Here is a 288358-nt window from a genome sequence, read left to right on the forward strand (position 1 = left end):
CAAAGCAAGTGATGGTAACGATGAGAAACCCAGCATGATTTTAAGAAAATAAAAGTTATATAGGATATAAATTCCTCTCTTTCCATTTACAAGCAAACAAAGTCAAACAAATTAAGAGTGGTTGTACAATTTCAGATCAAATTAGGTAATGATGATATTGCAGTCATTAGAATTTACAGAGTGTTTGGGGGCTTTTAGACATGGGTAAACAAAGTTCCAAATATGTTTTCATTAATCATCTCAGCTTCCTACCCACACCAGGGCAACATTTCAAATATACACTCTCCTGTGATTTGATATCCCATTATATAAAAAATTTGTGAAACAAATCTCTCAGTGGAGAGTTTTTCCTTAGATCACCTCTATCATCAAAAGAATTAAATTGTAGACTCATTTTCCTTAAAACATAACAAACGTATTTTAAAAAATCTAAGAATCCAATTATCATATAGTATATGCATATGAGATTAGGTTAGGTGAAATTGCAAATATTTAGAAAACTCTATCAGTACTCTACATTATATGAAATAGACGAAAATGGAGTTCACTTTTTTAAGTTCAATAAAAGTAAGTATTAATACAAATATTAATAGAAAGGAAGAGTAGGTACAAAATGGATGTAGTATTTTTTTAAATAAAAATTTTATTTCCATTTCACCTAGCTGATACTATGATTATGATTTCCCTATAGACTTGACTATATTTTACTGAAAGATCAATAAACAGAAAATCGAACCAGGTAAATAGTTGAAGTTAAATTATATATAAATACATTTATTCTTATGAATAAATATTTTTCAAAATCCCATGAACAAATATGCAAATATAATTTTGCTAAGACTCTAGTTTACATTATATAGTCCTTCCTAATCTATATCTTTCAGACCCTTCAAAGGGAATTATGGCTGAACTACCAAGAGTCATATTTTGTTTACCTAATACTTACATAAACATTATATGATTCAAATGAATGCAGCCACTGGAGCTATAATATTAGGAATTATTATAAAGTACTGTTTATAAACTGAGTAAGAGATTGTCCTAGGCACTGCTGAAGTAGTAAACTGTCTCAGCTATTCCCTTGTAGGTTATATTCCAGAAGTACGTAGTCTAAATGTATAGTGTTACATATGTACTAAAACAGATAAATCTGAAGTTTCGCAATAGTAAGCAGTCATACTACGTGTTTTTGAAGGAAAGGTTGTTTTTTTTCTGGCTTTTTAGAGCCAGTATATAGAAAACTTGAACTTAAAAGGGTAAAAAGCAGATGTCAAATAGTCTATCTTCAACCAGGTTTCTTCCAAAAAATGTAAAAATAAAAACAGGCATGCTTAAGTCCATTGTTATATAAATATACCAGCTATACATTGCTTCCCTGGTGGCTCAGCTGGTAAAGAATCTGCCTGCAATGCAGGAGACCTGGGTTCAATCCCTGGGTTGGGAAGATCCCATGGAGAAGGGAAAGGCTACCCACTTCACTATTCTGGCCTGGAAAATTCCATGGGGATGCAAAGAGTCAGACATGACTGAGCGACTTTCACTTTTACTTTCTTCCACTTTCATACTTTGAAAAATGCTATCTTGATGCTCTAGTGAAAGAGTAATACATGACAATCCTACTAAGTTTCAGAAGTGAAGTACTCAGTTCAGGAAACTTTAGCAAAATTTTTGCTAAAGAATATCTGTGATTAAAGAAACTGTACTTTCCTTCTAAGGCTTACAGAGCAGTGGATATCATCTCTTAATTCCATTCAGTTATTGTTATCCTCTAAATTATATTGAAATTATCATCATTTTCTATTTCAGCAATGACACAAATATCTTCATAACATGAACTTACAGAAATATCTGTTGGTATTATTTGTTGTCATTGTTCAATCACCAAATCATGTCTGACTCTTTGCGACCCCAATACTTACTTCTACTGCTACTGCTAAGTCACTTCAGTCGTGTCCAACTCTGTGAGACCCCATAGACTGCAGCCCACCAGGCTCCCCCATCCCTGAGACTCTCCAGGCAAGAACACTGGAGTGGGTTGCCATTTCCTTCTCCAACGCATGAAAGTGAAAAGTGAAAAGGAAGTCACTCAGTCGTGTCCGACTCTTAGCGACCCCATGGACTGCAGCCTACCAGGCTCCTTCATCCATGGGATTTTCCAGGCAAGAGTACTGGAGTGGGATGCCATTGCCTTCTCCGATACTTACTTCACTTATATTTTAAAAATTTTTAATATTTAATTTTGTTAAAATCTATTCTCACAAAAAATATTCCAATTGCTTTTGAAGAGGAACTAAAATTTTTATCTCAGAATATTTTTAGGTTGACAGAAAAGTTGACGAGATAGTAAAGTGTTCCCATATACCCGATAGCCAGTTTGCCTACTATTAACATCTTAAATATATTAATACTATATTATTATTTATGTATATACTTTATGTGTTGGACTTCCAACCTTATCATGGCCACCTCCAAACACAGAGCTGATAATTTGCACCCCCCAGAAGATGGACAACTAGAGAAGACACTTTCAGTGTATCATAGCTAAGCCCTCAGAACAAAAATTTTAGGTGGAAAAATAACCTCGTCCAGTTTTATTGGTGACCCACAGCACTCAGATACTAGTTTGATGAGAATCACAGACTCAACCAGTCTACAAAGGCTAGCTCCAACAACAGGCTTGTAAGTCTGGTTTTAAACTGGGATTCAACCTGTGACTCTTGATTTAACCTGTGATTCTCTTTTGGATGACATGCAACACTGTTTTACAGCACAATACAAAAACAGAAGCACAAAAGAGCAGTAATGGATGAAACACAATTGTCTGTTTCTTCCAAGGATGCCAAACAAATTGAAACTAGTAACAAATCCTGAGTGCCAAACTGAGACAGTAACCAAGGCATTTAATGCAGAGAGACTAGAGTTCAAACCTGAAGCTGACTTAGTACATCGAAACAGGAAATCCATAAACCAAGAGTAACAAGACACCAGTGGCCCCTACGAACATCTGAATTTCATACCTGGTTGAGAACAAACTGACAGCAGTTGGCAGGGCCGACCGTATCTCCATGGAACCCCCAGGAAAACTGTGGAAATAAAAAAGAGGCTATTTATTCAGAGCTTGCTATACCTAGGGAATCAGCTGTCATGACTTAAAGATTTGGCAGAAACTCAAAGACAGGCAGAGGAGTAGAATAGACGGAGAGAGAAGGAGAGAAGTCTTCAAGAAAATTCCAATTGCAGGTTGCTCATTCAGGGAAACTGGAAGTGGTTTGGCTTCTTGGGCTGGTTGCTATGTTGTCATCAATGGTCTGACCTCTATGGTATTTGTATATTCACTATTCCAATATGTTTTTCCAGGTAAAATTTTGTCACATTTAGTCATATTTCAGAATTATTTAACTGGGATAGATTAATACCCTTATACAATTAGGCACTAGTGTATTAAATCAGTCAAGGTCTCTAAATAAACAGAACCAGTAGGATATGTAAGGAAATACACACACACACACACACACACACACACACAAACAGACACACACACACACACACACACACACACACACACATTATGTATCCTTGACTGATTTCAAGGAATTGGGTTATGCTCAAGGATTGTCATAAAAGTCCATAGGGCCTGCCAGCAGCCTGGAATTCTCTGGTAAGAGTTCACACTGCAGCCTTGAGGGGGAATTTCTTTTCTTTTCTTCAGGAAAACAGTTTTTCTCTTAAGACCTTTCAACAGATGGGCCTCATCCATATCATTAAGAAAAAAACTGTTTAAGTTAACTGATTGTAGCTGTTTACCACATCTACCAACACCTTCATAGCAGCAGCACGTAGATTAATATCTGGTTAACTGCCTACTATAGCTAAGGAAATTTGACACTTAAAACCTAACCATCACAGTTCTACAACCAGGAATATTCTTTCCATTTGGTCAGTTCTCTCCTGAAAATGATAGCTTTATCATTGTAAGTGAAATTTTAGTATTTTTGTAGGCTTCATTTTTCCTATGTAATTTCTTCTGAAAATGTGACAGAGTCTTTATAAATTGTATATTATGACTGGTTATTACAGTTATATTGGATAGCAATTTTAATGTAGCTATGTTGAACCAGCCACCTTATTGGAGAAGTAAACTTCATAAACATGTTTTTCTGGATTTGGAAATGCAGGTGCATCATTTGTTGAATTACTTTTTATTATATAAAGAGACATTAAGAATCTAAATTGTGACAGATGCATTTAAATACCATTAGTCTCATCCAAAATAGAGATAAAACTGCATGAGAATTATTTTTGTTAAAATCCTGGGAATGTTTTTCTTGTTTTGATTGTTTTCTTTTAGTTTTTATATGTTTAATAGAATACAGAATAACAGAATTGATGGGTATTTTAGGAGAAATTTTTCAAAATTTAGATTACTGGAGACATTTTCCTAAGTTAAATAGTACAGAAAGCAAGTGATAAGACTAAAGACAGAGGAATAAACACCATCTCCTGAATGTTAACTTCATCATAGCATGAAAATCCCTGGGACATACCTGCAGAGGGTGTAATTTTCTACAAGACAATGAAACTCCATTGTACTCTATATGAAGTTTAATTCCATTGGTCACATTTAACTCTTGATAACATGAACTCTTATTTTCCTTTCCTCAGATTTTACCATATGTTAGTAGAAAATGAATAAATAACCCACATTCAAAGTTCTCAAGAAGAATTTGAAAATAATTCTAAAAAATTACTTTTATTTTTAGAGAAGAGATACAATAAAGGCCAAAGACACAGATGGGAAAAAAAAAGTCTTAAAACTGTATTTCCTTTCAGTATCAGTTATTACTTTCCACAGACAGACAGTTCCTAAAGATAATTCTAGAGTTATCTAAGTCTTAAATTCAGACACCCCTCCCCCAAAAGTAGTAACATATGATAAGAAAAATCTCCAAAGTTAGAACTTCATTTTCCATCACTGTCATTTCTACATGGTCTTGAAAGTAATACAGAAGTATGACTAAAGGAGAGAACAATAGAATCACCATCTATATGGTTTAAGAAAATAGATAGTGTGGGAATTAAACAGGATAACTATAAAGGATAACATATGGGACAAAAATACTGTGTGTGGTGGTAGAGAAGAGGGGGGAAGGGAATAAGAATATATGAGGTTTTATATATATGCACCCCACTCCAGTACTCTTGCCTGGCAAATCCCAAGGCCGGAGGAGCCTGGTAGGCTACAGTCCTTGGGGTTGCTAAGAGTCAGACATGACTGAGTGACTTCACTTTCACTTTTCAGTTTCATTCTTTGGAGACGGAAATGGCAACCCACTCCAGTATTCTTGCCTGGAGGATCCCAGAGATTGCGGAGCCTGGTGGGCTGCCATCTATGGGGTCGTACAGAGTCAGATACGACTGAAGCGACTTAGCATAGCATATATATGTTACATATATTCTGAAGTACCACAAGCAAGGTGCCACAGTAAAGAAAAGGAATTCAGACTGAACCTGTTTTTGAGTGCAATTCTCCAAATTAATGGATTTTTTTAGTGTTATTGAAGTGGTCAGTTTACAAAGCTCAACCAGTTATTAAGAAAACCGTGCCTTTTACTGAACCCATTTGAACAGGAATTATAAACAAAATACCAGCGAGAAGTATTTAATCAATGACTGTATTGGAAAGTACTTGCTTTACAAAGAGATATTCTTTGTAGATGTATTCTCACAGTGTTTTCATAAAGTCCCTAGTTTGCTGAGCTTGAATTAGATGCTTCTTTTTTAAGTTCCAAGACTTGAATCTCTGATGGGTAGCCATGGGTAAGCTACAAAGAAAGTGAGTCCAGTTCCACCAGAAAACCCACTGTCTACAGAAATACCAAGAGTAGGGCATTAATTTTAATGTGTGAGTGGAAATGCTTCTTGAGTAAGAAGATTTCAGTGATATTTCCTGAGTTTCTCCCAGGTGATAATGGTACAAGTGTCAGATGAATGGGGTTTATAACACCCTAAATTTGTCTCCTCAGTCATCTATCTCTTTTTAACCTTAACTTTGAGGAATCAGTCTGGAAAATCTTACAAACCTACAAGATTTCTGCAAACCTTCTAAATTAATAAAGAATAAATACAGGTTTTAAATTAGGGTTTAAGGATAAATATAGTTGTTTTTGATTGCCATCAATCATGTAAGATATTCACAGTAAATATTAGCCAGAAAATATCATTCTCCAATATTATTTTACTAAACTTATGAAAAACAATCATTTTTCACTTTCAGCTAATTTGTTCTCATTTATCATCATCCCACATTAGAGCGACAGACATAAATGATCCATCTTAATAACAACAACAAAAGAGAGGATATGTAAATATAAACAAATTATTTTAGCATACAGCTCCCAAATTCTGACCTTTCTTTCTTAAACATCCTTCCTTTCAAAATATACTTTCTTCTCTTTACCTATGCTATCTTTTCTCTATCCTCTATATTATTCGTATCCTGATATCTTTGTCCATATCCCCATACATATACAACTGTCAAATGGCCAACCACCTGCACTTTTGCAGATACAGGTTTGTGTATCTATAGCAAGCCCATTTCCTGCTGACTGAAAAGACAAAATTGTTTTTTTAGAGCTTCCCAGGTGGCGGTAGTGGTAAAGAACCTGCCTGCCAATACAGGAGATGTAAGAGACACCGCTCTCTGGGTCAGGAAGATCCCCTGGAGGAGGGCATGGCAACCGACTCCAGTATTCTTGCCTGGAGAATCCCATGGACAGAGGAGCCTGGCAGGCTGCAGTCCATGGGGTTGCAAAAGAGTCGCACAAGACTGAAGCGACTTTGCACACAGCACGCACAGCAAACCCCCTTCCTGCTGACTAAAACAACAAAATTGTTAGACTCTATTTTCTCAGTCTTGCTATACCTCTTACTGATACTATGGATTATAGGCAGATCCTGCTGCCTTAGCATAATTAAGTGACATACTCTAAAAGCAAGATCTCTGACAATATCAATTTCAAATGCTTTTAAATAAACAGATCTCATATAAAGGATGCACGTGTGTGTGTCTTAGTAACTCAGCCGTGTCTGACTCTCTGCAACCCCATGGACTGTAGCCCGCCAGGCTCCTCTGTCCTTGGGATTCTCCAGGCAGGAACACTGAAGTGGGTTGCCATTCCCTTCTCCACTGAAAGATGCATAGTATTTTTAATTAAAGAACCATTAAAGCACATGTTTCTTGTGTATCTGCAGTACCTATTCTGTCTCCATCAAAGGAGAGAAAAAGTTTCTATGATCTAAGTGGCTTATCTGACAAAGGGAATCATCTTGTCACCTGGGTCAGCGTGTTTTCTTGTTCTATTGGGACAAGAAAAACCAAAACAAAAGCTAAAGACAAAATAAAATGTTAGAAAAATTCCTGCCATGACAATTCATCTCTTTTGCCGTAAGCAAAGCAGGGGTACTACTAAAAATTTTAGAAAAATAAAAGAGATGCTGCATTTCTAATGTTTTTCAAACATTATAAACATGTACAAATTCAATCTTGAAAGTGCCTTGTAATTGGTAACACTAAAAACTCTACTATATTTGGCCTTGATCCTCTAAATAAAAATAATCAACCGTACAGGTGAATACATCTGTGTTAGATCATATGTGTGAGTATGAATCACTAAAAGTATCTACTATGAAAATTCTATGTGGAATATAAATTAAAGTCTATTTGCCAGCTTTGAATCAGCTTGCTATTTGCAGAATCTGCACCAAAGCATTCTGATTCTCTCACATATTGCACATCAGGACACTGCATTGAATACTCTTTACTATATGTTAATAAGATAATGGAATAATAAAAATTATTTTATATACACATTAGCATTTTTGGGGGATCCAAAATCACTGCAGATGGTGACTGCAGCCATGAAATTAAAAGACACTTGCTCCTTGGAAGAAAAGCTATGACCAACCTAGACAGCATATTAAAAAGCAGAGACATTACTTTGCAAAGAAAGGTCCATCTAGTCAAAGCTATGGTTTTTCCAGTAGTCGTGTATGGATGTGAGATTTGGACTATAAAGAAAGCTGAGGGCCAAAGAATTGATGCTTTTGAACTGTGGTGTTAGAAAAGATTCTTGAGAGTCCCTTGGACTGCAAGGAGATCCAAGCAGTCCATCCTAAAGGAAATCAGTCCTGAATATTCATTGGAAGTACCAATGCTGAAGCTGAAGCTCCAGTACTTTGGCCACTGGATGCGAAGAACCAACTCATTGGAAAAGACCCTGATGCTGGGAAAGATTAAAAGCGGGAGGAGAAGGGGACGACAGAGGATGAAATGGTTGGATGGAATCACTGACTCGATGGACATGAGTTTGAGTGAACTCTGGGAGCTGGTGATGGACAGGGAGGCCTGGCATACTGCAGTCCTTTGGGTTGCAAAGAGTCGAACATGACTGAGCGACTGAACTAAACTGAACTGAACGTATTTACATATACATTAATCAGAGAATGACTGTTTTATAATAGAATCCATTTCTCTATGGTAAAGAAACCAAGGTCTATATATCATACAATATATTGATAGAGTAATTTAGGGACAGTTTTCAATACTTAACAGTAACTATATGAATTATTCCACAGAAGTAACAGAATTATGTCTTTGAGACCAGTCCTTGCCATTCACTGTTTCAGCACTCCAAATTCACTCTAAACAACGTGTAACTGTTTTTAGAATTGGCTTTTGTGCTATTTTTATCCTTTTATTTTGCATAACATGGTCACTGTAATTCTGATTATTTAGTATAAATTTTGGATTGACATAGTAATATATCAGGAAAAGGGCCAGGTATATAAGATTCTGGTATCCATCAAGGTCAAGAAAATAGGAAAACAGAAACTGCATCCTTGACAATGAATTTAATGTATGAAATTGTTTAAATAGGCATGGAAGGACTAACAGGAGTAGCTCACACATCTAGGGCAGAAAGAACAAAAAGAAGAATTTGAGGTTGTTAGAACTTAGGAGCTTACAGGAATCTCACATCTCTGAAAAGGAGGCGTCATATATCGATGCTGATTTATCTGAGTGAGGGAGTACACTGGGGAATGTGAAAAAATCAAACTTGGGAACTGGAACCTACTACCACTAGTGAGGTTTTGCTGAGACAGTGACAACGGGAATAGGAACAGGCAAGTCTCTCCTTCCTTTACCTGCCTTTGGGGCTCCCCTTCAGTGTCCCTTGTGGTAGAGCCCAAGAGAGATCCAGCTAGCAAAGGAGAAATGTGATTTCTAGAATCACAGGCCCAGCATCACAAAGCGTAACACGGAAGGATGAGTTAGAGCAAATACATAAGAGCTTAGTAATCCACACACTGATAGAAATCCCAGTTTTTCTGAGAAGTTCCAATATATGTATACTCAGGGTCCATTTTACTCTTAAATATGCCATGATATCGATGACACATTGTATGAGCAAGTCTACAGATAAAACTATAAACACAAATTAAATTGAAGTCTCCATGGTAAATAGGTTCTAGAGATGGCCACTTTCCATTTCTTCTCATCTGTACATGCTGCTTCCCACATAAGAGTTGGAGTCTACATCCCCTCAACTTGAATCTCTGCTGATCATAGTAACTTGCTTGAAGAAAAGAATACGGTAATAGACATTCTGAGGTTAGGTCATTAGAAAACCTTGCAATATCTGTCTAGGTTTCTTGAAATACTTGCTCTTGGGACACTCAGCAAGAACCCAGCAACTGTGCTGTGCGATGTCCAAGCCTCATAAAGAGATTGCATGTGGGTCTTTAGTGGACAGTCCAACTAAAGTCCCAGCTAAGAGCCAGCACCGAGTACCACGTAGTAACCCTTTCATGCATCCAGCAAAGTCAAGCCTTCTGATGACATCCCCAGCTGACATACAAATACCACACATGGGAGACCCAAGTGAAAACTGTTTAGTTGGACTACATTAATACATGTAAATATTAAAGGTAATAATAAATTGTAGTTTTGAGACACTAGGTTATGTTTATTTTTATAGTATACATAATTAAAATAGCCTCTTTAGTTTCCCAATGACTTTTCTAAATGAGCTGTGACCCACCAAACAAATATCTCTATCTTCATCCAACTAATTAGGTTTACCAATAAATCTTGTTTTCCTGACTAGTTTCCTGTGTTTCCCCCTTATATCAACAAGTAGATTATAAACATATGAAAGGAAATGATCATGTCCTGTTTTGCTTCTGAATCTCCCACTTGATAAGCAAAAATTAACTATGTATAAGACTGTAATTAGTCTCAGTTGCTACCACAAAACTTTTAAACACAAAATCTAACTTTTATGAGTCAGCAGGTTGACTACAATTGGACTAATTGAGGTAATAATTAACTACATAGTTCTGTTTCACAATGTGGCTCATCCGAACTTGTATTCAGGCTTTGGGTAGAGTTTTAGGTCTACTTCTTCTGAAGATCTTCCTTAGGTCGTCTTCTTCTGAAGCCAAGACTGTAGTGCAACAGGTACTAAGGCCATTCTCTTCTTTGACGGATTACTGGATCACAAGAGGCAAACCAAATATCCCAACACATTCAAGGCTTCTGCTTGTATCACACCTGTGGTCATTCCACAGGCCAAAGTAAACTACAGAGTCCATGAAATCAGTGGAGTTAAGAGATGTACTTTGTCCAAGTGTAAGCATGGAAAAATAAATATTTGCTAGACCAGATAGACTTTAATTATATATATATGTATAATTATATATATACATATATATATAACATATATATATATATATATAAAACATTACCTCCAAAAGATAGAATTGTTCTCAAGTGCACAGTGATGGGATATTTTCCAGAGATATCACATTAAATCACAGTAGACTCAAGAAGTCTGAAGTCATGTGAAACATCTTTTCTAATCACAAAGGTATGAAACTAAAAATCAATCATTAGAGAAAAACAGGGAAATTCATAACACCTGGAATTAAACAACATGATACTGAGCAGCTGGTGAGTTATCAAAAAAAATTAAAGAAGTCAAAAAATATCAGTTCAGTTCAGTCGCTCCCTTGTGTCCAACTCTTTGCAACCCCATGAATCACAGCACGCCAGGCTTCTCTGACCATCACCAACCCCTGGAGTTCACTCAAACTCATGTCCATCGAGTCAGTGATGTCATCCAGCCATCTCATCCTCTGTCGTCCCCTTCTCCTCCTGCCCCCAATCCCTCCCAGCATCAGAGTCTTTTCCAATGAGTCAACTTTTCACATGAGGTGGCCAAAGTACTGGAGTTTCAGCTTTAGCATCAGTCCTTCCAAAGAACACCCAGGACTTATCTCCTTTAGAATGGACTGGTTGGATCTCCTTGCAGTCCAAGGGACTCTCAAAAGTCTTCTCCAACACCACAGTTCAAAAGCATCAATTCTTTGGCGCTCAGCCTTCTTCACAGTCCAACTCTCACATCCATACATGACCACAGGAAAAACCATAGCCTTGACTAGACGGACCTTTGTTGGCAAAATAACGTCTCTGCTTTGAATATGCTATCTAGGTTGATCATAACTTTCCTTCCAAAGAGTAAGTGTCTTTTAATTTCATGGCTGCAATCAGCATCTGCAGTGATTTTGGAGCCCAAAATATAAAGACTGACACTGTTTCCACTGTTTCCCCATGTATTTCCTATGAAATGATGGGACCGGATGCCATGATCTTCGTTTTCTGAATGTTGAGCTTTAAGCCAACTTTTCACTCTCCTCTTTCACTTTCATCAAGAGGCTTTTGAGTTCCTCTTCACTTTCTGCCATAAGGGTGGTGTCATCTGCATATCTGAGGTTATTGATATTTCTCCCAGCAATCTTGATTGCAGCTTGTGCTTCTTCCAACCCAGCATTTCTCATGATGTACTCTGCATAGAAGTTAAATAAGCAAGGTGACAATATACAGCCTTGACGTACTCCTTTGCCTATTTGGAACCAGTCTGTTGTTCCATGTCCAGTTCTAACTGTTGCTTCCTGACCTGCATATAGGTTTCTCAAGAGGCAGGTCAGGTGGTCTGGTATTCCCATCTCTTTCAGAATTTTCCACAGTTTATTGTGATCCACACAGTCAAAGGCTTTGGCATAGTCAAGAAAGCATAAATAGATGTTTTTCTGGAACTCTCTGCTTTTTCCATGATCCAGCGGATGTTGGCAATTTGATCTCTGGTCCCTCTCCCTTTTCTAAAACCAGCTTGAACATCTGGAAGTTCATGGTTCACCTATTGCTGAAGCCTGGCTTGGAGAATTTTGAGCATTACTTTACTAGCGTGTGAGATGAGTGCAATTGTGTGGTAGTTTGAGCATTCTTTAGCATTGTCATCAGAGACAAATGAAAAAAAAATGGCATCCCAAAATCAATACAATGCAGCAAAAAGTGGATCTAAGGGAGAAGTTCTTAGCAATATAGGCTTACCTCAAGAAATAAGAAGAATCCTCAGTTTATTCAGATTTTCCACTTGTTAATGATTCAGTCTTGGAAGATTGTATGTTTCTAGAAATTCATCTGTTTATTCTAAGTTGTCCAATTTGTTGGCATGTGATTGTTCATAGTTTTCTTATGACCCTCTATATTTTGTGATATCAGTTGTAACTTCTTTCTCATCTCTGATTTTGAGTACTTTCTCTTGTTTTCTAGGTTAATCTAACTAAAGGTTTGTCAATTATATTTTTCAAAGAACCAACTCGGTTCCATTGAGATTTTTTTTTTTTTTTGTAGTTTTTATTTCTTTTATTTCCATTTTGATCTTTATAATTTCCTTGTTTCTACTAATTTTAGACTTTGTTTTTTCCTTTTCTAGTTCCTTTAAGTGTAAAGTTGTTTACTGGGGACTTTTAAGTCTGATTTAATGTATCATTTAGTTCTAAGTTTTCCTTATTGATTTCCTGTCTGGATTATCTATTCATTGATGTAAATTAGGGGTTAACGTCTCCAGTTTCAATTTCTCCCTTTGACATTGTTACTATTGCTTTATATATCTTGGTGATCTTCTGTTGTATACATTCATAATGTTGCATCCTCTTGCTGGATCAACTCCTTTATCACTGTGTAATGCCCTATTTTTCTTTTATTACAATTTTTGTTTTTAAAGACTATTTTGTCTGATTCATGTTTTGTTGTTGCTATTCAGTAGCTGTTCAGTTGCTCAGTTAATGTCCGACTCTGCGACCCCATGGACTGCAGCACACCAGGCTTCCCTGTCCTTCACCATCTTTCGGAGCTTGCTCAAACTCATGTCCATTGGGTCAGTGATGCCATCCAACCATCTCATTCTCTGTCTGCCCCTTCTCCTTCTGTCCTCAATCTTTCCCAGCATCAGGGTCTTTTCTAAAGAGTCAGCTCTTTGCATCAGGTGGCCAAAGTTTAGCTACTTGAAATTTCTTTTCATTTCCAATTCCTCAGGATATATTTTTCTATCACTTCAATTCCTTTTTTTAATTTTTTTATTTTTTTAAATTTTATTTTATTTTTAAACTTTACATAATTGTATTAGTTTTACCAAATATCAGAATGAATCCGCCACAGGTATACATGTGATCCACTTCAATTCCTTATGTTTGTGTCCTTTCTTCTGAAGTGACTCACTTGTAGGTAGCATACAGATGGGCCTTGCCCTTTTATCCATTAGGCCATTCTAAGTCTTTAATTGACAAATTTGGTACTTTAGCCAGTTCAATCACTGATTTGGGAAGATTCCCTGGAGGAGAAAATGGCAACCCACTCCATTTTCTTGCGTATTAAAATCTCATGAACAGAGGAGCCTCGGGGGTGAGAGGGGAGGTTATAGTCCATAGTGTTACAAGAGTCAGATACGACTGAGTACACATACACATGTATTGTTATTTTGTTCATTGTTTTCTGGCAGCTTTTGTAAATTCCTCCCTGTTTCTTTCCTTTTCTCTTTCTTCCTTTCCTTGTGTTTTAGTGGTTTTCTTCAGCATCATGCTTAGATTCCTTCTTATTTTCTTCCACGTATTTAATATTTTTTCCTTGTGGTAATTGTTAGGTTCAGTTACGACATCCTATGCAGGTCATAGCCTGTTTTAAATTGGTAGCAACTTCAATATGAACACATTCAAAGGTTTATCTTTTTACTCTTTCCCCCACATTTTATACTTTTAATGACACATTTTACATATTTTTATTTTTTGCATCCTTTAATTATTGTAATTTTAGTTATCTTTACTACTTTTGTCTTAAATTTCATGCTTGCTTTATTAGTAAATGGTCCACTTTATTATATATTTATCATTTCCAGTGAGATGTTTACTTTTGTATGTTTCCTTATTATTAATTAGTGCCATTCCTTTTTAGCTTAAAGAAGTCCCTTTAATATTTCTTACTTAGTGACTGGTTTAGTGGTATGATGAATTCCTTTATCTTTTGCCAGGTACTCCAGGGATGTCCCCTATGTGGGGCGTGTGCTCTCCTCTTGTGTTGAGGTCAGGGCTGCCACAGGGCACTCATGAGCAAAGTTGGTCCCCAGACAGGCTGTGAAGCCCAGCCAAGGTGCAGAGGTGGGCGGGACTCTCAGCGGAGTAAACTCACTGGTGTTAACAGATTAGATGGAGAATTTGTAAAGGGCACCTGACAGCCTCAGCTTTGCAAGGTGGCCTAAAGTCATATAAATGGCCCCTGCCAGTGATTCAGTCCCTCCGGAGTGTTCCAACTGGTTCCTGCCTCCACAGTAGATACATGAAGACTAATAAGTGGATCCCTTTCACCCACAGTCCATGTGCTTTTCAATTTGTTGTTTATGTGCTGGTTTTCGGGTCGAGTCAGTCTGTGCACAAGCACTTAACAAGCAGATTTTCTGGTCCTGCAATTCCATAGTTTTCCTGGATATATTTCCTGTTGGTTTTCCAAACCATGTATTTTCGGGGCTCATCTCTACTGTGAAGAATCTATAGAGCTGGAATCCTCACAGCTCAGGGACAAGGTCATAGCTTTGTGATGCCTCCTGACTGTGGATTGCCATAGGAAGGGTGTGAGTTTTTGATAGGTGACCCCATATCTCACTTCTACTCATCTTCATGCTCTCCTTTGACCCTTTGTTGTGCAGGCTCTGTTCATCCACTTTTCAAGTCCCTTTCTGAGGGAATTAATCCATATATAGTTGTAGCTTTGTTGTGTCCAAGGAGGAGGCTCTTTCTCCACTCCCATGTTGAACCACACCTAACTTGAAATTTTGTTTCAGAAATATGCACGGGATACTGAATATTTTAGAGAAAAATGTTCATTGATATGGCTAGAATAAGACTATCAGACTCATTATTTCCACTCAGGTAAAAATAATGCAAAATAATATACTGTTGATTTTTACAATACAGCCATAGATATTGGTATCTGAAATTTGTATTTTGATATAGTATTTATTATTAATATGTCTTATTTAAATGAATACTAATCAAATTATAAAAGTAAGCCCTTTAATGCACTGAATAAATAACTTTTAAAAAGTAACTGGGCTGGAAAAAAATATATAATCTACTATTGTACCATTTTTCTTATAATTCTGTAAAATCCAAAGTGACACATCAATGCCTTTAAAGGTATACAATTAAAATATTTGAGTTTAGATATTATGAACATCCTTATTGGTCCAAAATGAACACACAGAAAATATCAGCAACATGTATACAGCAAGAATAATAAATCGTTAACTCCAAATAGTTTGCATTTACTGCTGTAAATCACTGATTCAAGTAAAATGATGCTCTATTTTAATTCACAGTGAACTATGCAGGCATGTCTAAGATTTATAAGATTATTCATGATAAATACCTTCATTTTCAGGGTAACGATGTGCCCTAAAGTATTAAAGATAAATAACTATGAGGAAAACGTATTAATTTTATTATTTTCATACTGTTCATGGGGTTCTCAAGGCAAGAATAATGAAGTGGTTTGCCATTCCCTTCTCCAGTGGACCACATTCTGTCAGACCTCTCCACCATGACCCGCCAATCTTGGGTGGCCCCACACAGCATGGCTTAGTTTCATTGAGTTAGACAAGGCTATGGTCTGTGTGATCAGATTGGCTAGTTTTCTGTGATTATGGTTTCAGTGTATCTGCCCTATGATGCCCTCTCACAACATCTACCATCTTACTTGGGTTTCTCTTACATTGGACATGCCGTATCTCTTAACGGCTGCTCTAGCAAAGTGCAGCCGCTGCTCCTTACCTTGGAGGAGGTCGCCCCTCCTGACCTTGAACCTGGAATAGCTCCTCTCCGCCCTCCTGCGCCCGCGCATCCACCGCTCCTTGGACGTGAGGTAGCTCCTCCCGGCGGCCACCCCTGACCTCGGACGAGAGTTAGCTCCTCTCAGCTACTCCTGCACTATCACAGGCTGGCACTCTCAGCCGCCACACCTGACCTCGGTCATGGAGTAGCTTCTCTCGGTCACGTTTCAAATCCTGAAAGATGATGCTGTAAAAGTGCTGCACTCAATATGCCAGCAAATTTGGAAAACTCAGCAGTGGCCACAGGACTAGAAAAGGTCAGTTTTCATTCCAATCCCAAAGAAAGGCAATGCCAAAGAATGCTCAAACTACTGCACAATTGCACTCCTCACATACTAGTAAAGTGATGCTCAAAATTCTCCAAGCCAGGCTTCAGCAATACATGACCGTGAACTTCCAGATGTTCAAGCTGGTTTTAGAAAAGGGAGAGGAACCAGAGATCAAATTGCCAACATCTTCTGGATCATGGAAAAAGCAAGAGAGTTTCAGAAAAACATCTATTTCTGCTTTCTTGACTATGCCAAAGCCTTTGACTGTGTGGATCACAATAAACTGTGGAAAATTCTGAAAGAGATGGGAATACCAGGCCACCTGATCTGCCTCTTGAGAAATTTGTATGCAGGTCAGGAAGCAACAGTTAGAACTGGACACGGAACAACACACTGGTTCCAAATAGGAAAAGGAGTACATCAAGGCTGTACATTGTCACCTTCTTATTTAACTTCTATGCAGAGTACATCATGAGAAACACTGGACTGGAAGAAGCACAAGCTGGAATCAAGATTGCCGGGAGAAATATCAATAACCTCAGATATGCAGATGACACCACCCTTATGGCAGAAAGTGAAGAGGAACTAAAAAGCCTCTTGATGAAAGTGAAAGAGGAGACTGAAAAGTTGGTTTAAAGCTCAACATTCAGAAAACGAAGATCATGACATCTGGTCCCATCACTTCATGGGAAATAGATGGAAAAACAGTGGAAACGGTGTCAGACTTTATTTGGGGGGCTCCAAAATTACTGAAGATGTGATTGCAGCCATGAAATTAAAAGACTCTTACTCCTTGGAAGGAAAGTTATGACCAACCTAGATAGCAGATGCAAAAGCAGAGACATTACTTTGCCAAAAAAGTTCATCTAGTCAAGGCTATGGTTTTTCCTGTGGTCATGTATGGATGTGAGAGTTTGACTGTGAAGAAAGCTGAGCACAGAAGAATTGATGCTTTTGAACTGTGGCATTGGAAAAGACTCTTGAGAGTCCCTTGGACTGCAAGGAGATCCAACCAGTCCATTCTAAAATAGATCAGTCCTGGGTGTTCTTTGGAAGGACTGATGCTGAAGCTGAAACTCCAATACTTTGGCCACCTCATGTGAAAAGTTGACTCATTGGAAAAGACTCTGATGCTGGGAGGGATTGGGGGCAGGAAGAGAAGGGGACGACAGAGGATGAGATGGCTGGATGGCATCACCAACTCGATGGACATGAGTTTGAGTGAACTCTGGGAGTTGGTGATGGACAGGGAGGCCTGGCATGCTGTGATTCATGGTGTCCCAAAGAGTCGGACATGACTTAGTGACTGAACTGAACTGAGATTATATATTTAAATATTTGTAGGCTATGCTGTGTCAAAATAGCACTAAAAGCTTTAGTGAAACTAGTGAAATGCTAGAAATCTTTTTTTCTATTGAAAAACTATAGTCCTGGTCTCTATGTTTTTAAGTCCATTTCCTTTATGATCTACAACAGGTATAACTAATCTATAGTGAAAAAAACTATAAAAAGTGAAACTTTCTGAATGTGAATTGTTTTTAAGAAAACATGTGTAGGAAATTTCCAGTGTGGTGGAAATGATCTATATTGTGTTATAGGTTTAGATTATACGGATGTGTGTATATGTCACGCATTGAATAGTTCCACTTAGGTTAGCATTTGGGGTATTTTGCATTTTGGGGGTTATTATGAATAAAACTATTATAAATATCTTTGAACATTCATTTTCTTTCTTTTTTTTTCCTAGTTTAGTCATGCCACGCAGTTTGTGGGACCCTACTTCCCCCGCCAAGGATTGAACCCATACCTTCAGCACTGAAAGAGTAGAGTTCTAACCACTGGACTGCTAGGGAATTCCCTGGAATATTTCTGGAAATGTGTACATACATATATACTGAGATATATATGTTGATATATAAGCTAGGTATATTGGTCTGCTAGAACTGCCAGAACATAATGTCACAATGACTTAAACAACAGAAATTTATTTTCTCATAGTTCTAGGGGCTGGAAATCCAAGAGCAAGAGGCTGGCAGGGTTGTTTTCTGGTGAGACCTCTCTCTGACTTCATATGGCCTCTCCTCTGCTTATGCACACTCCTTATCTCTGCCCCTTCTTAGAAAGACACCAGACCTATTGATTAAGGCCCGATTTGTTTAACTTCATTTAACTTTAAATATTTTTAAACACCCTGTTCTCAAAGACAGGGGTTAGGGCTTCAAGGTATGAATATACAGAGGGTGGGGGGCCAAATTCAACCTATAACACTGGGTCATGGTGACTATGTTTCTTAATGAAAAAGGAGTATCTTGGAATTGCTTGGAGGGCAATTTGGATTAAGACAGGCATAGGCTTTTATATGTCCAGGTCATAATTTTACAAGGGTTTTATTCCTACAGAACCTTATTGTGGAGTTTTTAATTTTAGTGGCTGCCCCGTATTTTATAATTCAAAATAGAAAAGCAACATAGGACACTATTCCTCAGACAGAGACCACAACATCATTGGATAACCTATTGTAACAGTTATAACAGTGCTTCAGGGATGACAGCAATGATAACAAAGCAATGTGCCCCATTGTTCCAATTCAAACACATATTACTAGTTCATAGTTTACTTAGCTTGGAATATATGCATTCAGAAAACAGGACAGTACAGAAAATGCTGCAGTCAGTATCAACTTATCCAAGTACAGCAGAGGTTCTGAAACTTGACCTACTCTTGGCTGCATATCAAGACCACCCGGGGAGCTTTGAAAGTCCCTATGCTCATTCTTGTTGGTGTTGTTCAGTCACTAAGTCAGGTCCGACTCTTTGATACCCTGTGGACTCCAGCATGACAGGCTTCCGTGGCCTTCACTATCTTCAAGAGTTTGCTCATACTCACGTCCATTGAGTCGGTGATGCCATCAAACCATCGCATGCTCTGTCACCCTCTTCTCCTCCTGCCCTCAATTTTTCTCATCATCAGGGTCTTTTGCATGAGTTAGCTCTTCACATCAGGTGGCCAAAGTATTGGAGCTATAGCTTCAGCATCAGCCCTTCCAGTGAATATTCAGGGTTAATTTCCTTTAGGATGGACTGTTTTGCTCTCCTTGCTGTCCAAGGAACTCGCTGTCATTCTTAACCCAGACAAATTAAATCAGAATCTCTGAGGTAAGAACCATGCATCAGTATTTGTTTAAAACACCCCAGGTGATTCCTACATGTAGGTATGAATGAGAACCACTGATCTACGGCTTCAAATAACTGCAGTTCATACTAGGGTAATTTTATTAAGCCTGATTGGTCACTCAACATTACTTTTAGATTCTTGCTATACACATCCCTTGCAAAGCACAGCTGATACATACATTAAAAGTAATATATTTCTAATTAACAACCTATAGATACATAGAATATAATCCATTCAAAGGATCAATGTGCATGTTTATTTAATGGATTTTTGTTCTATATAAGTAATGTCCCACATGTAGATAAAGCCAAAATATTAAATACAAAAAAAAACAACACTCAAATAAAATTTTTTAAATGAAGTGTATTTAGCTAAGTTTTGAGGCTTCCCCTGTGGCTCAGCAATAAAGAATCTGCCTGCAATGCAGGATACTCAGGAGATGTGGATTCAATCTCTGAGCTAGGAAGGTTCTCTACCCAGGAGGGCATAGCAATACACTCCAGTATTCTTGCCTAGGAAATCTCATTCACAGAGGAGCCTGGAAGCCCACAGTCCATGGGGTGGCAAAGAGTTGGACATGACTGAAGCAAAGATATGTTTCTCACTTTCAAAGAGAGTTGTAATATATAAACAAAAGGGAAGGTTAGACTAAACCATGTGGTACTAAATTAGAGTCAGAAACATTAGTGAACTAATATTTAGCTTAAAATGTAGATATAAAAATAATTATATTAATATATTGTTCATGTAGATTATTATGACTACATATATTTATAGTCTGTAGATAAGACCTAGAAACAATAACATCCCATCAACAAGGATATCAGTGTCCAGATCTTAGTTTCTAACTACTATTCTCTAATAAAAAGAACCAAGTTCTTTGGAGAAATGACCAGTACTAGGGCTGGGGAATGCAAAATACTAAATGAGCTTTGAGCATCTTACTCCACCAGAAAATAAGGAAGTACGCAAAATACAAGGGAAAGAGGACAGATTAGAGTAGCAAAGAGCTACCTGTAAAGAGCTCTTTATGGCCAAAGCTGGAATAACTTGAGCAGCGAAAGAAATAATGAAGTATTAGATTATAATGTAAAGTACAAAGTTAAATGCACATGAGTTTATACTGAAATAAATGAATGAGTAAATGATGAGGAACAGATGAATATTTCTTACAGAAGAGATTTATTTCATAAATGTATATACTCCACGCTTCAAGAGGGTGATGCTTATAGCACACACGGACACACACACAAACACTCACACACACACACACACACATTTTAGGCTGGGCTTGACTTAGTAACTTGCTTGCAAAGAACAGAATAGGTAAGGGGAGAAATGAAAACTTTACACTGGAGAAAGCTGACAAACAATAATCAAGTGATGAAGCTTAATATCCCCAATGATGTTGTGTGTATATTACATACTCCCTGATACAGTGTGCTGAGAAGGGCATGTAACCTCTGTGGTATTCTTTGCATAAACCCATAAACTCAGACTAATCATCAGAGAAACACCTCAATAACCCAGGTTGGAGGATGTTCTGCATGATACTTGGTCAGTACTTCTCAACATTCAAAGTCATAAAAATACTAAGAAAGACTCAGAAGCTGTCACTGACCAAACCAGATGAGAAATAAATGCCATGTGGTGCTCTGGACTGGATCCTGGGAAAAAAGAGAGCATCAGTGGGAAAACTGGGGACACCGAAACTCAAACTGCAGTCAGGAACACTGGAGTGGTTTGCAGACCCTTCTTCAGGGGACCTCCTAGGGATCGAACCCAGGTCTCTTGTGTCTCTTGTATTTGCAGGCGGGTTCTTTGAAATTAGTCGTACCTCGAAAGCCCCTAAACTGTAGTTTAGTTAAAAGTAATTTACCAAGGTCACTTTATCAATTTTGACAACTGTACCAATGGAAATGTTAGATGTTAACTATGGGAAACTTAGACAAAGGATATATATGACCTGTCTTTGCTATGATTGCAGTTTTTCTGAAACTCAAACATTAGTTTAAAATAAAGGTTCATTTAAAAATCTGTGTAATTAGAAAGATATTTCTCCCAATATAAAAACATGACTAAACACATTGAACAATTACAGGTACCACAGAGATTTCTTCTTTCTCTATTACAGAGTATATTTTTAAAACAAGGAAATGTGATAGTCATTAAAACCTAAATGGCTCTTGCACAATAAGTAAAATTGTATTTTATACTATTCCCAGTGCAGTTACTTAAATACATGTGCTAGGCTTGTTCTGGGCATGAATCAAACATTGAAACTAAAAACCCATTTAGATAAATATTACTTCAGAGCTTTTTGCCACCGTGTATCTGAGATTCCAAGTACATTGAAGCAGAGGGAGAAAATCAGTTGTCTAAATTCTTTGTCTTGTCACAGGTTTATTAGATGGAATTTTATTTCTCTCAACATCTCTTGAAACTGATTTTCATTTTGCAATATTATTTCTTTAGACAAGCGTTTAGTTTAATATCACCACTGCTCCAGCATATATTGTTTCTATTGAGTTTTATTCAGATCTTGAGAATCTCAGATAAAGAAAAGTTTCAGAAATTACAATTCAACTTTATTTAAGTTTTAATTCTACTAAATCACAGTGGGCCTAAAGATTATGTGAAAGACTGCTGCATAAAATGTAAAGCCTTAGCTAGTCAAGATCTAGATATTAAGAGTGAACTGAATGGACTATTTAATAATTTAACATAAAAGGATACTACAAACATACTTTCACAGATTTATATAATTACAGGCAATTAAATGTACTATATTTACTATAATTAAATAGTACTATATAACGAACACCTTTTTTCACAAATGCAGTAGAACTTTTATTTTGGTTTTTGAGGGTATATATGTAACCCTGCTTATTTAACTTCTATGCAGAGTACATCATGAGAAATGCTGGGCTGGAAGAAGCACAAGCTGCAATCAAGATTGCTGGGAGAAATATCAATAACCTCAGATATGCAGATGACACCACCCTTATGACAGAAAGTGAAGAGGAACTGAAGAGCCTCTTGTTGAAAGTGAAAGAGGAGGGTGAAAAAGTTGGCTTAAAGCTCAACATTCAGAAAACTAAGATCATGGCATCTGGTCCCATCACTTTATGGGAAATAGATGAGGAAACAGTGGAAACAGTGTCAGACTTTATTTTGGGGGGCTCCAAAATCACTGCAGATGGTGATTGCAGCCATGAAATTGAAAGACACTACTCTTTGGAAGGAAAGTTATGACCAACCTAGGTAGCATATTCAAAAGCAGAGACATTACTCTGCCAACAAAGGTCTGTCTAGTCAAGGCTATGGTTTTTCCAGTGGTCATATATGGATGTGAGAGTTGGACTGTGAAGAAGGCTGAGTGCCGAAGAATTGATGCTTTTGAACTGTGGTGTTGAAGAAGACTTGAGAGTCCCTAGGACTGCAAGGAGATCCAACCAGTCCATTCTAAAGGAGATAAGTCCTGGGTGTTCTTTGAAAGGACTGATGATAAAGCTGAAACTCCAATACTTTGGCCACCTCATGTGAAGAGTTGAGTCATTGGAAAAGACCCTGATTCTGGGAGGGATCAGGGGCAAGAGGAGAAGTGGACAACAGAGGATGAGATGGCTGGATGGCATCACTGACTCAATGGACATGAGTTTGAGTGAACTCTGGGAGTTGGTGATGGACAGGGAGGCCTGGTGTGCTGCAGTTCATGGGGTCGCAAAGAGTGGGACATGACTGAACAACTGAACTGAACTGAACCGATGTTTAAATGATCTCCCACCTCTATCATATTCTTTTTCTCCTCATTCATTCTCTTGCTGTTTTCTATGTCTACTTCAAATAAGAGAATCACATTTTTTTTTACTAATGAACAAATTGATATTCAACAGATAAAAAGAAAATAAATGTCAGAAGTCAATGACAGTTAAATAAAAAAGTAAATTTAACTAAACTTCTCAGTAACTACATTCATTCTGTAAATACCTGCAGTGGACTGTTACTTTAGTGTACCATGCTTCCGAGATTTCCACCCCTATCTAAGCCCCCTCATGTGACCTGATTTATCTGACACAGAAAAAATTAGTAGAGGACACACTGTGCTCGTTCTGAGCCTAATCCTTAACTTGTCTGATATTCTTCCACTTTCTCCTCTTTGGAATGCTTGCTAGAATGCTCCATCTTGAAATCATGCTATGAGGGAGCCCAAGTAGCCACATGGAAGAGAACTAGGGCTCTGGACTGACAGCCCATCTGAGATCCCAGTCAAGCCTCCAGACTGACTGCTGCTGCTGCTGCTGCTGCTGCTAAGTCGCTTCAGTCATATCCAAGTCTGTGTGACCCCATAGACAGCAGCCCACCAGGCTCCCCCGTCCCTGGGATTCTCCAGGCAATAACACTGGAGTGGGTTGCCATTTCCTTCTCCAATGCATGAAAGTGAAAAGTGAAAGTGAAGTCGCTCAGTCGTGTCCAACCCTCAGTGACCCCATGGACTGCAGCCTTCCAGGCTTCTCCATCCATGGGATTTTCCAGGCAAGAGTACTGGAGTGGGGTGCCATTGCATTCTCTGCCAGATTGACTACAGACACCCAAACACTCGATCAAAGCAGACAAACCAGTCAACCTACAGAACCATGGCGTGTAATAAACTGCTGTTTTAAGACACTAAGTTTGGGGATGGTTTGTTTTATAACAAAAGAAAACTAAAACAACTTTGCAGTGAATACAGATTTATGAAGAACCATCGTTACACGTGGCTCTGAGGATGATCACTTCTATTGTCAATGAGTCCCAGAGACAAGGAAAGATAAATGACAGTTTGGAAGTAGTCCAGAAAAAACAATGAATATATGTTCATTCTTCTTATGATTGTGTTCTTCTAAGAGGAATTAGGAGGCCTTTGACCAGTAATTTAGAACTATAGTACAGCACATTGCTACTGAAAATATAATTCTCAATTGCCAAATTAGTATCATCTGGAAGCTTGCTAGAAATGCAGACTCTCAGGCTCCACAAAGACCTTATAAGTTAGAATCTGCATTTTAGTGTGGTCCCTTTCCTTAACATAAATTTAAACTATGATATCACCGAGAATAATAACTTTTTTAAACTTGTGCTTGTATCTGTGTGTGAGAGAGAGACAGAGACAGAGAGAGATAGAATGATTTCCTGCATATTGCCAAATGTTGTCTGTTGTGATTTGGTAACTAAGTCATGTCTGTCTCTTTTGCAACTCCATGGACCGTAGCCCTCAAGGCTCCTCTGCCCATGGATATTCCTGGCAAGAACACTGGAGTGGGTTGCCATTTTCTCTTCCAGGGGATCTTCCCCATCCAAGAATTGAACCTGCGCCTCCTGCTTGGCAAGCAGATTCTTTACCACTGAGCTACCTGGAAACCCCCATATTGCACCATAATTGTCCATAAAAGCCTGGAAATCCAATGACGGAATATCCTAACAGGATGCAGGAGTAAATCAAAGAATATTGACCAGAAAGTGGAAATACCCATTATAAACAATTCTGCCAAAACTGTCCTTTTCCCTGAAATACTATCTTCACTTGAACCCTGCCTTGCTCTTGTGAATCATGGCAGTTAGTCACATGGTTTGAGAGGTGGTGGGAGAGAGGGTTGTGTATAAACCCAGGGTGAGATCATCTCCCATGGGTATAAATTAGGTCTTTCTAAAGGGGAGTGGAATGCGGGTGGAGACTCTCAGGGAGGGGAAATGAGGGAGATCGAGATGAGACATCCTGTATGAAAATTCTGCCATTTTTATCTAATCCTGGAGTCCAGAAACATTTATATCTAACATTCCGCTTCTAGTTTTTGTTTCATTCATTTTGGGGTTTTTTGACATTTTATTTGGTTATTCTAAAATGTAAACACACAACTTCACAGTCTATGCAGAATTAATAACTAGGCTTTGAAGGAGACGACACCAGCGTGACATGATTAGCACTAGATTGAAGGACAAGAGTAGTCCCAGACCAGAACTCTTAATGGACATCCCTAGTCTAATCTTTAAATATCACACTTTGTTATGTTTGTTTCATTTACTCTTTAGCGACATAAAACATTACAAATGTATCTAAACCTCCCAGAATTCTATCCCTGCCCTACTTCCCAAAGGAGCAACTTCTCTCCTGAAGATGTACAAATTATTGGTGTGATTGTTCTTAAATTTTTTACAATACACTACATTGTGCCTAAAGTAAGATCTAGCTTTTAAGATTTACTAAAATTATATGTAACATTTTTCAAGTTGCTGCATTCACTCATCATTATATTCACTCACATTGATATGGTTTATATACAGGCTTCCTCGATTTACAGTAGTGCCATGTCCTGATAAACCCATTGCTGTGAGTTGACAATATTGTAAATCAAAAAATACATTTACTACATCAAACCTACTGAACATCATAACTTAACCCAGTCTACTTTAAACATGCACAGAATACATGCAAATAGACTACTGTTGGATAATAACATCTAACACAAAGCCTGTTTTATAATAAATTGCTGAATATCTCATGTAATTTATTGAATACTGTGCTGAAAGTGAAAAACAGAATGGTTACATGAGTATAGAATGGCTATTAAGTATATCTGCTGCTTACCATGGGGTCACTAAGAGTCAGACATGACTGAGTGACCTCACTTTCACTTTTCACTTTCATGCACTGGAGAAGGAAATGGCAACCCACTCCAGTGTTCTTGCCTGGAGAATCCCAGGGACGGGGGAGCCCGGTGGGCTGCACAGAGTCAGACACTACCCAAGCGACTTAGCAGCAGCAGCAGCAGCCCTCATGACCACAGAGCTGACTGGGAGCTATAATTCACTTCTGTTGCCCAGCATCTTGAGAGAGTATCCTACCACATATCACTACCCTGAAAATTCCACTAAATTTCAAAGTATGATTTCTATTGACTGTATATCATTTCACACCAGTGTAAAGTTAAAAAATCACAAGTAGAATGAACCATCATAAAGTTGGGAACCATCTGTAGTTTATTTTAAACATACGGTTGTGTAGCATTTTATAAATTCCCTATGATTTAGCCATTCCTCAGCTGGGGACTATATCATATTTACACGCTTTACTTTTACCATCAGTGGTGAAATAAACATCCTTACTCAGAATATCTGTGCATATGTAAGGTGTTTTCTGGGCTTCCCAGGTGGCACTAGTGTAAACCATGAAAAAGAAAAAGCAACCTCGACATCTAGTACTAACAGCTAGGCTATGATGTTCCTAGTCAACCAATTTTACAAACATCAAAATAATTTGAAGTCACTCTGTGTCCATAATGAACAAGGAAAAAAAAAATTACAAAATTATGTCTCAACTGACAAAAATCGGAATTTAGTGCAAACCACAAACATGATCAAGCATCTTCCTCTTCTGACACTAATACTAGTGACTGCTGTGTCTTTATCCGTTAAATGTTACCCCCTCTCCTTTCTTTCTGTCTCCTATGTAAAAATTGCTAAGTTACTCAATCATATCATTATTCCCACTTTCATCCATGACCCAGTTCAGCAAAACCTCCCCATGCAAGCACAAATCACCTAACCCAAGTCTAACTCCTATAGCCCTCACTCCAGTATCCTCTGTGACACCCACGTTTTCCCTTGCGGTGCATCTTCCTCCTGAAACAAGTATCAAACCCAACTTTCTTTGACTACAGGTGTTACTGGTCATCTTTGGAGGACACTAAGATAGGTTACCAATAAAGTGGGAATGGGGATACACATACATATGCATGCACATACTTGGTATACTACTGTACACTCTTAAAATATTTTACTGTTATAAACACTACATATTAGTGTAAAAATTAATAAACAGAGATCTCAGTTAAATAGAGTTGTTGCCTCACAATCAGCAGAGCCCAGCAGGGAAAATGAAGACTTCTCCTCTTTCTGGGCAATGAGAAGCCCAGAACTGTTGTTTCCTATAGCCTGCCCAACTTTCTTTTCCTTTCTATTACAAACATGTTCGCCTTTCCCTGCTGTGTTTGGACTTGCATATAACTCACCTGTGATTGCAGACCCAAATTGCAATTCTCTGCTGATCCCAAATACTCTGTTAGAGAAATATCTGACAGTCTATCTACTTGTTACAGGTCAACATTAGACATGGTCATTGTAGAAGTAAAGGGAATAATTCACAAAGGATAAAAAAGAAAAACAGTCAACCAGATACCCAGTCAAAACTATTGTCATATTAAGGACATTATTTTAGTTTATTTTTAAGATAAATATTATATAATTACAAAATGATTTGCAATACATTTTTTTCACTTAAGATGTCAGGTTTTTTTTTCACATTATTTGGTGGAAAGTAACTAATTCATAATATTCATATGAATATTAACTAGTGTCAGTATTAATATATCTATTACATAATTTAATAGTTCCAAATTTCAACTTTCACAGCAGAAATGCAATAGATACTTTTTAAGTATATGTAAATTAGTTTTGAATGACTCCAAAATCCTAATACTTTTCTTCTTCCAGATAATTTTCTTCCTAACTGGATTTTCGAAACGTATTTCTGTAGAGGAAAAACATCAACCTGAATCAAAGCTGTACTGGGTGGATTGCATGCATGCTTAGTCATGTCCAACCCTTTGCAACCCCATGGACTGTAGCCCACCAGGCTCCTTTGTTCATGGAAATTCCCAGGCAAGAATACTGGAGTGGGTTGCTATTTCCTCCTCCAGGGGATCTCCCCAACTCAGGGATCCAACCTAGGTCTCCTGCATCTCCTGTTTTGCAGGTGGATTTCTTATCCTGAATCACCAGGGAAGTCCCAGTTGAAGCTACTCCACCATTTAAGGTGGTGCTAGCGGGGCTGCTGTCTATGGGGTCACAGAGTCGGACACAACTGAAGCGACTTAGCAGCAGCAGCAGCAGCAGCAGCAGTGGTAAAGAACTCGCCTGCCAATGAAGGAGACATAGAGACGTGGGTTTGATCCCTGGATCAGGAAGATCCCCTGGAGAAGGATATGGCAACCCACTCCAGTATTCTTGCTTGGAGAGTCCCATGGAGAGAGGAGCCCAGCAGGCTACTTTCCAGGGGGTCACAAAGTGTCAGACGTGACTGAAGCAACTTAGCACACACAATACAACCATTTAAGCTTCTTCCTTCAAATTCAATAAAATATTTTTCTTTTCTATTGACTCTCATTTTTTTGGTCTTTTCTCATAACTTGACAAGTGTTCATTTTTTAAAAAAAATTGTGGGAATTTTCTATGCATTTTCCATAACTAAACAATTTACATCACATAATCATTTCCTGTCATTCAAATGTTAGAAAGAAACATGTCATAGTAACCTAGCTACCTGGGGTTAGCATATTTTTCAAGGAGCTTTTTTCATATCTTTACATTTTTTTTCTGATAAGATTAATATATATTCTATTTTTTTTAAGTCATGGAAGCACTTTTTCTTCCGAATATTATCTATAATTTATTTTACCATTATGTCATTAACGATGACTATGACACAATAAACACGTGTCAGTGATGCCTAGCACTTGGGATTTTTGTTTCCCACACAGTGAACTTTCCAGAGTTCCAATGTCCTGCCTCACGCTGTCACCTGAAGAATAAAGGGTTATATGCACATTCTTAATAGACTAGAAATTCCTAAGACCACTGCAGAAATCAGCACCACAGCTGCCTGAGAAGTCACAGACATCTGGCATGAAGCGTTTTTGTTTACTTATTTTTAATACAATACCATAGCTAAAGAAGGACATAAGAATGTTTTGATAAAGGTGCTACAGGGGATGTGTCGATTTCTTCTTTTCTACAGTGATTCACAGGTGGGCAGAGTCACACTGTCTCTCTCTGATCTGAACAACGGCACTTTAGCTTAACAGTCAGGCAGGGGGGCAGGGTTCCCTGAGGTGTGTCATTCTGGATGCTTATAGCTACAAACAGCATCTTTTTAGTGACTGTAGCCACGAAAGCAAAGGAGAGCCAAGGTTAAAGTAAAAGAAACAGATCCAACCATGGAGTAAGATTTTGTTCTTCCCTGTTACAGGAATGAAGAACAACTAATCTACAGAAGACCAGATGTCTTCCCTAGCTCCCATTTCAGTAATCTCCCAAACAAATTGTGCCCAAACTGTGTGAGATAACGTCTAAGTAAGATCACAGAGTTAGAGTCAAGGAGCCTGCGTGCCGTGGGGAATGGCGATAACTCTGATGCTCTATCTCAATGATTATCTGAGGGTACTTCCCTCCTTTCCTTTAAAACTTTCATGGTTGAGCAAAATCTTCAACAGTGGTGCTTTGCGGTCACCGCGTCTACTGCCTCCCCAGATTGCTGGCATTCTGATTAAAAACAACTATTCCCTCTACCTACATTTATGAGTTTGATTTTGCAAGCAGTGAGCAGCAGGGCCCAATTTATTTGATAACGTAACAGCACCTATAGTTCTCTGACATGTAGATTCAAAAGCTAATGGTGAATAAATGCTTGCTGGGCCTTGCAGAGAACATGGGACGCAGAGTGAACTCTGATCGCTAGGCCCTGACAGGTTTCCTCCTCCATACCTACCCAAGACTGCTTGCCGACATTTCTGGTAAAAGCTCTGTTCTAGGAACAGGTCCTCTACAAATTCTTTTAGGCAGTTAAGGGAAAGGTCTTTTGGATCTTGATTGTTTTCAGCTTGAAAGAATGCACCCGCCAAAGAGATATTTAGGGGTAGCAAATTTGGCTCCTCTACAGATTCAATCCACAAAATATGATATGGATATCACTATTCACAGTGATAGATCACTAGAGGACTTGCTGGGCTTCCCAGGTGGGGCTAAGTGAAGAGACTCTGCCTACCAATGAAGGAGAAACAAGAGACATGGATTTGATCCCTGGGTTGTTAAAATCCCCTGGAGTAGGAAATGGTACCCCACTCCAGTGTTTTTGCTAGAAAAATTCCACAGGCAGAGGAGCCTGGCAGGCTACAGTCCTCAGGGCTGCAAAGAGTTGAACACGAGTGAGTGACCGAGCACATACGCACACACATGTGACTGCTGCAGGAATATATATAGTAAGGGATTACTGTCCGATGATACAACATAAAGAGAAAAGTGTTTATTTGGTCATGTATTCAACAGTATCACTCATTCTTTTGCATGATGGGAAGACATAAGAAAGCTACCAATCAGTCCTTTCAAACCTCTTTATTCATAAACATCTCATTTTCATGTATATTTTCCCATCTTTTTCTAACCTCTCCACTTGTTCAATCAGAAATACAGAGCGCTTTTTCTTTTTGAATGGTGTGTTTCTTTACTTAGCTATGCAAGTGGTGTGCCTTCTTGCATAGGGAAAATTAATATATTAATACTTCAAGCTTTCTACATGATATTTCAAAAGGGAGAGGTGGAAGTATTTAATCAGAAATGTAAAACAATTTCTCCAGTAAAGATTTCTCACTTCTCAAATTAGTAGAAGAGAAAAAAATATTTTTTGCACACATACCCTTGTTTTCTTGAGTATTTTGTTCCTCAGACAGTCTGATTCCCTACATTCTATGAATTAGCTGTATTTTTCCACCTTAAGGAGCTCATCATCAAATGTCAGTTTTATTGACATCTGGTCCTTTATTTTCTATAAAAAAGAATTAATAAATGTTCTCTTAAGTTATTCTCTTAATGATCTCTCTGATAATTAAGTTAATCCGTTTTTCAGAAGAATTTTTGTTTTTAAATACAGGTCTAACACTTGCTATTTACTTAAGAGGTTAAAACTAGTCTAACTGGCTGTTGAGACTAACATTTTCAGTAACATTGCTGCTTTTTAGTAATTACAAGTATAAATTTGGCCAAAATCCAGTTAGATTAGAAATTAAAAACTTATTTCTAATAAAAGTTTAAAGCAAGTTATAATGTTCTAATCTTAAAACATTCATAAATTGGTTTACTCTAATCTTAAATCATTTATAAATTTAATATCCTTAGTAAATAGAACATCTTTGATTTTTATGACTGAAAAAAACAGATTTTTATAAATCTCTTTCCTTTCCACCAAACATGCTTTGTGAAAAAAGAAGTATAAAAATAATTCAATTTACCTCATAAAAAGGATTAGATTTGGGTATCCTCAGATTTGATGTTTGTCAGTAACTCGACTGCATGCAAAAATTTTAATAGTTATTCCAAGTTTATTGACAATAGCTTTAGTTAGGTGCCAAGTCTTCTTCAAAGGAATAACAGGTAATTATAAATAGATAAGCCTAGAAATCTGCTGGATCATCGAAAAAGTAAGAGAGTTCCAGAAAAACATCTATTTCTACTTTATTGACTATGCCAAAGCCTTTGACTGTGTGGATCACAATCAACTGTGGAAAATTCTGAAAGAGATGGGAATACCAGACCACCTGACCTGCCTCTTGAGAAACCTATATGCAGGTCAGGAAGCAGCAGTTAGAACCGGACATGGAACAACAGACTGGTTCCAAATAGGAAAAGGAGTATGTCGAGGCTGTATATTGTCACCCTGCTTATTTAACTTCTATGCAGAGTACATCATGAGAAACGCTGAGCTGGAAGAAGCACAAGCTGGAATCAAGATTGCCGGGAGAAGTATCAGTAACCTCAGATATGCAGATGACACAACCCTTATGGCAGAAAGTGAAGAGGAACTCAAAAGCCTCTTGATGAAAGTGAAAGAGGAGAGTGAAAAAGTTGGCTTAAAATGCAACATTCAGAAAACTAAGATCATGGCATCTGGTGCCATCATTTCATGGCAAATAGATGGGGAAACAGTGGAAACAGTGTCAGACTTCATTTTTCTGGGCTCCAAAATCACTGCAGATGCTGATTGCAGCCATGAAATTAAAAGACACTTACTCCTTGGAAGGAAAGTTATGACCAACCTACATAGTATATTCAAAAGCAGAGACATTACTTTGCCAACAAAGGTGTGTCTAGTCAAGCCTATGGTTTTTTCAGTGGTCATGTATGGATGCGAGAGTTGGACTGTGAAGAAAGTTGAGCACCGAAGAAGTGATGCTTTTGAACTGTGGTGTTGGAGAAGACTCTTGAGAGTCCCTTGGACTGCAAGGAGATCCAACCAGTCCATTCTAAAGGAGATCAGTCCTGGGTGTTCTTTGGAAGGAATGATGTTAAAGCTGAAACTTCAATACTTTGGCCAAGTCATGCAAAGAGTTGACTCACTGAAAAAGACCCTGATGCTGGGAGGGATTGTGGGGCAGGAGGAGAAGGGGACAACAGAGGATGAGATGGCTGGATGGTATCACCAACTCGATGGACATGAGTTTGAGTGCACTCTGGGAGTTGGTGATGGACAGGGAGGCCTGATGTGCTGTAATTCATGGGGTCACAAAGAGTCGGACACGACTGAAGGACTGAACTGAACCGAACTGAAATGAAGCCTAGAAATAAACAACTAGGTTTAAATTTATATGCATGCTAAGCCAAGCATCTATGATCAGAAGATAATTAAGTGAAATGAAGTGAAGTAAAAGGCACGCAGTCGTGTCCAACTTCGTGTGACCCCATAGATTATACAGTCCATGGAATTCTCCAGGCCAGAATACTGGGTAGCCAGTCCCTTCTCCAGGGGATCTTCCCAACCCATAGCTCGAACCCAGGTCTCCTGGTTGGCAGGCAGATTCTTTATCACTGAGCCACCTTAGAATTAAGAGACCTCTAAAATATATGCCATTTTGATTGACCTCAGCTTCTGAAAATCTTTTGAGAAATGACATAACCATTTCTAGGTTGAACTAAATTAGACTGACCAAATATTTTGACCACATGTATATAGCATGGTTATTCTGAAATGTCTGGAATTTGTTATTATGTGTTACATTTAATTCTCAAATATTAATAAAAGACATTTGTGAAACACTCTTCAGTCCATTTCGGTTCAGTTCAGTCACTCAGTCGTGTCCGACTCTTTGCAACCCCATGAATCGCAGCACGTCAGGCCTCCCTGTCCATCACCAACTCCTGGAGTTCACTCAAACTCATGTCCATTGAGTCGGTGATGCCATCCAGCCATCTCATCCTCTGTCGTCCCCTTCTCCTCCTGCCCCCAATCCCTCCCAGCATCAGAGTCTTTTCCAATGAGTCAACTCTTTGCATGAGGTGGTGAAAGTATTGGAATTTCAGGTTTAGCATCATTCCTTCCAAAGAACACCCAGGACTGATCTCCTTTAGAATGGACTGGTTGGATCTCCTTGCAGTCCAAAGGACTCTCAAGAGTCTTCTCCAACACCACAGTTCAAAAGCATCAATTCTTCTGTGCTCAGCTTTCTTCACAGTCCAACTCTCACATCCATACATGACCACTGGAAAAACCATAGCCTTGACTAGATGCACCTTTGTTGGTAAAGTAATGTCTCTGCTTTTGAATACGCTATCTAGTTTGGTCAAAACTTTTGTTCCAGGAGTGTCTTTTAATTTCATGGCTTCACTCACCATCTGTAGTGATTTTCAAGCCCAGAAAAATAAAGTCTGACACTGTTTCCACTGTTTCCCCATCTATTTGCCATGAAGTGATGGGACCAGATGCCATGATCTTAGTTTTCTGAATGTTGAGCTTTAAGCCAACTTTTTCACTCCCTTCTTTCAGTTTCATCAAGAGGCTTTTGAGTTCCTCTTCACTTTCAGCCATAAGGGTTGTGTCATCTGCATATCTGAGGTTATTGATATTTCTCCCGAAAATTTTGACTCCAGCTTGTGCTTCTTCCAGCCCAGTGTTTCTCATGACTCTTAACTGTCCATTTTTTTTTAATGCTTAATTTTTTTCATGCTTTTTTGAACTAAGGAATAAAGACAAAATAATTGATGTATATTTATGCATGCCAAGTGCTATGATGAGAAAGCAGATAGAAACTTCTCTCTGTACCCAGATAACCATGGACTGCAAAATTAGATTTTACAATGTTATTAAAATTTTTCTTCTCTAAACAAGATAAATATTGAGTCAAAATAAATAAGACCTGTTTCTAAAGCAGTTGTCTTAAAAATAAATAAGCCAATGAAAAGTCAGTCTCGATATCTCATGTAACCTTGTAGGGTATACAGACCAATGAGGTTCAGGCTATGCTACCTAGCACGTGGCTAGGACTGAGGAATGCTGTGAGAAAAGTCAGTTCTGAACATAGGATGAAAGGGCTTCCGTAACACATGGTTTGTTCTCACAAAACTGTGTCACTCCCCACTTCTAAAACAGCAACTGGATATAGAGGCCAATTTGAAAGATGCCAATACAGTTCTAAAAAGAAGTACTTGTATCTTATCTATTGTCATCCCTATCTATCTAAAAGAAACCTGCTCAAGAGTGTTTCACTGTGGTTCCAAAGTAGACAATAAGGGCAGGTGGGGGACTGACTTTACTTCTTATTTGACCACCCTAGACAAACCATTTTGCTTGTTTCCTTCCATTTATCATTTATATGCAGGCACTCTGCCAAGAACTAAAACACGATCTTTTATTTAATGTCTCACAAAAGCTTATCTATTTGATACTAATACTGTAATCCCCACTTAAAGAGGAGGAAAATCAAACTACAAACCATATGTAACTTGCCAAATGTAACCTGATATTAAATTTTGGGGGTGGGGGAATTTAATTCCCAGACTGATTTGAAATCATGCTCTTAACCAGGGTCATTTAGTCATCATAATTAACCCTAAAAGGAGGTTAAATTTATCCTAGATTTGAAGATGAGGAAACTGAGAGTATGAGAATAGTGCCTTGGCTGAACCAGGAGAATTTAGAAATTATAGAGAGGAGAAGTTCCTTCCTCCCTTCCCTTCTGCCATTCTTTTCTTGATCACTCATCTTTTGTGACATTGAACTAACTTACTGAAAGTCACTGTTTCCTTCATACCCAGTGACTCTTTAGAAATATGCTGCTTTTAAGGGAAAATTAAAATATACTTTTAAAAATCTATTTTCTTTGTGTTACTGTTCATGTTATTTTATTTAAAATTTGCTTGAGTTTATTCCCCTAATTCTGGCCTATCTGTTTATATTTCATATTTCTTGGGAGATGGTGGGTCACATCTACTTTACTCTTTCTGCTGTCTTATGAGTACAGGTCCTTGGATGCTGGATGTTCCTTATAGACCTCAGAGAGCATTTGTGTACAATCACTTCATCTACTTACACAGGTCCCCATCTTGGTGTCTTCTTGATCTTTTTTATTTGCTTACTGGCGTGTTTGGTTTTGTAACCATCAGAATTTTTAGTTACAAGGAACTACTTATTGGATTTAATCAGAAAAAGAAGACTAATGGAAAGAATATTGGGTAGTTTTCACGACCTCCAGGAAAGCAGGATATCTCTGGGAAGGTTCACACAAATTGAGAGGTGAGTCAATTAGACCTATAGCAGAAGACCCTGTCCCTCAGCTCAGAACATGGGCACCACACAGGCCGCTGGCCCCACAGGCAGGGTCACTCCTGAACCTGGAGGCGGGTGCAGTTGGTGCTCCTGCAAATGAGTAAGTACACATTAAGTCCAAAAAGTGCAGGGCTGGAGGGAGCATAACCAAATCCAAAATGATGTTCTATTTTTCTGGGGAATACACAGTAATGAATGAAATCCATAGAACTGTTAAGTAGTTAATAGAAAAGAAAAAGGATTCCAAAATGGCAGTGGACATTCCCTTGACAAAGAAGGGAAAAGCCCGCGAAAATAGAATAAGGGAAGGTCTGAGGACTGGAGTGAGGACCTCAGGTAAAACAAACAGCCCTCCTGGCTAGCCCAATTTACACAGGGCAGCCTCAGTGAGGAGGGGACTAATGTATAAAAGGAGGAAGCCTAGAAGGATTGAGGCTCTCTCTTCTCTTCATCTTTTGGGCCGGCCTGCCCTCACTCCTCGAGGGTGTACTATACTTTGTTTTTCCTAATAAAACTGAGCTGTAACACTGAAGCACCTGTCACTTCAAATTTTTGCTGTGGCGAAACAGAACAGGAAATTACATACTCCCCGGACAGAACCTATCATCTTATTCACTGGATCGGGGATCAGCAAACTTTTTCTGTAAAAGTCACATAGTATTTTAGGCTCTGCAGGCCATAGAGTCTCTGTCACAATTACCCAACTGCTTTTATAATACAAAAACAGTCATAGACAATACATAAATAGATGAGTGAGGCTGGACTGATAAAACTTCATATGTGAACTCTGAAATGTGAAATTCACATAATTTTTGCATGTCACTAAGTAGTCCTTTTTATTTTTTTTTTTTTTTTCAGCCATACAAAAACAGGACTAGATCTGATATACAGGCTGCAGACTCTCAACACCTGCATTAGAAAATTACAATCCCTTTCATTAGTGGGGATCTTTAAATACACTACCTGAATTACAAATGCACTCACACTTCAGGCTGAGGTTAGCTTTATTTTCAAATACCTATGCAAGGTTGTTGCTGAGACCTGAAAGACACCAGAATTCTTGGCCTCTGGAGAAGAGGAATTCAATCTGGGTCCAGTGACAAGGCTTGGTCACTCGGATCTTTTGTGTAATAAAGTTTTACTGAAGTATAAAAGAGATAGAGAAAGCTTCTGACATAGACATCAGAAGGGAGCAGAAAGAGTGCCTCCCTGCTAGTCTTTAGTGGAATGTTATATAGCTACCAGCAGGCTGCTAATTAGAGGAAGGGAATGTCTCAAAACTCAGAGATAGCACCAGACTCCACATCCACAACATGCATTTTGAGATAACACTGACACAAGGCGAGTCACCCTGGGCCATAAAATGATTGACATGGATCTTGAAAAAAGGCAGTTTTCCAAGTAAATATATAGTTTCATTAATATGCTGCTGCTGCTGCTAATTCGCTTCAGTCGTGTCCGACTCTGTGCGACCCCATAGATGGCAGCCCACCAGGCTCCGCCATCCCTGGGATTCTCCAGGCAAGAACACTGGAGTGGGTTGCCATTTCCTTCTCCATAGATTAGGAGAAAAATTTATGAGTAAGACAAACTGGTTTGTTGAGCCTTAGTGGTTCCGAGTCTTAAGCAGAATCGACTTGAAGAAAGACAGAATTTAGGGTAAATACATAATTCATTAACATAGCTTAAGAAAAATATTTCCAGAAGAAAAACGCATTGCTTAGCTGAAGGTTTGAGAAAAGTTAAGTTCAGCTGGAACCAGGTGTCATCATGGCAACACAGAAGTTTAAGAGAAACACCCTTTTAAATCTGCACAGAAGGGAGAAAATCTGACACTTGTAGTTTGTTTCCTCTTGCTGCTTAAGAGAAAGATAAAAAACATCTGACACTTGCAGCCTATTTCCTCCATTTGGAGACCCTGAGGCTTCCTGCCTGTTACCCTCTCACCTAGAATTTTGCTTTTGTTTAAACAACAAGTGTTCAATTCATTAAAGTTACCAACTTTAAAAAGGGGTTTTTTAGGCTATTAAATTCAGCAAGATAGATTTTCTTCTCTTTACAAGAAGAGTATATTTTAAAAATCACTTTTTAGGGTGTTTGGATTCATTTTACAGTATAAAAGAAATATCGTCAAGTGTTAAAAAGCACACCACATTCAAATGAGTTTGCCTATACAGGAAGAACACAAGCATCATCCTAGTTAATTGAAGTTATTCACAATCAGGTATCAGCTGAGTGTGAGACCTAGAAATACAGACATGCATATTAAGTATTCTCAGTGAGCCAGTTTTAAAATAATTATAGTATCTTAAAGTGAGATTATCCAATCACAGATGCATATAACACCTACCTAGGTTTACCACAGAAAAGAAATTTTATCTATCCATAAAATGTATGTTGGTATTATCCATTTATCTTTAATAACCCTTTAGAAATGATGGAAAAGGTCAATTTTCAACCCAATCCCAAAGAAAGTCAATGCCAAAGAATACTCAAACTACCACACAATTGCACTAATCTCATATACTAACAAAGTAATGCTCAAAATTTTCTAAGCCAAGCTTCAACATTACATGAACTTCCAGATGTTCAAGCTGGATTTAGAAAAAGCAAAGGAACCAGAGATCAAATTGCCAACATCTCTTGGATCTTCAAAAAAGCAAGAGAGTTCCAGAAAAACATCTATTTCTGCTTTATTGACTATGCCAAAGCCTTTGACTGAGTGGATCATAACAGACTGTGGGAAATTCCGAAAGAGATGGGAATATCAAACCACCTGACCTGCCTCCTGAGAAATCTGTATGCAGGTCAAGAAGCTACAGTTAGAACTGGACATGGAACAACAGACTGGTTCCAAATAGGGAAAGGTGTACAGCAAGGCTGTATACTGTCAACCTGCTTATTTAACTTAAATGCAGAGTACAACATGAGAAATGCTGGACTGGATGAAGCACAAGCTGGAATCAAGATTGCCAGGAGAAATATCAATAACTTCAGATATGCACCCTTATGGCAGAAACCGAAGAAGAACTAAGGAGCCTCTTGATGAAAGTGAAAGAGGAGAGTGAAAAAGTTGGCTTAAAGCTCAACATTCAGAAAACTAAAATCATGGCATCTGGTCCCATCACTTCATGGGAAATAGATGGGGAAACAGTGACAGACTTTATTTTTGCAGGGGCTCCAAAATCACTGCAGATGGTGATTGCAGCCATGAAATGAAAAGACCCTTGCTCCTTGGAAGAAAAGCTATGATTAACCTAGACAGCATGTTAAAAAACAGAGTCATTACTTTTCCAACAAAGGTCTGTCTAGTCAAAGCTATGATTTTTCCAGTAGTTATGTATGGATGTGAGAGTTGGACTATAAAGAAAGCTGAGCGCCTAAGAACTGATGCTTTTGAACTGTGGTGTTGGAGAAGACTCTTGAGAGTCGCTTGGACTGCAAGGAGATACAACCAGTGCATTCTAAAGGAAATCAGTCCTCAATATTAGAAGGACTGATGCTAAAGTTGAAGCTACAATATTTGGCCACCTAATGTGCAGACTTGACTCATTGGAAAAAATCCTGATGCTGGGAAAGACTGAGGGCAGGAAGAGAAGGGGACGACAGAGGATGAGATGGTTGGATGGCATCACTGACTGAATGGACATGAGTTTGAGTAAGCTCTGGGAGGTGGTGATGTACAGGGAAACCTGGCATGCCACAATCCATGGTGTCACAAAGATTTAGACCTGACTGAGTGACCAAACTGAATTGAGTGAGGGATGATGGGATCCTAAGGTTTGAATGTCACGAAATGTTACATGTTTCATATATCTACTATCAATAAGAATAATCATTATGATATTCTAATTGAATTTTGGATAGCTCACATTGGTTCCTCTGTATGCATGAAACCCCGTGGACTGTAGCCTGCCAGGCTCCTCTGTCCATGGAATTCTCCAGGCAAGAATACTGTAGTGGGTTACCATTTCCTCCTCCAGGGGATCCTCCCTACCCAGGGATTGAACCCGTGTCTTTCACATATCTTGTATTGCAGATGGATTCTTTACCTGCTGAGCCAACAGGGAGGGCTCTGTTCATCTGATTTTTGATTAAAATTCTGATGTCATTCTATTAAAGCTAGCTGAGATGAACAGGGAGATGTAATGCTGAGTTCTGCTTTCAGTGTAGCTTTTCCTCTCCATTCTTCTTTATGGCCACCTATGGCTGTTGCTAACATATCCCACAGAGTGTGACTCAGACTCAGTTTCTCCCCAACCTCAACTGAGCAGTCAAGGAAATATTCCATGAAAAAACAGCTGTGCACTGAGGGAAAGCCAGCAGTGTGGCAGAACAGACATTTGGAAGAGCCTACTTATGCCAACTACTTACACAGGCTGAAGCCCTACAGTAGGGATGCTGGTTATAATTATGTTTATGACTAGATGGATATGACAACATAATGAGCCACAAATTTATCTGCTGTCAAATAGTTAACTCTTTAGTATATGTGAGATAGCAGAAGTAAGGCAAGGCACATTTCTGAGAAACAGAATGGTTATTAAACCCAAGAAAGTTTGGCATCATTTCAAAACAATTGTGCCTTTCTCTGTGATTTTCCTATTGTTTTGTTACAGATTTTATACAGTATCACAATCAGCCACAAAACTTCTGACTACCGTGGATCATAAAGGATGAGTTGGGACAGATGATAGTGCAGTCTAGACTCATTAAAATATCCTTATCAATCAAAGCTAGCAGCATTTTAGGACACTAGGTAAATAGTATGAGTAACCCACTCAAACTTAGTATGTGTTGAACACAAAATCAATGATTTCAATGTAATGTTTCTGTTGCTTAGATTCAGAACCAATGACTCACTTTAGTAATGATATCCTTAGGTGTTACATTATAACAAATAGCAGAAATTTTACTGAAATATGTATTACCATTAGTTTCTGCTGCTTTCTGCTCGCCAGTGCTCATGATTAGTGTATTATTAAACTAGTGAATCAGCATGATACCATGTTATGTAAGAGTGAGATTGTCATTATAACTGGAGACTAAAGTGTGGAACAGAAACTGTTGTGGTCTACTGGTGAAAATTCATGATGGTGAATGTGCATCACTATCCCTATTGGGTACAAATTACTTTTAAGTTTCAAGTCTTCCTAGAAGAGGAAAACAAACAAACAAAACCCAACGAGGTCACTGGTTTCATTTTAGGTATCTAAGTCCACATTGATCTATCCCTGAAAGAATATCACATTTGGTGCTCAGTCTGCAATTAAAGTCACCACTATATTAGACTTAAAACATCCCATCATCATTTTCCATGTCTCATTTATTTTCTTTAATGAGCAAACTAGAGAATTAAATGTCAACGTGATACCAAAAACCACATCTGAACCCTTCAAGCCTTGGATAACTACACTAAGCTCACCATCCTCTCTTCAATGTGACATTATTTTTTCTTTTATCATTTAAAAAAAGGGATATCCAAGGACTTCTAGAATCTTCCAGCCTTTATTTTATTCACCTTCATTTTTACTTTATTCAACTAGGCAATCAATGGGATGATACTGATATTGCTTTCTGAGAAGATACTTGTGTATATCAGTCAGTTCAGTTCAGTCACTCAGTCGTGTCCAACTATTTGTGACCCCATGGACTGCAGCACGCCAGGCCTCCCTTGTCTATCACCAACTCCTGGAGTTTACTCAAACTCATGTCCATTGAGTCGGTGATGCCATCCAACAATATCATCCTCTTTCATCCCATTCTCCCACCTTCAATCTTTCCCAGCATCAGGGTCTTTTCAAATCAGTCAGTTCTTTGTATAAGGTGGCCAAAGTATTATAGATTCAGCTACAGCATCAGTCCTTCCAATGAATATTCAGGACTGATTTCCTTTAGTATGGACTGGTTGGATCTCCTTGCAGTCCAAGGGACTCTCAAGAGTCTTCTCCAAACCACAGTTCAAAAGCATCAATTCTTTGGTGCTCAGCTTTCTTTATAGTCCAACTCTCACATTCATACATGACTACTGGAAAAACCATAGTTTTGACTAGACAGTCCTTTGTTGGCAAAGTAATGACTCTGCTTTTTAACATGCTGTCTATGTTAGTCATAGCTTTTCTTCCAAGGAGCAAGCATCTTATAATTTCATGGCTACAGACACCATCTGCAGTGATTTTGGAGCCCCCAAAAATAAGGTCTGCCACTGTTTCCACTGTTTCTCCATCTATTTGCCATGAAGTGATGGGACCAGATGCCATGATCTTAGTTTTCTGAATGTTGAGTTTAAACCAACTTTTCCACTCTCCTCTTTCACTTTCATCAAGAGGTTTTTTAGTTCTTCTTCGCTTTCTGCCATAAGGGCGGTGTCATCTGCATATCTGAGGTTATTGATATTTCTCCGGACAATCTTGATTCCAGCTTGTGCTTCTTCCAGTCCAGCGTTTCTCATGATGTACTCTGCATAGAAGTTAAATAAACAGGGTGACAATATACAGCCTTGACGTACTCCTTTTCCTATTTGGAACCAGTCTGTTGTTCCATGCCAGTTCTAACTGTTGCTTCCTGACCTGCATACAAATTTCTCAAGAGGCAGATCAGGTGGTCTGGTGTTCCCATCTCTTTCAGAATTTTCCACAGTTTATTGTGATCCACACAAAGGCTTTGGCATAGTCAATAAAGCAGAAATAGATGTTTTTCTGGAATTCTCTTGCTTTTTCGATGATCCAGCAGATGTTGGTAATTTGATCTCTGGTTTCTCTGCCTTATCTAAAACCAGCTTGAACATCTGGAAGTTCACAGTTCACATATTGTTGAAACCTGGCTTGGAGAATTTTGAGCATTACTTTGCTAGCATGTGAGATGAGTGCAATTGTGTGGTAGTCTGAGCATTCTTTGGCATTGCCTTTCTTTGGGATTGGAATGAAAACTGACCTTTTTTGGTATAATTTTATTTATATTGTATCAGATCATATCTAACAGCCAGATATTCAGAAACTGAGAGAATGGTCATAAAAGTCTTTGGAGAAAATGATTCAGAGTACATATCTGTAATACTATATAGCTAGGACCTGCCTCAAGAATACCTGGTCACTCTTTCAAGGCCTGTGAGTCTGTAAAGAGACTCAGGTTTTAGAATTAGTTACCAGTCATGAATTTCAAGCATTATGAAAAAAGACATGCCTTTTCCTACAAATTGGGAATCAAGTGGGACCTTAACATTTAGTGCAATCCTAGGAATTCAGGGCGGAGAAGGCAATGGCACCCCACTCCAGTAGTCTTGCCTGGAAAATCCCATGGATGGAGGAGCCTGGTCGGCCGCAGTCCATGGGGTCGCTAAGAGTCAGACAAGACTCAGCAACTTCACTTTCACTTTTCACTTTCCTGCATTGGAGAAGGCAATAGCAACCCACTCCAGTGTTCTTGCCTGGAGAATCCCAGGGACAGGGGAGCCTGGTGGGCTGCCGTCTATGGGGTCGCACAGAGTTGGACACGACTGAAGTGACTTAGCAGCAGTAGCAGCAGGAATTCAGGGAACAAGATAAATTATCCCATCAGGTTGGGCCCATCTGATAATCATACATGTCCTACTAAGTATTATGTGAATTAATAGATGAACGCTGATAAAGTAATTTTGCAGATGTAGAGGTGAGCAATTTTTTTCCCATGTAGAAAATTGGTACAGACATTTATAAAAGTAAAGCAGTATTAAATATTAAAGAATAAAACAGGAAACATTATAGCTGAATAAAATATTAGAACATGGTAAATAGTTATACAAATCATTAAACATGGGTAAATTACACATATATTTGGTGATAGTCCTTGTAATGAGTGGAATAGGAGCTGTTTAATGATATGACCAGAATGGATTTGCCAATTCTTTGCATCAGTAGCTCTGAATTCTAAATCACGGAAGATTGTTTCTGACTAGCCAAGGTCAAGTTAAAGCTCTTGTTCATGTTGCAAACAGTCCATGTGTATGGATGTGTGGAAAGGGGAAGACTGAAGGGACCTGAAAATCAAAGCATCTTTCCTTTAGTTATAACGGGTGATGACCTCTCTTTTCCTATAGTAAACCTCTAGAATTTAAGTTTAATGAAGGCAGTAACCTTGCCTACCTTATTCCCACTGCATACCCACTCCAACAAATCCATATATTTGTTAAATGAATTGATTTGTATATGAGCAAATAATAGCAATTGCCTAAATATATTGAAGGTTTTCAGATGTTTGATAACCAGAAAAATGACAACTGCTACATGGTGTTTTCAATATTGTTTTCTCTACGTTAAACAGTCTTCTTGATTCTACTGCATTTATCTATGTGCCATGTGCTCAGTCATGTCAGATTATTTGTGTCCCATGGACTGTAGCCTGCTAGGCTCCTCTGTCCGTGGAATTTTCCAGGCAAGAATATTAGAATGGGTTGCTATTTCCTCCTCCAGGGGATCTTCCTGAGCCAGGCAGGGATTAAACCCACGTCTCCTGTATTGCAGGCAGATTCTTTATCTGCTGACCTATCTACAGTAGTAGTAGTGTTAGTCACTCAGTTGTGTTTGACTCTTTGCGACCCTATGGACTGTGGCCTGCCAGGCTCCTCTGTCCATGGGATTCTCCAGGCAAGAATACTGGAGTGGATTGTTATTCCCTTCTCCAAGGAGCCATCTATACTCCCACCCCCAAAATCAGTCTCTTTCTCACTCTGATCTAGTCTGGCAGACAAAAAAATAAATAAATAATAAAAGTGGGCTGGATATTTGGGCATCACAAACTCATAAAGACTCCTTGCTCTAGAGATTAAGTAGGCAATAAGCATCTGTTCATATGATTTTTTTAAAATAGAAATATATATGATATTTTATAAATATGGTCACTCCTATCCTTCAATGACTAAGTATGAATAAAATAATAACATCTGAATATATATATCTCAGTGTTTGTATTTGGTATTTCTATTTTTTATTGATCATATATAATTTAATCAATGACAACTTTATTTAATCAACAACAACAAATTTAATCAAGTATTAATTTAATATCTATTGTGTGAATGTCTCATATTTTTATTATGTTTAAACAGTCCAATCTTTGAATATATATTTTTGTTTTCATATGTATTCTGTTTTCTAATAAAAGGGGAATATGCAAACTATTTTAATAATTTAAAATAGGGAAGAAATATTTAAAATATTATAGACAATTTTAAATAAATAATGTCAGAATCCAGTTGAGAATGTCAAGATACTATGCAATAAATATTCAGTGACTGAATTGTATATTACACAATTTTTAGTATTATCACTATTAAGCTACCCAATTCTACTTTCCAAAAACATCCGTCCACTTTGCCTAGCTGATAGGGGCTGCCCCCTCCACCTACAAAAGTTAGGGAGAGTAAAGAACAGAAAACATACTTTAGATCATCCTGTTACTACTGAACCATTTAGAAAGAGGATGGCTAGCACAACCAAGCTTGAAAACAATTAGCTTTCCCAAGAAAACTGTAATAATATTATATGTTAAGAGTTAATGTGAAGGCGTGGGTCACTCCATTAAGATAAGAAAAGTCACCCAGCACATTTGGATCAAATAAGTAAGTACGGAACTCTCTATCACAAAATGTGTCCAAATACAAGCAGAAAAATCTCCTTGACAGAGCAGTACAGGACTCTAGTATAGATGGACTAGATAGTTTCTAAAGTGCCTCTTAGCTCTGAAAGGCTGAGTTGGGTTAAGTATAAACACCTCTGTGAATCAAGACCATCTCAGCCTCCACTGTGTGTCCGTGATTTCTTTGTTCTCAGGCTATTACGCACTGACATTGCAGATTCAATGTAATTCTGTGGCTCTTCACACAAAAGAACGGCTTAAATTTTGTCACTGTGGTTTAGAGTTTCTAACACTCTTTAACACACGTTTATATATGAGGTTTTATTTCATTTTTGCCACAACTCTGCATAGTAGAGAACAGAGCTGTTTTAATTTCTGTATAATAAATTTGAAAAGTAAGTCCTTGCTAGAAGGCGAGTGGCTTAGCCCAATTTCCGTAATTAACAATTCATAGAATTGGGGCCAGACCATAGTTCTTTCCCCTATATTTTCTGCCTTTGAGATTTGTGCCCGATACAATCTTCCCACCTTATCCTACCTTTATTTTTTCCAGGAATGGTAGAGGAATGTCTTTAAAAACTATGTTTCTCTTGAAATGTCCAGCACCTATTAAGTGTCACTTTGTTATCTGTAATTTTATGCTTGCTCTAAACCAAGAAAATGCAAACATTAACCAGGTAATGAACTGTTTTATCTCTGATGCCAAATAGCCTATGTTCTATTTGCCTCCTTTTAAATTTGCTGCTTCAGTGCGTTGTGGAGAGACCTGGCCTTAATCTGTAAGAGCAGGCTGCCAGCAGTTAGTTGGAAAACCATTTGCCTTAGCCTTTGCATGGCTAGTGCTTTATATCTGAAGTGGTATTGACATAGCACTTACAGCATTTGATAACTCAACTGCACTGACAGGAGAAGTTAACTGAGGGGGGAAAGGACAGCTGGGAATGTTGCAGTGAGCTGCTATCTAATCAGGTGTTGCTACAGAACGAGCTAGAAGCTTTGCAGGAAGGAAGCCACCATGATGAATCAGCTTGCACAGGATCAGAGAACATCTGCTGCTCTGTTGCCTTTATATCCTTTTATATGTTGCCAATACTCTCCTACATTCTCTGTGATATGTTTTGGGGAGTTGAAAAAACATAAGGGCTTTAGACAGAAGCAAAGCAAATTCTACATTATTGAACTTCCTTTTCTCTCAGAGGAGAGAATCTGTTTACTTTATTGTTCTGAGAAAGTACAATAAGCACACAGGAACACAACCCGAGTTCCCACGGCACACTGAAGCCTCTAAGCCTCTTAGCTCAAGTCTTTGACTACACCTATAGGCAAGCTCTACACTGTGGCACGCTGCCATTTTAACCTCAGTTCAGCTCAGTCCTGTCCGACTCTTTGCAACCCCATGAGGGGAAGAGTCTCCTTTTTGTATGCAAATGAAGCCACCATTAAGCACTCAAAATGGTAATTTAGCAGATGCCTGGCAACCACAGGTTGTAATAAAGGTAAGCATATGGGCAGGGCCTCCAGGGATGCCAAGCTTCAGAGGCTGTGGGGAGCCTGGAAAGCTGAACAAACCCTGTGCACACTGGAGGGGCCCTGAGTGGTCCCACACTGCGTACTGAGTCATGTTTCTCTGAGGCTGTCGTGTTTCCTGTGGTCTAATATTTTGCCAACACCAGACCTTATGGCATGGACAGCATGCCATGGACAGTCTGAGATAAATGGAAAGCATAAACATCAGTAGAGGTAGAATGACGTATGCATCATTTTAGATATTTTAAAGCAGTGAGAACCCAGAAAAACCAACTCAGGCCTGAAAATTTAGGAAATGTGTTCATAGAATTAGAAGTCAGAAGTAGAGCAGGTTCTAAAAGGACAGACAGTGGGATCATTTTGCTCTCTGCTCTGTCTACCTCAGCATCAGCTTTATCCCAAGGCTGTACTGTCCCTCCCCACAGCGCTTACAATATGATCTCTATGGCAATCAGGGGATCAGATAAACTGAAAAAAGAAATGTAATCCTCACCAGAGAAAAAACATTACCCATGAGTGCGTGTATGCTCAGTCATGTCCAACTCTTTGTGACCCCATGCACTGCAGCCCAGCAGGCTCTTCTGTCCATGGGATTTTATAGCAAAAAATACTGGCATGGGTAGCCATGTGCTTCTCCAGGGGATCTTCGTGATGCAGGGATGGAAACTGCGTCTCTTGTGTCTCCTGCATTGAGCAGGTAAACTCTTTATCAACTGAGCCCCCTTGGAAGCAGCCATGAACAACTAAATTTTCAATGAATTACCTCAGCAGAACATAAAGGGAAACAACGACAATCAATTGCCTAACTTCTAGTGAGAAGCGAACTTTCCAAGGTCATTCATTCTGTGCAAGCCTATGACTTATAGTTTATTATTTAAAACTGGAAAAAAGCCAGTAAAATAGGTGTTATTAACCCAGATTATAGAGATGAGAAAGTTAAGACTCAAATGGAATGGAAAACTGATATATATGGTCATGGGCTTCCTAGATGATTCAGTGAGAAAGAATCCACTTGCCAATGCAGGAGATGCAAGAGAATCAGTTTCGATCCCTGGGTCAGGAAGATCAGGTGGAGAAGGAATGGCAACCCACTCCAATATTCATGCCTGGAAAATTCCATGGACAAAGGAGCCTGGCAGACTATAGCCCATGGGGTTGCAAAGTCAGACACAACTGAGCAACTAAGCACACACACATACATGCGCACACACACACACACACACACACACATATGGTCACAGATATACTATCATCATGACAAACTTCTCCAGACTCATTAGTTGGAAGAGAATCAAACACAACAAAAAAGAGAAAACTACTCTTGTCTTTAACAAAGATTCACTTCATTAGGGAAACCACAGTTTCCTGTACTGGGATATACAAATTAGGAGGAAGAAATAGCTTCTTACTAATGTGGCAAAGGGAGAAGGCAATGGCACCCCCACTCCAGTACTGTTGCCTGAAAATCCCATGGATGAAGGAGCCTGGTAGGCTGCGGTCCATGGGGTCGCTAAGAGTCGGACACGACTGAGTGACTTCACTTTCGCTTTTCACTTTCATGCATTGGAGAAGGAAATGGCAACCCACTCCAGTGTTCTTGCCTGGAGAATCCCATGGATGGAGAAGCCTGGTAGGCTGCAGTCCATGGGGTCACACAGAGTCGGACATGACTGAAGCAACTTAGCAGCAATGTGGCAAAATCAAGGAGGGATAATTTGAGCTGGGAATTAAAGAACAGTAGGAATCAGAAGAGACAGAACTAAGAAGACAGGCATCTAAAAGGACAGATTCAGTTCAGTTCAGTTGTTCAATTGTGTCCAACTCTATGTGACCTCATGGACTGTAACACACAAGGCTGCCTTGTTTATCACAAACTCCTGGAGCTTACTCAAACTCATGTCCATTAAGTTGGTGATGCCATCCAACCATCTTGTCCTGTGTTATCCCCTTCTCCCCCTGCCTTCAATCTTTCCCAGCATCAGGGTCTTTTCAAATGAGTCAGTCCTTCACATCAGGTGGCCAGACTATTGGAGCTTGAACTTCAGCATCAGTCCTTCCAATGGATATTCAGGACTGATTTCCTTTAGGATGGACTGATTGGATCTCCTTGCAGTCCAAAGGACTCTCACGAATCTTCTCCAACACCACAGTTCAAAAGCATCAACTCTTCAGGACTCAGCTAACTTTATGGTCCAACTCTCACATCCATACATGACTACCAAAAAAATCATAGCTTTGACTGGATGAAATTTTGTCGACAAAGTAATGACTGCTTTTTAACATGCTGTCTTGGTTGGTCAAAGCTTTTTTTCCAAGAAGGAAGCATCTTTTAATTTCATGGCTGCAGTCACCATCTGCAGCAATTTTAGAGACCAAGAAAATAAAGTCTGTCACTGTTTCCATTCCTTCTCCATCTATTTGCCATGAAGTGATGGGACCAGATGCCATGGTCTTGGTTTTGAGAATGTTGAGTTTTAGGCCAGCTTTTTCACTCTCCTCTTTCCCTTTCATCAAGAGGCTCTTTAGTTCTTCTTGACTTTCTGCCATAAGGATGGTGTCATCTGCATATCTGAGGTTATTGATATTTCTCCCGGCAACCTTGATTCCAATTTTGTGCTTCACCCAGCCCAGCATTTCTCATGATGTACTCTGCATATAAGTTAAATAAGCACAGTGGCAATATACAGCCTTGATGTACTCCTTTTCCCAATTTGGAACCAGTCCATTGTTCCATGTCTGGTTCTAACTGTTACTTCTTGCTCTGAATACAGATTTCTCAGGAAGCAGGTAAGGTGGTCTAGTATTGCCATCTCTTGAAGAATTTTCAACAGCTGTTGTGATCTACATAGGCAAAGTCTTTGGTGTAGCCAATAAAGCAGAAGTAGATGATTTTCTGGAACTCTCTTGCTTTTTCAATGATCCAACAGATGTTGGCAATTTAATCTCTGATTCCTCTGCCTTTTTTAAATCCATCTTGAATATCTAGAAGTTCGCGGTTCATGCATAGTTGAAACTTTGTTTGGAGAATTTCAAGCATTGTTTTGCTAGCATGTGAGATGAATGCAATTGTACAGTAGTTTGAACATCCTTTGCAATTGCCTTTCCTTGGGATTGGAATGAAAACTGACCTTTTCCAGTCCTGTGGCCACTGCTGAGTTTTCCAAATTTGCTGGCATATTGAGTGTAGCACGTCCACAAAATCATCTTTTAGTGAAATAGTTCAACTAGAATTCCATCACCTTCACTACCTTTGTTCGTAGTGATGTTTCCTAAGGCGCACTTGACTTAGCATTCCAGGATGTCTGGCTCTAGGTGAGTGACCACATCATTGTGGTTATCTGGGTCAGTAAGATCTTCTTTTATAGTTCTTGCCACCTCTTCTTAATTATCTTCTGCTTCTGTTAGGTCCATACCATTTCTGTCCTTTATTATGCCCATCTTTGCATGAAATATTCCTTTGGTATCACTAAGTTTCTTGAAGAGATCTCTAGTCTTTCCCATTCTATTGTTTTCCTCTATTTCTTTGCATTGATCACTAGGAAGGCTTTCTTATCTCTCCTTGCTATTCTTTGGAACTCTACATTCAGATCGGTATATATTTCCTTTTTTTCTTTGCCTTTAGCTTCTCTTCTTTTCTCAGCTATTTGTAAGGCCTCCTCAGACAATCATTTTGCTACTTTCCATTTCTTTTTCTTGGGGATTAGCTTGATCACAATAAGCAAGAGGGGAACACAGAGGTCAGGTTTGGTAACTGGAAAGTAATCTAGTCTCTTAAAATGTAGAAAAATTGCAATGTGCCAGATATTTCTTATTGCTTCACATTCTCTACACTCATCTCTTATTTGGCAATGACTTCAGCAAATAGCTCCAGTAATTTCTGACCAGCACAGGCCAGATTCTGGTAAGTGTAACTCAAGTGTGTCTGCCCTGGCCACCTACTGAGAGTCTTTCTTTCTGCCCTGAGGCTTTCCAGCGCTTGGACCTCAGATGACTGCAGAATCCCTTGGTACTCAGCTGCTTACAACTCAGAGGTCTGGAAGAGTTAACAAGGACAGCAAGCCTTTTCCAATAAAGCACTAAAGATTTTGGCTAAACACTTATCCCATCCATTCTTTCCAGCTGATGAATTTTAGCTACATACCATAACATTTCTCTGAAGTCCTGTAATCACAAGGTCATGGTCTCCAACTCTAATCTGCTTGCATCCTACCCCAGAATTTACATATCTGTCTCTCCCACTAATCCTGCAAGGTGTCATAGTTTCAAAATTCAGAAAGTTGAATAAATAAAAGCATGACAAATAGTGGTGCCATTTAGAGAAGAGAAATAAGCTAGAGGAATATCAGATATTAAAGAGAAGAGTTTGCTTACAGGCTTTTTAAGTTTGGAAAGTAAGTTACTCACATAAAGGTGCTAATACAATACAGATTTGCATTCATATTGAAATTAAATGGGGAAAAATGACAGTGTAATAGAAAATGGTAGTTGAAGTGACCTAATCATCAGTGGAAGACTCTATACAGAGAGATTCAAACAGAACTTGAAATAAGAGAAAGAATCATCAAACATTACAGATAAGATCTAGACCTGCATAAAATTATTTTTAAGAGACAAAGGGGGTAATCAACAGGTATACAAACACAGACAAACACACACACACACACACACACGTAATGATGCAAGTAAAATAAATAGTGATTTTTGGAAAACTATTTGAAAGCAATTTCAAATATTTTTTTTTCAGTAAAATAGAATAAAACACATTTGAATATAAAGAATGTTTTAAAAATTGTGATGAGAGAAAAATAAAGCATGGATTTAACTCTAAGATGAAAATCTCTTCCCTTGACCCTTCTCTGCCTTCAGTTTCACCTTCCTCTAATTTCTCTCCATTCATTGGCAAGTTTCTATGAACACAAAGAAAAAAATCTACTAACTTTGGCTAGGGCTACTCTTTCACTACTTGATACCCAGTCACCTATACCTCAAACTTTGAAGTCCTTTTAAACCCCAGATTTGTCTTCTCTGATTTTCAACCAAACACAAGGAACTCTGGATATTTATCCAAAGAAAACAAGAATAACTCAAAAAGATATATACAACCCTATGTTCATTGCAGCATTATTTATAATAGCCAAGATATGGAAACAACTTAACTGTCCATCCATGGATGAATGGATAAAGAAAAATGTGGTATATATGAAAGTGTTAGTTGCTCAGTTATGTCCAACTTTTTGAGACCCCCATGGACTGTAGGTTACCAGGCTCCCCTGTCCATGGGATTTTCCAGGCAAGAATACTAGAGTGGCTTTCCATTCCCTTCTCCAGCGGATCATCCCAACCCATGGATCCAACTTAGGTCTCTTGCATTGCAGAAGGATTCTTTAACAGCTGAGCTATGGGGGAAGCCATGGTATATATAATGGGGTATTATTCATCCATAATGGCTCCCAGGTGGTTCAGCAGTAAAGAACTTGTCTGCCAATGCAGGAAATAGCAGAGATGCAGCTTCCATCCCTGAGTCGGGAAGATCCCCTGGAGAAGGAAATGGTAACCCACGCCAGTATTCTTGCCTGGAAAATCCCATGGACAGAGAGGCTTGGGGCACTACAGTGCATAGGGTCACAAAAGGTCAGATACAACTGAGAATGCATGCCTCATTCATCCGTAAAAAAGAATGAAATCTTGTCATTTGCAACAACATGGATGAAATGTGTACCTTAAGGGTACTATGCTAAGTGAAACAAGTCAGACAAAGAAAGACATATATTATATGATCTCACATGTGGAATCTAAAAACAAAGAGAAAAACCAAAAATAAAAAAATAATAATAATAAGACCAAGCTTATAAATAGAGAGAACACATTGGTGATTGGCAGAGGTGGAGGTTAGGGCTGGTGGGTAGATGAAAAGAGTGAAGGGGGTCAAAAGGTACAAACATCCAATTATAAAAATTAAGTCATAGGGATGTAATGTAAAGCGTGGTGACTATAGTTAAAAATTTTGTTGTTTAGTCACTCATTCATGTCTGACTCTTTAATAAGGTATTTTTTGCATATTTGAAAGTTGCCAAGAGAGTAGATATTAAAAGTCTTCATGATAAAAAAAAATCTCTACTTATGTATGGTGACAGAAGTTAACTAGACTTATCATGGTGATCATTATGCAATATGTGGGAATCATTTTGCAAAAGATTGAATCATTATGCTATCCACATGAAACTGAAACTAATATAATGTCATTCAATAATAAAAATCAAAATAATCACAATAAAAAAAAAACTAGGATCAATATATTCTACAATGATCCTTGGATTTTTTTTTTTCTGTAAAAGTTAAATAACTTTTACTATTCATAGTCATTTCCTTACTTACTTTCATCCTTATTTACTCTCATCTAGATTATTATTATGCATTCCTAAAGGATCAATTTAATGTAAGTCTTACTAATTCATAAAATGTCAGTAGTAGTTTGATACTTCCTCTGTTGCCTAACAAATTAATAGGTAATCTTCTTCTGAGTTAAAAAGGAAAACTCTGCTGTAAAATAAGCCCAATAACTTCCAGATCTTGTCTTACATTTCTTTCAGATTTTTATTTTACAAAGCTGGCAAACAATATGACCAGCTGTTATTTGAAATTATCCCACAGTTTTCAACAGTTCCTTCTCAGCTCAAGAAATCATCTTTTTCTGGAGTGCTCTTGTCTCACTCTTAACCTTAATTATCTCCTGTAATAAGTATAGCCGTTCCCCAATCCTTTAAAATCCTTTTCAGTTGCTTTCACACTGATACCTTTTTTTAAACTACAGGCATGAACTTCACCTTTAGATTAAAGGGTTTTCCCTTTTTTTAAATCATATAAAGAACACAGACTGGAACCTTGTCACAGTGATTATTAATTCCTTGTTTTGAAAGTATATATCAAAGTGTAAAAATATATTAAATTTAAGAGTAAATACTCCTGTAATATACATTTTGATGGCTACTTCCTTGAAAGAAATGCTAGATCTTTTCCTTATTTTTTCCCTATCAAATTGCCTCATGCACATTTAAGAATTCAATAAACATTTTGTGAATTGGACAATATTTTACTAAAGCAGGATACACATGTGTTCTGAGAACTTTATGCTTGATTAAATGACAAGATTTAGTGTTTCTATACTATAATCTTTTTACTTAACATTATTTTAGGCTTCCCTTGTGGCTCAGCTGGTAAAGAATCCACCTGTAATGTGGGAGACCTGGATTTGATCCCTGGGTTGGGAAGATTTCCTGGAGAAGGGAAATGTGACCCACTCCAGTATTCTGGCCTGGAGAATTCCATGGACTGTATAGTCCATGGGGTCACAAAGAGTCAGACACGACTGAGTGACTTTCACTTCACTTCACATTATTTTATACTGTTTTAAATTATATGTGGGACCTCCACATATTTAACTTATATGCAGAGTACATCATGAGAAATGCTGGACTGGATGAAGCACAAACTGGAATCAAGATTACCAGGAGAAATATCAATAACCTCAGATATGCAGATGACACCACGTTTATGGCAGAAAGCGAAGAAGAACTAAAGAGCCTCTTGAAGAAAGTGAAAGAGGAGAGTAAAAAAGTTGGCTTAGCACTCAACATTCAGGAAACTAAGATCATGGCATCTGGTCCCATCACTTTCATAGCAAATAGTGGAAACAGTGACATACTTTATTTTGGGGGGGGGGTCTAAACTCACTGCATTGGGGATGACAGAGGATGAGATGGCTAGATGCCATCACCAACTCGATGGACATGAGTTTGGGTAAACTCAGGGAGTGGGTGATGGACAGGTAGGCCTGGTGTGCTACGATTCATGGGGTCGCAAAGAGTAGGACACAACTGAGTGACGGAACTAAACTGAACTGAACTGAAAATCACTGCAGATGGTGACTGCAGCATGAAACTAAAAGACCCTTGCTCCTTGGAAGAAAAGTTATGACCAACCCAGACAGCATATTAAAAAATAGAGACATTACTTTGCCAACAAAGGTCTGTCTAGTCAAAGCTATGTTTTTTCCAGTAGTCATATATTGATGTGAGAGCTGGACTATAAAGAAAGCTGAGCACCAAAGAATTGATGCTTTTGAACTGAGGTATTGGAGAAGACTCTTGAGAGTCCCTTGGATTGCAAGGAGATCCAACCAGTCTATCCTCAAGGAAATTAGTCCTGAATATTCATTGGAAGGACTCCAGTACTTTGGCCACCTGATGCGAAGAGCTGACTCATTGGAAAAGACCCTGATGCTGGGAGGGATTTGGGGGCAGGAGGAGAAGTGGACAACACAGGATGAGACGGTTGGATGGCATCACTGACTCAATGGACATGAGTTTGAGTAAACTCTGGGAGTTGGTGATGGACAAGGAGGCCTGGTGTGTTGCAATCCATGGATCGCAAATAGTTGGACACGACTAAGTGACCGAACTGAACTGAATTGTGGGACCTCCTCAGGCAATGAGAAAGTTGTTTCACTAATTGTACCACAAACTTAAAACTTGTTCAGTCCAATTTGTTGATGAAATTCTTTGCATCTGGACTACATTTGTTGAGTTTCACAATAATAATCATATCATGGGCTAAATTATTTATCTTTTTATTAAAGTACAGTTTAATAGGAAAAATGTACAAATAAGTGAATGGTTGTACTGTACTGAGATGCATTTTCTTTTGCTCATTATTTTCCTTGTGAGATTCATAGTTTTTTTTTTTTTAAGTTTTCATAGTTGCATAGTATTCATTCTATGAATATACAGAGTTACTCATTTTATTGTCCTTTGATTTTGATTTGTAGCATTTCATAAATATTGTGTTTCTTTTTTTTCCTTTACAGATTGAAAGTTTGTGGCAAACCTGCCCTAAGTCTGCTGCCTCAATTTTTCCATAGCATTTGCCCATTCTGTGTCTCTGCGTCATATTCTGGTAATTCTCGCAGTGTTCAAACTTTCTCACGACTATTACATTCATCATGGTGATCTGCAGTCAGTGATCTTTGATGCAATATGTTGTAATTGGGGGCACCGGGACTCTCACCCATAAGAGGACAGTCTTAACTGGTAAATGTTGTATGTGTTCTGACTGCACCACTGCCCAGCCATTTCCTAGTTTCTCACCCTCTCCTTGGTCCTTCCAATTCCCTGTGACATAACAATATTGGAATTAGGGGGACTAATAAATATACAAATGCCTCTAAGTGTTCAAGAGAAAGAAAAAGTCAATCAATGCAGCCAAACTTCATTGTTATCTTATTTTAAAAAATTGTAACAGCCACCCCAATCTTCAGCAACCACCACTCAAGCTAGTCGGTGGTCATCAACATTGAGGCCAAGCCCTTCATCCACACACAACACAATTATGACTCTGTAGACTCGGATGACATTTATCCTTTTTTTAGCAATAAAATATTTTAAATTAAGGTATGTACATTGATTAGACAATACTCTTGCATGCTTCACAGTCTACAAGATAGTATAAACATTACTTTCATACAAACTGGGAAACCAAAAGACTCATGTGACTCACTTTATTGTCATATTTGCTTACCGTGATGGTAAGAGACAGAACTCACAATTTCTCTGACAGATACCTGTATCATGACTTATTTTATAGTTTATGGAATTCTGCTTGGTCTCCAATGGGAAGCTATTACAAATAAAGCTGCCACAAACATTCTGGCATATGTGTTGTATGGCACAGATATATGCACTTTTGTGGTGTATGTGTATCTGGGAGTGATATGCTTTAGTGAAAGCAATTCTTTTGCCCCTTTCCAGTTTGTCCATTTCTGTTCCCCTTAAACTTTAATTATAAAAATGAGATCACTAGGTAGATAGAGTGCCTGATGAACTATGGAATGAGGTTCATGACATTGTACAGGAGACAGGGATCAAGACCAATCCCATAGAAAAGAAATGCAAAAAAGCAAAATGTCTCTCTGCGGAGGCCTTACAAATAGCTGTGAAAAGAAGAGAAGTGAAAAGTAAAGGAGAAAAGGAAAGATACAAACATCTGAATGCAGAGTTCCAAAGAATAGCAAGAAGAGATAAGAAAGCCTTCTTCAGCGATCAATGCAAAGAAATAGAGGAAAACAACAGAATGGGAAAGACTAGAGATCTCTTCAAGAAAATCAGAGATACCAAAGGAACATTTCATGCAAAGATGAGCTCGATAAAGGACAGAAATGGTATGGACCTAACAGAAGCAGAAGATATTAAGAAGAGATGGCAAGAATACACAGAAGAACTGTACAAAAAAGATCTTCATGACCCAGATAATCATGATGGTGTGATCACTGACCTAGAGCCAGACATCCTGGAATGTGAAGTTAAGTGGGCCTTAGAAAGCAACACTACGAACAAAGCTAGTGGAGGTGATGGAATTCCAGTTGAGCTATTCCAAATCCTGAAAGATGATGCTGTGAAAGTGCTGCACTCAATATGCCAGCACATTTGGAAAACTCAGCAGTGGCCACAGGACTGGAAAAGATCAGTTTTCATTCCAATCCCAAAGAAAGGCAATACCAAAGAATGCTCAAACTACCACACAATTGCACTCAACTCACACGCTAGTAAAGTAATGCTCAAAATTCTCCAAGCCAGGCTTCAGCAATATGTGAACCGTGAACTTCCTGATGTTCAAGCTGGTTTTAGAAAAGGCAGAGGAACCAGAGATCAAATTGCCAACATCCGATGGATCATGGAAAAAGCAAGAGAGTTCCAGAAAAGCATCTATTTCTGCTTTATTGACTATGCCAAAGCCTTTGACTGTGTGGATCACAATCAACTGTGGAAAATTCTGAAAGAGATGGGAATACCAGACCACCTGATCTGCCTCTTGAGAAATCTGTATGCAGGTCAGGAAGCAACAGTTAGAACTGGACATGGAACAACAGACTGGTTCCAACTAGGAAAAGGAGTACGTCAAGGCTGTATATTGTCACCCTGTTTATTATTTAACTTATATGCAGAGTACATCATGAGAAATGCTGGGCTGGAAGAAACAGAAGCTGGAATGAAGATTGCCGGGAGAAATATCAATAACCTCAGATATGCAGATGACACCACTCTTATGGCAGAAAGTGAAGAGGAACTCAAAAGCCTCTTGATGAAAGTGAAAGTGCAGAGTGAATAAGTTGGCTTAAAGCTCAACATTCAGAAAACGAAGATCATGGCATCCGGTCCCACTACTTCATGGGAAATAGATGGGGAAACAGTGGAAACAGTGTCAGACTTTATTTTTCTGGGCTCCAAAATCACTACAGATGGTGACTGCAGCCATGAAATTAAAAGACCCTTACTCCTTGGAAGGAAAGTTATGACCAACCTAGATAGCATATTCAAAAGCAGAGACATTACCTTGCCAACAAAGGTGCATCTAGTCAAGGCTATGGTTTTTCCTGTGGTCATGTATGGATGTGAGAGTTGGACTGTGAAGAAGGCTGAGCGCTGAAGAATTGATGCTTTTGAACTGTGGTGTTGGAGAAGACTCTTGAGAGTCCCTTGGACTGCGGGGAGATCCAACCAGTCCATTCTGAAGGAAATCAGCCCTGGGATTTCTTTGGAAGGAATGATGGTAAAGCTGAAACTCCAGTACTTTGGCCACCTCATGTGAAGAGTTGACTCATTGGAAAAGACTCTGATGCTGGGAGGGATTGGGGGCAGGAGAAGGGGACCACAGAGGATCAGATGGCTGGATGGCATCACTGACTCGATGGACGTGAGTCTCAGTGAACTCTGGGAGTTGGTGATGGACAGGGAGGCCTGGCCTGCTGCGGTTCATGGGGTCGCAAAGAGTCGGACATGACTGAGCAACTGATCTGATCTGATCTGATCTGAGGTAACATTTAACCTAACTCCTGATTTATGCTCTGCTAAAGGCACATAATACTTGCCTAACTTTTGATTCTTTCCTAGATTAAAAAAAGTAGGATTGAAGAATAAACTAGTTAAACAATGACTGTTCTCAATCCCCATCAGCCCCTTAGCAATCCTTCAGGCAGACCACAGAGGCAAGACACTAACTGAAGAAATAGCTTGAGGATTCAGCCAGCCTGCATGCACAAAAAATGATGCTGATCTTAACCTTTTGACTCAATGATTAACTGAAATTACTGCCCTTCTTTTTCCCTTTGAAAACTGTCATGGCTGAACAGAATCTTGGGAGCTGTTTTTGGGGAACACAGTATGCCTTCTCCCCAGATTGCTAACATTCTAACTAAAGCAACCGTTCCTTCCTACCAACACAAGCTTCTTGAGTATTGACTTTTGAGTGGCAAGCAGCCAGACTTGAGTACAGTAATATTAGTAAGCTGGGTGCTTAGTAGCTCAGTCATGTCCAGCTCTTTGCGACCCCATGCATTGTAGCCCCCTGGCTCCTCTGTTCATAGGGATTCTCCAGGCAAGAATACTGGAGTGAGTTGTCATGCCCTCCTCCAGAGGATCTTCGCAACCCAGGGATCAAATCCAGGTCTCCCACACTGCAGGCAGATACTGTCTGAGCCACCAGGGAAGTAAAGCAATATATAACTTTTGCGTTTTGGAAGATACTGATAATTTTCCAAAGAAGTTGAACTAGTTTACATTATTACAGTTTGGTAGAATTTTACACCAGTTGATAGTATCACCTACAGAGTATGAGATTTGCTATTGCTTCACATTCTTTCCTATATTCACCACTGTCTATTTTAATTTTTCATGTATTTATTCATTTGTGCCATATTTTTTACCATTCAGCTGCATGTGCAGTGTTATTTCACTGTAATTCCAGCTTGGATTTCTCTGATGACTAAAGAATTGAACATATCTTCATGTATCTATTTGCTAATGCTATCTGTCCATTGAATTCTTTTGCCCATTTTGTGAACTAGTTTCTTTCTACCTTTTGATTTATGTAAGTTCTCTATGCTTTCGAGGGTTTCCCTGGTGGCTCAGATGGTAAAAAATCTGCAATCTGGGAGACCTGGGTTTGATCTCTAGGTCCCCTGGAAAAGGGAATGGCTACCCACTACAGTATTCTAGCCTGGAGAATTCCGTGGACAGTAGCGCTTGGCTGGCTACAGTTCATCAGGTTGCAAAGAATGGGACACGACTGAGCGACTAACACTTTCACTTTTCATGTTTTCTAAGCTCTTTGTTTTTTATAAATCACGGAAATATATTGCCTGTTATATAGCTTGCAATTTAACCACTACCTTAATGGTGTCAATTAATGAAAATATCTTAGTTACAATATATCTCTTTCCAGTTCATGCACTTTTGTATTCTATCAAGAATACTTTCTTAACCTATGTTCATGGAAACATTCTCTCATAAATTATACTTTTTAAAGCAAACTATTAAAACGGACTATGTTGCACTTGGTTTCTTTTCCTTTGGATCTTGAATTGAGCATTTTTCAACATAGCTTCTAGTATTTTACAGTTATAAATGTTCACATAGAAGCTGTGATTCTATAGCAAGTATTTGTATTGAATTTTTCTATTTTTTTCCAAGCTATTGACAGAAAATGAAGTTTTAAAACTTAGCTTTCAATTGAATTGTAATAGCTCCATTTAAAATTTCAAAATGTGGATATTCAAATGAAGCTTAAATAACACAGATTTTAAAAATTATTATTACTTGAGAACTCAACTATTAGGAATTATTTGCCTTTTCCAGAATGCTACTTTAGCAGTACCTAAAATTGCTTAATTCTCATTATAATACTATTGCTCAATGTCTTCTAAAATCAGAACTAATGCCACTATGAATAGTAAGTAGGTGCTAGCATTTAAACAAAATTCTAGCAGGTTAATGGCATGCCTAAACAAATTTATGATTGGTAAAATGAATACTAATCACACACATATAATTTGTTTCATTTTTCAAACATCCAAACAATGGTATAAATTAATGGCTAATGTTGATCACCATGACAGAACTGAAACTATTTACCTGAAAAATGGTGAGGTAAATGTTGAGAATGTAAGTGGCAAACACAATTTTCATAAACAGTGACTAAATCTAAATGTCTTACTATTTATCATGTTAACCTCTTCCTGCAGTGGTTCTCAAAACTCAGAATACATAAAAAGCCCAGGGGAGCTGGTTAAAAATACAGATTTCCCAAGTCCTACACTTAAGAATTTTAGTTCCACAGACCTGATGTTGGGTCTAGAAATCTGAACTTTATACAATGCCTCAGGAGCTACTGATATAGGCAATGAATACCAAATCCATTCAGGGTTGAACGTGACCTGAGTAAATCTATACTATAACAGGAGTCCATTTATTGACATCCTTGAGGTTCCTATTTATCTCCTGCTCACCCTTTCTGCACACTTATTTATGGTACTGGCACTGACCAGGCCCAGGCTGAGCAATATTGTGTAGCAAAGGAGTCTCTCTCCTACCTGACAATGAAATCTCTAATGAAACCCCCTGCAGAAACATCTCCCAAATTATATTCATTACTATAAAAAGTTTTCTTAAAAGTATTTTAAATATTACTAGCTGATACACTTATTGATATTTTACTATCTCCCCAAGGTCATTTCTATGTTAACAAAAACTTGAAGTTTTAATAATTCAATAATGTAACAAAAGGTCATCTCCTAGAAACTTGTCAGATTGTAGATAAAGGAAAAATGGTAAATAACAAGATTCTCATATTTTCTTGTATGTGTGTGTGTGTGTACATTGATATGTCCTACAGAAGTAGAAAGTTTGGCTCTGTACAACACTGAATATTAAGTCACTATGATGACAGGGAGCCTGACTTGGAGCTGGTCTCTAACAAATATTCTTTGAATAACTGAAGGCAAAAATAGTTTGAGAAATTGGGGTTTATAGGTTCTATGATAGGAGTCAGAGGAGGCAGGTTTGAGGATATCGAAGAGAATGTATATGGAGTCCCTGAAAGAATAGAATACTCTAGAGGCTATCGCTACAATTGCAAGCTGGAGAAGCAAATTCACACAAAAGGTATACTTTTCTCACCATGAAGCCATAAGTACAATGTATCTGCTAAAATTGAACAAATATGAATAGAGACTGAGAATTATAGTAAATGACTGAATAGTTGTTATGAAGAAGAGAAAATTTTTCATTTGCTTTCTCCTTTTGTTGTTATTGTTTCTTTGGTTGATTTTGTTTGTTTTGTTTACATCAGGGGCAAACAGAATTGCCTGGTGAATTAATCCAGTTGAGTGAATACATAGAGGGGGTGCCAATCTATGGGTCTGTGATTGCCTATAGTGCTCTGCAGCCTACAAACATGAACAGATGTTGTGGGTGACAGTGTTGCTCTTTGATGTTAGGTTAGAGAACTGATGAATTAGAAAGGCAGCAAAAGCAATAAAACTTATGATGAACACACAGAAGATAAAGGGAAAGAAGTAAAAATAGGGATAGTTTGATACTGAGAGAGACAACAAGGATAGATTTTAAGGGCATTATACTAAGTGAGGTCAGTCAGACAAAGATAAATACTACCTGATATCACTTTTACATGGAATCTAAAAAAGCTGAACTCGTAAAGAAAGTGAGTGTGTGGTGGAAAAGTGGAGTGGGAAGGGCAGTGAGGGGGCCAATCACAGGGTCCATGGTGTGGCTGCCCTGAAAAAAAAAAAAAAAAAGAAAGTAGGATGGTGTTTACCAAGGGATGAGGAATGGGGGAAAAGGAAAGATGTTGGTCAAACTTAAAGTTAGAAGATGAGTAAATTCTGAGAGTCTAATGTGATGTGCAACATTGCTATTACAGTAAATGATACTGTATATAACTGGAAGTTGCTAAGAGACACAATCTTAAATGTTTTTAACATAAAAAAGAAACAATAATTATGTGACATATTGGACATGTTGGCTAGCTCTACTGGGGTTATCATATTGCAATATATAAATGTATCAAATCGACATGCTACGCATCGTAAATTACACAATGTTATATGTTAGTTACATCTCAATAAAGATTTTGATAGCGCCAACTTGCATTTGAAGTGAAAGTAAAGAATAGAGAGAACAAAAAATGTTGGAGGTTGTGGATAGAAATTTGAGTATTTGTTGTTATAATTTCACATTAGTTGTTCTAGTTGTGTTCACTGAGCCAGTGATCCAGTCTAGTGGGTTACTATGCATGTGTGATTTAGAGATAAGGGGAGAATGGATCTAATGACAATGGAAGAACGATGGAAAAGAAATGGCAGTGGAGAAGAAAGATGATACCAACCTCCACTTTTTTTAAGTTGACCAAGAGGCTTTTTTCTCAAGACATTTTATGAAGAATTTGTGCATAATAGAAAGCACAAATTTCAATAAAGAAAAATGATTTATAAAACATTTTGTGAAAAAGATATGGGTTAGAATGAGATGACAACTCTGCCCTCTGTCTTACACTCCTGCTATCAGTGCAGAGAAATACTGGATTACAACTAAAAAGCATATGTACCAGGGGTTGCAAGAAAAAACGATCCTCAGGAGCCAAATGAAAAAGTAACTCAATGAAGATATGCAAGCTGACTCTGTCAGTCTATTTCCACTGGCCTACAAATAAAAATCCTAGTCTTTTGCAAATGTGGCGGATGAAGGAACAAGTTGACCAGCACCATAAGAAAACGCTCCTGTAAGACATTTTCAGAAGGTAAAGCATCTGCCTGCCATGCGGGAAACCCAGATTTCCCTGGTGGCTACAGCACATAAGGTCCCAAAGAGTCAGACATGATTGAGTAACTAACACTTTCTTCTTTTCAAGACATTTTATTAAGGCCATTAGTCTGGTGTCTCCAAAAATCAGTCATATAAAAAGGGTTTGTGGACTCTTTGAGAGAGAAAGAGAAAAATCAGATGCAATGTTCTTGTTTAAAGAATTAAAAGCTTCAAAATAATATTTTGAAACAATCACAGAAATTTCAACAAAGGTAGATTAAAAGAATGTTTGCTAATTAGAATATCAGCAATCGTTAAACAAAGGTAGTATATACAAAACTCTCATCACACCATTCTTTTTTGTATTCTTCTGTTTAATACCTTTCAAAATAAAAATTGCTAACAAAAGAAGAAAAGTAAAATAAAGTACAATGCTATCAATAATTAGCTATTCTGAGATAATTTTTATTTTAGAAAGTTTGATTTAAATTTTAAAATAAAGTTAAAATAGAAAATTAATTCTGGTAAATATCTCTTTTTTAACAAGATAGTTGCCTTGTAGGTATTATATTAAATAATATTTAGCACAGATAAAATATGCAGTATATACTGGAAGACTAATCCTACAATTATGGGAATTTTTATGCAACTATGTTGCTTATACCAAGCAATATATTTTGCTTGATTTCAAGGCAAACTTTAAAATCTTCTCAACATTTTGTTTAAATTAGTTTCCTGCCAGAACCACTCTGCTTTAGGTATTCAACTGTTTTTTTTTTTTTTTTTCATATAATTTCTTAACCCACTTGCTTTATATGAACTCTTCATCCAAAGTATTTAAACTAAATTTTTACTTTGGGATTATCACATTATTAAAACTTCATATTTTAAAGATACTCTTTCCTCATACCAACTTATTTAATAGTGTAATATTGACACGTTTTGCTATATTGATGATACTCATCCTTTACATGCTTTTTACTAGTTTGGATGTAACCTATAATAATCCATGATGTACACTTTCTTAAAAATTGAAGTATAATTGATTTGCAACAATTCAGGTGTACAGTGACTCAGTTAAACATATATGTTTTTCAGATTCTTTTCCATTTTAAGTTTGAATATAGTTTCCTGTGCTATTCAGTAGGTCCTTGTTGTTTATATCTATTTTATATATAGTAGTATGCCTCTGTTGATCCCAAATCCCTAATTTATCGTTCCCTTCCTTTCTCCTTTGGTATCCATCAATTTGTTTTCTATGTCCATAAGTCTATTTATATTTTGTAAATAAGTTTCTTTTTGTCATTTTTTTTTTAGATTCCACATATAAGTGATATCATATGACATTTGTCTTTCTGTCTGATTTACTTCAATCAGTATGATAGCCTCTAAGTTCATATATGTTGTTTCAAATGGCATTTTTCATCCTTTTTTATGGCTGCATAATATCCATACCATATATTCTTATGCAATGTCTTTTCTTAAAGTAACCGCCATAGGATTCTTGTTTCCAGTAGTTGTTCAATGAGTGACTCTCCTTTGGAAAGCTTTCCTTTTATAGTAACAAGTATACTTTCTAGCTTTATTTATTCAGTGTTTGTTTATATACTAATCTTAAAATATAAATGAGTAAATCTAATTTAATTTTCAATATCATTATACTCGTGTAATTTAATTAGATTATAATAACAACTTTAATTTTCTTCATCTATCATATGTTACACTGGACTAATCCAGTAGAGGAAACATGTTTATGCCTGAATAAGCCCTAAGAATATATCAGTTTTTTCCTATCTTTATGATGTGATTTAAAAAACAAATTTTAAAAAATGAAAATTATATCATTATTGTATATGTCTACACTTATGTCACAATATCATGGAATTAACTGAATTGACTAGATCAGTGAAGATTAGGCCAGTGCTGTTCAACAGAATTTCCTGAAATGATGCCAAAGTTCTATCACTGTACTATCTGATTTAGTTTGAGCGTTGAGTACTTGAAATGCAGCTTGTCTGACTGAAAAACTTGGGTCACTCGGGTCACTCCTTCTTTCAACTACACGCACCAAGGCTCACAGAAACATTTCCTCAAGGATATGAGAAATCTACTGGAGATTCCTATTATAACTATTTTAAGAGAAAGGCGAAACAAATAGAATAAAGGAAGAAAATGTAGCTCTACCCAAGAGGGAAAACTTCAAATATCTCTGCTGCCAGAGTAAAAGCACTCCTTATTTTGGCAACAGTGGGAGGCAAAAAGAAAAAGCCTGCCTATATGTAACCTACCCAAATGCCTGAAATGGAATCCAACCACTTAACATCATCTGTTAACTTATGCCAATCTTCAGTCACCCTTCTATTTCAAGGGGGCCTGTTAAGAAATCAATCCTAATCTTTTGTAGATGGAAATGGTACCAGCTACTTCTATAAATCATTGTATTTATTTGATTATTTTTTAAATGAGGAAGATTAATACAGACAAACAGAACTAATTCCCAAGGTAAGAAAGATCAACTTTTGTTTTTTTAATAGAGCAGAATGTATTTACTCAAGAATTACTAGCTGGTGAGAAAAATTTGATTATTTTTCTATTTGACTTTCAATAATCTGAATGACTTCTTGAAGTCACAGTAATGTTAATACCACAGAATAAACACCATGACAAAGGGGCCCTCTTCTATTTTTACTTTCTTTTCTGTCAATTACAAACAGGGGTACTATAGACGAAAGACATAGCAGTTATACAGATTGAATGAAATGTCATTGTCAAGACGGTAATATCACCTAAGGGAAAATATTTCAAAACGTAAACTTTAAATCCATTCAAATTACTCACATCAGTGATATTTAAGAAGATAACATATCTATAAATTAAGCTCAGTCAGTAAAGAATCTACCTGCAATGCAGGAGACCTGGGTTTGATTCCTGGGTCAGGAAGATCCCCTGGAGAAGGAAATGGCAACCTACTCCAGTATTCTTGTCTGAAGATTCTCATAGACAGAGGACCCAACAGGCTACAGTCCATGGGATAGCAAGAGTTGGACACGACTTAGTGACTAAACCATCACCAAATTAAGTACAGGCTACTAGGAGAAAATAGCAATAAGAGAACAAAATATTATAAGGAATTAATATATGTAAGTACTGAACTAAAATAAAATGGTCCCAGATAAGAGGCAAGCTGGTAATATAAGAGGCAATATAAAAATCTCCACCAGAACATAGAGCATAAAGATATAATTAGGAAACAGAAGAGAAAAACTAATACTCATGGACTCTAATTCGGTCATTGAGTCCAACATCTGCTTAAGGGTAGTTTCAGCTAATTCAGGGGAACATTTAAGAGGAGAAAGTTCTCAAAGCTTGAAAAAGATTGAATTGAAAGAAACCACACAGATCAAGGAGGATAAATGACCAGAATACTATATTTAGATAAAATGCTATGAAATTTTAATTTCAATTGTTGTAGCCACACGTTCCGGGAAACAAACTCACTCAGAAGGACAATGCAGATAGTGGAGTGCAGTTTTTACACCGGCAGGCCCAAGGCAGAGTCTCCTCTTAGACAAGGACCCTAACCTGTTTTTGTGAAAACCTTATACACCCTAAGTATACTTGCTCAAACCCACCTCCCCAAATTCCTTGAAACTAGTCTGGACAAGGTGAAAGAGAGATATGATCAAAGTTAATCCATGATTCATGTGTCACAAGACTAGATGAACAGTGGACATTTATCAATAGGACTGTGGTCATATCCTGATAAACATAATGGAATTTACCACTTTGTTCTGTTACAGAGATAACTAGCATATTCTTTTGGGCAACAGAGAGTCCAAGTACAAGTCCTGAGGATCTTTTATTGGGGGAGGGGTGCTGGTTTTCCATTGGTATGCTACTTCTATAGACACTGGGCACAAAGTTCAGAGTCCACTGGGAGGGTGACCATGCATGTAGCCTAATGTTTGCAGCCTGGCCTAAGATGGAGTCCAGCTCTGTCTGTTTCCTCCTTCACAACCATTAAAGGAAAACTGAATACTTTTAATAAGAAAAACAAAATTTCCTAGAAGAGCAAATTTTAAATTAACACCAGATTTCTATTCAGCAGAAGTGAATTACAAAAACAAAAAGTTACATTAAAACCAGAATTCTTTGTCTGGTCAATTTTTCTATAAAATTTGAAAGCAAAATGAAAATATGTATAGATTAATATGATTTTTAAATTACTCAGAAAACAATTTAAAAAAAAACTGGAAAAGGAATCCAAGAATTTTGAGCACCTAGGATTAAAAAGCAGAAACTGCTGAGTATGTTTATGAATTGGGATTGATAGCTAAATTCTGATGCTGAAAATATACTTCATTAGTGATAAAGAGTTGCATAATTATAATAGTATTTCATTCTATTTATTGATTCTCAATTTTGTCATCAACCTAGAAGTAAAACACAAGTTAAAATTATACTTTTTAGCAAATAATCAAAATACCATATGCTAAGTATCTGTTTATAAACATTATACATACTTTAAAATAAATAAAATAAATACAGTTAAACATGTTATAGAAGAAACAGTGGGATAGGATAAGAATTGAAGAGGAAGTCTATTATAGAACACAAATTTCCAAAAAGGGAGAATAGAAACTGTTTACACTAATAAAAAATTTAAAAATTAGTATATTTAAAGTTATAACAAAGTCTGGCTGCACAGACAAAAAATGAACTTAACAGTAGCTTGGTAAGTATGGAAAGAACTTCATCTCTAATTTTAATTTATTCACTATTTCAATATTGTAACACATGCATGCATTACTTTTATAATTATAATATCAATTACTTACTGATATCCTAAAGTATGTAATTCCTATTTTAAAATGGCTTTGGTATGCTAAACTTTTCACAGAATTAAATTTTTGCACAATTCAAAACTAAATCAGTGTATGTGTTCAGTTATGAAGGTTTTGCGCCATACTCAAGGAGTTCTCAGTGTATGAGTAGCATATTTAATTAAGCAAACACTCATTAAGAACTTAATTATAACTGGAGCTCAGGTTTTTTGAGCATGAGCCACCTGTTCTCCTTGTTGCACTCAGTATGCTCAGTCATGTCCAACTCTTTGCCACCCCATGGACTGCAGTCCTCCAATCTCCCCTCTCTATGGAATTTTCCAGCCAAGAATGCTGGAATGGGTTGCCATTTATTACTCCAGGGGATCTTTTCAACCCAGGAATTGAACTCAGTCTTCTGTGTCTCCTGTATTTGCAGGCATATTTTTTACCACTGAGCCACCTGGGAAGCCCTCTCCTTGCTTGGCCCTGCTATAAAGATTTCTCTGCTAAAAGAAAACAAAACACAAAGCTTGACTATAACTTATGTTCTTAATCAGGATGTCTGGATGTATTAAAATTATCCTCTGCAGCAAAAGTTGGCAGATTTTTTTCTATAAAGGGCCAGATAGTAAATATTTTAGGCTTTTTGGGCTATAAGTTTTTTTATCACAACTACTCAACACTGCTGTTTTAGCTTGAAAACAGCCATGGACAATACCTAAAGAATAAGTGTTACTAACTTCCAATAAAACTTTACTTACAAAAGGAAGTGGAGAGCCAACTTTGACACTCGGGCCTTATTTTATCAACACCAGTAATTCAGACTTGTCAGCTTTCCTTCATGCCTATTTTCTTGTTACCTACTTGCACAATTCTGACACATTATAACATACATGTCAGTATTAAATTGCTGGGTATATTGTAGCTAAATTATGTACTAGTAGGTATAAATCATTGACAGTTGTCTCTGCTTCATGCTGGGCACATACGACTTTCCTAGTTTTCTCTCATTATTTAATAGATTTATAACTGGTTTCATAATCCAGTCCCATAGAAAGCTTTCTCACACTGACCATTCAGAGACTGTGATCCACATTTTATTTCATTTTGTCTACCTGGAAAACTCACTTGTGTTCAATTCTAATTTCTCGCTGCTTGTAACAAGAGGCCAAAACAGATTGTGCAGGCTTTTGTGTTGTTTCTTTCAAACCTTGCTATATTAAGATAAAAACCATGAGCATTGTATTTCAATTGAGTCACTGACAGAATGATCTTAGTTTCTATTCAGAAAGCTCTGGTACATTCTCAGATGTAGATGAGAGATAATAGGCCTACAATGAATACTTCCTGCCAGTTTGATTAAACTGACAAGACCAGGAGATAAGGAAGTTCCACATCCTCTTATTTTCCTGTTTAGCCCTTGGGGTGTTTTGTATTATAGCATTGTTGCTGTTTCCTCTGGTAAAGGCAGGTGAAAGTATTTATGGAAAGACTGTGATACGCTCAGAAGACAACTGACAACAACTTGAGACACACAATGAAGCTGGATATTTCTAAACAGAAATGTATGCTGGCGCTAGGGTAAGAGTCATTTGAACACACTAAGGGTTTCCCCTGTGACTCAACTAGAAAAGAATCCATTGCAATGCAGGAGACCTGGATTCAATCCCTGGGTTGGGAAGATCCCCTGGAGAAGGGAAAGGCTACCCACTCCAGTATTCTGGCCTGGAGAATTCCATGGACTATACAGTCCATGGGCTTCCCTCATAGCTCGGTTGGTAAAGAATCTGCCTGCAATGCAGGAGATGTGGGTTAGATTCCTGCGTCAGGAAGATCCCCTGGAGAAGGAAATGGCAACCCACTCCAGTATTCCTGCTGGAGAATCCCATGGACAGAGGAGCCTGGCAGGCTACATTCCATGGGGTCTCAAGAGTCGGACACAACTTAGTGACTTTCACTTTCAGTTTTTGGGCTTCCCTAGTGGTTCAGATCGGAGAAGGCAAAGGCAACCAACCTACTTCAGTACTCTTGCCTGGAAAATCCCATGGATGGAGGAGCCTGGTAGGCTGCAGTCCATGGGGTTGCTAAGAGTCGGACACGACTGAGTGGCTTCACTTTCACTTTTCACTTTCATGCATCGGAGGAGGAAATGGCAACCCACTCCAGTGTTCTTGCCTGGAGAATCCCAGGGACGGCAGGGCCTGGTGGGCTGCCATCTATGGGGTGGCACAGAGTCGGACACGACTGAAGTGACTTAGCAGCAGCAGCAGCAGCAGAGGTTCAGCTGGTAAAGAATCTGCCTGCAATTCAGGAGACCTGGGTTCAATCCCTAGATTGGGAAGATCCCCTAGAGAAGGAAATGACTATCCACTCAGGTATTCTGGCCTGGAGAATGCCATGGACTGTATAGTCCATGGGGGTTGCAAAGAGTTGGACATACTGAGTGACTTTCACTTGAACACACTAATGTTTAGCTTTAATGATAACACCACAGAGGCACACTTTAGTGAACATTTCCTTTACTTCTCAGAATTAAAAAGTGTGTATTTATAGATTTTTATCCTCGAGTGTTCTATGGTTCTGCCCTCTAAAGTTTAGCAAAAGGGTCTTGTTGTAGCTACACGTTTTGGGAAACAAACTCACTCAGAAGGACAACGCAGATAGTGGAGTGCAGTTTATTACACTAGCGGGCCCAAGGCAGAGTCTCCTCTTAGCCAAGGACCCCCACCAGTTTTTGTGAAAACCTTATATACCCTAAGTGTACATGCCCAAACCCACCTCCCCAAATTCCCTGAAACTAGTCTGAACAAAGGAAAAGAAAGATACAGTCAAAGATTACCCATGATTCATGCGCCTTTGGCCTAGGTAGTTAACAGTGGACAATTATCAATAGGCCTGTGCTCATACCCCAATAAGCATAATAGAATTTATGATTCTATTTGGTTACACAGATAATTAGGGTATTCTTTTAGGTGACGGAGAGTCTAGGTATGAGCCCTGGGGCTCTTCAATCCGGGAGTATGGTTTTCCAGTTGGTATGTCATTTCCATAGATACTGGGCATATAGATCAAAGTCCATAGTCCAGCCCAAGATAGAGTCCTGCTTTCAAGATGGAGCCTGTTCTGTGGGTTTCCTCCTTCAGTCTGTCTTCAGGTGCTGGAAACTTAAGTCCTCACAGAAAAGAGGCTGGGTTCCTAGTAAGCAGGATTAGAGTTGAAAGGACTTATATTACACATACTCATTCTCGCATCCCCACAAAAATCTAAGCTGCAGACTGGAATGTCACTCCTCTCTATTTATTGAATCCTTATAATTTTTCTTCTCCCAAAGTCGTATGGCTTAAAAGTTGTATTAAAACTCAACATTCAGAAAACTAAGATGATGGCATCTCGTACCATCACTTTATGGCAAATAGATGGGAAAACAGTGGAAACAGTGACACACTTTATTTTGGGGGCTCTAAAATCACTGCAGATGGTGGCTGCAGCCATGAAATTAAAAGATGCTTGCTCCTTGGAAGAAAAGCTATGACCAACCTAGACAGCATATTAAAAGGCAGAGACATTATTTTCCAACAAAGGTCTATCTAGTCAAAGCTATGGTTTTTTTTCAGGAGTCATGTATGGATATGAGAGTTGGACTATAAAGAAAGTTGAGTGCTGAAGAATTGATGCTTTGAACTGTGGTGTTGGAGAAGACTCTTGAGGGTCCCTCGGACAGCAAGGAGACCCAAGCAGTCCATCCTAAAGGAAATCAGTCCTGAATATTCATTGGAAGGACTGATGCTGAAGCTTAAACTCCAATACTTTGGCCACCTGATGCAAAGAGCTGATTCATTTGAAAAGACCCTGATGCGGCAAAAGACTGAATGAGGGAGAAGGGGGCAACAGAGAATGAGATGGTTGGATGGCATCACTGAGTCAATGGACATGAGTTTGAATAAACTTCGGGGGCTGGTAATGGAGAGGGAGGCCTGGCATGCTGCAGTCCATGGGGTCACAGAGAGTTGAACACGACTGAGCAACTGAATTGAACTGAAAGTTGTATGCTTTGCTTCCACTTCTGTAAGATCCTCACTCTGCACATACCATCAAAGTGCAAAATACGTGGAGTTTTTTGTCCTTCTAGAAAGACATATTTCTCCACTTTTGGTAGGCAGGGGTGAAGACTGGAGTATCCTAAAAATGTATTTAGTAGCTATATGTGTGTTTTGTATTCCTTCCATTTACAGCCCAATATTTCCTGTCTTTTCTTCTTTCACTAGGAGTAAAAAATCTCTCAGAGATTTTGTAGGTACTGTGACTCAGAGTTTACTCACTGCAACACAATCCTTAAGAAATCTGTATGCAGGTCAGGAAGAAACAGTTAGAACTGGACATGGAACAACAGACTGGTTCCAAATAGGAAAAGGAGTACATTAAGGCTGTATATTGTCACCCTGCTTATTTAACTTATATGCAAAGTACATCATGAGAAACGCTGGACTGGAAGAAACACAAGCTGGAATCAAGATTGCCGGGAGAAATATCAATCACCTCAGATATGCAGATGACATCACCCTTGTAGCAGAAAGTGAAGAGAAACTAAAAAGCCTCTTGATGAAGGTGAAAGTGGAGAGTGAAAAAGTTGGCTTAAAGCTCAACATTCAGAAAACGAAGATCATGGCATCCCGTCCCATCACTTCATGGGAAATAGATGGGGAAACAGTGGAAACAGTGTCAGACTTTATTTTTCTGGGCTCCAAAATCACTGCAGATGGTGACTGCAGCCATGAAATTAAAAGACGCTTACTCCTTGGAAGGAAAGTTATGACCAACCTAGATAGCATATTCAAAAGCAGAGACATTACTTTGCCAACAAAGGTTCGTCTAGTCAAGGCTATGGTTTTTCCTGTGGTCATGTATGGATGTGAGAGTTGGACTGTGAAGAAGGCTGAGTGCCAAAGAATTGATGCTTTTGAACTGTGGTGTTGGAGAAGACTCTTGAGAGTCTCTTTGACTGCAAGGAGATCCAACCAGTCCATTCTGAAGGAGATCAGCCCTGGGATTTCTTTGGAAGGAATGATGCTGAAGCTGAAACTCCAGTATTTTGGCCACCTCATGCAAAGAGTTGACTCATTGGAAAAGACTCTGATGCTGGGAGGGATTGGGGGCAGGAGGAGAAGGGGATGGCAGAGGATGAGATGGCTGGATGGCATCACTGACTCAATGGACGTGAGTCTGAGTGAACTCCGGGAGTTGGCGATGGACAGGGAGGCCTGGCGTGCTGCGATTCATGGGGTCGCAAAGAGTAGGACATGACTGAGCGACTGAACTGAACTGAACACAATCCTTTCTCATAAACCTTTAAACTGGAGAAAGGAGTAGGAACAGACTATTACCATTTAGTTTGCTCTAGCACAAAGGTTTATATCTTTAATTTGGAGAGGAAAAAGTTGCTTACTGCCAACAGACACAGGCTGTCTCTCTTATCCACCTCGGAATCAACCACTACATTACCACATCCTCTAAAATCTCATATTATTTTCTACACTTGGGGCTTTGTGACACATCGTGGGCATATGGCCAAATAATGCTACTAGTCCAATTTGGAGGTTCTCACCTCTCTGAGATCAAATCAGGTATTGCTTTTCCATTTTGCAACAAATGGAAAACTGTTTTTAGGTCCCATTTTCAAACACTAAACTGGCTCTGGAAGTATCCGATTAGAGTTTATTTACAAGAACTGTAGTGTTACTACCTGCAAGTGAAAAATTCTATGAAAGGTTTAGCCCACACTGAAGTTATTACTGCTGGGAACACTTGTCACTGGGACTTTAAAATAGCAAATCCATCAGTCAATGGCACCCCACTCCAGTACTCTTGCCTGGAAAATCCCATGGATGGAGGAGCCTTGTGGGCTGCAGTCCATGGGGTTGCTAAGAGTCGGACACGACTGAGTGACTTCACTTTCACTTTTCACTTTCATGCATTGGAGAAGGAAATGGCAGCCCACTCCAGTGTTCTTGCCTGGAGAATCCCAGGGACGGGAACCTGGTGGGCTGCCGTCTATGGGGTCACACAGAGTCGGACATGACTGAAGTGACTTAGCAGCAGTGACAGAGACATAACTAAATAGATAACAATAAATATGGGGGAAAGGATATCTACATTGCAATACTAAACATAACATATTTGTTTAGAACTTTATAGATCAAACAGCAAAAATTACTAAGAATTTAGGTCATATGAGTAACAATATTTGTTCTATTAAATAAAAATATATCAAATTCTGTCTCTAAGAACAGAGTCAACTTTCCTGTATATGTAGAATATTTATATAAAATTGAATCACTTCAAAAATTAAAAGTTAAAAAAAAATTAAAAGTAATACAAGCAACAAAAATTAATAACAAAAGTATATACAAGGTAAAGGAAAATATCATTTAGGGGGAAAACTTTATCTAATGTCTAAATCAGTGAGTAAAACCACAAGTTAGTTACACAGTTTTTAAAGATAAGCAATAATGAGAACAAAACATGAAAATGTATAGAATTTTCCCAAAACTGTGGTCTCAGAGAAAAATGTATATTTAATGATTTTTCTTATTAAATAAGAAACTATGATCATTAACATTAACTAAGATTCAAATTAAAAGTATAAATCCTAATGTAAATTGCAGTTTTTAAGGATATAAAAATAAGAACAAGGCCTACTAAAGCTTATTAACTTTTCCCAAAACTGTATTCAGAGATAAATACAGTATTTAATGATCTTTTTATTAAATAAAAATAATACTAACCATAACTAAGTTTGAGTTTAATTTTAATAATTATAAGCCAATGTTATTGATGTAGATTTGAGCAATGTTAAGTGACATATAAATACATATATCATGTTTATAAAAAAGGGGACAAAGGCAGTATCATGGAAGAATTTACGATTTCAGATAATATATGTTTTTTTCCACAAGGAAGCATAATCCAAAAAGCAAAGATCAAAAAATTTACATATTTAGAAAGACTACATATTTTAATCATGAATATAATTTAAAATGTGAAAAAAGTATTATCCATTAACTTGAAAAATATAAAAAGTATAATTTTAGACAAGTATATTATGCATACAGTATATTACATATATTCTTTATACATATATTTTCTCACATGCCCCCCAAAATGTTTAAAATGAAATAGAAAAAATAAAATGGAAAAATGAAGACATTTAAAGATGAGCAAAATCTTACCTATGTTAACTCTAGCACCGACAATTCCACAAGACAAGATTTCCAATTTTTGCTACCAGTCCACAGAGTTCCCCTAGAAGATAAAAAAAAAAAAAAATACTATAATCCTGTCAGAGAGTGAACTGATCTCTATGACTAAATGGTTACTACACAATTCCAATGACAATTCCCAGGCCCCATAATTATGACAATAAGAAATACACTGATAAAGTTGTGTGGACCCAGAAATGAAGAGTATTCTGGCTGACAAGGCTAAGAACCAACTAAGTTTTTTGATCAATGAAGAATGCCACTGCTGGAAAAAAAAAAAGATTTTTACTGTTTCTGACCAGCATATGAAGCAAATGATATGGAAGAGTTATCAATATGAATTTTTCCACTATTATAAACAGGAAATTTTACATGCTCTTTTTTTTTTAACCAAATATTTTATTGGGAATTTTCAGGTTTTACATTTACCTGTTGGTTTCTATAAAAGATGTGTTAAAACATCTTTCTGTCTGTGAAGCTCAATCATAGGCTAATACCTAGAATGAAAGAGAGGACAAGATGAAAAGATAGAAAAAAGCTAGAAGAAATAATGGTGAAAACAAGAGACAGGTGCATAGGGACTGGCAGTTAAGAAGTTGGAAGATGTTGCTGGAAAAGGATAATAAAATTATTTATTCTTTAGAATTTTATATAACATGATCTTGATTTGACCATTACTGAAGCAGACTAGAGATAAGGGTAGAATATGAAGCAGTCCAGACATTGTGACAGTAGTGTCCCAGGGCCTGTTCAGAAGAAACAAAGATATTGGAAATGAAAAGGAAATGAAAAAATAGACAATCAGCACATAGGTAAAGACAAAGATTCAATCAGCAAGTTAGGAAAGAGAGTCACTTCCCCAGTTTAAAGCAGAAATGAATTGAGGTATGGAAAATATAAAATAAAACTATAGAAGTAAAGAATAAATGTTAAAGTATAATATCTTATTGGGTTTCCCAGATGGTACAGTGGTAAAGTATCTGCTTGCCAATGCAGGAGATGCAATAGATACAAGTTTGATCCTTGGGTCAGGAAGATCCCCTGGAGAAGGAAATGACAAACCACTCCAATATTCTTACCCAGAAAATTACATGGACAGAGGAGCCTACAGTCCATGGGGTGAGCTACAGTCCATGGGGATGCAAAGAGTCAGACACGACTGAGAGTGACCACATACACACGCACACACACACACACACGCACACACACACACACACACACAATATCTTATTCACAGGAGGTTCAAAAAGAAAGAAAGAAAAATTGTAAGAAACTTTTGAAAATTTTATAGTACAGGATTCCTAGAACTAAAGTATGCTATGTTTTTTCATAGTCCATATTTAAAAGGAACAAGGTAGTATACGAAAAATTAATTAAGAGCAACCTTTTCTACCTATGTGGGAGTAAAATTTCTGAAATCAAGGATAAAGTGAAGCTTATTAAATATCTCAGAGACTGACAAAATAACCTAGTTAATTAGCATAAAATTGATAACTGATTTATCTTTAACAATACTGTAGGCAAACAATGCATACAAAGTGGAAAAAAAAAAACCTTGGAAAATAAAAGTAAATTTCTAGTAGAGTAAATAAAGCAAGAGAGTGCCAGAAAAACATCTATTTCTGCTTTATTGACTGTGCCAAAGCCTTTGACTGTGTGGATCACAATAAACTGTGGAAAATTCTGAAAGACATGGGAATACCAGACCACCTGACCTGCCTCTTGGGAAACCTGTATGCAGGTCAGGAAGTGACGGTTAGAACTGGACATGAAAAATAGACTGGTTACAAATAGGAAAAGGAGTACGTCAAGGCTGTATATGGTCACTCTGCTTATTTAACTTCTATGCAGAGTACATCAAGAGAAATGCTGGGCTGGAAGAAGCACAAGCTGGAATCAAGATTGCCAGGAGAAATATCAATAACCTCAGATATGCAGATGACACCACCATTATGGCAGAAAGTGAAGAGGAACTAAAAAGCTTCTTGATGAAAGTGAAAGAGGAGAGTGAACAAGTTGGCTTAAAGCTCAACATTCAGAAAACGAAGATCACGGCATCCGGTCCCATCACTTCATGGGAAATAGATGGGGAAACAGTGCCAGACTTTATTTTTTTGGGCTCCAAAATCACTACAGATGGTGACTGCAGCCATGAAATTAAAAGACGCTTACTCCTTGGAAGAAAAATTATGACCAACCCAGATAGCATATTCAAAAGCAGAGACATTACTTTGCCAACAAAGGTCCGTCTAGTCAAAGCTATGGTTTTTCCTGTGGTCATGTATGGATGTGAGAGTTGGACTGTGAAGAAGGCTGAGCGCCAAAGAATTGATGCTTTTGAACTGTGATGTTGGAGAAGACTCCTGAGAGTCCCTTGGACTACAAGGCGATCCGACCAGTCCATTCTGAAGGAGATCAGCCCTGGGATTTCTTTGGAAGGAATGATGGTAAAGCTGAAACTCCAGTACTTTGGCCACCTCATGTGAAGAGTTGACTCATTGGAAAAGACTCTGATGCTGGGAGGGATTGGGGGCAGGAGGAGAAGGGGATGACAGAGGATGAGATGGCTGGATGGCATCACTGACTCAATGGACGTGAGTCTGAGTGAACTCCAGGAGTTGGTGATGGACAGGGAGGCCTGGCGTGCTGCGATTCATGGGGTCAAAAAGAGTTGGACACGACTGAGCGACTGAACTGAACTGAATATTTAAATAGTGGTTATTTTCAGACATATAAATGACTCAGAAAGCTTATCACCCAGAGACCCTCTCTGAAATGATTATTAAATGCTATCCAAGAAGCAAAAAAAAAAAACATATATATATATATATATCCAGGAGGAAAATTAAGACATATAAAGTAAGAAACTGAATTTTTTATTGCCTATCCATAACAATAGCATTCTCCCATAAAAGTCCAGAACCAATAGGCCAAAGGTTAAAATTTTGAAGCTGTGCTGGGGAAGACAGAAGAGAAGGGTTAGAGGTAGAAAATAGCAAAAGGAAGAGAAATATTATAAATAAGCACTGACACAAAAATATGCTAAGGGACAGAATAGAAATAATATTTGTCTTTAGAATTTGGAAATAAAACAATAGAAAAATATGTATCAGATAAATATTAACCAAACAAGAGAGAAGAAGAAATAGGATGAGAAGTAGCAGCGGAAGTGCCAATAAAAGGGACAATGATTAGCTTCATAATTAACATATTTGTTGCATAAGTTAACATATAAAGCAGATCAACATTAGAAATGATATAGTTACATACCTTTGATCTTGCTATTTCAAAGAATTTATACCCAAGGAATAGGAAATAAAAAATATTTATCACATAATAAAAATATTATGAAACATTACCCACATATTACAGAAAATTGGCTATCTGAATAAATACTAAAAATTTTAATTTTACAGGATAAATTCTTACTTTACAATGCAATGTAATTAGAAATCAGTAGTAGAAAGACAATTTTCATAATCCCATAGACAGAAGAGAAAACCAACCCATATTTCACACTGCTGCTGCTGCTAAGTTGCTTCAGTCATGTCTGACTCTGTGCGACCCCATAGATGGCAGCCCACCAGGCTCCTCTGTCCCTGGGATTCTCCAGGCAAGAATACTGGAGCAGGTTGCCATTTCCTTCTCCAATGCATGAAAGTGAAAAGTGAAAGTGAAGTCGTTCAGTCATGTCTGACTCTTAGCGACCCCATGGACTGTAGCCTACCAGTCTCCTCCGTCCATGGGATTCTCCAGGCAAGAGTACTGGAGTGGGGTGCCATTGCCTTCTCTGATATTTCACACACTCACTCCTTAATACTCTAAGGATATAGAGGAAATCTATGGAAGTTTTGGAAAAGAACTCCAGTGAAAACACCCCAAAACAAAATCTGCTAGAACAAATTAAAATTTGCCTATCAGGAAATTTTAAAGGGATAAAGAAAAACAAAAGAGCTAATTTGATTAACTACGGAAGACAGAAAAAGTACCATAGATAAATAAACCACTTTATGTTTGAAAACATGTAAGAAAAGATTAGTAGTGAGAGAAAAAGAACCTGGGTCTCCCGCATTGCAGGCAGACGCTTTACTGTCTGAGCCACCAGGGAAGCCCAAACAAAACAACATGAATATACAAATACATATATATATATATATATATATATATATATATACAGAAAATGGTTTAAACATAATAAAAGAGCTTTAAACACACAAAGTTATTTTCCAAAAAAAAAAAAAAAGAAATTCTAAAAAGCTTTCTTAAAAAAAAAAAAAAACGAAAATGATAACTACAGAAAATATGTGCAGAGGCTATAAGGAGGCAATTCCTAGGTGAAACATAAAGATGCCACTCAGTGTCAGGAGTACTCAAGGAAATGCAAACTGAAACAAGGAGAAAACATTTTTCATCCACTAGACTGGCAAATTTGAAAGTGCAACTGCACCAAAGTTTGAGGGTATGAGGAAAAGAGAAACCCAAATATGCTGCCGGTAAAGGTATATACCACAAAGTATTAAAGAACAATTTGATAATATAAGTAAAGGGAACATTTACCTTTATAGCCAAGCAATACTCAGATTTACATCCTAGGGAAATCTGTATATATATACACACACATGGAGATAGGGGTGAAGTTGTTCATTGTGGCATCCTCAGAAACAGCTTAACATGCTTCAGTTTGGTCAGTGGATAGATAAAATGGGGCATGACACAAGCCATAATACTATGTAATTAAAGAAACAGATCTCAAAATCTATTGATTTTTTTCATCATGTCTTAAGTCGCCTCATTATCTGACTCTTTTGTGACCCTATGGACTGTAACCTGCCAGGCTCCTCTGTCCATGGGATTCTCCAGGAAAGAATACCAGAGTAGGTTGCTATGCCCTCCTCCAGGGGATCATTCTAACCCAGGGATTGAACCCATGTCTGTTACGTCTCCTGCACTGGCAGACAGGTTCTTTACCACTAGGGAAGCCCTTTTTTCGGCATGGGTTACCTCAAAAATTAGATGAAAAAGTTGCAGTAGAACATTGCATTAAATATACATAATTTTTAAACCACATATAATACACATTATTACTTACTTGTATGCACATTTGTATATAAATATAAAGATGGAGGACTGGCAATTTAAGTATTTTATTTGTGATAATGTGTTTTAATGAAGAGAAGGAAAGTTATTGATACGGGAGATTAAAAACAAAAGTATGGGGTCTGAATTAAGAAGGATGATAAAGTGAATTGATATAAATCTATGCATCTGTATCCAACATGAAATGAATACTTCAAATGCATTAAAAATATGCAGTATGAGCCAAAGAAAATTTTGTATTTGATAGCCAGAAAAATATGTATGTATACCTATTATATAATAAAGGTCCCAGATTTTGTTTTCTGTATCTATTAATCTATGAAGTGACTGTGAATATGACATTGACAAGAATATATTGTGTATATACACATGTATGTATATATATGCCATTTTGCAATATTTCCAGCCCATATAAAACAGAAATATAACCAAATTGAGGTGTTGTTCCTTGTATCTACAGAGTATGCCAGATGGCTGGCTCAAGGCTGAGTTGTAATTGTGCAGAAGATACTGCTGACCTTAGACATCAAAATGTAGGAATTTTACTTTTTCAGGTAACCCAACAACACAATGGGGATTTAAGTGGACCCACTGAAATTCAATAAAACAGAACTTCCTTCAAATAAATAGAATAGAATGGTTTAAATTCAGGCTTAGTAGAAGGCAGTAACATTTCTAAGTGAATGACTACAGCAGTTTTCATGAGGAAATGGATTGTGTACTCCAGTGTGGAGGATTTGATTAGATACTTATGATAATGTGCTTTAGTAATTACATCCAGACAGGTGCTGAGCAGAAGTAATTAAAAAACAAAACAACTTTGAAGATTCTTTTAGATTAAGGTTTAACTAATATTAATAATACTGAGATAAACAAATTCCATAATCATCCTGTGTGCTGCAAATGACTGATAAATTAATGAATGAATATTGGTCCCATTTCCATAGCTTCCCCAGATCCTTTCTTGCTGCTATTTCTTATACCTGTGGCTAGGGACATCCCTGGTCACTTCATCTTTTCTCCTGGCTTTGATGTTGCTTCTTTTGCTGTCTCCTAAGATAACTTTTCCAGGTGCCCTAAACTCTGGGTACATGCTCAGTGCATACATGAAAAATTTTTGTCATGATAACATCTGATTCAATAATTATAATCTTCCTATTTAGCAAAAATGTATTTAAAATTCATTTAATAAGACAAAAATAGAGCCCAATTAGTTACTTTCAACCTCTTATACAATTCTTGGATTGTTTTTGACTTTATATAATCCTCATACTATAATATTCTATTCAAATTCTTCCAAAGACTGGCTCAAAAGAAATTTGATGTGGACATCCCAAGTCATCTATTCTCATCTGCAGTCCCCATGTGTTCCTGAAGCTCCTAAACCAACCTGAAGCACTCTTCCTGTTCCTCCCCTAAATGATTCTGTTTCACATCAGGTAAACCACTTTGGAGTTTATGGATTGTGCTTCCCACCTGATCAGTTTCTGTTCATTCTCACTGGCAGTTATTTCTTAACCTTGGAGTATCTGATTGGGCACCTGAGTTAAAAGAAATGAATCTTATGCCCTTGCCCTCAAATTTCTGAGTTCCTGGAGTAACATATAAACAATAAATATTTCCTCTTAACTTCAAATTTAATCTTCATGTATAAAAATTAAGATTTAAAATTTAATCTTTATGTATATCAAGAAAAGTGTTAAAATTTAATCTTCATGTATAATCAAAGAAAAGGGTGGCCTATAGTGTGGCAGTAGGCCACAATAGGAATGTCATGGGCTATTGAAAAAACAAATTTCAAAATATTAATTCATTAAAGAGCATTTAAAACATTATAATATGGGGCTCCTCCATACATCTTCCCTCCATTTATTTCCCTAACACACAGTCTACAATCCAGACAAATCAAACTATAGTTAATGGAGTATGTCTATGTTTTGTTTATGCCCAAAATTTTGTTGTGCTCAAAATTCTCCAAGCCAGGCTTCAGCAATATGTGAACCGTGAACTTCCTGATGTTCAAGCTGGTTTTAGAAAAGGCAGAGGAACCAGAGATCAAATTGCCAACATCTGCTGGATCATGGAAAAAGCAAGAGAGTTCCAGAAAAGCATCTATTTCTGCTTTATTGACTATGCCAAAGCCTTTGACTGTGTGGATAACAATAAACTGTGGAAAATTCTTCAAGAGATGGGAATACCAGACCACCTGATCTGCCTCTTGAGAAATTTGTATGCAGGTCAGGAAGCAACAGTTAGAACTGGACATGGACAACAGACTGGTTCCAAATAGGAAAAGGAGTCCATCAAGGCTGTATATTATCACCCTGTTATTTAACTTCTATGCAGAGTACATCATGAGAAATGCTGGACTGGAAGAAACACAAGCCTGAATCAAGATTGCCGGGAGAAATATCAATCACCTCAGATATGCAGATGACACCACCCTTATGGCAGAAAGTGAAGAGGAACTCAAAAGCCTCTTGATGAAAGTGAAAGTGCAGAGTGAAAAAGTGGGCTTAAAGCTTAACATTCAGAAAACGAAGATCATAGCATCTGGTCCCATCACTTCATGGGAAATAGATGGGGAAACATTTGAAGTGTGAGACTTTATTTTTCTGGGCTCCAAAATCACTACAGATGGTGACTGCAGCCATGAAATTAAAAGACACTTACTCCTTGGAAGGAAAGTTATGACCAACCTAGATAGCATATTCAAAAGCAGAGACATTACTTTGCCAAAAAAGGTTCATCTAGTCAAGGCTATGGTTTTTCCTGTGGTCATGTATGGATGTGAGAGTTGGACTGTGAAGAAGGCTGAGCGCTGAAGAATTGATGCTTTTGAACTGTGGTGTTGGAGAAGACTCTTGAGAGTCCCTTGGACTACAAGGAGATCCAACCAGTCCATTCTGAAGGAGATCAGCCCTGGGATTTCTTTGGAAGGAATGATGGTAAAGCTGAAACTCCAGTACTTTGGCCACCTCATGTGAAGAGCTGACTCATTGGAAAAGACTCTGATGCTGGGAGGGATTGGAGGCAGGAGGAGAAGGGGACGACAGAGGATGAGATGGCTGGATGGCATCACTGACTCGATGGATGTGAGTCTCAGTGAACTCCGGGACTTGGTGAGGGACAGGGAGGCCTGGCGTGCTGCGATTCATGGGGTCGCAAAGAGTCAGACACAACTGAGTGATTGATCTGATCTGATATGATGTTTTGTTTATGTCTAGTTTTGAATTTAGGTTTTACATCTGCTATTTCTTATTCTGGTAATGCAAAAAGAAGAAAAAAAGTTTAAAACCCTTTTGATTTTGACTTCCAATAAGATGTATATTTTAAAGACCAACCAACCACACACAAATATATGAATATAGGCCTGAATATAGGTATAAAATAAAAAAAGTTTCACATAAAAATCCTTAATCTTACTACATGATACATCTCATAATTTCATCTATTTAAAAAATTGATTACAATTTAATGGACTGATTTTGTGAGTTTTAAAGTATCATGTCACTAAACTAAGGGGGAAACAAACCCAAAAGAATTGACTTCTCTTTCCACTTAAGTAGTCTCCACTTCTTATCATCATTGTATATAGGGTCTGCCTATATTATAGATAACAAGCTTTATTAAAATTTACTTGACCATTATCACCATGTACTCTTTAGATTGGAGTCCCTTTAAATTCATCTTTGTATCTCCAAATCTCAGTATGGTGATTGACATATAAGAGGCATGTACAAATGTTTCTTCATTGAATATAAGAACACTTATGGACATACCTGGTGGTCCAGTGGTTAAGACTTTGTTTTCCAATGCAGGGGGTGCAGGTTTGATTCCCTGGTCAAGGAGCCAAGATCCCACATACCTCATAGCCAAAAAACCAAAACATGGAAGCAATGTTGTAACAAATTCAATAAAGACTTTAAAAATGGTCCACATTGAAACAAAACAATCTTTAAAAAAAAAAACAACAACAGAATACTTAAAATATTCCCTCAAACATATTTCAAAAGCCTAAAACGAAAAATCATGAGAAACACAGGGCTGGAGGAAGCACAAGCTGGAATTAAGATTGCCAGGAGAAATATCAATAACCTCAGATATGCAGATGACACCACCCTTATGGCAGAAAGTGAAGAAGAACTAAAGAGCCTCTTGATGAAGTGAAAGATGAGAGTGAAAAAGTTGGCTTAAAGCTCAACATTCAGAAAACGAAGATCATGGCATCCGGTTCCATCACTTCATGGCAAATAGATGGGGAAACATTTGAAGTGTGAGACTTTATTTTTCTGGGCTCCAAAATCACTGCAGATGGCGACTGCAGCCATGAAATTAAAAGACGCTTACTCCGTGGAAGGAAAGTTATGACCAACCTAGACAGCGTATTAAAAAGCAGAGACATTACTTTGCCAACATGGTCCGTCTAGTCAAGCTATGGTTTTTCCAGTGGTCATGTATGGATGTGAGAGTTGGACTACAAAGAAAGCTGAGCGCCAAAGAATTGATGCTTTTGAACTGTGGTGTTGGAGAAGACTCTTGAGAGTCCCTTGGACTGCAAAGAGATCCAACCAGTCCATTCTAAAGGAGATCAGTCCTGGATGTTGATTGGAGGGACTGATGTTGAAGCTGAAACTCCAATACTTTGGCCACCTGATGCGAAGAGCTGACTCACTGGAAAAGACTCTGGTGCTGGGAAAGATTGAGGACAGTAGGAGAGGGAGATGACAGAGGATGAGATGGTTGGATGGCATCACCAACTCAATGGACATGGGTTTGGGTGGACTCCAGGAGTTGGTGATGGACAGGGAGGCCTGGCGCACTGCAGTTCATGGGGTCACAAAGAGTCGGACACAACTGAGTGACTGAACTGAACTGAACTGAAAAAAGTTACATTACTGATACTTAGTTCAATAAGACTGTAGAATGGAGAAAACATGTTATGGTCCATTATAATAGAGGCCAGATTAGATAACATGTGAAAATAACTGGCTCATTTAAGAGTCAGTGTTATAGACTGAATGTGCCACCCGCCCAAGACTGACATGTTGAAATACCATGATTTGATTTAATGATATCAAGAGGTGGGGCCTTTGAAAGGTAATTAGGCTTAGATGGGGTTGAGTCTTCATAAAAGAGATTAATGCCCTATGAGAGTTTCCTTTACCTCCTTACTCTGCCATGTGAGGACACAAGAAGTTGGTAGTCTGCAACCTAGAAGAGCAGCTCACTGTACTGACATCCTGATCTTAGACTTCCTTCCACCCTTTAGAGCTATGAGAAATAAACTTCTGTTGCTTATTAGACCACCCAGCCTATAGTAATTTTGTTATAGCAGTCTGAGGTGTGAAAGACTCTTAGAAATGGCCAAGTTTTCCTCTCTAGTCTCTAAGAAGGCAGGAAGAGTTTTGATATAGTTCATTCTTCTTTGCTGCGGCTGCTGCTAAGTCACTTCAGTCATGCCCAATTCTTTGTGGCACTATGGACTGCAGCCCCCAGGCTTCTTTGTCCATGGGATTCTCCAGGCAAGAATACTAGAGTGGGTTGCCATGCCCTCCTCCAGGGAATCTTCCTGAGTCTGGGATTGAACCAGCATCTCTTATGTCTCCTGCCTTAGCAGGCAAATTCTTTACCACTAGCGTCCTGGGAAGCCCTCACTCTTACTTACATCAAAAACAATAATAAAATGAAACATTTTGATGATTATTTACTTAAGCTTCAGTTATCTGAAAAACATTCCTGTCCACACTGATTTTTTTCTGTGGTTAGGCCAGAAACAGACAAAATAAGTTTTTTTCTATTTCTTAAAATCTTTACTCAAAAATGCTTGAGTAAAAATAGATTTAGAGCCTAATGTGTTTTAAAGTGATGAAATTATTTTTTTAATCTGAAATAATTTTATAAGAACATTACAGACTTTTATAAAATTTCAAGATTTTATTCTAAAGCTTTAAGCCTACGTGTTAGGGCAAATAATTGTAAACACTGTTTCTTCTAAGATTTGGAAGTGTCATAGTTACAGTTTACTTTCCTATAAGATATTTTGGATAAATGATTTGTGAACTTTGTAAGTGTATTAACACTTGCAGACAGTTTTATTCTCAGAAGCAGGGTAAAAGTTTCTTAAAATGAGTTCACTGAAACGCAAAGTTTTCTTTTCACCAATTAACAGAAATAAACATAAGTGGACTAAGAAAGTATTACGGAAATAAAATACAATTGACCTTCTATATCCATGGGATACATCACATCAAAAATATTACAAAAAACAAAATGAAAAACTCCAAAAAGTTCCAAGAGCTATATCTGAACATGCTACATATCTGCAACAATTCACATAGCATTTCAGTTCTGTCCAGTTCAGTCGCTCAGTCGTGTCAGACTCTTTGCGACCCCGACTCTTTGCGACCCCATGAATCACAGCACACCAGGCCTCCCTGTCCATCACCAACTCCTGGAGTTTACCCAAACACATGTCCATTGAGTCGGTGATGCCATCCAGCCATCTCATCCTCTGTCATCCACTTTTCCTCCTGCCCCCAATCCCTCCCAGCATCAGAGTCTTTTCCAATGAGTCAACTCTTCGCACGAGGTGGCCAAAGTATTGGAGTTTCAGCTTTAGGATCAGTCCTTCCAATGAACACCCAGGACTGATCTCCTTTAGAATGGGACTGGTTGGATCGCCTTGCAGTCCACGGGACTCTCAAGAGTCTTCTCCAAGACCACAGTTCAAAAGCATCATTTCTTCGGAGCTCAGCTTTCTTCACAGTCCAACTCTCACATCCATACATGACCACTGGAAAAACCATAGCCTTGACTAGATGGACCTTTGTTGGCAAAGTAATGTCTCTGTTTTTGAATATGTTATCTAGGTTGGTCATAACTTTCCTTCCATGGCTGCAATCACCATCTGCAGTGATAGTGATAGCATTTACATTGTATTAGATAGCATGCTGCTGCTGCTGCTAAGTCGCTTCAGTCGTGTCTGACTCTGTGCGACCCCATAGATGGCAGCCCACCAGGCTCCGCCATCCCTGGGATTCTCCAGGCAAGAACACTGGAGTGGGTTGCCATTTCCTTCTCCAATGTATGAAAGTGAAAAGTGAAAGTGAACTCGCTCAGTCATGTCCAACTCTAGCGACCCCATGGACTGCAGCCTACCAGACCCCTCCATCCATGGGATTTTCTAGGCAAGAGAACTGGAGTGGGGTGTCATTGCCTTCTCCAATTAGATAGCATAAGTAACCAGAAATGGTTTAAAGTATATGAGAAGATATGCAAATTCTACACTATTTTATTTGAGGGGATTAAGTACTGCAGATTTTAGTCTCTGCAAGGTGTCCTGGAACCAATCCCTGATGGAGACCAAGGGATGACTGTAAATTCTTTTTCCTAATCTCTCAGCTGTCAGACTAGCATAGAGAAGAAAAGAATACTTCTAAAAAGTCATAGCCCAGTAAAAAGATATTTTATGGGTATTTGATGCAAAACCATCAAGTATATCTTCCAAGAGATGTGCTTACTTGATGGACAAACTAAATCAGAATTACAAAAATCTTAAGCTCAAAGTTAACTTTGAAATTTAAATAAAATTTGCAAATAGTGTGAAAGCATTACATATATTGACATGGAAAAATTTTCAAGCATATATTGCTTTTATCTTGGGGTAAAAAAGAATAAAATTAATATGTTACAGTGCCCATGTGACTACAAATACACTGCACTTTGGGGAAACATGGAGTAAGTTGCTTGAAATTACTATCATCATCAAAGTTCAGGCTGACAAGAGGTCTATCAATGTCACAATTTTAACTGAATAATTAGTAGTCACATCATGTATTCTCTAGTCAGAAGGAAATGGCAATCCACTCCAGTATTCCTGCCTGGAGAATCCCATGGACAGAGGAGCCTGGCAAGCCACAGTCCATGGGGTTGCAGAGAGTCAGACATGGCTGAGCAACCAACACACACACACACATCACAGTCAACTGTAGAGTTTTGATGTGTGTATAAACGATGCAAATTAAAAGTTAAGTAAAATTGCCCTACAAAGCTGAAGATTATGTTTTTAAGACAATATATCAAGAAATGCATAGACCATGACAGTACACTTCAATGAATTTTCACAACTTGCATGTACTTGTGTTGGAGCAGACCTCTCAGCACCAAGGCTCTAGCATGGCCCTCCTAGTTTCCTTACCTCCATTGTCAAGAGTGGTCTCCATCCTGACTTGTATCACAAGTTACTGGATATTTCTCTTTCTATATTTTATATAAACTGAATCAGTAACTCATGCTTTGCACGGGGTTTCTCTGGCTCAATATTTATGAGATTCATCTTATTGTGCTTTAACATTCCATTACATGAATATACCAAATTTACTTACCTGTTCTACTACTGATATACATTTGGGCTGTTTCCAAATTGGGCAAATTCAAACTGTGCTACTATGAATATTCTCCATATCTTTTGATGCATATATGACAGTAAAGGCCTGACTAATAAGATTTGCACATGACTAGCTTTTGTAGACACAATTGTGCTTTTTTCTGCAATAGTTTTACCAAATTATGTTCCAGACAGAAATGCACAAAATTTCTAATTACTCTACATATTGACCAAAAGGACTGCCAATTATTAGATTTTAGAAAACTTAAGCCATTCTTTTGGATGTGCAGTTGTGTAACATTGTCAGTTTAATGTGCATATTATTAAAAATTAAGTGAAATAAATTTTCATGTTTATTGGCTACTTATTTTTTTGTCACACTCCAAAAGTCAGTTCTTGATATATTGTGTATGAGCTATTTGATACATATTGAAAATATCTTCTATTTCTGTGCATTGTGCTTTTACTTTCTAATGGTCCTTGTGGCAAATATAAATAAATAGCCAAATTTATCTTCCCTAATGACTCAGTAGGTCAAGAATCTGCATTCAATGCAGGAGACCCAGGATTGATCCCTCGGTCAGGAAGAGTCCCTGGAGAAGGAAATCGCCACCTACTCCAGTATTCTTGCCTGGGAAAATCTCATGGTCAGACTAGTCTGGGGGCTACAGTCCATAGAGTCACAGGGATTCGGACACATCTTAGCAACTCATGAATCCTATCCACGTTGTATGATTACTGCCTTCTATTCCTTCCTTAAAATATCTTTGCTGAACTCATGGTCCTAAAGATATTTTTATGTTATCTTAAATAAATTCTATTGTTTTTAATTCTTACATTTAAACATCCAATTCATTTGGAATTGACTTTTGTGTTATGATATAAGGTAGAAGGTGAAGATTTGCTTCTGTTTTCAGATTTTTCTAGGTAACTAACCAATTGACACAATATTCTTTATTAAAAATACCATCTTTTCTTCAATCCATTAAATTCTCCTCTTTAAACCAAATAGCAGTTCTATATGTGTGGGTCTGTTTCCTGTCACTCAGCTTTCTTCTATTACTATATCTGTGTATTCTCGAACCAATAATAGACATTACTAACCAGTTTTATGATTAGCCTTTATGACTGGTTGTGTACATCCTTAGGCTTAATTCTTATGCTTAGGGAATACTGTGGCAGATAGAATTTTAAGATGGCCCATTAAGTTTCCTAACCCCTGGAATACATACTGTGCACAGTACCCTCTCCATGAGCATGGGCAGGACCTGAGGATATGACAGATTAATGGCTCCCTTGATTAGCTTATGTTATATAGAAAAAATGAATGTCATTCTCATGATTACATTACCTTATATAAGACTATTATGTAGAAGAAATAAGTTATCAGGTATTGTGAGAGCCATGCAGTCAGGCAATCTCTAGGAGCTGAGAGGCACCTGTGGCTAAGAGAAGCAAGAAAATAGGGACCTCAGCCTCACAGCTACAAGAAACTGAATTCTGCCAACAACATGAATCACCTTAGAAACGTATCCAACCCTAGTCAGTCCTCCACAGGAGCATGTAGTCTGGCTGACACCCTGATTATACCCTTATGAGACTTTAAATTACAGAACCCACCTGAGCTGGGCCTGGTCTTCTAAACTACAGAAACGGTGAAATAACAAATGAATTTTGTTTTAAGCCACTGATTGCTTTAACAGTAGCAACAGAAAACTAACATAAGTAATTTGACTTTTCTTGGTAATTTTCATTTCCATATAAATTTTTAAATCACCTTATCAATTTCCATTTTAAAAACCTGCTGAAAACTTGAACGGAATGGTATTGAATTTGTAAATAAAACAGAGAAGACTTTTTCCTATTAATACAACTTTGGTTTATTCAGCCTAGAAGACTTACAATTTGTGTTAGAGTTATGCCTAGTCATATGCTATGGATTTGAACATTTCAGTTTTATGTGCTAATTATTTTGAGAGTATAAAAATATTTTTTAAAAGAGATCTTTTCCAGAAAATTAGAGATACCAAGGGAAGTTTTCATGCAAAGAGGGGCAAAATAAAGGACAGAACTGTTATCGACCTAACAGAAGCAGAAGATTTTAAGAAGAGGTGGCAAGAATACACAGAACTATACACAAAAAGATCTTACTGACCCAGATAACCATGATTGTGTGGTCACTGACCTAGAGCCAGACATCCTGGAATGGGAAATCAAGTGGGCCTTAGGAAGCCTCACTACGAACAAAGCTAGTAGAGGTGATGAAACTCCAGTTAAGCTATTTCAAATCCTAAAAGATGATGCTGTGAAAGTGCTGCACTCAATATACCAGCAAATTTGGAAAACTCAGCAGTGGCCACAGGACTAGAAAAGGTCAGTGTTCATTCCAATCCCAAAGAAGGGCAATGTCAAAGAATGTTCAAACTACCACACGATTGCATTCATCTCACACACTTTCAAAATAGTGCTTCAAATTCTTCAAGCCAGGCTTCAACAGTATGTGAACTGTGAACTTCCAGATGTTCAAGCTGGATTTAGAAAAGGCAGAGGAACCAGAGATCAAATTGCCAACATCCGCTGGATCATCGAACACACAAGAGAGTTCCAAAAAAACATCTATTTCTGCTTTATTGACTATGCCAAAGCCTTTGACTGTGTGGATCACAATAAACTGTGGAAAATTCTGAAAGAAATGGGAATACCAGACCACCTGACCTGCCTCTTGAGAAATTTGTATGCAGGTCAGGAAGCAACAGTTAGAACTGGACATGGAACAACAGACTGGTTCCACATAGGAAAAGGAGTACGTCAAGGCTGTATATTGTCACTCTGCTTATTTAACTTCTGTGCAGAGTACATCATGAGAAATGATGGACTGGATGAAGCACAAGCTGGAATCAAGACTGTGGGAGAAATATCTCAGATACACAGATGACACCACCCTTAAGGCAGAAAGTGAATAGGAACTAAAGAGCCTCTGATTAAAGTGAAAGAGCACTGTGAAAAAGTTGGCTTAAAACTCAACATTCAAAAAGCAATGACAGCATCCAGTCCCATTACTTCATGGTAAATAGATGGGGAAACAACAGAAACAGTGACAGACTTTCTTTTCTTGGACTCCAAAATCACTGGAGATGGTGACTGCAGCCATGAAATTAAAAGACGCTTGCTCCTTGGAAGAAAAGTTATGACCAACCTAGAGAGCATATTAAAAAGCAGAGATATTACTTTGCTGACAAAGGCTCATCTAGTCAAAGCTATGGTTTTTCCAGTAGTCATGTATGCATGTGAGAGTTGGACCACAAATAAAGCTGAGTGAGAAAGAATTGATGCTTTTGAACTGTGGTGTTGGAGAAGACTCTTGACAGTCCCTTGGACTGCAAGGAGTTCCAAGCAGTCCATTCCAAAGGAAATCAGTCCTGAATATTCATTGAAAGGACTGATGCTGAAGCTGAAGGTCCAATACTTCGGCCACTTGATGTGAAGAACTTATTCATGGGAAAAGACCCTGATGCTGGGAAAGAAGGCATACGTCGAAGGGGACTACAGGATATGAGATGGTTGCATAGCATCACCAACTCAATGGACATGCATTTGAACAAGCTCCAGGAGTTAGTGATGGACAAGGAAGTCTCTCGTGCTGCAACTCATGGAGCAACAAAGATTGAACATGACTGAGCTGAACTGAACTGAATATGTCTTTACTGCTACAACTTTTCTTCTGAAACACAAAGGAAATAATACAGGTAAAATGAAAATAAAGGAAGGTTCAGGGAATGTAGAGTTTTCGATTTTTACTTTAGTACTGCGGATGTCAAGGTAAAGATCAAAGATCCCTCCAGAAATGCTGGTTGAAATCATAGCATAATAAGATTGGAATGTTTAAGAAATTGTATTTAGGGGGGAGGAGCCAAGATGGCAGAGGAGTAGGACGGGGAGAACACTTTCTCCCCCACAAATTCATCAAAAGAGCATTTAAACGTCGAGTAAATTCCACAAAACAACTTCTGAATGCCAGCAGAGGACATCAGGCACCCAGAAAAGCAGCCCAACTCTTCGAAAGGAGGTAGGAAAAAATATAAAAGACAAAAAAAGAGACAAAAGAGGGAGGGACGGAGTTCCGTCCCGGGAAGGGAGTCTTAAAAAGAGAGAAGTTTCCAAACACCAGGAAACCCTCTCACTGCCGAATCTGTGCCGAGCTTTGGAAGCACAGAGGGCAACATAAAAGGGAGGGGAAAAAAAAAAATAAACAATTAAAAATCGCGGATTGTGAGCCCTACGGTAACTCCCCCAGCGGAGAAGCAGCGCAGACGCCTGCACATGGCATTAGCAAGCAGGGGCTGGGCAGGGAAGTGCGGCGCGGGCTGTGTCCCTTAGAGTAAGAATCGGGCCGAATGTCCTGAGCGCTATCTGAGCGAAATAATTTGGGCTAGCAAACCAGACTGTGGGATATCTACCACGCGAAAAGCCAGCCCTAACCTAAGACACCGCCAGGCCCGCGCACAGAACAAAGGACTGAACAGAGATAGCCGGTTGCAGACCTTCCCCCTCTGGTGACAGGCAGCCAGAGCCGTAAGGGGGCAATCGCAGCCCAAGAGAGACACTATCTATAAAACTGTAAGCAGGCTTCTTTGCTAACTAAAACTTCTTGGGGGGACAGTCAACATCTGCCTGAGAAGATGTGCCAGTTTTACACCCAGATAACCGAGTGGCGGGGAGGCGATAAGTCGCAGCATTGGCGCCCCCCAAACACATGACCTGAGCTGCTCAGATCTGGGAAGAGCACAAAACTCAGGCCCAACCGAGTCTGCGCCTCTGAGGACTACCCGAGTGCCTGAACCTGAGCGGCTTGGACCTGGGAGCTCAGCCCAGGGCTGGCCTCTGATTGTTCCCGGCGGAACAACCTAGAGCCCGAGCAGTGTGGGCAGGGAGGCTACACGCGCCGTGAGCGGGGGCAGACCCAGTGTGGCTGAGGCACTGTGAGCGCACGCCAGTGTTAGATATCTGTTTGCAGCATCCCTCCCTCCCTCCCCACAGCGCGGCTGAACAAGTGAGCCTAAATTAAAAAAAAAAAAAAAAAAATAGTGTCCTCAACCATCCCCTTTGTGTCAGGGCGGGAACCAGACACTGAAGAGACCAGCAAACAGAAGAAGCTATAACAGAGGGAAACGCCTTGGAAGCTACAGGCCATAGATTAAAACCCTGTGGTTACTACGGATTACATAGGAAGGGGCCTATAGATCTTGAGAAATATAAGTCGGACTAAGGAACTGCCAAAAATGAACTGAACCCACAATACTCACAACAAAACCAGAGAAAGACCTAGATATATTTTCACTATTTTTACGATCAATCTTTCTTTCTTTTTTTTTTTTAATTAAAAAAAAATTTTTTTAAGTCCTCTATTGTCCTTTAATTTTCACTTTTATAACTATTACTTTGCAAAAAAAAAAAAAAAAGACCCTATTTTTTTTTCTTTTCTTCTTCAGCAAACTTCATATATATATTTTATAATTTTTTGACCGTGTTTTTTTTTTTTCTTTTTTCTTTTTCTTCTTTTCTTTAACATTGTATTTTTGAAATTCCAAACTCTACTCTAGATTTTTAATTTTAGCCTTTTGATATATGTTATCAATTTTGTACCTATAGTTTTTTTCATAATTTCTGTGACTTTTTTTTTCCTCTGTTTCTTTCTCTTCTTCTTTTATATAATATCGTATATCTGCAATTCCAAACTCTACTCAAGATTTTTAATTTATGCTTTTTGGTATTTGATATCAATTTTGTACCTGTATTTTCTTTATAATTTTTGCGACATTGTTTTTGTTGGTTTGTTTGTTTTCTCTCTTTATTTTTCTTCTTCTTCTTTTTTTTTTTTTTTAACGTTGTATTTTTGAAATTCCAAACTCTACTCTAGATTTTTAATTTTTGCTTTTTGGTATTAGTTATCAATTTTGTACCTGTACTTTCTTTATAATTTTCACGTCCTTGTTTGTTTTTCTTTGTTCGTTTTTTCTCTCTTTCTTTTCCTTCTTCTTTTCATTAACATCGCATTTTTGAAATTCCAAACTCTACTCTAGATTTCTAATTTTTGCTTTTATGTATTTGTTACCAATTTTGTACCTTTAAGAACCCAATCTTCAGGACCCATTTTTCACTAGTGTACGAGATTACTGGCTTGACTGCTCTCTCTCCCTTTGGACTCTCCATTTTCTCTACCAGGTCACCAGTATCTCCTCCCTAACCCCTCTCTACTCTACCCAACTCTGTGAATTTCTGTGTGTTCCAGACGGTGGAGAACACTTAAGGAACTGATTACTGGCTGGATCTGTCTCCCTCCTTTTCATTTCCCCCTTTTATCCTTCTGGCCACCTCTGTCTCCTGCCTCCTTCTTCTCTTCCCTGTATAACTCTGTGAACATCTCTGAGCGGTCCAGTTGTGGAGTGCACATAAGGAAGTGACTACTGGCTAGCCCACTCTCTCCACTATTGATTCCACCTCATCTCATTTGGGTCACCTCTAACTCCCTCCTCCCTCTTCTTATCTCCATGTAACGCTGTGAACCTCTCTGAGTGACCCTCACAGTAGAGAAACTTTTCATCTTTAACGTAGATGTTTTATCAGTGGTGCTGTATAGAAGGAGAAGTTTTGAAACTACTGTAAAATTAAGACCGATAACTGGAAGTAGGAGGCTTAAGTCCAAACCCTGACTCCAGGGAACTCCTGACTCCAAGGAACATTAATTGACAGGAGCTCATCAAACGCCTCCATACCGACACTGAAACCAAGCACCACACAAGGGCCAACAAGTTCCAGGGAAAGACATACCAAGCAAATTCTCCAGCAACAAAGGAACACAGCCCTGAGCTTCAAGATACAGGCTGCCCAAAGTCACCCCAAAACCATAGACATCTCATAACTCATTACTGGACATTTCATTACACTCCAGAGAGAAGAAATACAGCTCCATCCACCAGAACATCGACACAAGCTTCCCTCACCAGGAAACCTTGACAAGCCACCTGTACAAACCCACACACAGTGAGGAAACACCACAATAAAGAGAACTCCACAAACTGCCAGAATACAGAAAGGACACCCCAAACTCAGCAATTTAAACAAGATGAAGAGACAGAGGAATAGCCAGCAGATAAAGGAACAGGATAAATGCCCACCAAACCAAACCAAAGAGGAAGAGATAGGGAATCTACCTGATAAAGAATTCCGAATAATGATAGTGAAATTGATCCAAAATCTTGAAATTAAAATGGAATCACAGATAAATAGCCTGGAGGCAAGGATTGAGAAGATGCAAGAAAGGTTTAACAAGGACTTAGAAGAAATAAAAAAGAGTCAATATATAATGAATAATGCAATAAGTGAAATTAAAAACACTCTGGAGGCAACAAATAGTAGAATAACAGAGGCAGAAGATAGGATTAGTGAATTAGAAGATAGAATGGTAGAAATAAATGAATCAGAGAGGATAAAAGAAAAACGAATTAAAAGAAATGAGGACAATCTCAGAGACCTCCAGGACAATATTAAACGCTACAACATTCGAATCATAGGGGTCCCAGAAGAAGAAGACAAAAAGAAAGACCATGAGAAAATACTGGAGGAGATAATAGTTGAAAACTTCCCTAAAATGGGGAAGGAAATAATCACCCAAGTCCAAGAAACCCAGAGAGTCCCAAACAGGATAAACCCAAGGCGAAACACCCCAAGACACATATTAATCAAATTAACAAAGATCAAACACAAAGAACAAATATTAAAAGCAGCAAGGGAAAAACAACAAATAACACACAAGGGAATACCCATAAGGATAACAGCTGATCTTTCAATAGAAACTCTTCAAGCCAGGAGGGAATGGCAAGACATACTTAAAATGATGAAAGAAAATAACCTACAGCCCAGATTATTGTACCCAGCAAGGATCTCATTCAAGTATGAAGGAGAAATCAAAAGCTTTTCAGACAAGCAAAAGCTGAGAGAATTCTGCACCACCAAACCAGCTCTCCAACAAATACTAAAGGATATTCTCTAGACAGGAAACACAGAAATTGTGTATAAATTCGAACCCAAAACAATAAAGTAAATGGCAACGGGGTCATACTTATCAGTAATTACCTTAAACGTAAATGGGTTGAATGCCCCAACCAAAAGACAAAGACTGGCTGAATGGATAAAAAACAAGACCCCTACATATGTTGTCTACAAGAGACCCACCTCAAAACAGGGGACACATACAGACTGAAAGTGAAGGCCTGGAAAAAGATTTTCCATGCAAATAGGGACCAAAAGAAAGCAGGAGTAGCAATACTCATATCAGATAAAATAGACTTTAAAACAAAGACTGTGAAAAGAGACAAAGATGGTCACTACATAATGATCAAAGGATCAATCCAAGAAGAAGATATAACAATTATAAATATATATGCACCCAACACGGGAGCACCGCAGTATGTAAGACAAATGCTAACAAGTATGAAAGAAGAAATTAACAATAACACAATAATAGTGGGAGACTTTAATACCCCACTCACACCTATGGATAGATCAACTAAACAGAAAATTAACAAGGAAACACAAACTTTAAACGATACAATAGACCAGTTAGACCTAATTGATATCTATAGGACATTTCATCCCAAAACAATGAATTTCACCTTCTTCTCAAGCGCACATGGAACCTTCTCCAGGATAGATCACATCCTGGGCCATAAAGCTAGCCTTGCTAAATTCAAAAAAATAGAAATCATTCCAAGCATCTTTTCTGACCACAATGCAGTAAGATTAGATCTCAATTACAGGAGAAAAACTATTAAAAAATCCAACATATGGAGGCTGAACAACATGCTGCTGAATAACCAACAAATCACAGAAGAAATCAAAAAAGAAATCAAAATTTGCATAGAAACGAATGAAAATGAAAACACAACAACCCAAAACCTGTGGGACACGGTAAAAGCAGTCCTAAGGGGAAAGTTCATAGCAATACAGGCACACCTCAAGAAACAAGAAAAAAGTCAAATAAATAACCTAACTCTACACCTAAAGCAACTAGAAAAGGAAGAAATGAAGAACCCCAGGGTTAGTAGAAGGAAATAAATCTTAAAAATTAGAGCAGAAATAAATGCAAAAGAAACAGAAGAGACCATAGCAAAAATCAACAAAACCAAAAGCTGGTTCTTTGAAAGGATAAATAAAATTGACAAACCATTAGCCAGACTCATCAAGAAACAAAGGGAGAAAAATCAAATCAATAAAATTAGAAATGAAAATGGAGAGATCACAACAGACAACACAGAAATACAAAGGATCATAAGAGACTACTATCAGCAATTATATGCCAATAAAATGGACAACGAGGAAGAAATGGACAAATTCTTAGAAAAGTACAACTTTCCAAAACTGGACCAGGAAGAAATAGAAAATCTTAACAGACCCATCACAAGCACGGAAATTGAAACTGTAATCAAAAATCTTCCAGCAAACAAAAGCCCAGGTCCAGATGGCTTCACAGCTGAATTCTACCAAAAATTTAGAGAAGAGCTAACACCTATCCTGCTCAAACTCTTCCAGAAAATTGCAGAGGATGGTAAACTTCCAAACTCATTCTGTGAGGCCACCATCACCCTAATGCCAAAACCTGACAAAGATCCCACAAAAAAAGAAAACTACAGGCCAATATCACTGATGAACATAGATGCAAAAATCCTTAACAAAATTCTAGCAATCAGAATCCAACAACACATTAAAAAGATCATACACCAGGACCAAGTGGGCTTTATCCCAGGGATGCAAGGATTCTTCAATATCCGCAAATCAATCAATGTAATACACCACATTAACAAATTGAAAAATAAAAACCATATGATTATCTCAATAGATGCAGAGAAAGCCTTTGACAAAATTCAACATCCATTTATGATCAAAACTCTCCAGAAAGCAGGAATAGAAGGAACATACCTCAACATAATCAAAGCTATATATGACAAACCCACAGCAAACATTATCCTCAATGGTGAAAAATTGAAAGCATTTCCTCTAAAGTCAGGAACAAGGCAAGGGTGCCCACTTTCACCATTACTATTCAACATAGTTTTGGAAGTTTTGGCCACAGCAATCAGAGCAGAAAAAGAAATAAAAGGAATCCAAATTGGAAAAGAAGAAGTAAAGCTCTCACTGTTTGCAGATGACATGATCCTCTACATAGAAAACCCTAAAGACTCCACCAGAAAATTACTAGAACTAATCAATGACTATAGTAAAGTTGCAGGATATAAAATCAACACACAGAAATCCCTTGCATTCCTATACACTAATAATGAGAAAACAGAAAGAGAAATTAAGGAAACAATTCCATTCACCATTGCAACGGAAAGAATAAAATACTTAGGAATATATCTACCTAAAGAAACTAAAGACCTATATATAGAAAACTATAAAACACTGGTGAAAGAAATCAAAGAGGACACTAACAGATGGAGAAATATACCATGTTCATGGATTGGAAGAATCAATATAGTGAAAATGAGTATACTACCCAAAGCAATCTATAGATTTAATGCAATCCCTATCAAGCTACCAACAGCATTCTTCACAGAGCTAGAACAAATAATTTCACAATTTGTATGGAAAAACAAAAAACCTCGAATAGCCAAAGCGATCTTGAGAAAGAAGAATGGAACTGGAGGAATCAACCTACCTGACTTCAGGCTCTACTACAAAGCCACAGTTATCAAGACAGTATGGTACTGGCACAAAGACAGAAATATAGATCAATGGAACAAAATAGAAAGCCCAGAGATCAATCCACGCACATATGGACACCTTATCTTTGACAAAGGAGGCAAGAATATACAATGGATTAAAGACAATCTCTTTAACAAGTGGTGCTGGGAACTCTGGTCAACCACTTGTAAAAGAATGAAACTAGAACACTTTCTAACACCATACACAAAAATAAACTCAAAATGGATTAAAGATCTAAACGTAAGACCAGAAACTATAAAACTCCTAGAGGAGAACATAGGCAAAACACTCTCTGACATATATCACAGCAGGATCCTCTATGACCCACCTCCCAGAATATTGGAAATAAAAGCAAAAATAAACAAATGGGACCTAATTAACCTTAAAAGCTTCTGCACATCAAAGGAAACTATTAGCAAGGTGAAAAGACAGCCTTCAGAATGGGAGAAGATAATAGCAAATGAAGCAACTGACAAACAACTAATCTCGAGAATATACAAGCAACTCCTACAGCTCAACTCCAGAAAAATAAATGACCCAATCAAAAAATGAGCCAAAGAACTAAATAGACATTTCTCCAAAGAAGACATACAGATGGCTAACAAACACATGAAAAGATGCTCAACATCACTCCTTATCAGAGAAATGCAAATCAAAACCACTATGAGGTACCATTTCACATGAGTCAGAATGGCTGCGATCCAAAAGTCTACAAGTAATAAATGCTGGAGAGGGTGTGGAGAAAAGGGAACCCTCTTACACTGTTGGTGGGAATGCAAACTAGTACAGCCACTATGGAGAACAGTGTGGCGATTCCTTAAAAAACTGGAAATAGAACTGTCTTATGATCCAGCAATCCCACTGCTGGGCATATACACTGAGGAAACCAGAAGGGAAAGAGACACGAGTACCCCAGTGTTCATCGCAGCACTGTTTATAATAGCCAGGACATGGAAGCAACCTAGATGTCCACTGGCAGATGAATGAATAAGAAAGCGGTGGTACATATACACAATGGAGTATTATTCAGCCATTAAAAAGAATACATTTGAATCAGTTCTAATGAGGTGGATGAAACTGGAGCCTATTATACAGAGTGAAGTAAGCCAGAAAGAAAAACACCAATACAGTATACTAACGCATATATATGGAATTTAGAAAGATGGTAACAATAACCCTGTGTACGAGACAGCAAAACAGACACTGATGTATAGAACAGTCTTATGGACTCTGTGGGAGAGGGAGAGGGTGGGAAGATTTGGGAGAATGGCATTGAAACATGTAAAATATCATGTATGAAACGAGTTGCCAGTCCAGGTTCGATGCACGATACTGGATGCTTGGGGCTGGTGCACTGGGACGACCCAGAGGGATGGAATGGGGAGGGAGGAGGGAGGAGGGTTCAGGATGGGGAACACATGTATACCTGTGGCGGATTCATTTTGATATTTGGCAAAACTAATACAGTTATATAAAATTTAAAAATAAAATAAAATTAAAAAAAAAAAGAAATTGTATTTAAATCTATTGTGATCTAGTTAGCCCTAGAAAATAAACCATCAGGTACTTTAATACGGTTATTTTTAGCAGTATGCAGACTGCATTGGCAACTAATTAAAATTTCTCATGCAGAATGTACTGCAGGTTTGTATTATAACAAGACTCTCATGGGCATAAAAACATGAAAGCAATCATAGGTAAGAAAGTTAACTTAAAATTTAAACTGTGAAGCCATGAATTAAATTTAAAAACAAAGTAAAGGGCAGAATCAACAATGTCTCTAAAGTTTTAGCCTGTGTAAATACGATAGAATGGGGTAGCTCTGTCATCTATGGAAAGAAGGACTTCTAAAGAACAACTGTCTTAAATGAGGGTAGGAATGGTAGAAATAAGAAGATAAAAAGATTAAGGATTAAGAAGGCTTCTACTACCCCCTCTATTTGGTTTAGGATCGATTTCTTAAATGCTAAGTAAGGAGCAGGGGCAACTCTTGCTTGCAATTGCTCTGAAATGAACCAGACACCAAAGATAAGAAATTGGGTATCCTAAGATTGGCAAAATAAAACGCAACTTACAAAAGCAGGTTTCCACAAAGCTAGACAGAGGGTTGAAGTGGAAACTTAGACTGGATATGTTTCTCAAGGAATTAAGAAAGCTAAAGATGAAATTAACAGCAAGCAGTGAAGACTTGTTTAAGAACACTTTGGCAAACGATGGGCTTCCTCCAAATCTTTCTAAAAACGAATTTCTCAATTTGAAGGAAGTCAAGTCTCTACTTCCATTACCTCTGTTTTGGAATTATGAATGTTCCTCTAGTTAAAGCTGGAGCATTTTCAAGGGTATGGAGTAGTTCTGAAGCTACTTTAGATATAGACTGTGTGCTACGTCACTTCAGTTGTGTCTGACTTTTTGTGACCCTATGGACGTAGCCTGCCAGGCTCCTCTGTCCATGGGATTCTCCAGGCAAGAATACTGAAGTGGGTTGTCATGCCCTCCTTCAGGGGATCTTCCCGACCCAGGGATCAAATCCATGTCTTTTTAAGTCTCTTGAATTGGCAGGTGGGTTCTTTACCACTAGTGTGCTGCAATCCATGGGGTTGCAAAGACTCGGACACAACTAAGTGACTGAACATCAATATGTGTGTGTGTGTGTGTGTGTGAAATCATCTTAGGTATCCAGAAATACATATCCAACATAGAATAAGCATAGCCTCAATTATTTTTGTTTATTTATAGTCACCTATACATAGTCATTGATTCTATTTATCACTCATCTATTATCTACAATGTCTCAGGCATGTGTTATGTTCCTATTTTATAACTATATACAATATAGAAATGTTTTCTTATGTCTTGCCTCATATTTTTGTAGGGGAGACAGATATTAAGTAATATAAGTGAAATATATATTCAGATTGTGATAATTACCAAGAAAACAATGGAATTGTATCATGATACAGTAACCTGACTGGGTTGATAGGTTGAGTTGTCTCTTAAATAAAATGATTAGGAATGACAGACTTCTCTTGCCTGGATACCTAAAGGAAGTGAGAGAATAAATCACTTTCTAGCTAAGGAAGTGGGTTTAAGCCTTTCTGAACAAGGCCTAGAAAAAGACTTTGCATTTTGGACAACATTAAGAAAACCACTGTTTCTGGATCTTAAAATAGTAGGGGATAGAAGGTGAGTGGTGGATTTTGAAATTTCGAAGTAGGCAGAAATAATTTTGTGAAATATTCAAAATCTGGATTTTACTTCAAAACTTCTAGCAAAGGCTCAAACTAATCAGAGATTAAAAATCTGCAACTTAGTTCATGCAGAAGAGAAGAAAAAATTAATTCCATATTCCTAAAACTAGAATTACATTTTCTTATATGCAAGGACATTTTACTTTGCAGGATTAAATTTCAAGTATCAAAACTGAACAGAAGAATATTAAAAAAAATTTCAATTTGGATTACATGGAAATGAATCCCCTACCCCATTTCAAAACTGAGCCTGGACCACTTTCCATATTATATTTTTGAACACAAATATCACTAGAAATATGTACATATCTAAGGAATATAAATATCCTCTGGCTGCAAAAAATAAATATTTTTATTGCCAAAAACATTATTTATGAATAATGTGTTAGACACTGATTTTTCTTTACTTTGAAAGAGAAAGAAATTCATTAAATATTTCCTAAAAGCTCTAAATTGTACCCTACATTTATGAGAGCTATTGGATGATGTTTAACTCTGTAGAGGAGTATTTCAAGTCATTGCCTCTTTAATAATGCCTTCATTGTTCATGGCTCTCTAAGAACAGCAGGTATTAGTTAACAAATGGATGTATTCAGTAACTTGGTTGCCATTTGTGCCTTTCTTCATGAGCTGATTTTGGAAAGGTTATGATAAATGGGTATCTGTTTCTATTCCTCATTAGGTTATTTCTGAATTCACTGTTTTCTGGTCTCAAGGATGATTGCAGGAAATATGACCATAAAACGGTAGCTTCTCATTACACCTGGAAGCAGTAGGAGTACAGTATTTATAATCTCATTATCTCAATGGATAGCTGTAGCTGTGCATATGCTCTCATTATCTCTACTGGGGACTGTAATGATATATATAGTCTCATTTTCTGTGCTGTGAAACTGGACAGTTATACTTAAAATTGAGTTTCCTGCACTGTAAGTAATATGAGGTGGGTGGATAACTATTTGAAAGCTCATCCAGCTTCTTATTATCTTATTAGAGTGTTCATTTTCCGTTTACATTTGATATTTGCTCCTCAAAGTTTTACATGTAGAAAATTCTGGCAAAAGTAGACAAGAAAATGAATCGAATAAAAATACCGAAAAATACTAGCTAAAGAATGTAAGACAAACCAATCATGGATAACACCCTTTCCTCTCTCCACTTCTGGCCTACGTCGACCCACAAGACTGTCATTTAGGCAAAATACAAAGGAGAAATAACCCAGTAACAAGCTCACATGACAAACAAATGATATTTTAGTTTTGAATTTTCCTGTTCTCATTGCAATCCCTTAGCCATCAGCTTTCTCACATAAGGCATTATGGAAAATACAATTTGCTTAAAATAATCCAAAATAAAACAGTTTGGTTTTAAGTATTTTCATAAACATGATGCTATACAATCACATAACATTTTAAAAAGCTCAGAAGGAGGAACAAAGAAAAACCCACAGTTCACATAGCTTATAAATTTTATCTCCAAATAAAACTATTCCAAAATAAAACCAAAAATAGGCAAAATTTTAGACTTAAAAGGCTAAATGGTGACACGTGTTTCCAAGTAGTCTCCTATTATGTTATATAAACAAAAGTCCTGAACTGAATTTTTCCTGTTTTATTGAGGAATTTAATAATTATTTACACTCATGGCTTCAAATAAAGAGAGAGAAAATTACATCAATGTAGACAGTTTCAGTATTTCTGGTTGGGTCTAACTCAATAGGCTTGAGAATAATTATATAACGTCTCTTTTCCAAATTTATATTCAATTCTGGAAACCTTACCTGCTCATATTAACAGGACATCAAATCTCTCCTTATTTAATTTCTACATTAAGATTATATGAGACATCAAAGATGAGAAAATTTTCTTTTTTTTCTATTCTAATCTATGTAAGATTAGACACTTATAGAATTTGTACCTGATGTTACTTTAGATTTCAAATATTTTAACAGTTATAGATTATAACTTTTCTCCTTAAAAGTTTCATTACATTTCCCCCCAAAATTAACTACTTAATCTACCCTTTCCAAATATATTTCAATAAAACTTTTTTCACTATTTTCAACCCGTTCTATAGATAACTTGTATTTCTAACATTATATATTTTTCTTGCTTTGATTCAACAAATAATTTACTATTTAACTAAACTCTTCAAGGAAACAACTTCAGAGAGCCTAATAAAACATTTTTGTTTCCTATCTCATCAAGTATATTCTTGTATTTATTATCCCTTCTTTCTACCTTATCCATGTTTATTTTTATCTAATGACTTATATGGGAATATTTAGATTATTAAATTGTAATTATTACTATTTGTATATATTTAAAGCTATAGCTTTGTTTTAAACATTGCTATATTACTTCACATATTACTAAATATGTTATTTTTAAATTTATTCTTTAGCATTAAGTATATTACTAGACTTTATATTTTAGTTCTGTTTCCCTCTTTACTATTTCAGATATTATGCATTCTATTTCTTTGTCTTTATGGATAGCAATAAATTTTGAACCTACATATTTGACATAAAAATTTCAAGTTAATATAAAAAGATCTTAGAAAACTTTAACTATAATTATTACTTCATGTCTTCTTTGATGATTTTCCCATGACTTTTAGTTGACCTTGTTTACACACTTCAAAGGCCAAATTGTACAGGTAATATTGTATAGGAGGCAGTAAACAAAACCACCCCAAAGAAAAAGAAATGTCAGAAGGCAAAATGGTTGTCTAAGGAAGCTTTAAAATAGCCGAGAAAAGAAGAGAAGCAAAAAGCAAAAGGGAAAGGAAAGGTACACCCAACTGAAGGCAGACGTCCAGAGAAAAGGAAGGAGACAAGGCCTTCAATGAACAGTGCAAAGAAATAGAGGAAAGTAACAGAAGGGGAATAACTAGAGAGCTCATCAAGAAAAATGGAGACATTAAAGGAATATTTCATCCAAAGACGAGCACAATAAAGGACAGAAATAGTAAAGCCCTAATAGAAGAAGAAATCAAGAAAAAGATGGCGAGAATACACAGATGAACTATACAAAATATTTTAATGACCCAGATAACATTGAAGGTGTGGTCACTCATGCAGAGCCAGACATTCTGGAGTGTGAAGTCAAGTGGGCCTCAGAAATCTACTGGAAATGATGGAATACCAGCAGAGCTATTTAAAATCCTAAAAGATGATGCTATTAAAGTGCTGCACTCAATATGTCAGCAAATTTGGAAAACCCAGCAGTGGCCACAGGACTGGAAAAAGTCAATCTGCATCCCAAATCCCAAGAAGAGCAGTACTAAAGAATGTTCAAACTACCAGAAAAGCATGCTCATCTCCCATGTTATTAAGGTTATGCTAAAAATCCTTCAAGCTAGGTTTCAGCAGTACAAGAACTGAGAACTTCCAGATGTATACAAGCTGGGCTTAGAAAAAGCAGAGGAACCAGACATCAAATTGCCAACATGTGCTGGATCATAGAAAAAGCAAGGGAATTCCTGAAAAATGTCTACCTCTGTTCCATTTACTACACTAAAGCCTTTGACAGTGTGGATCATAACAAACTGTGAAAAACTCTCAAAGAGATGGGAATACCAGAGTATCTTACCTGTCTCCTGAGAAACCTGCATTTGGGTCAAGAAGCAAAAGTTAGAATCTTATATGGAACAACAAACTGGTTCAAAATTGAGAAAGAAGTATGACAAGGCTGTTTATTGTCATCCTGTTTATCTAACTTACACATAGAACACATCATAAGAAATTGCCGGGCTGGATGATTTATAAGCTGGAATCAAGACTGCCTGGAGAAATATCAACAACCTCAGATACGCAGATGATTCTACCTTAATGGCAGAAAGGAAAGAGGAACTAAAGCGTCTCTTGATGAGGGTGAAAGACGAGAGTGAAAAAGTCGGCTTAAAACACAGTGTTTAAAAAAAAAAAAAGATCATGGCATTGAGTCCCATCATTTCCTGGCAAAATACAAGGTGAAAAGTTAGTAGTAGTGACAGATTTCCTGTTCTTGGATTCTAAAATCACTGTGGATGGTGACTGCAGCCATGAAATTAGTGACTGCTTCTTGGCAGGAAAGTTATGACAAACCTAGACAGTGAATTAAAAAGCAAAGATATCACTTTTCTGACAAAAGTCAGTATTGTCAAGGTTATGGCCGTTCCAGTAGTCACGCCCAGGATGTGAGAGTTGGACAGTAAAGAAGGCACAGGGCTGAGGAATTGATGATTTTGAATTGTGGTGCTGGAGAAGACTCTTGAGAGTCCCTTGAACAGCAAGGAGATCAAACCAGTCAATACTAAAGGAAATCAACCCTGAATACTCATTGGAAAGACTGATGCTGAAGCTCCAAAACTTTGGCCATCTAACGCAAAGAGCGGATTCACTGGAAAAGACCCTGATTCTGGGAAAGATCGAAGGCAGAAGGAAAGAAGGTGACAGAGGATGAGATGGCTGGATAGCACCACCACCAATTCAATGGACATGAACTTGGGCAAACTCCCGGAGATGGTGGGGAACAGGGAGGCCAGGTAGGCTGCAGTCTGTGGAGTCACAAAGAGTTAAACACAACTTAGCAATTGAACAACACCACCACCACATACTTCAAAGTGAGTCACTATTTTCATTTCTTATGTAGATTTAACTTGACTAATGAGAGGGTAACAGGCAGGAAGGCCAGGGATCTCCAAACAGAGGAAATAGGCTACAAGTGTCAGACTTTTTTTTTATCTCTGTTAAGAGGCAGGAGGAAACAAACTAGTGATATATTTTTTCCCTTTCTCTATACAAATTTAAAAAGAGGTTTCTCTTAAAATCCTGTGCTGCCATAATGACACTTGGTTCCACCTGAACTTAACTGTTCTCAAATTTTGAGCTAACCAATGCATTTGTCTTATGGAAATGTTTGTCTTAAGCTATTTTAATGCACTATGCATTTACCCCAGACTCTGTCTTCAAGTAGCTTCCGCCTAAAGGCTCAGAACTGACTTGACAAACCAGTATGTTATAATCAGATATTGTTCTCCTAATCTAAGTAAAGGAAACCATTTGTAAGGTAATCCCCCTTTCTACAAGATTCAAGTCAATTGTTTTATGTCCCGGGGATGACTCACCTGGTGACAAGATTATCCCAAAATACATCGTGTGGGTGAGGGGCCTGGTGCCATTCTCTGAGTTTTAAGACATTCCTTTCTTTCATTAACAGACTGCTAGTAACTATATAGAATCCAGCTAAAGACTAGCAGGTGGGTACTCTTTCTGCCCCCTTCTGATGTCTATGTCAGAAGCTTTCTCTATCCCTTTTATGCTTTAATAAAAGTCTATTACACAAAAGCTCTGAGTGATCAAGCCTCTTCTCTGGCCCTGTATTGAATTCTTCTCCTCCGGAGGCCAAGAATCCTGGCGTCTTTCAAGGTTTAGCAACAACCTTTCACTAATTTATTTGTTCATTTCCTACTTGCATTTCATTTCTTTCTTTGGAATAACTTCCTTTCTTCAGAATTATTGTTCTCAGGGATGACAGACTCACTCAGTCTTTACTTAGCAGAAATATGTTGACTTCACCCTCAATCCTGAATGCTAATTTAACTGGGTACAGAGTTTTCAGTTGACAGCTATTGTATCTTATCAGTTTTAGCATTTTAAGTTATAGTTTCTTTTTCTTTTGGATTCTATTCTTGCTGTTGATCTATCTCTTGTCAGGTTAAATTGTAATAGTAGGTCTTTACTCAATGTCTTTCATAAGACTTTTTCTTTTTTGTGTTCCGCAGTTTCATGACAATATTAAAGGGTGGTTTTATGTTTAGATTGTTCTGCTAAGGATCCCTTGTATTTGTTGACTGTGAAAATGCTTTTTATTAACTTCAGGAAATTTTCACCTTATATATCAGCATACATTTACTTTCACTAATTCTAATACCTTCCCGAATATGATGTTTGGAACTTGTCAACCTATTTCCCGTGTCTCTTAATATTTCACTTACTTTCCACTTCTATATTTCTCCAAACTGCTTTCTAATTCATAAGTCAGATCAGCTCCAGTTAACTTATTCTGTTTTCAGCTGTATCAATCTGTTGTTTAATTGATCCACTAAATTTTTGTTAACAATAATGTTGATTTTCAATTCTTTCTAGAGATTCCACTTGGTCCTTTTGCAGATATGAATTTTTACATTTGCTTTCCTCGTGGTTTAATGTATAAATCATTTGGGTGAAGATATTTTCTATTTTTTTTTAATTGGAGGATAATTGCTCTACAATGCTGTGTCGGTTTCTGCCATACAACAATGTGAATCAGCTGTAGGTATATGTATGTCCCCTCCCTCTTGAACCTCCCTCGTGCCCCCACCCCATCCCACCCCTCCAGGTTGTAACAGAGCACCCCGTTGTGCTCCCTGTGCTATACAACAAATTCCCACTACTTATCTGTTTAGCATATGGTAATGTATATGTCATACCTGAATGGTCTGTTGGTTTTCCCTACTTTCTTCAATTTAAGTCTGAATTTGGCAATAAGGAGTTCATGGTCTGAGCCACAGTCAGCTCCTGGTCGTGTTTTTGCTGACTGTATAGAGCTTCTCCATCTTAGGCTGCAAAGAATATAATCAATCTGATTTTGGTGTTGACCATCTGGTGATGTCCATGTATAGAGTCTTCTCTTGTGTTGTTGCAAGAGGGTATGAAAAGAAGAGAAGTGAAAAGCAAAGGAGAAAAGGAAAGATATAAACATCTGAATGCAGAGTTCCAAAGAATAGCAAGAAGAGATAAGAAAGCCTTCTTCAGCGATCAATGCAAAGAAATAGAGGAAAACAACAGAATGGGAAAGACTAGGGATCTCTTCAAGAAAATCAGAGATACCAAAGGAACATTTCATGCAAAGATGGGCTCGATAAAGGACAGAAATGGTATGGACCTAACAGAAGCAGAAGATATTAAGAAGAGATGGCAAGAATACACAGAAGAACTGTACAAAAAAGATCTTCACAACCCAGATAATCACAATGGTGTGATCACTCATCTAGAGCCAGACATCCTGGAATGTGAAGTCAAGTGGGCCTTAGAAAGCATCACTATGAACAAAGCTAGTGTAGATGGAATTCCAGTTGAGCTATTCCAAATCCTGAAAGATGATGCTGTGAAAGTGCTGCACTCAATATGCCAGCAAATTTGGAAAACTCAGCAGTGGCCACAGGACTGGAAAAGGTCAGTTTTCATTCCAATCCCAGAGAAAGGCAATGCCAAAGAATGCTCAAACTACCGCACAATTGCACTCATCTCACACGCTAGTAAAATAATGCTCAAAAATCTCCAAGCCAGGCTTCAGCAATATGTGAACCCTGAACTTCCTGATGTTCAAGCTGGTTTTAGAAAAGGCAGAGGAACCAGAGATCAAATTGCCAACATCCACTGGATCATGGAAAAAGCAAGAGAGTTCCAGAAAAGCATCTATTTCTGCTTTATTGACTATGCCAAAGCCTTTGACTGTGTGGATCACAATAAACTGTGGAAAATTCTGAAAGAGATGAGAACACCAGACCACCTGATCTGCCTCTTGAGAAATTTGTATGCAGGTCAGGAAGCAACAGTTAGAACTGGACATGGAGCAACAGACTGGTTCCAAATAGGAAAAGGAGTATGTCAAGGCTGTATATTGTCACCCTGCTTATTTGACTTATATGCAGAATACATCATGAGAAATGCTGGACTGGAAGACACAAACTGGAATCAAGATTGCTGGGAGAAATATCAATCACCTCAGATATGCAGATGACACCACCCTTATGGCAGAAAGTGAAGAGGAACTCAAAAGCCTCTTGATGAAAGTCAAAGTGGAGAGTGAAAAAGTTGGCTTAAAGCTCAACATTCAGAAAACGAAGATCATGGCAACCGGTCCCATCACTTCATGGGAAATAGATGGGGAAACAGTGGAAACAGTGTCAGACTTTATTTTTCTGGGCTCCAAAATCACTGCAGATGGTGACTGCAGCCATGAAATTAAAAGACGCTTACTCCTTGGAAGGAAAGTTATGACCAACCTAGATAGCATATTCAAAAGCAGAGACATTACTTTGCCAACAAAGGTTCGTCTAGTCAAGGCTATGGTTTTTCCTGTGGTCATGTATGGATGTGAGAGTTGGACTGTGAAGAAGGCTGAGTGCTGAAGAGTTGATGCTTTTGAACTGTGGTGTTGAAGAAGACTCTTGAGAGTCCCTTGGACTGCAAGGAGATCCAACCAGTCCATTCTGAAGGCGATCAGCCCTGGGATTTCTTTGGAAGGAATGATGCTAAAGCTGAAACTCCAGTACTTTGGCCACCTCATGAGAAGAGTTGACTCATTGGAAAAGACTCTGATGCTGGGAGGGATTGGGGGCAAGAGGAGAAGGGGATGACAGAGGATGAGATGGCTGGATGGCATCACTGACTCGATGGACGTGAGTCTAAGTGAACTCCAGGAGTTGGTGATGGACAGGGAGGCCTGGTGTGCTGCGATTCATGGGGTTGCAAAGAGTCGGACATGACTGAGCGACTGATCTGATCTGATCTGAATGTATATGTTTCAATGCTACTCTCTCAAGTCTTCCCACCTTCTCCTTCCCCAACAAGTCTGTGTCCACAAGTCTGTCCTCCATATCTGTATTTCTATTCCTGGCCTGCAAATAGGCTCATCAGTACTATTTTTCTATATATATCAACATATATATATATATGTTGATGTACAATATTTGTTTTTTTCTATTTCTTATTTCATTCTATATAATCTGCTCTAGGTTGGGTGAAAACATGTTTTCAAAGAATAATATTTCCCAACAATGAGGAAAGAAGTAATAATAAAAGTTAATAATGTGACAATAATGACAATCATAGCATAAAATGTAGTTTCTCAGTTTCCATCCTTTTTCCTCTACAGCCTTTGTTCAAGAGATCAACCAAAATGATATTGTAAAATTATGTATTAGATCACAATACTCAAGTTGTGACTATCCCATCTCCTCCATCCCATTTAATAAGATTCACGTCTTTCCTATGACTTACAATGCTCTACAAGATCTGGTTTCTCAGATGTGCCATGCACACTGCCTTCCTTGAAAATTTGCTTATGTTTGGCCTTCTTCTAGAACATTCTCCAAGGTATTCTCAGTACATTCAAGTCTTTCCTAAAATGTCATCTCATCCAAGATGTGAAGTTAAATCAATCCCTCCAGCTTAAGCAGCCCTCACTTGTTACTCTCTATCACCTTATCATGCTATACTCATTTTTGCAACATTCAACACCATTTATGTATTGAGTTTCTACTATATGTTAGGCGATGCTCTAATGGCTAAGCAAAGCAGACAAAAATCCCTTCTCTCATAAAGCTTACATTTTAATTTCATATCAGATGACAAATGTTTATTTTTTATTGCCTATCTTCTGCCATGACCATCCCCCCTGGAAACTTGATGTTTTTATCTCCCATTTTTACATACTAAGCCTTTAGAAATGCATCAATTATAGTTCAGTTAAACTACTCTGGCACTGGTTTTCATGGAAGTTTTGGTTAGTAGGTTTCCACTTTTATAAGCCGTAATTCCCTGTATTAGCCTGTCAATCTCTCCAATTTGAGGAAGGGGGCAGCAGTTCACCCTGTGACCTCATTTCTCTTATGGATCTAAGAAGAGTTGTTGATATTTTACTTTCTTTCAGCATTTTATTTGTTGTTACGAAAGAAGTGATGTTTTCTAAGCTTTTCACATAACAAACTGGAAACTGGAAGTCTGCTTAAGGTTTTTCAGAAATATATTTCTCCTAATAAAAACAGGAACACCAACACACACACACACACACACACACACACACACACTCACACTCACGATTACACATAAGAAATAAATGTATATACTATTGTCTTTATCACCTATCCCTCAACATCCTTCTTCTTGATTTTTAATGGGTTTAGAATGTGATGGTTGGAGCTGCTGCAGCCATCCTATTACCAGGAAGCAAGACTTTGCTGACATGCTGAAGATGACAGATCAGAAAGATGAACGGAATTTAGACCCAGAATTTGATTTCTGTGCTATATCTTGGACTGTCCATCTCTGGATTCTTTTTATGTGAGATAAAAATAGGCCTCTGTTATCTTGTTTAAGTCACTTTTGATCAGTTATTCTGTGACTTTGCAGATAAAAGTAGTCAGATCCAAAAAAGAACTAATGTTAAATCAGCCAGTTATGGCCTCTTTCATTTCAAACTATTAAATCAATCATCTATGTTCTGCTCCCTCTCTGTAATTCCTCCTAAGATGAAATTTTGGGAGCTATAGGAAATATTGCTTTGTTCTTGAGGTCTCTGAAAAGACTAGAGTTCCATCTTGCAAATGTTTCTGGCCCTCTTAGGTTCCTGCTACCAAGTGGCTGGTGAGGATCAGTTTCTGCTCAGCACATCTGCTCCTTCTGATCCGGGAAGCATTAGCATTTACTCTCCACCTCATCACTGTTCACCTTTTTGCTGTTTGAGAAGTGTTTACTCTATCCTAGGTAAGCTCCACAGGTCACTTTGGGTTGACTCTACCTCATTTCAGCTATTGCCAGTGCTTCATATCCCTTGAATTTTGCCTGTGACTTCTATTCAAATCCTATCAAGAAAGTGATCTCCTTGTGCTGTTGACCACATAATCACATCTTGCTACATGACTAATGAGGGAACTCTTTGATACTTTTGTGAGAGTTACAGGAAACAATGAACTTCAGGGGAACTCAAGGAATCCAAAAGAAGGCATTCATGGTGGCTAAACGCTCTATACTATAGATAATATTCAGGTGTACTTATCCTATATTGTCATAGTTCAGTAATTTTCCAAAGTACAAAATAGATAGCTGAGGAATAAAAAGGCCCTTGGTTTTGACTTTGCCCACAATTCTTTTAAATATTCCTTCAGTAACATCCATTCTGATAAGGGCAAGGAGGATACATTTATCTCAACACTTGTCACCCTCCCTCCATGTTCCTTCTCCTTAAAATTAACTAGGGACCAAGAAAATAGATTTTCTACTTAATATTTTTTTTTTCAACCAGACTTCCTTAACACTGTATCTTTCACACTCCGGCCTCTTCTTCTGTATTGTAATGATAGAATCATACTGAGAAGCATGATTTATGGGGAAAAGAAGTGAAAAGTCTTAGCAGTTAAACAATACAAGACGATATTCCTTAACCATAGCAATCCCTGGTGGCTCAGACGGTAAAGCGTCTGCCTGCAATGCGGGAGACTCAGGTTCGATTCCTGGGTTGGGAAGATCCTCTGGAGAAGGAAATGGCAATCCACTCCAGCATTCTTGCCTGGAAAATCCCATGGACGGAGGAGCCTGATAGGCTACAGTCCACGGGGTCACAAAGAGTTGGACACGACTGAGCGACTTCACTTTCACTTAAACTAATTGACAGGGAATTTGTTGGACAGATAGTGGGTAGCTCAAAAATCTAAAGGGAGTGCTTTACAACTAGCCAAAAGAAAATTAAGAGTAATTGAATGGGTAATGAGCACCAAGGTAAGTCTCTGTGCTGCTCTGTATTTGGTCACTCAATTGTGTCTCTCTGTGACCTCATGGACTGTAGTCCGTCACGCTCCTCTGTCCATGGGAATTCTCCAGGCAAGAATACTGGAGTGGGTTGCCATGCTCTCCTCCGGGGGATCTTTCCAACCCAGGTATCAAATCCAGGTCTCCTGCATTGCAGGTGGATTCTTTACCATCTGAGCCACCAGGGAAGCCCAAGAGTACTGGAGTGGGTAGCCTAGCCCTTCTCCAGGGGATCTTCCTGACCCAGGGATCAAACTGGGGTCTCCTGCATTGACAGGTGGATTCTTTACTGCTGAGCCACCAAAGAAGACCCTGGTAGAAGGGTAATTTCCCACACAAAAAAATGAGCTGCTTACAGAAAATTATACAGATGCTGGACAGCAAAACAGTAGATGTCTATTACATGAGGAGAGATCTGGACAAAGGAGATCTCCCAACTTCTTTCTCCCTTTGAAAAATCTCTACACTTAATAATCCTTCAGTTCAGTTCAGTTCAGTAGCTCAGTGGTGTCCGACTCTTTGCAACCCCATGAATTGCAGCACGCCAGGCCTCCCTGTCCATCACCAACTCCCGGAGTTCACTCAGACTCACATCCATCAAGTCAGTAATGCCATCCAGCCATCTCATCCTCTGTCATCCCCTTCTCCCCCTTCCCCCAATCCCTCCCAGGATCAGACTCTTTTCCAATGAGTTAACTCTTCGCATGAGGTGGCCAAAGTACTGGAGTTTCAGCTTTAGCATCATTCCTTCCAAAGAAATCCCAGGGCTGATCGCCTTCAGAATGGACTGGTTGGATCTCCTTGCAGTCCAAGGGACTCTCAAGAGTCTTCTCCAACACCACAGTTCAAAAGCATCAATTCTTCAGCGCTCAGCTTTCTCCACAGTCCAACTGTCACATCCATACATGACCACTGGAAAAACCATAGAATGCTATTGTCATTGCCTTTAGGGTGGAAGATATAGCTCTACATCAGTGAGCAAATAAGGATTGTTTTATTATTAAAATATTTTATTTTCTTATCACTTTAGTGGATGTTAAGGGAACTCAGAAATATTAGGGTTCAACAAAACAACACAATGAACAGATACAGGATGTGGATTTAGTTTTGGGAGCATTTGACCATCATCATTTAAAAGTAAATACACAGCATGCACTTACTCTGTGGGTAAAGCAAGAGTTTCCAATCTCAGTTACATAACTAATAGAGAATCATGGCAATAGAGTTTAATGAGCTTGGGTTTAGAACTTGACAGTCTTTGGATCAGTTTCCCAACTTGTGAAATTGGGACAATAATCGTGTTTCCTTAAACTGTCTTCAGGAATCAAGGAAAAATCAAATAAGATAAGACAAATAAAATATTTTAGAGTACACATTATGTTTTTTACCATCAATATTAAAAGGCTCCATTAAATTAATGCTAGATACATGAAGGATTCCATCAAGAAATAATACTCTGAATATGGCTTACGTAAAGCACATTATAAAATGAATCTTCACAAATAAACAATTTTTGAGACAATATCATATTCATAATTCTCTCAAGGCTAACTTCAATATATCCAATTGAATCACTAAACTCTACTTCCTTCCCAGAGGAGACAACATTTAGTAATCTTCAACAAAACATAGTTTTTCTTCTCTTTCTATTATTTCAGATAATCAACTGCCAGAATAAAAAATATAAGGCATATCAAAGATATATATCAATATCCCAAAAGGAAAATAATCTTATCTCTCTTCTGCAATGCAGCTTTAATCAAATTTTATAATCAAGAGCAAAAGAAACTTTGCTATTTTGCTGCCCATCAATTTTTGTAAAAATGTATTTTAGATTTTATATATATATATATATTTTTTTTTTTTTGCTTAAAGGTTATATACTTTGTTTCTCAAATTTAGCTTCAACTTTCTCATTTGAATTTCATAAAGCAAATAGGAGAATTTTCTCTTTTCTCATACAACTATTTGGCGAAGAAACTCCTACAGTATTATGAACAGAGTCCTTAAACTGCATGCTAAGTCAAAAAAGGTCTCTCTGGGGTATGCGATGTTCTAGGACCTAAGAAATTTACAGTTTTAAGAAGTTCCACCTTAGAGTATCCATTTTTCAGTCTGTCTCTAACGCCAATGTACAAGACACAAGTAATTTATAATGCAGTAAACAGACACTCACATTGGCCTTTTCTGCTGAGCAGTTTGAACAAGGCCACTAAAACAATGACATCCTGAAAATAACCTCTTTCATCTTGTGTATAAGCAATCGATATTAAGATACTAGAATGACTATAACACCAAGATAAGTAGTTTAAAATACTTTGCTCTAGAAATAATAGCCTGGAAAATAAACTAGAGTGTGGAAAATATATTCTAGAAATACAAAACATGAAATATGAAAATATTTCTATATGAGATAAGACACAAATTAATGCATGAAGTGATTGTAATTAGTCATGTGACAAAAATCACTTTAATGAATAAATATTAATAATTACATAGGTCATCTAGTTGTTTTGTCTGGCCAAACACAATCTCTTTTTCCATTGATTCATAATTAAAAACAATTTTAAAATACACTTATTCCTAACATTTGTGTGCATGATTTAGAAACCATAAATTTTATAACAAACCTAATGTTTATTTTTCCTAATATAAATGAGACATTTCACTGAAATCTGACATAATCTCACTTCAATTCAGATAAATGAAACATATTGTTGACAAAATTTTTAAATATCTTCTAAGAATAGGAAGAGTTATATTTGGATCTGCAATACAACAAACTCAAGTAGTAAAGAAAGTCATAGTTTTAAACATAACTATTTTCAAAACTACAATATTCAGGATTTTTTTTGCAAATGAAGATAACAACAGTATTTATTATTTATCTATGGATCCAATTTGAAAGAGCAGATAGTGATACATAGTCATGTTCTCAGAGTACAAAGGAAAGCAATAATTTAAATTAGGAATTTATCTGGAATCTGTAGAGGTGTGTACAATTTGAAAATATACTTCATTCTCAAAGAATGAAGAATCTGATGCTACTCAACACACTATGATAAATAAAAGAGGCTAACAGAATTACTAGCTAGTTCTTGTTTAAAAATACATATTAGATCAGAATTTCTTTGATAACAGAATTACTAGCTTGTTCTTTATTTTTCTAACTCAAGCTCCTATCTAGTCAGTGGCCTTAACTTTTCCCAAGATAGGTAAAGAAAAGCAAATTTAGAAAGAAAAAGTACAGTGGATATATTATTTTTCATATTCTTTATCTCTGCAGTTAAGAGTGAGAAAAGTTAGGCCGAGCATGAAGAAAGAAGGAGAATGGAACAACAGCCAATTTAATTTTCTTCTGTGGTTATTTCTTCAAACTCTGAATTAACCATTTTTTGTTTAATTTATTGTAAATTTACATAACAATTGAAGTTTTATATAGCATTTTAGTATAAGAACTAGAAAATTCTCCTGCTGACAGATTCAAGAAATTTGAGACATCTATTACATTCTTGCTTCATAACAATTAGAAACTTGGGATGTACTAGGAATACTTGTACCTATCAAATTCTTATAAATGTTTTAATATGTTTTCACAACCATTATTTATTTTGTAAAGTGTCTCTTGGAGGACATGAAAGCAGACAGAACTCCATTTTATAAAAGAAAGTTAATGATAAAGTTATTATAAATAAATTCAAGAATGTAATAAAAATTCACATGCCTTGATTATGTTCTTTCTTTTTGCAATTAGATACATAATTCAAAGTTTTTCCTTATCATTTAATTTGGTTTATCAAGTGTCAGTGAAAAGATACTCAAACATCACTGAATTTAAAATGCCATAAAATTTGACAGTATATACTTGGGTTGATTGGTATATAGTCATACCTCATTTTATTGCACTTCACTTTATTGCATTTTACAGATATTACATTTTTCAGAAACTGAAGCTTTGTGGCACCTATACCAAGCAAGACTATCCATGCCACTTTTCCAATAGCATTTGCTCATTCCATGTCTCTGTATCACATTTTGCTAATTCTCCCAATATTTCAAACTTTTTCATTATTACTATACCTGTTATGGTGATCTGTGATCAGTGACTTTCGATGTTACTATTGTATTTGGAGGCACTATGAATTGTGCCCATATAAGATGATAAATGGAGAAGGCAATGGCAACCCACTCCAATACTTTTGCCTGGAAAATCCCATGGACGGAGGAGCCTGGTAGGCTGCAGTCCATGGGGTTGCTAAGAGTCAGGCACGACTGAGCGACTTCACTTTCACTTTTCACTTTCATGCATTAGAGAAGGAAATGGCAACCCACTCCAGTGTTCTTGCCTGGAGAATCCCAGGGATAGAGGAGCCTGTTGGGCTGCCATCTATGGGGTCGCACAGAGTCGGACACGACTGAAGTGACTTAGCAGCAGTAGCAGCAGCAAGATGATAAATAATGGCTAAATATTGCACATACTGGGACTCCACCACTGATCAGCTGTTCCTCTTTCTCTCTCCCTCTCCTCTGGTTCTTCTGTTCCCTGAGACACAACAGTATTGAAAATAGGCCAATTAATAAGCCTCAAAAGCCTCTAAGTGTTTAAGTGAAAAAAAGAGTCACTTAAAATCAAAAGCTATAAATGACTAAACTTAATGGAAGTCATGTCAAAAGCCGAGACAGATCAAAAGCTAAGCCTTGTGCCAAACAGTCAAGTTGTGAATGCAAAGGAAAAGTTCTTGAAGGAACTTAAAATTACTACTCCAGTGAACACAAGAATAAGAAACAGCCTTATAGGTGAAATGGAGGAAGTTTTAGTAGTCTGGTTAGAAGAACAAACCAGCCACAGCACTCCTTTATGTCAAAGCCTAATTCAGACCAAGACCCTAACCTAACTCGCTTCATTTCTATGAAGAATGAGGGAGGTGAGGAAGCTGAAGAAAAGTATGAAGCTAGTAGAGATTGGTTCATGAGGTTTAAGGGAAGAAGCCCTCTCCATAACATAAAATCATAAATGCTGACATTGAAGCTGCAACACGTTACTCAGAAGATCTAGCTAAGATCATTAATAAAGGTGGCTGCACTAAACAAAAGATTTTCAATGGAAACACAACAGCTTTCTTTTGGAAGAAGATGCATTAGAAGACTTTGATAGATAGAGAAGAGAAATTGGTGACTGGCTTTAGAGCTTCAAAAGACAGGCTGATTCTCTTGTTGGAGACCGATGCACTGGTGACTTTAAGTTGAAGCCAATGTTCACTTACCATTCTGAAAATCCTAGGACCCTTAAGAGTTATGTTAAATCTACTCTGCCTATGCTCTGTAAATGGAATAATATAGCCTAGACAATAGCACATCTGCTTACAATATGGTTTATCTACTATTTTAAGCCGACTGTTGACACCTACAGCTAAAAAAAAAAAAAATTTTCAAACTGATACTGCTCAGTGCCAATGCACCTGGTCACCCAAGAACTCTGGTGGAGATGGACAATGAGATTAATGTTGTTTCCACATCTGCTAACACAGCATGAATTCAGCATCATGGAACAAGGAGTTATTTAGACTTTCAAGTCATAAAGAATTATATTTCATAACAATATAGCTGCCATAGAAACCAATTCTTTTGATGGATCTGGGCAAAGTAAATTGAAAACCTGGAAAGGATTTGTCATTCTAGATGCCATTAAGAAAATTTGTGACTCAGGGGAAGAGGTCAGAATATCAACACTAACAGGATCTTGGAAGCCAATGATTCCACTCCTTATGGATAACTGTGAGGAGTTCACGACTTCAGTGGAGGAAGTCAATGCAGATGTGGTAGAAATACCAAGAGAACTAGAAGTGGAGCCTGAAGATATGACCAAATTGCTATAATCTGATGATAAAAATTTAACAGATGAGGAGTTGCTTCTTATGGCTCAGCAAAGAAAGTGGTTTCTTGAGATAGAATCTACTCCCGGTGAAGATGCTGTGAAAATTGTTGAACCAACAACAAAGGATTTGGAATATTACATATACTTAGCTATTAAAGCAGCAACAGAGTTTGAGAGGATTGACTTCAATTTTGAGAGTTCTTCTGTGAGTGAAATACCATCAAACAACATTGGGTACTACAGAGAAATCATTTGTGAAACAAAGAATCAATCAATGCTACAACCTTCACTGCTGACTTATCTTAAGAAATTGCCATAGTCACCCCAACCTTCAGCAACAACCACCCTGATCAGTCAGTCAGCAGCCATCTACTTGGAGGCAAGAACTTCCACAAACAAAAAAGATTATGATTCACTGAAGGCTCAGATGAAGTTTAGCACTTTTAGCAAAAAATTGTTTTTAATCAAGGTTAAGTGCATTGTTTATTTTAGACATAATGCTATTGGAGGCTTTATACTATACTCAATTGCAGTATAGTATAAACATAACTTTTATGTGCATTGGAAAATTAAAATATGTGTCACCCATTTTATTTTAATATTTACTTTATCTCTGTGTTCTGGAAACAAAGCCACAACATCTCTGAGATGTGTCTACAATTAATGATCTATTTTACTTAGTTTAAATATCTCCAAATAAACCATGTAATTACATGTCATCATGACCCCTCAACATATGACCATTCAACAACTAGTTCTAATTTTTTTCAAGTTCTTACTACTACTACTACTAAGTCACCTCAGTCGTGTCTGACTCTGTGTGACCCCCTAGACGGCAGCCCACCAGGCTGCCCCGTCCCTGGGATTCTCCAGGCAAGAACACTGGAGTGGGTTGCCATTTCCTTCTCCAGTGCATGAAAGCAAAAAGTGAAAGTGAAGTCGCTCAGTCATGTCCGACTCTTGGCGGCCCCATGGACTGCAGCCTACGAGGCTCCTCCGTCCATGCGATTTTCCAAGCACGGGTACTGAAGTGGGGTGCCATTGCCTTCTCAACTTCTTAAGTAGCCTTCAAATCATTTGAACACATTTTACCACTGAAACTTGTAACTTTTTGCATTCCATGATACTGTTTCTCCCCTCCCCTGTTGAACTGCATTTTCTGTCTCCATAGTCAGCTGCTCTTGTTTATTATGTTCCTGTATATAAATTCACAGGTTCATTCAGAGAATATCTTCCATTTCTTCACAGCTTCATAATTTCTCACAGATTGCCTGAGCACCTTAATGCAGATGACTCAAACTTTTCTTTAGCAATGGTGATATTTCCTTTGTTTTGTTTTATGCATATTTCATTGTTTTGTTACCCACTCCAGTGTTCTTGCCTGGAGAATCCCAGGGACGGGGGAGCCTAGTAGGCTGCCCTCTATGAGGTCTCACGGAGTCAGACATGACTGAAGTGACTTAGCAGCAGCAGCAGCAGCATTGTTTTGTTATCAATTACATTCCTATACAGTTTCTCTGGCTTCCCTGGTGGCTCAGATAGTAAAGAATCTGCCTGCAATGCAGGAGACCCGGGTTCAATCCTTGGGTTGGGAAGATGCTGGAGAAGGAAATGGCAACCCACTCCAGTATTCTTGTCTGGACAATCCCATGGACAGAGGAGCCTGGCAGGCTACAGTCCATGGGGTTGCAAACAGTCAGACATAACTATGTGACTACCACTTCACTTCACTCTTAGTTTCTACCTTGAGTTTAGTACAAGAAAAAAGCATTTCAAATAGAATGTTTGAAAAATATTGGCATGTACATTTTCTACCAATTTTAATTTTTTTCTTGTAACTCATGTTTAATCAGGGATATATTTTTATGACAGATATTAGGTTAAGAAGCTTTGGTTAGTTCACACTATTTAAAGAAACTACGTATACTTCTAACCTATGATCTTACTGAACTTTAATTTGTGATAATAATGTTTCAGTTCATTTGTGGGATTTACCCAGAAGATATTCATATGATTATTAAAAAAAATGAGAATATTATTGTAACATTCAGATATAATTTTAATTTTTAAAATATTTCCATTTTTGCATTACATAGGTTACTATGAATAATAGTAAATAAAAAGGGTGATATTAAAAACACTAGAATTATCCCAGAACAACTTGACTTCTGTCTACTCATTTTTCAGCACCTTCACTACCATTCTCCACACTAGAAACAAAGATTATTTTGAAACCTAAATGTGATTTTTCTTAATGTTTTCTAATGGCATCTCACTATTCTTACTAAGACTAAATGAGTTAACTTGGCTTATGAAACCCCATCTGATCTAATTCATCATTCCACTTCTTCAGGTCTATTTCTTGCCATACCATCTCCTCTCCTGGTTCCTTTTAATGCCTCTCATCCAGAAGACTTCTACCACTCACTATAAGGACTTTGAACTCCATCTAGTTAGCGCTCACTTTACTAGTTTGCATTCTTTATCCAGTGGCATTTTCATGAAGAGTATGTTAGTGGTACAATTTCTTTGTTGTATCTCACACAAGATTCATATATTTTCTATGTACAAAACTCTGAGATTATATTTTACATTAAAATGTGAAAGAATAATCTCAATAAATTTAGAAAAAATTTTCAAATTACAGGAAAAAAACTGTTATCAATCTACTTCTTTTTAAAATATAAATTTTTGGCCTAGATGCTTAAAAAAGAGCTTACATAGTCTCATAAACACACATATTTCATTATAGGGAGCATATGGTGGCATTTGGTAAAATAAACTTCTTGTTTCAGCTCAGAAAAATTTTCTATTTCCTTCTTTCTTCACTAATTTCCTTTATCTTGTCTGTTTTTCTCATTCCCTCACATGTCTTAAATCAGCAATGATATTACTTTAAAAATTATCTATAGATAGGTTTTTTTAAAATATAGTGATTAAGAAGGTAGCTCTGCACTTGGAATAAATGTATCTGAAAACTATCCCCACTATTCTAGCTCTGAAGACTTTGGCCAGTAACTCAAGCTTCCTGTGTCTTAGTGTTCTCATTGTTTAAGTAATAAATGTTTAAAAAAAAAATAGCACCAACTTTACAGGGTTATAGCAAAGATTATAGTGCTTGGTAGATTAAAAAATGGGAAATACAGTACTCAAGGTTCAGGATAAATAAAAGATGCACTTGATGCAGAGATATCTCACAGAAAAAATTAATTAATTTAAAATTAATTTTGGAAGATAGCTGCTTTCAATGCACTCTAATGAAAGACATGGAGGATGTTTGTAGATCCAACACAACATCTATGATCAAAAGTAAGAAATTGCTATAAACTACTAGAATGCGTCAAAGTCCTATGAAATCTAATAATTTCCTACGGTCGGTGTGCACTCAATTTTTGTGCAGTCACAGTAAGAGATTCAGGTCTCTAGACACACTGGCCCCTGCTACTGCTTCTTAATTTTTGGCTTGAGTCAGAGTTTGCCAGTATCTGGCCTAATTAAGCTTAACCCAGTGAATTATACAACCAAAAGAAATGGACCATCTGTTCAACCAAAAGCAGAATGTTTTTCATTTCTTTGAATGTACTGTGTTCTCTCCTTTTGTTGTAATTGTTTAGTCACTAAGTTGTGTCTGACTCTTTTGTGACCCCATGGACTGCAGCCCACCAGACTCCTCTGTCCACAGGATTTTCCAGGCAAGAATACTGGAGTGGGTTGCCATTGCTCCTCCAGCAAATCTTCCCAACCCAGGGATCAAACCCATGTCTTTGGCTTGGCAGGCAGATTCTTTACCACTGAGCCACCTGGGAAGCCCTGTTCTCTCCTCTGTGTGTGAAAAGTATGTGTTAGGCTCTCAGTTGTATCTGACTCTTTGAAACTCCATGAACTATAGACTGTCAGGCTCCTCTGGCCATGGAATTCTCTGGGCAAGAATACTGGAGTGAGTAACCATTTCCTTCTCCAGGGGATCTTCCCAATCCAGGGGTTGAACCCAGGTCTCCTGCACTACAGGTGGATTGCTTACCATCTGAGCCACCAGGGAAGCCTGTTCTCTCCTCTATATGGACCTAATGGAGCATTATACATGATATTTTCTCTGAAATCCAACACATCATTTCTTTCTTTACCTACTATCATATTTCAGATCTCATTTTAAATGTCATTTTCTCTAAGAAGGCTCTGTGATCCTATTAAGAGTACTCTCATATAAACATTATTCACTCTCCTAGCAATCTATACTTACCTGATCAGACAATTTATCATGCTTTATCATAATTACTTAATTTTCTATTTCATTTGCTTGACTTTAGCCTCTTCCCCAAAAAGGACAGTGTCTGCTATGCTAAGTGTTAGGTCCCAAACAATCACGAGGGTGCTTTATATAAAATTATAATAATCAATAAATATGTAAAAAGATTAATTAAATGAGACTACATTGGGCATCTGAGATCTACTCTGTGTTTTCTATGCTTTGCCTTTATGATTCATCAATTTCTTAACTTTATCCTCATTTTCACAAAATGGGCTTTTGTATTACCCTGCCTTATATTTACTCCCTCCAAGTGCAGTTTTAAAGCAGAAATTGTCAATCACATTTCTCTACAATAAGCCTTATTATACTTTTCACGACTATCCTTTTAAGCTATTCGATCTCATCAAATGTCCTTCTGAACTTTAATAAATAAATACGTTGAAGATATTCAAACTTCTCTCATTGCTTATGGAAACACTTTTCAAAGGTCTATGATTTTTGTCCCAGTACAGAGATTTGTTCCTTTTCTGTGCCTTATAATAAAGCTTTACATGTATGTGAATTCATTTCATATGATATTCACAAGAGGCTTTTGACCAGGAAAGCGACATTACCCTGGGTCCTGACTTGGTCCTGGCTGTCTCAAGCAGAGGAATACATACCAAGAGGTGGAGGAATTAAAATAGTATGCTAATTATAACTTGACCTTTGGTCCCACACCACTATGTAGGGCACTGATAATGGGAATGAACTGACACGGAACATGTGGAACATTTTTTTTGTTGTTGTTGGTTCATTTGCAATAGACTAATACTCAAATCGAAGCAAATAAGATGACCTATTTCCCCTAAGCCACACAAATATAAAGATTTTCAATTCCATTGAGATGAGATGTGCCAGAACCTGATCAAACATACTAGAGAGGAAGACACAGAGTTCATCACTATTATAATATAAGCAGAGGTGTCTGTCATTCTTCACAGAAGAGAGACAAGGAAGATTCTTGAATAAGTCCTAGAAACAAACACTAATTCCAGTAAGTTCTCCTACTCCTTTACCCCTGAAATGGGAGGTCTGTGTTTGCCATGATGGGAGATGATGCCAGTTTATGCTACCAGCCCAGTAACCCAGCCTCTTCAAAGAAGAGGAAGGTAGCTGAACTACTGACTGTCCAGTACATAAAGGTTTTCTCTGTGTAGACTTTCTTGTTTCTAGAGAGTCCTATGCACCAGCACCAGCTTCCCTGGAACAAATATGAGATCTTGTTCAACCTGTTTCTTGGAGTTGCTGTAATAGTTGTTATCCCTATTGTATCAAGAGTCATAATAGGGGGAGGTCACAGTTTTTATCTTTATTGTCACATGTCCACATACTCTAAATAAATACTGTGATTAACGGTAGCTTCTCAGGTATGTGACTGCTCCACAAGTAAAGGGTAGTTCCTTTTGAAACCACTGATACAGTGGAGTGCAAAAAGGCCAAAGCTAGAATTCTCAGTCTGTCTATAATATCATACTGTCTTGATCTCTGTGGCCTCCAAAGATGTAACAGGATCTTCATTTTCATAACTCACCTTCCTAAGAAATGTGAGTCAAAAGTTGATGTCACCCTTGAATGTCATGTCATATGTATTGGTCTAGCAAAAAACCATTGATATTAATGGTCTGTGAATAGGACCCACTTTTTTCCAGTCTTATATAAATTTATATTTTTTTTAGTTCAGTTCAGTCAGTCAGTCGTGTCCAACTCTTTGTGAGCCCATGGACTGCAGCACACCAGGCCTCCCTGTCCATCACCAACTCCCAGAGTTTACTCAAACTCATGTCCATTGAGTCGGTGATGCCATCCAACCATCTCATCCTCTGTTGTCCCCTTCTCCTCCTGCCTTCAATATTTCCCAGCATCAGGGTCTTTTCAAATGAGTCAGGTCTTCACATCAGATAACCAAAGTATTGGAACTTCAGCTTTAGCATCAGTCCTTCCAATGAATATTCAGGACTGATTTCCTTTAGGATGGACAGGCTGGATATCCTTGTAGTCCAAAGGACTCTCAAGAGTCTTCTCCAACACCACAGTTCAAAAGGATCAATTCTTCGGCACTCAGCTTTCTTTATAGTCCAGCTCTCACATCCATCCATGACTACTGGAAAAACCATAGCTTTGACTAGATAGACCTTTGTTAGCAAAGTAATGTCTCTCCTTTTAATATGCTGTCTAGGTTGGTCAGAGTTTTTCTGCCAAGGAGCAAACGTCTTTTAATTTCATGGCTGCAGTTACCATCTGCAGTGATTTTGGAGCCCAAAAAAATAAAGTCTGCCATTGTTTCCATTGTTTCCCCATATATTTGCCATGAAGTGATGGGACCAGATGCCATGATCTTAGTTTTCTGAATGCTGAGTTTTAAGCCAACTTTTTCTCTCTTCTCTTTCACTTTCATCAAGAAGCTCTTTAGTTCTTCTTCACTTTCTGCCATAAGGGTGGTGTTATCTGCATAGCTGAGGTTATTGATATTTCTCCTGGCAATCTTCATTCCAGCTTGTGCTTCATCCAGCCCAGTGTTTCTCATGATGTACTCTGCATATAAGTTAAATAAGCAGGGTGACAATATACAGCCTTGACGTACTCCTTTTCCTATTTAGAACCAGTCTGTTGTTCCATGTCCAGTTCCAACTGTTGCTTCCTGACCTGCATACAGGTTTCTCAGGAGGCAGGTCAGGTGATCTGGTATTCTCATCTCTTTCAGAATTTTCCAGTTTGTTGTGATCCACACAGTCAAAGGCTTTGGTATAGTCAATAAAGTAGAAGTATATGTTTTTCTGGAACTCTATTGCTTTTTTGATGATCCAGAGGATGTTGGCAATTTGATCTCTGGTTCCTCTGCCTTTTCTAAATCCAGCTTGAACATCTGGAAAGTCATAGTTCACATACTGTTGAAGCCTGGCTTGGAGAATTTTGATGTTACTTCAATTTATTAAAACAGTATTACATATAATCCTTTCAAGAAGCTTAGGGTGGGTGCTATTATCCACATTTTAAACCTACATTGAAACTCACTGTGGTTGAATGATATGTTCCAAGTAGTAGAAGTTGTAGGAGAAAGCAAGCAGCCTAGCCAGTCTGGGCTTTCTTTTTTTTTTTTTTTTTTAATTTTATTTTATTTTAAATTTTACATAATTGTATCAGTTTTGCCAAACATCAAAATGAATCCGCCACAGGTATACATGTGTTCCCCATCCTGAACCCTCCTCCCTCCTCCCTCCCCATACCATCCCTCTGGGTCGTCCCAGTGCACCAGCCCCAAGCATCCAGTATTGTGCATCGAACCTGGGCTGCCAACTCGTTTCATACATGATATTTTACATGTTTCAATGCCATTCTCCCAAATCTTCCCACCCTCTCCCTCTCCCACAGAGTCCATAAGACTGTTCTATACATCAGTGTCTCTTTTGCTGTCTTGTACACAGGGTTATTGTTACCATCTTTCTAAATTCCATATATATGCGTTAGTATACTATATTGGTGTTTTTCTTTCTGGCTTACTTCACTCGGTATAATAGGCTCCAGTTTCATCCACCTCATTAGAACTGATTCAAATGTATTCTTTTTAATGGCTGAGTAATACTCCATTGTGTATATATACCACCACTTTCTTATCCATTCATCTGCTGATGGACATCTAGGTTGCCTCCATGTCCTGGCTATTATGAACAGTGCTGCGATGAACATTGGGGTACACGTGTCTCTTTCCCTTCTGGTTTCCTCAGTGGGTATGCCCAGCAGTGGGATTGCTGGATCATAAGGCAGTTCTATTTCCAGTTTTTTAAGGAATCTCCACACTGTTCTCCATAGTGGCTGTACCAGTTTGCATTCCCACCAACAGTGGAAGAGAGTTCCCTTTTCTCTACACCCTCTCCAGCATTTATTACTTGTAGACTTTTGGATCGCAGCCATTCTGACTGGTGTGAAATGGTACCTCATAGTGGTTTTGATTTGCATTTCTCTGATAAGGAGTGATGTTGAGCATCTTTTCATGTGTTTGTTAGCCAACTGTATGTCTTCTTTGGAGAAATGTCTATTTAGTTCTTTGGCCCATTTTTTGATTGGGTCATTTATTTTTCTGGACTTGAGCTGTAGGAGTTGCTTGTATATTCTCGAGATTAGTTGTTTGTCAGTTGCTTCATTTGCTCTTATCTTCTCCCATTCTGAAGGCTGTCTTTTCACCTTGCTAATAGTTTCCTTTGATGTGCAGAAGCTTTTAAGGTTAATTAGGTCCCATTTGTTTATTTTTGCTTTTATTTCCAATATTCTGGGAGGTGGGTCATAGAGGATCCTGCTGTGATGTATGTCAGAGAGTGTTTTGCCTATGTTCTCCTCTAGGAGTTTTATAGTTTCTGGTCTTACGTTTAGATCTTTAATCCATTTGGAGTTTATTTTTGTGTATGGTGTTAGAAAGTGTTCTAGTTTCATTCTTTTACAAGTGGTTGACCAGAGTTCCCAGCACCACTTGTTAAAGAGATTGTCTTTAATCCACTGTATATTCTTGCCTCCTTTGTCAAAGATAAGGTGTCCATATGTGCGTGGATTGATCTCTGGGCTTTCTATTTTGTTCCATTGATCTATATTTCTGTCTTTGTGCCAGTACCATACTGTCTTGATAACTGTGGCTTTGTAGTAGAGCCTGAAGTCAGGTAGGTTGATTCCTCCAGTTCCATTCTTCTTTCTCAAGATCGCTTTGGCTATTCGAGGTTTTTTGTATTTCCATACAAATTGCGAAATTATTTGTTCTAGCTCTGTGAAGAATACTGTTGGTAGCTTGATAGGGATTGCATTGAATCTATAGATTGCTTTGGGTAGTATATTCATTTTCACTATATTGATTCTCCCAATCCATGAACATGGTATATTTCTCCATCTATTAGTGTCCTCTTTGATTTCTTTCACCAGTGTTTTATAGTTTTCTATATATAGGTCTTTAGTTTCTTTAGGTATATATATTCCTAAGTATTTTATTCTTTTTGTTGCAGTGGTGAATGGAATTGTTTCCTTAATTTATCTTTCTGTTTTCTCATTATTAGTGTATAGGAATGCAAGTGATTTCTGGGTGTTGATTTTATATCCTGCAACATTACTATAGTCATTGATTAGTTCTAGTGATTTTCTGGTGGAGTCTTTAGGGTTTTCTATGTAGAGGATCATGTCATCTGCAAATAGTGAGAGCTTTACTTCTTTTCCAATTTGGATTCCTTTTATTTCTTTTTCTGCTCTGATTGCTGTGGCCAAAACTTCCAAAACTATGTTGAATAGTAATGGTGAAAGTGGGCACCCTTGTCTTGTTCCTGACTTTAGAGGAAATGCTTTCAATTTTTCACCATTGAGGATAATGTTTGCTGTGGGTTTGTCATATATAGCTTTGATTATGTTGAGGTATGTTCCTTCTATTCCTGCTTTCTGGAGAGTTTTTATCATAAATGGATGTTGAATTTTGTCAAAGGCTTTCTCTGCATCTATTGAGATAATCGTATGGCTTTTATTTTTCAATTTGTTAATGTGGTGTATTACATTGATTGATTTGCGGATATTGAAGAATCCTTGTATCCCTTGGATAAAGCCCACTTGGTCACGGTGTATGATCTTTTTAATGTGTTGTTGGATTCTGATTGCTAGAATTTTGTTAAGGATTTTTGCATCTATGTTCATCATTGATATTGGCCTGTAGTTTTCTTTTTTTGTGGGATTTTTGTCAGGTTTTGGTATTAGGGTGATGGTGGACTCATAGAATGAGTTTGGAAGTTTACCATCCTCTGCAATTTTCTGGAAGAGTTTGAGCAGGATAGGTGTTAGCTCTTCTCTAAATTTTTGGTAGAATTCAGCTGTGAAGTCGTCTGGACCTGCGCTTTTGTTTGCTGGAAGATTTTTTATTACAGTTTCAATTTCCGTGCTTGTGATGGGTCTGTTAAGATTTTCTATTTCTTCCTGGTCGAGTTTTGGAAAGTTGTACTTTTCTAAGAATTTGTCTATTTCTTCCACGTTGTCCATTTTATTGGCATACAATTGTTGATAGTACTCTCTTATGATCCTTTGTATTTCTGTGTTGTCTGCTGTGATCTCTCGATTTTCATTTCTAATTTTATTGATTTGATTTTTCTCCCTTTGTTTCTTGATGAGTCTGGCTAATGGCAGTCTGGGCTTTCTTACACATTCTCGAGTCCTTTACTAAATACAACCTGTCATACTTACACTGGCAAAAAGAAATGTATGCTTTATAGAAAAGAGCTGCTATTTTAGACAAAACTGACTTCAAATGTCTGCTAAATAACTCAAGATCATGTGATCTTAGCGTCTTTTAGACTTAATTTATCATCTATAATATAGGCAAATTATCACGATGAATACAAGGGCTCTCTAATAACATGAATGCATGCTTAGTTGCTCAGTTATGTCCAACTCTTTGTGACTCTTTGGACTGTAGCCTTCCAGACTCCTGTCCATGGGATTTTCCTGGTTAGAATACTTGAGTGGGTTGCCATTACCTCCTTGAGGAGATCTTCCCAATCCAGGGGTCAAATCCATGTCTCCCATGTCTCCTGTATTACAGGTGGATTGTTTACCCACTGAGCCACTGGGGAAGCCCCTCTAATTGGAAAAGACTCTGATGCTGGGAGGGATTGGAGGCAGGAGGAAAAGGGGACGACAGAGGATGAGATGGCTGGATGGCATCACTGACTCGATGGACATGAGTCTGAGTGAAGTCCAGGAGTTGGTGATGGACAGGGAGGCCTGGTGTGCTGTGATTCATGGGGTCGCAAAGAGTTGGACATGACTGAGCGACTGAACTGAACTGAACTGAACCTGAAAATCATGATATCAAAAACAAACAGTAATTTATTCTTTAAAATCTGCTCTTTGTTTTTCCTCACATTTTATTAAAGCATAACAGCCCCAAAGACTTTAAGTTTGACATCAGTTATCTTCAACTCTGTTCTAACCATTTTTAATCAGTTACCAGATATATTATTTCTATCCCTAAAACCTATCATAATCTTCTAGCTTTTTAATTTATATTTCCAAAAATTATTTTCCTATTTCCTTGTATTTGGGAAATTACAATTAACAGTTTTAATTACTTCCTTATTGCCCCCAGACCAGAAATGTTTCCAAAATAATGTCTCTAAATGCCGAAGCCATGCCTTCAACAAAGTGGCCATACCCAAGTATCAGTTCTACATTCTAACAACCATGTATCTTCCACTGGTGAAACACAAGTATTTTCTCCTATAGAGAGTATTTTCCACATTCTAACACTGTGTGCTAATGTTCACACTGACCGCTCAACTTGGACTCTTTCCTTTACCCCTGCTGATGTGAAACTTTGAAGTCATGGCTCAGCTATCACTTCTTCATATAAACTATCCATGATAAGTTCAAATAGGGATAACTGCTACAGTGAATCTGTCTTATTTCATTATAAAATTTATTTTTACTGAATGTATTAAAGAATGACTTAATTCTATCTTGAATTAAAATGATATGCCCATAAGCCTCAACTGAGTATAGAACATAAATAACACTGCATTACTATTTCCCAAAGTCCTTACCATCAAGTGAGTTTATATTTGTTGAAGATTATTTTCCTTCATAATATTTTTATCTTTGTCATATACTTTCATTTTAAGCCCTTTAGAAAAGTCCTCTCCAGTCTTCTTATTCTAGAAAGATTCATTTTCAGGACTGCAAACTTGAAGGTGAGGATGCATCAGACACTTTCCAATGAAGCCCAGGAAACAAATTAAGATGTGACTTTGAGAAATAGCACCAGTCAAACATAATTCTAGAACTGGGCAAAGAAGACACTTCTTGTTTCTTTGGGGAGACTCTCATTGCCAAGGCTGAAAATGATGAAGTGTTCATTTCAGTGAAAAGAGGCTCATGCATCTTGAGTTTTTTAGGTGGAAACCGGCCATATGTATGCATTAACTTTGTCATAATTTTCTAGTTACTATAGCACATAAAACTTACTGTGCCTTTTCCCTTTGATATTTTTTAATCGGAGAGAACAATATTTTCTTAACTATAACTACAATCTAAGTCACAAATCAAAGCACAAGTGCTATGCCATAAAACTTCGGTGGCATTACTAAAGCTGAGTTAATATTTACAAGAAAATGTAAAATTTTTGTCAAAGTAATAATCAGTAAAAGCTACTGATTTCACTTTGGGTTGGTTTAATGTTAATTTAATAATAATAATATTAGTAATTAGATTTCTGCTAGAATTTTTTCTTAAGGTACTTGAATGTGATTTAACTTTATGAACAAATTGGCAATTTAGGCTGAAGAAACCTAGCCATCTGGTTCTGAATTGTATTAGAAACATGTCAGATATAGAATATAATACATTATCAAAAGGAAATTGGTTTTTAAGTTAGGATTATTTTCAAAATATATTTGAATTACCCTATTGACAGAATGTGGCCCCCTGGAGAAGGGAATGGCAAACCACTTCGGTATTCTTGCCTTGAAAACCCCATGAACAGTATGAAAAGGCAAAATGATAGGATACTGAAAGAGAAACTCCCCAGGTCAGTAGGTGCCCAATATGCTACTGGAGATAAGTGGAGAAATAACTCCAGAAAGAATGAAGGGATGGAGCCAAAGCAAAAATAATACCCAGATGTGGATGTGACTGGTGATAGAAGCAAGGTCCGATGCTGTAAAAAGCAATATTGCATAGGAACCTGGAATGTCAATTTCAAGAATAAAGGCAAATTGGAAGTGGTCAAACAAGAGATGGCAAGAGTGAATGTCGACATTCTAGGAATCAGTGAACTGAAATGGACTGGAATGGGTGAATTTAACTCAGATGACCATTATATCTACTACTACAGGCAGGAAGACCTCAGAAGAAATGGAGTGGCCATCATGGTCAACAAGAGTCCGAAATGCAGTACTTGGATGCAATCTCAAAAACAACAGAATGATCTCTGTTCGTTCCCAAGGCAAACCATTCAATATCACAGTAATCCAAGTCTATGCCCCAACCAGTAATGCTGAAGAAGCGGAAGTTGAACGGTTCTATGAAGACCTACAAGACCTTTTAGAACTAACACCCAAAAAAGATGTCCTTTTCATTATAGGGGACTGGAATGCAAAAGTAGGAAGTCAAGAAACACCTGGAGTAACAGGCAAATTTGGCCTTGGAATATGGAATGAAGCAGGGCAAAGACTAATAGAGTTTTGCCAAGAAAATGCACTGGTCATAAAAAACACCCTCTCCCAACAACACAAGAGAAGATTCTATACATGGACATCACCAGATGGTCAACACCGAAATCAGATTGATTATATTCTTTGCAGCCAAAGATGGAGAAGCTCTATACAGTCAGCAAAAACAAGACCAGGAGCTGACTGTGGCTCAGACCATGAACTCCTTATTGCCAAATTCAGACTTAAATTGAAGAAAGTAGGGAAAACCACTAGACCATTCAGGTATGACCTAAATCAAATCCCTTATGATTATACAGTGGAAGTGAGAAATAGATTTAAGGGCCTAGATCTGATAGATAGAGTGCCTGATGAACTATGGAATGAGGTTCGTGACACTGTACAGGAGACAGGGATCAAGACCATCCCCATGGAAAAGAAATGGAAAAAAGCAAAATGGCTGTCTGGGGAGGCCTTACAAATAGCTGTGAAAAGAAGAGAAGTGAAAAGCAAAGGAGAAAAGGAAAGATATAAACATCTGAACGCAGAGTTCCAAAGAATAGCAAGAAGAGATAAGAAAGCCTTCTTCAGCAATCAATGCAAAGAAATAGAGGAAAACAATAGAATGGGAAAGACTAGGGATCTCTTCAAGAAAATCAGAGATACCACAGGAACATTTCATGCAAAGATGAGCTCGATAAAGGACAGAAATGGTATGGACCTAACAGAAGCAGAAGATATTAAGAAGAGATGGCAAGAATACACAGAAGAACTGTACAAAAAAGATCTTCATGACCCAGATAATCATGATGGTGTGATCACTGACCTAGAGCCAGACATCCTGGAATGCGAAGTCAAGTGGGCCTTAGAAAGTATCACTACGAACAAAGCTAGTGGAGGTGATGGAATTCCAGTTGAGCTATTCCAAATCCTGAAAGATGATGCTGTGAAAGTGCTGCACTCAATATGCCAGCAAATCTGGAAAACTCAGCAGTGGCCACAGGACTGGAAAAGGTCAGTTTTCATTCCAATCCCAAAGAAAGGCAATGCCAAAGAATGCTCAAACTACCGCACAATTGCACTCATCTCACACGCTAGTAAAGTAATGCTCAAAAATCTCCAAGCCAGGCTTCAGCAATATGTGAACCCTGAACTTCCTGATGTTCAAGCTGGTTTTAGAAAAGGCAGAGGAACCAGAGATCAAATTGCCAACATCTGCTGGATCATGGAAAAAAGCAAGAGAGTTCCAGAAAAACATCTATTTCTGCTTTATTGACTATGCCAAAGCCTTTGACTGTGTGGATCACAATAAATTGTGGAAAATTCTGAAAGAGATGGGAATACCAGACCACCTGATCTGCCTCTTGAGAAATTTGTATGCAGGTCAGGAAGCAACAATTAGAACTGGACATGGAACAACAGACTGGTTCCAAATAGGAAAAGGAGTTTGTCAAGGCTGTATATTGTCACACTGTTTATTTAACTTATATGAAGAGTACATCATGAGAAACGCTGGACTGGAAGAAACACAAGCTGGAATGAAGATTGCCAGGAGAAATATCAATAACCTCAGATATGCAGATGACACCACCCTTATGGCAGAAAGTGAAGAGGAACTAAAAAGCCTCTTGATGAAAGTGAAAGTGGAGAGTGAAAAATTTGGCTTAAAGCTCAACATTCAGAAAACGAATATCATGGCATCCAGTCCCACCACTTCATGGGAAATAGAGGGGGAAACAGTGGAAACAGTGTCAGACTTTATTTTTCTGGGCTCCAAAATCACTACAGATGGTGACTGCAGCCATGAAATTAAAAGATGCTTACTCCTTGGAAGGAAAGTTATGACCAACCTAGATAGCGTATTCAAAAGCAGAGACATTCCTTTGCCAACAAAGGTTCGTCTAGTCAAGGCTATGGTTTTTCCTGTGGTCATGTATGGATGTGAGAGTTGGACTGTGAAGAAGGCTGAGCGCCGAAGAACTGATGCTTTTGAACTGTGGTGTTGGAGAAGACTCTTGAGAGTCCTTTGGACTGCAAAGAGATCCATCCAGTCCATTCTGAAGGAGATCGGCCCTGGGATTTCTTTGGAAGGAATGATGCTGAAGCTGAAACTCCAGTACTTTGGCCACCTCATGCGAAGAGTTGACTCATTGGAGAAGACTCTGATGCTGGGAGGGATTGGGGGCAGGAGGAGAAGGGGACGACAGAGGATGAGATGGCTGGATGGCATCACTGACTTGATGGACATGAGTCTGGGTGAACTCCGGGAGCTGGTGATAGACAGGGAGGCCTACCGTGCTGTGGTTCTTGGGGTCGCAAAGAGTCGGACACGACTAAGTGACTGATCTGATCTGATCTGATCTCTAAAGTAAATTCATAAGAAAATGAAATTGAAATACAGACCAGTTAACATACAAGAGCAGGAAAAATATCACCTGATGATGCAATTATTTCACATAATTTTTAGAGTATGCATATATGTGCATCAGATTATTTATAGTACCTGTATGGATAATCGCTGAAATCATTAACATGTGTTAAAGTCTACTTGCTAAAATAAAAAATCAACATCATGGCATGCTGCTATAATTCTCTAGTGGTTTGTGATTGATTCTATTTTCGTCTCCTGTTTACTTGTGAAAACTGTAGAATCAGCATCTCTAATTCACCCTAGTAGGTCTCCAATTTGTACAGTTGCAGAATGTACAAAATTTGCTGCAGATTTAGTGTCACAATGATTTCTTTTCCCCTTTAACATGAAATTGCATTTTTAATGTAAATAAAACCTTTAAAATGAAAAGAAAAAAAGCTGTCCTTCCATTTCTGTCTGTGCTTAGAGTCTTAATGGGACATCAAGATGTTCTCTTCAAAGTTGCAGAGAAAGCAACTTCCAACACCTCCACTGCCTTAGACTACTAGCATTTTAAACCAAAGTTCAGTTCAGTTAAGTTCAGTTCAGTTGCTCAGTAGTGTTCGACTCTTTGTGACCCCATGAATCGCAGCATGCCAGGCCTCCCTGTCCATCACCAACTCCCGGAGTTCACTCAGACTCAAGTCCATCGAGTCAGTGATGCCATCCAGCCATCTCATCCTCTGTCGTCCTGTTCTCCTCCTGTCCCCAATCCCTCCCAGCATCAGAGTAGTCCAATGAGTCAACTCTTCGCATGAGGTGGCCAAAGTACTGGAGTTTCAGCTTTAGCATCAGTCATTCCAAAGAAATCCCAGGGCTGATAGCCCTTATTTGGGAAAGGGATAACACTTTTGTAAAGTCATGGACAGAGAATTCCTCAAGTATTTAATAAATCTCCATTCAAGTAAATCACAGTTAATTGCTATAGCCCATTAAAAAGTACTTCTTGCACTCCAACCAAGAATATTTTTCTATATATACCTCTTATATTTGTGGAAGATTTTAAAATATTTAATAGAAATACCTGAACAATTCAGATGAATTTATATTTAAGATTTCATTCAAATGTTAACATAAGCATGCCTCAAAATATTTAATGCAAAAATTAGATTGCTACAGCATACATGATACTGCTCAAATATTCTGAACTAAAAGCAGTTGAAAAGGCAATGCTTAGTCATTTAAACTTACACAAAATCAGTTTTCAAAAATTAGAAAAACAGGCATTTCTACTTTCAGTTTAAAAATATAAAAATTTTGGAAGCAGTCACTCTGATTCTTATAAGAATAAAAAACCTGGAAAATCCAAAAATTGGTGACATTTCTTGGATCCATTAGCAATCTGAGATGTCAGCGCAAACTGCCACATTAAATCTGAAGAGAAAGGTGAAGCTAGAGGATCAGAGCCAAGGTCTGCTTAGTGGGAGCAGAAGCTTCTAGAGTCATAAAAGTTAGAGTGTTAGTAGTTGAGCTGTGTCTGACTCTTTGCAACCCCATGGACTATAACCCACCAGGCTCCTCTGTCCATGGAATTCTCCAGGAATGAATACTGGAGTAGGTTGTCATTCCATTATCCAGGGGATCTTCCCAAACCATGGATCAAAGCCAGGTCTCCTGCATTGCAGGCAGATTCTTAACTATCTGAGCCACCAGGGAGATCCAGAGCCATAAACTAGTTCAGTTCAGTTCAGTTCAGTCACTCAGTTGTGTCTGACTCTTTGTGACCCATGGACTGCAGCACACTAGGCTTCCCTGTCCATCACCACCTCCTGAAGCCTACTCAAACTCATCTCCACTGCGTCGGTGATGCCATCCAACCATCTCATCCTCTGTCGTCCCATTCTCCTGCCCTCAATCTTTCCCAGCATCAGGGTCTTTTCAAATGAGTCAGTTCTTCCCATCAAGTGGCCAAAGTATTGGAGTTTCAGCTTCAGCATCAGTCCTTCCAATGAATATCCAGGACTGATTTCCTTTAGAATGGACTGGTTGGATCTCCATGAAGTCCAAGGGACTGTCAAGAGTCTTCTTCAACACCACAGTTCAAAAGCATCAATTCTTCGGCACTTAGCTTTCTTTATAGTCCAACTCTCATCTCCATACATGACTATTGGAAAAACCATAGCTTTGACTGTTGTTGGTAAAGCAATGTCTCTGCTTTTTAATATGCTGTCTAGGTTGGTCATAGCTTTTCTTCCAAGGAGCAAATGTCTTTTAATTTCATGGCTGCAGTCAGGTCATCTGTAGATGTAGATTGTAGAGTGCTCCTTCTCCCCCACATTTTAGCACCACAATGAGGCTGCTCCAGGAGATAGTAGCTAAAAGAGCTACAAGATGCTTACTCTTTCTGAGTAGCAGTACAGAGAAGCCCCCAAGTCAAGAGGAGAGATTAAAATAATGGCATTAGAGGAATTTGAAGCGTCTTGCACCTACAGTTGAACAAACATTAAATGCAGCTCCAAGCCAAATTAATATAAATTCTCACTAAAAGCCTATTTACTTGATTTCTTATTGTGTGTGCATTGTGTGTATGTGTGCGCATGTGCTCAGTAACTGACCCTTTGTACTATAGCCTGCCAGGCTCCTCTGTCCATGGGATTTTTCAAGAAAGAATACTGGAGTGGGTTGCCATTTCTTCCTCCATGGGATCATCCCAACCCAGGGATCAAACCCAAGTCTCTGATGCCTTATTACCCAGTATAATCTGTCTGGTCTATAATAAAAAAAAAAAATTAAAAGGTATGCCAAAAAGCAAGAAAAAATAAACACTGTCTAAAGAGACACAGCAGTATCAGAAACATGATCTGATAGGATATGGATGCTGGATGTAGTGGATTTAAAATATCAATCATTAATACGTTAAAGGCTCTAATGGAAAAAAAAGGAGACAATATGCAATACCATGGGTAATATCAGCAAAGAGATAGAAGCTACAAGAAGAGTCAAAAGCAAATACTAGAAATCAAAACACAGTAACAGAAAGAAAGAATGTCCCCCATGGGCTCATCAGTAGACAACACAACTGAGGAATCAGTGACCTTAAAGGAATATCAATAACATTTGATAATGAACTATGTAATGTGATAATGAACCAGTAATGAACTAGGGTGTAAACTGCAGACTTTGGGTGATGATGTGACAGTGAAGTTGCACTGACTGTTGACATTTTTATATTATGGTATTGGATGTTGACTGCAGGAGAGGTTGCATGTTGATGGAGGTAGGGGGTGTGTGGGAACTCTATGTTATCTTCCATTTAATTTTGCTGTGAACCTAAAACTCCTCTAAAAAAACAAAGTCTCTTTAAACAAACAAACAAAAATATTCCAAACTGAAGTATAAAGAGAAAATATAAAAACAATTATAGCACACCTATAATTGGAGCAAGAGAAAAATTTTAAAAAAATAATGGAGCAGAAAAAATTTTAATAATGACTGATGACAAATTGAAATTGTTTGGAAGTATTCATCGGAGAAGGCAATAGCACCCCACTCCAGTACTCTTGCCTGGAAAATCCATGGACAGAGGAACCTGGTAGGCTGCAGTCCATGGGGTCGCTAAGAATCGGGAACGACTGAGCAACTTCACCTTCATTTTTCACTTTCATGCATTGGAGAAGGAAATGGCAACCCACTCCAGTGTTCTTGCCTGGAGAATCCCAGGGATGGGGGAGCCTGATGGGCTGCCATCTCTGAGGTCGCACAGAGTCAGACACAACTGAAGCGACTTAGCAGCAGCAGCAGCAGGGAGTATTCATAGTTCAGACACACAAAACTGGGGACAGGAAACCATTTAGGATCTGGTCCAGGATGTATCTCTAGACCACTGAGAACTTGAATTTCCTCCTAATTATATCAAACCAAATGATATCACCAGGTGTATTGGGAACAATGTCTACCAACTGCAACTTTAAGGTCTCAAGTCCCTCTCACTGCTTGTAACCAGGCAACCATGTCAGATCCCAACAAATCCTTGCTTAACAAGCACCATTCTTGACAGATTCAATTACAATTCTTGACAAAAAATGTATGTGACTAACTGTGGCCTTACAGCTTTTGCCTTTATAAGCTTCCTCTATTTTACAGGCTGCTGCTGCTAAGTCGCTTCAGTCATGTCTGACTCTGTGCGACCCCATAGATGGCAGCCCACTAGGCTCCCCTGTCCCTGGGATTCTCAAGGCAATTTACAGGCTAGCAAAACACAATTTAAGTGCTTGTTGAATCTGTGTCTCCCAGGCTGCAGTACTAGCAAACTACAAATAAATATTCCTCTTTATTTCAATCAGTATTTGTTTCAAAAATTTTGGTTTATAGATATGGCTGAGCATCCATTAAAATTAGTGGCAGTTAGCAAAACACATTTTACGGAAGCCCAGTGAATAAACAGGATGAATATAAACAAACAGAAAACCATCCAAGCATATTATATTTACACTGTAGAACACCAAACAGAAGAAAATTGAGAAAGAATAAACAAGGAATATGGATTATAGTAAATTTCTCATTAGAAAGTATATAAGAGAGTTAAGAAAACTAAAAAGGTGAAAGAAAAAAAATATGCCAAGCTGGAATTCTATATCCAGTAAATTACTCATCAAAAGTGAAGAGAAAATGAAGACTCTCAAACTAACAAGAAACAGGAAATTGCCAGCTGACTTGCCTTTCATGAAATGTTAAGATCATCAGGCAAAAGAAAAATGATATAGATCAGAACTTCAATCTGTATAAATAAGACTATCAGAGAAAGAATAAAGGTAAAATAATGTTCTATTCTTAACTGATCTTAAAGATATTCTGTGCTTAAAGTAAAACTAGTGAAAATGCATTGGTGCAGCACATCAGTAAGTGAAATGAATGATGTTAATTACCACAGACTGAACTGTGCCCCCTAAAAACCTATATGTTAAAGCCCTAACCCCAAATGTGACTGTATTTGGAGATAGAGCATAGAAGAAGATAATTAAGATTGAGATTATAAGAGTGGGGCCCCAAACCAATAGGATTAGTATCCTTATAAGGAGAGACATCAAAGAGCCTGGACTCTCTTTTTGCCATGTGAAGATGTAACAAGAAGATAACCATATAAATACATGCCAGAAAGAGAGCTCCCATCAGCCACTGAGCTGGTTATCACCTTGTTCTTGGACATCCCAAACTTCAAACCTGATAAAAAATAAATTTCTGTTCTTTAAGGCACATAGCAGGAAGCAGTGAAGTCTCTCAGTTGTGTCTGACTCTGCAACCCCATGGACTATAGCCTGACAGCCTCCTCTGTCCGTGGGATTTTACAGGCAAAAATACTGGAATGGGTTGCCATTTCCTTTTCCAGGGATCTTCCCCACCCAGAGATCAAATCCAGGTCTCCTACACTGCAGGCAGACTCTACCATCTGAGCCACCAGGTAAGCCCTTAAGGCACACAGTCTGGTATTTTGTTATAGTGGCCCAAGCAGACTAATATAGTAATATAAGAAGCAACCAGAGAAACTGGGAATGTTCTGAGTACCTACACTACATTTAAAGTGGTACAGTGTTTTTTGAGGTGGACTTAGATTAGTTAAAAATATGTATCTTATAAAATCCAGGAACACCACTAAATAATAGTTTAAAAAATACAGTTGATATTCTAAGTGAGGAAATAAAATGAAATCACATAACAGCTCAATTAAAACACTAGATAATAATCCAACTATAATAATGTTCACTTTTCAAGTGGTCTGAAAAACATCAACTGAAAAAAATGAAATCATCAGAGTGGTTTAAACAGAAAAAAGAAAACAAAACGCCGAAATATGTTGACTATAAGAAACACACTCTACATACAAAAACTACATCTAGGTATAAAGGAAAGGAAAGGAGAAAGATATACTAACAAACATCCAAAGAAACCTGAAATACCTATTAACTTCACATAAAGCTTATTCAGAAGAAGAAAGATTATCCAGGATAAAGAAGGGCATTGTATAATGATAAAAAGGGTCAGTCTTCAAAAGACATTAAACTCCTAAATGCAGATGTACCTAACAGAACATCAAAATACAGGTGGGGGAAAAATGATAAAACTGAAAAGAGAAACAGAAATATTCACCATTACAGTCAGAGACATCAATATCCTCTGTCAGTTGATGGATCAATTCAGCACAGCTTTGCATAACCTGCGCTACAGTACACCTGATCTAACTGACATCTATAGAATATTCAACAGCAGCAGAATCCATATATTTCTCAAGCTAATGTTGATTTTACCAAATGGACCACGTTCTAGACCACAAAACAGACCTTAATTTTAAAAGAACAGGAATTATACAAAGGATATTCTCAATCAGCAGTGGAATTAATTTAGAATACAGTTATCAGAAAGATGAAAATTCCTAATGATTTAGAAATCAAGCTGCCATTTCTAAATAAGGTATGGGTCAGTGTGAGATAGGCTGGGGCCTGAGATCTTCTACCGGAGTGCTTCAGATCAGATCAGATCAGTCGCTCAGTCGTGTCCGACTCTTCGCGACCCCATGAATCGCAGTACGCTAGGCCTCCCTGTCCATCACCAACTCCTGGAGTTCACTCAGACTCACGTCCATCGAGTCAGTGATGCCATCCAGCCATCTCATCCTCTGTCGTCCCCTTCTCCTCCTGCCCCCAATCCCTCCCAGCATCAGAGTCTTCTCCAATGAGTCAACTCTTCGCATGAGGTGGCCAAAGTACTGGAGTTTCAGCTTTAGCATCATTCCTTCCAAAGAAATCCCAGGGCTGATCGCCTTCAGAATGGACTGGTTGGATCTCCTTGCAGTCCAAGGGACTCTCAAGAGTCTTCTCCAACACCACAGTTCAAAGGCATCAATTCTTCGGCACTCAGCCTTCTTCACAGTCCAACTCTCACATCCATACATGACCACAGGAAAAACCATAGCCTTGACTAGACGAACCTTTGTTGGCAAAGTAATGTCTCTGCTTTTGAATACGCTATCTAGGTTGGTCATAACTTTCCTTCCAAGAAGTAAGCGTCTTTTAATTTCATGGCTGCAGTCACCATCTGTAGTGATTTTGGAGCCCAGAAAAATAAAGTCTGACACTGTTTCCCCATCTATTTCCCATGAAGTGATGGGACCGGTTGCCATGATCTTCGTTTTCTGAATGTTGAGCTTTAAGCAAACTTTTTCACTCTGCATTTTCACTTTCATCAAGAGGCTTTTTAGTTCCTCTTCACTTTCTGCCATAAGGGTGGTGTCATCTGCATATCTGAGGTTATTGATATTTCTCCCGGCAATCTTGATTCCAGCTTGCTTGCAGAATGCTTGCACCAGGACAAATGTCTCCTTGCCCAACAAAGAAACTATTAGGGACTGAAATTAACTGCACACTTAGGTAGTTATGAATAAAACGACACAAAAATGCCACAAAACAACTTTGTCTTTCTCAGATGCCACAAGAAAAAGCAGGCTGCTGCTGGTAATGCTGTACCCGGCACCACTAAGGCAGTGAACAGACCACTCAAACTATACCTCCTGCCCGAGCCAAAGACCCACCCCCGGCTTGTTATCTCATTTAAGGAACCAACTGGCCAAGGACACCTGTTTCTTGTTTTTGCTCCCTCCACCTGCACCTCGAAACCTATTAAAGCTTTGTCGGAAATTTTCCTTGCACCTGCTAACAAATTTCTTTTGATTAAACAGTCCAAGGGCCCAGGAGGGTATCAAAAGCGAAACCGAAAAATATTCTAACTGAATAAAACTTAAAATACAACTTACTAAAATTTACAAAATGCAGCTAATGTGTGGCTTAGAGGGAAAAGTTTAGGAGTTTTGAAAATTCCTAGATCTTTCGAACTCTTGCCAGACCCCAGAAGTCTTAAAAACCAAGTGGCATCTCCGGCACGAATATCTGGCAGCCCCGAGCAAGCCGTCGAGGAAAACGTTAGTTCTTCCATACATAAGAACTCCCCAACCTGGGACGGCTCTCTGGGGACGTCTTCCCAAGACAGAAGAGAGACCCACACAGCGCGGAAGGAGAAAACTGGCGTGGTGTCTGCGCCTCCACCGTTTGGCCCCTAGAAGGAGCCCACAGAGCTCGGGCCCCTGGCATGCCGCAGCCACTGCGGAGTACACGCCTAGTCTGGAAAACACTGACCTGCCTGCCCTCTGAAGCCCGGAGGGGCCATGCCCCCACGTTCTCAGAAGGAAGAGCCAATGCCCAAGCAGACGACTCTTCCAGGTGTGGGCTCCTAAAGCCCGTCTCTGAGGACGCTGCCACAAAGCCCCCCACCCAACCCCCTCACCAAGGAAACTGGGAAAGGGGGCCCAGGCTCAAACCTCCCTCCAGGAGACCAAGGCAGGAAAAGGCCCAGGAGCAGGTAGAGGAAGGCCCTATTCCCCCTCCTCTGCTTCCCGCGTGGACTGGGACGAGCTGGGTGACCCAAACTTTAACCTGTTCCGAGGATGCAGAGAGATCCGGCTCCCCACGAAGACTCGCAAACAGGCTGGCGGAGCCTGAGGCTGGACGGCTCAGAGCAGGGTCATTGACGACCAAACTCACCTCGGTGGAGCAAGGTGCTTTCCACCTCAGCGGTAGGCCGGGGCAGGGATCGCCAGGAGCAGCAGGCAAGCCTGGGATTCTCTGGGTGTGTGGGCCTGCTCCAGCAGTGCCGTCAGTGAGCCCGGGGCTCATCCCCTCCTCCGTGTGGCCAGAGCTGCCTTGGATGTGAGTGAGGAGCCCCTCTGGTACTGGGCGGGGTGGATGGACTCTGGAGCAGTTTGGGGCATCCCTGGTTAAGGAAGCAGCCTGGAGGAAGCACTCCTTATACTTCAAGTTCCACCTTCTCCTTTAAGGAAGGTCCACTAAGACCAGGGCCCGTGAGACCAGCCTGCACGCGCGCCGGAAGCCAAGCTCGCAGAACCTGGTTTTCCGCAAGCTCTGGATATTCTCTGGCCTGGATGGCTCCTCTGTATCCTCCATGGCGTGGGGATCCGCTGCTGCCTGTGGGGAGCATCATGGACATGCTGCCGCCGCACAACAAAGATGCGTGTTGAGAATTGCAGAGTAAGAAAGGAAGGCCAGAGATACCTGACACGGAAGACCATGCAGGAGAGAAACCAAAGCTGGCAAAAGAGGAGCTCACCCAGGTCCCAAAGCAGGCCCAAACAGAGGGCCTTCAGATAAGTGTGAGGAAAGAGGAGTTAGTGCATCCGCTCCCTGGAGACCATGGCAGAAGACAGCAAATGACCAGAATCTGTGATGACCTCATTCTCCAAGTTGGAGATATGACATGGGAGTCCAGAAACTGGGAAAGCCGAGCTGAAATCAATTCCATACTATTATCTTTGCATTTAGAAAGGTAAAATGTATGACTGTGTTCATATTTGTTTGTTCTTGACAGTTTATGACCTATTTGGGATTACATTTAATATCAGATAAATGCTCTCAGATCTAGATCCCATGGGCTTTGTTTTAGATTATTATGAAAGTGTGTGAGGCAGAATTTTAGTAAGGATAAAAACATAAAATAATACACAAGCTTGTCCCCCAGGAGTGATAGATCAAGTGATAGATGAAGTGAAAATACTATTTTCACAGTTTTCCATGTACTGACTTTAAGATGGAAGAGTAACAAGCAGGATGATGCAAGCAAACATAGATATAATTAAAAACTTAAATTTCTCTAATAAAATGAATAAATTTGGAACTGAGAAAACAAGTTTGTTTTAGTATAGAATTTAAATTTGTTAAATATGGAAATACATCTTTTGTTGATTTTTAGAGGTCTAGGGGAATACAGCCTATCTCTACTAATAAAAATTAACAATTCAAAATAATCCCAGGTGAGGGGCTTACTCATTTGTCCATAAACATTTAAAAGAGACCCCCTCCTTTTTTATAAAATGAACCTAGAGAAAGTCAAGCTATCTGCCAAGATCCAAGCGTAATTAAAAAGCTGATGGTCAGGAGCTGCACTTTGATCTTCATAGTGGGCCATTGAGTAAAAAGGTATACTTTATGGCAGCAAAATCTGTACTTAAAACTTTTAGTCAGGATAAATTTAACATACTAAAATAGACACCATGATGAGATCAACCCCTGTGTACTGATCCTAGTTTTAATAATTGTCAATTCATGAGACTCAAGAATTCATCCATTTCCCAACTCCATATCATTATGAAGCAAATCTGTCATCATGTCATGTCATCCATACATACTTCACTATCACTCAATGATAGTTTTAAAAGCCATAACCATACTATTATAATAAGAATAAGTTGGTTATTATTTTACATAAGTGAGTAAAATTTCTAATTTCTTCATAAGTGTTATTTCTTCTTGACAGTTTATTTAATCAGAATCCAAATAAAGCCCACACTTTGTGGTTGGTTGACATGCCTCATATTTCTTTAATCTTTTTTCCTTGCCACTTTCTTTTGAGAAAAACCAACTACTATAGAATCATTCTTTATCTGAATTTTGCTGATTGAATCCTCAAAGTATAAACAGCTTCCTCTATGTTCTAGATTTCCCATAAAATGTACATTCAACTTAGATCAAACTCCAGTATGATTTGGAGAAAAGGACTGCTTCCTACCTGTTAACTGATGATCAAGTACTTAGATTCAATAAATTGGTTAGGCATTACAAAATGTTATTCTGGTCATTCTTATATTATTATCTGGAAACTTTCCATAAAGTTAGTCTCCCTCTCTTCTATTTTACTTGCTTAATTCTTTCACGTTATTTTCCAAATATTTTCCTTATTTTCAAAATAAGGAATGGATTTACTTATACCCTACAACATTGAAAATTAGTATTTTTATGTATTAGTATTTTCATTAAATGTTATCTCATTTCAGTATATGTGATATATATTAGGATTCTAAGTATCTCTTATTTTCAATCAAGGGTAGTTATTGTTATTGGTCAAATTGTTTTATATTTGGGCAACAGAATCCCCTTCATGTTAGCTCTTGAGTTCTTTTGACATAACTATTACCAGCATGGGTCCTTGGACTCTGTAATCAATAGAAACTTATTTCAGGTCTGAAGATTTCAGCAAAGCTTTATTGATGCTCATGCTGCAGTATGAGGGAGCAAAAACAAGAAACAGGTGCCCTTGCTTGTTCGCTGAGTGGGAAAGTGAGCTAGTTTCTTAGAGTAACACCTGGGGTGGGTCACCAGGTTGGCCAGGAGGCATAGCTTCTGTGGTCTGCCCACTCCTTTGCTGGTACTGTGTGCAGGGATCATGCTCAGTAGCCTGCCTTTGCTACTGGCATCTGAGAAAGGCACAGCTAAGGCTAACAGAGATCAAGAGGGTGGCAACCGTCCTCCATTTAGATCATTAATCACCACTGGAATTAACAGATTCAGAGGGACTGCAAGCAGGGACAGTACCTAATTGAGGTTGCTGATGGCTTATCCAGCATTCTCTTAAATGTCCTCCTTCAGATGTGATTCTGGAAATGTTGATGAGTGAGTTTTGCACCATTGTCCCCTGGTTACAGGGACCAGTGAAGTGATCAGAATCAATTGGTGGGGCATGCTTGTGGAGTATTTCCCTTAGACCCAGTGAGGACGAAGGAGCTGCATTCCTGGTAGGGTCGCTGAGCAGACCAGCAAAATGTAAGCAGAAATACACTGACAAGAGTGGCAGATAGAAATCCAGCCCACCACATCAGTCATTACTTATCTGTTGATTGTCTTGTCTTTTGCCTAGGTATCTCAGATCTTCCGCCGGCTCACAGGTGAATTCTGCTGTTGTGGCCTGCAGAGTTTTTGGAGGTAAGAGCTTTATTGTGGACAAATGTACCCAACTAGGTATCATTGGGTTTTGATGGCCATGGGGGGGGGGCTCAGATTACCCTTTCATTTTGGCAATTGTCGATATCAGGGGAATCCTTCCTTCCAAGTTTTAAGAAGAACCTGGTCTCCAGGGTTAATTCGTGAAGGGACTGCCCCTTCTGTTTTTTTGTTCTGTTTGTTTGGTTTTTTTAAGCAAGATCTTGCAGTGGTTTGTTGGTATAGTCCAGGATTGCCATTTGAATTTGTCTGAGATTAATAATAAACTGCTCAGCTTGGCTCATTTCCTCTTCAGATAGAATGTCAATAGTAAGAAAAGGTCATAGGTCATTTCAGATGGGCTGAGCTGCTGATAACTCCTGGGAGCTATACAGACCCTGAGGAGTACAATAGGAAAACGGTTGGTCTGCTAAAGTTTTCTTTAAAGTGTGGTTCATTTTCTCTATCTTTCCTGAAGGTTGGGGCTACCAGGAGGTGTGTAGGTTATAACCTGTTTCTAGAGCCCTTGAGAGCCCCTGTGTGATTTTGGCTATAAGAGAGAACTTGTTATCGCTCCGGAGTGATTTTGAACTTATTTCCTTTAAGAAGGATTTACAGACTTTAGTAGTCTTTTTGGCTGGAGTAGGGAAGGCTCCAGCCCATCATGTGAAGGTGTCAGCAAATTCAAGAAGATATTTATATCTTAACTGCAGGGTCATTTGGGTGAAATAAATTCCCCCCCCCCCCGGGTGTTTCTGCTGGTGATGAACTAGCTTGAGAAATGAGTAGGGGGGATTGTTTGGGGCTGTGGGTTATTATGAACACACAGATCACAGGTCAGTGTTCCTTATTTTGCTGTTCTTTTACGTGTCTTCCCTAAAAAGGTCTTTTGCATTAAATTCCATCATGTATCCCTCCCCTAGTTGGTGGCATCAGGTAAACTTGTAACATATTTCCACTGTTTAAGTCTCAGAGATAAATAAGCACCTTGTCATCCTTCATATACCAACCAGTGCTTCTTTTCTCATAACGCTGTTTTTTCAGTTTTTCTTATTCCTGTTGGAAATACTAGAGAAGGCCAGGGAGCCCAAAGGGGAGGGGTCAATCACTAAGATCACAACCTGCTCAACCTCTTGCACTCAAGCTGCCTATTTTGTAGCTGGATCAGCTTTTCTGTTCTCTCGGTTCACGAAACATCCACCCTTCTAGAGTAGATTACTGCCATCTGGGTCAGGAGCTGCTCTGCCTCTAAAAGAGCCAGGATTGAATGTTTATGTTTTATGGGAGAGTTTCCAGCAGTTAACATACCTTTCTTTCTTTCCAAATGGTGACATGAGCTTGAAGCACATGGAACCCATACTTAGAGTCAGTATAAATATTTAGTTTCTTATCCTTCCCTAACTGCAGAGCTCTCACTAATACATTTATTTCAGCCTTCTGGGCTAAAGTCTAGGGTAACAGAGCCTCAGCTTCTATGACTTCTGGACTATTACATACCCTGCCTTTCAGGTTCTGATTTCTATAAAACAACTCCCATCAGCAAACCATTCGAACTCTGGGATGTCAAGAAGTTCATCTAGAAGATCAGACCTGCTAGAATAATTTTCTTCTGTAGTTTTTGTACACTGATCCAGTAAGTCTCTCAACAGCTAGAAGCAGAGTTACTGGGTTCAAAGTTTGGCACATCTTTAAGGTAATGTTGAGAGTGTCCATTAGGAGAGGCTGGTATCTTCCTAACCTTTGCAGGCAACAAATGATGCTCTTCTAGCATGGATTGTAACTGATGAGTTAATATGTGTAAATGTTGCTTTAGTTAACCAACAGGGTGGCTGCTCCACCCGCAGGCAGCTTGACCATCCCAGGGCTACTGAGTCCAGTTGTTTTAAAAAGTAAGCTACTAATCTTTGACCCCAGCTTTTGGGTCAGGACACCTAGAACTATTCTCATGACATTATAGGATAAATGGTTTGTCTAAATTTTGAAGCCCCAGTGCTGGTTTTCTGCTCAATTCAGACTTTAGACTCTTGAAGTCTTGCTGGTGGTCCTTGTTCCATTGAAGTGGTTCCCTTTCTTCCCTTGTGGTCCTTGTTTCATTGAAGTGATTCCCTTTCTTCCCCCATCAAGGTCTCATATAGAGTTTTGTCTATAAGTCTATAATTCACAGTCGAGCTACAACAGTACCCAGCCATCCCAGGAAAGCCTTAGAGTTGTATCTTGTGGTTGAAGATAGTAATGCACTAATTGCTGTCTTCTGATCTATGGTTAGGGCTCTCACCTCGGGGTGAAAACAAATCCTAAATGTTGAATCTGCTACTGTGAGACCTGAGCCTTGAGATCTGGTATATGAGACTTCATATCCCTTTTCTGCCAGAAAACTTAAAACCTTAACAGTATTTTCATCTGAATCTCGTTTTGTCTCACAACTGATCAGTAAGTCATCAAGATTTTTTAACTGACTTCCATTCTCTTTCAACTACTCTGTTAAAGCATTTTCAAAGAGAGGAGGACTGTCTCAAAAATCCTGTGGAAGCACTGGCCAATTGTATCAAGTAGCTTCAAGGGTGTCAGGGTCCCACCATTCAAAGGCAAAAAGGTATTGAGTCCAGAGGCAAGGGGATACAGAAGAATGTACCCTGTAAGTCCAACACAGAACACTGAGCACTCCCTGGCATTTGGGTGAGGAGGCTGCATGGGTTTGACACCACTGGGTGAGTAGGGATGACTCATTTACAGCTCTTATGTCTTGCACAAACCAGTAATCCCCACTAGGCTTTGGAACAGGGAGAATCAGGGTGTTGCAAGGGAATTTGCAGAGCCTGAGTTTGTGTTTTCAGAATTTGGTGAGCAATAGTTGGATCCCCTTTAGGTTCTAGGGCTTTAAAGGGGTATTTTCTCTTAGGTGTTAATCCTATTTTTAAAAATTTTTGTTTAATAGCAGAGTATACTTGATTAACAATTTGGAAACAGTCCTTTGTTCCATGTCCGGTTCTAAATGTTGCTTCATGACCTGCATACAGATTTCTCAGGTGGCCTGGTATTTCCTCCTCTTGTAGAATTTTCCAGTTTGTTGTGATCCACACAGTCAAAGGCTTTGGCATAGTCAATAGAGCAGAAATAGATGTTTTTCTGGAACTCTCTTGCTTTTTCAATGATCCAACGGATGTTGGCAATTTGATCTCTGTTTCCTCTGCCTTTTCTAAATGTGAAACATATGGAAGTTCTTGGTTCACATACTGTTGAAGCCTGGCTTGGAGAATTTTGAGCATTACTTTGCTGGCATGTGAAATGAGTGCAATTGTGCAGTAGTTTGAACATTCTTTGGCATTGCTCTTCTTAGGGATTGGAATAAAAATCGACCTTTTCCAGTCCTGTGGCCAATGCTGTGTTTTCCAAATTTGCTGGCATATTGAGTGCATTACTTTAACAGCATCATCTTTTAGGTTTTGAAATAATAGCTCAACTGGAATTCTATCACCTCCACTAGCTTTGTTCATAGTGATGCTTCCTAAGGCCCACTTGATTTCACATTCCAGGATGTCTGGCTCTAGGTGAGTGACCATACCATTGTTTATTCCTTGGTCTTTTATTCTTTTTTATGGGACTATTTTTTTTTTTTAATTTTATATGCTCCAAAACATTCTACTTGGAAATTTTCACTACAAATAAGAAAACAAAAAAATTAAGGAACAGCAGCACAAATACATAATGAATACTTTAATTATAGCTATATTAAATGTATATTGATGTAATACTTCCATAACATGATAGCTCATATTGTGTTCAAAAATAATACAAAGAGATTATACTAGAGAACTGCATAATCTTGTACTCTGTAGCAGAAGGGATATCCTCATGGGAGCCAAAAAAAAGGAGCCCTGGAAAGTGGAGAGAGAAAAGTTACATGTGATCTACAACTTGCGTATCAGCCAGCTGTGGGTTTTTAAAAAACGGTGTTAAAATGAATCTGAGAATGCCTTTAGAGATAAGTCCCCCTTTAGAGAACATCAGAGAATTCCCAGTGGGATTGTAAAGGCAAGAATGGAAATTGCGAGGTTTTAGCCATGACTTTCACCTCACTCTGCTGTATGTGAAGAAATAAGGAAAGTGTTCAGTCATGATGTGCACCTTAATCAGCATCAAAAAATTCCTGTTAGCCAGAAACACTGGAAATGCCTCAAAGCAGACAAGCCTAAGTCTCAAAGCCTAGTTAACAGAAGAACATTCGTACTGGAAAAGAACCATGCAATTTAAGGATTATGAAAAATGCTGTAACAGAGTTAAAATTTTAGTAACCATCAAAGAGCTCGAAATGGAGAGAAACTCCAAGTGTAATAAATTCTACAAGGCTTTTAGGTTGTCATTTACCCATTAGTTAACCCCACACTGGGGAGAAATCCTTTAAATGAGATCAAAATGAGAAGTTCCTAGGTAGTGATTCATTCATTTCAGCATCAAAACTTCCATAAGAGAAACTTTATGAATATCCTGAATGTGTACTGGAACATTTGATCATGTTTAACAGAGGAGCAACACAAATGCTGAAGTAGATAGGGGCTTTGAGGTGCCTCCCCAGCTACATTAAATAAAACACCATCCTTCTCGAGAGTCACACTAGCCCCATGCCCTGCTTTATTCTTCATAGCCCTCACCACCCACCACACTACACATTTATTTCTAAAAATGCATTAACTTATTCCATTAGAATGCAAACCCCAGGTTTTTTACAAAGCTGTATTCTCAATACCTAGTGTGAACCTAGCATGTAGTAAATACATAATAATTGTTGATGAGTGAATTATAGTACTTTCCTTAGGTGGACTATTTGGTATCTTGAAGTTAATCCATTCTAAATGAAACAGAATTGACTTTAGCAGGCTTTTGTTCATTGTTTTGCAAGGCATCAGAGTAGAAAGCATTGTAACTGCTATGATCTACAAATTATTCTCCACTTGTGTGGGGATGAAAACGTTGTACAAGAAGCACCAGCACCCTCATTAGGGCACTGACCGGTGAGAGACCCAAGTGAAGTGTTTCAAAAGGATCACGAAGACAACATGGAGTTCCCAGCTTCTGAAGACAAAGTTCCCTTCTTTTCTCTAATTCTAAATCTAAATAATACGTTACTCCTCTGAGGAATAATTCTCTCTTGGCCTTGTCAACCACTGGTACAGAGGGCATGGAAGTTTGAAATCCAAGAGTAGTAGCCCTTTTCTGGCAAAGTTCAGCACTTAGGAATCACATCTCTCATTAATTCAAAAAACAATACTAAGGGCCTGCCATTCCTTAAGCGCTATGCATAAGGATACATTTTTAAAACATAGTTTGCCAACTCATAAGAAAAATGACTGTAAAACAATGTGATCAGTATGAGACATTCAAGGAGTAAAAGCAAAGGAACATGTAACTTTGACTGAAAAGGGCTGGCAGAAGCCTTCTGAATACAGTATCACTGGAGCTGAGTTCCAAAAGCTAAATAGGTATTCACTTGGCCACAAAGAAGGGCAGAGCATTCCAGTCAGAAGTCACAAGAATATCGAGGGAGAAAAACACACAGCACCTGGGGGAAGTACCTGGTATACGTGCAGCTGATCATGATGCTCCAGAAAGGGTGGGATGCAGGTGGGCAATCTGTGATTTAAATATTCAGAAACCACAAAGGTATTTTCATAGCAAAACCTGTTAAAAGTTAGATTAAATAAACATCTTCTTAGCTGTGTAATGATAAGGAGACTAAACATCCTTTTAGCTGTGTAAGGATGAACAAGGAGAGATAGGGAGAAATTCTCCTTGTCCCAAGAGGGACTATCAGAATGTTTATCAAAAAGGAGCCTAAGGAGCACCGAACTAGAATATGATCACACAGCGAGATCTGCAGAGGTGAGGCTGGCAAGGTAGGTGGAAGAAAGAAGGTTACAGCCTTCTGTGTTGCCCTGCTTTGTGGAAGATTGAAAAAAAGAAAAAAACATGAACCAGTAAAGATTTTAGATGAAAGATGAGGATTAGTTGTTTGAAAATATTGAAATTAAAATTACTAGGGGATGCCTAAGTGAAGATATTTAATAGGCAGTTAGAAAGAAGGTTAAGAGAGCAAAAGCAGGGATTCGGACTGTAAGTCTGGGAGTCAGCCTAACATTACAGGTTGTAAAAACCTTGGCTGTGAATAACATCATGTAAAAGTACAGTTGACCCTTGACAACCAGGGGGTTGGGGTGCAACCCTCCTGGCAGTCAGAAATCCGAGTGTAACCCTCCGTATCTGTGATTCCTTCAGATGCAACCAACCACTGATTGTGTACTGCTGTGGTATTTACTATTGAAAAAAATAATGTTTAAGTAGACCCGTGTAGTTCAAGCCTGTGTTTTTCAAGGGTCAACTGTATTTAGAGTAAGTGAAAAACAAGAAAAGGAGAAAGCAAAGAAGGGAAAAGGGGAGAAGAGGGATGAAAAATAGAAAAAGAATAGTACTCTGGGAAAGAGCAATACCTACAGGGTATTGGCTGAAAAAAAGAGAAGCTCCAGGAAACAGGAGAAAACCAGCATAGAGGAAAAGTGGTTTCCATAAGAAGCAGGAGACCTCTTTTCCTCTAAAAAGAGGGAAAATGAGTAGGGCAAAGTGGGGACAGACACTGATCTCCTATAGTCTGTTTTCTGTAAGACAGGACGAAGGGCCATGTAATACGGAAAGGAACAAAGGCCAGAGAAAAGTGATGAGGCAAATCAGAGGTCTGGATTAGCCATAGTGGAAAAGGGACGGGGCCATGCTAGCAACAGATGAAAGGCTTTGTTTACACTGAGGGCTCTCCTAAAGTTGAAGGTGAGATACTTAGAGTGACTCCAGTTTGAGGAGCTATGGGAACTTCATGTGGAACTCAGCATTCCAGAAAGGAAGAGGGAACGATAATGATTAGGTTGAAGGACAAGGGGAAGATAAATTGAAAGGGCTGTGGAGAGCACTTCATATGGTGTCGCATAAGGCCAAGGCTGGACAGAGAAGGAAGAAAATCTGAAAGCGGATGATGGTAAGGAGAAAAAAGGGCAGCAAGAGGAGGAAGCTGTGAAGAAGCTAAAGAGAGAGAAGAGAGAGAAAAATTAGTTTAAGTGAGAAAGTGAAAAGCTGGAAAGATGAGAATCTCATTAGTTTTTGAAATTTAAGATTACAGAAAGAGAAACAGGATGGTGATATCTGTGGTGTGGCCATGATAGTTAAGTTCCTGGAATGTGATGAAGCCAGTCAAAATAGCTCAAGGATATTGGCACATCATACAGGTCATCCCAAGATGACAGTAGGATCTGGGATAGACAGAAAGACTGTCAGCAGGATACCAAGTTAGGCTTCTGAACTTTAAGACTCACCCGTACAATTAAAGACAAAAACTGTTAAAATTTCAAAATGTATTAAAAGATGTGCCCTGGAGATATGACTAATGGCAGACGAATCTAACTTGGTATTATCTTCATTATTAGTTTAATAAACCATGCATATTCCTTTAAACAAAATATGAAAATCACTGTATAATTTTTATAAAATGCCTAACAGACTAAAAATTTTAAATGCAGTTAGTAGTGTGTGGTGAAACAAATGAAAATTCTTTTGTGAAATTTTTCATTATTTATCTTATTGTGGAAATACTATTCTGGATTTGAGTCACGATTTTTCTATTTGCCAATTTTTAAATATATCCATAGCATATATCCAAAGCAAAGAGGTGACATAATTTTAATCTCTGAAGCACAGACAACTTCAAAATAGGGAAACTAAAGAATGATCTAAAAACAGTTAAAATGTTCAATTCTGTGTTATGTGTATTGTACCAAAATAAGAAAAAATATAAATAATAGAGGAAATATTTATAGAGATAAAATGGATTCCTCCTTAATGTTAGTTATAGGGTATCAGTAGTTCAAACTGAGTTAGAATAACATAAATGCCATTTTTTTTAATTAAAGAAGCATTCCTTCACAAGTTTAAGGATATATAATAAAAAACGGTTCAGTTAAGTTCAGTTGCTCAGTCATGTCCTACTCTTTGCGACCCCATGGACTGCAGCATGCCAGGCCTCCCTGTCCATCACAAGCTCCCAAAGTTTATTCAAACTCATGTCCATTGAGTCAGTGATGCCATCCAACCATCTCATCTTCTGTTGCCACCTTTTCCCGGCTTCAATCTTTCCCAGCATCAGGGTCTTTTCAGATGAGTCAGTTCTTTGTATCAGGTGGCCAAAGAATTGGAGTTTCAGCTTCAGCATCAGTCCTTGCAATGAATATTCAAGACTGATTACTTTCAGGATGGACTGGTTGGATCTCCTTGCACTCCAAGGGACTCTCAAGAGTCTTCTCCAACACCACAGTTCAAAAGCATCAATTCTTCGGTGCTCAGCTTTAAGTCCAACTCTCACATCCATACGTGACTACTGGAAAGACTATAGCTTTCACTAGACATATGTTTTATGGCAAAGTAATGTGTCTGTTTTTTAATAAGCTGTCTCGGTTGCTCATAACTTTTCTTCCAAGGAGTAAGCGTCTTTTAATTTCATGGCTGCAGTCACCATCTGCAGTGTTTTTAGAGCCCCCAAAAATAAAGTCTGTAACTGTTTCCACTGTTTCCCCATCTATTTGCCATGAAGTGATGGGACCAAATGCCATGATCTTAGTTTTCTGAATGTTGAGTTTTAAGCCAACTTTTCAATCTCCTCTTTCACTTTCATCAAAAGGGTCTTTAGTTCTTCTTCACTTTCTGCGTAAGATTGGTGTCATCTGCATATCTGAGGTTATTGATATTTCTCCCAGAAATCTTGATTCCAGCCTGTGCTTCTTCCAGCCCAGCATTTCTCATGATGTACTCTGCATATAAGTTAAATAAGCAGGGTGACAGTATGTAGCCTTGACATACTCATTTCCCGATTTGGAACCAGTCTGTTGTTCCATGTCCAGTTCTAACTGTTGCTTCCTGACCTGCATACAGATTTCTGAGGCTGTGAAAGTGCTGCACTCAATATGCCAGCACATTTAGAAAACTCAGCAGTAGACACAGGACTGGATAAAGCCAGTTTTCATTCCAATCCCAAAGAAAGGCAATGCCAAAGAACGCTCAAACTCCCACACAATTGCACTCATCTCACACGCTAGTAAAGTAATGCTCAAAATTCTCCAAGCCAGGGTTCACCAGTACATGTTCCATGAACTTCCAGATGTTCAAGCTGGATTTAGAAAAGGCAGAGAAACCAGAGATCAAATTGCCAGTATCTGTTGGATCATTGAAAAAGCAAGAGAGTTCCAGAAAAACATCTACTTCTGCTTTATTGACTATGTCAAAGCTTTTGACTGTGTGGATCTCAACAAACTGTGGAAAATTCTTAGAGATGGGAATACCAGACCAATCACCTGACCTGCCTCCTGAGAAACATGGTGATGGCATTTAATAATTTCATGATTTTCAGGCTGTTGATCTACACAATTCTTCAATCCGCAATAACACATTTCTCCACTGTACATCATAGCCAGCAAATGAATGTCACTAAATATTCCTTCACTCAGTTAATTAGCTGTGTCTAGGTCTTGGAAAGAAACACCTTTATGTAACTGGATGGGACACCGAAAATTCAGCATTTGTAGCAAGTAACTGATTCCATCAACAAGGTACTTTTTAAGCAAGTTGGATTTTCTTGTGAGCCATTCTATCCTCTTGGTCAGAGAATGACAATATATGTAGAGTAGAGCTCCTCATCTCCAAAGGATACATTCCAGGAATTCATCCCTAAGGAAATCACAATGTTTTGGATGCACATTATTTTCTTTCAAATTTCTGGTTCTGAAAGAAAATGGATCAACTCTTTTTGTGCAGTATCTTCAAGAAAATCTTCATCTACTAGCTTGTTCTCCACAAAATATGTCCAAGTAGCCTGTTTGTAAAGTTGTTGATTTGATGGATTTGAACATTCTTTGTCTTCTTCACACAAAACTTTCAGTTTTTCTAGAAATGCAGAAGCCAGAATTAAAAAGTGATTGTCTTTGCCAGCAGCTTCACTATGTTATTGTATGTGGGCCTGAGCCAGGTCTCCAAGCTCCATCACTCGCCTTACCACACTGGAGCCTGCAGCTGCCTTGACCACAACAGGCAGACACACCCCTATTTTGTTCTTCTTGATGTGATGGTAAATGGGATTGTTTCTTCAACTTCTCTTCCCTGGTGACTTAGTGGGTAAAGAATCTGTCTGCAATGCTGGAGACCTGGGTTCAGTCCCTGGGTCGGGAAGATCCCCTGGAGGAGGAAATGGCAACCCACTCCAGTGTTCTTGCCTGGAGAATTCCATGTACAGAGGAGCCTGGCGGGCTACAATCCATGGGGTCACAAAGAGTCAGACGTGACTGAGTGACTAATACACACTATCTGTTGTTAGTGTATTTTTTTACCTTTTCTTGGCCCATATTATTTGAATTTTTTAAAAATTTTATTGAAGTATAGTTGTTTTACAATGTTGTTACTCTCAGGTGTACAGCCAACTGAATCAGTTATATATGTATCCACTTTTTTTTTTTTAGATTCTTTACCCATATAGGCCATTATAGAGTACTGAGTAGACTTCCCTGTGCTACACAGTAGGTCCTTATTAGTTATCTATTTTGTATATAGTAGTCTGTATGTGTCAATTCCAACCTCCCAGTTTATCCCTTCTACCTCTTATATGCTGGTAATTATATATTTGTTTTCTACATCTGTAACTCTATTTCTGTTTTAGATAAGCCCATTTTTACCATTTTTTAAGTGATACCATATCTTTGTCTTTCTGTCTGACATATTTCACTCAGTATGACCATCTCTAGGTTCATTCATGTTGCTGCAAATAGCATTCTTTCTTTCTTTTTTATGACTGAGTAATATTCTATTGTATATTCGTGCCGCTCCTTCTTTTTCCATTTTTCTATTGATAGATATTTAGGTCGCGTCCATGTCCTGACTAAATGTAAATAGTGCTGCAATGAAGATTGGAATGCATGTGTCTTTTTGAATTATAGTTCCCTCTGGATATATGTGCAGGCATGGGATTGCTGGATCATATGGTAGTTCTGTATTTTGTGTTTTAAGGAATCTCCAAACTCTTCTCCATAGTGGCTCTACCAATTTATTTCCCACCAGCAGTATAGGAGGGTTCCCTTTTCTTAACATCTTCTCCAGCATTTATCGTCTATAGATTTTTTTGATGATGGCCTTTCTGATGGATGTGAGGAGATACTTTGTTGTTTTGATTTGCATTTGTCTAATAATTAATGATGTTGAGCATCTTTTCATGTACTTTTTGGCCATCCGTAGGGCATCTTTGGAGAAATATCTCTTTGGACCTTTTGCTCATTTTTTGATATTTTTCTATAGTGGGCTGCATGAGCTGTTTGTATATTTTTATATTAATCCCTTGTCAGTTGTTTCATTTGAAAATATTTTCTCCTATTCTGAGGGCTTTTGTTAGGTCCTAGTTGTTTATTTTTGTTTGTATTTTCATCACTCCAGGGGATGGATTTAAAAAGATCTTGCTGCAGTTTATGTCAAAGTGTATTCTATGCTTTCCTCTAAGAGTTTTAGTGTCTGGCCTTGCATTTAGGTCTTCAATCCATTTTGAGTTTAGTTTCATGTATAGTGTTAAGGAGTATTCTAATTTCATTTTTTACACGCAGCTCTCCAGTTCCCTAGCAACACTTATTGAAGAGACGGTCTTTTTTCCATTGTATATTTTTACCTCCTTTGTCACACATTAGGTGACCCTAGGTACATGAGTTTATCTCTAGACTTTCTATCTTGTTCCATTGATCCATAATTCTGTTTTTGTGTGAGCACCATACTCTCTTTATGAATGTACCTTTGTAATATAGTCCAAAGTCAAGAAGACTGATTCCTCCAGCTCCAATTTTTCTCCCAAGATTGCTTTAGCTTTTCAGGGTCTTTAGTGTTTCCACACAAATTGTAAAGTTCTTAAATTCCACTTCTGTGAAAAATGCATTTAGTAATTTCACAAGGATTGCATTCACTCTGTAGATAGCTTTGAGTAGTATAGTTATTTTAACAATATTTATTCTTCCAATCCAAGAACATGGTATATCTTTCCATTTGTTTGTGTCATTTTTATTTCTTTTATCATATGTTCTAGTTTTCTGACTATGGGTCTTTTGCTTCCTTAGGTAGGTTTACTCCTAGGTAATTTGTTCTTTATGATGTGATGGTAAATGGGATTGTTTCCTTAATTTCTCTTTATGATCTTTCATTGTTAGTGTGTAGGAATGCAAGAGATTTCTGTGTGTTAATGTTGTTATGCAACTCTACCTAATTAATTGATGAACTCTAGTAGTTTTCTGATAGCGTCCATAGGATTTCCTATGTAAAGTATCATGTTATCTGCTGACAGTGACAGTTTTACTTCTTCTTGTCCAGTTTGGAGTTATGTTCTTTCTCTTCGACGATTGTTATGACCAGGGAATGGATATTATGTTGTACCCCTTAAAAGAAATGTTTTCAGTGTTTCCCCATTGAGCATGATGTTAGTTGTAGATTTGTCTTATATGAGTTTTACTATGTTGAGGTAAAGGGCTTCCCTGATAACTCAGTTGGTAAAGATTCCACCTGAAATGCAGGAGACCCTGGTTTGATTTCCTGGGTCAGGAAGATCTGCTAGAAAAAGCATAGGCCACCCATTCCAGTATTCTTGGGCTTCCGTTGTGGCTCTGGTAAAGAATCTACCTGCAATGTGGGAGACCTGGGTTCTATCCCTGGGTTGGGAAGATCACCTGGAGATGGGAACTGCTACCCACTCCAGTATTTTGTCCTGGAGAATTTGATGGACTGTGTAGTCCATGGAGTCACAAAGAGTCGGGCACGACTGAGTGACTTTCACTTTCACTTTCGTGTTGAGGTGTGTTACCTTTCTGCAGAGTTTTTATCATAAATGGGTGCTAGATTTTGTCAAAAGTTTCTTATGCATTTACGGAGATGATCATATAGTTTTTATTCTTCAGTTTGTTGTCCTGTGTCACACTGATTGATTTGCAGATATTGAAAAATATCAGCGATATTGGTATAAGTTTCACTTGGTCATGGTATTCGATCCCTTAAGTGTATTGTTAAATTTGATTTGCTAGTATTTTGTTGAGTATTTTTGTGTCTGTGTTCATCAGTGATATTATTGACCTGGTATTTTCTTTTTCTGTGGTATCTTTGTCTGGTTTTGGTATTAAGTGATGGTGGCCTCACAGAATGAGTTTGGGAGTGTTCCTTCCTCTGCAATTTTTGGAATAGTTTCAGAAGGATAGGCACTAACTCTTCTCTAAATATTTGATAGAATTTGCCTGTGAAGCCATCTGGTTCTGGATGTTGGCAATGTTATACCTGGTTCCTCTGCCTTTTCTAAATCCAGCTTGAACATCTGGAAGTCCTTGGTTCACATACTGCTGAAGCCTAGCTTGAAGGATTTTGAGAATTACCTCACCAGCATGTGAAACAAGCACAATTATGAGGTCATTTGAACATTCTTTGGCATTGTCCTTCTTTAGGATTGAAATGAAAACTGACCTTTCCCAGTCCTGTGGCCACTGCTGAGTTTTCCAGATATGCTAGCATATTGAATGTGGCACTTTAACAGCATCATCCTTTAGGATTTGAAATAGCTCAACTGGAATTCCATCACCTCCACTAGCTTTGTTTGTAGTAATGCTTCCTAAGAGACTCTGATGCTGGGAGGGATTGGGGGCAGGAGGAGAAGGGGACAACAGAGGATGAGATGGCTGGAAGGCATCACTGACTCGATGGACATGGGTTTGGGTGAACTCCAGGAGTTGATGATGGACAGGGAGCCCTGGCGTGCTGCAATTCATGGGGTTGCAAAGAGTCGGACACGACTGAGTGACTGAACTGAACTGAACTGAAGGTCCACTTGACTTCACACACCAAGAATACTGGCTCTAGGTGGGTGTTCACACCATTGTGGTTATCTGGGTCATGAAGACCTTTTTTGTACAGTTCATCTGTGTATTCTTGCCACCTCTTCTTAATATCTTCTACTTCTGTTTGGTCCATACCATGTCTGTCCTTTATTGTGCATATCTTTGCATGAAATGTTCCCCTGGTATCTCTAATTTTCCTGAAGAGATCTCTAGTCTTTCCCATTCTATTGGTTTCTTCTATTTCTTTGCATTGTTCACTTAAGGTTTTCTTATCTGTCCTTGCTATTCTTTGGAACTCTGCATTCAGATGGGTATATCTTTCCTTCTCTCCTTTGCCTTTCACTTCTCTTTTCTCAACTATTTGTAAGGCCTCCTCAGACAACCATTTTTCCTTGTTGAATTTCTTTTTCTTGGGGAAGGATTTGGTCACTGCCTTACGAACCTCCATCCACAGTTCTTTGCTCTACCAGATCTAATCCCTTGAATCTATTTGTCACTTCCACTGTACGATCATAAGGGATTTGATTAGGTCATACCTGAATGGCCTGGTGGTTTTTCCTACTTCCAGTTTGTGGCTAAAGGGTTGATATATTAAGACTTGTCTTTGGGTATAGGATATTTTTTTGATAGGCTTAACATTTTTTGCCAATGGTTTTTAAGCAGTTAGTTGTGGTTTTGTGTCTTCATAAGAAGAGGTGAGCTCATGTCTTTCTACTCCACCATCTTCTCTCCATCCCTGTAATCTTCTATCAGGGAAGCACATTTCACCCTTCCTGGCACAGAACTATCTCAATCCCCCAAGTCTACTGGTTTGGTCCTTGGGAAACACCTTAGGGATCAGCAGGCAGGCTGTCTGAGGTCACCAATAGGTGTATTCCTGCTCTGGTTTGTCATCTGTTGAATCTCACCTTGTTCTAAGAAAATAATGGCTCCCATTTTATTTAGTAAGTCTCTTTCTTTTGAAGCGGGGGACAGTTATTCTGACATATACAAAAATGAATGAGCAATAATATTAGGTAAAAGGAAATATTAATCACCTTAGCTTTGTTTGTCCATTAACTCCCATCACAATACAGCCATAGTTGGAGACGTGGCCAGCCAGCCAAGTCAGAACAGAGCAGGCAGTTCCAGTGTTCATATGGAATTCCATTCTCCTTCCTTCCTCACATCAAGAGTGACCCGAGGCTCTGCTGGAGTGATGGGGATGGATTAAGTAGGGTTAGGCTGGGCACTTCAGGCCCATCCATCCATGTGTAGGAACCTGAGAAATTTGGGAGGAACTGGAGCCAGTTAGGGTTGTCCTTCTGGCATCTCACAGGAGGGCACATGGGACATCCCTCTTCCTAGTGCCCCTCCTTTTGAGAGAAGGTGTGCTGATTTTGGCCCAGGAGGCTTCTCCTCTGGTTTTTGTGTTTTTTTTTTTTTTTTGTCTTCTTGGCCTCTAGGGTCCCCTCAAGGTGATGGGTGAATCAGAGCAACCAAAAGCTTTGTTTTCTTTACAAATATCCTATCCTGTTCTTATTTCCTCCATCAAATCTCAGTTATTATAGACCTTGAGGAGCTCTTCTGCCAGGGTTGACATGAGGTTTGGGGCCCAGACTCAAGCTTTTTAAATTTTCTCCTGATGTCAGGAGCAGACTGGGTGATAAAATGCACAGCCAGTGTCAGCCTCCCTTGTGCAGAATCAGGGTCTGTCTCAGTGTGCTTCCTGAATGCCCCTGTCACCTGGCTCGTGAAGACTGCCTGGTTTTCATCTCTTTCCTGTGTAACTTAGCAGACCTTATCATAGTTTACCGGGTTCACCATACAAGTTTCATTCTTTCTGATACACAAGTAATATAATGTCTCCTATTAGCCTTGCATACGTGGTCTTCATAGTCCTGCTGTGGGTCATGATCTGGGATTGCGCCCCCCCCCCTCCGTTTGATCAACCTGGTGGTGCAGATTTGTTGCCATTAGGCTATCTGCATGTTCTCTGGCCTTCCTTGTATCCGTTCATATCACCTGAGGTGCAACCGTGGGCAAGAATAATTCTGATGTCCTGTCAGGTCAGGAGGAACCTTAATCCAAATCTGATAAACCCATCCCTAAACTTGTTGGGATTCTCCCAAGAACCTGTCAAACCTATCCTCATAGATTCCTTGTTCTCCCATTGGGAAAGGGACATGCACTCTAGTACTTGCCCCATTTCTGTCAGCTGTTTCTGGAACAGATAAAGGCTCTGTGAAGCAAAAGTGAGAACTAATTTTAAACCTGACTGGGGACAGCCCTGGGAGCTCTGATTTAGGAATTTCCGACTTGAAAGCGTAAGGAAGGGGTAGGTCTAGAGGCTGAAAGCCGTGTTAAAGGGGAGTAAACAGGTTTCTGAGGAGGAGACTTGCTGAGCTGATGGCTAGTTAGCCACTGGAAGCAGCGATCTGTGACAAGTTCTGCCTCCCAGTCTTGAAGAAATGAAAAGAGAGGCTACACAAACACACAGTAAGAATTTCTTAGACTGGGGTCTTGTTATTGTTGTTTCGTAGCTAAAAGTCATGTCTGACTCTTTTGCGACCCCATGGACTGTAACCTGCCAGGCTCCTCTGTCCTGGGTATTTCTCAGGCAAGAATACTGGAATGGGTTGCTTATGCATTCTCCATATTTACATATAAATCTGAGGGTTGACAACTAGAGATCCTGGGGGGGATGGAGGGAGCCCTCGAGACTAGAGTAACAAAACCAAAGAGGAAGATGGCAAAGGAGATCATAGAATTCTCTTTCTCAGAGTTGGTGACACAAAACAGAAAGATGTTAGGGGTCATGAAGAGGGTGACCCAGTATGGACTGTCCAAGATGCAAGGGACAGGAGTGTAGGTTTGGAGACCAAGGGAGAGTAAAAGGGAGAGTCCGAGAGAGAATGAGATTACCATTTAAACGGCCCCTCTGTGGGTACCTATGCAGGCACTTCCAATTTTCTGAAAGGCCAGGAACCAACCATTTCACACAGAAAAGTCTAACTGCTTCAGCCTGTTTCTGATACAACTTCTCTTGGTGATGGGGTAGGGGGGACCTGGGGGGGAATGAGAATTTTGTGATGATTGGACTTATAGCCACTGCTTGATATGAGTGTTGAACCTCTATCACTCTTCAGTCTTCCATTAGGGAGAGGCTGCTGGGCCAAGATCTGTACAGTATGGGATGAGCCTCTCTCACCTCTGCTTGTTGCTTGTCATTATGAGCTGTTGTCAATCAAGGAAGCCTAGTTTCACATCCACTTTCATGGAAGGAGAGGACAGTAAAAGAAGTAGAGATGAAGAGAGGGGAAAGGACCAAGGGGAAGGGACAGGTGGTGCCTGGATGAGAATTCTGAGGCCTGATGGCAGGCTCACCAAATGCAGTGAAATTGAGGCAAAAGGTTTAGGTGGCCACTTGTCAGCTGAGAAGAAGCTGCATTTGGCAGTCCTCATGCCTAGGTCCTCCCAACGAAGGGCAAGACAAACAGAAGCTCCATGGGCATCCCTTAGTCGTCACTAAACATGTTACTGACCTAGGTCCTTGAACTTTTTAATAAATAGACATTGGTAAGAGGCCAGCAAGGACTTCAGGCAGGGCATTATTAGATCTGTGCTGCAGCATGGGAAAACAAAAACAAGAAGCTTTGTTCTTGCTCACTCCCCAAGAGGAGGCTAGCTAGTTCCTTAAAGAGTAATACCAGGAGTGGATCAGTGGATTGGGTGGGAGGTATAGCTTGGGTGGTCTGTCCACTGCTTTGGTGGCCCTGTTGTTCAAGGATCATGCACAGAAGCCTGCTTTTGCTCCACACATCAAAAAATGATGGTTGGTGTGTGGCCTTTTTGTTCAGAATTGCCCCAGCTGCACTTGTGTGCAGTTATTTTTAGTCCTTTATAGTTCGTTTGTATTCCATTGTTTGAGGAGAGGTTTATCCAGTTTGACCCTCCTGGAGAGAGTCCAGGTCCCAGACCATCTCACAGTCTTGATAATTCTGTATAGTTCCCTATATTTCTTGTAGATAAAATACTTTAGCATCATCTTGTACATTTTCTATTCCAGATTTGACTTCGACAATTCTCAAAGAAATAGTGGCCCTTTTTTTTTTTTTTTTTTCTTTTTCTTTGTGTTTAAAGATCACAATCTGGGTTCAAGTGCCTACAGTGCTTTATTTTTAAGAGATGAACTCCGGTACTTTGGCCGCCTCATGCGAAGAGTTGACTCATTGGAAAAGACTCTGATGCTGGGAGGGATTGGGGGCAGGAGGAGAAGGGGACGACAGAGGATGAGATGGCTGGATGGCATCACTGACTCGATGGATGTGAGTCTGAGTGAACTCCGGGAGTTGGTGATGGACAGGGAGGCCTGGCGTGCTGCGATTCATGGGGTCGCCAAGAGTCGGACACGACTGAGTGACTGATCTGATCTGATCTGAATGAGTTCGTAAAAGCTTTAAATCTGTTAATACACACTAGTAAACAATTACAATATGAAAATTGAAGCTAACATCCCCCAGAGTGGACTCAGTCTTGATTTTCCATCATGATAAGAAATTGAGACCCTTGAAAATTGACCCTTGATATTCTACAGGAAATTCTGACTTCATTTTTCTAACCCCTTCCAACTTCACTAATTTGACTGAAAAGGGTGAAATATGGGAGGAAAATAAAGATACATTGAACACATACACAAAGTATGCAACTTCACTAAAATATCCTATGTTTTTCAAACTCAGATATTTTTCTAATTACAGAAAATCTCTGCTGGTAGGAAATAAATTTATTTAACATCCATTGACTCAAGAAAAAAATTATTTTCAGACTAGAAGAGATCATCTTACTGATCTCTTCTGAATTTTATAGATAAGAAAACTTGCAAAAATGGATTAATTGATTTTTCTCAGTGAAAGTGATAGAGCTCACAGTTAAAGAGAGTGTCATATTACTTGCTCCTTTTGTTCCCACATACAACACAGACTCATATTATTTCTTTAACTTATGTTCAAGTGTAGTTGACTTACAATATCATGTTAGCAACACTTATAAAGCAAAGTGATTCAGCTATACATATATATGTGTATATATATATACACATACATATAATACATATATACACACTTTCTCAGATTTTTTTCTATTACAGGTTATTACAATATATTGAGTATAGTTAAATGTGCCATGCAGTAAATTCCTTTTGTTTACCTGTTATATATATATAGTGGTCTGTATTTCCTAATCCCATACTCCTAATTTATCCCAGCATTCCTTTCCTCTTAAGAAACCATGTCTGTTTTCTATCTCTGAGTCTATTTTGTTTTGAATATAGATTCATTGTATTGCTTTTTAGATTCCACATATAACTGATATCATATAATATTTGCATGGTAATCTCTGTGTCCACCCATGTTGTTGCAAATGGCAGTACTTCTTACTTTTTTAAGGCTGACTAAAACTCCATTGTACACATATGTCACTTCTTTATGCATTCATCTGTCAGTGGACACTTGCCTTGCTTCCATGTCTTGGCTATTGTAAATAGTGCTGCAGTGAACACTGGGGTGTATGTATCTTTTAAAGTTAGAATTTTCATCTTTTCCAGATATATCCCAGGAGTGGGGATGCTGTATCATATATTAGCTTTATTTTTAGTTTTTTTAAGGAACCTCCATACCGTTCTCCATAGTGGCTATACCAGTTTACATTCCCATCCACAGTTTAGGAGGGTTCCCTTTTCTACACATCATCTCCAGCATTTATTATTTGTAGACTTTTGAAGATAGCCATTTTAACCAGTTTCAGGTGATACCTCATCATAGTTTTAAATTTGCACATCTCTAGTTAGTAGCAATGTTGAGCATCTTTTCATGTGTCTCTTGGCCATTTGTATGTCTTCTTAGAAAAAGTCTGTCCAGGTCTTTGCCCCCCCGCCTTTTGTTTTTTGATTGGGTTGTTTGTTTGCTTGTTTAATATTGAGCTATATGAGCTGTTTGTATACTTTGGAAATTAACCCTTTGTAGTCATATTGTTTGGGAGAAGGCAATGGCACCCCACTCCAGTACTCTTGCCTGGAAAATCCCATGGACAGAGGAGCCTGGTAGGCTGCAGTCCATGGGGCCGCTAAGAGTCAGACATGACTGAGCGACTTCACTTTCACTTTTCACTTTCATGCATTGGAGAAGGAAATGGCAACCCACTCCAGTGTTCTTGCCTGGAGAATCCCAGGGATGGGGGAGCCTGGTGGGCGGCCGTCTATGGGGTTGCACAGAGTCGGACACGACTGAAGTGACTTAGCAGCAGCAGCAGTCATATTGTTTGCAAATATTTTCTCCCAGTCTGTAGATTGTCTTTTTGTTTATGGTTTCCCTTACTACACAAAAGCTTATGCTTGATTAGATCCCATTTGTTTACTTTTGCTTTTATTTATTTTGCCTTGGGAAACTGATCAAAGAAAAAATTACTACAATTCTGGCCAAGAATATTTTGCCTCTGTTTTCTTTTAGGAGTTTGTGCCTTTTATTTAGCCCTTTAAAATATTTTTAATTTATTTTTGTATATGGTGTGATAGCAATATGAAAGTGAAGGTCACTCAGTCATGTCTGACTCTTTGCGACCCCATAGACTATACAGTCCATGGAATTCTCTAGGCCAGAGTACTGGAGTGGGTAGCCTATCCCTTCTTCAGGAGATCTTCCCGACCCAGGAATTGAACCTGGGTCTCCTGCATTGCAGGCAGATTCTTTACCAACGGAGCTATCAGGGAATCCTGGTGTATGGTGTGAGGGGTATTCTAATTTCATTGATTTTCATGAGACAGTCCAGCTTTCCCTACACCACTTGCTGAAAGACTGTCTTTTCTCCATTGTTTATTCTTGTGTTCTTTGCAAAGATTAACTGATCATAAGTGTGGGGTTTATTTCTGGTCTCTGTTCTGTTCCATTTGTATGTCTATTTTTGTGCCAATAAAACACTATTTTGATTACTGTAGCTTTGCCCTATTGTCTGAAGTGGGGGGCGGGGGTGGTTATGTCTCCAGCTTTTTCTGAAGGAAACTGGAGAGTTATGTCTACAGTTCTTTTTTCTTAGGATTACTTTGATAATTCTGGTCTTTTGTGGTTCTGTTTAAATTTTATGATTATTTGTTCAAATTCTGTGGAAAATGTTTTAGGTAATTTGATAGGGATCACATTAAATCTGTAGACTATGTTGGGTAGTATGGCCATTTTAACAGTATTTTTTCTTCTAATTCAAAAGCATGGAATATCTTTCCATTTCCTTGAATCTTCTATAATTTTCTTCACCAGTGTTTTATAGTTCTCAGTTTATAGATCTTTTACACCCTTGGTTAGGCTATTCATAGGTATTTTTTTGATGTGGTTTTAAATGGGATTTTTTTTACTTTCTGATATTTCATTGTTAGTGTAATGAAATGCAACAAGTTTCTGTATATTAATCTTGCATTAATCTACCTTGCTGAATTCATTTCTCACTTCTAATAATTTTAGTGTGGGGAATTTAGGATTTTCTATATAGAGTATCATGTCATCTACATATAATGACAATTTTACCTCTTCCATTCTAATTTGATTACTTTTTATTTCTTATCTGATCACTTGGCTAGGACTTCCAGTACTATGTTGAACAGACATGGTGAGAGTCAGCTTCCTTGTTTTGTTCCAGAATTTAGTGGAAAGGCTTTCAGCTTGTCACCACTGAGTATTATATTGACTGTGGGTTTATCATAAATGGCTTTTATTATGTCGAGATGTGTTCACTCTATACCCAATTTGATGAGGGTTTTTTAATCACAGTCTTGCATTTTCTTTATCTATTGAGATCATTATATGGGTTTTTTTTTTTTTTTTCTCCTCTTGATGTGGGGTATCACATTAATTTACATGTGGGGAACCATCCTTTCAACCTGGAATGAATTCAACTTGACTACAGTGTATTATGATCCTTTTTGTGTGTTGTTAGTTTCAGTTTGCTAATATTTTGTTGGAGACTTGCATCTATATTCATCAAAGTTTGGTTTTGATAGGGTGATGGTAGCATCATAGCATGACTTTGGGAGTGTTCCCTACTCTTCAGTCTTTTGGAAGAGTTTTAGAAGGATCAGTGATAGGTCTTCTTTGTATGTTTGGTAGAATTCCCCAGTGAAGCCATCTGGTCTTGAACTTTTGTATACAAGGAGCTGGGGTGGGGGTGCTTGGTTTGGTTGATTTTGTGCAGATCAGGTTTTACTTCTAGTGATTGATTTGTTCAAATTATCTGTTTATTGACTCAATTTGAAAGACTGTATGTTTCTAGAAACATATCCATTTCTTCTAGGTTCTTCAACTCGCTGGCCTATAATTCTTCACAGTATTTTCTTATGATTTTCTTTTTTTATTTCTGAAGTATTTACTATGCCTCATCATTCATTTCCTGTGTATTTGGATCCTCTCTCTTTTCTTCTTTTCTCTGTTTTCTCTTTTAGCCTAGCTAAGTGTTTGTCAATTTGTCCTTTCAAAAATTAGCTCTTGGTTTTATTGATCTTTACTATTGTTCTTTTAGTCTCTGTTTTATGTATTTCCTCTCTGATTTTTATTATTTTCTTCCTTCTGCTGAATCTGGTTTTTGTTTGTTCATTTGCTAATTCTTATAGGTGTTAGGATATGGTTGTTTGCGTGGTATTTTTTTTTAATTTATTGGGAAAGGCCTGTATCACTATGACTATTCCTCTTAGAACTGTTTTTTAATGCATAGATTTTTGTAGTTTTGTTTTCATTGTTTTTTGTCTCTGAGTATTTTATGATTTCTTCTTTGAGTTCATCAATGACCCATTGTTTTTTTACTATCATGTTTTTTAGTCTCCATACAATCAGATTTTTTTCCTTGTTTCTCTTTCTGTGGTTGGTTTTTTATTTCATACAATTGTGATCAGAAAAGATGATTGAAATAACTTCTGTTCTCTTAAATTTGTTGAGGCTTGTTTTGTATACTAGTGTGTGGTCTGTGCTAGAGAATATTCAATGAGCACTTGAAAAGCATGTGTATTCTGTTGTCTTTGGATGTAGTGTCCAGTAGATATCAAGTAAGTCAAACTCTTCTATTGTTATTTATCACCCCTATTGCCTTATTGACATTCTGTCTGGAATATCTGTTCACTGATGTCAGTGCGGTGACAAAGTCTCCATCATTACTGTGTTCCTGTCAGTTTCTTATTCTCTGTCTCTTAGAATTTGTTTTATATCTTTAGGTGCTTCTGAATTATGTGCCTATGTGTTAACAAGCATACTATCCTCTTCTTGTATTGATCTTTTTACCATTACAGAGCAGCCTTCTTTGTCTGTTTTTGGACTTTGATTTAAATCTGTTTTGTCTGTTTGAATATTACTACTCCCACTTTTGTGTCATTTCTGTTTGCAAGAAATATCTTTTTCCATCATCTCACTTTCAATTTATGTGTGTCTTTCACCAGAAATGGAGTCTACTGTAGGCAGCATATTATAGGTACTTGCTTTGCTATTCAGTCTTCCACTCTCTGTCTTTTGATTGAAGCATTGTGTCCATTATACGCTTAACTTCCTTTTTTTTTTTTTTTTTGATGTTTGTGATTCTATTTATGCTTTTGATTTGTGGTGGTGGTTGTTCAGTCGCCCAGTCATGTCAGCTCTTTTCAACACCGTGAACTGCAGCACTCCAGGCTTCTCTGTCCCTCACCATCTCCTGGAGTTTGCCCAAGTTTGTGTCCATTGTATTGGTGATGTCATCCAGCCATCTCATCCTCTGACGCCTTCTTCTTCTCCTGCTCTCAATCCTTCCCAGCATTAGGGACTTTTCTAATGAGTTGGCTCTTCACATCAGGTGACCAAAATACTGGAGCTTCAATTTCAGCATCAGTCCTTCCAATGAGTATTCAGGGTTGGTTTCCTTAAAGAGTGACTATTTTGATCTCCTTGCTGTCCAAGGGGCGCTCACGAGTCTTCTCCAGCACCACAATTCAAAGGCATCAATTCTTGCGCTCTGTCTTCTTGACAGTCCAGCTCTCAAAACCATATGTGACCACTGAGACCTTTGTTGGCAGAGTGATGTCTTTGCTTTCCAACACCATGTCTTGGTTTGCCATAGCTTTCCTGCTAAGAAGCAATCATCTGATTTCATGGCTGCAGTCACCTTCCACAGTGATTTTAGGGCCTCAAAAGAGAAAATCTGTCACTGCATCCACCTTTTCCCCTTTTAATTTGCCATGAAGTAATGAGACCTGATGCCATGATGTTAGTATTTTTTAATATTTAGTTTTAAGCCGGCTTTTTCACTCTCCTCCTTCACTCTCATCAAGAGGTTCTTTAGTTCCTCTTTGCTTTCTGCCTTTAGAGTGGTATCATTCACATATCTGAGGTTTTGCTGTTTCTCCCATCTATCTTGATTCCAGCTTGTAACTCATTCAGCCTGGCATTTCTCATGATGTGCTCAGCGTATAGGTTAAACAAACAGGGTGACAGCAGACAGCCCTGTCGTACTTTCTCAGTCTTGAGCCAGTCTGTTGTTCCATACAGAGTTCTAACTGTTGGATTTGTGGTTACCCATAGCTTTATCTCGGAGAAGGCACTGGCACCCCACTCCAGTACTCTTGCCTGGCAAATCCCATGGACGGAGGAGCCTGGTAGGCTGCAGTCCATGGGGTCGCTAAGAGTCGGACATGACTGAGCAACTTCACTTTCACTTTTCTCTTTCATGCATTGGAGAAGGAAATGGCAACCCACTCCAGTGTTCTTGCCTGGAGAATCCCAGGGACAGGGGAGCCTGATGGGCTGCTGTCTATGGGGTCGCACAGAGTCGGACACGACTGAAGTGACTTAGCAGTATAGCTTTATTTACCAGCTTTAGACTGATAGTCATATAAGTTCAAATACATTCTATAAAATCTACAGTTTTTACTTTTCTCTCCCAATTTTTTTTAATTTTGATCTCCTGTTTTACATCTTTTTGCCATTAATTGTACTTGTCTCTTTTACACAAGTCTGACTGCTCTATTAATCTGTGTACTGATTTAAGTGATCTTCAGTCCTTTTATATATTTTTTGCCTTTCATATTATGTTTTTCTTTTTCTTTTTTTTTAATTTTATTTTATTTTTAAACTTTACATAATTGTGTTAGTTTTGCCAAATATCAAAATGAATCCGCTTTTTCATATAGATTCTTGTTTCTCTATTTAGGGACGATCTTTAGGTGTTGTTTTTTAGGTTGGATTAAGTATTATATTCTTTTAGTTTTTTCTTGTCTGAGAAATTCTTAGTTTCTGCTTCTATTCTAAATGATAATCTTACTGAGTGGAGTATCCTAGATTTCAGGTTTTCCACTTTCATGACTTTGAATATCTTTTTTTTCTGTGAAGTTTCTACAGAGAAATCAACTGATAACCTTATGGAGGTTTCCTTGTAAGTAACTCTTTATTTCTCTTTCTGCATTAATAATCCTCTAATTATCTTTAACTTTGCCATTTTAATTATGATATGTCTTGGTGTGAGTCTTTTTCATCTTTGGGACCCTCTGTGCTTCCTGTTCCTGGATATATGTTTCCTTCTTTTGGTTTGGGAAGTTTTCAGTCATAAGGTCTTCAAATACATTTATGATCCCCTTTTCTATTTCTTTTCCTTCTAGAATACCTATTTGAGTACATTACCATGAATTATATTATTAAATATCTCATAGAAGCTCATGTGTTGCTGTCATTTTTTATCTATCTAATTGGATGATTTCCATTATTCTGTTTGCCAGATGATTATTCATTCTTCTTCATTATTTAGTGTACTATTCGTTGCCTTTAGCTTGTTTTTTTATTTTGGCAGTTTAGTTGTCTAATTTTAATTGGCTCCTCCTTATAGTTTCTAGTTCCTTGTTACAGTGATCTGCATTTCTTTTTACAATCATTCTTAATTACTTTAGCATCTTTATTACCTGCTGTTTGAAATCAGGGTCTGGTAGACTGGTGTGGTCTGTTTCATTGTTTGTTCTTTCAGGGGGGTTTCTCTTGTTCTTTTAGTTGGTAGTAGTTCCTCTGCTTTTTCATTTTGTTTAAATCTCTCTTACTCTGAATTTAGGAGGAACAGTTATCTACTGTGGCCTCTAAGGGCTGTTTTTATGTGGGAGCTTTCCAATGTAGACTGTGTGGTGAGTCCAGTATTTTTGGTGCCGGTGCCTTTTGTTGTAGATGCCTGCCATGCCTTTCATCAGAATGTCCTGGCCATTATCCCCTTGATAGGGGATGTGTTTGGTGTTGTGGTGATGAGAGCCTACATTGGATGTTGGTGGTGTCTTCACTTTGCTCTCTGGCTGTTCACAGCCCTGTTGATGCAGGGTCTGCTCCCAGTTGTTGGAGTAGAAGCCCTTAGATCCAGCTCTAAGCTGTAGGGTGAGGTAGGTAGAACTGAATCAGTACTTCTGTAAAAGTAGCCACTGCCTTTTCCTTCTCAGGAGCTGTCACCAGGATGCTACCTGCCACCCATTGTGTGCACCCACAAATTCCATTGCTGCTGCTCCACATGGTTCCCTGTTGTAGAATCGCTGACAGTGGCTGGGCCATCAGTCCCACTCCTGGCAGGTCTAGGCTCTCCATTTCTGCAGCCACTGGAGCTGTACCTCACTGCGAAGCTGTTGACAAAAGGGCTCCCATGGCAGATGCATGCCCCAGCCTCTGCATGATAATAATGGGACTCCTCTGGTGGGCCCTCACTCCATCCCATGCAAGTCGATGATAGCTGCCTGTACACTCTAGGCCCTTCAGGCTGTCTGCATGTAGCCACACCAAGTCCTCTCCCCAGTTCTGTGCACTGAAGCCTGAGTTTAAGCACTCAGGTACCACACACACCAGCAGGAATGCAGGTGAAGGAGTTTCCCAGAGCAAGGGAACCTTCCCTCTTTCACAGCTTACTCCCAAGGGTATAGGTCCCATTTGATTCCATTTTTTTTCCCTTTTGTTCTACCCAGTTACCTAGGGATCTTTCCTGTAGCTTTAGTTATATAAGAAATCTTTTGTAGCTTTCAGTTGGCTTTCTGTGAAAATTGTTCCACATGTAGATGTATTTTTGATATGCTTCTCCGGGGCAGTGAGCTCCATGTCTGTCTATTCTGCCACTTTGATCTTCTCCACTATTTTTTTTCCCTTGCTTTTAAATTTTGACTCTCATGATATCCTTTATGCTATATGGATGTAAAACAAAACAAGGAAACATTTTTTCAGAGGGTATAATTAATAATAGAGGGAAAATGTAATTGGCAATTATTGGTGGATTAAATATTTGAAATAGGTGTGTTTGAGTCAACTAATTTCTAAATGTTTAACCTTCAAATTGTTCAAATAAAACTTTAAATGATCCCTCAGACTTTAAAAACAACTCTGAAAGACATTTTTGTAACTATTAACCTTTGGAGATTATCTGGACAGAATTTTCTTCTCCAGTCATGTTAAAACCACTATAAAATTTTTCACTATTATGACAACTCTTAAATGGAGAAACTCAACACTTTCTGTTTTTGCTTCTGAAACTTTAAATATAGTTAACCTCCTATCTGGACAGAAGGAATACTTTTTGTCCATTAGTTTTAACTTTTTCAATGGCAGAAAACTGCTTCAAGGCATGTCAATTCATATTGATGTGCCTACTCATTTTCTCCTGTCACCAGAAGATACCACTTGATCCCCTGTCAGCACTTTAGCCTCCTTTCCATTCAACATATAATTAGCTAGGAGATGGGTCAGAACGATGGAGATGCCTGAAATTCTACAACACATGCAGTTGAACTGATTTTTGAGAGAATATTTTTGCTGCCTAGTAAATCAAACCTATAAAGCAATCTCTGTTCCATAATTAACATAATACGCTGATATCACTGTGTATCAGAAAATAAAAGGGCAAATACTTTCTGTCAATAATTAGACCTTTTACCAAGTTTACTTAAGTCCTTAACAATAGTACCCGTGTAAGGGCAAGGTGCTGAGCCTCTGGGGAAGAGTACCATTGTATATAATGCCAAGTACTGAAAAGAACACATTAAAATAGAGGTAATTTATTACATTTCAAACTTCAGCCCTTTTTCTACATTTGTAGTTTTTCCACGGAGAAGGCAATGGCACCCCACTCCAGTACTCTTGCCTGGAAAATCCCATGGATGGAGCAGCCTGGTGGGTTGCAGTCCATGGGGTCACTAAGCGTCCGGCACGACTGAGCGACTTCACTTTCACTTTTCACTTTCATGCATTGGGGAAGGAAATGGCAACCCACTCCAGTGTTCTTGCCTGGAGAATCCCAGGAACAGAGGAGCCTAGTGGGCTGCCGTCTGTGGGGTCGCACAGAGTCAGACACAACTGAAGCGACTTAGCAGCAGCAGCAGTTTTTTCTATTTTAAAAAGAGTAAAAGAGACACTGATGTATAGAACAGTCTTATGGACTCTGTGGGAGAGGGAGAGGGTGGAAAGATTTGGGAGAATGGCATTGAAACATGTAAAATATCATGTATGAAACGAGTTGCCAGTCCAGGTTCGATGCACGATACTGGATGCTTGGGGCTAGTGCACTGGGACGACCCAGAGGGATGGTATGGGGAGGGAGGAGGGAGGAGGGTTCAGGAGGGGGAACACATGTATACCTGTGGCGGATTCATTTTGATATTTGGCAAAACTAATACAATTTTGTAAAGTTTAAAAATAAAATAAAATTAAAAAAAAAGAGTCTTTTTGCATATTTATAATACATATCTTTCCTCTAACTTCTAACATGTGAGGGATATAATTACAGGTTGTCATAAAAAATGCTATCAGTGTTTGAAATGGATTAATTAAATGCCACTGCTATAATTATATTTTAAAAATATTTTTATGTACAGCAATTGAAATTGTGAATGTTTGATTTATTCTGTACTACTTTTTATCATTTTTGAAATACCTTTTTATATGGTATCAGAACATATAATCTTTTTATATTAAAGCATATTTTGTATTTTCCTGTTTTTATTGCAGATGTGAGTTAATGGAACTCACTAATAGGGTAAAGTAAATCAAACTGGTCAAAATCACAAAATATATTTTTTCTATATCCTGATTAATTTAATTATTTAGTTTTCGAACAGATTTTCACTGAAAACATGTTTTTTTTTTCCAAAATAGCTACACAAAAATTGATATACTATGGACAATTTAAGTGTCTGCATCATTTTGAAGTTGAATCTACAAGGCACTGAAATAATTAACTCAAAAAGCAAGACAACTTTAAATAAATAAATAATAGACTGGAAAACATTTCTGAAAAAATATACTATTTGTGAAAGATAATTCACAGAAACAATCAGTCAACTTGCCCAATATGAGACAAAGCTTGAAGTGGATCTGTACTGACACATAAAAGTGTAAAAAAACAATGATTTTGGTGGTCAGTTTCCAAAGTCTGTTATTTGTAGTCAGGAAAACTCATCTAGGGGAAATACCCTCTTTCAACTATTGTTACTATATCAGTAATCTTGGACAAAACACTTTCAGCAGAGGTATTTGTATGTTTTTCCTTTGGAGAAATAATATTGTTCTATTTGTTTTACTCAGTCTATCTATTAATCTAAAGATCAGTTTTACTATATTAAACATTTTACTGGGGTGTTCATGGTATCTGTGACAGTCCTTTTATTTTCCTTTACTCTTCTAAAAGATATGTACTCTTTCTGATCCTTCAGTAAATTTTATAGAAATTTTAATATGCCTTCTAAATTTTATCAAACTCTAAAATCAAAGTTAATGTTTATCCTTCTGCTGAGCAGTTTAGCTTCTATAATCCCCTTCCTGATTTAAATGCTGTTTTTTTGTGTATTTGAGTTCTATCATAACCCTCAGAAAAATTATCACTCAGTTCAGCTCAGTTCAGTCGCTCAGTTGTGTCCAACTCTTTGCAACCCCATGAACTGCAGCACGCCAGGCCTCCCTGTCCATCACCAACTCCTGGAGTCCACACAAACCCATGTCCATCGAGTCGGTGATGCCATCCAACAATCTCATCCTCTGTCGTCCCATTCTCCTCCTGCTCTCAATCTTTCCCAGCATCAGGATCTTTTCCAATGAGTCAGCTCTTCGCATCAGGTGGCCAAAGTATTGGAGTTTCAGCTTCAACATCAGTCCTTCCAATGAACACCCAGGACTGATCTCCTTTAGAATGGACTAGTTGGATCTCCTTTCAGTCTAAGGAACTCTCCAACGCCACAGTTCAAAAGCATCAATTCTTTGGTACTCAGCTTTCTTTATAGTCCAACTCTCACATCCATACATTACCACTGGAAAAACCATAGCCTTGACTAGAGGGACCTTTGTTGGCAAAGTAATGTCTCTGCTTTTTAATATGCTGTCTAGGTTGGTCATAACTTTCCTTCCAAGGAGTAATCACCTTTTAATTTCATTGCTGCTTTTTAGTTAATATTTGTGTAGATTTATAACTATATTTGACACTTTCTTTGCTTATCATATCTCTTTATATATCTCAGGCCTTCCAGTAGGATCACTTTTCCTCTGGCTAAATAATGAGGTTCCTCTGGCTAAACAGTGAGATTCTCTTGGTAGCAAATTCGGTTCTGTTGTTGCTTTGTTTGGAAAAATGAAACTGGTTATTCAGTTCTAGGTGGATAGTTACCTTTTCTTAGATTATTTTAGTTCTTGCTGCCTGCTTTCCATTGTCACTTTTGAAAAGTTCACTTCAGTTCAGTCTCTCAGTCGTGTCCGACTCTTTGCAACCCCATGGACTGTGGCTCGCCAGGCCTCCTTGTCCATCACCAACTCCTGGAGTTTACTCAAACTCATGTTCATTGAGTCAGTGATGCCATCCAACCATCTCATCCTCTGTCATCTCCTTCTCCTCCCACCTTCAATCTTTCCCAGCATCAGGGTCTTTTCAAATGAATCAGTTCTTCACATCAGTGTCCAAAGTATTGGAGTTTCAGCTTCAACATCAGTCCTTCCAATGAATATTCAGGACTAAATGCTGAAACGTTGGAAAAGTTAATTTGAAAAGTTAACTACTGACTATTGCCTTTCTTTGGAAGTAAACCTGTCTTTTAGGCTGCTTCTGAGATTCGTCTTTGCCTTTGGTGTTTTGTAGTTTAATTTTCATATATAAAAAAACATAAAATATTTTTCATATATATATATATACACACACACTCATGTGCATATGAGAATTTCATTAAATTCTTCCATCATGAAAGTTAGTAGACTTTCTGAGAGGCAATGACTTTATTCATAAGCAGTTCTACATAGGTCTCCTACACTCCTGTACATCTCATAAAGAGATATTGGGAGCTTTGTTCCAGCTTATCTTTTTAAGGGTGTCTGCATAGAAAACAGCCTTGGAATATATAATTTTCCTCCAGATCAAAGGAGAAATTTATTTTCTGATCAGAATAATAAAACAATATGTCCCTCTAAGTAAATTGGGCAGCATTGCTAAAATCACTTTTTTTTTTTAGCTGTATCACACTGCATGTGAAATCCTGGTTCTCCAACTAGGGATCAAACCTGTGCCTCTGCATTGGAAGCAGAGTCTTAGCCACTGGACCACCACTTTAAAAATTTTGTGCTCCCTAAACTCAGAATTCCCCAGCTATCACACAATCTACTATGAATATTATCCTCCTAGACCCTCCTCTACATCTCCCGTATCAGATTTGGAGATCAGGAACTACTTAAACAAACATGAAGTACAATATCCCTACTTGTCCATGAGTAATAAAGTCCTTTCTCTGACCAAGGCATCTTTTGTCTTCTGCCAACTTCTGTAAAACTGGCCAGTTAACTTGCAAGTAGTATAAAATCTCAACCCATTCAAAGCTCTGGAGTGATGTTTATGAGATTTGCATAATTCCTGAAGCCATTATTTATGTGTATATTCCCCTTGTCACATTCTTTTTCTCCTCTCTTTCTGGTACCCTACTGCAGTATTGTTAGTACCTTTTACTCTATTCCTCTTCCATGATATTTCTCTCATGTATTTCATCCTTTTCTTTGCCACATTCCAATTAATGTCTTCAGATATACCTTCAGATTCACTAAAAGTATAATCTACTGTATTGATCTGCTAGGGCTGCCATAATAGAATACCACAAGCTGTGTGGCTTAAACAATGGAAATTTATTATTCTCACAGTTCTGAAAACTGGAAATTCAAGATCAAACATCAGGTTTGGTTTTTGGTAAGACCTCTCTCCTTGGCTTACAGATTGTCACTTTCTCACTATGTCTTCACGTGACCTTCTCTCTGTACACATACATCCCTGATGTCTTTTCCTCTTCCCACAAGGACAACAGTCCTATTGGATTAGGACTCTACCTAGTAACCCCACTTAACCTTAATTACTATCTCCTTAAAGACACTATCTCCAAATACAATTATATTAGAACTTCAGCATATGAATTTGGGGGTAGAAGTGACATAGTTTAGTTAGTAACATCTACTAATGGCCATTTTTCATTTGGGGAGGATGTAAGACAAAGTATTTTATTTTCCAGAAGAATGCAAAAGAAACTCTTACATATAGCAGACAATATTGGGGAGAATAAGAGATTAGGAGAGGAGGAGGTAAACCTTTACTTTTCACTTTATTTTATGCATTTCATGTTATATGTTTCTATATGGTTTTAATTTTTGCCATATGGCAGACTGACTCTAAGATAAGTCCCTGTAATGCCTGTATCCTGGTACTTATGCCCTGTGCTTATGTCATTCCTTCCCCTTGAGTGCTAATGAGGCCTGCGAGTTGCTTCTAACCAACTGAATAGGGCAAAGGTGATGAAATATCCTAGACTCACTTAGAATCTCTCTCTCTCTCTTGACTGGCTTGATAAAGTGACTATGCTGGGAGGCCATGTGCCTTGGAGTTGAGGTCAGCCTATAGACAACAGCCAGCAAGAAGCCAGGGCCTTTAGTATTATACCTTCAAGGAAGTCATTTCTGCAACAACCTGAGTTAACTTGAAAGCAAACTTATTCCACATCACGCTACTCAATAAGTCCTAGCCACCACAGTGATTGTAGCCTTGCAGAATCTGTGGCCAGGCTCCTGACCCACCGAAACTTTCAGAAAAGAAATGTGGGTTGTTTTTACACTGTTATGTTTGCAATAATTTGTTATGCAGCATAGAAAACGAACACATATCATGCATATATAACTTCAAACTATGAACTATATTTGATTAAAAATTACATCTTCATGTTTTGACAGACAATAAAACATTTTAAGGTTTTCTTTTTTAAATAAAATATGCTTTTCATTTCTGGAATTTGTATTTTATTTCATTTATTTCATAAGCATTTCATTATGCTTCATCATTTTTCTAATCTGTTTCTTTTTGCTCATATTTGTAATCCCTTCTTTCATTACTTTAAGAAGTGCTTATTTTAAACTATGTCTGACATTGTTGTGTTTCTGAATCTGCTTTGCATTGCTTCTGCTAAATCTTACTCATGATACTTTGGTTCTTATAGGCATTTTCTGATTTCCTATGAGAAGCTCACATTTTCTGGAACATTAAATATGTGAATTATTCAAGGTCTGTGTGGAAATGGGTTTCTCCGGAGAGTCTCTGCTTTTGCTCCTCCACCATCAGTCACTTCAAACTAACCCCAGAGCTTGAGGGTTTTAAGACAGTCCGGTGGTGACATCTCATGTTATGGACGGCTTGTGGTTATTGTTTCCCTTTCATTTTTTACTCAAGTTTAATGGCCACTCTGACCACCTAAATTTTCAAAGTTTTCTGAATGGTTTCCTTTGCTTCAGCTCACCTTTACTCCCCAGTTTATTGCAGTCAGTGTCTTTCTTTCCCCGAAATTCTTCTCAAACTACACTCCAAGGATACCAGTACATTTCGTACTGAAAACCATTAGCTTCCTTTAATGTCTTTAGTTCACTGCTTGTAACGCTGTACATCACTCTCCATGTTTTTTGTACTGTAAATGTTCTTGCTCCTTTTACAACCATCTCTTTCTCTCCACCCCAGTATCCTTCACATTCCTTATTCCTTTCCTTTCCTGACAAAATTCTTTCAATGCCCACGGTTGGGTCCTAACACTCTCCTTAATTTTTCATGTTTTCCTTCAAATTTCTCCTTCATTTCTTATCTTCAAATAGTAACTGCAATTTGATGTTACCCAAAACTATGAAGTCCAATAATTTTGACATACTCAGAAGTCCAGATCCATGGTCATCTAAACAGCTCTTAATACTTTAATATTTATTAGATTCTATGTAATAGTCAAAGTGACCAAATATAAATTCACTGTTTTTTCAAAGTCTGTCTCTTCTGCTTATTTTCAGTAATCTACAAGCAATAAAGGCTGGAGAGGGTGCGGAGAAAAAGGAACCCTCTTACACTGTTGGTGGGAATGCAAACTAGTACAGCCACTATGGAGAACAGTGTGGAGATTCCTTAAAAAACTGAAAATAGAATTGCCTTATGATCCAGCAATCCCACTGCTGGGCATACACACTGAGGAAACCAGAAGGGAAAGTGACACGTGTACCCCAATGTTCATCGCAGCACTGTTTACAGTAGCCAGGACATGGAAGCAACTTAGATGTCCATCAGCAGATGAATGGATAAGAAAGCTGTGGTACATATACACAATGGAGTACTACTCAGCCATTAAAAGGAACACATTTGAATCAGTTCTAATGAGGTGGATGAAACTGGAGCCTATTATACAGAGTGAAGTAAGCCAGAAAGAAAAACACCAATACAGTATACTAACGCATATATATGGAACTTAGAAAGATGGTAACAATAACCCTGTGTACGAGACAGCAAAAGAGACACTGATGTATAGAACAGTCTTATGGACTCTGTGGGAGAGGGAGAGGGTGGGGAGATTTGGGAGAATGGCATTGAAACATGTATAATATCATGTATGAAACGAGTTGCCAGTCCAGGTTCGATGCACGATACTGGATGTTTGGGGCTGGTGCACTGGGACGACCCAGAGAGATGGTGTGGGGAGGGTGGAGGGTTCAGGATGGGGAGCGTATGTATACCTGTGGCGGATTCGTTTTGATGTTTGGCAAAACTAATACAGTGTTTCAGGTTTAAAAATAAAATAAAATTGAAAAAAAAAAATAAAAGACAGAGAAGCCTGTAAAAAAAAAAAAAAAGCAACAATAACACTTGATGTAGAGAATATATATGCCAGATATTGCTCTCAGGGCTTTGCAGAAATTAAACCAATATAAAAAGAATCCTGTAACATAAAGATTATCATTATTTCCTTTTTACAAATGATAGAACTGAGACACAGATAGGTCAAATTATTTTCTAAGGTTATACAGCCACTTAGTGATTGATCTAGCACCCACTAGGGCTCCGGGGTCCTTTCTTGGTAGATACTCTCATATACAGCTAGTTAATACAGTAGGTCACCAATTCCTTCTTCCCAGACACTTACATACATATGTGAATTCTGTGTCTAAACTCTCCCAATAACCAAACTGTTGCATATTATAATAATCAATAGCAATACATTTTGTTGTAAATCCTAAGTCCTTCATTCTTACCAGTAGACTAATTAATGTGCTAGATGTAATTAAATCAGCATAAATATCATAGTTGAATTTCATGAAAAAAGATCAGAAAATGTTATGCCCATTAATAGCTTCTGTAGCTATTCAAGCAAATATAATGCAGCAAGGATAATTAAATCTTGTGCTTCGGGGAGCAAGTAGGTTTGCTTAAAGAACAGAAAGGAAAATATGCCTTTATTCTCTGCCCTAGGGAGAACAGTGGAATAACTGACTAGGTATATTAATGGAGTAGTAGAAAGGGTAACATCTGCTGTTCTCTGAAATATCAGAGCTTTGGCTGAGGTAGAATTAATTGACTCATATTTGGTATGGAATTATAATTTTAATTTACCACATGGTGGAAACAGGCTCTATTTTAATTTCATTTTAGTTTTAATTTACTAACTACAAAAAAGCATGCTATCTCATAAATACAACAGATATTATATTTTAGAAGGGCCTGGCAGGATATGCTTTTAATGATTTTCTATTTCTGTTCTCAAAGTTGATTTCAATGGTATTGAGTTCTCAGAGCAAGAGTTTACTTTTTCTTTCTGTGGTTCACACACTGGCCTGAATCTGAATTATCAGTAGGCTATTACAGACAGCAGAAGTAAACAGGTAGGCATTAACATGATGAGCCTGAAATGCCAAATCAGCGATAGAGCAAAATTCCTCAATTATAATTCATAGAATGCTGTCTTATTTTTAATACTTTAAATATACTCTAGTATTGGTAGCAATTATCTGAGAAGACTGTATAGAAGATTCAAATTTAATGCCCCCCAAAAATGATAATTCCTAATTTTAAATGTATACCCACTTGCTCCATTACCAATCTACCTCCCTTAGTGGTCTCATATACTAATAGCAGTGAGCCCTAATAGGCTGAGTAACTCTAATTCCAGTTCTCAATTTCAGATTGTGAGTGTACTTTTATTTTAATACCTTTCTAAAATTTAATTTCATTTCTATCTGCCCTCATTTTTTTTTTTTTTTTAATGCCTGGGCCTCAGGGCTGTGCCAATTTGCATATTTGAATTAATGCACCAAATAATGTTTGAAAGTCTAATCTTATTAAATGCTTTTAAATCCAACAGTTCCCCTGACTAGTTAGACTTTATTAAATTAACCCATATGTTATCAAAACCTTACGCTGGCTGTCTACTTGGTTGTCTCTGAGGGTCAAATGGACCAAATGGTTTCCTTTAAAAAAAAAAAAACAGTATTGAGGCTGGAAAATTTATGTGAGGTTAGATTTCCAAAGATTTTCCACTAATGCAAAATGCCATGAATTATAGAATGTACGGTTGACTAATTGCTTAAGAGTTGACCGTTGTTGAGCTAAGGATTTTTCATCTCATTTCCCCACCCCTTGGTAAAGCTTTGTCACAAGTAGTTTTAAAGAGGGGAGTAAAATGATTTATATGCTCCATATGCTATGAGTGTACTGGTGGTGAGAGAAACACCTCACCGGGTAATAGATCTAAGGAAAGAAGTAAGAAAATAGCTGATAGTAAACTGCGGTAACAAATCAAAATACGAACAACTCGCTGTTAAAGATTACAAATAAATTCCGGTGGCCTTATACAAGAGAAAGCAAAGAATGCCAAAAGTATAGATATTCTACAAACTATGTGGAATATACTTAAAGTGTATAAATATTACACTTTATACTTAAAGTGTATAAATATTACACTTTATACTTAAAGTGTAAAATCTGTGATTTATCCTGTCAGTTATATATAGGACATAATCAGTGATGACATTAAGCAACAAACTATTTAAATGATATCAATACAAGCCTCAGAAGATACTCTACTTCTCAGGATTAAATATGAGGAACTCAAGAGATTTCCATAGTTACCTCAGGCTGAGAAATAGCATTTGAGCCAACGGCTACAGTTGTCCTGGAGGAAAGGATTTCTTACTCTAGACAAGAATTATAGATATGATCTTCTGAGTAAAAACAGCCAAGTTAAAGCATAAGGCCACTCTCCCCAAGGGGCTAGCCAGATAACTATATTTATGGGATGTTATCCTTTACCATCCAATGCAAGTGTCTTTATGCATAAAGCTGCGAGAGGATCAGAAGCAAGCCCAGTTGCTCACCTATTTCTTTTCCATTAAAAAAAAATTTAATTATAGATTTACAATATTATGTTAATTTCAGGTATACATAAAAGTGATTCAATTATATGTGTGTGTGTATATATATGTGTATATATATACATATATATATATATATATATATATAGTTAGGTTGATTTTCATTATAAGTATTACAAGATGTTGAATATAGTCCCTTGTGCTACACAGTGAATCCTTGTTGCATATCTATTTTATTTATAGTAGCTTGTATCTAGGGCTTCCTTGATAGGTCAATTGATAAAGAATCCACCTGCAATGCAGGAGATCCCAGTTCAATTCTTGGATCGGGATGATCCACTGGAGAAGAGATAGGCTACCCACTCCAGTATTCTTGGGCTTCCCTTGTGGCTCAGCTGGTAAAGAATCTGCCTGCAATGTGGGAAACCTAGGTTCCATCCCTGGGTTGGGAAGATCCCCCAGAGAAGGGAAAGGCTACCCACTCTCATATTCTGGCCTGGAGAATTCCATGGATTGTATTGTTCACGGGGTCGCAAAGAGTAGGACACGACTGAGCGACTTTCACTTTCAGCTTGTATCCACTAATCTCATACTCCTATTTTATTTGCCCCCTCCCTGTCTTTCACCTTTCCTAACTGTAAGCTTGCTTTCTATGTCTGTGAGTCTATTTTTGTTTTGTATGTAGATTTATTTGTATTATTTTTTATATTACACTTACAGTGATATCATAGAATAATCATCTTTCTGTGATGTTACTTCACTTAATATGGATAGTATCTTGGTCCATCCATGTTGCTGCAGATGGCAATATTTCACTCTTTTTATGGCTGAGTACTATTTCATTGTATGAAGATCACATCTTAAACCAGTCATCTGTTGAAGGGCACTTGTGTTGTTTCTGTGCTTGGATATTTTAAGTAGTTTTGGAGAAGTCAATGGCAACCCACTCCAGTACTCTTGCCTGGAAAATCCCATGGACGGAGGAGCCTGGCAGGCTGCAGTCCATGGGGTCACTAAGAGTCAGACACGACTGAGCGACTTCACTTTCACTTTTCACTTTCATGCATTGGAGAAGGAAATGGCAACCCACTCCAGTATTCTTGGGCTTCCCTTGTGGCTCAGCTGGTAAAGAATCTGCCTGCAATGTGGGAAACCTAGGTTCCATCCCTGGGTTGGGAAGATCCCCCAGAGAAGGGAAAGGCTACCCACTCTCGTATTCTGGCCTGGAGAATTCCATGGATTGTATTGTTCACGGGGTCGCAAAGAGTAGGACACGACTGAGCGACTTTCACTTTCAGCTTGTATCCACTAATCTCATACTCCTATTTTATTTGTCCCCTCCCTGTCTTTCTTTCTTTTTTTTTTTAATTTTATTTATTTTTAAACTTTACATAACTGTATTAGTTTTGCCAAATATCAAAATGAATCCGCCACAGGTATACATGTGTTCCCCATCCTGAACCCTCCTCCCTCCCCATTCCATCCCTCTGGGTCGTCCCAGTGCACCAGCCCCAAGCATCCAGTATCGTGCATCGAACCTGGACTGGCAACTCGTTTCATACATGATATTATACATGTTTCAATGCCATTCTCCCAAATCTTCCCACCCTCTCCCTCTCCCACAGAGTCCATAAGACTGTTCTATACATCAGTGTCTCTTTTGCTGTCTCGTACACAGGGTTATTGTTACCATCTTTCTAAATTCCATATATATGCCCTCCCTGTCTTTCACCTTTCCTAACTGTAAATTTGCTTTCTATGTCTGTGAGTCTATTTTTGTTTTGTATGTAGATTTATTTGTATTATTTTTTATATTACACTTACAGTGATATCATAGAATAATCATCTTTCTGTGATGTTACTTCACTTAATATGGATAGTATCTTGGTCCATCCATGTTGCTGCAGATGGCAATATTTCACTCTTTTTATGGCTGAGTAATATTCCATTGTATGAAGATCACATCTTCTTAAACCAGTCATCTGTTGAAGGGCACTTGTGTTGTTTCTGTGCTTGGATATTTTAAGTAGTTTTGGAGAAGTCAATGGCAACCCACTCCAGTACTCTTGCCTGGAAAATCCCATGGACGGAGGAGCCTGGCAGGCTGCAGTCCATGGGGTCACTAAGAGTCAGACACGACTGAGCAATTTCACTTTCACTTTTCCCTTTCATGCATTGGAGAAGGAAATGGCAACCCACTCCAGTATTCTTGCCTGGAGAATCCCAGGGACAGAGGAGCCTAGTGGGCTGCCGTCTGTGGGGTCGCACAGAGTCAGACAGGACTGAAGCGACTTAGCAGCAGCAGCAGCAGCAGCAGCAGCAGCTGTGAACATTGGATACATGTATCTTTTTGAATTAGTGTGTTCATTTTTTTTTCTGGATACATAGTGTGGATAGGAACACTTGACAATAGGGGTTACAAAGCCACATCACTCCTAAACCTGTCAACAAGATCTTGAGAGATAGTCCAGTGCAAAGTTCTGTTTATCATGATTGTTTAGTAATATTAACCTACTAAAATTCAGTTTAGATTCTTTTAGAATCAGATGTAACTAATTTTTAAATCTACCTCTAAAAGTAATAATTTGTTGTCATTTAATCACTCTGTCAAGTCTGATTCTTTGCCACCCCATGGACTGCAGCACGCCAGGCTTCCCTATTATTATTATGAATAATAGCAACTTCATTTTACATACAATCAAGATTTATGACTCAGACTTGCTTCCCCAAAACTTGAGTGTGTTTGTGGCTGGCTGTTTGTGTGTATGGCAGAAATAAGGAGCAGGTCCCTTTTAAAACTTGTGATTTATTTCTGAAAACAATAGTATAATGTTGGCTGAATAGCTCTGTCATAATTATAGTAGAGTGACTCATAGCACACTACAAGTGCCGTTATAGCATTTTGTTGTACAAAAGAACGGTTGAATGATGATTCTCAAAATTAAAAAATAGGAAACTAAAATGTAAATTGCAAAACTAACTGCTGTATCCACTTGGCAAATGAAAATTCTTGACGTAGGTATATTCAAAAAACATTTCCAAGAGGAAAATCTGACCTAAAATTATTGTATTAAATATACTTTTTCTTAGCTATTAATATATTCTCTTCCTATAAATAGTAATACAAAAGTTTAATAACCAGAATTTGTAGTTGAAATTAACATATATCATTAGCATAGTTATACAAGTAGATCATTGTCATTAAAAATAGGACATTTGAATAGACAAAATATCTTTCTTAATGGTAGAATTATATGTAAGAACAAATTACAGTTAAAATATTTCATCAGCTTTCAAAGCCTTTGTGTGTCAAGACTATCGCCTTATTGAAAATGTAGTCTTTTAATATGCCAAAAATGGATATAAAATGAATTAAAACTGGTAATTCAGCTGAGAACAGCATGGACCACAATATACAGAGTCATCATGGTATGTCAGATTTGCATATGGTGCATTAAATCCTCATTACAATAAGATTAGGTATATATATTAGTAGCATTTTGAATATAAAGTACAAGTAAGAGTATTTAAAATTCTAGTTTAGCTACTCAATATACTCCTAACCACTAGGCTATGATTTCATTTTTAACTGTAGAGTTAAGATCATGTCTTGCTAAAAGCATCTGATTCTCCCTTTCATTATCACAGGACTTATAAAAATTTCAACCAATTGTGATATCAGGTACAAAGTCCAATATCTCTTGATCTGGTTGAGGTCTAGTTGCAGCGTCTCTTAATCTGAAGACTTATGAACTAAAGTCAAATTATCAGTCATATGATACAAGAGTCATGGGATAACAACAACAAATTCTCCCATATAATTTTGGAAGATGAGAAGGATTTAGTAATCACTGAACCATAACAATTTTGAAATTCCACTTGACACTAACTGGGGCTTGAAAATATGTCTTGACTTATATCCTTTTAATAGGTCCATAGACTACTATTCTCAGCCCTGCCTTCTAGGAATTAATTTCTTTTTTTTTTTTTAATCACCTCCTTGGTCAATTATGAAAAGATTGGAAGACATCTTTTTGGCAATCTATTTAACTATGTGCAGAATTTTGGAGACCAAGCAGCAATTAATATCTCAAGAACTCTTAATCTCTTCTAGTCTACGGTGGTGGTGCTTTTTGCTAACACAACTATACTTTACCCATAAATATATGTGAATTTTTAAAAATGTTTTTCAGGCCCACTCTGCCAAAATTGGGCTTCCCTTGTGGCTCAGCTGGTAAAGAACCTGCCTGCAATGTGGGAGACCTGGGTTTGATCTTCCCAAACTGGGTTGGGAAGACCCCCTGGAGAAAGGAAAGGCTATCCAACTCCAGTGTTCCATCCTGGAGAATTCCATGGACTGTATAGCACATAGGGTCACAAAGAGTCGGATGCAACTGAGAGACTTTCACTTTCTGCCAAAATCTATTGATATGTCCATAATTCTTTCCCCAAACCTCTTTCTCTAGATTCAATTATATGTATTTTGGATGTATCATGTTTTAGTAAAATACTACTTTATTCATCCAGCATCACTTTTATCTTGCGAATGGCATTTTGTTCATTTTAGAGGCATAATTTTAAGGGATGGTAATTAATTTAGAAGTTTTAATAAAAGATTAGATAACAGGCTTCACTGAATCTTTATCCTGAGATTATTTTTAGTGATAACCTCTGAGTTAGGCATTTTACTTGTCTTATTAGCCACACCTTTAATTTGTCAAAAAATAATTTCATTTAGCAACTCTGCAGTCTTGTATTATCTCTACTACTACTAAACACTGCTCGAAAACTGGCTGTTTCTTTTCAGATTTCATCATTTTTTTGTACCTCTGTATGTTTATCAGGCACATAATCCTACAAATGCAGGTAATAACTTTAGTAAAAGTTTCAGTACTAAAATCCACAGGTCAGATTTTTCTAGTATTTCATTAGAGTTTCCTCACTTTTTCTGGACATTTATAGCAGTTTTCTTGCAGCCTATAGCACTGAAAATCACATTTTGTTGAAATGGCACCCCATTTCCCAGTGTCAACTTCTGGTCAGCTATTGGCATAGTAAGGCTGCAGACTATATCATCCCAAAACTCAGTGGCTTAAAATAACATTTATTCTTATTCCTGTGTCTGCAAGCCACGTGGAGGCATCTCTGTTGTTACCAGCAAGTCTTAAATAGGTTCAGTCCCAGCTACATGTTTGATTTAGTCTATTCTGTATCTCTTTCATCCCTCTGAGACAGTTTTGAGTGTGGAAAAGAGGATGCCTACTCTTTCCCAGTTGGACATCCCAGGTGCCTCAGTGGTAAAGAACCTGCCTGCCAGTGCAGAAGACACAGAAGATGTGGGCTTGATCCCTGGGTCAGGAAGATCCTCTGAAGGAGGGTATGGCAACCTATTCCAGTATTCTTGCCTAGAGAATTCCATGGACAGAGGAACCTGGCAGGCTACAGTCCACAAGGTCATGAAGAATCGGACATGACTGAAGCAACTTAGCATGCTTGCTCTTTCCCAGTAGCTAATCCAAATTGTGTGTGTATGTGTTTAGATATTGCTCAGATCAGTGTATTAGAGGTACATGGATACCACAACTTGTTGGTTTTAAAGTGCTGAGCCTTATGTAAAATCTACTGCAAAAGATAGTTCTGGCCAGCATATTGTTGACATAAAATCCTTCTAGTCTAGTTGGTATCAAGCAAAGGTAAGAAGTATAGCAGATCTGCTAATGTCATTCATCGTATGTATCATTATGCCTGATCAAAAAGATATTTTGAAGGAATCACTTAGTGCCAAAGCCTGGAATTGTGGAGTAGAATAGGGTTTTTTCCACTTAATCTGACAGTGACAGCTGTCAAAATTGCAGTGTCATTTATCTAGTGATCATATATTTAGCTTCTTGATTTTCAGGCAGAAACCAAAATAAAGAGACTTCTCACTTTTCCTTCCACTGTATCTGCTCTTATAGATGTAGCTCATTTTACAAGCACAGCTATGGAAGTCATTGCTGCCTTGGCAGTGATCTCTGAGTCTCATACAGTCTGGAGGCACGAGATCATTGCCAAGGGACAGGGGAAAGTAGCAGTGAATAGCACTAGAGTAAGAGGGTAATGGTGGTAATAGAGTGACATGAAACCTTGAAACACTTTGTTGGATCTTTGGACATATATCTATACATACGGCTAATGTAACTCTCAGCTCTCAGTGGTAGAATTGGGCAGAATGTCAAGTAAGTAACTATAATTGTGTAATTTATACATGGCCAAGAGTGATTAAGGGACTTCCCAGGTGACTCAGTGGTAAGGAATCCGCTGTCCATTGCAAGAGACATGGGTTCAATCCCTGGGTGGGGAAGATCCCCTGGAGTAGGAAATGGCAACCCACTCCAATATTCTTGCCTGGAAAATCCCATGGACAAGAAGAGCCTGGCAGGCTATAGCCCATGGAGTCACAAAAAGTCGGACGCAACTGAGCACACACACAAGAGTGATTAAAGACTGAATTATCTTCAATGGAAAATCCAAGAATCTCTTCTAACTATGGAGCACATACTCTGAAGGAGCATCAGATTCTCTAAAGGGCTGTACCATATGCAAAATTTGTGACCTGATACACTCACTTCAGGAATACAGATTATTCACAGTCTGGTTAAAGAGTTAATGCATCCTTCAGTCATGAAGGAACTGAATTACATGCTTCTAGGTGCATTTCCAGGTGGCACTAGTGGTAAAAAAAACAAAAAAAAACAAACAAACAAAAAAAAAACCCTCCTTCCAATGCAGGAGACAGATGCAGGTTCGATACCTGGGTTGGGAAGATTCCTCTGGAGAAAGGCATGGTAACCCACTCCAGTATTCTTGCCTGGAGAATTCCATGGACAGAAGAGCCTGATGGGCTACAGTCCATGGGGTGGCAAAGAGTCAGACATGATTAACATGACTTAGCATGCATGCAGGCCTATTTCAAATAGGAAATGTCTTAGAATATTTTTTTCCCTTAATTTTAGTATTCTTTTGGGGAAAAAAATCCCAGTAAAACTTCAGACTTAAGATAGAGATCCCCAGGCAATAGTACATTAAATCCTAGAAAGTCAGCAGTAGAATGAACTGAAGATCTGTGGGAGAAGAAAATCATTGCCTCGTTTCACCCTCTGCCACACTTCCGCCTTAGGTAATATAGAAAGGTCTGAGAAAATACAGTTTATGTGTTACTAAGGTACACTGGTTTCTGAGACAGGTACAGCGCATTGAGCCCCTTTTCTATTACTGCTTGTCTGAACTTGGGGAAAATCTCAGAAAACACTAAATCTTGATTTTCTTACTTTAAAATGGTTATGATAGTACCTATTGCATAATGTTATCGAAAGATGAAATGACTATATATATATGGCGTTACTCTAGTATATGGTAAAAAGAAAATACAGAAAAAAATAGTACCATTCTGCTCCTTCTCTTTCCTCTTGTTTATGTCTTTTTCTTCTACCCACTCCAGTCTTCCTCCTCTCTTCTGTATCTGCTCCTTCTCTTTCCTCTTGTTTATGTCTTTTTCTTCTACCCACTCCAGTCTTCCTCCTCTCCTCTGTATTTCCCCTACCCTCTTTTATCCGCAAGAATTTAGATGTTTTCATAGACATTAGATACAATAATTATTTGATGAGTGCACAAAATTGAATCCTAGAGAAAAAATAATGAAAGCAAAAATCATCTGAGATTTAGATCCAAATACTTAGGGATTTAAATATAAGGCTGTCGAAGTTTTAACCACTGTACAAAATGATTGTTTCCTATGAGCATATAAACAGCATAAGAGTCAAACATTAGCAAATAGAGTTGTACAACATTATGGTATAAATAGCTTAGCACTGAATAGATGTTCTCTTATACATTCATATATTTAGAATACAGATTGCAAAGAAATGCATGGCTTTAATTTCTCATCTTTGACTTATTGACCACCCTTATTCTAAATTTATTATTAAAGCAACTGAGGACATGTCATATAAAAAATATTGTACTATGTATCTAATTCCCAAAGCAAGAATCATAATCAGTCTGTTTCAAGCCATTTTACTAGAGAATCAAATAAATATGTTTTGTAGACAGCTCCATAAAATGCAGATTTGAGGGTCCTTTGAGGAAAAGAAAGTATTGTGTGGTGCTCACTACTCATAATAATACAGATTTGAAACTGTGGGATTTACCTGTAAGGAAAAGGGATTATTGTATAGTACTTCAGACAACTCAGAGCTTTATTTTTCATGTTATAAAATATCAGAAAGGAGACTCGTGCTGGCGTTTTTATCAACTGCTCTTCAAGGTCAGTTCTGTGTCCAGTTCTAACTGTTGCTTGCTGACCTGCATACAGGTTTCTTAAGAAGCAGGTCAGGTGATCTGATATTCCCATCTCTCTCAGAATTTTCCACAGTTGATTGTGATCCACACAGTCAAAGCTTTGGCATAGTCAATAAAGCAGAAATAGATGTTTTTCTGGAACTCTCTTGCTTTTTCCATGATCCAGCAGATGTTGGCAATTTGATCTATGGTTCCTCTGCCTTTTCTAAAACCAGCTTGAACATCTGGAAGGTCACAGTTCACATAAGGCTGAAGCCTGGCTTGGAGAATTTTGAGCATTACTTTACTAGTGTGTGAGATGAGTACAATTGTGTGGTAGTTTGAGCATTCTTTGGTATTGCCTTTCTTTGGGATTGGAATGAAAACTGACCTTTTCCAGTCCTGTGGCCACTGTTGAGTTTTCCAAATTTGCTGGCATATTGAGTGCAGCACTTTCACAGCATCATCTTTTAGGGTATGAAATAGCTCAACTGGAATTCCATCGCCTCCACTAGCTTTGTTTGTAGTGATGCTTCCTAAGGCCCACCTGACTTCACATTCTAGGATGTCTGGCTCTAGGTGAGTGTGAGTGATCACACCTTTGTGATTGTCTGGGTCGTGAAGATCTTTTTTGTCCAGTTTTTCTGCATATGCTTGCCAACTCTTCTTAATATCTTCTGCTTCTGTTAGGTCCATACCATTTCTGTCCTTTATTGAACCCATCTTTGCATGAAATGTCCCTTGGTATCTCTAATTTTCCTGAAGAGATTTCTAGTCTTTCCCATTCTATTGCTTTTGTCTATTTCTTTGCATTGATCATTGAGGAAGGCTTTCTTATCTCTCCTTGCTATTCTTTGGAACTCTGCATTCAAATGGGTATATCTTTCCTTTTATCCTTTGCCTTTCGCTTCTCTTCTTTTCACAGCTATTTGTAAGGCCTCCTCAGACTTTTTTGTATTTCTTTTTCTTGAGGATGGTCTTGATCCCTGTCTCCTGTACAATGTCACGAACCTCCATCCATAGTTCATCAGGCACTCTGTCTATCAGATCTAGTCACAGAACTGGACACGGAACAATAGACTGATTCCAAATAGGAAAAGGAGTACGTCAAGGCTGTATATTGTCACCCTGCTAATTTAACTTATATGCAGAGTACATCATGAGAAACGCTAGGCTGGAGGAAGCAGAAGCTGGAATCAAGATTGCTGGGAGAAATATCAATAACCTCAGATACGCAGATGACACCACCCTTATGGCAGAAAGTGAAGAAGAACTAAAGAGCCTCTTGATTAAAGTGAAAGAGCAGAGTGAAAAAGTTGGTTTAAAGCTCAACATTCAGAAAACTAAGATCATGGCATCTGGTCCCATCATTTCATAGCAAATAGAAGGGAAACAGTGGAAACAGTGGCTAACTTTATTTTTCTGGGCTCCAAAATCACTGCAGATGGTGATTGCAGCCATGAAATTAAAAGATGCTTACTCCTTGGAAGGAAAGTTATGACAAACCTAGACAGTATATTAAAAGGCAGAGACAGTACTTTGCCAACATAGGTCCATCTAGTTAAGGCTATAGTTTTTCCAGTAGTCATGTATGGATGTGAGAATTGGACACTAAAGAAAGCTAAGTGTCAACGAATCAATGCTTTTGAACTGCGGTGTTGGAGAAGACTCTTGAAAGTCCCTTGGACTGCAAGGAGATCCAGCCAGTCCATCCTAAAGGAGATCAGTCCTGGGTGTTTATTGGAGGGACTGATGTTGAGGCTGAAATTTCAATACTTTGGCCACCTGATGCAGAGAGCTGACTCATTTGAAAAGACCCTGATGCTGGGAAAGATTGAGGGCAGGAGGAGAAGGAGATGACAGAGGATGAGATGGTTGGATGGCATCACTGACTCAATGGACATGGGTTTGGGTGGACTCCAGGACTTGGTGATGGACAGGGAGGCCTGGCGTGCTGCGATTCATTTGGTCACAAAGAGTCGGACACGACTGAGCAACTGAACTGAACTTAATGGTCAGGGTCCAGGACTGAGATTATCTTGGCTTTACCTTCATAATGTGAAGTTAGATAGTGAAGAAGATAGTGAAGTTAGGAGTTTTTGGTACCTTCAATAAATCAGAGTCTTATTAGTACATAAGGCTATTTATTATGTAAGCAACAAAGAGTTTCTCCTGCAATTCACATCTTGGCCACCTAGCATTCATACACAACATTCATATACACATCTTCTCACCTCCTTAAAACAAATACTACAAAGCCCCATCTTTTGGGGCATCCAGGTCAAAATAAAAGATCCCTGGGTAATGTTTAATCCTTCTCATCAGGTCTGACTATAACTCCTTGTGGTTTGATGATACATAAACTGAATTATAAGTTACCTGCTCATGATATATTTGGAGAGTCATCCAGGAGAACAAGGAAAATTTTTAAAACTATAATAAAAAGTGGAAAATAATGAGAAGTGCATAGCCCTCACTGGTCTCTAGCAATTGTGAAATCTTACTAGGAAGAATATCAAGCATTACCTGCTTTGTGAATGAAGTCTTCTTCATCAACCTGTCAATTCCATATTCTGTGTGTTAAGAATATCTGCTTTAAATATTGTTCTCAAAGGCTACAATTGAGGACACTGGTATTATAGGGGCTAATTAGAAGCCTATCATCTGTTAGTGCCATTACAGAGACCCAGAATATATCCTGAATTTAAAAATCACTGGTTCTGTGGTCTCAACAGAGAAATTTGTATCAGACTAACACTCCCAATGAATGCAAGTCTAAAACATGCATTTAAAAGAATAAGCTTTAGGATTACCAACAAAGATGGGAGGACAGTGTTCACTTCATTCAGATATCTGCAAATGTCCTATGCTATGAAGAAAGGGCAAGTGTATAGGTGGATAGGTGCTTGGGAGAGTTTCAGTGGGCTGTGGAGGCAAAGACTGGAGTTCAGAAATGCCAGAGGGCAGGGGATTGAGGGGTCATGATACTAGCAAGAGAATCATAGATGTGAGCCTGAAATTCTCCATTAGCTTCTCCCTAAGTATTTGCCAACTCCTAAGCCTCTAATGCAGTGAACAAAACGCTGGAAAATACAAATAAGCAGAAAAGAGCCCTTGTAGACTAAAAATCTAACCAGGGATACTGACATTTTTATGGAGCTCATGCAGACTAATCTGGATGTAATCTCTGCTAGAAAGAAATCCAATTCTTTTGCTGTGCAAAAGTAAACATCATTCAAGGCCTCTACAGTTTTCCCATACAGTATTAGGAATTCTATGAAAAAATATCAGATATGCCAGTAAAAATTAGTTTCAAGGAGTTACATGAACTTTACATGAATCTGGTATTAGTCTGTGTTTTGAATCTTAATTTTCAGTTATTTGATTTTAAAATTACAGATTCATGTGAGGGTTATTAGATCTCTTGAATGTTCCTCTTTTTTGTTTTACTAGTTTTATAAATGTCCTAACCAATATACTACTTTTGTCCTAATTCTATGTATGCTAAATGTTGGTCCTTTTTTGATCATATCTAATTCATCACATAATGTTTCTACATTTCCATTTATTTTTTCTATTCTTTAACCTTCTTATTCAATAATACTCTCTCCTTTTATATAACCTTATGAATTAGGTACTATTATTATTCCTACCTTGTGCACAATCTGAGATTAATCAAAGATTAAGTAACCACTAACCAGCCTGATATCACAATACTGTGACTCAAACCTGGGCAATGTGGATTAAGAATCCATTTCCCTTACATTTATTCGATACTGTTTCACACAAAATAAAGTGATTGGATTCTCATTATATAGAACAGAAATAGGAGGGAAATCTTTCAAGGTATTGACATTGATTATGTGTAGATTTTGTGTATGTGTGTAAAATTATTGATGTTTTATCCTCACTTTTTTTTTCATTAAAGTTTTTTAAAAAATTGTATAAGCACTATTTTTATATTTGAATGTACTTTCAAGGAAAAAACTTGAAGATGAGGAGTGGTATAAAATTATTCTGTCCTACTAGCAATAACTATAAACAAGTGTTTTCTAGTTACAATGACTGTAAATATAAATAGTTACTTTAGGGCCAAGCAAGTACTTCCTTTGTGGTTCATTCTATCAAATGCAAAAATAATTTTATATCCTACAAATTTTAGGTAAATATAAATTGGTTTTTGAAAGATTTGTAAGTATATACTGTAGCTGTCTATTTTGCAGGAAATAGTTCTTTTTAAGCTTTATCAACCATTTCAAGACACTACATTGTCATAAATTTTACTGGAATTAGCAATTTTCTCACTGCACTTTCATGCCCTTATCAAATAGTTCTAGCACATAAACAATGTACTTCCATCACACTGTTAGAACTGAATTAATATGAGTGTAGAATACTTCCTCCCAAATTCAATTTCAACAAGTCTGAACTGCACCATATGTAGTATATCATTGTAATATATAACAGCAATAGTACTAAACATTTGGTAAGATAAACAATGCCGGGTGACTTCAACCACAGCTAAACTGAAAGTAGATAAAAAATACGCTTTTTTTAAAAAGCAAAATCTATCAGCTTGTATAGCAGAAAAAGAAATTGCTTGAGCATGAAATCACACGATGGTATGAACAGTAACTGTACCACAGGAGAGAAGTCATTGGAGATAAAAAGCTGTGCACAGATAGATCACTTAAGCAGTTCCCGTGTCTATGGCTGCACAGCTTTTCTACATGGTTTCTGCCATAACTCAGTCACACTGAGGAAATACACCTCTTCTGCCTGAGCCTAAACTGTGCAGAAACTCATAAGTCATTCTGATAGTGACAGAAAAAGAAAAGCTTTTGCCCAAAGAACTCCTGATTAACAACCCTAGTAGCTACTGATTTTTAGATAAATTTTTCATAAATGTTACAAATACTAATTCAGCCCACCTGTAGATATGTTGCAATTTGTAATTATCAACCCAACCAAAAACAAATCAAGAAGTAATCTAGTAAGTTACAGTGTGAAGTATATAACTGGATAACTGGCGCAATATTTATTTATTAATTTTTAAGATAATTTTTTTCCAGTTTTCACAGATCTAATCAAGGGATTAGGGCTAGAGAAATACATGGGCACCTGGACACAGAACAAGGTTCACTTCTCAGTTCTTTGGAAACACACCATTTCTTCCATTCCCTTCAGCATTTTTGAATGATGTTTGAATGTAGTTTTGAGACTCCTTCCCAAACATCATACAAGAATACTGTATTTTAAAGAGATCAGATTATTCTATAGTATAATAGAATTATGGCATATTTTTTCCCACAGGGATTATGAAGTGCTTTAACAAATGTGTCTCTTAAAGATAAAAAGTAAGATTATGGACACAGAGCAAAATATACATTATTTCTTCAACTTATTAGTATATTCTATGTATGTTACTTTTAAGTATCAAATGTTTGTATATATTTTGAATATGTGTGTGTATATTTTATTTTTATAGCTAGGCTGCAGCTCAGGCTTTGGAGTTAGAAATCATTATTTCTGGGCTTATTTTATAGATGACTTATTTTCCTCATTGAGTTATTCTATTCAAACTTCTTTACACAATAGATATATATAATTAGAAATATATTTGAAATCATACTGCAACATAAGTCATTTTCCTAGCAAATATTAGATTTTTTAATTTAGATTTTATAAATATAGATTGGCATTACTGCTTATTTTATTTTCCAATTTTATTGAGATATAATTGACATAACATTGTGTAAGTTTAAGATGTACAGCCCAATGATTTGAGACATGTTTATGTTTCAAAATTATTATCAAAAAAGGGTAGTTAACACATCCATAGCCTCACTTGATTACCATTGCTTCTTGTTATTATTGTGGGAGAATATTTAAGATTTACTCTCTTTAGCAACTTTGAATTATACAATATTGTGTTGTTAACTATGGTTTACATTTGAGCTCCAGAACTAACTCATTTTATAACTAGATGTTTGTACCCTTTGACCGAAATCTTATTTCCCCCCATCCCCAGCCCCTGACAATCACCATTGAACACTCTGTTTCTATAAGTTCATCTATTTTAGATTCCACACAAAGGTGAATTTTTGTATTTCTCTCTGATTTATCCCTTAGCATAATACCTTCACATTCCATTATTAATGTTTCAAGTTTGCTTTTTTAAATGCCTGAATAATATTCGACCATGTGTGTATGTGTGTGGCTATCACATTTTCATTATCGGTTTGTCTTTGGATGTAAACTTAGGTTGTTTCCGTATTTTAGCTATGGTAAATGATACTATTAATGCAATGGAAATGGCAGTGCAAGTATCTCCTTGAGTTCTTGATTTCATTTCCTTCAGATATATACTCAGACATGAGATTGCTGCATTGTATGGTAACTCTGTTTTAAATATTCAGAGGAATCTCCATACTGTTTTTTCTTTTGATTGTAACATTTTACATTCTCAATAACAGTGTAAAAGTTTTCCCTTTTTTCCACATCCTCAGCAACACTTATCCCTTTCTTTGTGATAATAGCCTTGCTAACAGGAATATTGTGATAGCTCATTATGATTTTGATTTGCATTTCCCTGATCATTAGTGACAGGGATGTTAAGCATCTCTTTCCATGTGTGTTTTGGCCATTTGTATGTTTTTGTTGGAAAAACATTCACATTCGTTGCCCATTTTTTAACCAGATTTTTTTTGGCTATTGAGTTTTATGAGTTCCTTATGTAGCTATCCATTATCAGCTATAGGATCTGAAAATATTTTCTCTCATTCTTTTGGCTGCCTTTTAATTTTGTTGATTATTTCTTTTGCTGTGTAGACGCTTCTTAGTTGGATATAGTTCTGCTTGCTTATTTTTACTTCTATTGCTTATGCTTTTGGTGTCATATCCAAAAATCATTGTCAAGACTAATGTCAAGGAGCTTTCTATGTCATCTTCTAGGACTTTTATGATTTTATGTCTTACATTTAAGTCCTTAGTAAATATAGGGTTAATTTTTGAGCAACGTAAGATGGGGATCCAATTTCACTTTTTTTCAAGTAAATATTCAAAACCACTTATTGAATATCCTTGACTCCATTGTCAAAATTAGTTGACCTTCTATGTGGGGTTTATTTCCAGGTTCTTGATTATTTTCCACTGGTCTATAATTCTCTTTTTATGCCAGTACCATAATACTGTTTTGCTTACTCTAGCCTTGTAATATAGTTTGAAATCAAAAAGTATGATTTGGCATGATTTGTTCTTCCTCAAGATTGCTTTGGCTATTTGGGGTCTTTAGGGGTTTCATATGAATTTTAGAAGATTTTTTTTATATCTGTGAAAAATAACGTTGGAATTTTGAAAAAAAAAATGCATTGACTCTGTAGCACATATGCACTGTGACTGCATGGGCTTGCCATCATTGTGTTCTCAGCAGTGGGTGTCAGTGATGAAAGTTGAGGCCAGCACTGAGCAAGTATGCTGCTATAGGAGCTGACTGTCACACAGGGAGCAGGGCAGCCCATTGACACAAGTCAGGGCAGATCTGGGCACTTGAAAAGCTGCAAGGGCCAGGGTTTCAGCCTGAACTCATGTGGTATCAGGGGCTAGCAATGGACGTGTGTGGCAGTGAAGGCTGGAGATAAGAGCTGGGGCTAGTGGTGTACAGTACTGCATAATACTTCTCTGCAGTAGTAGAATTAAGTGACAGGCGTTGGGGCTGGGAGTATTCAGGAGCTAGATGTGAGCATAGACTACACTGCATCCCGGTGGCATGAGTTGAGGCCATGTCCTGGCCTAAGAGAAGCTGTGGAGGCCTTGACTGTCATTGTGCACTCCTTTGGCTATAGGGGCTCACATGGGCACACACGTTGCAGTGGAGATAGGTGACAGGAGCTGAGGGTGGCTGTATGCAAGCATGCAGCTGCAGGAGCTATCTGGACATACATCTAGCTGTGTAGGCCAGTGACAGGAGACAGAGCCACGTAAGGCCCACAACCATATAGCTGCTTCTTAAACGTGGATGAATCTCCTTCTGTATGTAAGGTCAAATTGGCTTGGAAAGTTGCTAAAATAATATTTTACAAAACTTTAATGAGGAAGAAAAATACAATATTCACAGCAGTCAGTTTTAACTGGAGGATGGCACCACAAAGAAATGATGCAATTTTACAGAAGTGAAAAAATGCATAACTAGAAGAAATAGGATTTTTAAGAATAAATGGTCCACATTGTCTAAATTTTACTCTGCCTCAAGACGTTATAGTACCTTTGGCTTTCCTTTTAGGACATAAGGCACTATGCTAAAATAGGCTGGATATCTAGAAAAGTTTGTTTTTTAACAGGTAAAGCCATCTGGTCATTAATTTGCCTTGAAATTTCATGAATGCTGAGGGCAAAGCAGCAGATGTCATCAATGAACTGTGTAGAGACAATAATCAAATCATCCCCCCCCCCCCGCCTTAATGTATGAAATAAGAAAAAAAAGCGCATAAACACAGAGAAGAGGAATTTAAATGTCCTCATAATTTTAATCCAAAAGCAAAAAAGATTATTCAATTAAGCTTCAGATATGCATTTATTTCTATAAGATGCACTAAAATTTGGAAATGTCTACTGAATGGAAACAAATGTATTATGTTGATTTCTATTAGGATATAGAATCTTATATGTATTCACATCCACAGTTTTCCAAGTGTGGGCATTATTATTCATAATGTCATATATTAATGATGACAAATAATGAAATATTTTCTTTTAAGGCAGTGGTTTTCAATTGAGGATGACTTTTCTGCCCAAAGGACAGAATGGATACATTTTTGGTTGTCACAACTGAGAGATGTTACTGTTATCTAGGGGGTGGAGAACAGAGATGCTAATAAATATCTGACAATGCACAGGACATCCCCTATAGTAAAGAATTTTCTGGCCCAAAATGTCAAAGATACCAAGATTGAGAAATCCTATTTCAACAAAAATATTGCATTTTAATTATTTTTAATCGAAGACTCTTGAGACTCCCTTGGACTGCAAGGAGATCCAACCAGTCCATTCTATAGGAGATCAGTCCTGGGTGTTCATTGGTAGGACTGATACTATAGCTGAAACTCCAGTACTTTGGCCACCTCATGCGAAGAGTTGACTCACTAGAAAAGACCCTGATGCTGGGAGGGATTGGGGGCAGGAGGAGAAGGGGAAGACAGAGGATGAGATGGCTGGATGGCATCACCGACTCGATGGACATGAGTTTGAGTAAACTCCGGGAGTTGGTGATGGACAGGGAGGCCTGGTGTGCTGTGATTCATGGGGTCGCAAAAGTCGGACATGACCGAGGGACTGAACTGAACTGAACTGAACTGAATGTGGCTATTAAAAAATCCAAAATTTTTAAGTTATAAGAATTAGCAAATTTGATCATTTTAAAAGGTAATCTTTTTGCAGAATTCCTTCTATAGAAATCAGTAGGTTACAAAAATGGGGAAAGATCCTATACACAGTGATACTTTAGACACATGGCATTTTAATGCTTTCAGGCCTTTTAAATATTTTTCAAAAAATTCATACATATGTGTACATATATACATAGACATGCACATATTTGTACACGTACATGTATGTATGTATGATTTAGTGGTGAAGAGAAACCTTTGTACACATACATGTATGCATATATATATATATATATATATATATGATTTATTGGTGTAGAGAAACCTTTCCTCTTAAGAGAAATTAGACCCTCAGAGAGCCTAAAACAGGCAAGAGATTTTTTAGGTCTTATAAAACCCACTGATGGGAAGGACTGAGGCTGAAGTTCCAATACTTTAGCCACTTGATGTGAAGAGCTGACTCATTGGAAAAGACTCTAATGCTGGGAAAGACCAAAGGCAAAAGGAGAAGGGGAGGCAGAGGATGAGAGAGTAAGAGAGCATCACTGACTCAATGGACATGAATTTGAGCATACTCTGGGAGATAGTGAAGGACAGAGGAGCCTGGCATGCTGCAGCCCATGGGGTAGCAGAGTTGAACATGAATTAGCAACTAAATAACAGCAAATAATGCCCACAGCTACAGATACATAAATGTCCAAGAAATGAGGATAAGGCATCTGTACACCTTAGGGAGAGTTGAAGGTTAACCTTCAAAAGTTAACAACATGGAAAATTCTGGGGCAGGGGATTTAGGCTATGCGTTAACAGATTTCAGTCTGTCAATAACCTATGTATATTGAATCATAAATATTCATTGAAAAATAAAATAATTTCAAAAAGGTTTTTGTCTTCTACATGATTATTAATTTCTGGATATTTGGAATCATAAGGTCTAAAGGATTGATTTTAGAGTTGGCTGGTTCCCTGCTTCTACTACTCTTGCTTCCTTGACTTTTACTATACTTCTCTGATTGCTATCAGTCCTCTTTTGTGAAGAATCAGAGAACATCCTGAAGAATACGTTATTATTTCCTTGCCAAATGCCTTCCTTGTGACAGAGAAACTATGTTTGAAAGTGCTGTGAGTATGTCAGCAGGGGCAATATATGTATTGACTGCAGTGTATCAGTCATCTGAAATGCTATTATGAAATATTTTGCCAATCTATAAATTTTCAGAAGTTTTTCAAAAAAGGAAACATCACCTTCTTAAAAGCCTGATTGCATTAATTATACAGATGCCACTAAAACACCATATGAGCCATTTGTCTTTTATTATGCATAATGCTAAGATAGAAATATTCAATGCTGTTCACACTCGATTGATTAAAATAATTTTCAATTAAAACCATATTGTTTTAAAACAGTAAGAAGCTTTTGTGATATCAGTTTTTAAAATGTTGTTAAGGACATTTATCACAGGAGAGCTGTTTCTGAACACAGTCTGGATCAAACAAAAGCAAATGCAAGAGTTTGCTTTTGGTTATTGGGGAATAAAAGCCAGCAGAATCGCCATATGGTAGTCTTTTATAGGTCCTTTTTATTACTTTGCACCTTTAAATGTTTTTCTGTGTTTTTGTCATTAAATGCCCTAAATATTTTTGAGACCCTTTTATATTTCCAAGGAGTGAGTTTGGTTGTGGAATCTGAAAATTACAGCAAGTTGTCATATTGGAAAAGAACAGAGAATTCTAGTTGAAATGTAGAATATTGTAATGGAAATGTTTCCTGTTTAAATGTATGTGCATTTTTGCCTGTGATTCAATAAATCACTCAAAAGTGCTAAGGCTTTGTGTACCCTTAGCTATCAAACAGGCTGTAGTATTTCTTGAGCACTGGAAAATAATAGAGTGGTGGAAGGCAGAGTAATGTTTAAGCCCACAAATTAAAACACTTCTGGGGGTGAAAGGAAGTTTCCCTGTGCTCAAGTTTTCCCCAGAGTAAGCAGCCTTCTTTTTCCATCTGTGGGGACTGGGAGTCACTCATTCCATCTATCCTATCCAGCCCTTCTGTGTCTGTAGAGTTCACTGCATTGAAGGGATTCCAGCTCCTCTCAAAATACTCATGTGTTATCCTGTACAGCAAAGAAATCAATGCATGTAACACGAGTGTAGATAACAGACACCTGAGAATGTGGATCAGGAAATATATACTGAAAAACACCAGAGATAAGGAAGGTGAGTGCTCTGGTGAGGAAATCCAAGTAAGAGATAGAGTGAGATGATCTGAAAGAGCTGTAAGGCAGCCAGATACTTGGAGAGGGGAAGGCAAGAAGACTCGCAGCTCATGCTGTGAGCTATAAATTAGCCTTAAGTGGACTTGGAGAGATGAAACTACATATTTTATTTCTAGATTGTATACACTATTTCTCTGAATTCAATATTGCAATAAGATTAAAACATAAGGAGCTCCAGAATTAATTCAAGTACATTTACATCTATTTAATTATTTAAATTCTCAAAAGCAAATAGGTCCTTGCATTCAAATTGCCATTTTAACCAGAAGTCTATTGCTTCTATATTTTAAAGTAATATAGACAGTCTGTATTTCCCAAATTTATTAGAAAAAATATTTGGGGCTCTAAATTATCTAAGTAGTTGCCTAATTATCTCAGTTTATTGCATGTATAGCAATACCCTATTTTGTGCTGATAAAGCACATGGTTCTTATTTGCTGTTAAAATCCAAATAAATATAATGACATGATATTAAATTCCCAGGAAATATGGATGGTTATTGTAAAAATATGTTATTGATTTCATTTTTTTTCCTCTGAATTTAGACTGTAAGTTTTTCTTTGTTTCCTCTGTAGGCTTAACTGTCAATCAGGAGGTTCCTATAAGCTAGGTTTGAGGTTCATGAAGAAGAGTTGTCCCAAAGAAATCTGTAACACGATGTGCAAAAACCACAATTTACAATATATTCCCAAAGACACTCATACTTCTATGCTGAATCAGAATATTAATGTCCTCCTTTGAGCAACACCCAGAATTTCTAAGAGTGTGGTTTCACTGTGCTCTTTTTGCAGTTCAAGAGCTGCTATTTACAAAATGCAAATAAGTGTTATTGACAAACAAAATTAGCAACTGGAAAGTGCTATGGACTGAACTGTGTTCTCACAAAATTCGTATTTTGAAGCCCATTGTGGCTGTATTTGGAGGTGGGGGGCATTTTTTGGTGGTAATTAAGGTTAAATGAGGTCATAAGAGTAGATCCCTGATTCAATAGGATTAATACTTTTATAAGAAGAAGACAGATCTCTCTCCACATGCTCACACTGTGAAAAAATGATGTGAGAACACAGAAATTGGGCACATGCAAGGCAAGAAAAGAGCTCTCAACAGAAACCAAATTGGCTGGCACCTTGATCTTGGATTTTTCAGCTGCCAGAACTATAAGAAAATAAATATCTCTTGTTTAATTTACCAGTATGTGGTATTTTATTAACACAGCATGAGCAGACAAAATACAAATTTTAGTGTGAAGAAATGGGTGCTACTGTAACAAATATCTAAAAATGTTGAAACAGTTTTGAAACTAGGTGATGGGCAGAGGCTGGAAGAGTCCTGAGGTGAATGTCGGAAATGTGAATGTTAAAGGCAACTCTGGTGAGAGAGAAAAAGGACAGCTGGAGAGAAAGCTTTCATCTTCGTAGAGAATACATGAATAATTATGACCAGAATGTTGGTAGAAATGTGGATGTTAAGGGCCATTCTGTTGAAGTCTCAGACACAAATGCAACATGTTATTAGAAACTAGAGGAAAGATGAACCTTGTTCTAAAGTGACAGGGGATTTGCCTGAATTGTGCTGTAGCATTAATGTGGAATTCCGTCCTGCATATTCACTGGAAGGACTGATGCTGAAGCTGAAACTCCAATACTTTGGTCACCTGATGTGAAGAACTGACTCATTGGAAGAGACCCTGATGCTGGGAAAGATTGAAGGCAGGAGGAGAAGGGGATGACAGAGAATGAGATGGCTGGATGGCATCACCAACTCGATGGACAATGTCTTTGAGCAAGCTCCGGGAGTTGGTGATGGACAGGGAAGCCTGGCTTGCTGCAGTGCATGGTGTTGCAAAGAGCTGGACATGATTGAGCGACTGAATTGAACTGATTAATGTGGAAGGTAGAATTTGCAAGCAATGATATTGTGTAATTAGCTGAGGAGATTTCCAAGTAAAGTGTTGAAGGCACGGCTTGTTTCCTTCTAGCTACTTACAGTAAAATGTGAGAAAAGAGAAATGAATTTGGAAAAAAAAAAATCAGTTAAGAAACACAGCTTGCAAATTTGGAAAATTCTCAGCCAATCCCCAGGTGGCGCTAGTGGTAAAGCACCTGCCTGTCCTTGCAGGAGAAGTAAGAGACTTAGAGTTGATTCCTGGGTTGGGAAAATCCCCTGGAGGAGGGCATGGCAACCCACTCTGGTATTCTTGCCTAGAGAATCCCATGGACAGAGGAGCCTGGAGGACTGCAGTCCATAGAGTTGCAGAGAGTCGGACATGACTGAAGCAACTTAGCACGCATGCATCCTAAAGTGAGAAGGCTTGTTCTGAAGGGAATACTAAGGGTGTAGTATATTATTACTTGACAAAGAGATAATAGATGTGACTCAGGGATTGAATCAGCTATCTCAGCAGAAGTCAGGAATAGAGATGGAATTATACCAGAATATAAACTGATATTTTGAACAAAATGGCGGGGAGGTGGGGCTTGTAAATGAAAGAAGACTGTTCAACTTCTTAAGATACTACAGGAATAGACCATAAAGCAAATCAGGGGCAAATATGCACTATTCTTCTTTAAAAATGGAAAGATTAACTCTGAAGGTGACTCAGAGACCATCTGAGCTGCTTCATTGGTTTTAAAGTGTGGAGCCGAGTTTCCTTTGTTTCAATAGGTCAGAAAATCTCTGGATGGATGTCAGGGTCATCCTGTGGAGCCTCAAGAATGGAGACCCACTTGGCAAAGCTTGAGGGGTGGGAGAGGGCACAGTTCCCCACACAGTGGACCATGGAGCTGGGACTGCCATTCCATTAGGTCTAGAAGCTGAAACCACCACCCCAGTGGGTCTGGAAGATGGGACATAGAGCCAAACAGGATTCTTCTGGAATCTTAAAATCTTGTGTTATTTATCTTGCTTGATTTTGGACACTAGCACCCTTTTTTTCTTTCCGATTTCTCCCTTTTGAAATGGGAACATCCATCCTATGACTTTCCCATCATTGTATCTTGGAAGCACATAGATTGTCTAATTTCATAGGTTCACAACTAGAGAAGAATTTTTCCTTCAGATGAATCATATCTTGAGTCATATCTGATTTAAATATTTTCATGAAACTTTGAACCTAAGATATGATACTGGAATGAGTCAAGAGTTTGGGGCTGTGGGGATGAAATGAATCTGTTTTGCATGTGATAAGGACATGAACTGGGGGGAGGGGCAAAATGCCATGGCTTATATTGTGTTCCACCAAAATTCATATACTGAAGCCCTACATTCCAATGTGACTGTATTTGGAGATAAGGGCTTTTAGGAGACAATTAAGGTAGATGAGATCATAAGGGTGAAATCGTGATCGAATAGGATTCAGTTCAGTTCAGTTGTTCAGTCATGTGCGACTCTTTACGACCACATGGACTGCAGCACGACAGGCTTCCCTGTCCATCACCTACTCCCAGAGCTTGCTCAAACTCATGTCCATCAGGTTGGTGATGCCATCCAACCATCTCATCCTCTGTCATCCCCTTCTCCTCCTGCCTTCAATCCTTCCCAGCATCAGGGTCTTTTCCAATGAGTCAGTTCTGTTCACGTCAGGTAACCAAAGTATTGGAACTTCAGCTTCAGCATCAGTCCTTCCAATGAGTACTCAGGATTGATTTCCTTTAGGATTGACAGATGGGATCTCCTTGCAGTCCAAGGGACTCTCAAGAGTCTTCTCCAACATCATAGTTCAAAATTATCAATTTTTCGGCACTCAGCTTTCTTTATAGTCCAACTCTCACATCCATACATGACTACCGTAAAAATCATAGCTTTGACTAGACCGACATTTGTCAGCAAAGTAATGTCTCAGATTTTTAATATGATTTCTAGGTTGATGATAGCTTTTCTTACAAGGAGCAAACATCTTTTAATTTCATGGCTGCAGTCACCATCTGCAGTGATTTTTGAGACCAACATAGAAAGTCTGTCACTGTTTCCATTGTTTCCCTATCTGTTTGCCATGAAGTGATGGGACCAGATGCCATCATCTTCATTTTTTGAATATTGAATTTTAAGCCAACTTTTTAACTCTCCTCTTTCACTTTCATCAAGAGGCCCCTTAGTTCTTCTTCACTTTCTGCCTTAAGGACGGCATCATCTACATATCTGAGGTTATTGATATTTCTCCCAGAAGTCTTGATTCCAGCTTGTGCTTCATCCAGCCTGGTATTTCCCATGATGTACTCTGCAGCTGCTGCTGCTGCTGCTGCTAGGTCACTTCAGTCGTGTCCAACTCCATAGACGGCAGCCCACCAGGCTCCCCTGTCCCTGGGATTCTCCAGGCAAGAACACTGGAGTGGGTTACCATTTCCTTCTCCAATGCATGAAAGTGAAAAGTGAAAGTGAAGTCGCTCAGTCATGTCCGACTCTTAGCGACCTCATGGACTGCAGCCTACCAGGCTCCTCGATCCATGGGATTTTCCAGGCAAGAGTACTGGAGTGGGGTGCCATTGCCTTCTCTGGATGTAGTCTGCACATAAGTTAAATAAGCAGGGTGACAATATACAGCCTTGACATACTCCTTTCCCAATTTGGAACCAGTCTGTTGTTCCATGTCCGGTTCTAACTGTTGCTTCTTGACCTGCGTACAGATTTATCAGAAGACAACTAAGGTGGTCTAATATTCCCATTTCTTTAGGAATTTTCCACAGTTTGTTGTGATGCACACAGTCAAAGGCTGTGATGTAGCCAATAAAGCAGAAGTAGATGTTTTTCTGAAACTCTCTTGCTTTTTCGATGATCCAGCGGATGTTGACAATTTGATCTCTGGTTCCTCTGCCTTTTCTAAATCCAGCTGGTACATGTGGAAGTTCTTGGTTCATGTACTGTTGATGCCTGGGTTGGAGAATTTTAAGCATTACTTTACTAGCATGTGAGGAGTGCAATTGTGTGGTAGTTTGAGCATTCTTTGGCATTACCTTTCTTTGGGATTGGAATGAAAACTGAAATTTTCCAGTCCTGTGGCTACTGCTGAGTTTTCCTAATTTGCTGGCATATTGAGTGCAGCACTTTCACAGCATCATCTTTAGGATTTGAAATAGCTCAACTGGAATTCCATCATCTCCACTAGCTTTGTTCATAGTGATGCTTCCTTAGGCCCACTTGACTTCGCATCCAAGGATGTCTGGCTCTAGGTGAGTACACCATTATAATTATCTGGGTCATGAAGATCTTTTCTGTATAGTTCTTCTGTGTATTCTTGCCACCTCTTCTTAATATCTTCTGCTTCTGTTAGGTCCATACTGTTTCTGTCCTTTATTGTGCTCATCTTTAGGTTAGAAACCTTAAAGAAGAAGAAAAGACACCAGAGGCTCTCTCCCTCTGCCATTTGAGAACTCAGCAAGAGGGCTGCAGTGTGTAGCAATCAGGTTAGCTGGCACCTTGAACTTGGACTTCCCAGTCTCCAGAACTATGAGAAAATAAACTTCTATTGTCAAAGTCACTGAGCCTATGGTATTTCATTATGGTAGTCTAAGGGGACTAATAGAGAAATGCACAAAAGAAACACTGTCACTTTCAAGACTGAAAATTGCAGGGATTTATATACATGTATATGTACTGCTATCTGCTAAGATGGTACAGATTAGGAAATCAGAAGATCTGGTGAGAAAGAGAAAAGGATATTTTTCAGGAAATGTTAAGTTTAAGGTAACTATTAGTCAACTTGAGGAAAAACCAAGGAAGGAAATAATTGAGTATATGTTTTGAGGCTCTAGAACGAATTCATGAAAGAACATGAGTATATCAGAGCTGTGCTACAGAGAAGCGGAGCTGTATGCACACTTAATACCAAGAAACCAAATGATCATAAATCATCAGAACATGGTAGTAGAAAAGAAGAGCCCAAAGTAGTGGGAATTTCAGTATTTAGAGAACAAGTCAGTACTGAACAGAGTCCTACTCAGAAAGGGTGCTGAATAGGAGAAAACAGCAGAGAGAAAAGTACCATGGAAATCAAAAATGAAAAATGAATAGGAAATTTCTAACTGTAACTAATGTTGCTCAGAAGTCAAGTAAGATAAAAAGAGAACCTTGTCAATTGCATATTGTGGGTCATCTTGACTATAGCATTTTCAGGGGAGTTGTGGGACAGCAACACAATTGGAGTTAGTTGAAGGAGAACTTGAAGTGTGGTGGTGTGAACAGTGATTACAGCTTAAGCATTCTTTAAGGTGCAGTTATACAGCTGTTGCGAGAACAGAAGTTAAAGAAGTTGTTTTGTTTTTATAAATTTAAAAAAATGGCTACATTAATATTATTTTTTGATAATGAACCCATGGTGAGAAAGAGGGATGATGGTAGAGAAAGAGAACACCTTGCAAATCTTTGCCAGTGGGTTAATTTTGGAAACGCATGCTAGAATGAAGTGGTATAGTTAGAATAACGTACTGGTTACATATTAAAATACTGGTTGTGTGATCAAATATTTGGTAAATAGGGAGATGCCAGTCTGCTTGAGGGCTTCTCTTGTGGCTCAGCTGGTAAAGAATCCACCTGCAATGCAGGAGACTTGGGTGAAAAATATATTCAATCATTTGACTTGAAGGGGAAGATTAGAAATAGACACAAGGCCACTGTTACCAAGGTTACTAGGGAGTGCAAAAAAAGATTAAGATTAAAATCATAAAGAGATTAAGAATTACAGTGTGGTTAAATGGCAACCCACTCCAGTACTTTTGCCTGGAAAACTCCATGGACAGAGGAGCCTGGTAGGCTACAGTCCATAGGGTTGCAAAGAGTTGGACACAACTGAACAACTTCACTTTCTTTCGCTTTCTTAAGCAGAAAACAGTGATGGGTCCAGCATAGGTTCCATTGGGTGGATGAGAAGCTCAGCTACTAAAGGCAGTGATTTTTCCACTGCTTTATTCCATGGGGCTTAGTGCTATAGCAGGTATAGACATGCACATCAAAAGAATGCTTTCAATTCTAAAAATGTTTTAACACTTAGAATATCTCTATGAATTTCTAGTTACCATAATTGTTAAGTATAAACATAAATCCATAGAAAGGATTTCTACAAAGGTTTGGGGATAATTGACTAGTCATATAGAAAAATATTGCTATAAAATTTAATTCCAGTAAAAATCGAAATGCAAAAAACAAAACATAAATACAAAGTAAACAAAAATATACATATGTCCCCTTACAGTGATGAAGGAATTTCTAAGGCTAACATAGGAAAAAAAATCTTTAAGGAAGTATATAAGACTTGAAGCCAAATTTTTCATTTTTTTCAAAAAATTGAGGTATACTTGACTTACAATCTTGTGTTAATTTCTGGTGTACAGCAAAGTGATTTAGCTATGCATACATATAATAGCTTGCATTTGCCAATCCCAAACTCCCAGTCTATTTCTGTCTGACACCCCTTACCCTTGGCATCCACGAGTCTGTTATCTATGTCTGTGAGTCTTTTTCTGTTTCATAAATAAGTTAATTTCTGTCATATTTTAGAATCCACATATAAGTGATATCATGATATTTGTCGTTCTCTGACTTCCTCACTTAGTATGATAATCTCTAGTTGCATGCATGTTGCTGCAAATGGCATTGTTTCATTCTTTTCTATGGCTGACTAGTATTTCATTGTATATACACACACACACGTACACATATATATACACACACCCCACACTTTCTTCATCCATTCACCTGTCTGTGGGCATTTAGGTTGCTTCCATGTCTTGGCTATTATAAATGATGCTACCATGAACATGGAGATGCATGTATCTTTTTGAATCATAGTTTTATCTGGACATATGCCCAGGAGTGGGATTTCAGGATCATATGGCAATCCTATTTTTAGTTTTTTGAGGAAACTCCAAACTGTTCTCCATAGTGGCTACACCAGTTTACGTACCCACCAACAGTGTAGAAGGGTTCCCTCTTCTCCACACCCTCTCTAGTGTTTATTTGTAGACTTTTTAATGATGGCCATTCTGACCTGTGTGATATAGACCTCATTGTAGTTTTGATTTTAACCTCTCTAATAAGTAGCAGATTAGGCCTCAGGGTACAAAATGAGGCAGGGCAAAAGTTAACAGGTTTTAGCCAAGAGAATGCACTGGTCATACCAAACACCCTCTGCCAACAAGTTAAGAGACAACACATGGACATCACCAGATGGTCAGTACTAACATCAGATTGATTTTATTCTTCACAGCCAAAGATGAAAAAGCACTATACAGTCAGCAAAAACAAAACATGGAAATAAATGTGGCTCAGATCATGAACTCATTATTGTAAAATTCAGACTTCAATTGGAGAAAGTAGGGAAAACCACTAGACCATTCAGATACGACTTAAATCAAATCCCTTAGGATTATACAGTGGAAGTGACAAATAGATTCAAGGGATTAGATCTGATAGAGTACCTGGAGAAGGCAATGGCAACCCACTCCAGTACTCTTGCCCGGAAAATCCCATGGGCAGAGGAGCCTGGTAGGCTGCAGTCCATGGGGTCGCTAAGAGTCGGACACAACTGAGCGACTTCACTTTCACTTTTCACTTTCATGCATTGGAGAAGGAAATGGCAACCCACTCCAGTGTTCTTGCCTGGAGAATCCCAGGGATGGGGGAGCCTGGTGGGCTGCTGTCTATGGGGTCGCACAGAGTTGGACACAACTGAAGTGACTTAGCAGCAGCAGCAGAGTACCTGAAGAACTATAGATTAGAGGTCCATAACATTGTACAGGATATGGTGACCAAAACCATCCCCAAGGGGAAAAAAATGCAACTAGGCAAAAGGATTGCCTGATGAGGCCTTACAAATAGCTAACAAAAGAAGAGAAACGAAAGGCAAAGAATGAAAGGAAAGATATATCTATCTGAATGCAGAGTTCCAAAGAATAGCAAGGAGAGTTAAGAAAGCCTTCCTCAGTGATCAGTGCAAAGAAATAGAGGGGAAAAAATAGAATGAGGAAGACTAGAGATCTCTTCAAGAAAATTAGAGATACCATGGGAACATTTCATGCAAAGATGGGCACAATGGAGAGAATGGTATGAACCTAACAGAAGTAGAAGATATTATGAAGGGGTAGAAAGGATACACATGAGAACTACACAAAAAAGATCTTAACAACCCGAATAACCATAATGGTGTGATCACTCACCTAGAGTCAGACATCCTGGAGTGCAAAGTCAAGTGGACCTTAAGGAGCATTACTACGAACAAAGCTAGTGGAGGCGAAGGAATTCCAGCTGAGCTATTTCAAATCCTAAAAGATGATACTGTTAAAGTGCCTCACCAGTATGCCAGCAGATTTGGAAAACTCAGAAGTGGCTACAGCACTGAAAAAGGTCTGTTTTCATTCCAATCCCAAAGAAAGGCAATGCCAAAGAATGTTCAAACTATCGCACAATTGCATTCATTTCACATGCTAGCAAAATAATGCTCAAAATTCTCCAAGGCAGGCTTCAACAGTACATGAACCGAGAACTTCCAGATGTACAAGCTGGACTCAGAAAAGGCAGAGGAAGCAGAGGTCAAATTGCCAACATCCACTGGATCATAATCGAAAAAGCAAGAGAGTTCCAGAAAACATCTACTTCTCCTTCATTGACTATGCTAAAATCTTTGAATGTGTGGATCACAAAAAAGTGTTGAAAATTCTTAAAGAAGTAATATCAGACCACCTTACCTGCCTCCTGAGAAATCTTTATGCAGGTCAAGAAGTAACAGTTAGAGCCAGACATAGAACAACACACTGGTTCCAAATTAGGAAAGGAGTAGGTCAAGGCTGTGTATTGTCAACCCTGCTTATTTAACTTATATGCAGAATGCATCATGGGAAATGCAGGGCTGGATGAATAATAAGCTGGAATATAGATTGCCAGGAGAAATATAGATCTCAGATATGCAGATGATACCCCCCTTATGGCAGAAAGAAAAGAGGAACTAAAGTGCCTCTTGATGAAAGTGAAAGAGGAGAGTGAAAAAGTTGGCTTAAAACTCAGCATTTAAAAAATGAAGACCATGGCACCAGCCCCATCACTTCATGGCAAATAGATGGGGAAACAATAGAAACAGTGCCAGACCTTATTTTCTTGGGCTTCAAAATCACTGCAGATGGTGACTGCAGGCATGAAATTAAAAGACACTTACTCCTTGTAAGAAAAGCTGTCACCGACCTAGACTTCATATTAAAAAACAGAGATATTACTTTGCCAACAAAGGTCCATCTAGTCAAAGCTGTGGTTTTTCCAGGAGTTGTGTATGGATGTGAGACTTGGACCATAAAGAAAGCTTAGCACTGAAGAATTGATGCTTTTGAACTGTGGTGTTGGAGAAGACTCTTGAGAGTCCCTTGGACTGCAGGAGATCCAACCAGTCCATCCTAAAGGAAATCAATCCTGAATATTCATTGGAAGGACTGATATTGAAGCTGGAGCTCGAATACTTTGGCCACCTGATGTGAAGAACTGACTCATTGGAAAAACCCTGATGCCAGGAAAATTGAAGGCAGGAGGAGAAGGGGATAACAAAGGATGAGATGACTGGACGGCATCACTGACCCAATGGACATGAGTTTGAGCAAGCTCTGGGATTTGGTGATGGACAGGGAAGTATGGCATGCTGCAGTCCATGAGGTCGAAAAGAGTTGGACACAACTGAGTGACTGAACTGAACTGAATAGCTGTCAATGTTGAACATCTTCTCCTTGCCTATTGGTCTACTGTATTTCTTCTTTGGAGTATCTTTTCATGCCTTCTGCCCCTTTTATGACAGTGTTATTTTTTTGTTTGTTTGACTTGAGTTGCGTGAGCTGTTCATATATTTTGGAAGTGAACCCTTGTCAGTTGCGTTATTTGCAAAGATTTTCTCCCAGTTGGTGGGTTGTCTTTTCATTTTGTTATGGTTTCCTTTCCTGTGCAAAAGCTTTTAGGTTTGAATATGTCCTGTTTGTTTATTTTATTTTTGTTTGTATTTCCTTGGAGACTAAACCTGAGAAAAGATTGCTAAGATTTATGTCAGAGAATATTTTGCCTATATTCTCTTCTAGGGGTTTTATGGTATCATATTTAAATCTTTAAGCCCTTTTGAGTTTATTTTTGTGTATGGCGTGAGTTTGTGTTCTACATTCATTGATTTACATGAGGCTCTCCAGCTTTCCATACATCACTTGCTAAAAAGATTGTCTTTTCTCTGTTGTATATTCTTGCCTTCTTTTTCAAAGACAGTAGGTTTATGAGTTTATTACTGGGCTCTCTATTTTGTTCCATTTATCTTTATGTGTGTTTTTGTGCCAATAAAATGCTGTTTGATCATTTCAGCTTTGTAGTATTACCTGAAGTCTGGAAGAGTTATGCCTCCCACTTTGTACTTTTTCCTCAGAATTGCTTTGGAAATTCTGGGTCTTTCAGTACAGTTCAGTTCAGTTGCTCAGTTGCGTCCGACTCTTTGTGACCCCATGAATCGCAGCATGCCAGGCCTCCCTGTCCATCACCAACTCCTGGAGTTCACTCAAACTCACATCCATCGAGTCGGTGATGCCATCCAGCCATCTCATCCTCTGTTGTCCCCTTCTCCTCCTGCCCCCAATCCCTCCCAGCATCAGAGTCTTTTCCAATGAGTCCACTCTCTGCATGAGGTGGCCAGAGTACTGGAGTTTCAGCCTTAACATCATTCCTTCCAAAGAACACCCAAGGCTCATCTCCTTTAGAATGGACTGGTTGGATCTCCTTGCAGTCCAAGGGACTCTCAAGAGTCTTCTCTAACACTACAGTTCAAAAGCATCAATTCTTCAGTGCTCAGCCTTCTTCACAGTCCAACTCTCACATCCATACATGACCACAGGAAAAACCATAGCCTTGACTAGATGAAACTTTGTTGGCAAATAATGGCTCTGCTTTTTAATATGCTATCTAGGTTGGACATAACTTTCCTTCCAAGGAGTAAGTGTCTTTTAATTTCATGGCTGCAGTCACCATCTGCAGTGATTTTGGAGCCCAGAAAAATAAAGTCTGACACTGTTTCCCCATCGATTTCCCATGAAGTGATGGGACCGGATGCCATGATCTTCATTTTCTGAATGTTGAGCTTTAAGCCAACTTTTTCACTCTCCACTTTCACTTTCATCAAGAGGCTTTTGAGTTCCTCTTCACTTTCTGCCATAAGGGTGGTATCATCTGCATATCTGAGGTTATTCATATTTCTCCTGGCAGTCTTGATTCCAACTTGTGTTTATTCCAGCCCAGCGATTCTCATGATGTACTCTGCATACAAGTTAAATAAGCAGAATGACAACATACAGCCTTGACGTACTCTTGCTTTTCAATATTCTGTCTAGGTTGGTCAGAACTATCTGGGTCTTTAATGGTTCCATATATATTTTAGGATTATTTGTTCTAGTTCTGTGAAAATTGTCATGGGTAATTTGATGGGGGTCACATTAAATCTGTAGATTGCTTTGGGCAGTGTGTCCATTTTGACAATATTAATTCTTTCAATCCAAGGACATGTAGTATCTTCATTTGAATAACCTTCAATTTCCTTTATTAATATTTTATACTTCTCAGCATATGTCTTTCAATATCCTTGGTCATGTTTATTCCTAAGTATTTTTGATGCTATTTTAAAGGGTTTTTTTTTTTTACATACACTTTAGGATATTTACTTGTTACTGTAAAGAAATGCAACTGATTTCTGAATGTTAATCTTATCCTACCACCTTGCTGAAATTGTTTATCATTTCTAGCAGTATTTGCGTGGTTTCTATGTATGCTTTCATGTCTTCCACATATAATGAAAATTTTACCTCTTCTTTGGATATCTTTTATTATTTTTCTTGTTTGATTGCCATGGCTAGACTTCTAATACTGTGTTGAATAGAAGTAGTGAGAGTGGGCATCCTTGCCTTGTTCAAGATTTTAGTGGAAGTTCTTTCAGCTTTCCACCACTGTATAATGTTCATTGTATTCTATATAAATAGCTTTTATTTTATCCCCTCTATACCCACTTTGGTAAGAGTTTATCATGAATGATAAGCGGTTTTTTTTTTTTTTTTTGGACTGGCAATTCATTTCTTGTATGATATTATACATGTTTCAATGCCATTCTCCCAAATCATCCCCCGTCTCCCTCTCCCACAGAGTCCAAAATACTGTTCTATACATCTGTGTCTCTTTTGCTATCAAATACTTTTCCTTGATCTATTGAGATGATCCTGTGGTTTTTGTCTTTTGTTGATGTGGTGTATCCCATTAATTGATAGGCATATGTTAAACCATCTTTGTGACCCTGTGATGAATCATAGTCATGAATACCAAAATTTTCTGATTTATATTTATTAACAGTAATCTAGACATTTAATAAGTATAAATAATAATTTGAAAAAAATGTATGCATGTACAGTGACAAGATTGTCAGTTGTATTATTAACCTTAAAAGACTTTTTCAAATACTACTGTAGAAAACAGGCAAATGCTAAAAAATAATAGACAAATAAAAAATCATCTCTAATTTGGCAATTAGAAGTATTTGTCCTTTAATGGAACTATTTGGCATTAATTAACAAAATGGGAAAAGTAAACGTGACTAAAGTAATATCTATAGTCACTAAAATTCAAAGAAATTTGAAAAAATAAAATTTTAAAATTTTAAAGAAAAATTTTTTGGCAACCAGTTGGATTTTTTGCCAAGGTTGGATCTCCTTGCAGTCCAAGGGACTCTCAAGATTCTTCTCCAACACCACAGTTCAAAAGCACCAATTCTTGGGTGCTCAGCTTTCTTTAGAGTCCAGCTCTCATATCCATACATGACTACTGGAAAAACCATAGCTTTGACCAGACAGACCTTTGTTGGTAAAGTAACGTCTCTGCTTTTTCTGTGCTTTCTGGGTTGGCCAAAGCTTTTCTTCCAAAGAGTGAGGATCTTTTAATTTCTTGGCTGCAGTCACATTCTGCAGTGATTTTTGAGCCCAAGAAAATAAAAATCTGTCACTATTCCAATTGTTTCCCCATCTATTTGCCATGAAGAAATGGGACCAGATGCCTTGACTTAGTTTTTTAAATGTTGAGTTTTAAGCCAGCTTTTTCATTCTCCTCTTTCACCTTCCTCAAGAGGCTCTTTAGTTCCGTTTTGCTTTCTGCCATGAGCATGGTATCATGGGCATATCTGAACTTATTGATTTTTCTCCTGGCAGTCTTGATTCCAGCTTGAGCTCCAACCAGCCTGGCATTTCACATGATGTACTCAACCCACTCCGGTACTCTTGCCTGGAGAATCCCCATGGACAGAGGATCCTGGCGGGCTATAGCGCATGGAGTCGCAAAGAGTTAGACACAGCTAAGTGACTAACACACACACACACTCTGTATAGAAGTTAAATAAGCAGGGTGACAATATACAGCTGTGATGTGCTCTTTTCCCAGTTTTGAAGAAGTTCATTTTCAATGTCTTGTTCTAACTGTTTCTTCTTGATCTACATGCAGGTTTCTCAGGAGGCAGGTGAGGTGGTCTGGTATTCCCATCTCTTGAAGAATTTTCCACAGTTTGTTGTGATCCACATAGTCAAAGTCTTTAGAGTAGTCAGTGAAGCAGAAGTAGGTGTTTTTCTGGAATTCCCTTACATTTTCTGTGATCCATCAGATATTGGCAATCTGATCTCTGGTTCTGCCTTTTCTAAGTCCACCTTGTACATCTGGAAGTTCTTGGTTCACATACTGATGAAGTCTGCTTGAAGGATTTTGAGCATTACCTTGGTAGTACATGAAATGAGCACAGTTATGTGATAGTTTGAACATTCTTTGGCATTGCTCTTCTTTGGGATTGGAATAAAAACTGAGCTTTTCCAGTCCAGTTTCAGCAGCCACTGCTGAGTTTTCCAAATTTGCTGGAATATTGAGTGAAGCACTTTAACAGCATCATCTTTTAGGATTTGAAATAGCTCAGCTGGAATTCCTTCACCTCCACTAGCTTTATTCATATTCAATGTTTCCTAAGGCCCACTTGACTTCACACTCCACAATGTCTGGCTCTAGATAAGTGATAACACCATCGTGGTTATCTGGGTCATTAAACCCTTTTTTGTACAGTTCTTCTGTATATTCTTGACAGCTCCTCTTAATTCCTTCTGCTTCTGCTTCTGTTAAGTCCATACCGTTTCTGTTCTTTATTGTGCCCCTCTTTGAATGAAGTGTTTTCTTGACATCTCTAATTTTCTTGAAGAGATCTTAATCTTCCCCATTCTATTGTTTTCCTCTATTTCTTTTCATTGTTTACTTAAGAAGGCCTTTTTAAAAAATCTCTCCTTGCTATTCTTTGGAAGTCTGCTTTCAGATGGCTATTCTTTCTTTTTCTCCTCTGCTTTCACTTCTCTTCTTTCCTCAGCTATTTGTAAGGCCTCCTCAGGCAACCACTTTGGCTTTTTGGATTTCTAGTTCTTGTTTGACTACCACCTCCCTATAATCTATTGAACCTCTGTCCATAGTTCTTCAGGCACACTGTCTATCAGATCTAATCCCTTGAATCTATTTGTCACTTCCACTGTATAATCATAAGGGATTTGATTTAGGTCATACCTGAATGCCCTAGTTGTTTTCCCTACTTTCTTCAATTTATGTCTTAAATTTGCAATAGGGAGTTCATGATCAGAGCCACATCAGCAACCCATCTTGTTTTTGCTGACTTTATAGTTTCTTGATCTATGGCTGCAAAGAATGTGATCAATCTGCTTTCAGTTTTGACCATCTGGTGATGTTCATGACAGTTGTCTCTTGTGTTGTTGGAGAGGGTGTTTGGTATGACAAGTGCATTCTCTTTGCAAAATCCTGTTAGCCTTTGCCCTGCTTCATTGTGCACTCCAAGGTCAAACATGCCTGTTACTCCAGGTATCTCTTGACTTCCTACTTTTGCATTCCAGTTCCCTCTGATGAAAAGAGCATCTTTTTTTGGTTTTAATTCTAGGAGGTCATGTAGGTCATCAGAGAACTGTTCAACTTCATCTTCTTCAGCATTAGTGGTTGGAGCATAGATTTGGATTACTGTAATATTGAATGGTTTTCTTTGAAAACAAACCGAGATCATTTTGTTATTTTTGAGATTGCACCCAAGTACTGCATTTCAGACTCTTTTGTTGACTATGATGGCTACTTCATTTCTTCTAAAGGATTCTTGCCCACAGTAATAGATATAATCAGTTCAGTTCAGTCACTGAGTCATGTCCGACTCTTTGTGACCCCATGGACTGCAGCATGCCAGGTCTCCCTGTCCATCACCTACTCCCAGAGTTTACTCAAACTCATGTCTGTCGCATCGGTGATGTCATCCAAACATCTTATCCTCTGTTGCCCCCTCTTACCTCCAACCTTCAATATAATGTCATCTGAATTGAATTTTCAATGATGGCCTTTAAGGTGTGAGGTAATACTTCATTGTAGTTTTAATTTGCAGTTCTCTGATAACCTCAGATATGCAGATGACACCACCCTTATGGCAGAAGGTGAAGAGAAACTCAAAAGCCTCTTGATGAAAGTGATAATGGAGAGTGAAAAAGTTGGCTTAAAGCTCAACATGCAGAAAACAAAGATCATGGTATCCGGTCCCATCACTTCATGGGAAATAGATGGGGAAACAGTGGAAACAGTGTCAGACTTTATTTTTCTGGGCTCCAAAATCACTGCAGATGGTGACTGCAGCCATGAAATTAAAAGATGCTTACTCCTTGGAAGGAAAGTTATGACCAACCTAGATAGCATATTCAAAAGCAAAGACATTACTTTGCCAACAAAGTTTTGTCTAGTCGAGGCTATGGTTTTTCCTGTGGTCATGTATGGATATGAGAATTGGACTGTGAAGAAGGCTGAGTGCCGAAGAATTGATGCTTTTGAACTGTGGTGTTGGAGAAGACTCTTGAGAGTCCCTTAGACTACAAGGAGATCCAACCAGTCCATTCTGAAGGAAATCAGCCCTGGGATTTCTTTGGAGGAAATGATGCTGAAGCTGAAACTCCAGTACTTTGGCCACCTCATGCGAAGAGTTGACTCACTGGAAAAGACTCTGATGCTGGGAGGGATTGGGGGCAGGAGGAGAAGGGGATGACAGAGGATGAGATGGCTGGATGGCATCACTGACTTGATTGACTTGAGTCCGAGTGAACTCCAGTAGTTGGTGATGGACAGGGAGGCCTGGCGTGCTGTGATTCATGGGGTCACGAAGAGTCGGACACGACTGAGCAACTGACCTGAACTGAACTGATAATTAGGGATGTTGAGCATCTTTTTATATGTGTTTTGGTCATTTCTATGTCTTCTTCAGAGAAATGTCTTTTTAGATCTGCCTTGTTTTTTAATTGGGATTTTGTTTTGTTCTTTGTTATTGAACTATATGAGCTGTTTGTATATTTTGCAGATTAATTCCTTGTTCCACGATTTGCAAATATTTTCTGTCTTCTGTGTGTTGGCGTTTCATGTTGTTTATGCTTTCTTTTGCTGTGCAAAACCTTTCAAGCTTAAATAGATCTAATTTATTTTTCTTTTTATTTGCATTACTCAGGATATGGGTCCAAAAAGTTAGGGCTACCACTTATGTCAGAGTGTCCAGTCTATGATTTCCTCTATGAGTTTTATAGTATATGATCTTACATTTAGGTCTCTAATCCATTTTGAGTTTATTTTTGTGTGTGGTGTTAGAGAATGTTTTAATTTCATTTTTTTATATGTAGCTGTCCAGTTTTCCAAGCATCATTTTTTTAAATATTTTGTTTGGGGATATAGCTGAATAACAATGTTGTGATAGTTTTGGGTGAACAGCAAAGGAACTCAGCCATACATATACCTGTATCTGTTCTTCCCTGAACTCCTCTCCTATCCAGGCTGCCACATAACATACAATCTTGTTTTATTTTATGTTATACAGCAATGTGAATCATCTATATATACATATATCCCCTCTTTTTTGTAGTTCTCTCCCATTTAGGTCACCATAGAGCATTTCCAAGAATTATTTCTCAATTAAAAATTTTAAAGGCAACAATTTGGAATAACTAGATACTGTTTATCAGTTCAAAATCAAATGATAATTTGCATAGCTATCTGCAGGTTGGTTAATACTTGAGTTTTTGTTAGCTACAGAGGTTTTTGAGAATTCTGAAAACAGTTTTTTCATTCCAAACTACTTATATTTGCCTCCCTACATGTATTGGAATTATATCAATTTAGTGGATTTTATGAGTCCTTGGCAAACTTATATATTGCTTTTTAAAAATATTATTATTTTTTTTTTCTTTTTAAATTGGAGGATAATTGCTTTACAATCCTGTGTTCATCTCTCCCATACAACAATAGGAATCTGTCATAATTATATACATATCCATCATAATTATATATATAATATATATTATATATACATACATATATTGTGCACATTGTATATTATATTATATAATTAAATGTTATATTTAATATTAATATATTATATTAATATATTATAATTATATTAGTAAATTAATTATGATTTAATAATATATTATATATCAATGTATAATTTATATATTATATTATTAATATATTATATCATATACTATATATATATATATCCCCTCCTTCCTGGGATCCCCCACCATCCCACCCCTCTAGCTCATCACAGAGCACTGGGCTGGACTCCCTGTGATATATATCACAGCTTCCTGCCAGTTATTTACTCAGCTTCCCTGGTGGCTCATATGGTAAAGCATCTGCCTACAATGTGGAAGACCCGGGTTCAATCCCTGGGTTAGGAAGATCCCCTGGAGAAGGAAATGGCAACCACTCCAGTATTCTTGCCTGTAAATCCCATAGACGGAGGAGCCTGGCAGGCTACCGTCCACGGGGTCACAAAGAGTCAGACTCAATTGAGCAACTTCAGCTGCTGCTGCCAGTTATTTATTTTATACATGATAGTGTGTGTGTGTGTATATATATATATATGTATATATATATGTCAATACTGCTTTCTCAATATGTCCTACCTTTTCTGTCCCTCACTATGTCTGCAAGTCCATTCTCTATGACTGCATCTCCATTTCTTCTCTGTAAATAGGTTCATCACTAATTTTTCTAGATTCCATATATATATGTGTTAATATATGTTATTGGTTTTTCTCTTTCTGACTGTATAACAAGCTCTAGGTTCATCTGCCTCACTACAGCTGACTCAAATTCATTCCTTTTTATGGCTAAGTAATATTACATTGTATATATGCACCATATCTTCTTTATCCATTCATCTGTCAATGGACATCTAGGTTGCTTCTGTATACTGGCTATTGTAAATAAAGCTGCAATGGGTCAGGATATGGGTCCAAAAAGTTAGGCTATTGTAAATGAAGCTGCAGTGAAAAAGGGGTACATGTGTCTTTTTGAATTGTAGTTTTCTCAGGGTATATGCCCAGGAGTGGGATTGCTGAGTCATATAGGAGTTTTATTCCTAGTTTTTTAAGGAATCTCCATACTCTTCTCTGTAGGAGCTGTATCAATTTACATTCCCAATAACAGTGCAGTAGGGTTCCCTTTTCTGCATCTTCTCCAGCACTTATTATTTGTAGTTTTATTGATGATGGCTATTCTGATTGGGGAACACCATTAATTGAAGAGAACCTTTTCTGCATTGTACATCTTTGCACTCTTTGTCACAGACTAGTTGACTGTAGGTGCGTGGGTTTATTTATGGGCTTTCTATCCTATTCTGAGGATGTATTAATCTGTTTTTATGCCAATACCATGCTGTTTTGATTACACAGTTTTTAGTGTAGCTGAAGGACCTGATTCCTCCAGCTCCATTTTTCTTTCTCAAGATTGCTTTGAGTATTTGGGGTCTTTTGTGTTTCCATACAAATTTTAGAGTTTTTTTGTTCTAGTTCTGTGAAAAATCACATTGGTAATTGAAGAGTGGTAGCATTGAATCTGTAGATTGCCTTAGGCAGTATAGTCACTTTGATAGTATTGATACTTCCAGTCCAAGAACATGTTAGATCTTTCCATCTGATTCCACCTTTGAATACTTTCATCACTGTCTTACAGTTATTAGACTACATGTTTTTGTCTCCTTGGGTAGGTTTATTACTAGGTATTTTATTCTTTTTGATGTAGTGGTAAATGGCACTGTTTCTTTAATTTCTCTTTCTGATCTTTTATTGTTAGTGTATAGGAATGCAAGAGATTTTTGTGTACTAATTTTGTTATCCTGAGACTTTACCAAATTCATTGATGAACCCTAGTATTTTTCTATTATAGTAATGCCTTTAGGATTTTCTGTGCATTGTATTATGTCATCTGCACATGGTGACAGTTTTACTTCTTGTCCAATTTGGATTCCTTTTCTTTAATTATTTGATTGTCTGAGATAGGACTTCCAAAACTATGTTGAATAAAGGTGATGAGGATGCACATCCTTATCATGTTTCTGATCCTGCAGGAAATGCTTTCAGCTTTTCACCATTGATTATGATGTTAGCTGTGGGTTTGTTTTATATGGCCTTTATTATATTGAAGTAGGTTCCCTCCATGCCCACTTTCTGGAGAGTCTGTTTATCATAAATAGATTTTTAATTTTATCAAAAGCTTTATCTGCCTCTGTTGAGATGATCCTATGTTTTTTAATTCTACAGTTTGTTAATGTGTATCATATGGGTTAATTTGTGGATATTGAAAAAGCCTTGCTTTGCTGGAATAAATACTATTTGATCATGATGCATGAACCTTTTAATGTGTTGTTGGATTCAGATTGCTAGTATTTCTTGAGAATTTTGCATCAATGTTCATCTTATATTGCCCGGCAATTTTTCTTTTTTGTGGTATTTTTGTCTGATTTTGATACCAGGATGATGATTACCTCACATAATAAGCTTGAAAATGTCCCTTCCTCTACAGTTTTTTGGAATAGTTTCAATAGGCTGGATGTCATTCCTCTCTAAATATTTGTAGAAATTTGCCTGTGAAGCCATCTGGTCCTGAACTTTGGTTATTCACTTTTTTAATCACAATGTCAGTGTCCTTCTTCTGTTCATATTTTCTATTTTTTCCTAGTTCAGCTTTGGGAGATTGTATCTTTTAATAATTTGTCCTCTTTTGCTCGGTTGCCCAGTTTATTGACATACAGTTGTGTTTAGTTTTAGTAGTTTCTTGTGGTCTTTTTATTTCTGTGATGTTGGTTATAACTTCTCCTTTTTCATCTCTAATTTTATTGATCTCGGGCCCTTTGCCTTTTATTCTTGATGAGTCTTGCTAAACAATTATCAAATTTATTTGTTCAAAGAACCAACTTTTAAGTTTAATTGGTCTTTTCTATTGTTTTCTTAGTTATATTTCATTTATTTCTGCTCTGATCTATATTGTTTATTTCCTTCTATTAACTTTCAGTTTTGTTTGTTCTTTTTTCTCTATTGCTTTAGGTGTAAGGTTACATTGTTTATTTGAGATTTTTCTTTTTTCCTGAGGTAAGATTTTATTGCTATAAACTTCCCACATAGAATTTCTTTTGCTGCATCCCATTGGTTTGGGATCATCATGTTTTCATTTTCATTTGTCTCTAGATTATTTTTTTTAATTTGCTTTTTGATTTATTCACTGATTCATTTGTTGTCTTGTAGCATATTATTTAGCCTCCACTTTGTGTTTTTTACAGTTTTTTTTTCTTATACTTAATATCTAATCTCATAGTGTTGTGGTCAGAAAAGATACTTGATATGATTTCAGTTTTCTTAAATTTACCGTGGCTTGCCTTGTGACCTGGCATGTTGTCTGTTCAGAAGAATGATTCCTGTGTATTTGAAAAGGATGTGCATTCTGCAGCTTTTGGATGGAATTCTTTATAAATATCAATTAAGTACATCAGTTAAGTACATGGAATTCCAGTTGAGCTATTTCAAATCCTGAAAGATGATGCTGTGAAAGTGCTGCACTCAATATGCCAGCAATTTTGGAAAACTCAACAGTGGCCACAGGACTGGAAAAGGTCAGTTTTCATTCCAATCCCAAAGAAAGGAAATGCCAAAGAATTCTCAAACTACTGCACAATTGCACTCATCTCACATGCTAGTAAAGTAATGCTCAAAATTCTCCAAGCCAGGCTTCAGCACTATGTGAACTGTGAACTTCCTGATGTTCAAGCTGGTTTTAGAAAAGGCAGAGGAACCAGAGATCAAATTGCCAACATCCACTGGATCATGGAAAAAGCAAGAGAGTTCCAGAAAAACATCTATTTCTGCTTTATTGACTATGCCAAACCTTTGACTGTGTGGATCACAATAAACTGTGGAAAATTCTGAAAGAGATGGGAATACCAGACCACCTGATCTGCTGCTTGAGAAATCTGTATGCAGGTCAGGAAGCAACAGTTAGAACTGGACATGGAACAACAGACTGGTTCCAAATAGGAAAAGGAGTACATCAAGGCTGTATATTGTCACCCTGCTTATTTAACTTATATGGAGAGTACATCATGAGAAACGCTGGACTGGAAGAAACACAAGCTGGAATCAAGATTGCCAGGAGAAATATCAATAACCTCAGATATGCAGATGACACCACCCTTATGGCAGAAAGTGAAGAGGAACTCAAAAACCTCTTGATGGAAGTGAAAGAGGAGAGTAAAAAAGTTGGCTTACAGCTCAACATTCAGAAAACAAAAATCATGGCATCTGGTCCCATCACTTCATGGGAAACTGATGGGGAAACAGTGTCAGACTTTATTTTTGGGGGCTGCAAAATCACTGCAGATAGTGATTGCAGCCATGAAATTAAAAGAGGCTTACTCCTTGGAAGGAAAGTTATGACCAACCTAGGTAGCATATTCAAAAGCAGAGACATTACTTTGCCAACAAAGATCCATCTAGTTAAGGCTATGGTTTTTCCAGAGGTCATGTATGGATGTGAGAGTTGGACTGTGAAGAAGGCTGAGCGCCAAAGAATTGATGCTTTTGACCTGTGGTGTTGGATAAGACTCTTGCGAGTCCCTTGGACTGCAAGGAGATCCAACCAGTCCATTCTGAAGGAGATCAGCCCTGGGATTTCTTTGGAGGGAATGATGCTGAAGCTGAAACTCCAGTACTTTGGCCACCTCATGCGAAGAGTTGACTCATTGGAAAAGACTCTGATGCTGGGAGGGATTGAGGGCAGGAGGAGAAGGGGACGCCAGAGGATGAGATGGTCGGATGGCATCACTGACTCGATGGACTTGAGTCTGAGTGAACTCCGGGAGTTTGTGATGGACAGGGAGGCCTGTCATGCTGCGATTCATGGGGTCACAAAGAGTCGGACACAAATGAGTGACTGAAATGAACTGAACTGAACTGAAGTACATCAGGTCTAATGTTGCATTTAAGGCCTTATTGTTTTTCTGTTTGGATGATCTGTCCATTGATGAAAGTGGGTGTTACCCCCCCCCCCCCACTATTATTATCTTACTCTCAATTTCTCCTTTTATGGCTGTTAACATTTGCCTCATGTATTGATTTGTTCCTATGTTGAGTACAAATACAATTACAATTGTTATATCTTCTTCTCGGGTTGATCCCCTGATCATTATGTGGTTTCCCTCTTTTTCTAACAGTCTTTATTTTAAAATCTATTTTATTTTATATGAGTAGTGCTACTCCAGCTTTCTTTAGATTTCCACTTGCATAGAATACTCTTTTTTCTATCCCCTCACTTTTAGTTTATATGTGTCCCTTGATCTGAAGTGGGTCTCTTGTAGAGAGTGTATTCATGAGTCTTGTCTTTTATCAATTCATCCAGTCTGTGTCTTTGGTTGGAGCCCTTAATCTGTTGACATCTAAGGTAATTATTGATATGTATGTTCTTATTGCCATTTTGTTTGATGTTTTGGATTTTTTGGTAGGTCTTTCTTCTTCCCTTTCTCTTTTTTTCTCTTGTTATTTGATGACTAACTTTAGTGTTGTGTTTCAATTCCTTTTTTTTTTTTACTGTATATGTATTTAATGTAGATTTTCTGTTTTCTGATTTTATGGGAAAAAAAATCTACAATTTCTAATGTAAAACTTCAGATTTCAGTTGTTACCATGAGGTTTTGATGTAGCAGTCTATATAAATACGTGATTGATCTGTACTGATCAACACTGATCTCTTAGTATCTAATGTATTTTAAATATTTTGCATTGGTACACTTCTACTGTGAAAATTACTGATTTTTATATCATATATATATGTGGATGATTTCTTCCCTTTACTGTGTGTTTGTCTTTACCACTGACTTTCCCATTTTGTGATTTTCTTATAGTTGTGGCCTTTTCTTTTTCACCTAGAGAAGTTCCTCTAGCCTTTGTTGTAAAACTGGCTTGGTGGTCCTGAATCCTTTTAGCTTTTACTTGTCTGTAAAGACTTTTATTTCTCTGTCAAATCTTAATGAGAGCCTTCACTGAGTATAGTTGTGTTGGTTGTATGTTCTTTTTCCTTTAATCAGTTTAAACATACCATGCCACTGCCTCTGGCCTTCAGAGTTTCTGCTGAAAAATCAGCAGAAAATCGTATGGGGATTCTTTTGTATGCTATTTATTGCTTTTCTCTTGCTGCTTTTAATATTTTTTCTTTGAAATTATTTTTGTTTACATTTGATTAATATGTGTCTTAGTGTGTTCCTCCTTTTTTAATCATATATGGGACTTTCTGCACTTCCTGGACTTGGGTGATTGTTTCCTTTTCCATGAATTTTTCAGCTAATAGCTCTTCAAATATTTTCTCAGGCCCTTCATCTCTCTCTCCTTCTGGGACCCCTGTGTTGCAATGTTGATGCATTTACTAGTGTCCCATAGATCTCTCAGACTGCCTTCATTTCTTTTCATTCTTTTTTCTTTATTCTGTTCCATGGCAGTGATTTTCCCCATTCTTTTTTCCAGCTCAATTACCCATTCTTCTCTTTTATTTATTTTATTAATTACTTTTGGTGTATCTTTCGGAGAAGACAATGACACCCCACTCCACTACTCTTGCCTGAAAAATCCCATGGATGGAAGAGCCTGGTCGGCTGCAGCCCATGGGGTCACTGAGGGTCAGACACAACTGAGCAACTTCACTTTCACTTTTCACTTTCATGCATTGGAGAAGGAAATGGCAACCCACTCCAGTGTTCTTGCCTGGAGAATCCCAGGGACGGGGAAGCCTGGTGGGTTGCCGTCTATGGGGTCGCACAGAGTCAGACACGACTGAAGCGACTTAGCAGCAGTGTATCTTTCATTTAAATCATTGTATTCTTCAACTCTGCTTGTTATTTACATTTTCTAACTTTATGTTTTCTAATTCTTCTTTGAAAATTTCTTCTAATTTCTCACACACTACACCCATTCTTTTTTTGAAATATTGGGTAATCTTCATGATCATTTCTATGAAGTCTTTCACTGATAGACTGCCTGTCTCCACATCACTTAGTTGTTCTCCTGAGCTTTTATCTTGTTCCTTCATCTGGAACACATTCCTCTGCTGTCTCATTTTGTCTAAATTTCTGTATTTGCAGACTTAGTTCCTGAGGCTACTAGATTGTATTAATAGTATTCTTGCTTCTGGTATCTGCCCTCTGATGTGTGAGGCTGGTCTAGAGGCTTGTGGAGGCCTCCTGGGGGGAAAAATGGTGCCTATCCACTGGTGGGTGGAACTGGGTCTCAGCCCTCTCTGGGCAGAACTCTGTCAAGGGGTATGTCTGGAGGTGCCTTTGGGCTAAGGATGTCATTATGCAGCCTGTCTGCTGATGGGTGGGACTGTGTTCCTGCCTTCTTTGTTGTTTGACCTGAGATATCCCAGTACTGGGGCCTACAGGCTGTTGGGTCCAGCCAGGTCTTGGTGCTGCTGGCCCAAGCAATATCTCTGCTTTCTGGAGAGTTCATATAGCTGAACACTCCCCCAAAACTCCACCACTGATATCCCTGTTCCCTGAGAGAACCACAACCACACCACACTTCTCCATGAGACCCCCCAAGACCCACAGGTAGGTCTAGCCCAGGTTTTTATGCAGTTATTGCTTTTACCCTGGGTCCTGGTACATGTGAGACCTTCTGTGTGCCCACCAAGAGTGGAGTCTTTGCTTCCCCTAGTCCTGTAGAACACCTGCAGTCAAGTCCTACTGGCCATTAAAGCCAAATGCTTTGGAGGGATTCTCCCAGGGTCAGACCCTGAGGCCGGGAGCCTAACATGGGGCTCAGAACTCTCACTTCTGTGGGAGATCTTCTGAGATATAATTATTCTCCATTTTGTAGACAATAGCCAATCAGGAGTCAGTTGTGTTTTTTTGTCTGTGCTTATGAAAGGAGATAAGCCTGAGGATCTTCTACTTTATCATCTTTTTCACCCACCAAATGATTATTGTTCTAAATGATATATCTTGATATTCATCAGCCAGGGAAATGTGGTAATTCCATTTCTGCTTTTTGTCTGATCCCCTTAATCATCACATTGATTTTGCAGATGCTGAGCCACCCTTGTGACCCTAGAATCAAATGCTCAAAATGTTTTTGTAGTCAGGAATGTACACAATAAAATATTATTATCTATGAGCAGCCATATACACACACCAAAATAAAGAGAGTTATATAAAAAGGATAATGCCCCTGTTGTTGGCTTGGATATAATAGACTTCACATAATGAGTGAAAATATACATTATTTTCCAAATCAGAAAAGGAGTACATCAAGGCTGTATATTGTCACCCTGCTTATTTAACTTATATGCAGAGTACATAATGAAAAATGCTGGACTGGATGAAGCACAAACTGGAATTAAGATTGCCAGGAGAAATATCAATAACCTAGATATGCAGATGACACCATGTTTATGGCAGAAAGTGAAGAAGAACTGAACAGCCTCTTGATGAAAGTGAAAGAGGAGAGTGAAAAAGTTGGTTTAAAACTCAGCATTCAGAAAACTAAGATCATGGCATCTGGTCCCATCACTTCATGGGAAATGGATGAGAAACAAGGGAAAAAGTGACAGACTTTATTTTGGGGGCCTCCAAAACTACTGCAGATGGTGATTGCAGCCATGAAATTAAAAGACATTTACTCCTTGGGAGAAAAGCTATGACCAACCTAGATGGCATCTTAAAAAGCAGAGACATTACTTTGCCAACAAAGGTCCGTCTAGTCAGAACTAGGTTTTTCCAGTAGTCATGTATGGATGTGAGAGTTGGACTGTAAAGAAAGCTGAGCACTGAAGAATAAATGCTTTTGAACTGTGGTGTTGGAGAAGACTCTTGAGAGTCCCTTGGACTGCAAGGAGATCCAACCAGTCCATTCTAAAGGAGGTCAGCCCTGGGTGTTCTTTGGAAGGAATGATGCTAAAGCTGAAACTCCAGTACTTTGGCCACCTCATGCGAAGAGTTGACTCATTGGAAAAGACTCTGATGCTGGGAGGGATTGAGGGCAGGAGGAAAAGGGGATGCCAGAGGATGAGATGGCCGGATGGCATTACCGACTTGATGGACTTGAGTTTGAGTGAACTCCAGGAGATGGTGATGGACAGGGAGGCCTGGCATGCTGCGATTCATGGGGTCACAAAGAGTTGGACATGACTGAGCGACTGAACTAACTGAACTATCATAGAAATGTGTCAGTATCTAAAAATAAACACACAAGAATATTTACAATGGAATTGTTTGTAGTTGTAAATACGTAGAAGCAAAGTGACTACACTTCACTGAAAAGAATAATTAATTAGGATAGATTTACACTGTGTAATATGATTCTATTAAAAATATATGCTTGCAAGACTACTTTCCACAAGGAGTACTTTCTACAAAGTATTGTTGAGTAAGATGTGTCTAGAAGAATATTTATTCCTTTAAGGTGAGTATCTGGAGAGTCTACGAAGGTTGCAGCTGAAAAACCAACATCAGGATAACTCAGATGTACATTATTTCATAGTTCTGCTTCTAAATATAAAGGAGCAAAGAACTTTATCTCTGTGATAACACCAAGAAAAATCTAGAAAACACAAAAACCATATTCATCTGTTGGAATATCGAAGAGTAGTAGTGGACTCAAAAAAGCTTTGATAAACTGATCTCCATAGAGAGCTCCTTGAGCAGTCAGGAGCTTCCTTCAGCAACTTCTGGGGAGACACTAGGTCTGGGTTTAGAAATACCTACTAATGATCCAGACACTCTATCCGTGGGGGAATAGTTTGGCAAGATATTGGCAACCATTGAGCAGGGAGAAATGACTAGAGTCTAAGAAATCTCAAATGCTGCAAAAATTGTCTTGGTATAACAATCTTCCTGATCCCACTCCTTCCCAATTTCACTGAGATAAAGGCAGTAAAGTTGAGAGTGCAAAGACAAATAACTTATGTTTATAGAAATAACTTATTTGAAAATTTCTAACAACCATTTTCCCCTTAAGGGGTCACAGCCTTGTCATGGCAAAACAGTCCAGTATACTTGCCATGAGAACCCGATGAACAGTATGAAAAGACAAGAAGTTATGACACTGGAAGATGAACCAGGTCAGAAGATGTCCAATATGCTACTAGGGATGAGTGGAGGCCAATTACTAGAGCTCCAGAAAGAGAGAAGCAACTGGGCCAAAGTGAAAATAATGCTCAGTTGTGGATGTGTCTGGTGATGAAAGTAAAGTCTGATGCTGTAAAGAATAATATTGCATAAAAACCTGGAATGTTAGGTCCATGAATTAAGGTAAACTGGATGTGGTCAAGCAGGAAATGGCAAGATTGAACATAGATAGCCTAGGAATCAATGAACTAAAATAGATGGGAATGGGTAAATTTAATTCCAATAACTAATATATCTACTACTGTGGGCAAGAATATCTTAGAAGAAATGGAGTAGCCCTCATTGTCAATAAAAGAGTCTGAAATGCTATAATTGGGTACAACCTCAAAAATGATAGAATGATCTCAGTTTGTTTCCAAGGCAAACCATTTAGCATCACTGTAATCCAAATCTATGCCCCAACCATTGATGTTGAAGAAGCTGAGGTTGACCAGTTATATGAAGACATACAAGACCTTCTAGAACTAACACCCCACCCCCCCCCCAAAAAAAAAGATGTCCTTTTCATTATAAGGGATCAGAATGCAAATGTAGGAAGTTGAGAGATACCCAGAATAACAGACAAGTTTTTCCTTGAAGTTCAAAATGAAAAAGTCAAAGGCTAACAGAGTTTTGTCAAGAGAACACACTGGTCATAGCAAATACCCTTTTCCAACAACCCAAGAGATGACTCTACACTTGGACATCACCACATGTTAATACCAAAATCAGATGATTATGTTCTGTGCAGCCAAAGATAGAGAAAGATAGCTAACTCTGTACAGTTAGCAAAAATAAGGCCTGGGGCTGAATTTGGTTCAGATCATCAACTCCTTATTATAAAATTCAGACTTAAATTGAAGAAAGTAGGGAAAACCACTAGGCAATTCAGGTATGATCTAAATCAAATTCCTTATGATTATACAGTATAGGTGACAAATAGATTCAAGGGATTAAATCTGGTAGACAGAGAACCTGAAGAACTGTGGACAGAGGTTCATAATATCATACAGAAGGTGGTGACCAAAACCATCCCAAAGGAAAAATAAATGCAACACGGCAAAGTGGTTGTCTGAGGAGGCTTTACAAACAGCTGAGGAAAGAAGAGAAGTGAAAGATAAAGGAAAAATGGAAAGATATACCCAACTGGATGCAGAGTTCCAGAGAATAGCAAGGAGAGATAAGAAAGCTTAAGTGTACAATGCAAAGAAATAGAGAAAAACAAGAGAAGAGGAAAGACTAAAAATCTCAAGAAAATTGGAGATAATAAGGCAACATTTCATGGAAGGATGGGCATGATAAAGGACAGAAACTTTACAGAACAGAAGCAGAAGAAATTAAGAAATGACAAGAATACACTGTATTAGTACTTAGTAATCCACTTTGTGCATCCACTGTGGTTTTTGGAGAGGAGGTCTTAGTCCAAGGAAAAAGGGAGAGAGAAGGAGGGAGGAAGAAAAAAAGAAACTTTTTTTTTTCATACACAATAAAATATATCCTAGGGGTAATAGGTGAATTCAGCAAGTTCTTAGGATTAGAGATCAATATAAAAATCAATTATATTCTACACAGTGGCAGCAAACAATTGGAAAATAAAATTTATAAATCAATGCCATTTACAATATCATAAAGATAAAACACCTAGGGATATATATAATGAAAGCTGAGCAAGAACTCTACTCTGAAAACTACAAAACTTTGAGAGAAATTTTAGAGGACCTACATGAATATTGTAAATATATCAATTTTATCTAATTTAATCAAATATAATAAATTACAATCAATATGCTGTTAGGCTCTTCTGTGATTACTGACAAACTAGGACTAAAAAAAAAATGTACATGGAACTGCAAAGAATCTAGATAGAAGAGTCAAATATTATTGAAAAAGAAAAGGAAAATTTGAGCATTTATATTTCTTGACTTCAAGATTTACCATAAAGCTACTGAAACCAAGTCTGTGGTGTAGGCATAATAAAATGAACAAACAGATTAGTGGAACAAAAGATATTCCAAAAATAGCTCTGTATAATTACAAACAAAGATTCAATTAGAGAAAAATTACCCATGCAAAGATATGAAAAATGTATATTCATTGTTTTTTGTAGGAATGATGAATAATCTGGTGTGCTTTCATTATTAAGCCTTGTCCTGTTAGAATTGTTTTGCTAAGTGCAAATGATAAAATATACTATGTAGTCCCTTTTTATCAGGAACTCCCATACAAAGGGAGGAAAAGATATGAGGGGAATTATACATAGTGTTATGAAATATTCTGTTAAATTTTTGAAAAATTCCTTGGAAAATTTTAAATTCTAGAAAAATTCTATTGAACTACAATTTATATGAAAACAGAAAAATTCTATTAAAACTAACTATAATTTATATGAAAACAATGAGAAAACACAGCAATTAATATGTATCAATTTCTTGCAAGTTTGTGAAGATTTTGTTAGGTGAATAGGTTGAGTTTGGTGACAGGATCACTCAGAAGAAATTACAGTTGACCCTTGAACAACATGGGTTTGTACTGCATGGGTTCAATTGTGCATGATCTTCTTTCAATAAGTATACAGTTGTACCTCAATATCTGCTGGTGCCAAGTTGGCAGATATGGAGGGTCTCAACTTAAAAAATAGTGACAACCTCAAAGTTAAGTTATGTTTTATTCAGTGGGAATTTTTAGGACTTCAATCAAAACTGCTCCTAAGAGACAAGGGGAGAAGCCAGGTTATATACAAGGTTTGCAACAAAGGACAGGTAATCTGAACATCAAAAGATTCTTGTTAATTGGAGAAAAACAGATATCTCAAGTTAAGATATCTCAAGTTTAGCACTTTTCTGTATATGGGATGATAAAGAGTTTGGGCTCACTGAAATCCTTCCCTTCATGTGTGTATCAGCTATCCTGGGCCAATATCCTGTGTTTTTTCACATCCTGAGTTCCCTTGAGGCTCACTGTAGGGGGTGGCTGCAGTCTGATGGCTGCCAAATTGCAGGTATTCTCCTTCCTGAGTATCTTTAGGGATCATATTGGAGGGCTGTCATTTCTGATGACCGTGACATCCTTATTTACTGATATAACAGAAACTATTTCATTTCACAATGGTCAACTGCGCATGCTGCGATTCATGGGGTCACAAAGAGTCGAACACTACTGAGCGACTGAACTGAACTTAACTGAACTGAACTTTGGTTTAAAATGCTAGTAGTCTAAGGCAGCGGAGGTGTTGGAAGTTGCTTTCTCTGCAACTTTGAAGAGAACATCTTGATGTCCCATTAAGACTCTAAGCACAGACAGAAATGGAAAGACAGCTTTTTTTCTTTTCATTTTAAAGGTTTTATTTACATTAAAAATGCAATTTCATGTTAAAGGGGAAAAGAAATCGTTGTGACACTAAATCTGCAGCAAATTTTGTACATTCTGCAACTGTACAAATTGGAGACCTACTAGGGTGAATTAGAGATGCTGATTCTACAGTTTTCACAAGTAAACAGGAGATGAAAATAGAATCAATCACAAACCACTAGAGAATTATAGCAGCATGCCATGATGTTGATTTTTTATTTTAGCAAGTAGACTTTAACACATGTTAATGATTTCAGCGATTATCCATACAGGTACTATAAATAATCTGATGCACATATATGCATACTCTAAAAATTATGTGAAATAATTGCATTATCAGGTGATATTTTTCCTGTTCTTATATGTTAACTGGTCTGTATTTCAATTTCATTTTCTTATGAATTTACTTTAGAGATCAGATCAGATCAGATCAGTCACTCAGTCGTGTCCGACTCTTTGCCACCCAAAGAACCACAGCACGGCAGGCCTCCCTGTCTATCACCAACTCCCGGAGTTTACCCAGACTCATGTCCATCGAGTCAGTGATGCCATCCGGCCATCTCATCCTCTGTCGTCCCCTTCTCCTCCTGCCCCCAATCCCTCCCAGCATCAGAGTCTTCTCCAATGAGTCAACTCTTCGCATGAGGTGGCCAAAAACTGGAGTTTCAGCTTTAGCATCATTCCTTCCAAAGAAATCCCAGGGCCGATCGCCTTCAGAATGGACTGGTTGGATCTCTTTGCAGTCCAAAGGACTCTCAAGAGTCTTCTCCAACACCACAGTTCAAAAGCATCAATTCTTCGGCGCTCAGCCTTCTTCACAGTCCAACTCTCACATCCATACATGACCACAGGAAAAACCATAGCCTTGACTAGACGAACCTTTGTTGGCAAAGTAATGTCTCTGCTTTTGAATATGCTATCTAGGTTGGTCATAACTTTCCTTCCAAGGAGTAAGCCTCTTTTAATTTCATGGCTGCAGTCACCATCTGTAGTGATTTTGGAGCCCAGAAAAATAAAGTCTGACACTGTTTCCACTGTTTCCCCCTCTATTTCCCATGAAGTGGTGGGACCGGATGCCATGATCTTCGTTTTCTGAATGTTGAGCTTTAAGCCAACTTTTTCACTCTCCACTTTCACTTTCATCAAGAGGCTTTTGAGTTCCTCTTCACTTTCTGCCATAGGGGTGCTGTCATCTGCATATCTGAGGTTATTGATATTTCTCCCGGCAATCTTGATTCCAGCTTGTGCTTCTTCCAGTCCAGCGTTTCTCATGATGTACTCTGCATAGAAGTTAAATAAACAGGGTGACAATATATAGCCTTGACGTACTCCTTTTCCTATTTGGAACCAGTCTGTTGTTCCATGTCCAGTTCTAACTGTTGCTTCCTGACCTGCATACAAATTTCTCAAGAGGCAGATCAGGTGGTCTGGTATTCCCATCTCTTTCAGAATTTTCCAAGTTTATTGTGATCCACACAGTCAAAGGCTTTGGCATAGTCAGTAAAGCAGAAATAGATGTTTTTCTGGAACTCTCTTGCTTTTTCTATGATCCAGTGGATGTTGGCAATTTGATCTCTGGTTCCTCTGCCTTTTCTAAAACCAGCTTGAACATCAGGAAGTTCACGGTTCACATATTGCTGAAGCCTGGCTTGGAGAATTTTGAGCATTACTTTACTAGCGTGTGAGATGAGTGCAATTGTGCGGTAGTTTGAGCATTCTTTGGCATTGCCTTTCTTTGGGATTGGAATGAAAACTGACCTTTTCCAGTCCTGTGGCCACTGCTGAGTTTTCCAAATTTGCTGGCATATTGAGTGCAGCGCTTTCACAGCATCATAGATTATGTTAAAATTTTTACCATCTAATAATTCCAATATTTGTGACATATCTGATCCTGGTTCTTATAATTGCTCTGTCTCTTCAGACCATGTGTTTTTTTGCCTTCTTACATGACTTGTAACTTTTTGTTGAATGATGGACATGATGTATTGGATAATAGGAACAGGGATAAATAGGCCTTTAGTTTGAGGATTTCTGTTAACTTAGCTAGGGGTTGGGCTATGTTTAGGTACTGTAAGTGCCATAGGCTTGAAATTCCTCTAGTTTCCTTGTTTTTTTTTTCTCCTATCACCTTTAGGTCCTTGTTAAGAACTTCTATTTAGATAGTGTCTATTCTGCAGTTTTTTCAGCTATAATCCAAGGTATAATTAGCTGGAGCCCTGCTAATGCAGTGGTAAGACGTGGAAATAGGAAAGCTTCCTATGTTCTTGTCAACTAAAAAATATAGTCACAACCTGAAAATAAAGAGTTATTTTATTTGGTTGGAATGTTTAGTACTCTGAGCCCAGGAGACAGCATCTCAGTAGCTTTGAGAAAACTGCTCCAAGGAGGCAGGAGGGGAAGTCAGGCTATATACGAATTTGCAACAAAAGGAGCAGGCAGTCTGAACATCAAAGATAAGCTCTCAAGTTATGGAATTTAGCATGCTATGTAAGGGAAGGTGCAAGCCTCTGGGCTCAAGGAATCCATTCCTTCCATATGCACCTCTGCTATCTGTGCAATCCTGTTTCCTTGTTCACTTTGCTCCTTGCATGTTCACAGTGCCTCCTCAGTCACCTTGGAGTGTGGCAGCATCCCCTGGATCAGTTTTGGGAGCCCTCATTTATATTTGAGTGAACTCCAGGAGTTGGTGATGGACAGGGAGGCCTGACATGCTACAATTCATGGGGTCGCAAGGAGTCAGACACAACTGAGTGACTGAACTGAACTGAACTGAACTGATTCATATTTGGAGGCCAAAATTCACTGATGGCTGTGATATTTTTTGTTTATTAATATGTTAGGAAATCTTTTCATTTCACAGTCTTTTAATTAAAATCAGTCTTTCAGGAGACCTGTATCTCTGGACTGTGGCCTTCACAACAGTTGGATAACTTCTCCTCACCTTGGTGAGACAGGAAGACTAGAGATGGATGAAATCAGGAAAATACCTGCCCCTTCCCTTGTGGCTCAGCTGGTAAAGAATCTGCCTGCAATGCGGGAGACCTGGGTTCCATCCCTGGGTTGGGAAGATCCCCTAGAGAAGGGAAAGGCTACCCACTGTAGTATTCTGGCCTAGAGAATTCCATGGACTCTATAGTCCATGTGTTCGCAAAGTCGGACACAACTGAGCGACTTTCACTTTCACTTCACTTCACTTTCCCTTCCTTGGGGTGAAACAATGGTCTGATAGCCCTGACAGCATGCTTTTGTTATGGAGAATGCTCTAGGATGTTGTTCAGTATCTCAGTCTTGTCTCTTTGCAACCCCATGGACTGCAGCATGCCAGGTTTCCCTGTCTTTCACTATCTCCTGGAGTTTGCTCAAATGGCAACCCACTCCAGTGTTCTTGCCTGGAGAATCCCAAGGGTGGGGGAGCCTGGTGGGCTGCCGTCTATGGGGTCGCACAGAGTCGGATATGACTGAAGCAACTTAGCAGCATGTCCATTTAGTTGATGATACCATCCAAGTCGGAGAAGGCAATGGCACCCCACTCCAGTACTCTTGATGAAAATCCCATGAATGGAGGAGCCTGGTAGGCTGCAGTCCATGGGGTCGCTAAGAGTTGGACACGACTGAGCAACTTCACTTTCACTTTTCACTTTCATGCATTAGAGAAGGAAATGGCTCCAAGTATCTCATCCTCTGTTGCCCCCTTCTCCTAGGCCTAGTTCCATTGGTTACTTTCCCCTTCCCTCTGCCAGAGTTACCAGGGGATCTTAATAAGATCTTCACAGTGAGAGCCCGGTAGGGTTGTTGGAGTTAAAACACACAAAAGCATAGAATCTAAGGCTGTGGTCATTAAGTGTTTCTTAATCTCATGCTAGTCCACACTCAGCCTTTGGCAGTTTATCTCAGTTACCATTTAAGTGCCACTCTCAGTTAATTTCTCCAGAAGCCTCTGCTCCACCCAGGGAAGCATATCTCAACCATGGCCTTCTGGATTTGACTGTCTTTCCATACTTCCTGGGGGTGGCTTGCATTGTGATCTCAGGTTTTGTGAGGGGTTCAAGGAAAGTAGTTAACTTTTGGCTAATTCAGCTGTTTTCTTGTTGTAATAAGCTCTTTATATTTTGTAGTTGAAACCAGAAGTCTCCAGTGTAGGGAGTTTAAACACCCACAAAGTTAACATTAAATTCATTATATTTTTCCTCAAAACCATGATATGAATCATTACTATAGAACTCAAAATTTTTGACTGTGACAATCCCATGATAACTTATTTTTTTATTATTCTGGTAACAGAGCATGGAATAGACTGACATATTTGAAAAAAAGAAATGATGGGAAGCTATTGGAAAAACTTCTGCAAAACTTACACAGTAGGCTTGAATTGAGACACTGGAAATTAAAAAAGGGAGTTTAGTACAGAAAAATATGAAGTAAAAGTAATAGAATTATTTGGTTACAGCTAATGAGAAAGGAGGAATCAAAGCTAAGTATGAGCATTCTCAATTATTTGGACATGATGGTTACTTAAAGATTCTCCAAAACAGAGTAATACCATATTCTTATATAACATTACAGTTACTCCAAAAGTATCTTCTTAGGACAAATAACTGCTACTGATAACTAATAAAGGTCTTGAACTCATCATGCAATCAGTTATTCTTTCCTGAGCTGCATTAAATATGTCTTAGGCAGAGATTCTAAAATTAATTTTGTGAGCTCAGCAGCCTTGGGAACCTCATCAGAGTATCTTGACACAAGCCAACTATCATTGCAAGTGGGGTATTTATTACAGGAATCAGACAATAGCTTTTTTGAGTATATTTTATGCTTAGAATCCATGATGGAGATCTATTCAAATGCTTGGTATTGAGAGTGTTAATAGCCTCAGGAGGGAGGCAGAGGTCCCCAAGTGGCAGGAGAAAATAAAACTGCACCTGGCAGACTTTTTTTTTTTTTTTTCTTTTCTTTTCTCTTCTAATCCTATGTTGTCATGGTGACACCTGGCTCCACCAGAACTTAACTTTCTCAAACTTTGAGCTAAGGGATGCATTTTTATTGAAATATCTTGCTTTATTCCTTAATGAACTATGTACTTGCTTGAAAATGTGCCTTTCTTCAAGATTCATGTCAGTTGTTTCATGGCCTGGATGACTCACCTGTACCAGTGCTATCTCAGAATGCGTGGTGTGGGTGAGGGGCCTGGTGCAACTCCCTCAGTTTTGAGGTGTTTCCATTCCCTAATTAGCAGCTTTACTAATAGGTATATAACTCCTTTTTAAAAACTAGCAAGGAGGCATTCTTTCTGTCCCCTTCTGATGTCTATGTCAGAAGCTTTCTCTATCTCTTTTACGCTTTAATAAATCTTTTTTCACAAAAAGCTCTGAGCAATCGCACCTTGTCCCTGGCCCTGGATTAGTTCCTCTCCTCCAGAAGCCATGAATCCTGGTGTCACACACAGCTCATAGCAGCAGGCTTTCAGTATTAAAACTATCCCAAGTAGACCTTGGGAACTGCTCTTATTTACCCACTACTATTCTGAAGAAATATTCAGGAATTTCTAAAACCTACTCTTATCGCTAATACACATTGTTTCACGTAGTGGAGCAATAAACCTTGTAAAGCCCCAGCAAGAAACATAACCAAAAAAAAAAAATATATATATATATATATATCTGGCCACCACTTTCAAACTAACTGTCTAATACAGCTTTAAAGCTTGGGGAAAGCACAATCATTATGCTTATGCATGTATAACATCATCTTTCTGGCTGGAAAGCTTATTTTAAAAAATATAACTACTCTTGAAAGCTTAAAATAATTTTAAAAAGGCCATCGTCAAAAACTTCCTTTTCTCCTTACAGAAGTATCTAACACAATTGTTTTGTTTTTGATATTTTGGCTTTGCCAAACATTGGATAAATTTTGACCACACACTCACACATCCTCACCATTGATTCAGAAAGGTAATGCTTCTGCACGTCACTAGTCCCATGCCTGGGATTGTCATCAACCATAAGATTTCCAGGTAAATTTTGATATGATGTTATAGCTCTATAACTATCACTGTCTATGAATAACTTAACATATTGAAACTTAGAAAATATGTAATGTAAAATTTAAATTTGAAGGTCAGTTTTGATCTTATAAATAGTGTAGGAGAAAATTTTTCTTTGAAAACATAGAACTATGAGATCTGTCATTTTACAAATTATGACCTTTTAAAAACACCATTATTACCTATAAGAAAGGAGTTAAACTAAAGACCAAAGTATACAATCTACTATCTTTCACTGAAGTTTTAAAGAACTATAAACTATAGTAAAAGACAGTTTGCTCTTTTCAGTGAAGCAGGAGGTTCTGGCTTATTAAAAGTGCAATTATTCTATGCTTAGAATGTCTCTAATTTCAAACTGACTCTAGACAAGCAAAAAAAAAAAAAATTCAAGGCAGATGTCAAACAGACCTCTCCTTATTAGAAACTAATTGCCTGTTTGGTTGCCTTCATCATTTGAAACACATGGGAAATGAATGTTACTGATGTATGCATCAGCACTAGAGTATCTAAAACCACTTTTCCAACAGTTATTCTGGAAATCATCCAAAACCAATTGAAGACCAAAAGATCATTGCAAAATTTGATTCTGAAGGAAATTTTTTGATAAAGCTTATGATTTTGCATAATCAAATAACATTAATGAAAGATAGGCAATCTGTAGCACCAAAACTTTAAACCTAATCCTTCTTTAACCTACCAAATACTATATATTATTATGTATGTTTTAAAAGATGCTTGCTCCTTGGATGCTGTGACAAATCTAGACAGCATTATTAAAAACCAAAGACATCATTTTGCTGAGAAGGGTTTTCCAGTAGTTATGTACAGATGTGAGAGTTGGACCATAAAGAAGGCTGAGTGCCAAAAAATTGATGCTTTCCAGTTGTACCAGAGAAGATTCCTGAGAGTCCCTTAGACGGCAAGGAGATCAAACCAGTCAGTTCTAAAGGAAATCAACCCTTAATATTCATTGAAAGGTCTGATGATGAAGCTGAAGCCCCAATACTTTGGCCACCTGATGTAAAGATCTGACTCATTGGAAAAGACCCTGTTGCTGGGAATGACTGAAGGCAAAAGGAGAAGAGGGTGACAGAGGATGAGATGGTTAGTCAGCATCATGAACTCAATGGACATGAATTTGAGCAAACTCCAGGAGATAGTGAAGGACAGGGAAGCCAGTTCACTGTGCTGCAGTTCATGGGGTTGCAAAGACTCAGACATGACTTAGCAACTGAACAACAACAATGTATGTTTTAATTATTTAGATATCTGAATATTTAGATATCTGATGTTAAATATTTTTTTAAATGAAAACAGGTTCACATGCATTAAATTCAATTTAGAATTTTCAGTAGTGACAACATGAAAATTTTATTTTAATCTAATATATTAAAAATATTTAAAATATGCTTTTCATTTATCTCTGAAGAATGTTATTTGCCTGGTAACCATTTATTTTAGTTAAACTCAATTATAATGGATTGATGACAGAGTCTATTTTATAGGACATCAGAGAGGAAATCTTTGGTCTCCCTTAGTTACTTTTTGCAAAATATTTCAATGTTGATTGAATATACCCTAGCATTTTTATTTAGTTAGATAGCATTTATGATCTAAATTATTTTTTAATAGTCTTCTTATCTGTATTTACATGTGTTTTTTCCTAAATGGTAACCTCTGTTAGAGCAGTGACCACATCTCCATTTATTAATTGATTTATTCAATCATTCCTTTATATATATAAGTATTGGATAAGAACATAGTCTGTCCTATGCATGGAGCTAGAAATTATACTAACAGAATGAATAAGAGAAAGGATGCCTTATATATGAGATGGTTTCTCTTTCACCTATTTGTACCCACTAATCTAACAAAACTAGGAGAAATTTTAAATGTTTAGTTTTAAATCAAGTCCCATGTGCTTTAACATATTTTTTCTGAGATTAGTAAAAGGGAACTCCTTTATAAATATTAATATGTTAAATGGACAAAATTGGTTTAAAATAATTAGTATAAACTCTTAAAATTCTCAAGAAGACTAAAGTCTTTTTTGAACTTTATGAAATTTTTTTCTGTCCTTCATATAAAAGAAATTAATTTTGAATTTTAATATTTAAGTAGTGGAGAAGGCAATGGCACCCCACTCCAGTACTCTTGCCTGGAAAATCCCATGGGCGGAAGAGCGTGGTAGGCTGCAGTCCGTGGGGTCACTAAGAGTCAGACACGACCGAACGACTTCACTTTCACTTTTCACTTTCATGCATTGGAGGAGGAAATGGCAACCCACTCCAGTGTTCTTGCCTGGAGAATCCCAGGGACAGGGGAGCCTGGTGGGCTGCCGTCTGTGGGGTCGCACAGAGTCGGACATGACTGAAGCGACTTAGCAGCAGCAGCAGCAGAAGAGATTTGGAGTGCTCAGCAGGCCATTTAATATGCCTGAATAAATTCAGATCTTATCTATTCCATTTTTGTTGTTGTGTTATTAATTATTTAATCACTAGAACTGCCATCCTTTTCAAATTAGGAACCTATCTAATGAAAAAAGAAAATACTGACTTTTTAAACCAAATTTGGGGGAAGGATTCTTCCCTTTTTTATCTAGGTAAAGCAATAGAAGTAACCTGGGGTAAGGTAATAGGAACTGGTTGAATAATGAGAATAAGACAGTCATTTTAAGGTAAGAGCAATGTAGAATCACTAGTACTTAGTTGATTGATAACAATTTGTTTAACAGGTTAAAATTCTTATAAAGAACTCTATACAGACCTAAAAACTTTGCTGTAACATAAAACATATTAATGAGCATTCATTCATTGATTCTTTTCAGTGGGATCAAGGACTTTTCTTTGGTTATGACTCCCCAGAGTGGGATTCCACATTGCCTTTTTTGTACAAAAAACATGTATGCTGATTTTCTATGAGTTATTTAATATTAATTACAAAGCAATTTGAATGAAGAATACTTATGGGATATCATGAATTTTTTTTTCCAAAACTGTTATAACTCCCTAATCACATGCTGGTGTGTGTGTGTGTGTGTATGTGTGATATTTATTTCTTTGGAATGATTTCAAAGGATTTGACTTACTTTCTGCAGATGTAACAACTTCTTTGCATAATAAAATTTCATCAGTTTATACAATAGTTAACTAAATTACATGATTACAGTTAGTTGGTATTTAAGTGTTTTTACTTATTGCAGGTTTTTCATAGTAAATTCCTTTATACTGTTCTAAGAGGTTTATTTATATTTACACAAGCAGTCCTCACAAGAACCCAATGACATAGTTACTACTATTATCCTCATTTAGTAAATGAGGAAATACTGCAAAATAGAAGTAGCTTTCCCAAGACCATATAGCTAGCACATAGCAGGTCAGGACTTAAACACAATGACTCCAGAATGGGTGCTTTAACCAGTGTATTGTGCAGGCTGCTAACTGAGAGACACAGGTTTATAAACAGGTATGAAAAGTGAAAATGTCAGTCATTCAGTTATGTCTGACTCTTTGCAACCCCATGGACTATCCATCAGGCTCCTTTGTCCATGGAATTCTCCAGGGAAGAATACTGGAGTAGTAGCCATTCCCTTCTACAGGGGATCTTCCCAACAGGGATCAAACCTAGGTCTCCCCCATTGCAGGCAGATTCTTTACCTTCTGAGCTGCCAGACTCCAGAAACAGGTATAAGTGACTTTTACTAAAGAATGCAGCCCAAATGTTGGTACATAGGCATCATCAAAGATTCAGCATGCAATCATGCCTACAGAGAAAACAGAATGTCCATTAATTCAACAAGCCGGTTAAGTGGATGTTAGTTATACTAGGGCATCACTGTAGTCACATTGTGAGAATATTCTTCAAAAAAAAAAAAATCATTTGAGTTAAGTTTCTAGGAAATCTTGGGTATACAGTATAACTTTAAATTACTAGAGAACAATTCAGTCCTAGTCACTTGCAGAGTTGCTAGCTGAAAGACTTAATTTTTGTTTAATGTTAGATAAGCAAGAACTATGGCGAAAAAAAGAAAACTCAAGAGTAAATGTTTTTCTACCTATTTCCAAAATTAAGTACATGACTATTTTAAAGATCAGTCCTGGGGAAGTTGCCTTGATGAGGAGGATGCAGGGTGGTTCTTGCAGATGATTAATCTCAGCAAATGGAAAGTACACACTTTCTACGCACTCACTACACAAAGTCTTGAGTGCACTCCCAGATACGCCAGTTAGAGTATAGGCTTGTTGTTGTTGTTCAGTTCCTCAGTCAAGTCCAACTCTTTGCAACCCCACGGACTGCAGCACACCAGGCTTCCCTGTCCTTCAACGTCTCCTGGAACTTGCTCAGACTCAGGTCCATTGAGTTCATCCAACTGTCTCATCCTCTGTCATCCCCTTCTCCTCCTGCCTTCAATCTTGCCCAGCATCAGGGTATGAGTCAGTTCTTTGCATCAGGTGGCCAAAGTGTTGCAGCTTCAGCTTCATCATCAATCCTGCCAGTGAATATTCAGGATTGATTTCTTTAGGATTGATTGGTTTGATCTCCTTATAGTCCAAGGGACTCTCAAGAGTCTTCTTCAACACCACAGTTCAAAAGCATCAGTTTTTCGGCACTCAGCCTTCTTTATGGTCCAACTCTCACATCTATACTTGACTACTGGAAAAGCCATAGCTTTGGCTATATGGAATTTTGTTGGCAGAGTAATGTCTCTGCTTCTTAATATGCTGTCCAGATTTGTCATAGCTTTACTTCCAAGGAGAAAGCGTCTTTTAATCGCATGGCTGTAGTCACCATCTGCAGTGATTTTAAAGCCCAAGAAAATAAAGTCTTGTCACTGTTTCCTTTGTTTCCCCATCTATTTGCCCTGAAGTGATGGGACCTGATGCCACGATTTTCATTTTTTGAATTTTGGACTTGAAGCCCACTTGCTCAGTGTGTACTATAGGCTAATCCTCAATAAAAAGATTTCTTCCTTAAATCCAAAATTATGTAAAACAGTCAAGAGAGTATGGGAATTAATCCATAAAGTTTTCCAAAGTTCTTGACACTTGTTCTACCTTTTCTAGAATGATGCTCTTTTATGAAAGTTCAATCTGGCTTATCACCCCATAACCGCTGTCTAGCCTGCAGCAAGGAGAAAGAGAAAGTGAAGAGTTTCCATTTTTAGAAATTTAATTTCACACTATAATTGCACCTAACATTTCCACCTACCTCTCATTGTTTGGAATGTTTTCAGGTGCCCATACCTAGGTAAAAAGAGGACTGAGAGTATCACCTGGACTTGGATGGCCAATGGAATGGCTTAACAATGAAAAAAGTGTAGGAGGGAAATAGATATCAGGACCAGAAGCCAATTTACTCAAAAATATTCTTTGTTAATTACTGCTTGTTAGCCAAGGAACCAAGCATAGAGAATATAGAGATGGAAGGCATAATTCCTGCTCTGTGGAGTTCACAGACTAATGAAGGAGAAAAACAAGTAAAGTCAATAAAATATAGATGCTGCTATGGTGAAATACAGAAAATGCATGGGCAGAGGAGTCTGGCAGGCTACAGTCTGTGGGGTTGCAGCTGAGCACACACAGCAGGAGAAGACCATTTGGAGATGGACAAAAGTAAACTTTCTGAAGGAGAGGATATGGGAATGAAAAAGAAGGGAATGATAGGAAGCTGGAAAGCCTTGGATACCCTACAAAATAGTTTGGACTTTATCCTGCAAGTCACTATTATTGAAGAGTATTTAAGTTAGGAAATGAGATTATTAAATCTGTTTTCAGAGAGAGATCACTTTGGTGATCTCCTCTTCATAGGGAGAACAGTTTGAAGGATGTGACATTAGAAATAGGATTTTTTTTTCTTTTCTTAATTTTTATTTGGAGGATAATTGCTTTATAATGTTGTGTTGTTTTCTGGCTTACATCAACATGAATCAGCCATAGGTATACATGTGTACCCTCCCTCTTGAACCTTCCTCCCACCCTCACCGCCACCGCCCCCACCCCCCACCACCAACCCCATCCCAGTCCTCCAGGTTGTCACAGAGCACTGGGATGAGCTCCCTGTGACATATGGAAAGCTCCCATTGGCTCTCTGTTTTACATTTGGTGATGTGTATATTTCAATGCTACTCTCTCTGTCTGTCTCACCCTCTCCTTCCCCTGCTGTGCCCACAAGTCTGTATTCTATGTCTGCATCTCTGCAAATAGCCTCATCAGTATCATTTTTCTAGATTCCATATATATGTGTAAATATACAATATTTTTCTTTCTCATTTTTACTTACTTCACTCTGTATAATAGGCTCCAGGTTCATCCATCTCACTGGAACTGACTCAAATTTCTTCTTTTTCATGACTAATATTCCATTGTATAAATGTACCATAGCTTTATCTATTTGTCTGTCCATGGACATCTAGGTTGCTTCCATGTACTGGCTATTGTGAATAGTGATGCAGTGAACACTGGGGTACATGTGTCATTTGGAATTGTCGTTTTCTCATGTTATATGCCCAGTAGTGGCATTGCTGGGTCATATGGCAGTTTCATTCCTAACTTTTTAAAGAAATCTCCACACTGTTCTCCACAGTGGCTTTATCAATTTACATCCCACCAACAGTGCAAGAGGGTTCCCTTTTTGCCACATCCTCTCCAGCATTTATTGTTTATATTTTTTGATGATGGCCATTCTTCATTGTAGTTTTGATTTGCATGTCTCTAATAATAAGAGATGTTGAATATTTTTTCATGTGTTTATTAGCCATCTGTATGTCATCTTTGGAGAAATGTCTGTTTAGGTCTTCTGCCACTTTTTATTTATTTTTTTTTCCTGGTGTTGAGCTTCACAAGCTGCTTATATATTTTGGAGATTAATTCTTTGTTAGTTATTTCATTTGCAGTTACTTCCTCCCATTCTGAGAGTTGTCTTTTCATCTTGTTTATAGTTTCCTTTGCTGTGCAAAAGCTTTTAAATTTAATTAGGTCCCATTTGTATAATTTTGTTTTTATTTCCATTATTCTAAGATGTGGGTCCAAGAGGATCTTGCTGTGATTTATGTCAAAGAGTGTTCTGCCTGTTTTCCTCTAAGAGTTTTATAGTTTCTGGTCTTACATTTTAGGTCTGTAATCACTTTGAGTTTATTTTTGTATATGGCATTATAAGCATTCTAATTTCATCTTTTTTTTTTTTTGCATGTAGCTGTCCAGTTTTCCCAGCACTACTTATTGAAGAGACTGTCTTTTATCCATTGTATATTCTTGCATCCTTTGTCAAATATAAGGTGCCAGTAAGTGCATGGATTTATCTCTAGGCTTTCTATCCTATTCCATTGATCTATATTTCTGTCTTTGTGTCAATACCATACTGTCTTGATTACTGTAGCATTGTAGAATACTCTGAAGTCAGGAAGGTTGATTCTTCCAGCTCCATTTTTCTTTCTCAAGATTACTTTGGCTATTCAAAGTCTTTTGTGTTTCCATACAAATTGTCAGATTTTTTGTTCAGTTTTGCGGAAAATACCATGTGTAGTTTGATAGGGATTGTGTGGAATCTGTAGGTTGCTTTGGATAGTATAGTTATTTTCACAATATTGATTCTTCTAATCCAAGAATGTTGTATATCTCCCCATTCTGGTTGTCTGATTTCTTTCATCAATGTCTTATCATTTTTTGTAAACAGGTATTTTATCTATTTAAGTAGGTTTATTCCTAGGTATTTCATTCTTTTTGTTGCAATGCTGAATAGGATTGTTTCATTAATTTCTCTTTCCGATTTTCCATTGTTAGTGTATAGGAATGCAAGGGATTTCCGTATATTAATTTTATATCCTATGACTTTACTAAATTCATTGATTAGTTCTAGTAATTTTCTGGTGGCATATTTTGATTTTCTATGTATAATATCATGTCATCTGTAAACAGTGAGACTTTTATTTCTTATTTCCCAATCTGGATTCCTTTTATTCCTTTTGCTTCCTTAATTGCCGTGGCTAGTACTTCCAAAATTATATTGAATAATAGTGGTGAGTTGTTGCTGCTCACAGTCTCTCAGTAGTGTCTGTCTCTTTGCAACCCCATGGATTGCAGTATACCAGGTTTCCCTGTCTTCCACCATCTCCTGGAGTTTGCGTAAACTCATGCCCATTGAGTTGGTGATGCCATCCAATCATCTTGTGCTCTGTCACCCCTTCTCTTCCTGCCCTCAATCTTTCCAAGCATCAGGTTCTTTTCAGATGAGTCATCTCTTCCTATTAGATAGCCAAAGTATTGGAGCTTCAGCTTTAACATCAGCCCTTCCAATGAATATTCAGGGTTGATTTTCTTTAAGGATGACTGGTTTGATCTCCTTGCAGTCCAAGGAATTCCTAAGAGTCTTCTCCAACACTATAGTTGGAAAGCATCAATTCTTTGGCACTCAGACTTCCTTATGGTCCAACTCTCAGATCCATACATGACTACCAAGAAAACACATAGCTTTGACTAGATGAACCTTGGTCAGCAAAGTAATGTCTCTGCTTTTTAATATACTGTCTAGGTTGGTGATAGCTTTTCTTCCAAGAAATAAGCATCTTAATTGCATGGCTCCAGTCAAAATCCCCAGTGATTTTGAAGTTCAAGAAAATAAAATCTGTCACTGTTTCTATTGTTTCCCCATCTATTTGCCATGAAGTTATAGAAACAGATGCCATGATTTTAGTTTTTTGAATGTTGAGTTTTAAGCCAGCATTTTCACTCTCCTCTTTCACCTTCATCAGGAGGCTCTTTAGTTCCTCTTCATTTTCTGCCATAAGGGTGGTCTCATCTGCATATCTCCAATTATTGATATTTCTTCTAGCAATCTTGATTCATGATTCATCCAGCCCAGCATTTAGCATGATGTACTCTGCATAAAAGTTAAATAAGGAGGGTGATGATACACAGCCCTGAGGAACTCCTTTCCCAAATTTGAACCAGTCTGTTGTTCCATGTAAGTTCTGTTTCTTTTTGACCTGCATACAGGTTTCTCAGGAGGTATGTAAGGTGGTCTGGTATTCCCACCTCTTTAAGAATATCCCACAGTTTGTTGTGATGCACATAGTCAAAGGCTTTAGCATAGTCAATGAAGCAGAAGTAAATGTTTTTCTGGAATTCTCTTGCTTTTTCTGTGATCCAATGGATGTTGAAAGTTTGATCTCCGGTTCCTCTGCCTTTTCTAAATCCAGCTTGTACATCTGAAAGTTCTTGGTTCATGTATTGTTGAAGCCTAGCTTAAAGGATTTTGAGCATGACCTTGCTGGCATGTGAAATGAGTGCAACTGTGCTGTAGTTTGAAAATTCTTTGGCATTGCCCTTCTTTGGGATTGGAATGAAAACTGACCTTTTCCTGTCTTGGGGTCACTGCTGTGTATTCCAAATTTGCTGGCATATTGATTGCAGCACTTTCACAGCATTGTCTTTTGGAATTTGAAATAGCTCTACTGGAATTTCATTACCTCCACTATATTTGTTGGTAGTGATGCTTCCCAAGGCCCATTTCACTTTGCACTCTAAGATGTCTTGTTTTAGGTGAGTGATCATACCATCATGGTTATCCAGGTCATTAAGATCTTTTTTTGTATAGTTCTTCTCTGTATTCTTAACACCTCTTCTTAATACCTTCTGTTTCTGTTAAGTCCATACTGTTTCTGTCCTTTATTGTGCCCATCTTTGCATGAAGTGTTCCTTGGTGTCTCTTATTTTCTTGATGAGATCTCTAGTCTTTCCTATTCTATGGTTTTCCTCATTTCTTTGCATTTTTCACTTAGGAAGGCTCTTTTATCTCTGCTTGCTATTCTTTGGAACTCTGCATTCAGATGGGTATATATTTCCCTTTCTCCTTTGCCTTTTGCCTCTCTTCTTTTCTCAGCTATTTGTAAGGCCTCCTCAGACAACCATTTTGCCTTTTTGAATTTCTTTTCCTTGGGGATGGTTTTGATCACTGCCTCCTGTACAGTGTTATAAATCTCCACCCATAGTTCTTCAGGCACTCTGTCTATCAGATCTAATCCCTTGAGTCTACTTGTCACTTCCACTGTATAATTATCAGGGATTTGATATAGGTCTTACCTGAGTGGTCTAGTGGTTTTCTGTTGAGGTCCTTTAATGGACCAGAACCTGGTGGTCTGGAGTCGACAGATAAGAAAGTAAAGGAGAGAGAAAGAGGCTGATATTCCTTGGTTTACACAGAAAGCCAATAAAGCCCCTGCATGGGGCTTGCTCTGTTCAAGAAGGCCTCAGGCACCCTTTCAATGGGGTGAAGTTGCAGGGCGCCTTCTCGAGAGGGTCTTAGAAGCCCGGGCAGGAAAGTGAGCTCAGAGAGCCTCTGCACTCCAGGGGATGTCTGAAAAAAAGAGAGAGGGAGCAAGAGAGAGAAAGAGAAAGACAGACACAGGGATCAGAGCTCTGATGGAGCAAAGGTGTTTTAATCAACATGGTGTGGGCATAGATACTGTCTTACAAGGTAGTTCTTCTCAGCAAAGATAAAGATTAAAATTCCAGACTTACAAAACATAGGCGATCCATATTAAACAGAGAGAGAGTTGTAAACAGTCACTTTTACCCTTTGGTTCACAAGAAGAGAATTCTGACAGATCCAAAACAGCACACAGGAAGCCTCCTGTTAAATGCTTCCTGAGTTTTCTAGAAGATCTTATAGGTCATCATAGAACCATTCAGCTTCTTTGGAATTAGTGGTTGGGGCATAGGCTTGGATTACTGTGATATTTCATGGAAGAATTTGAGCAGGAACGGCGTTAGCTTTTTTCTAAATGTGTGATAGAATTCACCCATGAAGCCATCTGGCCCTCTGCTTCTGTTTATTGGAAGATTTTGATTACACTTTCAATTTCAGTGCTTATGATTGGCCTGTGCATATTTTCTATTCCTTCCTGGTTCAGTCTTGGAAGGTTATACTTTTCTAAGGATTTGTCCATTTCTTACAGATGGTCCATTTTATTGGCATATAGTTGCTCACAGTATCTCTTATGATCCTTTGTATTTCTGTGTTATCTGTTGTAACTTCTCCTTGATCATTTTTAATTTTATTAATATGAGTCTTCTCCCTTTTATTCTTCCTGAGTCTGGCTAATGCTTTGTCTGTTTTGTTTATCTTCTCAAAGAACCAGCTCTTAGTCTTTTTGATTTTTGCTATTTTCTCCTTCATTTCTTTTCCATTCATTTCTACTCGTCCTTTATGATTTCTTCTATAAACTTTGGGATTTTTGTTCTTTTTTTCTAGTTTTTTTTAGGTGTAAGTTCAGTTGTTTATTTGATATTTCTCTGATTTATTGAGGTAGGCTTGTATTGACATAAACTTCCCTCAGCGCTGCTTTTACTGCATCCCATAGGTTGTGAGTTGGTTTGTTTTCATTGTCATTTGTTTTTAGGTAATTTATTTTCTCATTGACTTCTTCAACGACCTCTTGGTTATTCAGAAGCATATTTTTTAGCCTCCACGTGTTTGTGTTTTTACAACTCCCCCCCTCTCCCCGTACTTGATGTCTAATCTTAGAGTGTTTTGCTCAGGAAAAATGATTGCTAGAAATGCAATTTTTTAAAGATTCACCAAGGCTTAACTTGTGACACAAGATGTGATCTATCCTAGAGAATGTTGCATGTGAACTTGAGGAAAAAGTGAATTCTGCTGTTTTTTGGATGAAATGTTCTACAGATATCAATTAGGTCAGTCTGGTCCAATGTGTCCTTTTATATTTTTGTTTTCTTATTGATTTTCTTTCTGGATGATCTGTTCATTGGTGCGAGTGGGTGGTTAAAGTCCCCCATTATTATTGTGTTACTGTCAATTTCCTCTTTTGTAGTTCTTAGCATTTGCATTATGTATTGAGGTACTCCTATGTTGCTGCTGCTGCTGCTGCTAAGTTGCTTCAGTCGTGTCTGACTCTGTGCGACCCCATAGACAGTAGCCCACCAGGCTCCCCCGTCCCTGGGATTCTCCAGGCAAGAACACTGGAGTGCGTTGCCACTTCCTTCTCCAATGCATGAAAGTGAAAAGTGAAAGTGAAGTCGCTCAGTCATGTCCAACTCAGCGACCCCATGGACTACGGTGCATCAGGCTCCTCCGTCCATGGGATTTTCCAGGCAAGAGTACTGGAGTAGGGTGCCATTGCCTTCTCTGACTCCTATGTTGAGTGTATATGTATTTGTAATTGTTATATTTTCTTCTTGGATTGATCCCTTGATCATTATGTAGTGTCTTCGTTGTCTGTTGTAATGGTTTATTTTTAATGGTCTGTTTTATCTGAGTATTGCTGCTCCCACTTTCTTTTGGTTTCCATTTGCATGGACTATCTTTTTCCAGCCCTTCACTTTCAGTCTGTATGTGTCCCTAGGTCTGAAGTGGGTCTCCTGGAGACAGCATATATAGGTGTATTGTTTTGTATCCATTCAGCCAGTTTATGTCTTTTGGTTGGAGCTTTTAATTCATTTACATGTAAGGTTATCATTGATATGTATGATCCTATTACCATTTACTTTGTTGTTCTGGGCTTGTTTTTATAGATTTCTTTCTCTTGTGTTTCCTGTCTAGAGAAGTTCCATTACCATTTATTGTAAAACTGAATTGGTGGTGCTGAATTCTCTTAACTTTGCTTATCTGTAAAGCTTTTGATTTCTCTGTTGAATCTGAATGATATCATTGCTGGGTAGAGTTACCTTGGTTGTAGATTTTTTCTTTCATCACTTTAAATATATCCTGCCACTCCCTTCTGGCCTCCAGAGTTTCTGTTGTTAGCCTTATGAGGAATCCCTTGTATGTTATTTGTTGCTTTTCCCTTACTGCTCTTAATAGATTTTCTTTGTGTTTAATTTTTGCTAGTTTAATTAATATGTGTTCAGGCATATTTCTCTTTGGGTTTATCCTGTATGGAAGTTTCTGGGCTTCCGGGATTTGGGTGTCTATTTCCTTTCCCATGTTAGGTAAGTTTTCAATTATAATTTCCTCAAATATTTTCTCATTATCCTTTCTTTTTCACTTCTTCTTCTAGAAACCCTATAATTCAAATAGTGATGTACCTAATGTTGTCCCAGAAGTCTGAGACTTTCCTCATTTCATTCTTTTTTCCTTCCACCATTCTTTCAGCTCTCTTATCCACTCCTCTGCCTCAGTATTCTGCTACTGGTTACCTCTAGTGTATTTTTTTTATTTCAGTTATTATATTGTTCATTGTTGATTGTCTAGTCTTTATTTCTTCTAGATACTTCTTAAACATTTCTTGTATCTTTTCAATCTGTACTGCCATTCTGTTTATTTGTGCATCCATCTATTTTGCATTTTTTTTCTGAGGATCATCATTACTATCATTACTCTGAAATCTTTTTCAGATAGACTGCCTATTTCCTCTTCATTTCTTTGGTCTTGTGGGTTTTTACCACATTTCTTCATCTGCTGCATCTTTCTCTGTCTTTTCATCTTGTTTAATTTACTGTGAATTGGGCCTCCTTTCTACAGGCTGCAAGGCCATTGTTCCTCTTATGTGTGGAATCTTCCCCCCATGGGTGGGATTGGACCAGTGCCTTGTGAAGCTTTCCTGATTGGGGGACTGACACCTTTGTTCTTGTCTCTCTAAGGGCAGGTGTCATGCTCAATGGGATGTTTGGGGGTGTCTGTGAACTTGGTATGACTTTGGGCAGCCTGTTTGCTAATGGGTAAGGTTGTGCTCCTATTTTGCTGGGTTTTGGTGTGAAATGTCTGGCAGTGGAGCTTGCTGACCTTTGGGTAAGATCAGATCTTAGTGGTGAGATGGAGGCCTTTCAGAGAATTCTCACTGATTAATATTCCATGGGGTCAGGAGTTTTCTGGTAGTTCAACAGCCTGGACTCAGGTCTCCTACCTCAGAAGTTCAGGCCTGACCCCTAGCTGGAGCACCAAGGTTCCACAAATGACACATCATAGAAAAGAAAAAGGAAGAAACAAATAGAAAAAAAATATATCAAACAAACATACAAACAAAAAAAGAATGGAAAGACAAACCCCCACGACAAATGGCAGAAGCAACACTAAACAGATAAGAACACCCATAGAAACTCACACAACCACAGAAACCGAGAAAGAGCGAAAAAAGAATTAAAACAGGAACCAAAATAGAAGAGAGCAATCAAACCCATAAACAAATCCTATACAAAACAAAAAACATGGGAAAAATTTAATATTACAAGAAAGTACAGTAAAAATTGGAAAAAGTCAAATCAATTTATTTAAAAATAACATCATTTTTTAACGGGAAAAGTAACTAAAACTAAAAAAGGAATAAAAAGACAACAATAAAACAATACGAGAAAGAAAACAGACAAAATAGAAAGTGATAAGACGAATGTCCTTCTCTGTCCTCTGTTGCCTTCATCACACAGTGAACCCCAGGCAATCTGCCTACTGGGGAAGTCCTGTAATATTTCTTGGCAAGTCTCTGACTTTCTGTGGGCAGTGTGGGGTCAGATCATACTCAGAACTGGCCTTGCTGCAGATTGTACTTGTTTCCAAAGTCCATGATTGCCCCCAAAAGCCCACAGTCTCAGGCTAATTAGGGAGATTCAATCTGCCATACCTATGGTTGCAGGAGTGAATTCCCTTCCCCTGGTGCTCAGCTTTGGTTTTGGCCCTTCCTCTGCTGTCTGCTCCCTGCCCAGACAAGAGGGGGTGAAAGTAGAGACTGATTAGCGCTCACTTGCTCAGTTGGGCTGGGGAGGCAGAGGGAACAGCAGACACAGTTGGCATGTGCGGGGAGTACGTGCAGGGGCTGAGGCCTGAGGAAAGCTGCTATAGTCTGAGGTGGATCGTGCACTCCCCCAGGGCAATTGGCCCTCGGTCTCAGGTCCCTTGCTGAGTGAAGCTGCATATGCTCCCAAGAAGGTATGCACAGTGGCCTGCACCTGTCACAGCTTGGTGGCAGCTGCAACCTCAAGGGTCGCCACCGTGGACTCTTGTCCCCCACCTCTGACACTCACACAGGCTTTTGCAGTGGCCAACTGGCTAGCAATCCTCCTTTGGGATCATAAACTGCTGTTGTGGCTAGTCCCACTTCTGCCACTCATGCCTTCCTTGGTGGCCTGCCAGCATGTACCCCTCTGTGGTCACAGACTGCAGTTTTGTCTTGCCCTCTGCCTCTGGCACTCACGAAGACAGTGCCCTGCAGCCTGTGAGCACAAGGGTTTCTATGACAATGATCTCTTGTCAGCCCAGGCTTTTCCCTGGACTCTCTCAGCTGTTTCATAGTAGCTTCCTCAGAGAATCTTCACATCAGTCAACTCCAGTCCCCTCCCTGGGGTGTAACCCCTGAAGCCTGAGCCTAGGACCCAACCTCCATTTGTCTCAGCTGGTATGCAAATAAGTGTTTCGGGCTGGGAAGTGCTGGTTGGCACTCACTTCTGTGGTGAATTCTGTCTGTTTTGCCTTCTAAGCACGTGTCGCTGCTGCATTCCCCTCCGAGGTTCCAAAGCTGCCCCCTATCCCCATCCATGAGGCGTTTTCCGAGTGTGTGGAAATTTTTCTCCTTCAGGGCTCCCTGCTTGAGGCATAGGTCCCGAATTCCTTTGTCTCTTTTTTTCTTCTGTCTTTTGCCCTACTTTATTCTGTGGAGACTAACTTGCCTTTTTGGAAGTCTGGGGTCTTCTGCCAGTGTTCAGAAGGTGTTCTGTAGGAGCTGTTCCTCATCCAGATGTAGTTTTGATGTGTTTTGGGGGAGGAAGGTGATCACACCTTACTCCTCAACCATCTTGAAAGTGCCCCTAAGAAATCCCAATAGGATTTCTAAGGAATACGAGATTTCTTTTGAGTGTGATAAAAATGCATAACATTTATAATATGATGAAAGTTGCCAACTCTAAAAATACACTGCTGCTGCTGCTGCTAAGTCGTTTCAGTCGTGTCCGACTCTTAGCAACCCCATGGACTGCAGCCTACCAGGCTCCTCCGTCCATGGGATTTTCCAGGCAAGAGTGCTGGAGTGGGGTGCCATCAAACTGGTTATGACATGTAAAGTACATCTCAAGAATTCTAATTAAAAAATAAAATACTGCTAGTCTTATCTTGATACCTTTTTAAATTACTATCCTTCCCTCCTTATATATATGTGTCTTTGACCCATTTTTTTTAGTACATCTTTGTTCCCACTAAATGACAATACAGGTCAAACAATATCAATTTATTTTAATATACTTCTGGCACTGGTATTCTGAAAAAGTGTCATATGGGCCAAAATCATCACAAATAAAAAGTACAGGAGATAATGCCAAGGTAACTACATAACAGAATTCCCTTCTTTCCAAAAGAGATTGTTTTGTTCTAGTCCTCTGTACTGCCATCCCATTACCACCAGCAGCACCAGCAGCATGCATGCACCTACTAGTGATGTTCCAGGAATAATGCTTATTAGTTATGCAATGCTTATTTAAAATATTTTCTATCCATCTTTTAAAAATGGAGGAAAAAAGCTTGATATTGTACAAAGCTAATAGACTTAGGAGAGCACATGAAATTGAACTACAATGCTCTCTCCTGAGGCAATAATACAGTACCCTCAAACTAAAAGGCAAGCAGTAACATGTGCAATGTAAAAGTTGAAATTTTTCTTACTCCAGTTAAAATTCAAATTAATACTCCCCCCCACCCCAAGCCTCTAGGAAGCATCTCATTTTTAATTCTTATAATTCTGCTACAGTTCACCTGATGGAATATATTTATAGTTTATAGAAGAAATGAAAGAAACCCCCATAGGCTTTCTTTTATTTTTAAGTTTTGTTTTGGCTCATTAATATTTTCCATCTCATTTCTTACTTTCTACTGGAAAACTTTGCCCCAAGCAATTTTTGACAAATAAATAAAGTTGAACAGAGCTCATTTGCTTATATCACTTTTTAATGAAATTAAAACAGACATTTGTAGGGATCACAAATGTAGAAAATTCTTATGATGACACAGTTGTGATTTACTAAATTAACATATTTCATCCACAGCCATATTTATGAGACAAGAGTATTCAGTAAATTACTATTGTTATTATCACTTCCATGAAGAATATAATTTACAGGATTTCTAAGAATAATATATTTTTGCAATTCTTTTAACAGCTAATATCAGCTTAATTAGCAAGTAATTGAATTTTAAACTCAGGTGTCATAATCTTTCAATCTTTGAATATAGAATTCTCATGAATCTAGAGTAGTAAAAGGAAACACTGATGTCTCAATTCCTTTTTGATAAGAATCTGAATGCTGTCTTCACATCTTACCTAATGAAAGGTCTTCCTGAATCTTCCTTTTCTTTTCTTCATTTCCTACATTATCATCAGAATATTTCATCTTTACTACAGTTTTGAACTGATATTGATTAATTTTTCCTGAGTTAATTTTATGTGGCCTTATACTGTCTCTTCAATAAGACTTCAGAAATTCAAAGAATCTATAATTCACCATAGTCATCCACTGCCTCCAAAGAAATAGCAAAGCAATTTCTAGCACATAGGTGTTTAGTAAATAAGCCTTTATCAAATTATTATATTACTTACTAAATATTTGAGATGTGCCATATTTCAGATTTTGTTGAGCATTTCAATTAATCTTTTAAATAATACTTAAAATCTTATCATCACCTTTACATAAGGAGTTATTTGAAGTTTAGAGAATTCAACCAGTTAGCTCAAAGGATGTAGCTTATAAGTCGTATGACTTTTGTACATTTTATTATGCCTCATTGCTTCCCCACATTGATCCCAAAACTATTACATACACTATTGACTTAATCACATCCCCAGTACTTGGTTTCCCTTTGTAGCTCAGTCAATACAGAATCTGCCTGCAGTGCAGGAGACCCAGGTTTGATTCCTGGGTGGGAAAGAACCCCTGGAGAAGGAAATGGCAACCAACTCCAGTATTCTTGCCTGGAGAATCCCATGGACACAGGAGCCTAGCAGGCTACAGTCTATGGTGTCACAAGACTTGAACACTACTTAGCAACTAAACTGTAAACCATACCCCAGTATTATCTGAAAATTCCATATCCTATTCAAAACAGAGATATATTCATTGGAAATAATATTATGAAATTTTAAACATTATTTATATATATATTTATCTTATATAATTTAAATTTACTAATAACTACATGTTACTATATTAAACTATGCTGTGTATGCAACAATTCTGAATGGTAGTTTTCAGGACAGAATGATAAAGCACATACTTGAAGGAGTCTTCCTAGTAAAATACAATTATATCTGTGGTGCAATAAATAAATATATCTTATTGCATTATTAATCACACTAGGACCACAGCCTTGTCTAACTCAATGAAACTAAGCCATGCCCGTGGGGCAACCCAAGACGGGCGGGTCATGGTGGAGAGATTTGACAGAATGTGGTCCACTGGAGAAGGGAATGGCAAACCACTTCAGTATTCTTGCCTTGAGAACCCCATGAACAGTGTGAAAAGGCAAAATGATAGGATACTGAAAGAAAAACTCAACAGGTCAGTAGGTGCCCAATATGCTACTGGAGATCAGTGGAGAAATAACTCCAGAAAGAATGAAGGGATGGAGCCAAAGCAAAAACAATACCCAGCTGTGGATGTGACTGGTGATAGAAGCAAGGTCCGATGTTGTAAAGAGCAATATTGCATAGGAACCTGGAATGTCAAGTCCATGAATCAAGGCAAATTGGAAGTGGTCAAACAAGAGATGGCAAGAGTGAATGTCGAATTCTAGGAATCAGTGAACTGAAATTTACTGGAATGGGTGAATTTAACTCAGATAACCATTATATCTACTACAGTGGGCAGGAATCCCTCAGAAGAAATGGAGTGGCCATCATGGTCAACAAAAGAGTCCGAAATGCAGTACTTGGATGCAATCTCAAAAACGACAGAATGATCTCTGTTCGTTTCCAAGGCAAACCATTCAATATCACAGTAATCCAAGTCTATGCCCCAACCAGTAATGCTGAAGAAGCGGAAGTTGAAGGGTTCTATGAAGACCTAAAAGACCCTTTAGGACTAGCACCCAAAAAAGATGTCCTTTTCATTATAGGGGACTGGAATGCAAAAGTAGGAAGTCAAGAAACACCTGGAGTAACAGGCAAATTTGGCTTTGGAATATGGAATGAAGCAGGGCAAAGACTAATAGAGTTTTGCCAAGAGAATGCACTGGTCATAACAAACACCCTCTTCCAACAACACAAGAGAAGACTCTATACATGGACATCACAAGATGGTCAACACTGAAATCAGATTGATTATATTCTTTGCAGCCAAAGATGGAGAAGCTCTATACAGTCAGCAAAAACAAGACCAGGAGCTGACTGTGGCTCAGACCATGAACTCCTTATTGCCAAATTCAGACTTAAATTGAAGAAAGTAGGGAAAACCACTAGACCATTCAGGTATGACCTAAATCAAATCCCTTATGACTATACAGTGGAAGTAAGAAATAGATTTAAGGGCCTAGATCTGATAGATAGAGTGCCTGATGAACTATGGAATGAGGTTCGTGACACTGTACAGGAGACAGGGATCAAGACCATTCCCATAGAAAAGAAACGCAAAAAAGCAAAATGGCTGTCTGGGGAGGCCTTACAAATAGCTGTGAAAAGAAGAGAAGCAAAAAACAAAGGAGAAAAGGAAAGATATACGCATCTGAATGCAACATTCCAAAGAATAGCAAGAAGAGATAAGAAAGCCTTCAGCGATCAATGCAAAGAAATAGAGGAAAACAACAGAACGGGAAAGACTAGGGATCTCTTCAAGAAAATCAGAGATACCAAAGGAACATTTCATGCAAAGATAAGCTCGATAAAGGACAGAAATGGTATGGACCTAACAGAAGCAGAAGATATTAAGAAGAGATGGCAAGAATACACAGAAGAACTGTACAAAAAAGATCTTCATGACCCAGATAATCACGATGGTGTGATCACTGACCTAGAGCCAGACATCCTGGAATGTGAAGTCAAGTGGGCCTTAGAAAGCATCACTACAAACAAAGCTAGTGGAGGTGATGGAATTCCAGTTGACCTCTTCCAAATCCTGAAAGATGATGCTGTGAAAGTGCTGCACTCAATATGCCCCCAAATTTGGAAAACTCAGCAGTGGCCACAGGACTGGAAAAGGTCAGTTTTCATTCCAATCCCAAAGAAAGGCAATGCCAAAGAATGCTCAAACTACCACACAATTGCACTCATCTCACACGCTAGTAAAGTAATGCTCAAAATTCTCCAAGCCAGGCTTCAGCAATATGTGAACCGTGAATTTCCTGATGTTCAAGCTGGTTTTAGAAAAGGCAGAGGAATCAGAGATCAAATTGCCAACATCTGCTGAGTCATGGAAAAAGCAAGAGAGTTCCAGAAAAGCATCTATTTCTGCTTTATTGACTATGCCAAAGCCTTTGACTTTGTAGATCACAATAAACTGTGGAAAATTCTTCAAGAGATGGGAATACCAGACCACCTGACCTCCCTCTTGAGAAACCTGCATGCAGGTCAAGAAGCAACAGTTAGAACTGGACATGGAACAACAGACTGGTTCCAAATAGGAAAAGGAGTTCATCGAGGCTGTATATTGTCACCCTGTTTATTTAACTTATATGCAGACTACATCATGAGAAACACTGGACTGGAAGAAACACAAACTGGAATCAAGATTGCCGGGAAAATATCAATAACCTCAGATATGCAGATGACACCACCCTTATGGCAGAAAGTGAAGAGGAACGCAAAAGCCTCTTGATGAAAGTGAAAGTGGAGAGTGAAAAAGTTGGCTTAAAGCTCAACATTCAGAAAACGAAGATCATGGCATCCGGTCCCATCACTTCATAGAAAATAGATGGGGAAACAGTGGAAACAGTGTCAGACTTTATTTTTCTGGGCTCCAAAATCACTGCAGATGGTGACTGCAGCCATGAAATTAAAAGACGCTTACTCCTTGGAAGGAAAGTTATGACCAACCTAGATAGCATATTCAAAAGCAGAGATATTAGTTTGCCAACAAAGGTTCGTCTAGTCAAGGCTATGGTTTTTCCTGTGGTCATGTATGGATGTGAGAGTTGGACTGTGAAGAAGGCTGATCGCCAAAGAATTGATGCTTTTGAACTGTGGTGTTGAAGAAGACTCTTTCGAGTCCTTTGGATTGCACGGAGATCCAACCAGTCCATTCTGAAGGAGATCAGCCCTGGGATTTCTTTGGAAGGAATGATGTTAAAGCTGAAACTCCAGTACTTTGGCCACCTCATGCGAAGAGTTGACTCATTGGAAAAGACTCTGATGCTGGGAGGGATTGGGGGCAGGAGGAGAAGGGGACGACTGAGGATGAGATGGCTGGATGGCATCACTGACTCGATGGATGTGAGTCTGAGTGAACTCCGGGAGTTGGTGATGGACAGGGAGGCCTGGCGTGCTGAGATTCATGGGGTTGCAAAGAGTCAGACACGACTGAGCGACCTATCTGACTGATCTGATCTGATTGCATTATTGCATTCACTAGAAAATAATCTAAATCGAGGGTCAGACCCTTACTACTACTACTAAGTCGCTTCAGTCGTGTTCGACTCTGTGCGACCCCATAGACAGCAGCCCACCATGCTCCCCCATCTCTGGAATTCTCCAGGCAAGAACACTGGAGTGGGTTGCCATTTCCTTCTCCAATATACACATACAAATACAGTAGTTGAAACCAGGGAAGATGCAATAAGCAAGCAATTAAGCATGGATCACTAAGATGGGTTGGCTTCAAAGGTAAGTGCCAGTATTCACACTGCAGTGATCAGCGTTCTAAGCTCTGGAACTTCTCAAATTGAGTAACTGATCTGAGAATCCATATCAAGCCAAGATCGTGAGTTAGGATAAAAGGGATCTTAGACTACAGTGACCCCTAGCTTCTGATGAAATGTAACCTACAAATTCTCTGTGGAGAAAGTTAAAATCTCAAGATTTCCAGGGATAGAATTTTTTTAAATGCAAGCTTAAAATAAGAAAACTACTAAACAACTATAAAATCATGAGTGAGTCAACAGAAAGAGCAAATACACACCTTTATACATAATTTATATATAACTTAGTATTAAAATGCTTTTAAAAAATACAAAACTAAATAAACACTGATTTCACAATAAGAGTCTGTCAAAAACATGAGATAGAACTTTCTGAAATAAAATATAATAGTGTTGAAATAAAATACTGAATGGATGGTTACAGAACTGATTAGAGAATATAAATCTAAAGATAATTTAAGGGATTATCTAGAATGCAATATATTGAACAAGGAAATGAACAATATGCAGAAATTAAAAAACTCAGAGAATGAAATGTGAAAGTATTATTGTTCATTTGCTAAGCCATGTCCAGCTCCTTGTGACCCCATGGACTGCAGCATGCCAGGCTCCTCTGTCCTCCAGTATCTCCTGGAGTTTGCTCAGACTCATGTCCCTTGAGTTGAGGATGCCGTCGAACCATCTCATCCTGTGTCACCCCCTTCTCCTCCTACCTTCAATCTTTCCCAGCATCAGGGCCTTTTCCAATGAGTCGGTTTTTCACATCAGGTGGCCAAAGTACTGGAGCTTCAGCTTCAACATTAGTCTTTCCAATGAATATTCAATGTCGATTTCCTTTAGGATTAACTGGTTTGGTCACCTTGCATTCCAAGGGACTCTCAAGAGCCTTCTCCAGCACCACAGTTCAATAACATCCATTCTTTGACTTTCAGCCATCTTTATGGTCCAATTCTCACATCTGACTACTGGAAAAATCATAGCTTTGACTGTATGGACCTTTGTTGGCAAAGTGATGTCTCTGATTTTTAAATATACTGTCTAGATTTGTCATAGCTTTCCTTCCAAGGAGCAGGCATCTTTTAATTACATGGCTACAGTCACCATCTGCATGTATCTAATTGGCACTGAGAATAGACATCAATTTAGTATATAGAGTATGTGTCCAGAATAAAGAAACAAGGGCTGGAAATTTCCCAGGACTAATGAAATTGCAAATCCAAAGATACATAAAGTACAAACAGGATAAATTAAAAAGAAATACATTCCCATATACTCCACTGAAGCTACACAGCACAAAAGCAACTAAAAAACCTTAAAAGGAGCCCTAGAGAAAAGACTTTCAAAAGAATAACAATTAGACATCTCAATAATGAAATTCAGATAACTGAAAATTTTCTTAGAAGGGTTTCCCAGAAAAATCTCACTTTTATGAATGGCTGAAAATTTTCAGCTGTTTACAAAAACTGCAAAGTTCACAAAATAACACAAATTTTTCGAAAAGAAATTCTAATTGCTGTATTTGAGAAATAAAGATAATTGTGCTAAAGTATGATTTAACGTGGAAGAAAAACTAAGAGGATTTCATTAAAGATGTATATAAATATAAGCAAATATTTCATTAAAAATAATGCTAGACTAAGTGCTAAAATGTTGAGTTCTTTACCCCTCTCTGTATCTGTGTCCTTTGCAATGTGATTTTCAAGTTACCTTTGTCAAATGATGGAGACTATTTTCCAACTCTGTGAATCATATCTTTCTGGTAGCTTTAGTGAATAGAATGTAGCAGAAGTGATATGCAGTTCCAAGCCTAGGCCACAGAAGATCTTGTATGTTTTGTTCTCTCTTAAAACTTACCAACTCCATGTGAACAGGTCAAATCTGGCCTGCTGCAAGGCAAGAGACTATCTCAAGGAGTGCCCATCGCTAGCCAACTCCAGGTATAGAGACTCCTCACTGAATCCACTGATTATGAACACCCGATGTCCAGCTGAGACTAGCATCAATTTCTGAACCATGAACTGAGAAATAAATGTTTGCTTTTAGCCACTTGGTTTTAGGGTGATTATTCATTTGTAGTAGCTAATTAATCAGTTCAGTCACTCAGTCGTGTCCAACTCTTTGTGACCCCGTGGACTGCAGCACACCAGGCCACCCTGTCCATCACCAACTCCCAGAGTTCACCCAAACTCATGTCCATTGAGTCAGTGATGCCATCCAACCATCTCATCCTCTCTCATCCCCTTCTTCTCCTGCCTTCAATCTTTCCCAGCATCAGGGTCGTTTCAAATGAGTCAGCTCTTCGCATCAGGTGGCCAGAGTATTGGAGTTTCAGCTTCAACATCAGTCCTTCCAATGAATATTCAGGACTGATCTCCTTTAGGATGGACTGGTTGGATCTCCTTGCAGTCCAAGGAGTGCTCAGCTTTCTTTATAGCCCAACTCTCACATTCATACATGACTACTAGAAAAACCATAGCTTTAACTAGACGGACCTTGGTTGGCAAAGTAATGTCTCGTCTTTTTAATATGCTGCCTAGGTTGGTCATAACTTTTCTCCCAAGGAGTAAGCATCTTTTAATTTCATGGCTGTAGTCACCATCTGTAGTGATTTTGGAGCCCAAAATGAATACACTCATATTAAAATATGAATGAAGCTAATGAATACATTCATATTAAAATATGACAGAAATAAAACACTAAATAACGTGGAAATCATGAGAGGATCCTACATATTAAAGTGTTCTAAGCTAAAAGGTTGTATTGTACAACACAGGGAATATAGCCAATTGTTGTGTTGTCGTTGTTCAGATGCCAAGTTGTAGCTGACTCTTTGCAACCCCATGGACTGCAGCACGTCAGGATTTCCTGTGCTTCACTATCTCCGAGAATTTGCTCAGATACATGTCTTTTGTTTTGGTGGTGCTATCTAACTATCTCATCCTCTGCTACCCTCTTCCCCTTTTGCATCAATCTTTCCCAGCATCAGAGTCTTTTCCAGTGAGTCAGCTCTTTGCATCAGGTGACCAGAGTACTGGAGCTTCAGCATCAGTCCTTCCAATGAGTATTCAGGGTTGATTTCCTTTAGGATGGACTGTTTTCATCTCCTTGCTGTCCAAGGGTCTCAAGAGTCTTCTCTATACCACAATTTGAAAGCATTGATTTTTCAGTGCTTAGCCTTCATTATGGTCCAACTCTCACACCCATATATGAATACTGGAAAAATCATAACTTAGATTATACAGATCTTTGTCAGCAAAGTGATGTTTGCTTTTTAATACTTTATCTAGGTTTGGCATAGCTTTTCTTCCAAGGAGCATTAATTTCGTGGCTGCAGTCACCATCCACAGTGATTTTGCACCCCAAGAAAATAAAATCTGCCACTGCTATGAAATGATGTGACTGGATGCCATGATCTTAGTTTTTTTGAATGTTTAGTTTCAAGTCAGTTTTTTCACTCTCTTCTTTCTCCTTCATCAAGTGGCTCTTTAGTTCTTCTTCACTTTCTGGCATTAGAGTGTTATCATTTGTATGTCTGAGGTTATTGATATTTCTCCTGGCAATCTTGATTCCAGCTTATGATTAATCCAGCTTGGCATTTCACATGATGTACTCTGTATAAGTTACAAAAAGCAGGTTACAAAAAGTCTTGACATATTCCTTTCCAATTTAGTAGCAGTCCATTGTTCCATGTCTGGTTCTGTTAATTCTTGACTTGCATAGAGGTTCCTTAGGAGACAGATAAGGTGGTCTAGTATGTTGTGATCCATACAAAGTCTTTAGCATAGTCAATGAATCAGAAGTAGATGTTTTTCTGGAATTCCCTTGCTTTCTCTGTGATCCAGCAAATGTTGACAATTTGATCTCTGGTTCCTCTGCCTTTTTTAAATGCAGCTTGTACATCTGGAATTTTTTGGTGCACAAACTGATGAATTCTATCTTGAAGGATTTTGAGCATAAGGTTACTAGCATGAGGAATAACTGTGAAATGAATATGATCTTTAAAAATCATGAATCATTATAACATAATATCGTATATCAACTATGCTTCAATTTAAAAAATGAAAATATAAAAAAAATTATTTTGTGTTGGTGTATAGTTGATTTGACAGTGTTGTGATAGCTTCAGGTGAATAGCAAAAGGATTCAGCCATATATGCACATGTATCCATTCTCCCCCAAACACCCCTAACATCCAGGCTGGCCCATAACATTGAGCAAAGTTCCATCTGCTGTACAGTAGGTCCTTGTTGGTTATCCATTTAGAATATAGCAGTGTGTACATGTCCATTCCAAGCTCCCTAACTATCCCTTCCCCCCAGCAACCAGTTCATATTCTAGGAGTCTCTTTGTTTTGTAAGTTCATTTGTATCATTGCTTTTTAGATTCCACATAGAAGGGATGTTATACAATATTTCTCCTCCTCTGTCTGATTTATTAATCACTCAGTAAGATAATCTCTAGGTCCATCCATGTTGATGCAAATGGCATTATTTCATTCTTTTTAATGGCTGACTAATATTCCGCTGTATATATGTACCACATCTTCTTTATCCATTCCTCTGTCAATGGACCTTTAGGTTGCTTCTAAGTCCTGGCTACTGTAAACAGTGCTGAAATGAACATCAGGGTGCATGTATCCTTTCAGATCATTTTTTTTTCCTCTAGAGATATGCCCAGGAGTGGGATTGCAGGGCCTATCTTGTTAAGGAACCTCCATATTTTTATGAATTGTGGCTGTACCAGTTTGCATTCCCACCAACAGTGTAGGAGGGCTCCCTTCTCTCCACTCCCGCTCCAGTATTTATTGTTCATGGATTTTTTGATGATAGCCATTCTTCCTGGTGTGAGGTGATATCTCATTGTACTTTTGATTTTCATTTCTCTAATAATTAGTGATGTTGAACATCTTTTCATGTGCCTCTCGGCCATCTGCATGTCTTCTTTGGAGAAATGTCTATTTAGTTCTTACGCCCATTTGTTGTTTGTGTGTGTGTGTGTTTTATGCTATTAAGCATCATATTCGGAGAAGGCAATGGCACCCCACTCCAGTACTCTTGCCTGGAAAATCCCATGGATGGAGGAGCCAGGTGGGCTGCAGTCCATGGGGTCGCTAAGAGTCGGACATGACTGAGCAACTTCACTTTCACTTTTCACTTTCATGCATTGGAGGAGGAACCCACTCCAGTATTCTTGCCTGGAGAATCCCAGGGACAGGGGAGCCTGGTGGGCTGCCGTCTATGGGGTCGCACAGAGTCAAACATGACTGAAGCGACTCAGCAGCAGCAGCAGCAGCAGCAAGCATCATATTTGTAAGTTTCAGAGACTAATCCATTGTTGGTCACATCATTTGGAAATATTTTCTCCCAGTCTGTGGGTTGTCTTTTTGTTTTTTTTATTGTTTTCTTTTGCTATGCAAAAGCTTTTGAGTTTAAGTAGGTCCCATTTGTTTATTTATTTTTTAATTTCCATTATTCTGGGAGATGGATCAAAAAAGATATTGCTGTGATGTTTATCAGCGTGTTCTGCCTATGTTTTTCCTCTAGGAGTTTTATAATGTCTGGTCTCACATTTCAATCTCTGATCTATTTTTAGCTTTATTTTGTGTGTTATATTAAAGAATGATCTATTATCATTTTTTTACATGTGACTGTCCAGTTTTCCCAGCATCATTTGTTGAAGAGACTGTCTCCCCAATGTTGCATAGTTTTTCCTTCCTCGTCACAGATTAATTGACCATAGGTGCATGGGTTTATTCCTAGATTTTCTATCCTGTTCCATTGATCTATATTTCTATTTTTTGCCAGTACCATTCTGTTTTGATGATAGTAGATTTGTGTAATCTGAAATCAGTGAGCCTAATTCCTTCAGCTCCATTTTTCTTTCTCAAGATTGCTTGGGCTGTTTGGGGTCTTTTGTGCCTCCATACAAATTTCAACATGTTTTGTTCTAGTTCTTTGAAAAATACCATTGGTAATTTGATTGGAATTGCATTGAATATGAAGATTCCCTTGGGTAGTATAGTCATTTTAATGATATTTATTCTTCCAATCCACGAACATGGTATATCTTCCCATCTTTTGTGTCTTTGATTTCTTTCATCAGCATCTTGTACATTTTGGAGTACAGGTCTTTTGTCTCCTTAGATAGATTTATTCCTAGGTATTTTATTCATTTTTGTGCAATTATAAATGGGATTGTTAGTGTATAGAAATACAGCACATTTCTGTGTATTAATTTTGTAACCTGCAACTTTACCAAATTCATTGATGAGTTCTAGTAGCTTTCTGGTAGTATTTTTACAATCTTCTGTATATATTCTGTGTATTGTGTCATCAAAACAGTGAAATTTTAACTTCTTTGACAAGTTGAATTTCCCTTTCTTCTTTTTCTTCTCTCTTTGCTTTAGATAGGACTTCAAAAAGTATGTTGAATTAAAAGTGGTGAGGGTGGAAATTCTTCTCTTGTTCCTGATCACAGAGGAAATGCTTTCATCTTTTGACTATTGAGTATGATTTTAGCTGTAGGGTTTGTTGTATATGGTCTTTATTATGTTGAGGCTTGTTCCCTCTGTCCCCACTTTCTGGAGAGTTTTAGTCATAAATGGGTGCTGAATTTATAAAAACCTTTTTCTGCATTCATTGAAATGATCATATGGTTTTTATTCTTAAATTTGTTTATGTGGTGTATCACACTGATTTATTTGCAGATATAAAAAAATCCTTACATCCCTGAGATGAATCCCACTGGGTCATGGTGTATGATCTTTTTAATATATTGTTGGATTCAAATTGCTGCTATTTTTTTGAGGATTTTGCATCAGCATTCATCGGTGATATCAGCATGTAAATTTCTTCATTTGTGGTATCTTTTTCTGGTTTTGATATCAGGGTGATGGTAACCCAATAGAATGTATTTTAAAGTTTTTCTTCCTCTGCAATTGTTTGGAACAATTTCAGAAGGGTATGTTAATGCTTCCCTAAATGTTTGATAAAATTCATCTGTGAAGTCATCAGATTCTTTGTTTTCTGGGAGTTTTTAAATCACAGTTTCAATTTCAATGCTTGTAGTTGGGCTGTTCATATTTTCTATTTCTTCCTGGTTCAGTCTTGGGAGACTATACCTTTCTAAGAGTTTATCCATTTCTTCCTGGTTGTTCATTTTATTGCATACAATTGTTCACGGTGGTATCTTATGATCCTAGTATTTCTGTGAAGTCAGCTGCAGCTTCTCCTTTTTCACTTCTAATTTAATTTCTTTGAGTTCCCTTCCTTTTTCTCTTGATATGTCAAGCTAAAGGTTTATCAATTATATCTTTTTAAAGAACCAGCTTTTAGTTTCATTCACCTTTGCAATTGTTTTCTTCATCTCTATTTCATTTGTTTCTGCTCTGATCTTTCATTTCTTTCCTTCTACTAAAATTACAATTTGTTTGTACTTCTTTCTCTACTTGTTTTAGGTATAAAGTTGTTGTAGTTCAGTTGCTCAGTTGTGTCTGACTCTTTTTGACCTCATAGACTGCAGTACACCAGGCTTCCCTGTCCTTGACTGTCTCCAGGAGTTTGCTGAAACTCTTGTCCATTGAATCCATGATGCCATCCAACCATTTCATCCTCTGTTGCCCCCTTCTCCTCCTGTCCTCAATCATTTCCAACATCAGGTTCTGTTCCAATAAGTCAGCTCTTTGCATCAGGTGGCCAAATATAGGAGCTTCAGCATCAGCATCAGTCCTTCCAGTGAATATTCAGGGCTAATTATTGAATGGTTTGATCTCCTTGCAGTCCAAGGGACTCTCAAGAGTCTTCTCCAGTACCACAGTTCAAAACTGTCAATTTTTTGGCACTCAGTCTACTTTATGGTCCAACTCTCACATTTGTACATGACTACTGGAAAAATTATAACTTTGACTATATGGACCTTTGACAGTAAAGTGGTATGTCTATTTCTGAATCTGCTGTCTAGGTTTGTCATACCTTTTCTTTGAAGGAGTAAGCCTGTTTTAATTTCTTGACTGCAGTCATGGTCCAGAGTGATTTTAGAGTCCAAGAAAATAAAGTCTGACACTGTTTCCATTTTTTTCCTCATCTATTTGCCATAAAGTGAATGGACTGGATGCTATGATCTTAGGTTTTTGAACACTGAGTTTTAAGCCAACTTTTTCACTCTCTTCTTTTAAATTCATGAAGAGGCTCTTTAGTTCCTCTTCACTTTCTGCCATAAGGGTAGTATCATCTGCACATATGAGGTTACTGATATTTCTCCTGGCAATCTTGATTCCAGCTAGTGCTTCATCCAGCCTTGCATTTCACATGATGTAATCTGCATAGAAGTTAAACAAGCAGGGTCTAACAGTAGACTGCCTTGACTAGTACTCCTTTTCCAATTTGGAACCAGTCCATTGTTCTATGTCTGGTTCTAACTGTTGCTTCTTGACGTGCATACAGGTTTTGTGTGGGCAGGAAAGGTGGTCTGGTATTCCCATCTCTCTAAGAATTTTCCTAAATCAAATCCCTTATGATTGTACAGTGGAAGTGACAAATAGATTCAAGGGATTAGATCTGATTGAGTGCCTGAAGAACTATGGACGGAGGTTTGTGACATTGTACAAGAGGCAGTGATCAAGACCATTCTTAAGGAAAAGAAATGCAAAAAGGCAAAATGGCTGTCTGAGAAGGCCTTACAAATAGCTGTGAATAGAAGAGAAGTGAAAGGCAAAGGAGGAAAGGAAAGATATATACCCATTTGAACACAGAGTTCCAGAGAATAGTAGGGAGAGATAAGAAAGCCTTCCTCAGCTATCAATGCAAAGAAAAAGAGGAAAACAATAGAATGGGAATGTCTAGAGATCTCTTCAAAAAAATTATGGATACCAAGGGAACATTTCATGTAAAGATGGGCACAATAAAGGACAGAAATGGTATGGACCTAACAGAAGCAGAAGATATTAAGAAGAGGTGGCAAGAATACACAGAAGACTATACAAAAAAGATCCTCAAGCCCAGATAATCATGCTGGTGTAATCACCAACCTAGAGCCAAACATCCTGGCATGCAAAGTCAAGTGGGAAGCATCACTACGAACAAAGCTAGTGGAGGTGATGAAATTCCAGTTGAGTTATTTCAAATCCTAAAAGATAATTCTGTGAAAGTGTTGCACTCAATATGCCAACAGATTTGGAAAATTCAGCAGTGCCCACAGGACTGGAAAATTCAGTTTTCATTCCAATCCCAAAGAAAGGCAATGCCAAAGAAAGCTCAAACTATCACACAATTGCACTGATCTCACACGCTAGTAAAGAAATGCTCAAAATTATCCAAGCCAGGCTTCAACAGTACATGAACTGTGAACTTCCAGATCTTCAAGCTGAATTTAGAAAAGGCAGATGAACCAGAGGTCAAATTGCCAACATCTGTTGGATCATCAAAAAAGCAAGAGAATTCCAGAAAAACATCCATTTCTGCTTTATTGACTATGCCAAAGCCTTTGACTGTGTGGATCACAACAAACTCTGGAAAATTCTTAAAGACATGGGAATACAAGACCACCTGACCTGCCTCTTGAGAAATCTGTATGCAGGGCAGGAAGCAACAGTTAGAACTGGACAAGAAACATCAGACTGGTTCAGATAAGGAAGGAGTACGTCAAGGCTGTATATTGTCATCCTGCTTATTTAACTTATATGCAGAATACTTCACGAGAAACGCTGGGCTGGATGAAGCACAAGCTGGATTCAAGATTGCTGGGAGAAATATCAATAACTTCAGATATGCAGATGACACCACCCTTATGGCAGAAAGCAAATAAGAACAAAGAGCCTCTTTTTGAAAGTGAGAGGAGAGTGAAAAAGTTGGCTTAAAACTCAACATTCAGAAAACTAAGATCATGGCATCCAGTCCCATCACTTCATGGCAAATAGATAGGGAAGCTATGGAAACAGTGACAGACTTTATTTTGACGGGCTCCAAAATCACTGCAGATGGTGACTGCAGCCATTAAATTAAAGATGTTTGCTCCTTGGAAGAAAAGTTAATGACCAACCTAGATAGTATATTGAAAAGCAGAGACATTACTTTGCCAACAAAGGTCCATCTATTCAAGGCTATGGTTTTTTCAGTGGTCATGTATGGATGTGAGAGTTGGATTGTGAAGAAAGCTGAGCACAGAAGAATTGATGCTTTTGAACTGTGGTGTTGGAGAAGACTCCTGAGAGTCCCTTGGACTGCAAGGAGATCCAACCAGTCCATTCTGAAGGAGATCAGTCCTGGGATTTCTTTGTAAGGAATGATACTAAAGCTGAAACTCCAGTACTTTGGCCACCTGATTTGAAGAACTGACTCATTTGAAAAGACCCTGATGCTGGGAAAGAATGAAGGCAGGAGGAGAAGGGGATGACAGAGGATGAGATGGTTTGATGGCATCACTGACTCAATGGACATGAGTTTGAGTAAAGTCCAGGAGTTGGTGATGGACAGGGAGGCCTGGCGTGCTAAAGTCCATGTGGTCACAAAGAGTCAGACACCACTGAGCAACTGAAGTGAACTGAACTGAAGAATTTTCCACAGTTTGTTGTGATCCACAAAGTCAAAGGATTTAGCGTAGTCAATGAATCAGATGTTTTTCTGAGATTTCTTTGCTTTTTCTATGAGCCGAAGGATGTTGGCAGTTTGATCTTCGGTTCCTCTGCCTTTTCTAAATCCAACTTATACCTCTGGAAGCTCTCAGTTCACGTACTGTTGAAGCCTAACTTAAAGGATTTTGAGCGTTACCTTGCTAGCATGTGAATTGAGTACTATTGTGCGGTATTTGGAACATTTTTGGCATTACCCTTGTTTGGAATTGGAATGAAAAGTGACCTTTGTCCAATGTATACCATCCTGTGGCCACTGCTCTGTTTTCCAAATTTTGCTGGCATATTGGGTGCAACACTTGAATGGCATCATCTTTTAAGATTTCAAATAGCTAAGCTAGAATTCCATGACCTCCACTAGCTTTGTTCATAGTGATAATGTTTCCGAAGTCCACTTGACTTCACACTTCAGAATGTCTGATTCTAGGTAAGTGACCACACCACTGTGGTTGTCCAGGTCATTAAAACCTTTTTTGTATAGTTCTTCTATGTATTCTTGCCAGCTCTTCTTAATATCTTATGCTTCTGTTAGATCCATATCATCTCTCCTTTATTGTGCCCATCTTTGCATGAAATGTTGCCTTGCTATCTCTAATTTTCCTGAAGAGATCTCTAGTCTTTCCCATTCTATTTTTTTTTTTCCTTCTTTTCTTTGCATTATTCACTTACAAATGCTTTATCTCTCCTTGCTATTCTTTGGAATTCTGCATCAGTTGGGTATATCTTTCCCTTTCTCCTCCGCCTTTTGCTTTTCTTCTTTTCTTAGCTATTTGTAAGGCCTTCTTTGACAAGCACATTTGCCTTCTTGCATTTCTTTTTCCTGAGCATGCTTTTGATCACTACTTCCTGTACAGTGTTACAAACCTCCATCCATAGTTCTTCAGGCACTTTGTCTATCAGATCTAATCCCCTGAATCTATTTGTCACTTCCATTGTATAGTCATAAAGAATTTGATTTATGTCATATCTGAGTGTTCAAGTGGTTTTCCATACTGTTTTTTTAAGTCTGAATTTTGTAATAAGGAGTTCATGACCTGAGTCACAGTCTGTTCCAATCTTGTTTTTGCTGACTGTATAGACGTTCTCCATCTTTGGCTGTAAAGAATATAATCAATCTGATTTCAGTATTGACCATCTGGTGATGTCCATGTGTAGAGTCATCTTTTGTGTTGTTGGAAGAGGGTGTTTGCTATGACCTGTGAGTTCTCTTAGCAAAACTCTGGTAGCCTTTGCCCTGCATCATTTTGTACTACAAGGCCAAACATGCCTGTTATTCTGGGTATCTCTTGTTTTCCTACTATTGCTTTCCAGTCCCTTATGATGAAAAGGACATCTTTTTTTTTTTGGTGTTAGTTCTAGAAGGTCTTGTAGGACTTCATAGAACCATTCGGCTTAAGCTTCTTCAGTATTTGTGTTTGGGGCATAAAGTTGGATTACTGAACAAACCAAGATCATCCTGTTGTTTTTGAGATTGTACTGAGTACTGTATTTCAGGTTTTGTTGATCCTGAAGGCTACTCCATTTCTTCTAAGGGATTCTTGCTCACATTAGTAGATATAATGGTCATGTGAATTAAATTCACTCATTGCTGTCAATTTTAGTTCACTGATTCCTAAAGTGTCGATGTTCACTCTTGCTATCTCCTTGCTAGTTTCAATTTACCTTGATTAGGGACCTAACATTCCAGGTTCCTGTTCAGTATTCTTTTTTATGGAATTGGACTTTACTTCCACCATCAGATACATCCACACTTGGGCTTTGTTTTTGCTTTTATCGTCTCTTCATTCTTTCTGGGGTTATTTCTCCACTCCTCTCCAGTAGCATATTGGGCATCTACTGACCTGGGGAGTTCATCTTTCAGTGTTATGTCTTCTTGCCTTTTCATACTATTCATGAGGTTCTCAAGGCAAGAGTGCTGAAGTGGTTTGCCATTCCCTTCTCCAGTGGACCACATTTTATCAGAACTCTCCCCCATGACCCATTCATTTATTAGAGATTTTTCTTATTTCTTGAGGTAAAACTGTATTTCTGTAAACTTCCCTCATAGAAGTGCATTTTCTGCATCCCCTAAGTTTTGGACCATTTTGCTTTCATTTTTATTTGTCTCTAGGTATTTTTTTGATTTCCTCTTTGATTTCTTCAGTGATCCATAGCCACTACATATTTGTGTTTTATATGCTTTTTTTCTTGTAATTGATTTCTAATCTCAGTATTGTGATCAGAAAAGATTCTTGATATGATTTTTTTTTTTTTTAATTTACCAAGGCTCTGCTTGTGGCCTAGCATGTGGTCAGTCCTGGAGAATGTCCCATGTGCATATGAGAAGAATGTGTAGTCTGTTGCTTTTGGATGGAATTCTCTATAAATATCAGCTAGTCCCTCTTGTCTAAAGTGTCATTTAAGGCCCATATTTCCTCATGAATTTTCTGTCTGGATGATGAGTCCATTGATGACAGTAGGGTGTTAAAGGCCCTCAACTGTTATTATGTTACTGTTGATTTTTCCCTTTGAGGTTGTTAGTATTTGCCTTACATATTGAGGTGCTCCGATGTTAGTTGCATACATGTTTATGATTGCTATATCTTCTTGGATTAAACCCTTGATCATTATATAGTGTCCTTCTTTGTCTCTTATAAAAGGCTTTGCTTTAAATTCTATTTTGTCTGATATGAATGTGCTACCCCAGCTTTCTTTTTATTCCCATTTGTGTAGGATAACTTCTCTCATCCCCTTACTTTCAGTCTGTAAGTGTCCCTAGGTTTGAGGTATGTTTCTTGTAGACAGCATATTTATTAGTCTTTTTTTGGTATCCACCCTGCAAGTCTATGTCTTTTTGTTGGTGCATTTAATCCATTTACATTTGAGATAATCATTGATATGTATGATCCTATTACCATTTTCTTAATTTGAGGTGTTTATTTTTTGTATGTCTTTTCTTTCTCTTTTGTTTCCTGCCTAAAGAAGTTCCTTTAGCATGTGTTGTAGAACTGTTTTGGTGGTGCTGAATTTGCTTAATTTTTGCTTTCTCTAAAGCTTTTGATTTCTCCATCCAATCTGAATAAGTCTTGTTGGGTAGAGTATTATTATTTGTAAGTTCTTCCCTTTCATCACTTTAAATATATGGTGCCATTCCCTTCTGGCTTGTAGAGTTTCTGTTGAGAAATCAGCTAATAGCCTATGGGAGTTCCCTTATATGTTATTTGTCATTTTTCCCTTATTGATTTTAATATTTTATCTTTGCCTTTAATTTTCATCAGTTTGATTACTGTGTCTTGGTGTGTTCCTCCTAGGGTTTATGCTGCCTCGATCTCTGTGTTTTTTGGACTTGGTTGACTATTTCCTTTTCCATGTTAGTGAAGTTTTCAATTATTATCTCTTCAAATATTTTCTCAGGTCCTTCCTCTTTCTTCTCCTTCTGGGACCACTATGATGCAAATGTTGGGGCATTTAATGTTGTTCCAGTGGTCCCTTAGGCTGCCTACATTTTTTTCATTCTTTTTTCTATATTCTGTTTTGCCGCAGTGATGTCTACCATTTTGTCTTCCAGGTCATTTATCCATTCCTCTGCCTTAGTTATTCTGCTGTTGATTCCTTCTAGTGTATTGTTCACCTCTGTTTGTTCTTTCATTCTTCTAGGTCTTTAGTGAACTTTTCTTGCATCTTTTCCATTCTTTTTCCAAAATCCAGGATCATCTTCACTCTTCTGGATTCCTTTTCTGGATAGTTGCCTATCTCCACTTCACTAAGTTGTTTTTCTGGGATTTTATCTTATTCCTCCATCTGGGTTATAATCCTCTTCCTTTTAATCATGAATAAATTTCTGTGAATGTGGTTTTTCTTCTGAGGCTGTGGGATTCTTACTTCTTCTATCTACCTTCTGGTGGATGAGGCTAAGAGGCTTATGCAAGCTTCCTGATGGGAGGGACTGGCAATGAGAAAAACCAGATCTTGCTTCAGTGGGCAGGGCTGTGCTCAGTAAAACTTTAATCCTTGAGGGCTCACACCAAAGAGTACCTCCCAGGACTACAGCCACAAGTGCCCCCATCCCTGTGGTGATCCACTGCCATTCCGTTCTCCAGGGGATCTTTCCAACCCAGGGATTGAACCTGGGTCTTCTTCTTTGTAGGTGGATTCTTTACCATCTGAGCCACCAGGGAAGCCTGATGAGGTTATTAGGATGGGCCCTAATCCAGTAGGACTAGTATCCTTATAAAAGATTAGGATACAGATTTACCCAAGGGAAAGATCACTTATGGAGAAGATAGCCATCTCCAAGCCGTAGAAAGAGGCCTTCAGATGAAACCTATCCTGCTGACACCTTGTTCAGGAATGCTAGCCTCCAGAACTGTAAGAAAATAAAGGCTGGCTGTATAAGCCACCCTGTCTATGGTCCTCTGTTATGGCACACCTAACAGACTAATACAGATGCAGCCTTACAACACTATACTTTTACCAAGTGAGTGGAATGTTATTTTACCACAAACAACAACAACAACAAAATGAAGCAATCATTCAACTTTCAAACTAATATCACACATTTAATTCATTTCTTGTCAAGTGATTGTTAAATCTGTAAGTCAAACAAAAGGCTTTTCTACAATAGTAAAAAGGCCACAAACTTGTTAAAAAGCAGATCCTTTTACTGTCAAGGCCTTCCCTGATGGCTCAGTTGGTAAAGAATCTGCCTGCAATGCAGGGGACCCCAGTTCGATCCCTGGGTTGGGAAGATACACTGGAGAAGGGAAAGGCTACCCACTCTAGTATTCTGGCCTGTATAGTCCATGGGGTCGCAAAAAGTTGGATGAGACTGAGCAACTTTTACTTTTATTGTAAACTTTTATTTTACTTAAATTCACAGATAGATGTCTTAATCTATTTGACTGGCAGTTTAGTTGGTAAATTGCAGTAATTATGCCTGCCAGACAAGGTTGTTGTGAGAAAATTATTAATGAAATAGAATGGCAAATAATATACAGGGAGTAATCTTCCTAAAGATACTATCTCTTAAAGAGATAATAGTACTTCAAATGGATAATAAAGGGTTACTAGTATTTCAAATCAAGTTACAACTTACTAGGTTAACTGATATTTAGCTTGTTTTTAATAAATTTTATGCTTGAGATATGTGAAATAAAGTATAAGTTTAACATAATTTAATACAATTAAATTGTATAAACATTTTAAAATAGTTTATTCAGGTAGGATACCTAATATGGGTTTCCTTGATAGCTCCAGTTGGTAAAGAATCCGCCTGCAATGCAGGAAACCCCAATTTGATTCCTGGGTTGGGAAAATCCACTGAAGAAGGGATAGGCTACCCACTTCAGTATTCTTGGGCTTCCCTTGTGGCTCAGCTGGTAAAGAATATACCTGCAATGTGGGAGACCTGAGTTCAATCCCTGGGTTTGGAAGATACCTTATAAGGTAATAATATGTAGATATTTAAAATGTAACCTATTGAAGTAGCATGCCAATATTTGTTATTAAATTCATTTGTTTGCATATTAATTCAATAAATATGAATAAGTGAAGATGAAATAGATTTGATTTAGATGGTGTTTTGGGTTCACCCAATTTGACTGATCCATCTTCTAATGTACTGTCTGAATAGCATGTTCTTTTAAGAGCTGAACACAAATATCAGACTTTATTGGTAGAATATTTTGCTTGGTGCTAAAGCACACAGAGTGTACTTTTGCTGGAGGCATGATTTTTATTTTTTATAAAGCTCTGGTATGGAATGTACTTTCACTGATATAAAAATAAAAACAGCAAATAGGAAAGTGCAAGTCAACAATAGCAATATTATTTTGCAGAATCTCCCCTGAGCTGTAACTAATCTAGTTGGTTCAGCCTAGAAGGATCATTTTATTGCATGCAATATTCATCTCAGAAAATATTTAAGTAGCTCAAATTCAAATCATAAAACAGAAGGACAAAGAATATGAAAATGGGCAGTTTCCTATCACCTGAATACAGCCCAATGTTTAAATCGATTGTATGCAAAGCCCAAATGTCAAATTATATAAACCAATTGTAGTGACTATTTTAGTTATGAGACTTGTAAATATGTATAATTTGGAAATCTTCTTTATATTTTTCCTCTTATAAAAATAGATACTAAATTTTATAAAATTATATGTAATAAGTTCATCTTCTATCAAGTTTTAACCAAATTTTTAAGACAGGAGATGTTTTTGACTCAGATAGCCAGTTTTATCGATAATAACTTATTACACTAATTCTTTTCCTAGTTGCTTGCTATGGTAAAAAAAAAAATTCAATTTTGAAAAGTATAAACTCTCATATGAAATACTTAAAAATGGAAGAAAATTCTTTCTTTGAAAGTATATCTCAGAAACTATGTAATGATCCTATACATAATAAATTGTGATATTCTTTTAATATTAAAGTACAATTAAAGCACACAATTTATATTGACAATGATTCAATCTTTCACTTGCTCAACAGTATTCTAGAAACCTTTGCTTGTTGGTTGGCAGGCAAAAATATAGACCTGAGCAAGTATGGATTGTATCAGCAAGCTATTTAAAATCATGGGAAAAAAGAAACAAGATGCCAAGTTTACAACATCTCATCACAAAATATTGTATCCCCCTGTATTTCTATATTAGGTTCATGCATTGAGAGTCCAATAACGACAGCTGATACTGTGTTCTTAGAAAAGCAGCAAGATGGTTTTTATCATTTCTTTGAAATCAGTATTAAAATGAGACTTAATCTGCTAGGAATATCTTCTACCAGGAATATTTTAAATTATATTGAAAAAGGCCAAATATAAATGGTAAATAAAACAAATCTTTGTGATAGAAAACTACTATACATCATCATCAGTCAGTTCAGTCACTCAGTCGTGTCCGACTCTTTGTGACCCCATGAACCACAGCACGCCAGGCCTCCCTGTCCATCACCAACTCCCAGAGTCTACCCAAACCCATGTCCATCGAGTTGGTGATGCCATCTAACCGTCTCATCCTCTGTCGTCCCCATTTCCTCCTGCCCTCAATCTTTCCCAGCATCAGGGTCTTTTCAAATCAGTCAGCTCTTCACATCAGGTGGCCAAAGTACTGGAGTTTCAGCTTTAGCATCAGTCCTTCCAGTGAACACCCAGCACTGATCTGATCTCCTTTAGGATGGACTGGTTGGATCTCCTTGCAGTCCAAGGGACTCTCAAGAGTCTTCTCCAATGCTACAGTTCAAAAACATCAATTCTTTGGTGCTCAGCTTTCTTCATAATCCAACTCTCACATCCATACATGACTACTAAAAAACCATAGCCTTGACTAGACAGAGCCTTGTTGGCAAAGTAATGTCTCTGCTTTTCAATATGCTACCTAGGTTAGTCATAACTTTCCTTCCAAGGAGTAAGCGTCTTTTAATTTCATGGCTGCAATCACCATCTGCAGTGATTTTGGAGCCCAGAAAAATAAAGTCACCCATTGTTTCCACTGTTTCTCCATCTATTTCCCATGGAGTGATGGGACCAGATGCCATGATCTTCATTTTCTGACTGTTGAGCTTTAAGCCAACTTTTCCCCTCTCCTCTTTCACTTTCATCAAGAGGTTTTGAGTTCCTCTTCACTTTCTGCCATAAGGGTGGTGTCATCTGCATATCTGAGGTTATTGATATTTCTCCCAGCCATCTTGATTCCATCTTGTGCTTCCTCTAGCCCAGCATTTCTCATATCATGTATATATTAAATCTTCAGATATCCTGACAAGTACTTAAAGAATAAAATAGTTTCTCACAGAAATAATCCAGATAAAATGAAGACTATGACCTATTATAAATAAGCAATTCTTTACTGTGTTTAACTCTCTTCAAAAGTCTGTTGGTAAAACAAATCAGTCCTAATTCCGAATTTGGGATGATTTTAAAAACCGTAATTATCCTCCAATTAAAATAAATAAATTTAAATTAAAAAAAATAAAAACCCTAGGTTTACTGACCTTAATTTTAAATGTAATACTTGCAAAACATATAAATTGAATTTACATATTTCTATTTAATAACTGATTATGTTATCTCAAATCCAAAGAGTTAAAGATTACTAATAATGATTCTACGCAGTACCTTTGCATATATCTCAATTGCCACCATTTTTGTGATTTTAGAAAATCTTTTTTGTAGTTATTATTTCTAAAGAGTGTATATTAATTACTAAAAACATAGGTTAATCTGGGGGTTTTATGACCTTTATAAAAAAATAATGCTGTATAATACCTTCAGAAAAAAATTCCCTTGACATATTTATCTGCTCTGTATCCCATTGTGTGCATTCAACTGTCAAAATAGTGAGTCATTTCCAGTCTTTTATAACAAAGTTACTATTAGTTGTGAACATTTTTGCTTGTATCCCCTGGAACACCTATGCAAGAATGTATTTGTGTAATGATTCTGGAAGTGAAATTGCTCTAACAGATGACCATATTCAGCTTCACAAGATAATTCCCAATAGATTTCCAGTGTAGCTGTACCAATTATATTCAAACATCACTACATTCGTTTTCTTTCATTCACATGTTTCAAAACTCTTGTTAATTTTTGTCATCCTAGATTCTAAAAAACACTATGTCACTCTTGACTATGATTCAGTTCAGTTCAGTCGCTCAGTTGTGTCCGACCCTTTGCAACTCCATGAATCGCAGCACGCCAGGCCTCCCTGTCTGTCACCAACTCCGGGAGTTCACTCAGACTCACATCCATCGAGTCAGTGATGCCATCCAGCCATCTCATTCTTTGTCGTCCCCTTCTCCTCCTGCCCCCAATCCCTCCCAGCATCAGGGTCTTTTCCAATGAGTCAACTCTTCACATGAGGTGGCCAAAGTACTGGAGTTTCAGCTTTACCATCATTCCTTCCAAAGAAATCCCAGGGCTGATCTCCTTCAGAATGGACTGGTTGGATCTCCTTGCAGTCCAAGGGACTCTCAAGAGTCTTCTTCAACACCACAGTTCAAAAGCATCAATTCTTCAGCACTCAGCTTTCTTCACAGTCCAACTCTCACATCCATACATGACCACAGGAAAAACCATAGCCTTGACTAGATGGACCTTTGTTGGCAAAGTAATGTCTCTGCTTTTGAATATGCTATCTAGGTTGGTCATAACTTTCCTTCCAAGGAGTAAGCGTCTTTTAATTTCATGGCTGCAGTCACCATCTGTAGTGATTTTGGAGCCCAGAAAAATGAAGTCTGACACTGTTTCCACTGTTTCCCCATCTATTTCCCATGAAGTGATGGGACCAGATGCCATGATCTTCGTTTTCTGAATGTTGAGCTTAGCATATTCCCCGGGAGAAATATCAATAACCTCAGATATGCAGATGACACCACCCTTATGGCAGAAAGTGAAGAGGAACTCAAAAGCCTCTTGATGAAAGTGAAAGTGCAGAGTGAAAAAGTGGGCTTAAAGCTCAACATTCAGAAAACGAAGATCATGGCATCTGGTCCCACCACTTCATGGGAAATAGATGGGGAAACAGTGGAAACAGTGCCAGACTTTATTTTTCTGGGCTCCAAAATCACTACAGATGGTGACTGCAGCCATGAAACTAAAAGACGCTTACTCCTTGGAAGGAAAGTTATGACCAACCTAGATAGCATATTCAAAAGCAGCGACATTACTTTGCCAACAAAGGTCCATCTAGTCAAGGCTATGGTTTTTCCAGTGGTCATGTATGGATGTGAGAGTTGGACTCTGAAGAAAGCTGAGTGCCGAAGAATTGATGCTTTTGAACTGTGGTGTTGGAGAAGACTCTTGAGGGTCCCTTGGACTGCAAGGAGATCCAACCAGTCCATTCTGAAGGAGATCAGCCCTGGGATTTCTTTGGAAGGAATGATGCTAAAGCTGAAACTCCAGTACTTTGGTCACCTCATGCGAAGAGTTGATTCATTGGAAAAGACCCTGATGCTGGGAGGGATTGGGGGCAGGAGGAGAAGGGGACAACAGAGGATGAGATGCCTGGATGGCATCACTGACTCGATGGACATGAGTCTGAGTGAACTCCAGGAGTTGGTGATGGACAGGGAGGCCTGGCGTGCTGCGATTCATGGGGTCACAAGGAGTCGGACACAACTGAGCGACTGATCTGATCTGAATACTAATGAAGTAATATTAAGTAATACTAATGAAGTATAATATACTAATACAATATGAATACTAATGAAATAATACAATAGTAATGAAGTAAAAAATTTAATTCTTAGGTTTACTTATCATTCTTATTTTTTATATACTGCTTATTGTGTTTTGCTCGTTTTTCTACTGGTTTACTTTATAATTAATTTGTAGTTTTCAAATTTCTCTTCCTGAGAGTTTGTTGTTAATATATAGAGATGAAATAAAGTTATTCATATTAATTTTGTATCCTAGTACATTACTGAATTCATTGATAAGTTATAATAGTTTTTTGGTCATACCTTTAGTTAGCATTTTCTATGTATAGGATCATGTCATCTGCAAACAGTGACAGTTTTACTACTTTCTTTCCAATTTGGATTATTTTTATTTCTTATCTGTTTGCTGTGGTTAGGACTTCCAATACTGTGTTGAATAAAGTGGTGAGAATGGGAATCCTGTCTTGTTCCTGAACTTAGAGGAAGTGCTTTCAGATTCTCACTGTGAGTATGAGTCATCTGTGGGCTTGTCCTGCTGCTGCTGCTGCTAAGTCGCTTCAGTCGTGTCCGACTCTGTGCGACCCCATAGACAGCAGCCCACCAGGCTCCTCTGTCCCTGGGATTCTCCAGGCAAGAATACTGGAGTGGGTTGCCATTTCCTTCTCCAATGTGTGAAAGTGAAAGTGAATTCGCTCAGTTGTGTCCAACTCCTAGCGACCTCATGGACTGCAGCCTACCAGGCTCCTCCGACCATGGGATTTTCCAGGCAAGAGTACTGGAGTGGGATGCCATTGCCTTCTCCAGTGAGCTTGTCCTAGATGACCTTTATTATATTGAAGTGTATTCCCTTTATATACTCTTTACTCAGATGGTAAAGGTTCGATTTCTGGGTCAGGAAGATCCCTTGGAGAAAGAAATGGCAACCCACACCAGTATTCTTGCCTGGAGAATCCTGTGGACAGAGGAGCCTGGAGGGCTAGTCCATGGGGTCACAAAGAGTCAAACAAGACTGAGCAACTAACACTTTCACTTTCATGAATTCCCTCTATAACCACACAGCAGAGGATTTTTATCATAATTGGATCTTGAATTTTATCCAAAGCTTTTTTTGATATGATCAGATGATTTTTATTCTTCAGTTTGCTAATGTGGTGTATAATATTGCTGATTTGCAAATATAGAACCATCCTTGTATCCTGGAATTAACCCCACTTAATTGTTGGTGTATGATCCTTCTAGTGTATTGTTGAATTCATTATGCTAATATTTTGTTGGGGATTTTTGCATCTATATTCATCAGTGACATTGGCCTGTAATTTTCTTCTTTTGTGATAACTTTCCCTGGTTTTGGTATCAGAGATATTCTGGCCTTGTAGAATGAGTTCAGAAGCATTCTTCCAAGAAGAGCAGGTGTTAACTTCTATAAATGTTTGGTAGAATTCACCTGTGATGCCATCTGGTCCTGGATTTTTGTTTTAGGGGAATTTATTACCGATTCAATTTCATTACTGGTAATTTGTCTGCTTATACTTCGTTTCTTCCTGGCTCAACCTGGGGAGATAGCACATTTCTGTGAATTTGTCCATTTCTTCTAGATTGTCCACTTTATTGATTTTTAGTTGATTGTAGTAATCTCTTACTACTGGCAACCCACTCCAATACCCTTGCCTGGAAAATCCCATGGATGGAGGAGCCTAGTAGGCTGCAGTCCATGGGGTCGTGAAGAGTCGGACACGACTGACTGACTTCACTTTCACTTTTCACTTTCATGCATTGGAGAAGGAAATGGCAACCCACTCCAGAGTTCTTGCCTGGAGAATCCCAGGGACGGGGGAGCCTGGTGGGC

The 288358-nt window shown here is 38.2% G+C and overlaps 1 protein-coding gene, 1 long non-coding RNA gene and 1 pseudogene across 3 annotated transcripts; 1 reads left to right on the forward strand and 2 right to left on the reverse strand.

The window, feature by feature from the left end:
* Positions 1-71516: 71516 nt before the first annotated feature.
* LOC123330701 lies at positions 71517-145443 on the reverse strand. 2 transcript variants are annotated; one of them, XR_006546773.2, is made up of 4 exons: positions 145310-145443; positions 76428-76495; positions 75969-76041; positions 71517-71937 (listed from the first exon to the last, which is right to left on the reverse strand). It is a non-coding gene; the product is annotated as an uncharacterized LOC123330701 (long non-coding RNA). The 2 variants fall into 2 exon arrangements; XR_006546772.2 differs by having other exon boundaries at positions 145202-145332.
* LOC123465195 lies at positions 143946-146960 on the forward strand. The gene is made up of 2 exons (XM_045163701.1): positions 143946-145474; positions 145603-146960. Exons 1-2 carry the CDS (start codon positions 144858-144860, stop codon positions 145613-145615), a joined length of 630 nt encoding a protein of 209 aa, XP_045019636.1. The 5' UTR covers positions 143946-144857; the 3' UTR covers positions 145616-146960.
* A 4339-nt stretch (positions 146961-151299) lies between these two features.
* On the reverse strand, positions 151300-181443 carry LOC123465210 (annotated as a pseudogene).
* Between the last annotated feature and the right edge of the window lie 106915 nt (positions 181444-288358).

The sequence above is a fragment of the Bubalus bubalis genome, chromosome 20 (assembly GCF_019923935.1).
Source record: "Bubalus bubalis isolate 160015118507 breed Murrah chromosome 20, NDDB_SH_1, whole genome shotgun sequence".
NCBI classification, from domain to species: Eukaryota; Metazoa; Chordata; class Mammalia; order Artiodactyla; family Bovidae; genus Bubalus; species Bubalus bubalis.

What these genes read in the sequence shown, in the direction of transcription:
- LOC123465195 (XM_045163701.1), top strand. Translation starts at nt 144,858, where the DNA reads ATGCCGCAGCCACTGCGGAGTACACGCCTAGTCTGGAAAACACTGACC.